Here is a 249,207-nt window from a genome sequence, read left to right on the forward strand (position 1 = left end):
TATGAGTTTCAGTGTCCTCATATTTAAAACAAGAATAGTATCTGTACCGTTGCATAAAGTTGTTGTGAGAATCAAGGGAGTGCATACCCTTAAAGCACTTAGAATAGGGCCTGGAATATGGTCAATATTCACTCAGTGTGACTCTCATCATTACCCAGCAGAATCTGGTCCTCCACTCCACCTAAAATTTACTGATCACTGAAGTTTCCCTTAGCCAAAATGTTAAAAACTATAATTACTTTGGATATAATTAAGAACTACAATCATTTTGAATGTAACTCTTTCTAAAACACACTATTAAATGTCTTGCTTTCTTAGACAGTATCTATTAATTATAGTTCACCTCCTCTCCTGACTCAGGCTTAACTAGAATGGGAGATCATTGTTGACCAGATGATTTTCAAAAACCTTTCTAGTTCCAAGATCTCACAGGTAAACACCTGATGAAATCTCACCTCCATCCTGGGTTGGCTTGGGACATTCCTGTCACAGCCCAGTTGCCTGGGTCAGATGGTCAACACATTCCCCAGAGAGCGCTGAGTGTCCGGGAGCCCAGTGCCCGTGGCTGTCCCTTCCAGCTGCTGTGCTGCCTGACTCTCTAGTGTCTTCTTTGGCCCAGCTTCAGGGTTGACAGCAAAGTTATGCTCCCAGACTCCTGTGCTCTCCCAACGTGTTGAAACTCAAGCCCATTTGGCAAGAAATTTGGTCCCAGTGGTGCGGAGGATGGCAGGCTGCCCGCCTCCCCACTGTGTGCCAGGCTTGGGCTGCAGGTTGGAGCTTGCTTCCCTTCTACATCGGGCTTGTGTCAGACCAGGCAGGGACCACGGGGCCTCCTGGCTTCCCACGTGGCCCTGGAGAACGTTTCTGGCAAGCCCATGCCAGCCCTCAGGACACCCCTCTCAGCCCGTTTGAGGAGAGGACCTGAATGCTGGATGGGTGCCAGTGACAATGTGGTTCCTTGTCACTGGCAGAAAACCCTTAACACCGCAAAAGGGAGAGTCGCTGATTTTTCATGAATTAGGGAAACTCTGCCTCTTGAAACCTTACCTGAGGCAAAGTTAGACTTCAACTAGTGAAACGTGATGGATGAAATCTCTCTGTAGGGCCACAGAAAATGGAGGGGATGTCCCTGCTCAGGCTCTAGCGCCAGGCAGACAAGCTTGGCCGAAATGTTTAGTCAAATGACCTAACCTCTCTTATAAGAGCTTTTTTTTAATCCTTAGCATGGTGTCTGGTATATTAGTTGACTCTTTCTCCTCCCTAAGCCTTCCCCACCCTATACGCCCCAACACACACACACACACACACACACACACACCTTTCCCAACCAGGGCCCTGGCATCTTGGATTCAGGAGGAATTAGAAAGCAGATAAAAAGACCGATCACTCCCCACTGCCACCCCCTTTCCAAGTGTGACCCTTTCCCATCCCTCACACTGCCAAGATGACCAGAATCCCACTCCCTCCCCACCCCAGACAACAGCAACTACACTGGACAATTATTGAGCACTTCCTGTGCCAGGTGCTATGGCTAACCACCTTCCGTGTGTTATTCCACCAGCCCAGGGGCCAGGCCAGGCCGTCCTCAGGGTCCCAGCCAGGCCAGGCTATAACAATGAAACCTTCCTTGTCTCCCACAGCACCAAAGCCCAATCGCCTTAGACAACACCAGCCCCGAAGACCCCCAACACCATTTCCTGAGACTGGACATCCTGAGAGGGGCCTTTACATTCACAGCTCTCCACACTCCACCTTTTTTCAATCTTCAGATTATCATTTACACTTTTTTTCCTGAACTGATATAGCAGTGGTCTTAAAAATAATAATAATAATAATTTACATGACGTTTACCAAAGTCATTCTTTTGTTGCCTTTTTGCTGGTTTATCAACTTTGTTTTTCAGTTGAGTTTTCCTGATTTTGCGGCATTGGAACTACAATAATAGCTTTCTAGTCCTTTCAGAAATATAGAGACCCTCAACTTGGAAACTTGAAAGGAAAGGAAATTATCCATTGAAATAGACCAGTTGTTTCGCCCCTCAGCTCCCTTTCCCCTTCTTTCTTTCTCCCTGTACATATCAACATAATTTTGTAAGACGTCTCCAAGCAATGCTTCCCCTGTAATTAATTGCTTTTCACTCAAAGTGACACATCTAAGAAGTGAACTAGCACAAAGACAGACATATTTAAGAAATTGAGAGCTCAGTTAACTTTGCTACTGATTGCTGCGAAAATGGGGAGCTCTTCTTTAGAAAAAGAGGGCCTCTCAAGGATACAGAAATTTACTTCACTTAGGAAAAAAACTACAAGAAATAGACCAAAATGTCATCAGTGGTTGCCGCCAGATGATGGAATGAAGCATAAATACTTCCTTGCTTCTAATGCTTTTCTTAGCTTTCTAATTTTTCAAAAATAAGCATGACTTGTTTTTATAATAAAAAGGCAGAAAAAAACACACGCAGGGTGATGGCTGCTGAGATTAAGAGGCATATCTAACAAGTCATGTCCCATCTCTCAATTCCTGTCTTTTCCTGGAGGAAACATCAGGGCAGAGGAGGGAGCAGGCTGTCATCAAGAAGGGGGACAAGGCCTTGTCCCCATTGAGCAGATGGAAACTCAGAGGTTGCACAGTCTGCCCAGAGTCACAAGGTCGTCGGCAAAATTAGGGTAGCTCACGGTGTCTAGGTCATCTGCCCACAACATGTGCTATACTTTCCCCACTGCTCAATTCCAGTGAATAATTAGAGATTACTCTAAGCCATTCCAGAAACACAGCCTCCTGATAAAGAATAGGTTCACGGCAACCTCACGTCCATTGTCCAGTGTGAATTCCAAAAGAATTGAAAGCAGGCACTTGAAGAGATGTTCGTACACCCATGGTCATGGCAGCACTACTGCCAAAAGCCAAAATATGGAAACAAGCTAAGCACCCATGGACAGATGAATGGATAAACAAATAGTGATCTATACATGCAACAGAATATTCTTCAGCCGTAAAAAGGAAGGAAATCCTGATACACGCTACAATGTGGATGAACCTCGAGGACATTATGCTGAGAGAAATAAACCAGTCACAAAAGTCAAATATTGTATGATTCCACCTATATGAGGCTCCTAGAGAAGTCAAATTCATAGACACAGAAAGTAGAATGGTGGTTACCAGGGGCTGGGAGGAAGAGGAAAAGGAGAATTGTTTAACCAGTATAGAGTTTCAGTTTTACAAGATGAACAAGTTCTGGAGATCTGTTTCACAACAATGTGAATATACTTAACACTACTGAGCTGTACACTTAAAGATGGTTAAATGGCAACTTTTATGTTACGTGGTTTTTTTACCACAATTAAAAAAAAAAAAAAAGACAAGCTGGAAGGCAGGAGCAGGCCACTGCCTGCTGTTCCCATAGGCTTGAAGAGGAAGGGGTGAGCACTTCACAGTAACCACACGGCAGTGCTCCGATCAGAGCCCATGATCGCCCTCCGAGGATCCCATCGGTTCCTTTGGGTAATACACTGTCACACCCCAGGCAAGAGGCAGGCAGAGGTGCAGCCGACACGGAGGGACTGAACTCAAGAACAAAGAGCCAACCCCACTGACACCCAGCTGAGAGCCCAGGAAAGGCAGGATTGGCCTCAGAGCTCCGTAGGCCCGGACCTCTTCAGAGAGGAGAGGGCAGATGCCGCTTCAGGAAGAGGGCTAGGGGACAGGAAGCGCAGAGGAGAAGTGCAGCCAGGCCCCCGCAGAGATGTGGAGGGCTTGGGACACAAGGACCGATTTCCAAGGCAAAAACAAAGAGATCAGCCCCTTCTGCTGCTGCTCTGCCTTTTGTGTTCAAGTCACTGATTTGTCTAAGTTTGTCCTTCAGCTTGTCTTCTTGATATCTCCCTGTCTCCTCCAGCCTCTGCTCTCCTAACACCCACCGTGGCTCCCGCTTCTTGTGTCCTCCTAACCTTAATACCTATTTGTTTCCTCTGCTCATCATTTGTTCTTCCACTCATTCTTCTGTTCATCCATTCATTGAATACATTACAGAGGTTAAGAGCACAGACTCTGGAACCATACTGCCTGGGTTCAAATCCCAGCTTTACCCCTCACTAGCTGTGTGACTGTGGGTAAGTTACTTTGCTTCTCTGTGCCTCCATTGCTCCATCTCTAAAATGGAAATAAAACTGCTGCCTACCTCAAAGCGTTACTCAAAGACTAAAGGACTTAAATCCATGTAAAATGCTTATAACCATGCCTGGAACAGTCAGCACTCAAAGTATGTTAGCAATAATCATTCATTCATTCATTTATTCATTCAGCAAACATCCACATCAGGCATAGGCAAAGCCATCCTGGGGGTGATGAGGAAAAGAATCTAGAAATGGTGCTTGCCCTTGAGTCACTCCCAGTCTAGTGGAGAAACAGACTTACAAACAACTAAATACAAACCAAAATAGGAAAATAAAATGCTACGGGGCAAGGGGACAGATACGAAGGAGGAGAAGTCTTCACAAAAATGCAGCATTTGAGCAGGACTTGTAAGACAGTGTAAGATTCAAGACGCTTGAACCTAGCACTGTGTAAGCACCGGGGAAATGAAGGGAAGTGATTCAAGTAGGGTCACCAGACAAAACACACAACATCTAGTTGAATTTGAATTTCAAATAAACAACACATAAATTTTCAATACAAGTATGTCCCAAATATAAAAAATCATTTGTTGCTTACCTGAAGTTCAAATATAACTGGGTGTCCTATATACTCTTTTGCCAAATCTGGCATGGCTACCCTGGGGTGGGAATAAACCTGAGCTGTGGCCCCACCCATCTGTTTGTGGCCTGCCACTCTCATGAGTCATTTGGCATCATTGGCTCCAGGCTTTAGAGGCCCCTGACGGACTGTCGGGACTGTCGGCAAATCATTCGGTTCCACTGTGTTATAACAATCACCCTCCACATCCCCCAGACAGAGATGAAAGGAAAAACTCCACATTTGTTCATTTTGTTGAAGGTCACTCTGTCTGCTGTTTTCATTTTAGCATCTTTATTTTTCTGAGATCACATCTCTTTTTTTTCCTTTGAGATTCATTAACACCATGAGGGGAAGGAATTCATTCCCTTCATCACTGTTGTTATAAAGAAAAGAGAGGGAAATAATAAAATACCAGCATAAGGAAGTATCCGAAGACTGTAACACTGGCTGGGAAATACACCAGGGGACCCAGGTCTTCACGGTGGACCCAGGGTGGTACAGGCTCGTGGCGTTCTGCATCAACTCCTCGGGACTCTCCCTCTGTAGCTTCCACCCACGCTGCGCCTGTGAAGCCTCAGGTGAGCAGCAGTGAGCGAGGCGGCTGCCCAACCGTCACCTGCAGAAGAGCAACTTGGCCATCTGCAACCCGTCGGAGGCTGGGGAAATAAAAGGCGGTCCTCAGGACCCTCCCCTCATCCATAACACATGCCAGGCAAAGTCATTTCACCCCCCAGCATCTGCCCGCCGTTCCAGAAAGGTACACCTATTCATCTCTCTCAAAAATGTGTATGGAAAGAAATTATCAGCAAGAGAAAACAAATTCTTGGGCAACTTGTTGCCCTTTGTGGGATATCGATTTCTGTGGAAATGTTGACAATGGGGATGGTGTCTGGCTTGAATGTGCCACGCCTGAGAGAACTGGGAGGAGCCATCTTTACAAAAATCCCGGAGCGGGGAGATTCTGCCACCTCGGGGCCTGCCTATACTACGGGGCCAAGACATATGGTCACAATGAAGTTTCTGAGATTGATGGGTTTGGGAGGGGGCTTCCTCTTCTTGTCGATGCACTCAAAGCTTGCTCCAGCTCCCAGGCCAGAAGACACGAGATAATATGTAATAACTGAAAGAAATGACCCCTCGATCCTGTCTCAGAGGCTTCTGGCTGGACGGTCTTAATCATCAGGTGCCACAGACAGAGGACTGAGGACATACAAGCTTTTCAAGAGTCTCAAAAAATGCACGCCACAAATATTCTTATTGACTCCAAGATACAAAATGGAAATTCCAAAATCGAAATTTAGCTAAATGTCTGCAAAATACAATATTATATCAACTCTCTAAATTGTTCAATTGGTATCCGTAAAAAATTCTACTATATTTGAAAACAATTAGTGGATTCTTTCACATCAAGGAATTCCTAACTATGTATGATGATTTCTGAGAAATCATAGCCACTGAAAATTAAATTAGCAAAATAATCTTGAAAGCAAAATTTTAAAAATGCCCTCAAGACTATTTTAAAGCAAAAATAATTGCATTTACAGTGGGATGTGGGGGTATTTTGATGTGTGCTGTGACATGGGGCAACATGTCTGAAGTCACACTGCTTAGCCCCAACCCTGGTCCCACGGGTCAGAGCCCATCAAAAGTTTTAAAGAAAGCAGGTGGACACAGACAGGGATAATGAAGAAATGTCTTTGTAGCCAACTGAACTGCTTTGTTCACAAAACCCCAGAGACGATTTAAGCTAGAATGATCCCTGGCCATCATGGAGCCCTGTACAAAGATAGAGCTGGTCTCTGAGTGTCCAGACACCAATCCTCCCTGTATAGGATGAGACACCTAAAGCTCAGAGAGGGGAAAGCCATCCCCCAGGTCACACAGCAATAGCATTCTTCAGGTGCCATAGACAAAGGGTGAGAACCTACAGGCTTAGAGATGGGACTCCAGGACTCCTGCCTCCCAGAGTTTGCCCTGGCCAGTATACCATGCCTGGACGTCCTGCTTCCTTCGCCAAGGCACTGAGGCACCCCCTTGTCCTTAGCAGAATAGCTAGATCTCTTAAAGTTCACTCACAGCTTTGATTGTGGAGGGTCCAGCTCATATTCTTAGATGCCTGTTCACATCCGCCATCTACTTTTCCATCCTTTGGCTTTCCCATCCTTGGTCCAGGCACCTTCCTTTCCAGGCCTTCTGATTGGAGGCCCACCTTATCCCATGCATATCACATGGACCAAGACCTCCCTTCTAGCAGGGCTCAGCTAGCTGACTGGCTGATCCAGCCGCCATATGGACAGCTTGATACCTGGACCATGCCCTCTGCCGCCCCCTCGTGGGCACTAGGAGAGGTGCACTGCTGGGGACTCAGGGTCCACCTATGTGTGCCAAGCATATTTGAGCCAGCTTGATTACTCTTTCTGGAAAGGCTTCCTTATTCCTGGATGGCTGGTACCTGGACAGCATTCCTCTCCTCCACTCCTACTCCTCCAGGGAATTGCCCTTGGCAACTTCAGCCTCTCCATTGAGCAATTAGTCCATCAACTCCCAAGGATTAATTGAGTACCAGTCAGTGGGGATAAACCTGGCAATGGGGGGATGCAGAGAGGATATAAGATGTAGCCTATGACCTTGAGGAGTTCACAGTCAATAGGGAAGTCAAAACACCCCAAAAAATTAAAAAATAATTTGATGTTCAACTGTTCTGTGCCAAGAACTTCAAGAATTCAGAAACGGGATGAAGGAGTTAGGGAGGCCCCTGGAGAGAGCAGATTTGAACTGGTGTTGGGAAGACAGAAAGTATTTTGAAAACAAAAGTGTAAAGGAAAAACACTCCTGTGTGTCTCCTTTACTCTCACACTACTGCTGCACTACTTCTGATACCAAATGTGTGTGTTTTGCACACATCAAGCAATTCTGCCACACCAGTTCTGATACTGTACCTGGAGACAGCATCAGAGCCCACCAGACCGCCCCCACCTTCAGGTGCCAACAGCAAGTCCAAGTTACCTGGGCTTCTGACCAACCAGTTTATAACTTGGAGGTTCCCACGACCCCCTCCTCAGGGTTGATTAATTTGCAAGAGCAGCTCACAGGAAAAGCTAACTTCTTAGATTACAGGTGTATTATAAAAGGATGTAACTCAGGAACAGCCAGATGGAAGAGACGCATAGGGCAAGGTATGAGGGAAGGGCGGGGAGCTTCCATGCCTTTCCAGGCGCACCACTATCCCCACACCTTCACATGTTCACCAACGCAGAAGGTCTCTGAACCCTGTCCTTTTGGGTTTTTATGAAGGTTTCATTATTTAGGCACGTTTGATTAAATCATTAGCAACTGACGATCAGTTCAACCTCCAGCCCCTTTCCCCTTCTTGGAGGTGGGGTGGGGACTGGCTTAAAGTTTCAACTCTCTGATCACATGGTCAGTTCCTCTGGTAACCAGCTCCCATCCTTAGAGGCTTTCCAAAAGTCCCCTCATTAACATAAACTAGGTGTGGTTGAAAGGGGCCTGTTATGAATAACAAAAGACTCCCATTTCACCTTTATCCTCTTAATACTTAAGAAATTCCAAGGGTTTTAGGTGCTCTGTACAAGCACCAGGATGAAGACCAAATATATATTTCTTATTATAAATCACAATATCACAAGAAGGAAAAGAAGAAGAGTATTCTGGAAGGAAGCAAAGGCCATGAGAAGTAACAAGTAAGATAAAAATTATGGCTAAAATACCATTTCCAAGATAAAACAGAAATGAACTCCTTCCTTATTAGCTTCTCTGGGTGCTCACAGGGCGTTGCCAGTCCTCTCTGCAGAGCACACACCACACTCTGACTCTGATGTCTACACGTCTCCCTTCTGCTAGTCATTAGGACCCTTTTGGTTGCAATTAACAGAAATCCAACTTACACTAGCTTTGGCAAAAAATAAATGTCTGGATTGAAATAACTGAGAAGGATATGGATAGCAACGTTAAAAGGTGTGACTCAGGCGGACACAGTGTCACCATGCTATCGGCTCGCGCTCTCTCCTCCTCCAGCTCAGTTTTCACTGGGGTATTCCCCTTTGAGGGCCTCATTCTCTTCCACCACAGCTGGGCTTCCTCCAAAAGTCAGGGAAGATGGCCTCCAAGGTAACCGGTTCCCTGTTCTTCCAGCTGTGACCCCAGAAGCCAAAGAAAGTCTTCCCCGCTAGTTCCATCAGACGAGCCCCAGGGAAAGACTTTCATTGGTTCAGACCCCTTCTATGATCTTCCCTGTGTCGCAGGGGCTAGAAGCCTGGGAAGCATGTGTCCCAGAATCCCTGCCTACAGACCTAGAGCAGACGACATCAAGGAGAAGCAAGTGCCAAGACATGGAAGGCAGAAGAAAGGCAGAACTCCGATTTCTGCTCCTCTGGCAGCGGTGGTGTAAAATTTTAGGCTTGGGCAGACGTGACATTTTGCAGTGGCCTCTAAGTATTTTCCTGAAAATCTTGGGCCTCAGGATTGGAGGCAGCTGGGGTCATCCCCACTGGTTTCCTGAGTTCCTTCAAATTCCTGCTTTTGAAAGCTAGTGACAAAACTGGTGGCCTTCCTTGACCTTTGTTTGTCTGGACTTTCCAATGATTTTGTTGTAAGCACCTAATTCCCTTTATTAAAGTCCTTCCTACTTGAAATACCTCGAGCAGTTCCTGTTTGTCACCCTACTCTAAGTGACACACGCATACACTCCAGTGATGGAGGCGGTCGAGGGTCTGTCCCCCTAAAGAGGGAAGAAGAGCCAAATCCAGAGCGATCACACTTCCGCACGGGAAGCAGCCAGAGAACTCAGGGAGGCGGGATGAGGCGAGACTACAGACGCTGTTGCATGCGGACGCACTGAGGAAGATGCCATTAGTGTGAAGGCTGGAGCAGGGGGTCCAGCACGGTGCTCCCAGTGTTTACACTTGCTCTTCTCCCTTCCTGCTGCCTAATCTCTTCTTCTCAGAATCCGTTACACTGGACACTGAGGGAGATTTGCTCAGGATAAATCAGAACAACCATGTGCCCTGTAGAACGCACAGCTGAGGCACCCTGACGCCCTGGGGGACGCTTGCCGCAGCCTGCGCTTGCCTGAGCTGCAGGCTGGCTGAGCTGACCCTCTAAACGCCAGACCAGGGGGACAAGAGTCAGAAATGCCTCCATCCACAACCTGCTGGCTTATGCCACGGATCGGGGCTCAGAGACTAGCCAGAGCTTCTCGAAGTGGGGTCGTTCGCCCATCTGTGCAGAATCAGCTGTGGTTCATGTAAAAATGCAGATTCCTGGGGCCCCACTAGTCTCTGAGTCAGCTTCTCTGTAGTGGTGTTGGGAGTGCACATTCTAATCTGTTTTCTAGGTGATTCTGAGGCACACTCAAGTTTGAGCACCCCTGACCTACACTGTGGTGGATGTGCTACTTCATAGCAAAATTGGTCCAAGAGAGAAGTGAATTCCTGTGGTTAGAGCCTAATAATAACATAAAAAGGTTATATGCACCACAAAAATGTCCACAAATGGGAGCAAATAGAAATATGAATTGTGTTATACATAAAAGATGAAAGTGGGAGACTTAGGAAGAAAACAATGTTTCTCTCTGTGCTTCGCCAGCCCCAGACTCAAAGTACATGAATGAAATCCTGCCTCAACCTTGGGAGCGAGGGGAGCGGCAGTCTAGAGCCCCCAAATCCATCACTCTCTGCACCTTAGGACTAAAGGGATCAGGGTGGGCTCCGAGGCCCCATCAGAAGGCGCCCCTCCACTCACCGTGACTCTGAGAAGCTGCAAAAACCCGCAGTTCCCTCCAGACATGTACAATACGCCGTGATTCTACAGCGTCTCGTAAAATCCAAGAGCTCCAGAAATTCTCATGACGGAGAGGCTCACTTAGATTCTGCCCCAGATCTGCCAGGAACTCTCCAAGCCGTGCCCAGTGGCCTTGCAGGACTCTCTCCGGGGACAGCCACTCTGCTGGATGCCACCTGGGTGCAGGAAGCTGACTGTGGTCACCTCGTTTCCCTGTGGCCCTGTGAGGGCTTGTTAGTGGACGTTTGGTTTAGAAGGTGGCTGGGCTCCTTTGTCTTCAGCCCAGAAGTTCGGATCAGTCGGCCACAAAAGTTTCCCTCTGATCCTGAGAATCCTCTATTCCAAAGCAGCTCCCCGCAGGCATTTACCCTAGGGTCTGGGACATCTTGCACTCAGCCCTAGGGAGGGAGAGAGAAGGACAGACAATTGGGCAGTCTCCACCCCACCCCACCCCACCCCTAAACTGAGAGAGATGACAGCTGGCCATTTCCAACTGTAACTCTTTCCTGGCTCTGGCTAAGACCAGAGCATCCCACTTAGGAAAGCCTCAGACGGCAGCATGGTAACCATTTTAATTCAAGAAAAAAATTAAGTACAACGGGAGAAAATTATGCGTGGAAAGTGACTTTTAAAAATTGTCTTTATTACAGCCAAAGTGAGAGGATGGAAATTGCATCAGAACATTTTTTTGTGCAGTTTAATACTAAAGAAATAAATCACTTTCCCAACTGTACGGCTTAAAGTAATATTTCACCTTTTCAGGAACTCCACAGTTTATTTTGGAGATGAGAAGAGTCAGATTAAACTCCTTGGATTTATAGTTTTACACACTCGCATACAGTCATTCACATTAGAACCCACATAAGTGAAATCTGGGAGGTTCCAATACGGGCTGCCTTTACGCCTTCTTCTCCAGTTGTTCCCTCAGTGCGCAAGGCCCTTGTGGGGAGCTGGGCCTCACACAGGAGGGGTGCTCAGTGGATGGAAGGGAGAAGGGAGGCAGCAAGGAGGAGGGTCTGCGATGGTTCAAGCAGAGTGACAAGCGCCCTCTGCCTGTGGAAGGGCTGTGGTCTCCCAGTGGTGTGGCTCACTCAGGCCTGAGGTTACAACTCCTATTTAAGAGCCGTGATTGGTCAAGTCTCTATTGGATTCAATTCCACTCAGTCACTCAGGCACTGAGCGAATACCGGGGCTGGACGGAAACGAGTAACGCACAGCTCCTGCCGCCTGCCCTCCAGATGTCTCTCAAGGACAGGAGAGTCACACATCCTGGGCACCTGTCATCCCAAAAGCAACCACCTTGTGACTGTGAGACCCCCATAGAAGAAAACCTGATGGCGCTAGGGGCCTGGTATTTAAGTCCTCCTCGGCTGCAGAAAAACGCTGCTCTGTTCTTGATCACCACTTGCTTCTGAACACAAAACAAAGCAAAACGAAACAAGCACAGCCTTCCTTCTCCGCCTCTGACACCGTCTCCTCTGCCCTGCCTCAGCTCTGGCCGGCCCTGGTCCTGGCTCCTCCCAGAAGCAGTGCCTGACTCCGCTGACCAGCCCTGGAGCTGTCCCTGATCCTCATTGCCCTCAGCCTCCTGGGGACCTGGCCTGACCTACCGCATGGCCCCCTCCCCACCCCGTCTGGTTCCTTTTTGCAGCACTCCACTTCCTCCTTGCCCGAGGGCTCTGGTCCAGGGACCTCACTTTGAGAACCCCTGCTCTAGTCTAGTGGTTTTCAAACTTGGCCACACATTGGACTCACCTGGGGAGTTTATTAAAAAAATACAGATGCCTGAATTCACTCCCAGAAATTCTGATTTAATTGGTCTGGAACACAGACTGATCACTGGGCATTATATAAGCTCTGCAGCTGATTCTCATATTCAGCCAGGGTTGAGAACGCCTGATCTTGTCCATTCTATCAGCAGAGGCTGGGCTATGGATGGGGAGCCGTCTTTATCCCCTACAGGGACCCCTGAGTGAGATCACCAGGTAAAATAAAGGACATCCAGTTAAATCTGAATTTCAGATAAACAACAAATAATATTTTACTATAAGTACGTCCCAAATATTGCCTGGATATCCTTTTTTGTTACTGTTGTTCTGTTTTTTCTGAATCTGCCAACCCTACCCTTGGATACTTTCATAACACAGAATGAAAAACAATGATCTGCCAGCTACCATTTTATAAATAGCAACACTGAGGCCCCAGAGGTCATGTGGAAGTCAAAAGAGAGCCATGATACGCGGTCAGGAGTCCTGACCTCAGCTCAGAATTCTTTTCCTTCCATCACACTTAACTTTGCTAAGGACACTTGTACCCTCTTCTGGTTGGGGGGTTATTGCCAGTTGCCTGGAGATGACTTCAAAGGGGTCAGTATGATTTATGTCATCTCTGCTCCCGCCCAGTCTCACCTCCACCTCCCCTCTCCTGCCACAGGTAGCACAGCAGCTGTCCTGGGGTGTGGTCATTCTCAGGGCCCTCTCATTAATGGCCACCTCAGGGAGGAAGTGGGCTGGAAGTGGCCCCAGCCAGAGCCAGCTGTGCGAGAGAGCCCATAATTGGGTGACACAGGGACAAGTGGGATTGGCACAGGCAAACAACAGGTAAAGCATGTCGGGAAAGGCCCACTTAATTTGCAGAGACACTCGGAATTAGTTGTAAATGCTCTGGGAAGAGATCAAGGCAGCGGCATAAACAGCTCAATTAAACTGTCGGCTCAATGCTCAGTGTGCGGTAATGGTCAAAACACAGCCTTTAATCTAGATACAGAGGATTATCTTTCCACCCGTAATGAGACTCCTAAGATGAGTCGTACCTGCAGGGAAGAGCACAACAGAGCTGGCTCAGCGACACCTCGGACAGGCTTGCACGTCAGCGCGACTGGACGTGTGTGGAAGTAACTTAACCTGGATACCGCAACTTTCCTGGAGCCCCTCTGGATGCCGGGAGACAGGGATGAATCTCATTCTGCTTCCTCCACTGAAGAGACAGTCTGGGAACAGAACCCCTGAATGCACCTGCTTCGAAAGTGCAGCGAGTCTGACATGCTCCCACCTCCAGGGCAAAGCTAACAGCCACCAGCACCAGGGCTGAGGCAGATGGAGATGTCAAGCTTTAGCCCTCTGCCATTCTCCTCTCCATGATCAACCACTCATGTTCACTCATTCATTCGACAAATATTTATCGCATGCCTCCTAGGTGTCAGGCACTGTTCTGGACCCCGGAGATGTGCAGAGAACAAAGAGCAAAGACCACTTTCTCATCATGGGGCAAGATAAAGAATAAACAAGAAAAATAAGTAAAAGATGCTGTGTGTTAAATGGAGATGAGTGATATCCAGAAAAATAAAGCAGGGAAGAAGGATAAGAAGTGTTGAATGGGGACAACAATTCTAGATCTGGTGCCTGAGGAGGCCTCACTGAGCACGTGACACTTAAATAAAGACCTGAAGGGAGTGAAGGATGAGCCTTGGGGACAGCTGGGGGAGAGCATTCCAGGCACAGAGATGGAGTGCAAAGGCCCCAAGGTGAGAGTGTTCAAGGAACAGCGAAGAGGAGACTGGCTGGAGCAGGAGAGAGGACACTATAAGATAAGGTCAGGAATTTAAGGGGCCTTATGGGCCACCGTAAGGATTTTGGCATTTACTATTAGGGAAATGGGGATTTAATGGGGGATTCAAGCAGAGGAGGGACATAATCAGATTCATTTTTAATAGGATCACTGGCTGCTGTGTTAAGACAGAAGCAGGGAAATGGGCAAGAGAGCCTGAAATGATCCAGGCAAGAGAGGAAGGAGTGCCGGACCAGGGTGGAAACAGTGGAGCGGTGAGAAGTGGTAGGATGCTGCATCGTCCTTGCTGATGGCTTGGATGGAGTAGGAATGAAAGGTGTCAAGGACAACTGAGGGTTTTGCTTCAGATCTTCACTGAGCACTAATGACTCCCAAATTTTTGCTTCTAGCCCAGACCCCTGCCCTGGGGACTGGCACGCAGCAGGACTGACATTAACGTTTGATGGACTGAACTGAAAGAAGTAGATGAGTCTGTTGGGTTGGTGGCACCATTTTCCCCGGCATCCACCAACTGCATAGCCTACCTCCAGATACTGGAAGGGGGTACAGAGAAAGAGCTGCCATGTCCCCACCTTGGTCTAAGGTGAGAAGCTGAGGCACGGCGGAAACTGGAACAGGGCCATACCCAACGCTTCCAGGAAGAAAATCGGGGACATAAAAGTCAAAAATGCCAAGAATGATGGGCATGGTGTTGGGTTTGTGATGTCAAGACACTGCATGCCAATCCCAGCCGTGCATCTTGACTCAGTCTTTTCCCTTCACTGGTCCCAGTTTTCCCTCTGTGAAATGGGGTGGGTGGCTCTCTGAAACGAGTCTGCCCAGCTCTAACCCTCCGTAGTGCTCTGATCCTTTACCTACAAGTCCCAGTCTCCTCAAACCATTTGGCACACTGCTTCTCCAACATCATCCTTAGGAAACTTTTCTGTTTCTTTTCAGAATGATTATTTCTGACTCTGAGTCTTGTAAGGTGTGCCTCTACCAGTTCCCAAAAGAAAACACTCATGTGTTTTTTGCCTGCTTGAAGTAAATACCACCTTAGGCCAGTTACTCTATCTGTAAACTGGGAATCACACCAGATTGCAGGGCTGCTGAGTGGGGTTAATTATACACAGAGCGTGTAGGGGTTGAGCAAATACACAAGTGCTCTGGAAGGTCTTGGCATAATACTATAGCATTACAATAATTTTGGCTTTCAAATTATACCCCAGCAGAGGCATCACATGGAAAAGTGGGTCTAACCCCACGGCCTGCTGAAAGTGAAATGGAAAAAATAAGTTGTGAAATAGAACTTCTCCTCCCAAACCTTTGGAGAAGGCAGAGATAACTCTTCCACGTGCAACCCACACGCAGGGAACAAGTTTCCAGGTCCTGGAGAGGACTTTCTTGTCCCGGCGGCCTGGCCTTTTGCCAGGATCTGGCTGTTCCTCCTTCCTGAGCCTGAAAGCAGAGATGGGTAGGGAGGGAGCCAGAGAGGATCTGTGGCTGGTTGAAAGGCGGGGCTTACCATGAGGATGTCCTTGCCTGTCAGGTTTTCTATTTGGGCCTCCCTTACTCTGGGAATAATTAAGTGCTTATACACTTAAGAGGAGTGATTTAAAGGGTAATTTGAGATATTTAAGTCTAAAGATACCCAAAAATAAACACCTTAGCCCAGGTCAATTTCTGGGTTCTCACACCATCCCCCAGACACATCTCACACACCCATCCTAGATTATTTCCTGTGAAATGCTAAATAAGTAAATCTCACGCAATGAAGGGACTGTGTAGATGGTGATGGTGTCTGTGACTGTGTGGGTCATATAGTGGGTTTGGAAAATTTAACCGGCTCATAGAGGATGACAGTCCTGTCTGACCAAAGAGGGAAAGAGCAAAGAACTTGATCCCGAAGGGACAATTTGCAGTCAATTCCACTGCATCAGTGTGTGGCTGAGTGGACAGAGCACAGGCTTCAGAGTGAGACCCAAGTGGGCATCCTGGTTCTGACACTTCCTCACTGTGGCCTCAGGCAGAGGAAGAGACAAGAGCTCTCAGGTTCTCCCTGTCCAAGAGTCTCAGACTCAGAGTTTGACCTCCACCTCCAGCAAGGCCGGGGCGATGTCCTGGCCAAGGAGCCTCCAGCCTTGCTGTTTGCTCTAACCGGTCCCACTTTTCCTACAGGATACAGGAAAAAACAGAGTCCCCCAAAGCCCATCTACAATACACAAGTAGCAAGTGGAGATTATTAATGATTTGGGCTATCGGCCTAGTGAGTTAGCATTCTTAGAGAATTCCTCAATCTCAGGTCTCAGTTCTCACACCTTAGGGTAAGTCATATTCTGAGGCCTGTCCAGCCAAATTCAAAGGAGCAGCGGCTCCGGTGGCAGTCACCTCATTTCCAGGTGATTTCTAAGTACTATCCCAACGAGCAGCACGCCGCCTCCCAGGAAAAGCTTCACCCAGCAAGCTGTGCCCCTCCCTCAGCCTCAGTTTCCTCATTTTTGGTTAATAATCGAAGGACGATCTTAAGTTGAAAACCAGAGACTAGTGGAAATAACATCATTTTGTAGCCACCAGACCAGGGACCCGGCATCCAGGCCCACGTGGGCGACATTCCTCCGGGTCTCAGTTTCTCCATCTGTAAAATGAGGGCCTGGATTAAATGGCGCCTTGCCAGCTCCTACAACTTTAGGCATTGAACGGACGTTCCCACAGCTCGCTCCGCCCGCTTGTCAGCGAACACGGTTAACGCTACTTCCTCAGAGGTGAAAAGGTAAGCAAACAGTGCGACCTCCCAGGAGCCCGGCTCTCGGATTGGTGCCGGGCGGGCCCTGCCGCCTATCCCGGCCGCATCCGTCATCGGGATTGCTAATACCGCACTTATTAGCATAAAGATTCCTCCGAAGATCTGGCACACGGGGGCTGAATCCGAGTCTCCGTCCCTTTAAGAAGGGATTGGCACTCTGTCCCTAAAGGGTCTCGGCCCTGCATTTTCTCCGCTCGGGTCGCGCTGTAAACTAGAAGGGTCGCGTGTTAATCCACCCCCGCCCCCGGCTACCAACAGTGGGCATCCCTGGGCTGCACCGCGCGCGAGTCCCAGGGGCTGCGGCCTCTGCGCGCTGCAGGCTCAGGCTAGCAACCTCCGGCCCAGGCAGCGGCGGGCTGGAGCGAGGCGGGGCCGGCAGCGCCGCGGGACCCCGGCGCCCTCAGGCACGACCCGGGGGCCGGCGCCGAGGCGGCCGCGGGGGGCGGCGCGTGCTGCAGGGGAGGAGGGCACCTTGCGAGGACCCGGGCGCCGCAGGGCGGAGCCGGGGCCGAGGTCCGGGGCCGGGCTCCGGGGGCGGGGCCTGCGGGGGGCGGGGCGCGGCGCGGGGGCGGGGCGCGGCGCGGGGCGGGCTCTGGCGGCCCGAGTGGCACACACGCGGCGGTTCGGGAGGCGGCGGCAGCGGCGGCGGCAGCGGCAGGCGCCGCCGGAACGGGCACAGGCGGGCGCCGGCTGCCTCCCTCCGTTAGCTCGCTCGCTCGCTCTCCCGCCCGCTTGCTCGCCGGCTGTGCAGCCGGGCTCGCCCCAGGCTCTCGGGAAGGAGAAAGGGGGCCTGAGGACGCCGGCAAGTTCCCGCAGCGGCCGCGGATCCAGACCAAGGCGGAGGCTGCGGCTCCGACGGGGCAGGAGCGCGCTCCGCGGGGGCGCCGGGCTTGTCGCTCTCCGCGGGGCCGCGGGCCGGGATCCCATGAGACGCGCCCGTGAGGGGCGCGAGATCCGAAGCCCGAGCGGCGCGCGACGGAGGCGGAGGGCGGTGCTGCAGCTGCCCGAGCCCGGGAGCGGCCGGCAGGAGGCGGCGGAGAGAACTTGAACTTGGCGTCCGGAGCGGGCGCCCCGTACGCCCCCCGCCGGGGCCGGGGCGCCGACGGACCTGGGCGGCAGCGCTGCCCCCCGAATGGCCGCGGCGGCGGACCGGGCTCCCGCGCCGCGGCCCTAGGCGGCCTCTCGCCATGGCCAAGTGGCTGAACAAGTACTTCAGCTTGGGCAACAGCAAGACCAAGAACCCCCCGCAGCCACCGCGGCCCGACTACCGCGAGCAGCGGCGCCGGGGCGAGCGGCCCCCGCAGCCCCCCCAGGCCGTGCCGCAGGCGCCCGCCGCCGCCTCGGCGTCCTGCGGTCCGGCCGCCGCCTCCTGCTTCTCGGCCTCGTCGGGCTCGTTGCCCGACGACAGCGGCAGCACGAGCGACCTCATCCGCGCCTACCGCGCGCAGAAGGAGCGCGACTTCGAGGACCCCTACAACGGGCCCGGCTCGTCGCTGCGCAAACTGCGCGCCATGTGCCGCCTGGACTACTGCGGCGGCGGGGAGCCGGGCGGGGGGCAGCGCGCCTTCTCCGCCTCGTCCGCGTCGGGCGCCGCGGGCTGCTGCTGCGCCTCCTCCGGCGCGGGCGCCGCCGCGTCCTCGTCCTCGTCCTCGGGCTCCCCGCACCTCTACCGCAGCAGCAGCGAGCGGCGGCCCGCCACGCCGGCCGAGGTGCGCTACATCTCCCCCAAGCACCGCCTCATCAAGGTGGAGAGCGCCGCGGGAGGGGCCGGAGACCCCCCAGGGGGTGCCTGCTCGGGCGGCCGCACCTGGAGCCCGACGGCCTGCGGAGGCAAGAAAATGTTCAACAAGTGTGCCGCCTCGGCCGCGGAGGAGAGCGGGGCCGGCAAGAAGGACAAGGTAAGGCGCCTCTTGGTCTCACGCGAGGTTCCCGAGCCACTGTGCGCGCGAGGAAACCGAGGCTCCGCGTCAACTGCGGGCTAAGACCCTGGGGTCAGGGCTCCCACGCTGCTTCCCTCGCACGCGCTTTCCCCCAGATCGTCGGCCTCCTGACACAGCCTCTTTGCCTGCTGCTTCCAGAGGTCCCCTCCCTGAGCCCACAGCGAGGTGCCCGTTTCGGAAGTAGCCTGACGGGAGCGCCCCACCCAGCCTTGCCCGAGAAAGAGACACCTAGCCAGCCCTTGCGGCCCCGGGGGGTAGAGTCAGAGAGTCAGAGCTGTCGCAGACTTAGAACAGCGTTGACTTTTGTCTACTCCTCTCCCCACTGTAGATGAGAAACTGAGGTCCAGAGCTGGGAAGGGACTCGCCCGATATTGCTTAGCACTCTTGGTGGCAGATCCGGACCGGCTGTCTCTAAATGTGCATATGTAAATCCCTCTGAACGCCCTGCCCTGCCCCATCCCCCGCGCCAGGTTTCCAAATCAGGGCGGCCTTTTGTACTGGAGCTGCCCCGGGAACCCCCACGCTTGCTTTTCCGGTTGGAATGCGCTGTCTCCAAGAGCACTCCACTTCCACCGGGCAGTTCCTCCCGCTGCGCGCGGGAGGGGGTCGGTCAATCGCCCGGCTGGACGAAGACCCACCCAGTGCAATCCTCACCTTCTTCCTTACTGACCGCCTCTCCCATACTGCCCCAGGGATGAGGGGGACGACTTTGTGACCACCGCCCTCCCTGACGGATCGGGTCGTCTTGATTCCCTCACTTTGAAGCAGGCCAGTTAATTACAGCCAGACCTGGCCCTCTCCTCCCCTCACACTCCTGTGGCGCACTCCTTCCCCCATAAAATAATACTTGTTTTGTCCACGTCTAGTGGAAGGCAGTGTTGTGATTACATCTGAGGCCCAGTACCCTGCCAGGGTTGTCAGGCCGCTGTCCCTCTTGTTCTCTCCCCCCACCCCCCAAGGTAAACTTTTGCCCAGGCGTGGGCTGTGGGAGACTGATAAAGCGTCTGAGTTCCTTTCAGGACTGGATGTCCAGGCAGGAGGGAGACAGGCTCCTACCTGCCAGCTGGTGCCTGGAAAGGGATCTTTTTTGTTTTCCAGGCGGGACGAGTAAGGGGATGCCCCTCCTTTAATTTTTCTGCCTGCCTTCCTCTCCCAGAGTCCCAGGTCCCTCAAGTATCCCCTCCCCGCTAGGTCTGCTGCAGGCGGCGTGGGCAGGCTGTGCAGGATCCCACCTTCCCCTGGGGCCAGTTTGGGGACACACCTCGGAAGTGTGGAGTCTGGGCTGCCTAAGCACCCAGGATGCCACACCCAGATGACAAGGACCTGGGAGCCAGGTGGCCACCCACCTGGGGCGAGATGCCTTGGGGGAGGAGGAGATTTCTCTGTGAGCCCCTGGGATCATGGGCTGTGGTTGATCCATGAGGATAACACCAAAAAGGCTCCCTGCTGACTTATGTGTGGCCCAGGCTTGGCTAGGTGCTGGCCCGGGAGAACCTGAAGTTCCTGGGCATGGAAGATGTGAGGACGGCCCGGCCTAGCTCCCCAGGGAGAGTCACAGCCCGGGTGCTGGACTTCGTGTGTCCACCTGGTTACTCCATGACCACCTCCCAGGGGGCAAATCGCCTTTCTCTCCCACTGCTTGTGGTTCTGCCTGCTCACTGAAGTCTTCTTTTATGGCTTTCAAAACTTTAGTAAACATTTTTTCCTAATTACAATTAAGACCCTTTCAAATAGTGAAGAATAATATGTTTTATAGCTGGAATGTCAAGTTTATTTAAGACTTGGCTTCCTTCCACCATCAGTATTTCTTATAGGCCTTCTCTGTGCCCTCTGGGTGAGTGCTGTGATGGGGCCTGTGTTACAGGGGGGCTGAAGGGGTGTGGTCAGGGAGGGCCGTTTTCAAGGGAAGGGGGTCATGGTTGGCTGCAGAGGAGGCTGGTGCTCTAGGGCTTGAAGTCGTCGCTGTGGCTGGACTTGAGAGGTTAGACCCAGGACCCCAGAGGGGCAGCAGGGCCCGGGTCAGGGGTGACCTTGTAGGCAAAGCATGGTGAGGGTCGGGGAAGGGATTTAGCTGCTAAGTGATGTGAGCTGATATCGTTTTTTTGAAAAGATCTCTGGGCTGCATGTCACCTACTAGGTTGTGACTTTGAGCCCTTTGATCCTTTGAGAAGTCGTTGCGGCTACCAGATGTTCTTTCTAATCGGGAGGAGGGGAGGCAGCCAGACAGGGTCACCTGCACAGTACAGGTTAGAACACAGATTGCCGAGACCCGTCCCCCTCAGGGCCTGATCCACCAAGCCTGGTATGGAGCCTGAGAACGTGCATTTCTTTCTTTTTTTTTTGTGAGGAAGATCAGCCCTGAGCTAATATCCATGCTAATCCTGCTCTTTTTGCTGAGGAAGACCGGCTCTGAGCCAACATCTATTGCCAATCCTCCTCCTTTTTTTCCCCCAAAGCCCCAGTAGATAGTTGTATGTCATAGTTGCACATCCTTCTAGTTGCTGTATGTGGGACGCGGCCTCAGCATGGCCGGAGAAGCGGTGCGTCGGTGTGCACATGGGATCCCAACCTGGGCTGCCAGTAGCCGAGCACGCGCACTTAACCGCTAAGCCCCGGGGCCAGCCCGAGAACGTGCATTTCTAACAGTTTCCCAGGGGTTGTTTGCTGCTGATCCTGGGACCACACTCTGAGAACTACTAATGCCCCAGTGGCTTCTCCTTCACCCTCCCTCTGGGTCTGCTGGTCGGAGCTGCTTTGGGATACAGAGACTCTGACGCCCTCATCGCTGCCCTCTGTGTGGGGCTGCCTCCTAATCCTCGGCCAACAGCCACCGCATTCCTGGTCAGGCAGCCAGGAGGCAGCCTGGTTTTCACATCAGTTACGGCCAGACAGCTTTTGGAAGGCCAGGCAGACTGTAGATTTAGCCCGAACACCCCAGAGCCTTCCATCTGCCCCTCGCCCGTGGATCCAGGAAAACCCGCTCCTAGCATCCCACTTCATCTGAGGCCCGGCTTCCTTTTGTCCGTTGTTAGGGGATGGGGCAGGAGCCGTGGGGCTGTTGAATGCCCCTGTGTGCGGCGCCCTGTGCTCGTTGTTGACATCAGGCCTGAGGTGGGAGTGACTGTGGCCTGGAGTATAAGCCGTTGGTCCACAGATCCTTCTTTTAGTGCCTCCAGTGCCCTCCCACAGTGGTTTATCTTTGGGGGCCCTTCTCCTGCCTCCTTCAGTCGCTCTGCCTCCCTCTGTCACACACTTAGGCATCCTCCTATTCTCCAGGTGAGTCCTGGGGCACACACACCTGGTCGTGTTCCCCACCCACCACCAGCATTTAGTCTTGGGCATTTTCCCTTTTAGAATTATGTGGAAGAGGGACCATGTTTCAATTTAGACGACTCTTACCCAGCACTTACTTTGTGCTCAGTGATCTCTCCCTCCTACGGGGGTAGGCTAGGAGAGGAGGAAATAAAGGCTGCAGAAGACTTGTCAGTCATCTGTGGCCTAAGCCTCTGGAGGAGATCGACACATTGTCTTTTCATTCTGTGTTTCCCAGCGTTTTTGTCTTGGGGAATTGAGTGAGGTTTTCACTTGGGAGGCGGCATTGAGCTGGATGTAGAGACTGAAGTGGAATTTCAGTGCAGAGGAGGGGTGACTGCAGCCTGCGGGAGCACTTATGTGTCGGTGCTGTGTGTGTGCACGTGTGTGTGTAACTATCTGCGTGCATGTGTGAGTAGGTATCTGCGTGCATGTGTGTGTATATAAAACCTCAATGTGGAGTGTGTTCTTGGAAACCAGAGCTTGCTTTCTTGCGGGAGTCCTCACTTGGGGCATGAGAGATGGCACTATGAGATAGGTGGGGGCCTGGTTTGAACCCCACAGGGGAGTCCTTGAAGACTGTTGAGCCAGGGAGGGGGTGGACTCAGAGCCATCGTTGAGCTTTCTAGGCTATAAACAGCTGCCGTATCTGGGGGCGATGGTGCCAGAGTTAGGGGACAATTGCAGTCCAGTCCAGGTGAGAGACAGTGTGGGCCTGAGCTCCCGGGAAGAAAAAACTTTAGTAAGTAGAAATATTATTCCTTCAGGTTGTTTTTATAAAAGAATAATGATGCCAAAAGAGGCCAGTTACTTGGTAGGTCTCCTTTTGTGTAGCAAACAGGTCTCGTCCAGTTATGTCTTCTGCTGACGTCTGTTTCTGTTATCATAATTAAGCAAGTGGTGTTTCCACCACAACTCAGAAAGTCAGGATGCATCATGACATCAGTTTCCCGAGTTTTAAATACTTGCTAATGTGAACCAACACTTTATATTTTGTCAGCATCCACAGAGTTGAGTTAAATAACATGTTTCCTAAGGAATAAATAATATCATGTCTAACCTTTTTTTTTGAGTGTCCTGCTAGGCACGGGGAATTCAGAGAGAATAAGTGGTGGCCAACTTTCCAAGAAGGGAGCTTCTCAGTTGCAGTTGAATACCAGCTTCTCAGGGTCTGGTTGAGGGGACAGATATAGCTAAAGAGACCATTTTGCAACCTGAGGAATGCCAGAAGTGTATGCAAAGGGCTGGCACAGCTTCAGCTTTGTTGGGGAAGTCCAAGAGGGCTCTCAGGAGGAGGCAACATTTGAGCACACTCTGGAAGGATGAGTGGGAATTCCCCAGGCAGGGCAGTGAGGAGGATGGCTCTCCATGCAGAAGGGGTAGAACAGCTGTGCCAAGGCCTGGAGGCATGGGAGAGGGTGGTGGGAGGCCGGAGCCACAAAGGGAAGGGAGTGTCTCGTGTGCCTTGCTGGGGGGTTATGACTTGTCTTTTGGTCCTTTTCACGTGGAATCCTTGATGTGTGGCTTGATTGAAGCCACGGTCACACATGAGTTCTCAACAGCCACATTCTCCAGTTCTTGGAAAGTAATTGATTGAAAAGGTAAGAGCCAAACTGTGGTTTGGCTTGGGACACTTTCTCCTTTGAAGTCCCAGCCCTTGAAAGTGATGTGAGAGAAATGCCGCATAGCAAATCCAGTGTTCCCATTGATTCCCCAGAAGAGAAATATGTTCTCCAGGCTTCATGCTAATCCCTTAATGCGTCGTTTAGTCCTCACAGTCACCTTAGAAGAGGTTTTGGTATGGTGTCAGTTAGCTATTGCTAACTGATAACAAATCACCCAAACTCAGTGGTTTTAAACCAGGGAGTTAGCAAACTTTTCTTAAAGAGCCAGACAGTAGCTATTTTCAGGCTTGCAGGCTAGACGGTCTCCATCACAACTATTCAACTCTGCCGTTGTAGCTCGAAAGCAGCTATAGACAATATATAAATTAAGGGCGTAGCAGTGTTCCAATAAAACTTTATTTATAAAGGCCGCCAGCCTGTGGGTTGTAGTTTCCAACCCCTGATTTAAAAGATCAGCCTTTATTATTGTTCATGAGTCCAAATGTCAACTGAGTGGTTTTTCTGGTCTCAGCTGGGCCCATTCAAGCCTCTGCGGTCAGTGTGGGGTGGGTTTGCAGCCCTGCTGATCCTCGCTGGGCTCTCTCACATGTTTGGGGGTCGGCTGGTTTAGGATCGCCTTGGCTGCGACGAGTTGACTCTGTTCCATGTGGTCTCTCATCCTCCAGCAGGCCAGCCTTGTTCCTGTGGTGGTGGCAGGGTTCCGAGAAAGAACAGAAGCCCGTAAGGTTTCTTGAGGTTGGAAACTGGCACACTGTCCCTTCTCACTGCATTCTGTTCACCAAAGCAAGTCATAAGGCCAACCCAGATTTGAGGAGAGAAGAGGAGCTGCAGAGTCCCCTGGCAGAGGGCAGGGTAAGGCAGGCCATTAATCAGGGCCTTCAGTCATATCCCTCTGCCACAGGTAGGATTATCCCCGTTTTACGGATAAAGAAACTGAGGCTTAGAGGTTAATGACCTGCCCAGTGTCACACACAGCTACCAAGTGACAGAACCAGGATCATACCCATGCAGTCTGAGGTCGGAGTCTACATGCTTTTTATCAATTTGTCCCACTGTTTTCCGTGATTTAAATGGAGATAGTAAGGCTCTGATATTTACTGAAATGTGCATTATGTGTCTCCTCCTCCCTTCACTTAATGTTTCTCTTACACCCCTCTGCCCTAATTCCCATCCCTTTCTGTCTGGGCTTGGGGGTCCCCAGGAGAGGCCCCAGAGCTGGCCTTTCTCTCTCCTCCCCCATCTGCCTCTGAGTTCCGTAAATGAGATGTTAATGCAGCACTTGAGTTATTTTATAGAGAAATTCTTTGCACAGAGTTGGCGCTTCCCAAGGGACAGCTGCACAGAACGTGTGTCTTGTAACTGTCATGTCTTCTCATTCTCACACCAGGCGTTCCCTCCCTCCAAGGGTTGTTGAGGCTGTGTGTGCTCCAAGAGAAGAAAAACTAGTGGCACCTTGGCCCTTATCAGCAAGGAACCTAGGTTTCCTTAAAGGAGATCAGGTGACCACCCTCTCATCTGACAATCTCAGAACGTGACTAATTTCCTCGGACTTGACCCCATCCTCTCCCCACCCCCAAGCGTTTCTGACGCATAAAATAGGTGTTAAAAGGCAAATGTGAAGCAGGCGTGGCTTCCTCTGGTCGTGTAGCAAAGCTGAACTTGCCCTGGTCAAGTGCTCGGCTGGGCAGTTGAGCTTGGAGCTGACTGTCACATCTTGTGCTGGGAGAGCCAAGGGGTAGTAGCTTGTGGGCAAGGAGTAGTCAGGCTTGGTCCTAGAAAATGCATGGGAATTTGTGGCTTTGAAGCAGAGAGCTGGGCTGCTGGCTGGCTGGTGGCAGCACCCCTGCCAGCTCTCTGAGGTCAGGTGGTAGTAAGGGTGAGTTTCCTGCAGGGTGGAGACAGAGGCTGCAGTGGTCTCTGCCACCCTCACTTTGTAACTTCTGTGTGGCCTCTGTTGGCTGGGGAATTGCCGTATGCAGACCACTGTCAGGAACCGTGTGGATACGGGGATGAGCCAGGGGGTGACTAGTGCCTGCCCGTGAAGGGCTTATCTTCTGGTGAGGACACAGGAACCAAGATTGGAACACAGATCTGCATGGTAGAATTTATCTATAAACAAAGTGGTGTGGGAGAGCTGAGAGCCGTCCTGGCACAGAGACTGTTCTGGACGGAGCCTTGATTCCATGGAGCCAAAGGAGAAGCAGGGTGAGGAGGACGTTCATTTCAATTGAGGGAAGCAGGGAAGGCTTCTTGGAGGAGGAGGCATTTGCGTAAAGAAAGAGCAGTCACTTGAATTGAGGGAGCTTTCCGCAATAGTAATATTAGCCAGTACATCCATTGCACATACTCGAGCCAGGCAGTGTTCTCTGTGCTTTATATGTGTTAATTCTTTTTACCCCTAACTCAAGTCCTTTAAGATAGGTGCTACTGTCATTCCCATTTTACATATGAGAAAACTAAAGGCATGGGGAAGTTAAGTAACTTGTCTAAGGTCACACTGCCAGTAAGTGGCAGAGATGAGATTTGAAGCCAGATCCAGAGTCTTTATTTTATTTATTTATTTATCTATCTATTTATTTATTTATCTATTTATTTATTTATTTTTGGTGAGGAAGATTGTCCCTGAGCTAACATCTGTTGCCAATCCTCCTCTTTTTGCTGAGGAAAATTGGCCCTGGACTAACATCTGTTGCCAATCCTCCTCTTTTTGCTGAGGAAAATTGGCCCTGGGCTAACATCCGTGCCCATCTTCCTCTACTTTATATGTGGGACACCGCCACAGCATGGCCTGACAAGCAGTGCCTGTGTCCATGCCCGGGATCTGAACCTGCGAACCCCGGGCCACTGAAGCAGAGTGAGCACTCCAGCAGGTACTGGCCAACCCAGTGGCCAGGCTGTTGACCTTGTGTTCTGAGCCCAGTGCCCTTTGGGCCGGGGTGGTGTGGAGGTGGCTTGGCCAAACCTCTGGTCCACAGGAAGGGTGACAGCCTGATTGATTTCCGGTTCTTTCCATGTTTTGATTCTGAAACACTTTACTGAGACCATTAAGGAGCAATGGCAGAGGACTTTGCTTCCACAATGGAATTTTCCTTCTCTTCCTGTTTGGTATTTTCCAGTAATATTTCTATTAATGTTTCACTTTCAGAGGCACTAGCTTCCTGAGGGTTTGCGCTTTCTCAACTGCTGAGCCAGGAAGAATTGAATTTTCCTCTAAATCATTCAGGTCCTTTCCATTTTCTCCAAGGGGAGGCTCTGGATTTCCCATTATGCTGTAGAGGAAGGATCTTGGAGGTGGGTCCAGGGGATGGAGACAGAATTAGTCAGGGCCTTGGGGAATGACTCAGGCCCTGGGTTTTCCAAGCAGCACTTAAGAGTAATGGTCAGAAAGGGGCTTCCCAGGCCTAAGGAGGGGAAGTGACTTGATGGGGGGTGGGGTCTGGGGAGGTGGACACCGCTGGCCCACTGCCGGGCCTTCCCTTCCAGCCTTGGCCCCGCATCCGTGCTGGGCCGTGACAGCTCGTTCCAAGTCTTTTCTCCCCATTCATCCGTCGCACAGACGTGGTTGAGAGGCTGCGGCGTGCCGGGCATTGTTCTGTTCAGGGGCTGGGGATACAGCAGTGAGCAAACAGATGACGAGCGTGCTCCCTGAGCTGGCCCTCTCAGGAGAGGAGTCACTCAAATGTAGTGTGTCGGGTAGAGAGTGTGGGGAAGAGACAAGCAGGATAAAGGGGCGTGGGTGGGCCTGAGTCTGGGGTGGGGGCTGCTTCTGGTTGGTGCTCAGAGAGGGCTTTGCTGAAGGATGTGATGGCATGGTCCACTCAGCTCTCCGGAGAACGGCGTTCTGGGCAGAGGGAACAGGGCAAAAGCATGCCTGCTGGGCACTCAGGACGGTCAGCGTGACTGAGTGGAGCAGATGGGGAGCAGGCGGGCAGATGAGGTCTGAGAGGTGGGACGGGGAGGCCGGGTGTGTCGGCCCTTGGAGGCACTGACAGAGTCTCTCACTGTGACTGGGCGAGAGGGGACGTCAGTGGAGGGTGCTGAGCAGAGAAATGATGTGCTCTGACTTGGGTTTTGAGAGGATCACTCTGGCTGCCTTGTGGAGAGTAGACTGGAGGGGACAAGTCGGGAGACCAGCTCGGGGGAGCTGCAGCCACTGAACTGGGGCGGTAGTGGTGGGTGATGAGAAGAGACCGGATTCGGGACGTGTTGTGAAGGTAGAGCTGCAGGATTTCCTGACAGATGTAATGTAAGATGTGAGACGGGGAGGAGAGTCAAGGATGATTCCAAGGTTTTGGCCTCAGCAACCCGGAGGATGAGTTGCTGTTAGCTGAGATGGGGAGGACCCCGGAGGAGCAGCCACAGTTTAGCCAATGGGGTTGATCCAGCAACTGAGTCCTGGGGCTAAGAGCAAGACACGTTCTGCTCTGCCCTCCAGGGCCATGAGGTTCCTAAGAACCTGGAGAAAGGCAGGGGTGGCCACTATCTGAGGCTGGGGAAAACTACCAGGAAGTGGAGGCCATATGGGCAGTGGGTCCAGAAGAAGGTGTAGATGGGGCATCCCAGACAGAAGGGATCCTGTCCCCGGTGATGGAGGTCAGAATAGGAGTGCTGCGGTGGACACACAGGTGTGGCCAGAGCCTGGGGATTGCCTCGGTGTAACTGCAGGCAATAGGGGTTGGTGGCAGGGGGTTGGATGTGAGGGACCTCACCTGCCACTGGTCTAAAATTGCCCCAATTCTAATTCAGAAGAGGCCGTCTGCTGTGTTGCATGCCTGAGGTGGGCACCACGGGAGAGTGAAGGTGAGTGTCCTGGTTAAGTCTCCAGGGTCAGGGCTGGAGCCTGCGTGCTTTGCTAAGCAGAGCACTTCATTGCTGAGCACTTGTGATTGTTGGGAGAATTCTTCCTTATATAGGGCTCACCAGTACGTGGGCTCCGGGGAGGAGGCAAACAGAAGTAGGAGGAATGGAACTTTTCTGGTTTCTCCAGGCCATGGCTAAATTCTAAAAATGAAAATGACCGGAAAGTTCTTCATAGTGAAGCTTCACTGTTGGATGTGCACTCCCAGAAAGCCAGACAGCCCTGTAATCCCTCCAGAGCATTCCAAAGCCACCCATGTGATTGGGGCCTGCGTGGCATGCGTGGAATGGCGCAGCCCTACCTGCCCTGCCGCGCAGGGTGGTTGCGAGTTGGCTGTGTTCTGAGGCAGTTCCTGAGAACTGCGAGCTGGGGTTTTTCGATATATTTCATATGTTTATCTCTGCATTTACTCTTTTCTTCCCCTTTTAACAAAACTAAGATAGTTTGGTATAGAAAATGCAGATAAGCAAAACTAAAATAGAAACCAACTCTAATTCTATAATTCAAAGAAACCACGTTAACATTTCACTCTTTTTCCCAATGCATATATGTACATTTTTCCCTCCAGAAAAATTAAATAATATTGTGTGTATCTATTTTCTTTTTGCTTAAAGAAAGATGGAAAGATGTGGAAGGATAGAAAGGTGTCTGCGTTCTCTTAAACATTCAACAACAGTCATTTAACGTCTGTTCCAGGATTCGTGTTTGTATATTTAGGCTCTCCTTAGTTTTCACTAATTTAACAGTGCTGTAATGAACATCTTGGTAACTGGAATCTTTGCATAAGTCTGTGATTATTTCTCTGGGATTGATTCCCAGAAGGAGAATTGCTGGGTAAGAAGGTAAAAATTTGGATACATGTATTCTAGAAAGACTTTACAAGTTTATGCCTGTTTTACGCTAATGCAATTTAGTTTAATTTGCAGTTTCTTGGGTTATTAGCGCGCATGTGCATTGACCATTGTGTTTCTTTTCTAAAATTGTGTGCTTATATCTTCTGTCCATCCTTTCTACTGCAGGGTTTATCTTTTTATTGATTTGTAACGGCTCTTTGTGGATTAAGGATGGCAGCCCCTTGGCTGCTGTCTGGGTTGCAGAGTATTTTTGACAAGTTTGTAATTTGCTTTTCGATTCTGTGTCTGGTGATTATTGTTGCTTACTCTGAATTGTTTTCTGTTGTCAAATTGGTTTCAGTGTTCTTCATGATTTCTTGAGTGTGCTGCTTAGAAAAGTCTTCCTTGCTCTAATATCTACCTAAGTTTTCTTCTAATACTTTGATGGTTGCTTTTTCTTTTTTAACATTGAAATTTTAATCTGTATGGAGTTTGATTTCAGGGTATGAGGTAGGGTTTTAATTTTATTTTTCTGAATAACCAGTCTGTCTGGACACCCTCTCCTCGCTGCTTGTTCTGTGATCTATTTCTTCAGGTGCCTTTTTAGAATTAAATATTTTGACTCCATCTCACCCTGACTGTCTTTAGGTCTCATCAGCTATTATGATAATGATGATTTCACCTTGTCTTTATAAAATGACACCTTTCCTCTGCAGATACCCATGTGCTCATTACACATTCAACTCCTGACACCTAAGGGAAGTACCTGGGTATTAGCACTTCATCTTTGGATGCCAGACCTGCCGCTGTGGGTGGGATGAGGCCAGAAAAGCCTTGACTCACCTCTGGTGGAGTAAGCTTCTCCTCCAGGGCCAGGGGGCCGCTGTCTAGGTATGTTTGGGAAGGTCTGCCCTGCCTGTGTGGCCTTATCTGGTGTGTCTGTTCCAGCTTTCACACAGTGACGTTTGTGGAAAGCAGGATGCACCGTTCAGTCATTCTTGCAGCAGACATTTTTTAGCATGTTCCAGTGCTGGGCTCAGTCCTGCAGACAGTCAGGTGAGGAAGCCCCAGCGCTCTATCTCAGAGCCAGAAGGGGAATTGGAAAGGCCCAGGAATATCTCGAATGCAAGACAGAAGGAGATCAATGCCAGGATAGAGAGGCAGGTAAATGGCTCTCAGCCCTGAGCAGGTAGCCAGTGGAGCAGAAGTGCCCAGCTGAGGGTGGCATGGTGTCGGGGGCCAAGCATTCTCTGACCTGGTCTTTGCCCTTTATGGGGGGTAGTCAGCGAGGCCATGCACACTGGTGCCCAGAGCTGTGGATCCAAACATGGCAGGACCCTGATGGTGTTCACTGTGGTGATGTGAAATGAGCATTGGCTTTGAGGTCAGATGTCTGGACTCAAATCCTGGCCTTGGTGCTTGAAGCTTAGTAACTTGGGACAAACCATTAACTTCTCCAGGCCTGGAATGCCCCATCTGTCCTAATGTGGGTGGGATAATAATAGACGGTGTTTCCTGACTGTGCACTCTGTGCCATGAACCTACGTAACACTTTCCCCGTATGAGCCTCACGGCAGGTCTTTGAGTAGTCCTGTTAGAATCTCCATTTTACAGATGAAGAGGCATTCTGGGGCTCAGGTTCAGGGGCAGTAGCTAGGGTCATTGTGGGGATTCAGTAAAATCTTTCGTTTAAATGGCTGAGCACAGTGCTGGTGTGTAGGAAAAGCTTTATGAATGTTTTTATATTCTTTTGGCCACTGTCTGTCCTGGGCTTCCAATAGCCACAGTCAAGCCTGTGGGGCTGCCCTTTCTGGCCTGGTGAGGTCGTCCTCAAAAAGTGGGTCTTTCCCTATCTTGACGGTCCATTTGTGATTGACCCCTGATTCCCTGCAGCAGGAGAATAGAAGTAAAAACTCGACCTGGATCCCCACTGAACCCCATAACAGTCCCTAGGAGGTAAAGTCTATTGAGAGTCCCATTTTACAGGTCAGGCAACTGAGGCAGACAGAGATTTGTTGCTGTTTTTAGTGCCTTCTCATACGTGACAGCTAGTAAGGGGCAGAGCTGAATTTGGGGTTCGAGCCCAGGCGGTCAGTCTGGCTTCTGTCTGCCGTAACCTCTGTGCTACACAGCTGTAGGGAACAGTGCCAGAGGTCAGTTCTGTCTCACCTGGTGGTCCCAAAGCCATGAGGCCAGAGCCATTTAAAAACCATAGCTTTCTACTGTTGATGAAGCATCTGGGTTGGGCCAGGCACTCTTCATATGCATTCTCAAGATAATGCTGCCAAAGGAGCATGGGGAAGCCTTCATGGAGGAGGTGGCACGGGCACTGGGCCTTCGTGGATAGGGAGGATTCGGGTATTTAGAGATTGGTGGATGCAAGGAGGGCGTCCCAAGAGGGGTCCCTGTGGATGGTCCCGAGTGACTGAAGGAGAGGCTGTGAGAAGACGCAGGAAGAGACGCTGCAATGGGAATGAGGCCAGGTGTCAGGAGGCCCGAAGGGCCAGGCTGCAGAGTTTGGCCTTTACTCTGTGGGTGATGAGAGACGGTGGAACAAGGGAGTGACAGTCAGATCCGTGCTTTAGGAAAACCTGTCTGTCTGCAGCTTAAGAGATGTGTTAGAGAGGGTGGGGGAGGGGAGGCCTAAGCTGAGCCTGGAGGTGGGGACCCCACTTAGGGGGACGTCAGATGCTGTAGGCAGAGGCAGCAAGGGCCTGACCCCAGTCTGCATCCTTAAGTGGTGAAATACTGCGACTGACTGCTCAGGCAGCTCTCAGATGACATCGGTCAATGGAGGGAAATTGACCGAGCAACTTGTCAAGGGGATGGATTTTTCTGGATCACTCTTATCAATAGCTGAGATGCCCTCTGTGGGAGTTTGTAAGTTACGCAGTCCACCAGAGCATTTGTCCACATTCTGTCAGACTCAGAGGGATCGTGTGCCAGGGGTCCTGGGGCCTGGGTCTGAAATGGAGGTGTACCTCCACTGTGGTCTTCCTGGTTGGAGAGTTGGGTGGGAGGAGGCCTTGTACGAACCAGACGGCACCTCAGCTGCTTGTTTCTGCAGGAATACGGAGCAGGAAAGGGCAGAGCCACCGAACAACCCATCTATGAGAGGAGCTGTGCGGGTCAGAGGAGGTGGGGGAGCAGGCAGTGTTTGTTCTGGGGGGGCCACAAGACTGGTCACCTGACCGTGAGGCCTGTCTGATGGCGGCACATCCTGGACTTGGAGGCATTCTTGGGTGTCGGGCAGACAATAGCAGTTGGAAAGAAGCTACCACAAAGCTGCTGATGGCGTAGTCAGAGCCTCCAGAAGAAGGGAGTGCAATAGGGAGACAGGAATGCTGCGGCTCTGGCCATGCTGGGATGCTGACCTTCAGAGGACGTCCTCCGTGGGGAGAGGCTCTGAGAAGCAGTAATGCTCAGGGGCCTTCAGCTCCCCAGAGGTGAGGAAACATTAGCCTTGATGAAGATGTTGGCTGGGCTTAATTGAAGGGCCCCCTGAGGATCCTGGCCAATTCCTTCTGCATTCACTGCTGAATCACAGAGGCCCCTTGGCCGGCCTCTCCCAGGCCAGAACAGACACGTTATAAATAACAATCCAGGAATAATGTGCCATAGTCCAGCTCAGGGGGCTCTTGCCACACGGTTGGGGCACACGCTTGGGGCATTCAGCTGTCAGTCGGCCCCTGCTTGCTGAGCTTGTTCGGGGCTCGGGATCCATCTGAAAGCCATCTGTGGTGTGACTGCAAAGTGACAAGATGGCAGGAATACGTGTCATCACTTCCTAGTCACCCACAGGACAGCTGAAAACATTGTCAAAGCCTGGATCCCGCACACAGGCCTTGGGCCTGAGCATTGTCAAAGAGCAGACACCCAACCCGGGCATGTGTCTGGGGTCTTGCTTCCCTCCCCTTGTCCCACCCCGCCCTGATTCTCGTCTGCACCCTTCATTTGTTTCTTTATCACCTGCAGACTAGGGCAGAAGTGGGCCTGGTTTTGAAAAGCCAAGGAACTTTTCTCCATCCAGGCAAACCCTTTGTTTTGAGGAGTCCTTAAAGATTATTAGACATGAAGCCTCCAGAGGAAGCAGAAATTGCTGATAGTGACAGCTCACAGAAGGAGGCCGATTAGACAGTTTGGAGGGAAGAAGTTAGAGTCAGTGAATGGGGTTAAGGACGCTTTCTCAATTTATTTATTTATTTATTTTTGGTGCTATTCAGTTCCTCTCCCCCTGCATTAGAAATGCCTTTTTTATACCCGTCTGATCCTTCGGGGAATGGTTATCCCAGAAAATATCATAACCCCTTTGCTTTTGATGATTTCTTCTGGTTTTACCTATTTTTCTACAACCTAGCAAGCACTTCAGAGTGCTCAAATTGGATTCCTCAAGTTCAGTGGCTTGTAGTTCTGTTTGTGCTCAAACATTGCTTACTCTGAACCTAAGTTTCAGTCATTCAGAGAGTCATTTTATCTTGGATGTTGCTGATGGCCACCTTATAGTTATGGGTGGGAAGGGGACTTTAGATCTGTAATGGGTACCAAAACAAGAAGTCCATTCATTCTTGTCTTCTTTAACTTTTCCTTAAAAAATTCAGAAAGGGAAATCAGGGCTTCTCCTGTAAAAAGAAGCTGAGCTTCCTTAGAAGAGTGTATATTTGAATTTCAAAGGCTTGTTTGAATGTGACATCTAAGGTCATCTTGCATTCACAGTCTAAAAATCAGAGACAAGTGAGTCAGATTGTCATTATTAAGTTTATTCCTATAGCCATTAGGGGCATATTCTACTCCTTAGTTCTTTAGTGGGGAAAGAGAACCTTCCCCATTGCTGAATAAAAGAGCCCTTGAGCCCTTCTGCTGAAGGACGGAGGCGTTTCCCTGCACTGGTCTGCGGATGGGTGGTCAAAGCATTGATAGGTGGACCCCAAATTACAGGATGTGTCTTGGGGCTTTGTAGCAAGCTGTGTGTGGTAGATTGCCATGCACTTGATTTTAAAATACCCCCCCCCGCCCCCAGTACCTGCTTAACACTGGCCTAGGGGCCTATGAGGGAAGCAGTGTGGGGCACTGAAGGAGCACTGCTCAGGCTTAGTCTGCGTTCAGGCTGAGGATGTGTGATCTTGGACAGTCACTGACCTCTCTGAGCCTGTTTTCCCGTCTTTAAAATGAGGATGTTCATCCCTGTCATGAGGTCAGCCATTAGGGCCACTGTGAAAGGACATTATAAATCATAGTTGCCCTAAAAACGTCATAGACTTGGTTCTGAGTCAGAAAGAGGGACAGGAAACAGTGAGGGAGCAACACGGAGAAGCTTAAAACCCGCTCCTGTGTGACCCACTGGTTCCCCCTCCTGGAATTTGTCCTAAGGACAGAGGGAAGACAGTCACAGTGATTGACTTACCAGTAACCTACAGCTTTTGGGAAAACGGAAAACTGGAAATCACCTAAAGATCCAGCCGTGGGAAATGGCTAATGTGTGGCCCATGCATATCGTGGAAAGGAATGCAGCCAACCAAGGCTGAGCTGAGTACTCAACTGCAGAACAGTCAGGAGGGGGAAGGCTCACTACGGAATACTTGTTTAAAGCAGGATATAAAAAATTGAATATTTGTGTCTGCCCCCTACTGCATTCCCACATACATATGTAGGAAAAAGGCCGAAAGTAAGTAGCCCCAGAGGTGAATGGCGGTTGTCACTGGAAGGTTGGCTATTTTTCAGTTTTTAAAAACAAACGTTATTTAATCACAAAGATACATTTTTTACAGACTAGTGATTTGTCAAGCACAAAGGGGACTGAGAAAGTGAGCCAGTGCAGGCTTTCTGCCTGCCAGCCGAGCTCCTGCCCGGCCTGAATGAGTTGTTGAACTTCAAAGCCAGGGCTGAGAGAGCAGCTCATTGTGTTGGAATGTGGACGATGAGGATCACAGGAAGTGGTGACAAGCCCTTTGTTACATAAGCTCCCCAGGCTTGCCTGTCGGTGCCAGGGCTGGCCCTTGGTGCTTGATCAGGACATCATCTGTCTGTGTCCGTGGTCACAGCCTTTGCTTGGGCAGGGACCTGTTATCGGAACTGCGTAGCCAGGCACAGGAAGCTGCAATGCACACCCTCTGGCTGAACTCCCAGTGGCGCATTGGGCTATTCCATGAAAGGAGAAGGGCCAGCGTGGAGGGATTTACTGGCGTTATCCCTGACCCGGGAAGGTGTGGGGGTTTTCCCTTGCCCCCTATCCTGGCTGCCTCCAAAAGCCAGAGCAGCCTGCTTTTCATCTGCTGCCGTTCTCTGTTCCTGTGTCTGTGCTGTGTTTACAACTGTGGTTCTGCTGAAGGAGTTAGCTGAGAGAGGGGACCGTTCCCTCGGCTTGGGAATGGTGCTGCTTCAAAGGCAGATTGCAGTTTTCCCCTCTGTTAACTTCCCCGTAGGAGGCAGGCAGACGCGGGCCCCGCACATGACAGGTGCCCAGTGAAGCCTTGCAGTCCTGAAGAGTTTCCTGTCTGGAAGGGTGTGTGTGTATGTGCTTGTGGGTGAGCATGGTGGAATGTTGCAACTAGGAAATATCTTGCCCTCATGCCTGAGATCATGAGCTGATTTTTGTTGAGCACCCATTGTATGCTATACTCTGCTGGGTGCATTAGGTCCACCAGCTCTCTATAGTCCTCCCAGGAACTCTGCAAAGAGGAAATTGTCCATTTTCCATAGAAGGAAACAGACTCGAGTCAAGGACATGGCCAAGGCCTATCAAAGCTCCATGTTTCTGTTGACATTTCCGTCTCATTGGGTACAGGGGCTCAGCAACTTGAGAACATGTACTCACTTTTGATTTACCCCCACAGCTGCTGGCTCAGAACCTGGAACACTGTAGCCACTCTGGATGAATTAAATCTTCAGGTTCCATGGCTGGGTGACTCTAGACAAGTCCCATTCCCCCTATGGACCAGTGTCTCCGTTTGTGAAATGGCCAGGTGTTCTTGTCTGTCACCAGGCCCTGTCTTTTGCAAAGACTTCCTAGGACAGCCAGCCCATAACAGCAATCCCCAGGCCGCAGGTTCCTGTGGAATGTGGTTGGTCTTGTAAGAGGCAGTCAGAAGCGACTGAGGTTTTTTTTATTATCAGGCCAAGGCCCAAACATCAGATGACTGTTGTCCCCAATTAACGAGACACAAGAAATAAAGTTGCGCAACTTTATAAAGAAACCACATTTCTTACTGCAGTTTCAATCCATCCAGTGTTTAAGGCACGCGTCCTGCCCCTGGCAAGCTTGCATGTTTCGTTCCTTGGCTTGATCACCCACCTTTTCACCTGAATTGGTTTGGAAAAGCCTTGGGCAGTTTCTAGAAATTAAATCCACTCTAGAGGATGGAGGATTTAGCACCCCAAGATGTTCAAAGAGATATATGGCCTCCTCTGGCTCTACTCAGAGAGGAGCTTTGGGAATAAGTGTACTGCTTCCCAGGGTGGCCTCTTGTTCTTCTTTGCATGTGTAAGTTCCTGTGTGTCTAACACAAGGGTCAGCGCATTTTCTGTAAAGGGCCAGATGGTTAGTATGTTAGGCTTTGGGGGCAACACATTTTCTGTTGCAGCTACTCAAATACGCCCTGTGCGAAAGTGGCCATAGACAGTATATAAATGAACAGGTGTGGCTGTGTTCCAATAAAAATTTATTTACGAAATAAAACTTTGCAGACCTCTGATCTGAAACATGAGGCACATCTCTTCATGATCACAGCCCATGTTGACTTACTCTCTCTGCATTTTGTACATCCCTGTTTTGACCTCCTGATTTTGTGGAAGTCCCCTCCTTAGTTTCTTACAGGCTGTCTCTGACCTAAACATGCTATAAGATCTGTGACTAATACTTAGCCGCACAGAAATTGCCCACATTCTCATGTCAAAAAGTATGAGTCTTTTAAAAATGCACCCTTCTTTCCTACAACTGTGCTGTCCTGTGTAGGATCTCTTGTTGTATGGTCTGGTTTATTATAAGGGTGGAGGAAATTGATATGTCATCAGATTGCTTGCTGTTATGGCTTTCTCAGATGCTGTCAGAAGAAAAGCCCCGTACCTGACATCCCGGACTGCTTGAGTCTGGACTCCACTGGTGGGTCCTTCATCTTCTGTCTTTCAGAAGTGACTCTTGACATGTCATTGCTTAAACACTTCTCATGGCTTCTGTCATGTCTAGACCTGCAGCACAGTGTTCAAGCTGACCCTTCCCTCTCTGAAAGGCCTCCTCTTGTTCCACATTTGCTGGCCAGCCGGGTGGAAACCTCTTGCGTTCTGCTAGGATTTTACCTACATGTCCCTGTGTCTTTATGTGCTGTCTTTGTCGTCTTCGTCCTTCCAGTCCGGCTCAGCTGTCGTGCCGTTTAGAAGGCTTCCCGATCTCCCACCCTTCCTCTCTCCACGTACACGTGTCCACACCTCTGTGGCAGGAGTGGTCACACGTGTCATGGTTTCTGTCCCTGCAGGGCTCCTGGAGAGCCACAGTGAGAGCACCTCACGCAGGGCCTGACCCAAGTGGGCCCAGGAATGTTGTCAGATGAGTGGCCTCAGAGAGGTTGACTGGGGGCCCAATTGCTCTGAAACCCTTGGAGTGCCCAAACCTATAGTAACTCCAGCACAGGGAAGTACCTGAAACCCCGGTGCCCTCGGAGCAGCCCACACACTCTAAATTATAGGCTCCCGGTGGGCCTCCAAGAGGCGGAGTGGCTGTGGTGCCTGCCTTTCTGGTGTGGTGGTGAGACTGACAGGTGAGCAGGCAGGTGAGAATGAGACTAGTAACAGTTGCCAAGTATGGAGCACCTCCTGTGCACGCTGCTCTAAGCCAGGGACTTGTGTGTGATCTGCACAGGCTTCGTGCAGTGGGACTTAGGGATCCTTCAGCCTCGTGCCTGGGGCATAGTAGGCGCTCAACAAATATCTTTTGAATGAATAAATGAATTAGACTAAAAGGTTTTTCTGGGAAGATTTGCTGGGGCCAGATTGAAGGGCCACAGATGCCTTACCAAGGAGTCATTGAGCCTTTGCCCCACAGGCAGGGGACTCAGGGACAGGTTTGTGCAGGGAGAGACGTCTGCACAACATGTGTCGCGCTCACCCCATTATTTGCCATTTCCGGTGAGGCTGAGATGCCAGATAACGAGGTGTCTGGGCTGCACAAAGCGCTTCCTTGTGCCGGAGAGAGGAGGGCCGGCCTTGAAGCCAGCTGGCCCCAGCCTCCTCCCTGTCCTTTATGTGTGCTGGTGGGTTGGAGTGGGCTGCCAGCAGAGCCAGGGCTTGCCTGCCTCTCCGGGTCGCTGCCCCAGCTTGCTGGCTCCAGCCTGGGGGCCGTGGCCCTGACACCAGGCCTGCCCCTCAGTGTTCCCCGCCGCCAGCGCGTTCTGGGAGGATTACAGGCAGCCGGCCCGGCTCTTCTCAGGACTTGCTGACTCAGTTATTGTTCCCATGGCAGAGGAGGGGGAACCACCGACCCTCGACTTCTCTCCCCCAGCACCCCTGCTCCAGCTCCACACTCCCTGGCCGGTCACCTTGGGCCTCTCTCGTCCAGAGGCAGCTGGCCCCACAGCTCAATGGTTTTGCCTTCTCTCTCCCCAGAGACCACTTTTCCAGGGAGGACGCGACTCACTTTTCAGATTGGAAATGCACAGCTAAGGTGTCCATCCCTGGAATCTAGGTGTGCGGAGCAGTTACCTCGTTCCTAGGGGGTATTTTAGGGGTTCAGTTCCCTACATGTGTCCTGGGGGAGCCCGCTGGCACGCACCGTGGAGAATGCAGAACAGGGCATTGTGGAGTGGGTGGGGAGAGGCTGGAGGGCAGGGCAGCGGACACAAGGTGTAACACTGCACAGCAAGGCGGTCAGAGTTAGGGGCGTCTGATCAGATTGGTTCTGGGAGGGGGATTTGGCAGGCTCCCTGGAAAAGGTGGGAGTAGGTTTCAGCCTGGCCCTGAAAAGGGTCTGGGGGAAGTGAGAAGTACTCCAGGCAGAGGGCACAGGTTGGCCAAAATCCTGGAAATCAATCCTGGAAGTCAGCAAGTTCAGGTGGGATCTGATGGGAAAGGTGTGGGGTGGAGCTCACAGTGGGTGGGGCCGTGGGTGATCTGGCAGAGGGACTGTTTCTGTGGCTTCGAGAAGGGGCTGGACAGAGTTAGCCGGGCAGTTCTGTACTGTGGTAATGGGTCCAAGGGGCCCCTGGTTGAGCCTGTGTCACTGCGGGAACCCAGGGAAAACGTAGGGCCTGGCCCATGGTGGGAATTAACAGGAATTTGACTTAAAAGTCAAATTAAGGCTGCGCAGGGTCGCCCCAGGAAAGCCCATGCTTGGCCAGGCTGGAAATGAGCCCCTGCTGTTCTGGCTGCGGCATCTGCTTCCTCAGGCTGGCCCGGGAAGAGCCTGTCACAGTGATTTCTGAGGGCAGCCAACAGATGGGCAAGATGGAAATGCCTCTCCCGCGGAGGCAGAGCACTGCTTACGCTCTCAGCTGAAGTTGGAGGTAGGGGAGCATGGAGCCCTCACATGGGCACTTGACAGCTCACTCTGGGCCCTCACATTGGTATTGTTTCAGCTGCCCCTGGAGGCAGAGAGAGCGGGGATTTCCAGTTACCATTTTAGGGGTGGAGAAGTGATTGCTTGAAGTTACCCCAAAGTCAGAGAGCCCCTGAGCAGGGCTGGGCCTCCTCGCTCCCAGCCCAGTGTCTCAGTCCCTGCACAGCACAGTCCCTCAGGAATTCAAGGGCATATGCACAGTTTGGAGGTGAGGCCTGCAGTTAAATGACAGCTGAAGATGTGGGTGATGTCTGGCTTCACTAACACGTATTAAGCTCCTGCTGTGTGCCAGGAGCTGGGCTGAGCTCTTCTTTGCTTCATTCTTGTGACGACTCTTGTTGGTAGGGACTGTTGTTATTCCCAATGAGGAGACCAAAGCGCGGGAGTTCAAGTAACTTACACAACAGCCCAGCACGGGATAGACGTGGCATTTGATCCCAGGCGGTCCCACCCAGGGCCTGTTCCAGCCCGACGCCTGGTGCCTCTGTGAGGCTGGCGGTGGGCACGAGCCCCTCATCTGCCGTGGTGCTCCTAGCATGCTCCATAATTAGAGCAGACGCAGCATCTGCTAACGACTTCCTCGTGAGATCCATACTCAGAAACTCAGGAGAACACTGAAGAACGAAAAAGGAAATAGGTAGAGAATGAGGTTGTTTCCACCAAGGCCCAAAGCGCTATTTATAAAAAGTCCGTTGGAAAGCCGCTGGGGCTGGCCACGGCAGTCTGCGGGCTCCCGCCGGAACTCGTTCTCCTCTGCTGTGCTTCGTGCATTCAGTACCAGCCCCACCCTCGACCCCGTTATGAGGACGGCTGACATCACATCGTTCTGTAAAAGTGCATCTCTGATCTGGTCTCTCAGCTTCTCAGAACCTGCAGCTGCTCCCTGCTGCCTTTAGGAATAACATGGAGTTGCCTTACCTGGCATTCAAGGCCCCTACGAGGTGGTCTCCTTTTCCTGTGATGCCGGAGAACGTCCTTCCCCAAACTCACTGGGTTTTTACCCCTCTGCACCTTTGCCCATGCCCGTTCCTGAAGCTGGCGTGCCCGTCCTCGCTCCCGCCCCCACATCCTGCCTAGCAAATGCAGGGTCAGCTCAGATCTTGCCCCTCGGCCAAACTCTGACACAGTCTGTCTTGTCCCCCACCTGCGGGTCATGCCCCCAGCTGGCCCCATGTGCAATTGCACGGTGTTGTGACTGTGCCCCACGCCACACACAGCTCCTTGCTGGGCGGTGGAGTGACCCGTATGCATGCAGGGTTGGGGGCATGCAGCTCCAGTAGAGCCTCTATGGGCAAAGGTGGAGTGAACGTTCCTGGTTAGTGAAAAGGGCTTTCTGGGTGTCAGGCATGAAGGGCCTATTTCTGATCGTGGAGAAAAAGAACAAAGGACCTGGTGGTGACTGCACTTTGACCCTTCGTCCTGGCTGGAAGAAACTAATCTGTGGCTTTTTAGCCTGGAGGAGAGAGGGCTTGAGTGAGGAGAAATGTCCTAGGACTTGATCTGCTCCGTGCTCGCCAGGTACCAGGTCCTCTGGAAGTGAACTTCCCTCTGAACATCTCTGGGGCAAGTGTTTAATAAATCAGTCCTGTCCCCTTTCCTGGGATGGCCACATTCCCATGCCCCCCTACCCCGCACAGTCCATCACCCCTCATCTTGCTGAACACACATTACGCCTCCCTCAAAACATTGACACGTTCTTGGTTTTCAGTAAAGCCCCAAAGCAGAGCCCTCAAAATCCACGCCCAGACTCCATTTCTTAAACAATAAGAAACACCACACAACCCCTCCAGCGCTGTGGCCTGGTCTCTGTGCTGCCCCCCCTCACGTCCACACCTCCAGGTGTCTTACTGCTGCTCCTCCCGCCTCAGTGCAGTCACTCGGGCCTGAGCCCAGGGCACCCCCTCATCCGGGGAGCCGTCCCACCACCCCAGCACCAGCTGCCTGCTCGGCTCGTTGGTGCGAGGCACAATGGCCACGACAGCTTTTCAGGAGACCGTGTCTCATCTCCAGCAGAGTGGCCGGAGCCTGGGGGGGTCCTGTCTCCTCTCTGCACCCCTCCTCCACCTCACACTGCGCAGGTGCTAATGCGTGTCTGAGGAGGCCTCACTGACCTTTGTGTGGCTTCACACACGTGGTCTCATTTCCTCCCGACAGCCCTCAGGTGACAGCCCGCAGGTGACCATCTGTGACCATCGGCTCTGTTTTCCCCGTGAGGCAGCTGAGACCTGCCTGAGGTCAGACGTGCTGCCAGCCGGTGGCCCAGATGGGACCACACCGGCCTTTCCTGGCTCTCTGCCTCTCTGAGCCTGGAAGTTCAGCCACTGTTTGCATTTCTCGGAGGAAACCGAGCTTCTGGGGAGAGAACTGTGGGGGTGGTGGCGAATTTCTGGGGACAGATAACAAGTCTTGTCCTCTGTGAACAATCACTGCAAGAATCAGGCCGTTATCAACACTCCCATCTGTGGTGCAGCTCTAGAATGTGGCTCAGAACCCGAGTCACCGATTCTGGCTCAGAATGAAGCTGTGGCCCAGGGGTTTGTCAAGAGCAGGGCCCAGGCTGTCAGACGCCTCTGTCAAGAGCTGCCTGGCGGAATTCCTCCTCTCCCCCTCCCCTCAGCGGTGACCTACCCTGGAGGCGGCCTGGCCTGTCAGAACCAGGTCCCTGGGCACGGCCCTCACCAAGGCATCTTGGACTTACAAGCTAGCTGAGCTTCCCTGAGGTGTTTCTTACATCAGCTGTTTCTGGACGACTGTGGGTTGTGCAGTCAAGTTAAAGAGGTGGTTCAGAAAGCCAGACTGGCATCTACAGGAAGTAGCATTACAAGGGAACCTTGTGGCTTTGTGACCTCTGCTCTGTAGATGGGGAAGGACATGGGTGGGGAGGGGCAGAGGGTCATAAAATCAGAGTGTTTGAGCCCAGAATCATGGAATCCATTCATTCACACACTCCTTTGCCACAAAATAGGCTGGAGTCCATGGCCGCGGGGCCACGACCCCCTTTCTTGGGATCTTGCAACGTTGAATCTGCAGCAGCACAGACAGGCTGATGACAGAGTAATTCTCATACTGTGATGAAGTCTTGTGTTTGGCTTTCTCTTGAGCTTATCATTCAAGGTGCGCTTTTTTGTAGAAGAGTCCATTTTGTCAGTTTTCTTCTGATTTAAATGCAGTGACAAATCAGAATAGAGTTTTGACTTTTGTTTTTTTAAGACACCAGTTGCCTGGTTTGGGGATGATATTGGAGGTGTCAAGGTCTGACAGCAGCATCTGACAGAGCACTTTATCTTAAGAATGCTTTTCTTCATTCTAACAACAAATTATCCACATTTTTCAAGGGAAGAAAATGGTCTGTGGCAAACCCTTTCCTGCGCTGTATTGTCTTGGGCCGTCACACCCTGCTGCCAGCCTGGCCTGATAAGCTTCAGGAGGTCAGAAACATGTTCTGCACAGCTGACAGTCTGTCTCAAAAACTTCCAATTCCTCGCTTCCTCCGGCCCCTTTCTGGCTCGCTCCCCGTGCCTGCGTTTGTTCTCTCTTGGTCGGACACTCCCTCCCTGGGGCTGCATCTGCCTTTCCCACTCTTCTTGTCACCTTCCAGTCACTATCGCCCTAGTGGGCAGCCCCTGCTCACTGTCACTCTTGCACACCCAGCTTCTCCTTGTTCCCAGGCAGACCTGCTGTGTTCCTTTGCTCTGTGAACTGAGACGAGTTTCTTCACCTGTCAGAGCCAGTTTCCTCAGTGGTAAAGTTTACTTTTTCACTTACCGAGCACCTCTGTGTGCCAGGCCTTGCATTAGACGTAGCCCGGCCTTGGATCCCCCAGTTCGGTCTTAATCATGGCAAGAGGACTTCCTGGGTGTTTGGGAAGAGCAGGTGACGCTGCGGAGGAAGGGTTTTGTAAACTGAGGTACAGTGTGCATGGAGAGAGTGCTGGTTCCTGGGGCTCCTGGATCCGTTGCTGTTACCGTGGACAAGGCCTGCCTTTGGCTCTCTCAGGTCTGGAGGTCCCGTCCGGCCTTGTGCCTGTGTGTCCACCCTCGTCTGGTGCTGAGCTCTGGCGTGCATGGACTGCACGGGCTGGGGCACGCATGGATGGGGGCGTAGAGTGGGGAGGGCAGGAGCTGGACCGCCAAACCTAGACTGGTCATCAAGGGAGGGGGAGAGGGCTCTGGGAGCCTCCGGAGCTCTCCAAGTGCGGTTTGACCTGATGTTTAAAAACTCATATACAGCTGGTCAGGAGTTCGTGCAACTGCCTTAGTCAGTGGGAAGAGAGCCAGGTGTTTTTCTAAATCTTGTTCGAGTGTGACAGGGCGTGAAATGTCCTTCTTAGCCCCTCACAGCTATTTGTGAGCCTGTGTCTGTCCCCCTGACTGGCCTGGGAGCTTGTGCAGTAGTGTCTCCTTCTGCTCCCGTGTCCCAGGGCCCAGCACGGGACCCGCCCCTTGCCCGTCCAGGGAGGCTGAGCGGAGGTGCAGACGGGACTACTGCTCAGGAGGGAGGCTGAGCTCACTTCTAGCTGGGGTGGTGGTCTCAGAGGACAGGGCATGGGGGCTGAGTCAGTGATGGTAATACACTTGAGCCCCTGCTGCAGCCAGGCGCTGAGGTGGGCTCTGCTATTATCCTCACTTTATAGATGAAGAAGCTGAGGCCCAGAGAGGGTGAGCAAGCTTCTTAATGTGACACAGCCAGGATTTGAACTCAGATCTAACTCCAGAGCTCGTGTTCTCAGCACTGTGCTTCAGAGACTAGGTGGAATTTGCCCACGCAGTGATTACAGAAGGGAGCACCCTTGGAGGGCACAACGTGGGCAAAGACCAAACCAGGGGCTGGTGACGCCTGCACAAGAGTAGGGGAGCAGTAAGGGGTTGACGTTAACAATCATACAGCCCTCTTGACCACAGGGGTGTGACAGGAAGTTCCTGAGTGACATGGGGTCTCCCAGCAGGCACTCCTTCCTTCAGGCCTGGGAAGAGAGCCCTGTAAGCTGGCTCTCTCCAACTCAGCAGGCCCTCAGTACCTTGTGTGGGCCCGTTGTTATGTGTCACAGGAGCAGGCTGGACCCTCTCCTTGAAAAGGGAGGGGTGGTTCTTCTTCCGAGCGGTGGTCCGTGGAATTGCCCCAGCCCCCATGTGTGGCCCCACACGGGCCCCTTACTCTCGGAGTCTGTTTCACCACCTCTGCAGGGAGGCTTTGTATGAGTAGAGTCACTCTAAATTCCTCGAGGCATAACACTGAGAGCAGAATCTGGGACAGAGCAGCCAAATTTGAATCCTGCTCTGACTCACTGCTCTGCTGACCTTGGGCAAGTCCCCCAGCCACCTCGTGCCTCAGTTTTTTCATCCGTAGAATGGGGACAATATAAGAATCTACTCCCTAGGGTTATAGGGAGCATAAAAGAACTGAGCGTAGCCCCTGGTGGCTGCTCTCAGTGTTCATTGTATTATTTTTGTGCTGGTCCCATCCTTATTCTCTCCCGCTCCTGACTGTCCCCGTGGCTCAGTGGAGAGGAGCAGGGTCTGAGGCTCAGAGGCTCTCTGGCCACCCACAGAGCTCCTGCAAGGCCGCGGGTGCCTGGGTTTGCTCGGTCTGCCGGAGCACGTTTGCTCTGTAGATGTTGAGATCATCACTGCCAGGGACTGCCCAGCCTCAGCCAAGCTCTTGCAACATCCCCGGGCTCGGGGGTTCCTGGTGGCCAAGTCCTGCGTGGGCAGTGCTCCGGGCAGGCAGCACGTTTTGGCAGGTCCTTAGTGGTGGCATTGGTAAGAGTTTCCTGTGGCCTCGCTTGTTAGGACTGAGGAAATACAGTTTTTACAGTCCTCTTTTGTTCCTCCCAGATGCTAATAAACTTTAAAATTTGGTTAAAATGCTGCTTCTCAAAAGAAATGGAGATGTTTGGGGATTCTATTCCCGTGTGAGTTTGAGGTCGTTGAGGCTTGGTCTGGGGAGAGGCCAGGTCTGTGCATTAGAGAGGGCTGGGTGAAGGGGCTGGTATTTGTTTCTCTGGGGCCCTCATCTTCCTGGAACCGGGGCGTGAGGTAGAACACCCTGCATCCCACGCTTTGGGTGGGACTGTGGCCCGTCTGTGTCTGCGGGGCCCAGGGGAGGGCTCGTAGGCTGGGGTTCCTTCCCTCTTGACTCACTGTGTGACTTTGAGCGAGTCACTTCCCCTGGGCTGGGCTTGTGAAATCCTGCGGATTATTGTGAGATAATGGAGGGATTACACGCGCCTCTTTTCTGCTGGAGACAGTGATTCTCAGTCCCGGCTGCGTGGTCCAATCACCTAGGGGAGCTTTCAGGAAACGCTGATCCCAGGCCCCACCCCGGACCACTTACATTGGAATTTAGGGCAGAGCTCAGGCATTGTTGTTTCCTGAAGGCTCCCTAAGTGATTCTAATATGTAGCCTGTTGAGAACCAGTGGATTAGACTAGAAGTGGGCAGACAGTGGCCCTTGGGTCAAATCCAGCGGCTGCCTGTTTTTATAAATACATTTTTATTGGCACACAGCCATGCCCATTCATTTAGTTGTGTATATGGCTGCTTTTGCATTACAGGGGCAGTTGAGTTGACTGGTTGCCACAGAGACTGTGTGGCCTGCGAACCAAAATATTTATTACTTGGCTCTTTACAGAAGAAATTTGCTGACCTCTCTCGCTAGACTCTCCCGGCCTTGAGGGCAGACGCTGAGCGATTTGTCCGTCTGTCCCCAGGACCTAGCCCACCATGGGCATTGCTGAATTCTGGGACAGAAGTGGTTTGGGGCTGATTCTGTGCTTCTTCCATAGCACCCAACCTATCAGAGGCTCTTGGGGGAAGAGGGCCGATCTTAGCTTAGGCTGAGACCCTTCTCGCACTGAGTGCCTGGGTCCCCCCTGGAGATGCAGAGCTCATGCCCGCCTCCCATGTGACACCTCCACCTGGATGCTGCTGCCCCCATTGTACTGCAGAGCAGTACGCTTTGGGCGCTGAAGCCTGGAAGGCTTGGGGGCTTCTTGTGGAATTAAGAGAGAAAGACGGACCAAACCCTTCAACGCTCCGCCCCGCCCCAGTCTCATGCTTTGGGATACCATAAAAATCCCGGGAGGGCATGGAGTTTCCAGTGGCAAAGGATCTTAGTCTAGGTCCTTCTGCTGGCCGAGTGCTCATCCACCCACTGCCTGGAGGTCCCTGTGGCGAGGAGCCCCCTACCTCCTAAAATACCCTATTCTATTTTGAATAGCTCTGTCTGGTCAAACGTTTTTCCTGAGATTGAGTTGAAATCTTTTCCATAACCTCTACTGATCGGTCCTCGTTCTGTCCTCTCCGACCCCACGGATCATGTCTGCATCCTGTTCAAGGAATTAACCACCTTTCCTGCACCGTGTACACATACCCCTGAATCTTCTCTAGAACATGCATACTCCTTGGCCTCTGCAATTATGCTCTTGAGACATGGAGTCCAGGCTCTTGATCATCCTGGTGGCAGCTCTTAATTAAAGTGCAGGGCCCAGAGCTGACCATGATCATGCAGCAGCCCTCTGATTTGTGGAGACCGGAGGAAGCCGGTGTCCTCCCTAGTGGTGGAAGTCATCAGGTGGTCACACCACTGTCACCACAGCCAGTGGACAGGTTGGCTCTGGGAAGCTATGTTAGACCATGTGAGCAGAGCATCGCTTGTAGAAAGGTCCCAGGCAGCCCCGCCCCCTGGGTTCTTGTGCACCCATGGCAAGTTATGACATTATTTCTCTTTCCTGCCCCCCTGCAGTTGGCTCCGTGGAGTGTCAGTGGACTTGCCAAAGGGCTCTCTGCCTGCCTGGCCTGCCCCCGGGGTGAGAGGCATGCACTCAGCCCTCTCACCTGGCAGATGGGAAGTGTGGTCATGAGAGAGCATTGTGGACCCCGGGTTTATGACACTGCTGGGCCTGGAACGAGGTGGATATATTTAGTGGCACAAGGTGAGCCCATCATTACCCCAGCTCATTAATCAATGGCAGAACCTGTTTTACCTGTTAGGTGTCCTTGGTGTGGGGAGTTCATGAATGGGAACCCAATTTTCTGTTTAAAACCCAAGCCACCTCTCCCCTTCTTAAATCCAGGAGGTGGTTCTGGGAAGGATATTTTACAGCAGATGTGTCTTGGATAGAAAAGACTGTGGGCAGCCTTTGAGGGCCCTCCCTGCCTTATTCACTGAGCAGACTCGACTGGCTGGGGCTGTGCGGAAGGCAGCAGGAACTGTACAGCCCGCCCAGGCCAGTCCATAAGCCTGGGATGCTGGGGCCGCCACAGCTCCAGTTGGAGGACCCAGGATGGATGGGGCGCTGGGGGCCATCTGTTTAGACTTGCTGCCCACAGGTCGGAGGGTAGGCATGACAGAAATGTGGGGGGAAAGGGAGTGTAGCCAGACTGCTCAGGTGGACTCAATTCAAGCCCTTGAATTGGCCGGTCAGCTGGGGTGTTGGTTTAAATGTCTCCAGGGAGTGTATTCTCTTGAGTTCTGTGGAGTGAAAGGACCTCACCCCCTCTCAGGTAGCTGAAATCACCAGTGTTATTACCAAGAAATGGGCATGATGGGGCACCCATAAAGGTGACAAGGTGCTCACTTTTATCTTAGGGCAGCACTGCTTTGAGTTATTCCTGGACCCCCACCCCACCTCAGGCACCATCACCACCACCTCTGGGCTGCGAGGCCCGGAGGAATTTCAAGCTGGCGGCCCGGCGCCGGGGCCTCTTCCTCTACAGTTCCGCCGGTCCTCACTGTATGTGTGGACACTTGGATTTTTTGAATCCAGCTGGGCTTACCCTAACAAGATGAAAAATGAACCAACTCTACCATAAAATTATTTCCCACTTTACATGGAGGAAAATGAGACTTGCTTTACAGTCATCTTTGAAAATAACAGTAACTTGCTGCATACTGGGCACTGTCCAAGTATGAACTCTTGTTAATGCAGCAGGGGCCAACATTGAGGTTCACCCAGTGCTCCTGTGCTGAGTGATGCTTCCAGTGCACAGGTTTCGGGGTGTGGGGAGGGGACCCCAGGGCCTCTCCACTGCCTCCTGGCTGCTATGAACATCTTTAGAGCAGCGCTGGCGCTCATCCTCTCTAATGTAAGGATGCAGCGTGCGCTGCTTTTGGTGGTGGGTTGGGGGAGTGGGAGGAGGTGGGGTCCCCCAGGCAGGAAGGAGGAGGCAGTAGAGAGTGGAGGGCGGTAGTTGCTGGAAGCCGGGCACAGGCTGCATGCGGAAGCAGCCGCTTCCCCAGGTGTGGCCGGGCAGGTTGCAGGTGTGCTTCAGTCCCAGGGCAGCTGAGGAGGAGGAAGGGAGACTTCCAGCTGACTGAGGGAGTGTCAGGGGCGGCCCCTGCCCAGCTTGGCACCTCTGAGCCAAATTGGCAGAGCTTCCTCTTCCTTTCAAGCCTGCCTTCAGAGATTTCCTCCTGCTGTCAAGAAGGAACCCAGAATATATAAACTCATGCAACAGCATAGAAGAGCCGAAGTTGTGGTGTGAGGCTGGCCCAGGTTGAAACTGGCACTGCCCTGTGTGCTCTGAGGCCTTGGGGAATCTACTGAACCTCTCTGAGCTTTGATTGTCTCGTCTGAACGTGATGTAATTAGGAAGACGAAATGGGACGATGTATGTAAAAGTGCACAGTCGAGGGCCTGGCATGTGGTAGGTACTCCCTCCACCACCAGCATCGCCTCGAAGCCGCCTGCCAGTTCTAATCCTCTAGAATGCTCAGGCTCCTGGGGGTCTGGACTAAGGTCCTCAGGTCCTGGCCCCGGAGAACCCTGGCCTCCAGGAGGCAGTCTCTGTGAGTCCCCCATGGCCCCAGGTCTCGGCTGAGAGGCGCGTGAAGAGAGGAAGCTGCTGGTGGGGTGGGATGTCTTGTGACAGCCACAGTATCAGCGAGGGGCTGCGCCTCCCCGATCACTTAGTTAACGCAGCAGCAGTGGATCGAAGTGCGCTCTTTTGAAATTGATAAGTCTGGGACTCAGCCCAGGATCCCTTTGCCTCTCTTTAAGAAGAGAACGTTTCCAGTGGCAGGCGATTTATGGCCTTCCGTTGGGAAGGGGATTTTACAGTGTGCGTTAGTAAATTGGGGCCACTGCGTGCCTGCTTCGTGAGGCTGCTGTCGAGCACTGTGTTGGTGTTTCATAGCGGCGAGTCCTCAGGGGTGTTCAGGAACGTGCGCTTGGAGTGAGAGGGACACCGAGAGAGAGGGGCAGGGAAAGCCAGCGCCCATAAGTGGTGGACACACCCCGGACCAGTGAAACCCAAAGGAGGGTGTGATTTTTAAAATGTTGGAAGAGCTGAAATACCCATGTGGCCCACTGCTTCTCCCAAAGCATAGTGACCACCAGTGGAATTAGAAAAATGAAAAGTTAGGGAGCTTTTTATGAAGCTAAATTCTTTGAGTTTAAAGGACTGTACTTTATTCTTAATTTCCTTTTTGCTGTTTATTGTTACTGTTCTTTCCTTTAGGAAATGTCAGTGAGGACAGATGGTAGTTGGGTTTCTTTTAGTGTTGTGATCCTGTGTCCTTTCCCCTCCTCTGTCTGGAATTATAGTGGTCCGTGAAATCCAGGATTCTGGCCCTGAGGACCCACTCTACCCTCTCCATTTTACAGATGGGGAAACTGAGGTCCTGACAGGCAGTGTGACTGAGCTAATGGTGCCCAGCTGGAGAGAGGAGGGGGTTAGAGCTTGGGCCTCAAGCTCCCTGTGGAAACTTCTGGATGTGGAGGACCATCAGGATCAGCAACATAATTTATGGGGCCCACCCCGTGCAAAATAAGAATGCATGGGGGCTCCTCATTCAAAAATTGTTAATAGTTTCAAGATGGTGACAACAGAGCATTAAACAAAGTGCAGAGCCCATGTGACTGCATAGGCCACATGCCCATGCAGCTGGCCCTGGGCACCACAAATCTCAACCTCCCTAGAGTACTGGCATTTAAAATAAGAACCTGTAGCACTTAACCCAAGAAATGAGGTGCATTGGACTGGGCCTTTGAAAGGGCCCAGTTAGAGCGTTTCCTCTGCTCTCCACAGACCTGTGAGGAAGCTGGAGGTTAGAGAGAGAAGCCAGTGGGGGATAATAGAGGTGAGGCCTCTTAGACACCTAGAGGAAGGAGGCAGGGCAGGCGATGTTTATCTGGGCTCTTGCTGCCATCTCACCCACAAGTGTTTGCTCTGGTGGCTCCCTGTCTCCATGGAGGGGTGTCGTGCATCGCTGAGGACCGGTGGGTCTGGGCCGCCTGTCCCAGGAGCCCAGGCCAGGCCTGTTGGTAGTGGGTTGGGTGGGGCAGGTGTCCTCTGATGGGAGCAGCAGCTGGCATGGAAGAGCCTGGGCCAGGCAGAAAACTGGGCTGGTGCAAATGACCGGGGTTCACGGTCACGGCTGGTGGGCAGTGCCCTTGCTGGACTTCGCTCACTGGACTTTTTTGGTTTAGGGTGGACTACAGCTCTTCTCTCTTTGCCCTTTGGCTGTGGTAGAGTGCACACATCTGACCTCATAGCACGTCTGGGAAAAACAAGTCAAGGTCCATGCCCTGCTGGAGCACATGAGAGTGTGGGCATGTGTGCCTTCATGGACATGCGTGTACATGCGTGTCCAGGTGTAGGTGCACACGTTAGGCATGTATATGTATATTTACCAAACACTTAAATGATGCTTACTTTGTGCTACGTGCATGGTTCTAAGCATTCAACAAATATTAAGACACTTATTCTCATAGCCACCTCATAAGGTAAATCTTAGTATTATTTCCACTTTATAAATGAGGACTCTAAGGATAGAGAGGTCAGGTAAGTCATGTGGCTTGCCTAAGGCCACGCAGCCAGTAAGTGGCCGAGCCAGGAAGTGTGCAAGTGTTCGAGTGAAAACATGCATGTTTATGGTGCCCCAGAGCATGAGAGGCCCCTTGTCGGCATGGATGCCAGGCTTCTCCTGGAGAGAAATGGCCCGACAGGCCCTCTGTTGATTTGTTAACTCATGGACTCATCCAGCATTTGCTTCCTCCCCTTTCTGCCAGGCTGACACTAGGCACGGGGGGTGGGGATAAGTGGTGGTGAAAGCCTCAGGCACTGTGGCCGCACCCTGGGCTTTTCAGGACAGAGGCTGCTGTGGTCTGAACTCATTCACATGTTTACAGATTAGGCATTGCTGGGGAGGGGTCCGGGGCCATGGAAGGGAGGCTCCAGGAGTAGAGAGGATGAAGAAGAATGTGTTCCTGAGCCTAGAAAGCTCAGCGGTCCTGTGTCCACTGTCCATCTCCCAGGCACTGGAGAGGGCCTGATCAGAGAGGAGCCTGCGGAACAGGCAGGTGACTCGCAGGGAGCGAGCAAGTGTGCACGTCCGTGTGTGCCGTGTTTTACTGTATTTCTTTCCAGTCGTTTTTCTATGTACATAAGCATACTTCTTTTTTTGGATGTTATATTTTAGAAAAATGGAATCTTCCTCTAAGTACTGTTTTGAAACCTGATTTTTGTCAATTGCTGAAGTGCCAAGATTTGTTTTTTTAATCAATAAAGGTTCCGTAACCTCTTTTACTGGCTGCATAGTGGGCGTCCTCAGGTGACCCACCCCATCCTGGAACGGGCATTGCCAGGTCAGAGTTTTCTCCCTTCTGCACTTCTGGTTGTGGCCTGAGCCATATGTGTCTGCACAAAGGAGGAGATGCGATTTTAGATTATGTCAGGAAAGGTGTCACTGAAGGCCCTTGCTTCTCTCTCTGTGGGGTTGTGAGCCAGCACGGGTTGCCAGCATCCCTGGCTGCAGGATGGGTGATGTGGGGACACTGTGGTGCTCTGATACTCCACTAGCCAGTCGTGATGGGCTGTGGCCTGTCCACACGCTGGCTCCCTGTGCTGGGGTCTGTGCCCACGAGGCCTTCCCAGGTACTCAGTTGGTACACCAGCCCACCTGTTGGACAGGAGCTCCGGCTCTCCCGGAGGGAGACATTGCAGGCCTCTGCAGGGACTAGAGGCTCATCAGGGTCCGCATTTGGTTTTGCCCAGGTGCTTCTTGAGGGAGCTGCCTGCTTGATCTCCTCCTTGTGGAACTGTGGCCCTGGACCCCCAGGGCTTCATGTGGGGAGGCTGCTTGCACTAGGGAGAGTGGCCTCTGGGAAGGGCCTGAGTCCATGATTCTGTACAGTCTCCATTGCATGTGCAAAGCCATTATCTGCTCGCAACCCCGGGAGGGAGGTGGGACAGGGAGACCCTTCTTCCCATTTCACAGATGAGAAACGGAGACTCAGAGGAGAGCAGTGATGTGGGCCGGCTGGGGGCCAAGTTGTCAGAGCCCGGGTCAATCTGACTGGCCTCATATTGCTTCAGTTGGGGTAAACTTACCAGGTGGGACCTTTAGCTCACTTCCCTCCCTCTCCGGGAGGCTCTTCCCAGTCCTAGGCAGCCGAAGCTGTCAGGCTCCGCCAAGTCCCTCCTGCCTCCCCAGTCTGGCCTTCTCCAGCGGGCTGTACCCACATCTCTGCCCAAGAGCTTCGTGCAGAACTTGGAATGGAGACGGCCACCCTTCCCACACACGTGAGGCAGGCCAAAGGTGGAGGCCGAGAGAGCCTCCAGCGGCGACCCCAGGAGGTAGTTGGTGTCTGGCCCCGGGCTCCCTCGCCTTTGGTAAAGTAATTCTGAGGAGTGGGTTGTGCGCGATTTCCCAGAGTTTGCCTGTTGGGTGAAGCTCTGGTTGCCCACCTTGGTAGCTGGCTTGAGTACCCAGCTTTCCTGCTGCCTTCCCTTTCCCGGCCCATTTCCCCACGCCTTGTAACTGTTACCTCCCAAATAAACTGCTTCTTGAACCTGAGTCCCGGCTTTAGGGTCTGCGTCTGGGCGAACCCAGACTAAGGTGCATGGCCTATGGCGTCTCAGAGGAGGAAGCATCCTTCCATGTTCTCTCGTGCCCTCGCCCATGCCAAGACAATGTGCAACCATTAGGTTACCCTTGGTCCATTGACTCGTCTCCTCCTACCTCGGGAGGAAGATGTTTTCCCAGTGAAGGTGGGAGAGCTCAGGCCCAGAGTGGGTAGGAGACACGCCCAGAGCCCACAGCTGGTGAGAAGCCAGGAAGCACTGAAGCTTGGGTCTCTGAATCCAGGACCACCCTGTATGTCCCTGCCTGCCCCGCTCCTGCCCAGCATGCCTTGTGGGGTCCCTGCTGGCTATGGTATAGAGGGAACCGGCTCCAGAACCTGCCTCCCCTTCACCCCTGCACTTACTGCTGTGCCTGGCACATGCCAACTGAGTAACTCCTGCCTCTAACCATGCCCACCCTCCCCGGAGAGGTGAACTGAGTAACACTGTCCTCCCCAGGAGATAGGAAGCTCCCCTGGGGCAGGGGAACAGGCCTGCCTTTGCTCACGCTGCATCCCAGCTCAGAGCTCCTTGCCTGGCACATCATAAGCACGGGGTAAATATGATTGAACAAGCCATTGACACCATCGCAGACAGTGTGACAGTGCAGAGCCCTCTCCCCAGTCACTTTCCTGTACATTAGAAGGTGCCAAGTACCTATGAGAAAAAGTGCTTTGGGGTACAGGATAGTTTCTTAGCCTAGAGGACTGCATGTGAGAAAGAGTTCATCAAGGCTAGTTTGCTGGAGGATTCGAGAAGATGGCATTATTTTAAAAAGTGAATCACCATTTATTGAATACCCACTATTAAGCTGAATGTAATTGGGAACCCTCAAATACGGTAGTGGTAATTATAGCCGATGCTGCGTGTCCTCAATAAAAAGGTAGTGACTTGGGGGAGGGCAGCTGTTTAGTGTTGCTTGTGTCTTAAAGATGCTTCGGTCTGCCTTGCAGTTCCCGTGTTGGAAATGTGTATGCATCATCCTAATGGGCCCCATTTGGAGAGAAACGACCCTTCACTTAGTACAGGTCCTGTGCCACTGTCACTGATAATTGAAACGCAGTGCGCCAGCCCTGATTGCCTGGGCTGCACCAGGCCCGAGCGCCTTCTCCTTGTAACCTCTGCTCTGAGCACGGGGCACGTGCTGGTGGGATAAGCCCCCTCGCTCAGCCCCTGCTGCTCACCCCCAGGCCCTGCATGGGGCACAGCCCTCAGGAACAGCCTTTGGCTTCTCGGCCTTGCTGTTTTTCTTTGCATACTTTTCTTGTGAGTGCACTGGAGAAGGTGTTCATACTGTTCAGAGCCTCTGACACCGTGAGAAAGCCCCGAGGGCAGTCCCGATCCTTTTTGGGGGAAGGGCGTGGCAGGTGGGCCAGGCCTGTCGGGAATGGAGAAATGACTCGGAATTCAGCCATCTGAAACCCATTTTGGAAGCAGGCAGGCTATAAATACATAGGTCACCAAATGACAGGTTGTCCTGCCTGCGGTTGGGATTTGGAGGGGGTGTGGTTTTGTCACCCTGCTGATGAGCATTGTGGTACTGGATATCCAGGTGACCTCCGCCAGACCCTTCCCCTCTCTAGGCCTCGGTTTCCTCTTCTGTAAGACGAGATGGTTTGAGATACTGAGAATGGCACCTGACATCTCTTGAGCGCTCGCTGTGTGCGGGCCCCATTCTGAGTAGATCACTGATGTTGGCTCATTTAGTCCTCCCCTCGTTGTCATTTTATAGATGAGGAAGCTGAGGCACAGAGAGGTAAAGGACTTTCAGAGCCGCCCCTGCTCCTGACGGCACGTCCTCCTGGCCTTGTGGCCTTAGTGCCCTGCAAGGGAAAGGAGAAATCCCCATCTTACCCTTCTTGCCCCAGGGCGAGTCTGAGAGCACTTTCTAGGCAGTGGCCCCAATCCCCAGGAGGAGCACTGGTCCCCCCTTGAGCAGGAAGCTTGGAAGAAAGGTGGGTGGAGGGTGACGGGGTTTGCAGGAGGGCTGGGCAGCACTGAGCCAGAGCTCAGGAGAGGAGGCGAGGCTCAGGGTGACCCCGAGCAGACCGAGCCGTCTGCGGGATGAGTGGTGGTCCTTGCAGGAAGTGCTAGGGTGCTTTTCCCGGGAGGCAGTTGTGATGGATACACCATGAAAATTTTAGGAATGACTTTAAAATAAAAATCAGCCATACAGGTCTTGCAGAAATAATGTGGACCTGGAGTTAGGAAACATTTGGTTACCTGTTTATAGCATTGACCTTCAGCCCTACCCTTGGGGCCTCCTGCTCCCCGGTAAATTCATGGTTTTCAGACTGTAGATATTGGTGCATGCTGGGGTTCCATATGAGAGTTCCTTTGCACAAATTACACACATAAAAGTTTGAAACCCGCTGAACTAGAGACCATCTCCCAGGGCCCTTTCAGCTCTGACCTCACATGTAGTGACCCTGCAGACCCTTGGGTGCCTCTGTCCTCAGGACGGATGCACTGAATTCTCTGTCTATAGGCCCTGGCTGAAAGGAGTTATGAAATTCTAGGATTGAGCTATTTCTGAACTCAAAATAGAACCTGAGAGATGCTGAGAAGCCAGTCCCTACCACTTAACAGCCAGTTTCTGGGGTAAACAGGGCCCAACTGGGCTCCTCTCCAGCGCCCTCCCACCCAGGATCCACATCCTTCCCCACAGGGTTAAACTGAAGGAGGGTGGGTGTGTGTGAGTGAGGAGTGGGGGGGTGCTGAGCAAGCCGGCAGAGAGGAGCTGACAGAGGCTGTAATTTGGAATGCATTTTTCCTAACAAGTTGGAGCCTGCAGGTGTCTAGGCAAGCAGCTGTGGCCATGGGAGGGGCAGGACTGGAAAGACCAGTGGAGACCACTTTGAAACACCCCTCACTTCCTGACACGTAGAAGCAGGTAACTGGCTGGTCTGTAAAGAAGCATTTACAACAGATCCCCCGAGGTCTGCTCAAAGCAGTGGAGGGCGGCTGCAGAGGAAGACTGCTCTAATGTGACTCCCGTCCCAAATGACTGAATTAGGTGGTCGTGAGCTCCCTGCCACTGGAGGTGGGTGGGCAGAGCACTTGACTTCCATGCGTGAAAGAGGGGCTTAGGACTTGAGGTGACTGCCTGGCCGAGTCAGACCTCAGAGCAGAGAAAGGGAACCAGTCCTAGGTCAGTGTGGAAGAGTGCCCTCCCCACCACCTGCTTTCCGGGAGTTATGGCCGAATGCGTGAATGTAGCTAATTAATCTTCCCCAAATTAATTTCCTTACCATGTCAGAAATGATTTATTGGCGTGCCTGTGAGGAGAGTGGGTCTGTGATGGTTAAAGCCAGGGATAGGGAGAGGTGAACAAGGGGGCTTGCCTGTGTCTCCTTGTGGGGCGCCCCACAGCCCTGTGTGTGTTGCAGCCTGGTTCCGTGGACCCCTCGGAGCCCAGGACGTGGGCCATAGACCAGAAGTACACCCTGCTATCTCTCAGCACACAGGCAGGTGGCCCTCAGGGTCCCGAGAGGTTCTCTGCCTCTTGGCCAGGTGCCCCGACTGCGAGGTGCATCTTACCGAAAGCATAAAAGGGGGAAAAGGATTGTTCACAAACAGCTTTCTTTTTGTGGTTGGGAAATATGACAGCTATTGTCATGCCTAATTGCAGCCAGTTTTCTCTGTGTAATCACTGGGGCCTGGACGGCGATTTCTTCTCGAGTCTTTGTCTTCCCCACTCGATTTTCAGCTTCTCGTGGGCAGAGACTCCAGCACTTAGCTCGATCCTGGGCACCTAGGAAGTGCCACCATAGCCTTTTCTTTGGCAACTACTGACATGTCCTCAAATCATCTCATTCTTTGCTCCTCACAACATTCATGTGAAGCTGAGAAGGCAAACAGTTTTGCCCCATTTCACAAGTGAATTGCTGAAGCGCAGAGATAAAGCAGGTTGCCAGAGTTACCCAGCCAGGGTATAGGCCAGCTCAGCTCCAGAATCTGCTTGTCTGGGCTGTCCCTGCTTGGCAGTGTTCTTTCTGCCGCGTCACTTGCCTTTCTGTGTATTTGCACAGCCCCGGGCAGCTGCTGCAGCCCAGCTGCCACTGGTCAGCCTTGGGGCCTTGGAAACGCTGCCTGACTCAGTCACACTGGGGGTTCTGCAAACAGCCACCCACCCTGGCCTTCCTTGAAGCCAGAGTTTGCCACAGGGCAGCAGAGCTGCGCTAGGAAAACAGCCCAGCTAGGAAAACAGCCCAGACGGGTGGTAGCCAGTGAGCTGACCTCCACCCAAAGCAGACGCCCACCTTAGAGCCTCTGCTCAGACACCCAAATGGCAGGAGCTCCCGTTCCCAGGCAGCATGTCCCTTTATTGGCTGTTAGATGTCCTTCCTGACTCACTGAGCCTGCTTCTGTATGGTTTCTGGGTGTGTGCAGAACATCTATCCACTGCCTCTTCTCTGGGCAGCCCTCTGGTCATTTGAAGCCCTCTAAACCCTGTTTTGTTAATGCCATCTCTTGGTCAGCATAGGAACAGAATCTCTGTCGTGGAGACATTAGGCCTGCTAGGGCCTGTGTCACGGTGGGTCCCAAAGGAGGACCAGGATTTCTGGCTGCTGCTGCCACCTCATGCCCCACAGGCTGTTTGCTCACCTTCCAGGAGCCCTCCTGACCCCCAGAGTGGGCGAGAGGGCCAGATTGCCTCTGCTCTGGAGGGCTGTGTGGCTCCTGGGTTTCAAGCTGGCAAGCCAAGACAAAGTGCCCCAGGCCATCCTCTCCTAGTGCCCCCACACAGCCAAACGGCAGGCCAGGCATACGCCATACCATATTTTCAGCCAGGGGAATCGTGTGTGTTGAAGTACGATAGTCAGCACCCACCACCTCACTAAGGCAAAGTGAGTGCATCTCGTCTTAGTTGCTCTTTCAAGTGGCTCGAATGCAAGGGGGCTTGGTCTTAACCTGGGGCGCCTGACCTTTCTGAAATGCGCCCAACACTTTGTGGGCGTGTATAAATGTGATGGAGGAAGCCACAACTTGATCAGTTACCAGATTCCCAAAGAGACCTGTGACCCCCAAACTGTTAAGGAAAGTAATGTACAGTCTAAATGGCGAATTGATGAGGAAATGGTCCAACTAGGGCCATGTAGAACAATCCCAGGTGTATTCGTGTGCAGTTTGCTTTGGAGTGGAGCAGAAAGAAGTCATGGGCCTGGAAAGGACCCAGGACCCCATGGGGTGCTGCCCCTCACTTTCCAGGGATAGCAGAGCAGCACGGGCTGGCAGACTTACCTTGCCTCATCCAGCAAGTGGCTGAGCTGGGGCAGCCTGATGCTGCTGGTTTCCACAGGCAGCAGAGCACGTGGAGGCGACTGCAGGGCTCGGAGGAGGGCCCTCGGGGCGGCGGGGACGGCACAGATCTCCCGCTCCTGGAAGGTGGGGGCCTCTCCACCTCTCCACCCCTCCTTTTTAGCAGGTCTGAGTGACTCCAGCAGGGATGCCCCGGTTGGTTCAGTAGTGGCTCCTCACCACAGTCCCACTGGCCCTCCCTGGAAAGTTTGCTGAGAGCCAGGTAGACTTTAGAACAGAGAGCCTTGTACAGCCTCACGGCCGGGGATGGTGTCGTCCTCATGGGGCAGGGCAGGATCTTGCTCTGTAGTGTCCCCCCGGCACGGGCCAGGCCACGTTGTTCAATCTGGGGCCAGCCCTCAGGATCGCAGAGGAGGCCATTACCTCCACATCTTAGATCCTGGAGATGGACCAAGGCGTGTTGTGTCATCTCTTATCCAGTTGACCCTCAGGGGTGAAAGCAAGAGAGCTGCATTTAATACCGACTTCTGGCACCACTTGAATGAGCAGGGCTGAGAAATATCTGGGAAAAGTGAAATTCCAGAGTAACATTAGGAGGCTTAGCTTTAGATTGATTGGGGAGGGGCCTGGCTCTACCTTAATGTTTCCCAAACTTTCCTGATAAGAATCACCTGGGTTGCTTATTAAATACACAGATTACAGGGGCTAGGAATCTGTTGTTTTTAACAAGCGCTCCAGGCCATTCCTATCTTCAGGCCAGTTGGGGAAACAGTTTATCTACTGAACTGAAATAGCCTATGAAGAGGAGCGCTTTTGTAGAAGTTGAGTTTTGCATGTAATACATTAATAAGTTTTCTTTGTTTGAAACTTCCTCCAACCCCTCCATTCCCTGTCTCTCCCTCCTCCCAGAGGAGGTGTCAGTTTGAAGTGTGTATCTCCCCAGACCTTTTCTTTACACTAAATCGAGATACAGGTTTCTGTTTTATTTTTCATTAATAGGTATCACGTTGTATTTATCATTCTACAACCTGCTTTCTTTCCGTTCAAAGCTATGTCGTGGAGAGAACTATGTTAATGCACATAGAGTGACTGCTCTTTTTTTTTTTTAATCTGCTGCATAATATTCCGTAGTATGGACCGGGCACAGTGTATGTCGCAGTTCTCCTATTGATGGATATAGCAGGTGCTTGCAGTTTCTCATTATTACTTGCTCCAGTGAGCATCCTTGCCCATGTCTCCTTGTGCATATTTGGGAGTAAATACGGAGAAGTGAAACTGCTGGGTCAATCCATGTGGATTTTAATGGATTCTGCCAAAAGTTATCCTTCAAAGTGGCTCAACCAATTTATCTTTCCTCCTGGAGCATGTGGAGAGGACCCCGTTCTCCACACAGGTGCAGCTTGTCTTGCAAAAGCATTATGGACTTGTGGCCAAGTGGCGACACCCACCTTCCTCTAGTGCTTCCCTTTGGGATGAACAGGAAGACTACTTCCTATCCCAAAGCTAAATCTCCGAGATAAAAACACCCAGCCTCAGACTGCTGGGAGGGAGGGCCCGTTCCATCCAGCAGTGTGCACAGAGCAGAAAGGAGGTGTGTGGAGCCAACTCCCAGTCTGCAGCCAGCTCACAGAGCCTTGTCAGAGAGGCGGTGGGCCTGGTGGAATTCTAGAACCCTCTGGGCTACAGTGGGCCATGTACAAGACAAGGGGAGGTTGGAGCAGGTCTCGTAAGGACCCTTGGTGTTGCTGCTTTATGGGCCTGTGAAAGTCCTTTAGGGGCACTGGGCTGACCTGGGGTCTCTAGTTTTGTTTGAAAACAAGAAAAGGCTTGCCTGGGGTTCAGCCATAACTTGGCTCCTTTTTCGGAGATGGACCAGCACTCCCATCCCAGGAGGCCAAGAAAACCAGTGTGGCTGCTAGTTAGGCAGCCGCACTTGGACAGCACATCTTTCTACTGTAGCTGCTCAGCTCCATAGTCATGGCCTGGGTTCCACTCTCAACTCTGCGCCTGCCCCGTGGGACCACGAGTAGGCCACGTGAAGGGGTCCAGTGCCTGTCAGGTCTTCACCAATCCAAGATGAAAATCAAGGGGAGCTTCTTGTGTGCCCAGGTGGCCTGACCTGCAGAGAAGTCCGGGCTGGCTCCCTTTTGGTTGAATTGTTCAATTAGATTTGAGGGACTTGTCTGCTGAGTGTTTTAAAGCAAAGCAAAAGCAACCCCAGCAGGAATCCATGCCCTCATCTGGAGAAACTCATGCCCTTTCTTTTAATCAGAAAGTCAGCAGCCGTCACTCAGGCCCCCTGCCCAGCTGTCCTGACACAGTGAGCCCTGGGCAGCTTGGACAGTGGTCACACCGCCCACTGCTTGTGGCTGGGGCCCATGGCATGGCACATGGCGCTCTGGTTAACTGCCCGCTCAGCTCTCCTAACACCTGGTTAAATTTTTACTCCAGAAGCCAGGACATGATTTTGCAAAAGATCAGACAGCTCAGTGAGTGTTTGCTGAGTTTCAGGTTACTCAAACCTCAAATTCCCTCCCCTCTGCTAACCTCACTTTGAAGCTTGAAAGCAAATTGATTAAATAATCATTTTAGGAACCTTCCTATTTGCTTCTTAAACTAATAAAATTGTAAAACTTTTTGTTTAAACAGAAGGATTTTCAGCTGTCAGCAGGTGTAACTGTAACCGTATGTCAGCAGAGACCAGGGGCTTCTCCTGGTTTTAGGATTTGTAAATTCTTGTTGAAACGGAAGTAAGCAGGGCAGGCAGCTGGGGGCCCTATGACAGCCCAAGCTCAGATCTCATTTTAATTAGAAAATACAGATAGTACCTACTGAACCAAAGGCCTCCCAGAGCTCCCGTCCCAGGGCGAACAAAGATTTGGTTTATATCCTGCAAGCCTCGGTGTCTGCAAATTACAGAGGACTTTTGAGAGGAGCTGGAATGTTGATTTCTAGATTACCGAGACTGCAGCCCCCTTCCTCCCCTGCCTTCTCCCTAAATGATTTTGCTTTCTTGGAGAAATATTTGCTCCCATCCTCACTGCAGAATAGATGGAGGATGTTCAGGTTGGAAAGACACAGGAAGGAAGGCCGGGTCGAGAAATGAGATGAGGTGTCATCCACAGCAGGTTCAGCATTTTCTCCATTTGGGCTTCTGCTCCCTTGCGCTCTGAGACACAAAACCCTGCACCAGACCGGCGTCTGAGCTGTTCTGTGGACGGTGGTTCACGTGTGTAATTTTCTCCCTAATGTGTTCTGCACATGGTAGAGTAGAAATATCAAGTGAGAGACGTTGCCAGGCCCAGCTCTCCCCACCCCCTCTTTCCCCTGCCTGGTGTCATTTGAGCTTCGTAAGTCTCAAGAAAGGCCACCATTACCATGTCAGCATCTGGAGGCGGCCCCACTGGGCCTCGGAGCCTGCCCCGTGGCCGAGGTGGAGCAGTGCTGGGGCGGCGGCCGCTGCGCACATGCTCCGTGGCTTCACTGATCAGCTCGCTCTTGTTCCGAGAGCAGTGACCGCTGTGTGCTGTGCCTTCTGTCGGCTCCCGGCCACACGCCAGCATTGGGGCTGCTGCCCACTGTCCCTCCACAGGCATCACATTCCCAGCAGCTGGAGGTCACTCGCTCCGCCTGCCAGGGCTGCTACCACAAAGTGCCATTTACCAGGCAGACAAGGGGGGCTTTTCTCTCCCCTGTTTACAGGCCCCTCAAATGCCTTACATTCCAGGAGCAGGGAGAGAGGAGGCTCCTGTGGTTTCTAATTAAACCCACAATTTAAATAACAATTCCTATAACCCCAAAGGTTAAGAGAAATGCTCACCTCCTCCTCCGGGAGAGGCAGCTCGGTGGCCCCAGGCTGAGGACTTGCCCTTTGTCCGATGTGAGACCAGAGGGGCAGATAACTGGACAGAATCACAGCCAGTTGTGGGGGAGCGGGGATGCATTGAAGGGAACGGTGCTGGTGGGTTCCTGTCCTTCCCCTCTGGTAAGTGTGCCCCTCAGGAAGGTTAGGAAGTAAGATATGGGAGGAAAAGTTGCCATTTTTACTCTTAGCCTCCAACTGAGAATTTTTACCCTTCTCCAGGGGAAATGTGGAATTTGTCTCTGAAGCGTTCAAATCCCAGATTCCCACATTCTCACGGGACTCCCCTCCCTGCCCCCACTGTCTAGCCCCAGGTGACTCACTTTGTTTGTTGTGAAACTTCCCGGTGTTCTGGAATACAGACAAGTGAGGAGGCCCAGAAGAGCCCTGGGAGGTAGAGGATCTGGCTGAGGGTCTTGGCCGAGCCCCTGTCCCCTCTGGACTTCAGTTTCCCCATCTGTTACAGAAGGGTCTTCCAAGCCCTTTCTGCCCTGGTGGTTTGTCCATCATCCCTGAGCCGCTGTTGTGTTTTCCGTGGGCCTTTCTGGGGCCACAGGCATCTTTGCAGTGCGTTGATCTCACCGGATTGTTGTCTGATTACCCAAGGCATGGTTGTGTTCCAGATGTGGTGAAAATGGAATGCTGAGCATAATTATCTCTGGACAAGCTCTTCTATGCCTCGGCCAGCACCAGGAGCATGTCAGCGTTTCTAGGCTTTTTGCGAGCTTGTTTCCAACTTTCCTCCTTTTCCATTCCATTAAATTGAGCAACTCACATTCCCTGAAGACACCCTCCAGGTTCTTGCCTCGGTGCCTGTCCGCCCAGATGCCTTCTGTTCTTACCGCGCTGTGCCCAGAGCGGCCACACTGCATCGCAGGCTCAGAGGGCCCCCCTTGCGATGGAGCACTGCCAGTGTGGGGCGCTTTGTCACCTCACAAGAATTGGAGCTCCCTGAGGGCACGCTCCAGCTCTGGTTGCCGCCCCCACCTCCCTTCTCGCTGGTATGGAGCAGGCTCGGTTTGTGTTGGTTGGTGCAAAGCCTGGCTGTGAACAGAAGTGAAGCAGAACGCCAAAGGTGGACTCACCCCCCTGCCACCTTCCTCCCTGCAGGTGACCATCGCTGATGACTACTCGGATCCCTTTGATGCCAAGAATGATCCCAAGAGCAAAGCGGGAAAGGGGGAGAGTGCTGGCTACATGGAGCCCTATGAGGCCCAGAGGATCATGACAGGTAAGCAAAGCCACAGGGAGGTAGGGAGGACACTCTGGGCAGTCCCCAGCCAGCCTCAGGGGAAAGTTTGTGCTTTCAAGGCGGTAGCTGGGGGCAGCGCTGTGTTGAATCTTCACCACAGTTGACCAGTTTATGTTTCACCTCCATCAGGAAGACCCTAGCACAGTGAAAATCCAGATACCAGGGCACCAAGTGCAGGTAACCAAAATAGGGCCTAAGGAGTAAATAGGGAGAAAAGGGATGAAAGTTCTATCAGGAATTTCTGATACAGCATTTGAAATAGAAAACTTAACTTGGAGCTTCCTAGCAGCCAGGGCAATAAAAGAAACAGGCTGGATCACCTTGCTTTCATTACCTAGTAGAGGGGGCAGACTAGATCATTAGAGACAAAATTATCCCTGGCCCCACACGAGGAAATCTTTGTTTGGGGCTTGGAAGCAGCATAAAGAGCCCTGGTCTGTGTGGCAGGTTATGGGAAATACAGAGACTTTCTCTCTGTGGCTGTTTTCCTACTGGCCCTTGATGACAAAAGTTTATCAGAGCAATTGTATGGGGCCCAGAAGATGTGGCTGGGTGTGCAGTATCTTGAGGCCTGTTTTCACCAGGAGCATCTTTAAAGAATGAGCAGTTACTAGATATCAGCCATCTCAGACAGACCCTGGGCATGGGCCTGGTGGTGGGGACATCGCAGGCAGAGGAGAAACCGCCCAGGTGGGTCCTCCTGGCTCAGGAGGATAGTCCAGAGACAGAAGAGCACTGTGTGGGCCAGCCCCTCTCACCCCGCACAAGGCGAGAACATGAGCAGGGGCACAGCGTGTGGGCGGGTAGCCAGGAGCAGGGCGAGAGCCACACCTTATTTTGAGGCCTGTGTGTCTTGCGATTTGGGGTACAGATGCCTCCTCTGTGGCCCTCTTATTTGTTTATTTTGTGTCCATGTCTTTGAGCACTTTCTCTTGATTCCTCTCAAATTAGAGGAAGGAAGGGAAAGGAAGCGACGTTTACCGAGCGCTCTGTGTATGCTAGGCCCGTGCCGAACGCTCTCGCAGGGCTGTGGAGACCGCGTAGGGCAACTGCTGAAGGGTCTGGCTGCGAGTCCAGGCCCTGCTTCCGGGACTCTGCCTCCTGTGCTTCCTGTGCATGGAAAGCAATGCTCTGGCCACTTTGTGAGGGGCTCAGGCAGGGAGTGCTTGACCAGAGGGACTGAGGCCAGACTTCTGTGGGGCCGCCCCTCAGCTCACTCCCACTTTCCTGATCTTTCCTGGCGGAGCAGCCTTTGGGGACAACAGGAGCAGAGCTGAGCATGTGCTGGGGCCGGGGTCCCCAGGGAGTAACTCAGGGAAGCAGGTCTGCTGGTGGAGTCTCCTCCCTGCACTGCAGTCCCCCCACCCACGTGCCGTCACCTCCACCGGGCCTGGTGAAACACCAGCTCCCTGGGAGCACTGGGGTGTGCCAGCGGCAGGCCTAGCTCTGGCCTCAGGGCCAGCTGTGGCCCCACTGCTCCCCTCGGCTCCCGCCTGTGTTGTATTCAGTGGGTGTCAGCCCAGGCTTAAAGGAGTGGTGGTTACAGGAGTGACGTTGGGACCCTGGCACATTCAGATGTCAGGGCAGCAAAGATCTTCGAGGTCATCCAAACCCAACAGCCTCATTTTACAGATGGGGAAACTGAGGCGAGGGAGGGAGAGGGACTTGCCCAAGGACACTTGATAAGCTGGAGGCAGACTGCCAAGTGCGGCCTGTGCTTGGCAGGGCAGTGTCTGGGGTGGAGCCCTGAAGGAAGCGCCGTGTTTGTGTTTGGGTAGCTGGGACACGAGGAAATGGCAGGAGCCATCTGAGGCTGGAGCCCCCGCCGGGCCTCAGGCGCCATCCTGGGCCCTTTGACATACGCGCTTACTAAGCCTCACTGTGTCCCTGCAAAGGAGGTGTTGTCGCATTTTACAGGTGAGGGAAACTGAGGACAAGTCACTTCCCTGGGGTCACACAAGTAGATGTGATGGGGCTCAGACCTGCATCTATAGGACAAGGGGACAGGGGGCTACAGGGGGTTGGGGAAGGGACATCTGCTGGGAGCCTGGACTTTGCGGAGGGTCCGCCACTACCTGGCGTCTTTGGAATGGAGCTGCCTTCCCCCCGGTGCTGCCGTGGACCTCAGCGGTGAGTAGCCATTCCCCCGGGTAGAACTGTCCTGTGGGACTTTGGCTTTTTAATGAGGCACACCCACGGGGGCCGGGTCCCAGGCAGGGCAGGTGAAGTTCCCCAGGAACCTGCTGAAATCTCATGCATTCTCTCTCCGAAGAAGCATCCTTGCATGTGCTGCTCTGGGCTTTCTCCCTAGCCTGTAGGCCGTGCCCAAATGGACCCACATTTTATGTTTTTAAGGAAATAGGTGATTCAACAGGACGTGTTCTGGTTGTAATGACCTTGCTGCAGCTCCCTTTGACTCAGAATTCCTTGTGTGTAACGTCACTGCGTTACTGATGGCAGGGACGGGGGTTGGGTGAGCCGGCCGCATCAACATTCGAGGAAGCAGCTCCTCTGAGTGGTGGGGGAGACGGGGGGTACGGATGGGGGGACAGAGGGGGTTGCTGGTGATGGCAGGGGAGCAGGGGATGGCACAGAACAAGTTGCGTTCAGCCTTTAGGGTGCCCTTTTTTGCTGCTGTGACATTTATGTGTATGTGCATGTCCCTTCCAGGAAGAGGGCAAGCATCTTGAGAACATAAGAATGACTCCGCTGGGAGGAACGTGCCCTCCTCCTGAGACGGCGTGCCTCTCCATACTGGCACACAAGGAGCCCAGGCTGGAGTCCAGCAGATCTGGGATGGCCACTTGCTACCCGAATGGCCCCTGGGCCTCAGTTTCCCACTGCGAGGCAGCCATGAGCATGCGGTCGGGAGTACTTCCGGCTACTCTTGGCTGGGAACTTGCTGTTTGACCTTGGGCAGCACACTCCACGCCTCTGTTGTGACCTATTTGTGGCATGATGCGTTGGTCATCACAGCAACAATGGAGGCAGCTGCTAGGTTCTCTCATGCTTGTTAGCAGCACTTGATGTGAATTCTCACTGGACCCTCACCATCACATTTGAAAGTGTAGGTGCCCGTTTTACTGATGAAGAAACAGAGGCACAGAGAGGCTAAGTAACTAGCCCAAGGATGCCCAGCTGTGTAGTCAATTGTGGGGCTGACTGCTGAGGCCCTCTTTTAACCACCGTGCAGGACATTGTCTCCATGGCCCCCCAGCATGGCGGATGTGGCCTACGACTACCTGATGCAGTCTTGTTCTCTGCGCCCTTGGCTCCATGCAGCAGGTGCTGGGCAGCTTTGGCAGGTGGGCTTTTGTGAACGGAACTCAGCCCAGCCCCACGGCTGCAGCTGGGATGGAAGGCACGGAGATGCACGCCTTCTCCCCGGGGGCTCCTCTCACCCCGCTCCTTTTGTGTGCCTCAGCTTCTCTCTCCAGGCTCCCCTTTGTGTCACCCACAGGAGCTGAGTTCTGGCTCCGCGATGGAGGCTCCCTCTCCACAGGACCTCACAACCCAGGGCCCCTGGATCGCTTGGGCCTCCCTTTCTGCCCCCATTGTCTCTCTCACTCCACTAGCAGCTCTGGAGGTACCTCCTTAAAACTCGAGGGCTCTATGGAACCCAGAAGGAAAGCCAGTGACCCAGTCCAAGCTTTCCTTTTTATAGGGAGGGAAACAGGCTTAAAAAGTCATAATCCTTTTGAGATTTTTTTTAACCCACTGATTAAATGTGAGGCTGTCTTATGAGGCAGTGAGTTGCCCATCCTTAGAGGTATCCAAGCAGAGGCAAGACAGCCAGCACTGGGAGATGACATAAAGGTAGTTTCAGATGCATGGTTGGCTCAAGTGACCTCTGGGGTCTGTGTCAGCCCTGAGCTCTGAGACGTCATGATTCGCTGTGCACTGCCTCATTAGTTGCCCGGGACCAGCTCCACAAAGGGAGCACCTGAGACCAACTCTGAGTAGGAGAGGATCTGGTTAGGGCTGGCAGCTTCCTTTCTCAGCGCCAGCCTGGCTTGCGCTAACTGTTCAGTCCTGGTTCCCCTTTTTGTCTTGCTTGCCCATCTCTCGAGGTCAGATTCTGGGCTGTCCTTTTCCATGCCACCTGGGCCTCAGTTTCCTTGTGTGTAAGTTGAAGAGGAAGACTCAGAGCACTTCTGGGTTTCCTTCCTGCCCCGGTGTCTGTGTATTTGGTGTCCCCAGGCCAAGCCTCCTGTTGACCCAATAGAATCAGGCTGCCTCCTTCCAAACCCTGCTTCTCAGCCCATCCTTTCCTCTTCCCTGAGCCCTGATCCTGGGCTTGAGGTCCCCAGATGCATGGAGACCTGCTGATGCAATGGGAAGGGCGCTGGGCTGAGTCAGGCCAACTAAGGTGCCTGGGTGGGTCCGGATGCTTAACCTACTGAGGGCCACAGTGTCCTCACTGTAAAAATAGGGCACATGACACTGAGGTGAGTCTCAGGTGGAAGAACAAGCTTTGTACGTGTATGTGAGGTTATTGTTATTGGGGGGCAGAGGGCCTGTTTGGTCCTTCACTGGGTGTTCTGTGCTGTTGAATCCCTGTAGGGGCCCCTGCCCACCTGGAGGTGGGTGGCCAAACCAGCAGACACTGGAGCAGGTGGTCCTCAGGCCCCCTGCAGTGCGCTTGGTCAGCCTGGCCTGGAGCCCTTGCCACGCCCTGTGGTGTGGGAGACTGGACCGTGTAACTTGGGCAGGTACTGCCTCTGCCCCCGGGAGTATCCGTGAAGCAGGGAGACAGGCAGAGCCCTGGGTGGTCGGTGGTTGGTGCACGGAGGTGAGCTGGTGACTCTCCAGGAGTTCGAGGAGGGACAACGCTTCTAGTTTGGGTCATCCAAGTCGGGTAGGAGGTGGTGGTTATGAGACCTGAGTCTGGCAGCCAGGCAGAGGGAAGAGCTTGAGCCAAGGCATGGAAGTGTGGGACCTTTGTGCTGGAGGAGTGACAGGAGATGAGGCTTTTGATAGGATAATGATAGGAGGCGCATATGGGGCAAGAGCCTGCAAAGACTGATTGAGTCGTGAGCCTAGTGAGGCCACAGGCACAGAAGGTTTCTCAGCTGGGCTTCTTCCTCCCCCAACTTCAGCCTCAGGAGTTCTCAGCGGTACCCAGGTGGTGGTGGTGATGGGGATGGTGGTCATTGGTTTCTGCAGAGGGCTTCTGTGCGCCGGGCACTGCTCCAAGCGCCTTCCGGGATTAGCTCCTTTAATCCTCACAAGGAGCCTGTGAGGTGCAGGTACTTTCATCATCCCATTTCACAGATGAGAATGCTGAGTCTCAGAAAGGTTAATTAAGTGGCAAAACCAGGAAAAGCAACGCCCTCTGGGGCCCTAGCCTGCAGCTCACACTCTCGCACGTCCGTCCTGTGCTCCCAGAGGGTCTGCAGAAATAACTCAGAATTTTATAGTTACTTAGGCCCCCCGTTTTAGTGTGAACCCCCACCACCATCCCTTATAAAATTGTTCAAAGTGTCATCTCACAGGATGAATCACATAAACATTAACTGAAAGCATTTTCACATAATTTTTAATATGTAAGCAATTACACATTAAAAGGTCCTTAGCATGTTTTTATTATTGAATCAACTTTATAGGATAATAAGAGAAAATTAAAAGAAAGCCATTTCGCACAGAACCCCGCTGCCCTGACGTGGCTGTTTTCCTTGCTCACAACTTGCCTCTGCCCTTTTGAACTTCATGTGCTATCAGACACCCTCCAGATAAAGGCAGTCACCAATGTGAAAGGCCGGGGGGCATCCTTTTGTATCTTCTCTTCCACTGGTATAGCCTCTTCTAGCAGCAACACGCTTTCTGAAAGAATGGTGGTGTGTACCATGTTCAAGTCTGTGTGTTCCAGCTGTGGCCTAGTTCAGGAGGAAGGAGGCAGGAAACGGGTGCCAGCTCTGGCTCTGCCCTGGTCTGCTGTGTGACCTGAGGCAGGTTGCTTCCCCTCTCTGGGCCTCAGTTCCCTCATCTGGAAAATCAGATTTTGTCCTCTTCCCTAGGTGCCATGAGGGTCTTTATAAACCCTTAGGTTCCTCGTTTCTGTGGTCACACTGGGCTTCTCCACCTGTCTTGGTTAGGACTGTACCTCCTCCCACCCCACCCCCACCCCCTCCACGTGGCACCAGCCTGGCTCTTGCCAGGTTGTAAGGAAGAGCTGGCCCAGCAGCCTCCCGGGAGCGTGCATGCTGCCCTCTCAGCTTTCTGGACAGACAGGGCTGGGAGCTACAGGTCTGCACCCTTCTGGACAGCCAGGCTCCAGAGGCCCTTCCTGGAGCTGCTGTTCTTGAATTCTAGAATCAAGCCCCCTGAAGACTCGAGAAGGGGACCTCTGAGTCTTGATGGGGTGTCAGAGAGGCGGTCTCTGGCCACCCTCCCTGAGATTTCTGCCTTCCTCACTCGTTCACCTGGTTCAAGGCAGAGCTGTTCTCCTGTCCTCCTGGTAGTTGGGAAAGTAAAGGTCCTTTCAGCCTCGGCCCCTGAGTCCAGGCCCTTCCCAGCTCCATGGTGCCAGTGAACTCTGCTCCCTGAATGTCCCTGCACTCACCTCCTCCTCACCTGGCCTGCTCTGCGCAGCTCTGCTCCCCGAACCATCCCCGCACCCCTTCACTCCCCTCCCACCTGCTGCCTCGCGCTCTCTGCAGACCCCGTGCTGCTCCCTGGTCCATCCTCTCCCCAAGTCATCTCAGGCTTCAGCCTGTCCTGGTGGTCACAGCTCTCCCCCGGCTGGGGGATGTCAGGATGGAACTACCCTTGAAGAGCAGTCCTTTTGGCCTGGCATCTTCTTTCTGCTCGAGGCCCAGAGAGGGGTGTGAGCTGGCTAAGGTCACACAGCAGCAAGCCTCAGAGCCGGTCTCCTGACTTCTAACCTAGGGTTCCTGTGCCTAGTTTTGAAATGTTTTGAAACCTGCCCTTACACCCTCCTGCCTGGCAGATAGAAGGCTTGGTCATGGACGGTGCAGAGTTCCCTGGCTGGTCTATCATTTACCAGAATGACTTACCTACTGGACAGGAAGGAGATAATCAAGTGTAAATAGAGTTTGTATTAGTCACCCGAGGACTTTCCTATTCTTGAGAAACAGCAGGGCTCACACACCCAGCCTGGTGGTGGTCACCTGCTGAGCCTCAGGCCCGGGGAAGCCGCCGCGGGAGGGGAGCGGAAGCGGAGGGGAGCCTGAGCCGGGTTTCCATGGTGACCAGTGGCCCACTCTGGCAGTCGCTTCCTGTCCTGTCACCCCCATGCCCCTCTCTCTTTTGACCCTTGACACTGAGCTTGCCCAGCTTTTCAGGGAAGTTGCAGCAGGACTGGAGCAGGCACGGAAGGCTGACAGCCACGATGGCACACCTGCTGTATGCCAGACAGGCCCTGCCCTCCAGGTGCCCTGTCACGTGGGGGAGGGTGACAGGGACCCAGACAAGCACGGATTCTGGCGTGTAAAACAGGCCAAGCAGAGAGACACTGAAGAGAGAGGAGAGGAGAGGGTGGTACGGCCTCCTGAGGCCCATGTGGGCCGCACAGAGCGGGTGGCGTTGAGCACAGCCCCCTGAGGTCTTGACTCAGAACGGCCTTCCCAGCGAGGCCGTCACTGGCCACTTACCTTAGATTTCAACCCGTCCCCAACACTCCCCACCCCTTCTCTGCTTAATTTTGCTCCTTAACACGGATCGCTGTTTAGCATACTACATATTTTACTTATACTTCATCGTGTTTATAGTCTGTCTCGCACCAAAATGCAGGCTGTACAAGGGCAGAACTCTGTTCCCTGCCAGAACCTCAGGACCCCAGTAGCATGTGGCACTAAGTAGGTGCTCAGTAAAGATTAGTTGAATGTGTGAGTGTACTAATTCATTCCAGGGACCCAGGGCTGTCCACAGACATGTTGGGGCGCCCTCAGGAACCCGGAGATGTCCCGTGAAGATTGCCCGATCTGGAAAGTCTGAGTTTAGCCACTTGCTAAGTGGGTGGGGAGGTGGAGGAGGAGCTGGCTTGGCCTCTGGATGGAAGTTGGGTGGGAGACTAAAGAGTCTGTGCTCCTGCACCGAGGCCACAAAGAGAGAGCGACACGGCTGCCAGCCACTGGGACAGAGCTGTGCCCCTCATACCCTGAAGACAGCACAGAGACCACCCTACCTCCTGAAGGTGGCCAGGGCCCTGGGACAAGTCTCCACTCTGCTCTTGACTTTGAGAAAGTCCCTGACCTCCAGGCCTCAGAAGATCCGGAAAGTCTGAGTTTAGCCACTTGCTAAGTGGGTGGGCAGGTGGGGACGGAGCTGGCTTGGCCTCTGGTTGGGAGTTTTGTGGGAGTCAGGCAGGAGAGCCTTGGTGCCTTGCTCTGTCTTGGAAACCAGTTCTGTCTCCGCGCAGGGAGACTGCGTGGAGGTGTCTGGTTGTGCCTCTTCTCCCTGCTCCCTCCCTGGGCTGAGAGCTCCTTGAAGGAAGGGACTTGGTCTTACCCATCTTCCTGTCTCCTCTGGGCCCAGTAACTCTTCTCCAGTTGAGTGAATGACTGCAGGAATACAAGTCTACGTGGAGAAGAAATGAAAGAAAAGGAAGCAAACTGTAAACAACTCCTTGCTGTGAACACTTTTTCCCCATTTTGCCAAGAACCACCTGCCTGGAGTCCCGGGCCTCAGTCGGGGAACAAAGAGCAGTGCCTTCACTCATTGGGTGGTTGTTTGCGGTGTCTACTGGGTGCTGGCACTGTTCTGTGCTCTAGGGGTTGAGCAAGTGAACAAGACCAAGTCCCTGTTCTCGTGAAGCTTACACTCCAGGTGCCAGATCAAGGGGAGCATGCGACATAACTGATTCCATAAACTCACTTCCAGAACTCTCTATCCCAGACGCTCAGCAGCCTCCAGTCCCTGCAGCTCTGGGTTATGGGGCCTGGAGGTCAGGGACTTTCTCAAAGTCAGGAGCAGAGTGGAGACTTGTCCCAGGGCCCTGGCCACCTTCAGGAGGTAGGGTGGTCTCAGTGCTGTCTTTGGGGTACGAAGGGCACAGCTTTGCCCCAGTGGCTGGCAGCTGTGTCCCTCTCTCTTTGTGGCCTCAGTGCAGCAGCACAGACTCTGGGAGTCGCCATGGGTCTTCCCAGAGCAGTGAGCACTGTCCTGTGTGCGGGCACCCAGCCTCGTAGGTGTGAGGGCTCAGGATGCTGATTGGAATCTCCTGCTGAGCACTTGGCAGCCAGGGCCGAGAGCCCCAGGAATGCAGCCCCTCACTCCTTCTCTTTTCTGGCAGCCCTGAGAGAAACAGGCATTCTCCCCAAGGTAGAAATAAAGGAAGGGGACTGTGAAATAGAGGAGCTCTCCTCCCCATCACTGCCCCTTGTCTTCCAGAATCCCAGAGAGACATTCAAAGAGCTGAAGGCACAAAAACTAATGGAAATGCCTGTCTAGAAATAGAGTCAGGGAGACCCAGGTGGATCTGCAGCAAAGCACCCAGCATCTTCCTCCCGCAGCACCCTGTGTGGGGCAGAGCGCGGAGGCTGTGGGGAAGCACTGCCCGTTCCTGAGCAGGGGTGTGACGCGGTCAGGAAGTTGTTTAGGAAGTCCTGCCCGCCTGGGTGTGGAAGATGGATTCGAACAGAGAGAAGCAAGAGGCTGGGAGACTGGTTCTGGGGTTTTGTGGCTACGACAGTCATCTAGGCCAGGGGGCTGAGGCCAGAGCCTGGGCTGTGGCTGTGGGGTGCTGCAGGCGGGAGTAGGGGGGTGGAGTGGAAGAGTGTGCCAGCCGTTAGGGAGCAGTGCGTAAGAGAGGGAGGAGCTGGGATGTTGGTGAGTGGGAGGATGAGCTGTCAGCTACTAGATGGGGACTGTCCTGTCTGAGACGAGACGGGGAAGGAAGGTTCTTGGGGGTGGGTCAGTAGGTTCAGACGTGGGTCCATTTGCATTTGTGTGTTTGTGTGTTCTGGAGGGTGCTGGAGTCGGGTCAGAGGAGGACCTCGAACTGCTCCTGGGGTCCACCCTGGGGGGGGCCTGGAGAGAGGAGCTGGTTTGCAAGGGCCGTCCAAGGAGACTGCCAACCAGGTTCCTGCCCCTGCAGAACCCTGAAGGAGATTCAGTGATTTGTCCCACAACCTATTATTTGACTAATTAATTAGTTCCCTCCCCTACCAGAGCTCAGGCCGGCTTTCTGGAAGCTTATAACGATGACAGAGGGCTGTATTTAAAGGGGGCCTTTTATAGATTATGCCAGGAATATCCCTGAGGCTCTGGGAAGAAGCAGTGTGATTATTTCCATTTTGCAGATGAGAAAGCTGAGTCATGGAGGCTGACTGGAACTGTGCCCCATTCCAGGCTCCCTCGCCCTGCGGAGTCTCTGCCTGGCCGTGTGAGAGAGAAATGAGAGTAATAACAGGTTTGCGTTTTTTGATGCAAAGTCTTTCTGCCTGTGGGGTAGCTGGGCAGGTGCCCCAGGCTCAGTCCTCCTCCTCCTCCTCCTCCTCCTCCTGGGTAGCCCTGCCTGTCTACTCCTGCAGCTGGCTGGTCCGTGTGTTTGAACGTGGTATACTGCCTCTGGTCCTTTTCTGAAACAGGCAGCGTGAGCATAAATAAATAAAATGCCACTTCTCTCTCCCTTCTAGAACACAGGCTTGTAATTGTACCTGGCCACCTAAAAAATGATGCACTGGAGGAGGGGTCCCCTCCTGGGGCCCGAGCTCTGTTGTTGGCCTCTCTGTTTCTAGCTGCCACAATCACTCTTTGTACAGTTGTGCTGAGACAGCACTTAACAGGTTGCACCCTAATTTATCTGCTGGACTGAGGGCCCCTGGCGAGCAGGGTCCACAGGGCTACGAACTCTTGCCCTCAAACTGTCGGCGCCCAGTGTTTGAGATATTGGCCTGGAACTTTCCGGTAAAGAACGACCCCAGGTCAGAACTTGCTGGTTTTGGTGGAATGTTGTGCAAGTGATTAGTAAACTCTTCCCCAAAGACTAAAGGCTCTCAGGTCCTGGACCCAGGTCTCATCATCTCCCTGGCTGGCTCACCTCTGGGCCCTGGCCAGTGGTCCACATGTCCCTCTCTCTGATCCTGGGCTCAGGCCTGCTGGCCTGTGCCTCTGTAAGTTCACCCCCGTCCGCTAGGCCTTGAGTCTCCAGGTGAGGACTGGCACATATACTCGTGTCCCTGAACCCAACCACAGAGTCCTCCATGAAGCCCCTCTGTCTGGCATCCCGTCACCAGATTAAGGGTCCTCCAAATCTTTGTGCTTCCTTGTCGCCCTCCCTTGGCCCCTGGTGTCCCTACCCTCTCCGCCTTGGGCTGGTGCCTGAGCTCTCGTCTTTGTCACACGACCAGCCTTCATCGTGCCTTTCTCAGCACTAGCAATTTGCCTGCCAAAGCTGGGACAACCTCTGGCCTGACCCCACCTAACCTTCCCAGCCAGCACCATCCTGGCACCATGTGGGTGGGAGGAGAGTCTGTCTCCTGTCGATTTCTTCTTTACTGGGCTCTGTCTCAGGACCTTTGCTTGTGCTGTGCCCTTCCCTTCTAAGCCCAGCCCGGCCTTCACCTTGCCTCGAAGCCCTTCTGCACACGCCCGTCCTCGCTGGCCTGCTCCTTCCCCCAACCAAGCTCCTGCAGTACTGATCAGAACCAGATGGGTTAGCATTTAGTCGGGACTCCTGCCCTTCAGAGCTCCCCTCCTCAGCCTCCCTGAGGCCTAGGGAGGCAGTCTGTGGGATTGTTTCCATTTTCCCGTTGAGAAAGCGGGCGTAGAGGCTCGAGCAACTGCCCAGGGCCGTGAGGGAGGATTTCTGGCCTCCTGGGAGCTGTGTTCCGAAGGCCAAGCAGGAGCAGGTCAGGAGGTCAGTGGGGTAGGGGGAGGACCCCAGGCTGAGGATGGGGATGGGCAGCGGTGGGGTCAGACTGGATGGATCCATGGGGGCCAACTCCTGGCCTCCCCAGTAACAAAAAGCAGAAGGCTGAAGTGGGGCAGGGGCCACCCCAGTAACAACTTCACAACCCAGCAGAACTGAAAAACAGCCAGTGGGTGACAGCACCCCCCACTCCACCCCCACCTTCCTTGACCTCTCCTAGGGCCTTACTGCTGTTCCCTTGCTCAGAGCTGCTTCTGCTCAGAGTCTCTGCCAAGGAAAGAGTTAATGCTGAACCCAGCTGCCATTGGGGGAAGGCGGGGACAAGTGGGGCAGTGTCAGAGCTGGTAAGATAGAGGAGGGGCAGCCCTGCCCCAGCTTGCTCTCCCCAACCTTCTGGTGAAGCTGAGGAGGGGCCTTTGCCTGGCACCTGTTGAGCCCCTGCTGTGCTGGGCGGTGGAGCCCACCTGGTCCTGCCCCCAGGAGAGCCATTCTAGTGGGAGGTGTAACTGCAGTCAGTGGTTGAAGTGTCAGGTGTGGGCGCAGAAGCAGGTACCTGGGGGCTGCGGGGTAGGGCGTGCTCTGGTCTGCTTGGGGGTGGGGGCGTGGGTTAGAGGGGACTTCACCTGGTAACTGGGAAGGGTGGGGGGAGCAGAGGCAACGAGGGGCATGGCCCAGGTCCATGCTCTAAGGGTAGATCTGGAAGGCGGAGCTGGACGACTGGCCCCCACAGACCCCAGGGAGGTCCCTGTGTTTTGCTGAGGGGGCCTTAGAATTTTGAAAAGCACCCACCCAGGATAGGCACTTAGGCCACTGGCTCGCCCACTCCTACTCCCTTCTCACCGCCCCGCCCCGCCCCGCCCCGGCTGCGATGCAAAGGAACCTTGTCGAGTTGAGCCTCAGAGGAAACTAGGCGATGTTTTCATTATGTTCATAATTTACACCCCGAAATTAGGAGGAAGTGTTCGTTTGTTATTAATATACTCAGCCTATTCACCCCCTAGACTTGAAACTAATTTTCATTTGACCAGGAATTGCTGTAAATTCCCGAGGCGCCCAGTGCTAATGAAAAGCCCAATCCCACGCCCCACCCCCTTCCGCGTGCTCAGTCCCGGACATGCGCAGAAGTGCGGAGTCTCCGGGCTGAAACCAGGGGGAATCGCCTTGTCCAGGTAGACTCTGGGGACTCACAGCCATGCGGGCGCTTGACGCGGAGTCCTGGGGTCAGCGGAACTGGTGCTGCCGACCCTGCCCTCAGCTGTGTGCCGTGCTGTTTGAACGGGTTTCCCCTTTCTGGAAACCGTCCGTCGTAGAGGGAGGATTTTAAAGCTACGCTAGGGTGGACTGTCTGGGGCCCCTTGTTTTATAGATGAAGAAACAGAAGGCCTGGGGGCGGGGCGGGGGCTGCCCCGGGAGTGCTGGGAGGTGAGTCCTAGCCCGGGGCTCCTTCTAGGCCCCACCACGTGCTTCCGTAATATTTCCAAGCCTCCTGCAACCAGTGCCCCTTGTTTCTGGAGAGTTCTTCACCTATAAACAACCCCTCTTCCTCCCTTTGTGCGTCCTCAGGTTTTGCGTTGGCTGGCACCCTTGGGAGTTGTCAGCTCTGTCAGCCATGGGCGAGAATGAAGCAGGCCCCCCTCCCCTGCTGGAGCCCCGTCTAGGTCTGTCCATCTGGACCAGGGCTGGTCTGCAGGGAGTGGTGTGTTTCCCTCTCCAGGGCTGAAGAGTCTCAAGGAAAGTGTCTTTGTTTCAGGAAATCCCGGGGTCTGTGGGAATTTCTAATTAATAAGGTTAGATTAGTTGCCCTTTCTCTCATTTCTTCCAGGACATTGGCTATCAGGAATATGTGTGGGGTTATTGTTGTAACAGTTTATTTACTTCTCCTTTTACTGAGTGCAAAGCGCTTTCTCGGACATTATCTCATTTCATCCTCAGAACAGGGCTAGGGCAGCCCTGGTATTCTCATTGTTAAGACAGAGAAACTGCAAACTCCAGAGTCGGGGCAGCCTGCCCAGGGTCACCCAGCAGCAGTGCCAGACGTGAGCTCTGGTGTCGGGACACCAAGTCCAGTGCTCAGGTTTTGCTCTGTCACATCAGTCCCTGTCCCCTGGCCCCTTTCTTCCATGACCAGAGCCTGTGCTCTGAATGAAGTCCTGCGGGTGGGGCGGGGGGGGCCGGTCACGGGGATGAAGACAGTTATACCAGCTCCTGCCTGTAGAGCTCACAGGCTGGAGGGGGAGGGAAGGGGTCCTCTTGTCTACAGAGGCCTCCGTGGGTAAGTGTGGGTGAACTGCTGACTGCTTCGGTCCTTGTTCTAACTCGTTAGTGGACGCTGGAAGAGAGCCCTGTGTGCTGGCGAGCACCAGGCCTCCAGGGGAACTAACCTCACCCTTTGGAGACAGCTGGCCCTCCTTCCTTCCTGCTCTCAGGGGCTGCTTGCTTCCCCTGTGTCCCCTGCACCTGGGGAGGACTGACTGCAGAGGACCCAGCTCGGAGAGTATCCAACCCAACTCTCCTCGATGAGGCTTCCAGATGACACCATCGAAGGGCTTGGCCAGCAGAAGCCGCCCTTGGCCAAGGGACGGAGCTGCCTAGGCTCTCCTCATGCACAAAGAGCCTGTGTGTGTCCGCACACAGGGCGCGGAAGGGCGTAGTTGTCTCTGGAGAGAGCCCCAAGTTTGACACCAGGCACGGAGCTGTAATCACCGCCTTTAATTACTCGACAGTGCCCCTGCCAGGGAGACGTGCTGACGATTATCTCCCCTCCTGACCGGTGGTTCCGTCTCCCTGTGTGAGTACGACACACACACACACACACACACGCTTGAGATTTTGAGCTTATGAAAAGGCCATTCAGAGTTGCCTACCAAGGACCCTGGCTTCTCTTCCAGAAGAAAGAGGCGAGCCAGGTAGGAGCCACGCAAGTGCTTTCTTGCCTGCTGCTGACAAATAATGCCCGTTTACCTCTGAGTTGACTTGATCTCCAAAATGGAATAAAACAACAGACCTTTTCCTGGTGCTTAAAAAAAAAAAAGGAAGAGCACAAAACCACGTAACGGTAACCCTGTGTCGATGTTGACGCACTGAGTGCGTCCATGCTCCTTACTTCTCACGCCGTCCTGGGGAGGTAGGCAGGGCACGTGCTGCTAGTCCTGTGATGTAGGTCAGGGGATGAAGCCTCAGACAGATCAAGGGACTTGCCTGAAGTGACACAGGAAGCAGGACTGGAGCCCAGCACCCTGATGGTGAGCCGGGCTGCGTCGCCAACCCCCGACTCGTTCTTGGGACTCGCCTGTGGCAAGTAAAGCTGCTCAGCCCCGGCTCCTGAGGGCCAGAGCGCCTTGCACTTGTGTGGGGCTGTGACGAGGGCAGCCCCAGAGACTTTGGAGGGCAAATCGTCTGCGAGTCCCTGGGTGGACTGTGCAGTTAGCCTGTGTTGCAGACAGACTCGGCCCGCACGGCCTCAGAGCAGGCCCACCAGGGCAGGAGCGCGCAGGGCAGGGTGTGTGGAAGCTCAGTAGTCCACCTGCGCTGGCTCTCCATCCCCAGGGCTGCTGTCCCAGAGGCCCCCCACTCCAGCTAGTCGCTGAACCCCTGGGTCAGGGTGAAGGGCAAGCTGCCCTGAGGACCCATGAGTGCAGGGCTTTCCAACATCAGTTTGTACCATAGTCACATGGGGATGCGAGGATGAGGTGGGTGGGTGATGTTGAGAATGCAGATTCCTAGGCCCCACCCCTCCCAGGCTTCCTTGGAGCCCAGGAATCTGCATTTTAATACAGAGCTTCATGACTTGGACAGATGGTCCCATGGGTGAGAGGCCCTGCTTTAGCCTGGGGTCTCCCTAAATTCCAGATGCTCTGGTCTGCCAGCAGCCTCGTTCTCCCTGACTTCTCGCCTCTTTCTGCCTCCACTGCAGGGGCGTGGACACCTGTTCTGGTGTCTCCTTGACATTCCCCATGCAAGCCCTGAGCCCTGGGGGCTGCACAGGGGAGCGGAAACGCCACTCTGGGAGTGTGGACCGTGTGGAGGGCCCAGCTGTGTGAGGGCCCAGCCTTGCAGGCTCATCTCACTTAGCTTCACAGAGCTGTGATCTTACCAGTGAAAACCTTGTAAATCTTTGAACAGCCAGAGAGCTCAGGGCTGCAGTGGAGGGTGTGGTGTGGCGAGGGGGAGGATTTGTGAGCTGGAGGACTCGGGAGCCCATCCTGGCTCCACTGACTCCTCGCTTGAGTGTGGGCAGGGCAGTGCCCCTCTGGGCTTCAGTTTTCCCGTCTCTGAACTAAGGCTTCAGCCTGATCCTGGGGTGATTCGGTGCTGACCCACTCTGGTGGTGACAGTGGAGCAATAAGGTGTTAGAAGCCACAGATCCCATACAAACTCCCAGGAACAAAAGCCCCCCGCATGCCGGCCGTTGGGTGTGGCTGCCATCTTCGGGTGCCTTTGTTCACGTGTCACCAGTCATGATCACACGTCCACATGGCATGTGACACTGCTGTCGGCAGCTTCCACTCAGCAACCTGGGAACCTATTTACGAGGTGAAGTCACCCCAGACTCCCTGAGGGATGTCTTTCCACAGAAGCCTGCTTCCAAATGGAGCATAATTTCACCGTACCTACTTTTAAATAAATGTTTTTTAATGTATTTTAAAGAGCTGTCATTTTGCACGTGCATCGTCCGAGTAAAGAGGACCAGCCATTGAGCTGGGTACCCTGTATCCGCAGCGTGCTGTCTTTCACGCTGGCAGGGGGTGCTCTCAGAGAGAGGAGGGAAGCCAAGGAGGAGAGGCCGCGGGCCAGCCTCCCCAACTCCCCCTTCCCACATCCCTTCTTCTCACTGTCACCAGATGATTTTCCGAGGCGTGGCCGATCGTGTTGCTGACCTGCTCAGAGACCTTCACTGGGTCCTGCAGATCCTAGTCCAGACTTCCCCGGCCTTTATCAAGCCGTACCTCCCTCTGCATCCCCCTCAGAGGACCCCAGGCAACACCTCAACACCGCTCTGCTCTCCTGTGTCAATTCTCTCTGTCACCTCCTCCAAGGAGCCTTCCCCAGGCTTCTTGCTCTCACAGGACTTGCTTAATACTGCTCTTCCCTCTCTCTTGTTCTGCCTTGCTGCTGAGTCCTGGGTGAGCCTTGGTTTCCTCCAGCAGCCTGGGCAGGGCCTGGGTGATTCAGTCAGTTCCCCAGAGCCCAGCACAGGGCCTGGTACTGGGGAAGAGCTTGTGGAAATGGGATGAAAATGAGCCTATCGCCTGCATCTGTCTTGGGCTTGCCTTTGAAGTTGGTTTAATGGCTATAAACGTATTAATCAGTTGGACTGTTGGATCTCCTGTTTGTCCCTGAAAAATGAGCACACACCCACAAAAAGAATGATTTTGAGGCTATTGGAGCACGTGCTCTCCTGAATTTGAAAACAGGCGATGCAGAGACTTGCTCTGAGGGGATATGTCGTGAGTTCTGGGGTGTCTGCGGTTCTGGGAAGTTTATAGTTTATGGAGCCATTTGTGGTCAGGAAGCCCAGGCCAGCAGGGTAGTGGTCTGGTCTGACCCTGGCCCTGGCCCCTGCCTCCCTCCGAGCTGTTGGGTGCTGGTCACTGGTGCCCTGAGGTCTCAGAGTGACAGGAAAGCTGTGAATCCCCATCGTGTTCTCTTTACAAGAAGGCAGGTGAGCAGGTGTCGCTTTACAAGGGAGGGCAGCTCAACCACAGCAGAATGCAGCGAGCGCCCATCTCTGCCTCAGCCTCCATCTCTGCGGAGTGACAGGCACAGGACTCCAGGCACGACCGGGGTGGCAGGCCTTTGAGGCGCAAGGGAGGATGGAGCTGGACATCAGTGCCGGGGCCTCTCAGGTCTGCCCCAAAGAGAAGGTGATGGGGGTGGGGTGGCAGTGCTCCAGGAGAGTTTTGTCCATTCAGTGGTCAGTTTGCAGCCCCCAAGCCAGTTCCTGTACCAGGCACCAAGGACACTGACACAAACAAGACCCTGGGAGGCAGCCGTGGACCCAGGTCAGGCACCGAAGTGTCTCAGACTTCACTTTGTGGGGTGGAGGTCCCACAGAGCTGGTGCCATCACTCGGGTCCCAAGGACAGAGGAATCAGGAGAGGCCTCCCAGGAGTTGAAGCTTGACCAAGTCTTGAATGACAGGCTGGGAGGAGGGGACCAGCGTGGTGGCCTTGGGGACCCACCAGTGGTTTCACAGGTGCTGCGCTGGGTCCTGAGGAGGCTCAGAGGTGGGTGCGATATGGAAGAGAGGGAAGGGATGGCCTGTGCCGCGCCCAGAAGTGAAGAGAGCAGCCCCGAGTGGGCAGCGTGGCTGCAGCATCAGGACACGTAGGGTGATGTGCAGCTGCCGGCGTGTTTGATGGCCAGTTCGTGGGGAGGGCTTTCCGAGCCCCTGGAAGGAGTTTGGGTGTTACCCCAAGGACTGTTGGGAGTCACTGAACCATAAACTCCCCCACCCACTTCCCACCCCTCAGCTATCTTTTCCTTGAATCAAATCATCGAGCTCACTGAGATCTCTCTGGTACCAGGAGGGCACTGGGCCACTTGAGGTGCACGCATTGATCTCATAGAGCCTCTGCTCTACAACTGAGGTCGAGCTGAAAAATCAGTCCAGGATAAGAGGTTGAGGACACAGTCACGTGGCAGTAAAAGCTGGCACTGGAAGAAATGTCTCGAGGCCTCACCTGATTAATTGACGTGAGCAGGACGGATAATCAGGGCTCAAGTGCACGGCAGAGGCAGAATGCCTCCCAGGGTGGTCAGGGCCAGCCCTTGAAGGAGGCGAGATCTAAGCCTGCCCATGAAGGCCTTTGAGTGTTGAAAGGAGGAGCTAAAGGAAAGGTTCTTGCTGGTGGGGGCGTGGGGTACCCAGGCCTGCCGTGGAGAGGATGCGCTGACGTTTGTGACTCCAAATCTGTCCCGCATTCGGGGGACGGAGCCAGCCGGTGTTGTAGACACTTGGGTTTTAGACTGTCACCTAAGTGTTACCGACCTAGCAAATATTTTCAAAGAACTGCCGTGTTATTTAAGTACTTAAAGCAGGTCTGTGCAATCAGGACACCTGTGGCATTAATCACAGATTCTGCACATACCCGGCCTTGGGACCTGGGTTAGGGACCCTCCCAGGGCCGGCCAGGCTGCAAGGCCATCCTCCCCAGTGCTGCTGCTCCCTGCTGAGCAGGTTTCCACTGGGAGCCGCAGCTGAGCTCAAAGCTTGTTATGCAGGCGAGAACCTCAGAAGCTCTTCCTGGGTGTGAGGGCAGAGGTGGACTTCAGACCCTCCTGAAAACTGAGACACTCATTCAAGCCTGTGGACGGGCGGCCGCCCTGTGTCCACTCCCATCTGCAGTCCATGGCTGGCTGTGGGCACGCAGAATGGCTGTGGCCATTCCAGCTTGGACGTTTTTCAAAACAGCCATTTCAGGTTGTCCGCCACATAGAAAAATCTCCATAAAGCACCCCAGCATGTCTCATTTTAAACAGTGGGAGCTTCCTGGTAAACCCTGTAAGAGGAATTAGTTGTAGATTAAACCCCCAGGAAACCGAATGATCTGACCTATTGTATAGAATTGTTGGACGTGAGCCAGTTGGCCGCTGAAAGACATCTGCCTAAGATGATGACGTGCCTCTTAGAGTAACTGAGCTTCAGCCGTTCCTTCTGGCAGAGGTAAGGACGTGCAGTCGAGGGTCCTAACGACAGTGACCTTCTCCACAGAGCAGATGAGAATGACGGGAATTAGCCAGCTCCCTTTTGGTGTATAACTAGGGCCCCTGCAGGTGCTTGTGGGTTTTCTCAATATGTTTGTTCTCCTCCTGATTTTGAGCACCCCTCTTCTCTCCACTCCTCCTTCCCTGTCCCCCCACGATATTACTCCTGCTATTAATGTACTCTACATTGTCAGTGAGGAAAGCAGGCTGGGCAGAAGGAAGCTTCCTCCGAGTGGAGGATGAATGAGATTTTAATGGACTTTGGTGACAAGAGGCTTCTCAGCAGGACCGCTGAGGTCCTGTCCTCCTTCAGGCTTGGAACACGCTCTGACCACTGCCTGTTGAGGAGCAGCAGCCAGTTGCCAAGAGCTGTCGAAGAACCCCAGGGCCAGCCCTCTGCGCTGGCACTGAGGCTCAGAACAGCGGAGGCCGACAGGTCTAGCCACCGGGGGACAGCTGCCACTAAAGGGAGCTGAGAGATTCCTCAGGAGGGCAGGACATCCCCGGGGAGGCACGGCTGCTTTGTCTCACCAGGACAAGGATGAGCATGGAGCCCTGGTAGTCATGTGGCCTGTGGCTGGTGCCTCCGTCAGGGGGACGTGAGTGAAATCTGAAGTGTGTCTGCGTGGTGCAGCTGTAACGTGACAGCTACCACCACCCCCAACCCCCTCCACCCCCGTTTCTCCTTCCTGGCTCTTGCCACCCCCACCCCTGTTTCTGAGCAAGGAGGCTTGTCTGGCAGCAGCGACTCAGCTGTCACACCACATCAGTTTTTGTAGGTTCCCAGCTAATGGAAAAGTGCCAAACGCGAGCAGATGATATACTTAATGAAACACTCGGGAAGAAAGCTTCGGCTCCAGTGGTGGGGGCGTTGATAGAGAACATAAAGGCACTCCTTTTCCCAGAGCATTTCCAGATCATTTGGTGGTAGGTGCCATGCAAAAAAAACATGTCATATTTCTGAACCCTGGAATCAGATCATGCCTTTTCAGGACCTTGTCACATTGCAGGGTCCTTCCTTTTGGGGGTACATATAGAAAATATTGAATAGTGAGATAGAAGTTGATTCTATTTGTTCAGCATCAGTGAGGGGCACTGTACACAACTGATATTACAAAAGAAAAATGAAATGAGACGTCTTCCTCTCGTGGACATAAACTGATGGAACGGCGAGTCCTTTATACCAGATGTCAGCCAGAAATGAGGCTGTGTATCTGTCTGCACACGTGTATGTACATGCCGCTCTCGTCTGTAACATCTGCATAGGGGTTTATGGTTGACAAGGCTCTTTTATATCCTTTGTCTGGTTTTGTTTTATAGCAGCCCCATGAAGTTGATATTAGTATTCTCCCCACTCCACAACAGAGGATGCCGAGGCTCTGCTGGGGCAAGTCGCTCCCACAGGGTGTGAGCTAGTAAATGGCCGAGCCAGGGCATGAACCTAAGTCTCATGAGTCTGGTTCCAAAATACGTATACTTGCCTACGGTCCATACAACATATCCGGTACCTAGGATTGAAGTGGTGCGTCGTCGGGGGAAGTGGGAGGTTAATCATTTGAATTATATTTGCATTTATTCCAAGATAGTCAAGGTTTGAAGCATACTGGAGAGAGGGGTGGGGCAGAAGACAATAATATTCACGTGCACGTTGCTGTTCATTTGTTACTCGTTGAGATCTAGTGACGTCATTTGGCTGTTGAGGAGTGGAGGCCCAAAGAGGTTGGAGGACTGGCTAGGGGCACATAGCTCAGAAGTGGTCGGCTGAGAGGCAAATCCAGATCCCATGGACACTGCCTGCTCTCCTGTGCTACTGAGCTGCTACAGCCGTATGTAAGTATAAAATGTGAAAAGGAAGGAACAATATGAAAAAGGGTGATTCAGTAAGTAAATGAACAACTGAAGTCAATCGACCACCTAACATTTGGTCAGTTTGCAGACGAGGAAGCTGCAAGGAGGGCCCTACCCAAGGTGTGCCGGCAGTGAGCTTGGCCAGGCTCCTGATCCCCAGCCCGAGTTCTGCCCACTGCCCGTCAGGTCTCAGCTTCACACAAGCTTTTCAGTTCTGAGTTTTCTGTAGGTCTTAGAGCCAACAGATGGGAATGCTCTTGGGTTTTATCTCAGTCCTCTATCACCAGCTTCATGGTTAGAAGAGAACCTTAAATTGCAGACTGCGGCAACCTCTCCCTACAAAGTGAGACAGCCATCTCAGGCTTGTGTCAGAAATTCCACATTTCTCCAAGGTGAGTCCACAGTAGTACTCCAGTTGTTTTTAGGTGGGAACTATATATCTTCTGTTTCGTACCACTTTGGCTTCCTTGCCTTGCTGGGCTTGTATTTTCTGTGTAGCAGTAATGTTGGAGCTGCCTTATTTAGATGATTCGATTTTCCTCCTGTGATTTCCTTTTAATTTAATACACACTCAAATAGGCTTCCTTTCCTGCCTCACCCTCCCCCAGTTCTCATTCACTAGGTCACAAGACTTAATCCAGCCGCAGGTGCGGGGCCTCGTCTCTTCCGAGAAACAGGAAGGGAAGAGCCTTCAGCAAGCCTCTAGTGTCTGCTTGTAACATGGGCTGCTGTTGTCATTTCTAAATGGAAGTCTCTTCTCCTGTCACTCACCACGTGTGCCCCTGGCTCCTGGCTGAGACGCTCATGTGCACACACCTGATAAGAAATGCTTTTGACCCCTGCACCCCACCCCCGCCCGCCTCCACCAAGAAAACCTGCTCACCGGGGTAGGGTGGGGGCTCTGAGGGGCTCGGGCATGAGGCTGCCAGGGGGCCTAGCTGGTGCGCGTATGACTGTGCATGTGTGTACATGTTTGTGTACATATATGTGTGTGCAGTGGCAAGGCAGAGAATGCAGTCTAAAACCTGAGGAGATAAAGTGCGGTGGTGCAGACCTGGGGCCCTGCTCAGCCCTTGGCCTCCTCAGAAGCCTTTGATGGCTCCCTGTGCCTCACCATGAAAACGGAGCCTCTCAACCTGGTGGTACCCAAGCAGTACCTAACTAAGGAGCCCCAGAGAAGACTGTGTTTTCAGCTGTGAACTCCTCTAGGGCAGGGACCAGGTTTGATTGATCAGCGTTTCCCATAAACCAGCAGCCCCGGGTGCTCAGTGGGGCGAGCGAGTGGAAGAATGAACTGGTGATGCTCATTGCTGTATCGGGCCTCCTCCCTCCCCACCTCTAGCCACATGGATTTCCAGAGTCAGGACTCCCAGTCCATTTCCCAAAGCACGTTTCTTGTGTTAGAGCCTGGAATCCTGTGTCAGTCCTGTGGACAAGAACTTGTGCTGCTTGTAGTCCCTTCTGATCCCCTTGGTCAGGAGCCACCTCTCAGGAGGCAGCCTCTTCTGTCACTGGGCATCGAGGTCTAGACCCACTTCATCCCTGAGTGTGCCCCTGCCCCAAAGGGCAGCCTATTTGCTCTCACCCATCTTGGGCTGATTTTTGGTTTTTGGCTTGCCGATCAACGTTGGTTGATGGGAATCACCTTGACTTGTAATTTAGATGAAAAGCTGTCAAGCCCCTGGGAGAGTGGGGGCCCCTTCCAGTGAAACCGTGGGTCCTGAAAAGTGATTAGGCCTGTCCTCATAGCTGTGTGTTTGGGGAAAGCTTTCGTCTTTGGTGGTGCCAAGACTGTAACTATAGCTCTTCAATGTGTCTTTAAAAGTCAAGTGCCCCCTGACGATGATCAGGGGCATATTTTGGGGCCATGTTGCAATTAAAATATACATCTTGGAGTTAAAAACCAAAACATATAATTTCCACTGAACTCTTTCCTAAACTTCAAATGTGTAAACATGACGTGAAATGGAAATTGTTTACAAAGTCACAAAAGCAGAAGCCGTTGCTCTAAAGCATTAAGTAGAAGGTGAGGGAATTCCGCAGCCCCAGTGCCTCCCGAAAGCGGCGGGGAGTGATGGAACAGTGCACAGGCCCTGAGGAAAGTGGATGCCAGCGACCCCAGCCCTGCTGTCTGACCTCCGTCATCTGCTCTTCTGCTGCAGCCTCAGTTTCTTCACCTGTCCTGGCGTTAATGTGGAGCTCCCGGCACCATGCCGGGTTCAGAGTGAACACTCAACAAGTGTTGTCATGCACGGTAATAAAGAGGATGGTTCCATGTGCCACGTTTGCACGTGAAACTTCCTTAAAAATTTTTTTTAATTATTACATTAAAAAAATATGTCCACTGGGCAAGAAAATTTGATGTACAGGTGTACAGGAAATAAAAAGAAATCTCTCTCCAAAGACAAGGATTATCATTAATAATTTGTTGTATATTTCTTTAGTCCTTTTCTTATTTCCTTACAAAAATACACGTCTACACAGGACATTTTTGTCCCCACATAAATGCTGTCCTAACATTGTTCTGCATCACAGATCTTGTCCGAGGTCATTAGATCTTCCGAATGCTTCTGTAACGTGACTGTGCACAGTGTACTCAGTCATTCTCCTATTCGTAGACTTTCAGCTTGTTTCCAGTTTTTCGTTCTTGCATTCTGAGGCAAACATCCACATACATTTATTTCTGTGTGTGGGTCTGGGCATTTCTGTAGAATCAGTTTCCAGCAGTGGAACGTCAGGTCATAGGGTATTTAATTTTTGTTAGATCCACCAATTTTATCTCTGAAAAGGCCATTTCCGGTTTATACTCCCTCCACCAGTCTATGAATACAGTTCCCTTCCTAAAGTAGACAAATGTTTTAAAAATATTGTTTTCTGTGCTAAATTCTGAATTTGCAAATGACTGTTTATGTTGTTCTTTCAACTGGTATTTACAGAGCATCTGTGGAGCCATGTTCTGTGCTAGGGGGTGTGTCAAGATGAGTGGCATTTGACCCGGCCCTCAGAAGCTGGCGTGGGGGCGGGAGCTAAGCATACAAATGGCTGGACGATAACAGAGAGTCTCTGGGCCCCTGGGCTGAGGAACTCTCACCACTAACGTGGAGGGCATGGGGGGTGGGGAGAGACATCAGGGACTCCTTCCTAGCTTCTGCAAGGGAAGCACCAGTGGGGTGTCGGATTTGTTTGTGAGCCACTGCACCGCCTGTGGCATGCGGTGGGGATTCAGTACATGGTGTCCCAAAGACCAGAGGCCCAGCACTTGAAGCTCTAGGGCAGCAGTGTTCAGGCTGGGGCGTCTCTGAGGGAGCCAGTTGGAAGAGGTTACAAGCAGGGAGATGTCTGTCTCCACTCAGAACCTCGAGGTGCCTCTGCCCCCGTGTTCTGGGCATTGATGACAGCTTTCACAGGATGCAGTCTCTTCAGGACACCTTTCTAGGGCCCTGAGGAAGGCCTGTTCTTGTGTGTTCCAGCATAAAAACATTCGTTGTCCAGATGTTTCCTTCCAAATAATTCTTGAGATGGTTGTGTGGATGGTGTAATCTGTAATACCTGTTGACGGGAAAGAGCCGCTTCAAAGGCATTCTGAGCAGTGGCAGCTTTCAGCTTCCTAATTCTTGTGTGTAGCACCCCAGGCACACCTTCCCCTTCCCCACTTTTCTTTCAAACAAAGCAAAAAACACGTCGTCATGTTTTTTTGTGCTGTGACACCAAGAAATGTAAGATGTGACGGTAAAGTTGGAAAGCCCAGCAGGGTAGAACTTGTGCTGATTTCTCACTCTGTGGCTTGACAGATCCCTCAATTCTGGGTTCCCCTTTGCCCTATTAAGTGGGGATGCCAGCTCTGCCTACCAGGACCTGTCTACAGGGGGATGGTTATAGGAGCCAGATAGCACAAAGGGCTTTGTGGACCAGAAAGTGCTCTTCAGTATGTGCGAGTCCTGCTGTTAGCCTTCCTTGTTAAGCTTGGGTTGGCCCAGGCAGGTGGTCACTCCTGGGCCAGATAGGGATCTCTGCTGAGCTCTCTCGTCTCATAGTGGCTCTGCTACTATTAGGCCTCCTGAGAGTGGAAATGCAGGAACCTCTCAGGGAGCTGGTGCTTGGCTGCATCCGTAGTTCTTCGGGGTCAGGAGAAGTGGCAGATCCCTCTGCGCCGTGATAAAGAGGTTTTCTTATAGACCGGCTCTGTGTGTTCCTGCACAGTCTTTGCAGGAGCTGTTTCTTGAGAAGGGGAACAGACAACAGCCCATCCCAGGACCACATGCTAGGCAAGTGGGAAGGCCTCTTCATAGAGGTGTGGGTTAGGGTTCTCCAGAGAAACAGGACCAATAGGAGAGATTTATTACAAGACGTTGGCTCACACAATTATGGAGGCTGGCAAGTCCTGAAATCTGCAGGGTGAGCCAGGAGAGCTGATGGTGTAGTTCCAGTCCGAAGGCCAGCAGGCTCAAGACCCAGGAAGAGCCAATGTTTCAGTTCAAGTCCAAAGGCAGGAAAAAAGACCATGTCTCAGTTCAAATGCTGTCAGGCAGGAAGAAGTCTCTCTTAATTGGGAAAGGGTCTGCCTTTTTGTTCTATTCAGGCCTTCAACTGATTGGATGAGGCCCACTCACATTAGGGAGAGCAATCTGCTTTACTTGGTCTCCTGATTTAAATGTTAATCTCATCCAAATACACCCAGAAACACCCAGAATAATGTTTGACCAAATATCTGGGCACCCTGTGGGCCAGTCAGGTGACATAAAATTAATCATCACAGGCAGGAAAGCACAACTTTGTATTGGGAGAGAGCCTCCGGCAGGGTTCCTGTTGCATATTGTGGCTGAATTTTGGAGGAGTTTGCTGGATTAGGATGCCAAGGTCGGGGACCCCACACACTGGTAGGATGGGTGCTCTTGTATATGTCCCCTTCTCTGTATACTAGAGCCACAGTGCTGGAACAAGATGCACGAGTGCACATCCAGTCTTCATGGAGTCAGACTGAGGGACGCTGGAGCTAGAAAGCCCACCGAGATCATCTGCTTCACCCCCTCCCACCTCACCTGGGATGAATCTGAGCCCCCACGGCTCAGGCGGCTGGCCAGGGTCGCACAGCTGGTGAGCGGAGGGCCAGGCTGATCCCAGGCCAGCAGTCACATCACCATCCAGAAGGCCAAGGTTGTCTACAAGTCCCCGGGGCGTTAATTCCTTTTGAAGCAGTTCCAGAGCCAGGAAGGCTGGGGCAGAGAGATTGCCAGATCTCAGCAAGTTGCTTCCGGCCGGGCAGCTGCTCTGGGCACGGGGCACGATGCCAGCAACACCCCTCAGCATGAGCCAGTGACCCTGTGACCAGCCCCGGGGCAGCTGCCATCACCAGATGGGTGTGGGTGAGGTTTGACCAATTCGGCCGCAAACCTGGCATGTAGCAAGGGGTGCCATCAGGTACAGGAGGAAGGAAAGGTCATGCCCCAAAGAGGGCCCTGGCTGTGCCCTGGGAGGCTGGCACCCTGTACCCGATGCCAGTTTGTAGTCACTTACTTAGGGCCAGCCAGCCTAGGGCCAGCAGCATGTGTTGGCCAGCCCTCTAAAGATCTAGAATGCGCTTGAATACCTCCTTGATGGGCAGCTCTCTTTCTCATGATACTACCCTTGGCTTTCCTCCCAGACTGCCTGACCATGATAATTTCTGTAGGAACCCGTGTAGTCCTAGTCAGATAAACCTTGGGATGACCCAGGTTACCCCAACTAACAAGCAACCTGACGACCAGAGGGAGGGAGGGACCTGCCTGGCGTCGCGCAGCACGGTGAAGCTAGGACCGAGCTGGGGCTAGCACTCGGCTCTTCAGCACTTGCTTCCCCTGCTGACCTCAGCACGTTCATGTTATTTTGGACCTGGTGGAGTCGAGGGAGCACTGATTTGGGTCGGAAAGGTGGTGTAGACAGCTACATGGTTAAGAACATGAGCTTTGGAGCCAGGCCGCCTCCATCACTGGCTCACTGTGTGACCATCTTTAAAGTGGCGTTGTCAACAGCACCCCCAAGTTGTTGTGAGAATTAAACGAGGAACTGGAGGCAGTGTGCTTAGCATAGACCCTGGCACACAGGATGCACTCGGTGCTCAGTAATTCTTAGGATGGTCATTACTGTATTATTGAGAGTTGAGCCTTTGAGACCTGGACTGAACCACTCAGCTTGTCTGAGCTGTGGATTTCTTACCAGACAGGTGGGGAGGGGCCTTGGGTGTGACCGTGGCTCCTCCCAGGCTCGCTTTGTGATGCTCCATGAGAATGTGCAAGTGACGCTGCTCGGTGAGGGGTGTAGCCGTGGTCTGGCTGGAAAGCCTGTCACCCGTGGCTTTATCACATTAGAATGTGGCCTCGAGGCCTCTCTGGAAGCTGAGACCTCACCGTGCCCAGCAGACTGGAAGATTGTACCAGTGGGGCGGCTGGCTCTCTTTATAAGTATGGCCATCAATCCTCGGAAGACAGGAGACTGGACTTGTGTCTGACTCTGTCTGCCGAGGCCCCAGGCAGTCCCCGCTGGGCTCTGGCTTCTGTCTGCAGCACAGAGTTCAGGGGACGCCTGCTCCTCTCAGGGTTGACCTGAGGATGCTGGTGCCACCCTGACCTCTGCCCCTCATCCAGGGAAATGCTCACGTTTCCACATTTGGGGGCTGTTCACAAGACTGTGCTTTTCTTTCTGGAGTCGTGGGCATCCTCTGTCCACCTCTGGAAAGGGTGGAGCCCTAGTTGTTTGGAGGCTCGGACCTTCAGGTCATCAGCAGCTAATTGCCACAACCTGGTGTCTCCTGCCGCTTCTAAAGAGGCTTTTTTTGTGTGAAAGCGCAAACCTGATGAAGACTCCTGGTTCACGTTTTCCAATTTCCTACCCTTTCGAGCCTGCACTCCTCCTCTGGCTTCAGAGCCTGCCATAGCCCAGCCCCAGTTCTTCTTCTAGCCTCTCCCTAATCCCTTTTCCTCTTGAGCACCAGGCTCAAGGCATCTCAGAGTATTTGGTTTCACCTCACAAGTCCCTCCAGCTTTCCTCTGTCCACAACTTTACTTGTGCTCGTCCTGCCTCGGCTGCCCTTTCTCCTGGCACCCTCATCTCCACCTGGCTGAATCTTCCTCCTCTCCTTGAGATATTCTGCTCCTGGGGCTGCCATTTGCTGCCCATGACACCAGGCAGGTCCCTCGGCTTCCCTGACCCTTGAGGGGCCTCCTTGCACTAGGACTTGGGATTCTGTGAAATGCCACCTTCTCCCTAAGTTTTTTGAAATCCCTGGGACCGTGTTTGCTTTCTGCCTCCACTGTCCGTACCACTGTCTGTACCCCCCACCTTGGGGCCAGCAGAACTGGGTGAGTTCTGCGTTGTAAAATACAGTCACTCTTGCCTCTCAGTGTCTGGGGATGAGGAGCAATCTACACCAATGCCCAGGATGGTGCCTGTGCAGGTGCTCAGTGACTCTGTTAGTAACTTGTGCTTATAGACATGGGGTTGTGATTCTCCTGCTAACCCATGAGTTCTTTGCAGGGGGGTGGGAGCCTCGTCTAACCCCATGTGGGTGCTCAGCATCTGGCCTGGGGTCCACCTTTGCACACAGTAAGGGCTCAGTGGATGTTTGGGAAAGATTTGAGGTCTCATAGTCGACGTGGAACCAGAAGGCTGTCTCCTGAGAAGGTTGCTGCTCTAAATGGAGACTCTTTCGTGCACTCCCTTGAGCCCGGGAACAGCCCGGAGCCTGGAGCAGCGGGTTCGCCTCAGTGAGTCTCCACGGGGGATGGCGACAGAACTCAGGCCTACAGCTGCTCAGGGGGCTCCGCATGCAAAGGCAGCCACTGGGAGAGGCAGAGTGACAGGCAGGGCTGAAGGGCACGGCCAGAAGGGCAGAGAGCGCCCCAGAGCTCTGCGAAGAGGCCGGGGTGGCCTTTAAATTGTGAGGAAAGCGTATTTGGTGTCATCAGGTGTGCAGGCTTGTCTCCCCTCTGGTGCCACAGAAGGGGGCTCAAGGGAAGCCCTGTCACTGTACACATGACCGAGGAAGGGGGCAAACCCGGCTCCCTGACTCAGCCCCCGGCTTTTCCCTCTCCCTCGGGCTTAGCGTAAAAGAGCAAGCAGGGCAGGTCCCGCCGGGCGGTGACAGGCCCCCTCCGCTCCCTCCGACGTGACCGTTGTTCCTGTCCCACACCCCCTGCTTCTGCAGAGCCCACCCTCTGTTTCTGGGGTGTACTGTGTACGCCTGGAAAAGAGATGGTAAGAGAATGCTAATTAGTAAGTCTCCGGGCTTCTAGACAGCTCCGGAAACCGGACTAGATAGAGGGGGGCAGGAGGGGCCTCCCGCCTGCGTCGGGTTGGGTTTGTCTGCAGGCTCTGTCTCCGGGCCGCCCTGCTCTTGCTGGCCTGCGGCGTCCCCTCGAGAGACTCCTGCTGCCCCGGGCTGCCCCCGCGGCCTCCCAGGGCCACCTGAATACAGCAGCTGTTGAAGCCCCCCGTTAGGAGGAGGATCTTTCTCCAGCAGACATTTTAGCAGTTCAGGAGGGGAGCATGTCCCCTGTGTCCCCTTTGGTGTGGTGCCCGGAGCGTGGCCGGGTTTCGGCAGCGTGTCTCATTAGGAGCAGCCGCCTGCCGCTCCTGTGCAGCTCCTCACTCGGTCTGTGGCCCTGGGTGTGCTTTTTAACACCTCAGACCCGACTGAAATTGATGCCCCTGCCTCCAGAAGATTCACAACAAGACAGTCTGATAAAAGAGCTGTCAGGAAGCAACTGGGAGAGGCAGGAGGAAGAGCCCTGGTCCAGGAGTTAGGGGACCTGGGGCCTCAACCCTACTACTTTCTTCCCTTCCCCAGGCCTGTTTCCCCGTCTGTGAAGTGTGGTGATGAGACTCCTGGTCACGGAGACCGCCCCCGTGTGTGCACGTTATGCACGGGGCTGGTCCGGGGCACGGCTCCCACGGGGAGGGGCGAGGTAGCAAAGCAGCAGCTAAAATCGGAAGTTGTGGATCCAGAGATGGAAGGCGGTTCAGAGGGTGGTGTTGAAACCCTGCCATTTCCAGCACAGGGTTGGCCTGTTAGATTTCAGTAAGCAGGCATTCTGTGGCTCTGGGGGCTGAAGCGTGATCTCAGAGGAGGAGGGGTCTTGGAATGATGTTCCAAGGAAGCCCCCACTAGTGGTAACTGAAATAATAATGCTTTTTGAGTGCCTTCTGTGCACCGGGCACCATTCTACACACTGCATGTGTATGAATTCATTTAATCCTCACAGCATCCTTCCAGGTGGACACTGATACCCTCCCTCCAGAGACGAGGAGACTGGGTGACTTACCCCGGTTCCCTGCTGGAGCCAGGATTCAGGCCCAAGCTGTCTGGCAGGATCAGTGTTTTCAGCCACCTCTCTGTGCTGTTGAACCTGTCGCTCATCTGGCCCCAGGGCTTTGCTCCATCCAGGAGGCTGGTGCAGGGCAGCCTGTCAGTGGCGGGTGTGTCTTGCCAGTAATGCAGCCCTAGACCTCTGAGTCTAGTCTACCCACATCCCTAGCATCTCGGGCACAGATCCCAGTGACTTCAAAGCCCTGTGGGAGAGGTCTGATGGCACAGCCGGGCACGCCCACCACTGGCTGAGTAGAGGTTTCTTGGGCTGAGAGGTGGCGGCAGGGCCTGGGAATGGAGGCCTCCATGGGCCACACATCCCTACTGAGCTCTGCCACCCTGTGATTTGGGATCTGGTGTAGATTCCCAGACAAGCCCAGCTGGGAAAATTAGAGATGAGGGACCTGCAGCCCAGCGTCTGTCATTTCCAGCTAGGCTTCTGCACGTCTGTGCCAGTATCTCCCTGCCCAGCTCCACCCTGCCCAGAGGTTGTACAGCGCCTCTCCTTAGACACTCTGGGGGATGCCGTCCTGTGGTGTTCAAGGTCGTCCAGAACCCGCTTCCACCTGCCTCCAGCTCCCTCTCCCACTGGGCCCCCTGGACAGCCCACCTTCCCTGTGTATACCTTGTGCTTCCAGCCCCTGTGCGTCTGCTTTGGGCCTTCTTCCATCCAACGCCCGTTTTCCCTGTCACGCCACCATGCCACGACCTCATGTCTAACTTCTTTCAGGCCTGCCCAGGTTTCCCACACGTGAGTTGTAGTGTCCTATCTGCTCCCTGTTGAGAACCCTGAGCTGTCTCTGTGTTGGAGGCTCTGACCCTCTCTCGCTGAGGGCTCCATGAGGACCAGGACTGTGTCCCATTCGTCTCTGTCTAGCTCTCTGCTGGACATTCAGTAGATGCCTGGCTGGGTGTGAGGATGGGTGGATGCTGGTGCTGCTGGAGAAGGCTGGGTGCACCAGGGATGTGCACCAATCTCCTCGGCCTCAGTCTCCCAGAGAATGAAGCCGAGCCCTGCCCTCCTTTTTCCGTTCCTGAAGGGAAGGTAAAGAGGTCAAGAAAAGGCTTCTCTTCTTCTAGTCTTCTTACTAGTAAAAGATAGTTACCATAAAGTGTGTTGTGTATTTTTTCTTTTAGATGTCTATCTGCTTTCAAAATATAGATCTGAGGCTGTCCATAATAAAAAGAAATGTATATAATAAGGCTGTTATAATAGAAGTTAAAATCCAGGTAGAAGGAAGGGTGAGTGAATCTATGCAGTATCTAAGCTAACTTAGCTATTGGAGTTAAGCATCAAAATTACCTCTGAGCCTCCTGGCAGCCAAAGCAAAAAAAAAAAAAAAGAGCTGGGGAGGCAGAGTTGGTGAACACTGGAGTGAAGTATAGCGTGTTGCTTGTGGACTTGGGGAAGTCTAAACCCTCGTCAAATCCACCCAGGAGGCTCCTGGTTTGCACCAAGCTCTGCCCTGGGTCCCTCCCTCAGATCATCGTCTGTTCAGGTAATGCCCTGGTCTTGCCTCTGCACGGCCGCAGCCCTTGGTCAGCACACCTGCTCCACTGTCCTGGCTCTGTGCCCCCGGGGGATGCGCCTAGGGTCCTTTTCCATTCTGACATTCTCGGATTCTAAAGAAAATGCTCTATTTTTTTTTGCTGTTCTTTCTCCATATGTAGTTCCACTTGAAAACCTTTCTACTCCCGAGGTCAACACAAATCTCCACCCTGTCAATTTAATGTTTCTGCTCCCTGCCTAAGAGGCATGAAATCACAGCCTGCCACCCGATATTACAGGTCATTTTCCGTGAATGTATAGATGGTGATGTCCAGATAACTTGTGACTTAAAACATATGGTCGCCAGCTCCCCTATTAGATCAGTCTCTGGACCGTCACAGATCAGTCTGAGTAATGAGGAGGATGGGCCTGGTCATTAGGCAGGAGATGGTGAGTGGTGAGCTGGCCTGGCTCGATAGCCCTTGACTTCTTGGGGCTCCTGGTGAATCTCTCCTGGGAGGGCTACTCCCTAAGTGGGCATTTTCTCAGGGAAAGGCAGCTGCTTCTGAAATACGCACAGCCCCTGTAAGCCCAACCTGCATAAAATCCTATTTATTTTCATGTGTTCCTGTCTTAATTTTTTCTTTACTAGCATCCTTATTTATTATTGAAAACAACTTTCAAAACTAATTCTGCAATGATTCCTTCTCCTGTATGCTGTAGCTATTTACCTTCCTGTATCAGGTTTTTGGCCCCTTGTTCATGTGTAACTGTGCTTACAACATTACTGTCATCGGAGTTTAGATATTATGGGCAAAGTGTGAGATGATGGTATTCAGCAATTCCTAAGCAAGGAGTAGAATTCCCTTTGGGGCATTGTTCACATTGCCTAAGACTTGTTTAGAAAGCCCACATTATACAGTTTGCTCAACACATAAACAGTCTTTTACTTTTTAACTTAGCATAATTTCATGCACGCTTTTCCATGTAGCTACGTAATCTTCAGATTTATCATGTTAATGGCTGCTTAATATTCCATCCAGTTAGCATGCCATAATTTACTTAATTGTTCCCCGTTGTTGGGGCATTAATGAAAATTTGAATTCACCATGTAATACAGGGGGAAGCTCATTTTAATGATTGCCATTATAACATTCCCTGCCCTAACTGCATGCTATTACTAATCCGGCTTTGGTAAGGTGCAGATGCTGCTGGAACAATAAATCGATGTATGAGAGGTGTGTGCACAAGCCCCTCTCATTTAATAGCTAATCTGTTCGCTGCATGTGTTTTCCTTTTAGGCTGGTATTTATGTAGAATGTCTCTTCTGAATGTCGTGTTATACTAAACTATGTGCGTTTGGTATATCGTTCTAAGTACTTTATCACTGCTGTCAGGGACTTGCATAAATTAACTGGAATTGGGGAGTAAGGAGTGGTTTCAGGCTGTCAGTTTTCATTCATTTATCCCACCCACATTCATTGAATATCTGTTTGCAGCCGGGCTCTGTGAGAGATCCAGCAAGGGCGCTTCTGATTATTGGGGGCCCCCAGAGATGCATCTGTGAATTGCTTTGTGGTGCCTAAGATTAAGTGGTGATTTGCGTGCAGAGTTCTTTGTAAACTGTAGAGTACGTGATAGTGGTTGCTGGTCCTGCTTGTGAAGTAGGATGAAGAGGAAGATGGCTTTCCTAGCTCAGTGCCCATCAGCTGCATTCCCAATGTCCTCAGCCCTGGGAATTCCCAGAGACAGGAGGCTAGACTGCGTACTTGAGAACCAGGGTGGGGGTAAGGTGGATGACAATGACCCCATAAAACAGGTCAGATAGTTTGATAGATTTCGTGATTTACAGGGTTGTGTACAGTACTTTACAATTGGTCTTCACCTTAAAGGGACCAGGTCTTACAGTCCTACCTTTCGTAGCTCTTCTCTTCTCTTTTCCTCTTCCTCCTCCATAAAAAGGGAAGCATCATCCTCAAAACTAATAAATCCTCCTAGTCTACTCGAGGGACCTAATAAAGCCATGTTTTGCCAAAGTTTGGGACAAATCTCAGAGGAGACAGGGTTGTAGGTGGCCTGAGAACCACGTCCTGAGAAGGTTTTTCCCTTTTCATTCTCTCTCTTTCTAAACAGAGTAAGTTCTTATTTGCTAAAGAAGGCATCTCCACTTGAGTCTTGCTCCCCCACAGCTCTCCGGTGTTTGCCATCTCCCTTCCAGCAGAGAGAGCCCTGGGCTGGCCTCCCAGCGGGCAGGTGGTAGTGTCTGCCTCCTTGGCTTTGTTCTCCTTCACTCTTTTTGTGTTTATCATCTATTTTTGATAAAGGTTAATGGCTTATGGATAGTGATGTAAAGTTTCCTTTTTAAATGAATTTATTTACTCTAAAACGTGAGGCAACATAAATAAAAATGGTAAATAATAACTCGGTGCTTAAAAACGGCAAAATCATGAAGTCACTATGTGACTGAATGAAGTTTGGGAAATCCTACTGTAATATCATTTAGTGTCAACACCGAAGGTCCCTGGCATGGCCTCGGTTGGCTTCTTTTGTATCCGGGTGTGTGCATGGGCTAGGGTTTTTGTCTTCCCCGTGAGCTGGCCTAGGATCATGAGGCCCAGCCTAAAAGCAGCGCTCTTGCTCAGAAGGGCTGACGTCGCTCGTGTCATGTCAGCTGCTCTTCAAGGCACACAGCTCCTGTGGGCTTCTGCTGTATCTTTATGCCATTGGAACTCTGATGGCAGAATGCCTCAAGAGTCTGTTTAAACAGCTCCCTTTCATGACCCCCACCCCTTCTGTATCAGCCTCACCTCCACTGTCTTCACCAGCTTGGACCCAGTGTTCCAGGAAAAGTGGACAGTGAATGGACATATAATGGAATATTATTCAGCTTTAAAAAAGAAAATTCTGACACATGCTACAACATGGAGGAACCTTAAAAACATCACACTAAGTGAAATAAGCTATCACAGAAGGACAAATACCATATGATTCCCTTTAAATGAGGTCCCTAGAATAGTCAATTTCATAGAGACAGAAAGTAGGGTGGTGGTTGCCAGGGGCTGCGGGAAGGGGAGATGAGGAGTTAGTGTTTAATGGGTACAGAGTTTCAATTTGGAAAGATGAAAAAGTTCTGGAGATGGACAGTCGCGATTGTTGCACAACAATGTGAATATACTTAATGCCACTGAACTGCACACTTAAATGATTAAAATGGCAAATATTATGTTATACATGTTTTACCACAATAAAACAAGAAAGTAACAGTGAGCATGATCTCCCAGCTCCACTGCCTTGGCAAGCCCTGTTCCCACCACAGGGAACCCTGTCCCTCACCTGGTTCCACTTGTCAGAGCTGTCAGTTCAAATATGGTCTCTCTCCTCCTGCCTTGCCCCGCACAGGCCCTGCACTGAGCCCTTGGCCGTGGAGTATTGTGGTGACTTAGGTGTCTGTTGTACCTCTTCTGGAAACAATGGGCTTCCTGAGAGCAGCCTCCACCCCACCCTTCCCCATGTTCCCATGCGGGCCCTGCACACAGTGAGTCTTTATGATCAAAGCAAGTGACCCTTTTTACTCGGCAGCCCGATTGTAGCATCCTAACATCCGTCTTTCAGCCACCACTGGCCTCTTGGGAGTGAGCAGCAGCTGGAATGAGTGTCCCCTGTCTGGGCCCTCATCTAGACAGGCCGTCCGCCTCAGCCCACACCAGAGTCCAGCCGGGTCATCCTCTCCAGAAGATGAAGAGCTTTCCTTCCTTACTCAGAAATGAAACTGGACATCTGCTCTCAGTCTCTCAGATGTGCTCAGTCTGTAAAGCTGTCTGTAAAGCTCTGTCTGGGTGAGAGCTCCGTCTGTTCTAGGCGGTGTCGAACCACACCTGGAACACCATGTGCACGCCTGGGCCCCACCTGTGAAGACTGCGATAGACTCGCGGATAGTGACAGTGAGACTGTTCCGTCCTCAGGGCCGTAGAGCTGAGAGCTCTGTGAGGGAGCCTTGCCCAGTGCGAGCAGAGACGCTGCCTTCAAGGGGCGGGGAAGGCCAGTTAAACACAGAAAGGGGCCAGTTCCTGTGCAGTCCTCACCTCCTTGGCTGGCGGCCCTGAACTCCTCTGGGTGTCACCTGGCAGATCCCAGGTGAGGAAGTGTGTGCTGTGCATCCATTACATCTCTGCTTCCTTCCTTTTTGCCTGCAGAATTTCAGAGGCAGGAAAGTGTCCGGTCCCAGCACAAAGGCATCCAATTATACGACACCCCTTATGAGCCCGAGGGCCAGAGTGTCGACTCAGACTCGGAGAGCACGGTCAGCCCCCGACTGCGGGAGAGCAAGCTGCCCCAGGATGACGACAGGCCCGCCGACGAGTATGACCAGCCCTGGGAGTGGAACCGGGTCACCATCCCAGCTCTGGCAGGTAAGGAGCCAGTGGCCCTGCGCGGAGGCAGCCACTGACCTGCACCTGGCGCTCGCCTTTGGGAAAGGCAGGCAGTCACTGGTCCCTGCCTGCCCAGGTAAACCACAGGGCTTCACTTGATAACCCAGCTGGGCTGTCCTCTCCTCTAGTACAGCTGGGCCCCCAGAGGTGATGGGGTCCTGGAGGGAAGGGAGGCCGGGCCGGGGGAAATCCCGGGTCTGGCTTCCAGGGTTTGGTTCCAGTCTCCCCAGCCCTCAGAGATGGCCCAGATGATCTCATTGTCTGACTCGGTCTTGGTCCTGTTGGTAATGCTCTAGTTCACTAAAGCCAAGATTTCAGATTTCGGAAGGAATTTTCTTAGAAACAATCTGCAGAGCAGCACCTACTGGGACTGAGGGAGGCCGACACTTCCTCTGGTTGTACGGCTGCGACAGACCTGCATGTGTCCAGGGCTGCTGCCTTTCCTCCCCCAGCCTCAGCGTTAACCCAGTCACAGGGCACAGGCCCTGGGCACGTCCTGACCTCAGGGGCTGACCCTCCCCCTGGCAGGAGCCCCTTGGATGACGCAGGTGCCTCCCCTCCACCCCGCTCTGAGACTGGTTTTCTAGAATCCGAGTGTCCGTCACAGTACTAAAACCCCTCTCCCACAGCCTTTTGGAAAGCAGTCTGCCACCTGTGTCACAGGTCTTAACCTGTGTTCACACTCTTCAGTTCTAATCCCTGTCCTCAGGATCCATGCCAAGGTTAGGATCTGAAGTTCAGAAAAGGCATTGTTTATGATCCGATGGAGAACAGCTTGCTTATCCAGCAAACAGGGAGTGGTTAAATGGAACATCGTGCAGCCACTAAAAAGTGATGTTGACAAAGAGTTTACAACAACCTAGGGAAATGCTTATGTTAATGTTAAAGGGTGAAAAGCCAGATGCAAAAAATTTCTTACGTGTCTAACAGTTCAGGAATGTGAAAAGAGAGACATTGAGTGACAAATTTTAATTCTTACCACACTGAAGGTCATAAAGGGAGGGTTTTTATTTTTAATTTAAGATTCATTTTGCCTGAAAACTTCCTTTTTCATGCACAACTAGCTCCTTCCTCCCTTTGTAGCCCCTAGCAGGGACGCCTCTGCCCTGCCCCCATCCTGATCCCCTTAATTGATGGTCTGGCCATTCCAGCACATACCACTCACAGTTCCTTGGACATAGCATGCTCCAGGCAAATCCCATTCCTTCTGCCTAAATGCCCTTCCTTGCCGTATCCTATCCGGAAAAATCCTGTGCCGCCTTTGAGGCCCAGCTCAAACGTTGCCATCTCTGGGAGCCCTCCCTAGTACACAGCCACGCATCCCACGGGCTTCCTTATTGCCTCTCGGGGCCTGTTGAGTTTCCTGCACCCAGCCCTGGTGGAACATTTCTCTCCCCAAAGGGAGTTAGTTCTGTAGGTGCTGTGAGTGCCTGGCTGAGAGCCTGAGACGAGAGTAGTTGTGTGGCTCTGAAGGTCCTTGGTCACCTCAGATCTCTCCTGTGCATTTCACAGCCTCCTCTCTTCCCTTGGCACAAGGACTGTCCCCATCCCCGGCATGGCTGATAAGGGGCTATGCTCCTCCCAGGTGTGAGAGGAGCTAGGATGAAGCTACTGCCATCCGACAGCTTGCTCTTGGCAAATGCCAGTTTAATGAAAGGGCTGAAGGGGCTCATGTGACAACTCTCCCAGACACCGAGGGCCCGTGGCACAAGATAGCACTGTAGAACAGGTGTGAGGTCTCACCCTCACCTGGATGGACCACCTGCAGGTCACTCAAGGGCTGTGTTCCTTTGATGCTGCAGTCTAGTCTGGTGCCTTGCTGCTCAAAATGTGGTCTCTGGACCAGCAGCATTGCCTCACCCGGGAGCTGGTGAGAAATGCAGGGTCTCAGGCCCCATCCCAGACCTACAGGGTCAGAATCTGTTTTAACAAGACCCCAGGTGATTCGTGTGCACGTTGAAGTGAAGAACACTCACCCTACAGGACGTCATCTCTTCAGAAGGCTCTCAGGCCAGAACTTGCCCACTTCTACCCAAAGGTGGTTTGAGAACTTCTGTACCTTTGGTTTTTCACAAAAAATCACAGGGCCTTATGGTCTCCAAATAAGTTTCTGAGCCGCAAGTGTCCCTTCTGGACTTGGTTTTAAGTCACTGCGTTGCTATCACAAGTGTCGTTATAGGTCGACTTCTTAGGCTGCTGATGGAAGGCAGACTCAGAATCCCGTCCCCGTCTGTGTCTCATCCAGCTGCTCCCCTCTGCGCATCCTGCTCCGGAGCGTACCCCGCTGGTGCTTTTCCCAAGAAGCTTTAGGCTCGGTTCTGGTTTCTGCGACGTAGAAGGAAGCTGTGCCCTCGGGCTGGAGGTGGGCTGTGAGCACTGGCCTTTGTCGTGACCGGATCCCTCCGCGTGTCTGTGGTCAGAGCCCGTCGCGTGTGGCGTTGGCGGGCGAGGGGCGCCCTCCCGTTTCCTGGCCCAGAGAGGAGACGGAGTGAGAGGTGGATGGGCCTCCTCTCATGTAATGAAGACCAGTCGAGGCAGCTCGATTGGACTGCTGAGGTGCTGCCACGGCCCCATCTGTAAACCCAGAAGTGCGGCTGCTCAGGAGCGGAGGCTGATGTTCCCGCTGAGTGAACAGTTTGTGTGCACGTGCTCACGTGTGTGTAGGCACACACAGGCTTTAGCAGGTCGTTGGTGTTGTCAGGGAGTGAGACAGTGCTTGGCCAGACCCTGCCCTCCTTATTGCAAGAGCTGTTTGAAATGTACCACAGTTTTTCTGGGCTCGGGGCAGCCTGGGGTGCAGGATCCATACGTAGCTGGGGAACATCTGTGTGGGATAAAGTTGGCTGGACAAAATTCTTACCATCTCTTTCCACCCGTTATGTTCTCTGATTCTGTGTGTGTAGCCTGGATGAGGAAACCTGGGCGGGGAAATTAGTCCGTGTTTTCAAGTTTCCAAGGCTGTGGGGTGTGAGGAACCCCCAAAGGGCAGAGCTAGGCCCCCCAAGGATGAGTCACAGGGATTTAGGGCCCAGGTGAGTGGTGAGAACTTCAGTTACACCTGGAAGTGTCTCTGAGCTCCCCCTCACTGGGAATTGGTGAGCAGAAGCTTGAACGAGGTGGGACTGGTGTTGGGGGGCTCTGCCCAGTGGCAGGAGGTTGGCCTGTGGCCACCTCCAGGGTGCTTCATGCCTCCTTCCGTCGGGACCCCAGCGTGTCGGTCAGAGACTGGGAGGAAGGAAGGCCTCTGAGTTACCCACGATTCAGTCTATGAAGCAAGTGCTTTCCGCCTTCCAAAGTGCCATCCTGCCTTGCTTTTGTGAAAGGGGGCGCTTCTCAAGGGAGGCAGTGGCGCTCTCCACAGAAGGAACCGCTCGCGACCAGTGGCTCCAGACGAGCCATTTGGGAAGTCAGACCCTTCCCATCTCAACTAGACTCGGGGCTGCAGCCTCAGGAAGGCTCAGTTATCACTTCCCTGTTGTGAAAACAGTTCTTGCAGGGTATGAGGTGGTCCTGGCTTCTTGGGAATGAGAGTCTTCCCTTCTCTCAGAATTCTGTGGCCAGGTCAATGAGAAATACCACGAGCTCTCCCAAAAGCCCCGGGCCTTCATTGCCTGCTCTCCCTCCAGGAAGCTGAGTGTGGCCTCAGCCAGAACCCCCGCCCACACCCACCCAGCGCCAGAGTCCCATCCCACACACATGGCCTTTGTGGACCCTAGCCCCCAGGACAGATGCTCGGTCAGGTTTCACCGCCGCTGCAGGGAACAGGCTGCAGCCCCGCCATCCACGGAGTGGTGGTGTGGCTTCCATCAAGCTGTCAGCCCGTTCCCGCCCGGCAGACACCTGCCTTCAGAGCTGGCTGGACGCAGTTACCGGCCTGCATTGCCTCATCCCTTGGGAGTCTTGACAGCAACGAATTACGAGGCCAGCAGGTGGGTCTAGAAATGGCCTTCCTACCTGGCTCCCGGCCCTCAGATGCAGCTCTGGGCCCACACAAGGGCTCTCTGGAGCTCCCTGGCCAGTGTGGGGCAGGAGAGGCAGCCTGGGTGATTCCTCACTGTCTCCAGGTGGCCAGGGTTGGTATGGAGGGTCTGACCAGCCTTTGGGCTTTGTGGCACGGATTGTGAGATGGATAAATGAATGGAGGTGGCCACACAGGGAGGGCTGAGGAGCTGCATGGCTAACCTGGAGAAGCAGACCCGGCTCAGGGTGGCAGATCAGTGTCTTCACATCTCTGAGTGGCCTCCTGGAGGACAGGGATTGAACTGTCCTGGGTGCCTCTGTTCCCTCACCTGGGAAGTGTGCCCACTGCAGAGGGTCCTGGTGAGGCCTAAAGGGCACTGCAGCAGGAAAGTGCTGGTGTTCCCTGAGCACTTTCTGTGTGCATTATCTCATGTCATCGTCACAACCATCCTATGGGAGATTAGCTTCCTCCTTTTACAGATAAGGAGACTGAGGTCCACAGAGAAGAAATAACATGGCTGGGGGCCTGTAGCTAGTCAGCCGCAGAGTGGGGATTTGAACCCGCGAAGCCTGAAGCCTGGCTCCAGAGTCAGAGCTTCTGGGCTCCCTGCTGCTAACCAAGATGCTGCATAGATATGGTTGGAGCTGGCCCTCCCAGGGCCCACGGGAATGTCACGTGCCTTCCATTGCCCTTGTACCAATTTCTCCCTGCGTCTGCAGCTGGGAGGGTACGTTGCTGGGGCATGTTTTCCCACTTAGAATGGTTCCAGCTGAGGATTTTGTAGGAGCCCAAGCTCTGGAGGTTCATGCCTGCATGGGGGTGATCAGAGCCATCCCTTGGCTTGGTCCTACTCTGCTACCACTCAGCACAGGGAGGGGCCCTCACACCCCCTTGTCCAGCTGGGGAAACTGAGGCCCAGAGAGGGGAAGGGAACTGCTGGAGGCCTCATAGCAGAGCCAGTCAGGCCATACACAGAAGACAGATCAGCGTTTCCTTTTAATCTAGTGAGTAGAGTTAAAAAGCTACGTCCTTAGTGATTTGCAGTTGCCTCTGAGAAGCAAGTGGTCGGAGTGCTTGCTCGAGGAGGCAGGTGGCAGGAGAGCGTGAGGGCTCCCTCCAGATCTTGTCGAGAGACAAAGTCACTTCATTTTCGACTCACCGTCTGAAGATTTGTCTCTGTCGGAGCTACTTTTCAGGCAATGTCCTGGGTTCACCCAGCAACCGGTCTGCCTCCTGGCAAAGAAGAAGACACATATGACTCAGTGCTGAACACAGTTATTTTGGGTGGTCGTCTGTCTTCCCCACTAGCTCCTTGACGAGTTTCTCTGCCCTAGAAAGCCCAGGACCGTGTCCTGGCTTGTGTGTCGGGAGCCAATGGGACAGTAGAAGGAATCAGACAATCCAAGTATATGTGTCAGCTCCAGCACTTACGCGCTGTGGGACCTCAGATGGACTGTTCCATCTCCCTGAGCCTTAGTTTTCCCATCTGTAAAATGGGGATAGTCATAAGCCTTGTCACACTGAATCTCTGTGATCAGGGGAAAAGATCTGGATGAAAAGCCTTTTAAGCCCTAAAGGGTCACGCATGAGAGAATGGTTGTCGGTGTTCAGGGAAGGCTTGCTGTATTAAATAAAATTTAATATTAAAACAGTACTGCAAAAGAGGTACTTAGAGGGCGCAGAGGACCCATTTACAAAACTCTTCCCCAGTTATGCCTGGTAGTGAGAAGCATGGATGGTGTGGAAGGCAGCACTCCCACAATGGAGATCCTAAATCTCTGTTCCAGCAGTAGATCTAACCACGAGCCACTGGTTCTTCCGTTCTTTAGTCAGTCCACCCCGAGGATTGGCCACCGGTCCCTGGGTGTGAGGGAGTCCCCACTGCCTTTCTCGCTTCTGTCCTCCTCCCGCTCTGGCTGTGACACGTTTGTGGATTGGTTTGCCCAGAGCATGCGTCAGAATCGCCAGGAGGAAGCATTAAACAGATTGCTGGGTCCCACCCCCAAGGTTCCTGATTCAGTAGGTTCTGGGGATGAGGGATGAGAATTTGCATTTCTAACAAGGTCCCAGGTGTTACTGATGCTGCTCATCTGGGGACCCCACTTGGGGAACCTGGAGCATACTCAGTACCTACCATGTGTTAGGTGCTGGGGTCAGGGTGGAGTTAGGGAGGGGATGTCACAGCTCAGCCAGAGTGGTGTCAATGCCACCTTCTCCAGGAAGCCTGACCAGTCCCTTCCCCACCCTCGTCACAGGTTGGGCTGGGACCCTTCTGTGCTCCTACCATATCCTGTATGGGTGTGCAGTCGTTTATTCTGGAACAGCCAGGTACACACTTGTTATGGTCAGATTGGGGGTGTGTCAATCACCCCTTAGCCAGGCACCCTCTTACTTTTTGACACCGTCCCAGCCTCATCAAGCGAGGCTGCAGGGGCAGAGAAAGGGAAAATAAAGTTCCAGGTGTGTCTATTTCCTAAACAGTTGTGAGTCATGCCTGAGCCAGCTAGTTGGCTAATTTAAAATAATCCTATTAAGGTAAGCGAGGGATGGGGGAAAGACAGGAAATTAACATTTAGTGAACACCAGTTATGATGCTGGCATGGGCTAACCCTGTGATGCCCTGCAGGTGGGTGTGGTTTCATTGTCATCACACAGGTGACAATGCTCAGGCTCAGAGAGGGTGAGCAACTTACCCAGAGTCACACAGCTAATGAACTCGGGTCAGTCCAACTGCAAAGCCTTTGCTCTCTCCACTGCTGCGTTGACATCTTGAGTGTGGAAAGGGCAGGTCTGAACGTTCGCTTATGCTGCTGCGAGGTGGCTTGGGTCGTTGTGGAGGCAGAAGCAGTTGTGCCCACTCCGTGCTCACCTCATGACTTGTCACTGTCACCATCAAACGCAAGTGCTCTGAAGCTGGTAGGGCTGACGCTGTGTGCGTCATTCCCGGCCGCAGGCTTGCTGTTCCCACGGAGCCCCGTGACTCATCTCGTGCACTCGGAATGAACAGGCTCGGCCTCTGCAGAAGCTTCCTCTGGGATCTTAGCCCTGCCACCAGCACCAGGTGCACCCAGCCACGTGCCACCTCCTCCTCACCATGGGCCCCACTGGGGATCCCATGATGCCTCCTGCCCCTGCACAGCCTCCCAGAATGCCTTGGGCCTGGGAGGAAATTGACAATTGTGTTTGGACTGGGAGGTTTTTGCTGTGTAATGAGTAACAGTTGTAATTAATGTTTAACACGTGTGAACAGCAGGTCTGCAGAGAAAGGGGGGTTTAAAGGAGAGGACTGGGATCACTCACTTCCTTTGGCTAATGTGTTACTGACAGACAGGTTTTTCCAGTTGGTTTTTCTATTTGACAGATGAATGAATTCATTTAGTAACCTAAAAAAAAAGAAAGAAAGAAAAACACTGGCGTTTAATAGCTTTGGTTTATCTGCTAATTATATTGATAGATAGAAATGTTCCTTCAAGTGCCTTTTGCTCCTGTGTGGAAAAACACAAAGAAATGATAGGAGGTCTTTGCTCTCCTATTTGGCAGGTCCGAGCTCTTTGTGAGAATAGGGATGTTTAACCTCTGTGAGGTCAGAGACTACCTGCCTTGTTCACACTGGGGTCCTGGCCTAGGTCAGTGCATGGCACATAATGAACTCGCAGATGTTTGTTACGTTATTGAATAAATCAGGTTTTAGGAAAACCAACCTCAAGTTCTCTTCAGGACCTTAGAGTGCGTAGGTAATCATGGAGCCTGCTCACACAGAGGCGGCTCGTTTTCATCTCGTTCTTGTATGCCGTATGCCTGTCTTCTCTCCAAGTGAGGCTGAGGGGTCTGCACCAGAGGGCGTTTTGAGGTGCTCTTGACTGCTGTGGTTGCCACGGCTGGTCTGACCTCTCAGGAAGCAGCTGAGAGTGTGTCCCTGCCTGTCTGAGGGTTGGCCCACATGTCGGACAGCCACGTTGAAGGTGGAGAGACTGGTGTGCCAGTGGGTGGCAAGCAGCCCCCTGAAAGCCATGCACCTGGCTTGTCCCCTCCTGTCCCTTCTCCCTTCCCTCACTGCCATCTGCGGAGGGGCAGCAGCAGAAACATGGAAGCAGCTGGGCTGGGGCTTTGGGGCCCCTGGATGAGGAGACTTGTTTCCTTCCCAGACTCCTGAGGCTTGTGGATGGGAGGAGCCCCTTTCACAGGCCCCAGGATTCTAAGTGAGTGGGGGCTCAGCAGGTAGCAGTGTCAGGAGACACACTGCGTCAGACACGGGCAGCGTTCTCCACCTGACAGGCGAGCCCGGCCCAGAACCAGCAGAGCGCACAGAGCTGCGTGGTCTGCGTTTAAAGCCCTAAGCTGCCACTTGCTAGCCGAGTGTCCTGGGGCCAGTTGCCTCTGTTTCCTCATCTGTGTTATGGAGTGGTCATTGGTGCTGGAGTCGGGGCACAGTGAGCGCTCAGTGGACGCTGGCTTTGGGTGTCACTGTCATCACTACTGTTGTTTTGAGCACATGTTGCACTGTAGACAGGATTCGTGCTGGGCTTGTTAGAGGCCTCTGGGATTCAGAAGACTTGGGTTCAAGTCCAAGTTCAAGTCTGGCTGTTGATCTGGGGCAAGTCGGTCCCTTTTCCAACCCTCTGTTTCTCATCTGTAAAATGAGTTATGACAGTGAAGATGGCCTGCCTCATCAGCTGGAAAGGCCTCTGCGTTTTGGTCGTTTCCTCATTTTCATCAGGATTTATCCTTACGTTTCCTGGAGCCCAGCAGCAGCCCTGGGGGTGGGGTCTTTGCATCAGGCGGTGGAGTTCGAGTTTCCTTTGGCGGGGGCAGGACGAGAGGACAAGTGTACACCCCCTTGGGCCAGGCCCTCCTGCCCCAGCCCAGGCCTGGGTGTACATGCATGGACGGCGTTCCTGGAAGCTGCCGCAGCATCTGGGTGCCTGCCTCAGCGCCTGTCTGATGCCCTGCCTCCCTCACGATGAGGACCTCTGTTCTCAGGCGCCGCCCACGAGACGTGGCAGCACAGTGCCCTGGGGCCTGCATATGTCTGCGAGGTGAACACAGAGGCCTCTTGTTGGCCATCCTGGAAACGCAAACCAAACGTTTGCTGAGCCACCCGTGGTCTTACAGCCTTCCTGGAGGTGCAGCTTTCACACACAGGCAGGGGAGAGGAGAGAGCGAGGCCAGCTCTAGAACCGGAGGGGAGACGGGGGCTTCACTCTCCGGGCCTTAGTTTGTCTGTCTGTAAAATGAGAATTCTAGTTCTTGTCTTGCTGTAGGGAGCAGGTGAGATGACAGTGGAAGGGATGTTTAGAAAGCTGAAGTAGAAGAGCACCGTTGTCGTGGGAACAGAGTTTTAGTCATCCGCAGGTGTTTGCACATTATCATGAAAGTTCATGGCGTTTCTGTAGACTCCGGGGCTCGTGTGGTCCACTCCACCTCCCCAACCAGTGCACAGTCTCCCTCCCTGCCCCCTCTTGGGGGCTCACAGGTGCCCGGGCAGCAGCCACTTCTGTGCCTCCCCACCGCTCCCCCAGCACAGACACACCAGAGTCATGGTCTGGCAGTGGGTGGTGTGGAGGAATGGCGCCAGGAGCCTTGCAGAAGGGGCCTTTGGGCACCATGGTTCTGTTCTCTGTGCCCTTGTGTTTTCAGAGTAATAGGACGTCCGTGAACAAACGCCAGAAACACCATCCAGGCCCCTCTGTCAGTCCCGTGTGGTCTGCAGACGTGGCCTGTATTCACTTCCGCCTCGTCCACAGAGGGCCTAAAGAGGCCTCCTCAGCGGGCCGGGAGCTCCTTGCAAGTCGCTCTGTGCGCAGTGTCTTGTTTTCAATCGTCTAATCCTCGTGGCCTCTGCTTAAAGGACTCTGTCCTGTCCTGGAGAACTGGGAGGGTGGGAGACTCCAGGCCGGCCAGAAAGAGGCAGCCACAGAACTTAGAGCACTGGCTTCCTGTGGGCGCAAGGCCCCAGGTCCCCTTTTCTCCCCTCCAGCTCCCTTTGAATGGTCCCTGTCCTCAAGGGCCGCCGTCCGCACCCTTGGTCAGCCGGAAGGACGGGAGGACACTGGGCAGACCGTCGACTCTTCTTTCCCTGTCCTCCCCAGGGAAGGCACTCCTGGGGCACCCCCGGGTGAAGGGGGGCAACCCAGCGCCTCAGTCCCAAAGCAGAGGGCTCGAGGGCAGGGTCTGGCCTGCGGCCTGGCGGGGCAGCCTGCTCTGGCAGCTCGGGCAGCTTACTTGGCCACGTCAGGCCCCGTTGGTAAACTGTGGGCAGTAGCACGGAGCGCCTAGGTTCGCTGAGAGGGTCAGTGGAGACTCACCTCGGATCCTCACATGTGCCGCCCGTGCACAGGGAGCACTCGACAAAGGTTGCGCTGTTCTTCAAAACTGTTTTAAGATAATTTGAGGGGGGAGTCCAGCTCCTGCATTTCCTTTCTTGGGAGATGAATGATCCTGCTGACCTGGGTGGAGAGTCATTCACTCCACAGATGTCGAACATCCACAATCCATCAGGCGCTGTTCTGAGCAGTGGGGATCCAGCTTCAAACAAAACGGAGTATGTCCTGTGCTCTTGGAGCTTCCAGCTTAGTCAAGCTTTCCAGCAGCGGTTGGGGAAAAGAAGGTGGTTTCTGATACAAGGCACTTTATCCTCTTGAGTGCGTGAAAGGGAATTGTTCTGAGCATGGATGTGGCCGTGGGGGTGGGGGGACCACCACTTACAGGGGGCCTGCCTGGACATAGGCATGTCCTCTGTTACTAACCACCTCCATGATCATTTATCGTATAGGTATGGTCAGCCCTGTTTTACAGAAGAGGCAGCTAAGGCTCAGAGAGGTTTAGAAACTTGCCCGAAGTCACACAGCAATGGCAGAGGCAGAATTCAAACGCAGCTCTTCCTAAGTTTAAAGTCAACACCCTTCCCATGATGCGGAGCTGCTCAGTTCCTCCCTTCCCTGGCCTTCCTGCAGCCCATGGCTGTTCTTGAGAGCGGGGCGTGGGGAGGATGAGAGGAGGCTGAGGCATGAGGTCCGTCTCCATCTGGCTCTGAGAAGACAGCTACGTATCGAGGTGTAACAGCGATGGGGGTGGGATCAGACAGTGGCATAGACGGGATGCAGGGGCCAGAGGAGGAGAAAGGACTTCAGCCTGGGGGTCCAGGGCAGAACGTCCCCCTGGAGTTAGCACTGGAGCTGAGCTCTGCAGGATGGCTGGGACTTGCGCACAGAGGGTGAAGAAGGGGATTCTAGAGGGCAGGCGCAGCAGAGCAAAGGTTTGGATTTGGAGATGGCCATTCTTTGCGCCTGGAGCCTAGGGGTGGGTGTGGAAGCCAGAGGGCTTTCGTAGGGGAAGACGCACCTGGAAGGTCAGGTTGGCTCCAAGTCACCGAGGACCTTGAGTGCCAGAGTGAGGAGTTTGCCCTCTGTCCCGGGCGCTGGGAGCCAGCGAGGGTTCGTGAGCGCAGCAGAACCCATTGCCTTTTTGGAACTTGTTCTCTGGCTAGCCCTGAACGATACACGGGAAGGAGCTGAACCCCAGAGAAACACATTTGTTTCATCTAAGCAAACGTTTGCTAAGCACCATCTCCACGCCGAGCACTGCGGTAGGTTTAGGGGCAGATGAGACTGGAGGGAAAGAGAAATCAGTCATTCCCAGGCGCTGCCCACACAGAACGCCTGGGATAATGGGTAGAGCATGTAGTGCCCACTGAGCTCCACTGAGAGAAGTGCCAGGTGCTGTGAGCCGCCCAGGAGGAAGGCAGTTCTCAGCAGGCGGGATCAGGGAGGCTTGGCGGAGGAGAGGCCTTTGAATCAGACCTTGGAAGCTTCTAGACGTCTTACAGACGGAGCAGGAGGGCGGTCATTCCAGGCCTAGGGGTGGGAAGTGCGCCACAGAGCCTGAGTGAGTCGGGCACAGCCCTTGCCTGACTGGCCCTGCCCGTGTCCTGATGGAGGAGGAGGACCTGACTCTAGGGACCCACGGTCCTGGGCTCAAGCCTCGGCCCCATGCCTGAGCTTTGAGGCCCTGGAAGAGTTCTTCCTCACCTCCTCTGGGCCACCGTCTTCTGTCACTGGCAGTGATTGGTATAAGATCTATGATATAAGCAGGAGGGGACCACCAGTGTCGGAGGCTAATCTGGATGGAGGAAAGGCCTCCCGGAAGGTGAGGGGCACCTGAGCTGGGTCTTAAAGGATGAGGCCTGTCATCAGATCAGAACTTTTGGAAGGACATTTGGAGCATCACAAGGGGTCTCTTTGCCTGCCCTGGAGACAATGGCTATTGGAGCCATGAACCCGGCCCCCTCTCCCATTGCCACAGGGTCTGGTTCCCATCATGGCAGCAAAGTCAGATGGGCTCCCTGGGCCCGGTCCTGCCCCTCTGAGTCTCCCCGCTCCCTGCACAGCTCTGACTTCCACTGGTAATTGCTTATAGGTGGAATTAATTAGGTTCTGTCGTTCTAACGGCTCGCAGGGGTGACATAGTTTTTCTCTAAATGCAGATATTCTTTTGAGGGCTTGTGTCTTCCTTTATCTTTTGCAGAAAATCACTAAATTAAAAGAATTGCCATTTTAAATTGCAGATTAAAGAGAGACTTAATTAGAAAAAATGAAAGCAGTTGTGTTTGGAGCTTTTGTTCTTAGTATCTTTTTTCTTTTGCTGCTGAATCACCACTCTTGGAGTTTGTATATTTTTATTTTAGGTGAAATGATTTGCCTAATTAAGCCTGTCAGTCATCACCACCTGTTCCCTCTAAAATATATGGCTATATTATTAAGCTTGCAAGTGAATGTATAAATTAATTCAGTGGGGAATTACAGTGTTGACTGAGATGTTATTAGGTTTTATCCAATTTATCTGGTATGAAAACCAATATTTTTTCCCAAGAAAGTGAAACAGCAGCTCATTAAGTTTCTTCATTCAGTCATTCGTTGAGCAACTGTTATGTTGCAGGCCTGTGCGAGGCATGTGGGTAGGGGCAAATATGGTACAGCCCCTGCCCTTGAGGGGCTCAGGGGGAGCCAGACAGGGAGACTGGCGATTAGGGTACCACAGGCTAAGATCAAGGTGAGTCTGTGATGGGGTGAGGTCAGGAGAGGCTTCCTGGAAGAGGTGACCCCTAAAGGGCGAGTGGAGTCAGGTAGGTGGAGAGGTTGGTAAAAGGGGAGGGGAGTGTCGTGGTAATTCATGTGGAGGACGTGGCCTGGGAGGGGGCTTGGTGAGGCCTGCAGCTGGACAGCTGGCCAGGTCCTTGTCATGCTGAAGAGCTTGGGTTCCTTCCCCACTTGTTGTTCCGTGCTCCGTGCCTCTCTTCGCACCTTCTGTGCCAGGAGGTGTGCATGGTCTTGTATATCGGCAGAAATGATTTCAGCCAGTGGAGCCCCAGGTTGTCAGAGGTGGAGGTGCCCTACAATGCATCGGATCCCTCCCCTTCCTCAGCCTGTGGCAAAACTAAGCCTGGGGGCCGGCCCCGTGGCTTAGCGGTTAAGTGCACACGCTCCGCTGCTGGCGGCCTGGGTTCGGATCCCGGGCGCGCACCGACACACTGCTTGCCCCTGGCCATGCTGAGGCCGCATCCCACATACAGCAGCTAGAAGGATGTGCAGCTATGACATACAGCTATCTACTGGGGCTTTGGGGGGAAAATAAATAAATAAATAAAATCTTAAAAATAAAAAAAATAAAAAAAAACCCTAAGCCTGGGACCTCGTCTTCCGCCTAGCCCCTTCCCACACCACGCCGCTCAGCTGCCCACCTCGGCGCTGTCAGCCCGTAGGGGCCAGAGGGCCTGCTGAGGTGCCTCCTCTGCATTCCTGATGACCAGAGTGAGCAGAGGGGGGCGTCCTGGAGAGGAGCACGCTGTCCCCCACTCCCTGACCCCATCCCCTGCTGTGCCCAGGTCCCCGTCTCAGTGGGGCATCACCCACGGTTAGTCAAGTCCTGTTGGAGTCACCTCCTACATCCCTCCCGTCATTGAGGAATTCGGCCTCTGTCACCCTTGCTAAGATGAGGTCTCCCTGCCTCCAGGGTTGCCTCCAAACCCACCCTCCATCGGCAGTCAGAGAGGTCTCTGAAACCCCATCTGAGAATGGCCTTTCCTGATTCAATCCATCCATAGGATCAAGTTCCAGCTCTTTAGAAAGGGGCACTGTGCCCGGACCTTCACCTGTGTGCCTGATCCCAGTGCTCGCCCCTGCCCAGGGTCACCCGTCCAGGGCTCTGCAAAATGGGTGGCTCAGGTCAGAACCTGCTGCCCCTCTTCCTCACCCTCCAATAGCACATACCCTTTTTGAGCAGCTGCTGTGAGGGCTGGTGTGGTCCAGCGGGAGGCCTGGTGAGAGAGCCAGGCTGCTGGGATGCCAGGGAGGGGCCCCAGCTCTGAGCCTCACCCCCTCACCACCTCTGTGAGAGCCCAGCTCAGCAGCCAGATGGAAGAGGGCTTCCTCAGACTCCCAACCCCACAACCTGTTCCCTAGAAGGGCCTTGAGGTCATTGCTGTCTTGCTGTCGGTCCCTGTGGTTGGACACAGCCCAGAACTGGAGCCAGAGAGTAGGGCAGGAGCCCAGCGAGTCTTCGCGCTGCCCCGCTCCACACTTCCAGTCCTGACATCACAGGCTGTGGGCGTCTCTAGGTGGGAGTTTGGCCTCCATCCTGCTTTCTCACCAAGCTTCATTTGAGTTTTCTGTGCTTCTTCCCTCCTGGATGCTGCCAGCCCCATCCTTGCGGTGCACAGGCCCCCAGCCTGCAGTCTCCCTGATCCTCTCTCTCCCTCTGCTTGGAATACAGGGGTGAGTCCTGCTGCCCCTGTCTGCAGAACGTAGCCAGCATCTGACCACTCGCTGTCACTTCCATCCACGTCTCCAGTGCCGCCCATCCTGCAGTAGCCTCCTGCTCTCCTTGTGCTCCCCCTCTATCTCTTGCTCTTTTTTTAATTAACAAACCTTTTTTTTTTTTTACAGCAGTTTTAGGTTCACAGCAAAATCGAGCAGGAGGGACTGAGAGTTCCCACGTATCCTGTCCTCCATCTCTTCCTAGCACAGCAGTCCTGTTAAAAAGTGCCATGTCAAAATCTTCCCCATCACGTCAGAATGGCTCTCCATTTCTCTCAGAATAACCCAAAGTCCTTCCCAAGGCCCACGGAGCCCCTTCCCCCCACCCCCTCCAGCCGCCCTGGACTGTGTTGTTTCTCAAACACCCCAGGCACATTCCCACCTCGCCCTTGAACTTGCTCTCCCCTCTGCCTGGAACGTCCTTCCCTAAGATGTCCACATGGCTGCTGCCCCCTTCCCTTCAGGAATTTATTCAGATGTCACCTTTGGAGAGGCCCTCCCTCCCTGCTTTTGCGTCTCCTGATGGCGCACTTGTCGCCAGCTGGTGTGCTCGAGCCCCAACTCGGTTCCTTTACTGCCTGTCTCTCTCACGCGGACGCTGAGCTCCACGTGACGGGGGCTTCTGTCTCCTGCTCACTGCTGTTCCCCGGCCCTGGACTGGGCCTGGACCGTGTGAGCGAGTGTTGAGAAGCGGGATAGGTGGCTGAGCAGCGTGCTGGACTCCGCTGCAGTCGCGAGAGTGACCACACGCACGGGTCCAACATGTCTGGAGGCTTCCGTTGGCAGGACCCTCCCTTCCCGCTGTTTTCCACAGGGGCTAATAGAGGAGAGTGTCTTGAGGGGTGGAAATGCTTTGCAGTCCTAATGGAGGAGCTTGCTCAGTGGCTGAGACATAGAACAAGTTATTCACGTTCCTCGGTCCCCAAGACAACACATCACCACAGCCAGTGCTGGGGTTTCCTGCCGCCTTCCGTGAACAGGAGGCTGATTGCTGTGTGTCTGGCCGAGGTCAGAGGCGGCTCGCCGCATCCATGCTTGCTGGTTGGAGGGGAGGTTTCTGCCATTATGTGTCTGTGGACCTGCAGCTGGACATGGCTGTGGGAACCTTGTTTCACAGGCCCTGGCCCGGTACGCTCAGCACTCTGCGTCTGCTGGCCCTGAGGAGGTCTTCCCCCGTCTGATCTTCGCAGCAGCCTGGTGAGGGAGGAAATGGGGCCTCAGAGAGGCTGAGTAGCTTAGCCAAGGTGCACAGCTAGTCAGGGCAGGCTTGGGAGAGGGACTGGAGCCTACTCAGCAGCTGATGTGAAGTGCCTAGTACTGTGTGCGCACCCAGCAGACATGATGTGATAACGGTAAATGTTTACAGTAACAGTGATTGGGCATGGACCACCTACCTGCAGGCCCTCTGCTGAGATCTCTGTGTGCCTCACTTGGTTGCATCCTCACAGCAACCCCAGGAGGTGGACACAGTGTTTATCCCTGTTTCTCAGAGGAGGAAATGGAGGCCCAGAGAGGTAACTTGCAAGTTGGACTAGCTGGTCTCCAGGAATGCTTCTGGCAGCTCTGGTTTCGGCTCAGTATTTTCTGCTCTTTGTGGGGTATCTCTAGGTTCCTTCCCTCAGGAGGCGTCCTCCCCAAGCCCGTGGGGGTGAAAAACGCTCCCGCAGGCAGGGCAGGGAGGACAGCACACGGGAGGGCCCGTCACACTGTGCTGTGCGCTGCTCCGGCCTCCCCCAGGGGCTGGGCCCAGGGCAGGGCTGGCTGTGTGGGGCCCACGCAAGGGGACTGAACGAAGAGGAGCAGACTTGGGGGGTGCAGCAGGACCCCCAACTGGAACTCTGTAGGGTTGTCCCAGGAGGAAGGGGGCAGATGTGGCCAGTGCAGCCCCCGGTGGGATGGGAGGAGGCAAGGGACCACTTGGAGGCAGGTTTTTGGCACAAAATGAGGAACAGCTTTCTCCCCTGAGAACTGCCCAGGGGACTGAGCCCCGCAGGAGTGCCAAGCCCCCTTGCTGGAGGTTGCAGGGCCTTTCTCTGGGCATAAGGCTGAGCTCAGTGGCCTCTGGAGACTCATCCAGCCCCTCGAACGCACCATCTGGCTTTGTCTTCGGAAGCCCAGATCTTTTGAGCCATGTTTGTTCATTGCCTAGAGCTCTCGTAAAGTCCCAGCGAGAACCGTTGACTGTTGCCCCACTGTGCGCTGCCCATTAACTCCTTGGGCTGAGCTCCGGGTAACTGTGCACTTTCTCTCTCTCCCCTGACAGCCCAGTTTAACGGCAACGAGAAACGGCAGTCGTCCCCCTCGCCTTCCCGGGACCGGCGGCGCCAGCTTCGAGCTCCTGGAGGGGGCTTCAAGCCCATCAAACATGGGAGCCCCGAGTTCTGTGGGATCCTGGGAGAAAGAGTAGATCCTGCTGTCCCGCTGGAGAAGCAAATGTAAGTTCTGAGGGAGCAAAGCCAACCTCAGCTCCCAGGTCATGTGTCCCTGTTGAGGCCCGAAGGAGGTCGGGCCACCATCAAGGCCGTCAGTGGCATGACAGGGTTAGGACGTGCGTCCCTGGTTCCTAGCCCCTGCGTGCTTTCTCCCTGCACACTGGATCGCCTCCCTAACTTTTGATGGCTAGCAGGAGGGACTGCAAAACTGTCCACACGGTTCACGCCTCACTCCTACATCCTAGTTTCTAATTTCATCATGTAGCAAAGAAGGTTTCAAAAAGCTAAGTTTATCCTAGTCCCATCCCCTGATTGTAAATTATTTTTCTTTTCTAGCTGCAGTGATGTTTTTCCCCCACATCTGCTTGTATTAGTTGGGCAAGGCCTTAACTCTCTTGATTTGGGTTTCTCAGCCCCTTTCCCCAGAGATTTCCCGCCTCCAGTCGGTGGCCGGTCCCATCCCTGCAGCCCCTTACCCTGCCCGCTCCTCCCCAGCACTGCTGGTCAGACCTTCACCGCCCCACCTTGACCCAATGACCATCTCCCTGCTCTGCCAGGTCTCACCATGCAGCTCCCTGCTCTGCTCTGACACCTTCAGTGGCTCCCCATCACATCAGGATAAAGTCCCATCTCCCAAGCCTGCCACTCGCTCTGTGACTTGCCCCAGACTGCTTTGTCCATTTCTCGCTGTCTCGCATACCTGGACCAGAGTGCGCTTCTCCAGGAACTTGTTAAAGCAGGTCCTGGATCTTGTGCTGGAACTTTGAGGTGTGTCATCCTCTAATAAGTGAATGTGCAATAAATGAGGTCATCATCCCATTGTACAAATGAGAAAATCGGGCCTCCAAGAGGGACAGAGCCTTGGCTAGGATCTCATGGCTCAGAGTGCAGAGGTAGGATTCGAACTCCAGCCCCGTGACTCGACCCCACACTCTGCCCTTACTTCTCTCCCCTTGTACACACTCTCATCCGCCACCCTTAGCACACGCCTGGCACAGAGGAGGCCCTCCATAATGCCAAGAGATTAGCCGACACCAAGCCGGTTCCTCGTGAGACTGTCTCGTGTGTATCATGTACTATATCCGTCTCCACCTAGAGGACTCTGGTCTCTGCCCAGCCAGCACTGCATCCCTCACAGGAAATGCTCACGCGGTGAGCAGGATGCAGGGTTTTCTGAGTGATGTCATGTGCTCGTGTGCTCTCATCTCGGAAAGCTGCAGCCTCCTTTGTGACTGCCCCACGCCTGCTGTACCGAGCACGCGGGGGCAGCGCTCCCAGCCGGCGTTGTGTTCATTTCTCACAGCCACACAGATTGGGTGGCAGGTTTTGCTTATTTCTGATCAAACTGCACTTTTTAATCAACAAACAAGATATGATCCAGAGATGCCAGGGAGCTGTTCAGCGTGCATCCTGACCCAGGTGTGCCAGGGGTCAGCTGGGCCAGCCGACCCTCTTCCCATCCTCAGGCGGACCCTTCGTTGGCTTGGGCCCCTTGAGGGCAGTTCTGCTCCCTCTCCTTTCCTGTTCCCACCTGACAAGGCCCTCGGCCACCTCCAGAGTCATGACTGGCTCTTCCTCCCCCGTGGTCTTGTCTCCCCAGGATTATTCTGGCCTGCCGGAGGCCCTGACTCGTCCCCCGAGAGGTGTGCTCAGGTAAAATCCCACTTCCAGCAGAGCCTGATGACCCAGGTGGAGAGGCTCACCTAATTCCCCGCTGGCTGCTGATGCCTCAGAGTCTAGGGGGCACCTCCAAGTCCACTCCCTACCCCCCAGCGCAGGGAGAGGGGAGGTGGGGACTGGCGCACTGAGGGGTGTGCCCCGTCTTACAGGGTTGATGAGGATGGGCAGTCCCACCTCTGCCTGGGCACCCATGCCACCTGCTTTCCCTCCCGGGACGGTGGAAAGGCTGCAGGTGCTCAGGGGCACCCCCCAACTGCCTACGCCTCCAGAGGCAGCGCGCCACCCCTCCATCCTGCATCGTTGTTACCATCAGCACCGAGACAAGTTCCAGTCACAGACTTCTTAACAGTAAATAGATAAAGTGATCCTGACCCAACGCCCCCTCTTGCTGCTGCCCCTGTTGAGAACATGAGCTCCAGGAGGGCAGAAACAGATCTGGGTCACCGCTGCGTCCTCAGTGCCTGTAATGGTGCCTGGCGCATGGCGGGGGCTCAGTAAATAGCTGTCCCATGAGTGGATGAGGGCCCCGGAGAGCTGTCGGCGCTTTCTCTCCCTTTCGTCACCTCTCATTCTCTCGCCCACCGTAGTCTGCTTCCCTCTGCCCAGGTGACCAGGTGGCCTCCTCTGTCCTCCATGGCCATCAGCACGGGAGATGGCTCCCTCCTTCGCAGACACCCTCTACTCCCAGGCTTTCTCCCGCCTCTCTGGCCGCTCCCTCCACCTCCCCTCCTGGCTCCTTGCCTCAGCTTGACCTGGAGGTTGGACTGTTCAGGGCCCAGTTGCAACTCTGTTCCCCCTGGTAGTCTCAGGATCCTGCTGCTGAGTCAGCAGCGCACAGCCCCAGCCCACACCTCTCCCACAATGCCCGACTCCTACCTCCAGCTGCCTTCTTGGCATCTCCACTTGGCTGACCACTGGGCATCTCATGTTTCGTGTGTTCAGAACTAGGCTCCTGATCTTCTCTTGGGCCCCCTTCCTCCCCCACTTCCCACCTCCATAAATGGCATTACATCTACCTAGTTACTCAAGCTGCAAGCCTGCAGTCATCTTGATTCCTTTCTTTGCCTCACGCTGTGTCTAATGCATTGCTGAGTTCTGCCAGCTCTCCATCTAAAGTGCAGCCTGAGTTCATCCGGACCCATCTGGGCCACTGCAGGAGCCTCCTCCTGACTTGCCTCCTGCTTCACTTCCCTTCCTCGCTTCTGGGCAGCCTGGTTGAACTTGTGTAAGATCATCCAGAGCAAATAACACCTCTGTTGAAAACTCGCCTTGCCGTCCGCTTTGCTTAGAATGAAATCAGACTTCTTCCCTTGGCCCTCAAGGCCTCGGGGAACTGGGCCCTGCGTCCCACTCCACCCTCACTCGTGCCACTCTCCACACGACCCTTCTTGCTGCCTTTCTGCCCCATGGACACCCAAGCTCTCTCCCCCTTCAGGACTTTTGCGCTTGCTGGCTTCTCTGCAGAGAACGTGTTTTCTTCGGCTCTTTGCATGGTTAGCTCCTTCTCATGATGCAGATTCTCAGGTCAAATGTCATCTCAGGGGCCTGCCCTGTCCATTTGTTCTAAAGTAGGCACCTCCCCCACCCCATCATTGCCTTGTCACAAACTCGGTGTTCTTCCTTAGCACGTGTCACTATCTGAAATTGTTTCCTGAGTCTGTCTGTTGACTCTCCGTCTCCCTGCATCAGCCCCATGAGATCAAGGATGTGGTAAGCGGTGAATAAATATTGGATGAGCTAATGGGCATTGGATGGGCTGGATGGCGATGGTTGAGTCTTCGTAACCCCAAGGCTCTGGCCGGGATGGCCCTCTCTGAGAGCCTAGCAGTCCCCAAGCTGGCCCCCTGCCTGGGTGCTGTCCCCAGTCCAGGCAGAGTCTTCTTGGGCCCCACAGTCCAGCCACGCCCACTCTGTCTCTGGCCTCAGCCCCCCCAATCTAGTGTCCTTTGGCCCATCTCCCCCAAACTCTGCCTGGATCTTCTTTGATCCTTGACCCTGAGTCCCCTGGCTTTCTCTCCATGTGGAGCAGCCAGGGAGGGACCCTGCAGGATCCCGTTTACCCCCAGGGATTACCCTTCACCGGGATCCGGAGGCCCGTCTGCCACCCCCTCTTAGAGCCTGTGTGCTCCTGTGCTCAGGGAGGGCCAGGCGGCGGGCAGCACTTCCCTGGAGACCACTTCTAGGCCTTTCCCAGGGGACGGCTCTGCTTCAAATGGCTGGAGCTTGTTTTCCTAATAAAACAACATTTTTGTCAGCTCACTGGGGGTGTTTTACACAGGTGAAATTTCCCGGAAAACAACCTTGCCAAATCTGTTAACTCCTGTTTCTGAAGTCGGCCCCATCCTTGTCTAACTGTTTTTGCCCGTTGCAGTCATGTCTCCTTTCTAAAGCATAGCTAGAGCCTTCACGTCTCCATGAGTGTTGTAATTACGGCAGCCGTGGAGTCCCACTCCCCATTCCCCCTCATTCCTATGTAAGTTCAGAAAGGAAGGCAGGTCTGCGGTCTGCACATTCCCTGCCGTTTCCCTTGGCAAGTCTCCCCTCCAGATGTCCAGCCGCGGGGCTGACCTGCTGGGAGTGGTCCCCCCCGGGTGGTCAGCGACTCAGTCACATGCTCACTGGACAGGGCACTCACATCTGCTCTCCAGTCCTTGCTTTCCTAAAGTTCGTTGGGTCTTTTCAGGTGATAATTATGTCATCGTCACTGCTGCTAACTGTTCAGAACACTGCCTTGTGGATAGCAGAAGGTGCACAGTGAGAGGCAGTGTGACCTTCTTTGAGCAGAACGTCGGCAGCAGAACTCTCAGAGGTCCTGTTTGCAGGGCACCCCTGGGCCAGGACAGGAGGCAGCACCCCCACTTACACCTGGGAATTTAAGATGCAGCCCACGAGGCGGGCAGCAGCCTGAAATCATGATAGTTGGGGATGTTACTTGTGGCCATCTGCAGGTTCTTTCTACTAATGCTTGTAGCTGCCATTTGTTGACGCTCCCCCTATCTCAGGCTCTGCAGAAGCCCTTATATGCATCACCCTCTTTACTCCTCACAACCCCAAAACAGGGGTGGAGGGATCCTAACATGGTAGAGCACCGAGGCACAGCCAGGTTCAGCCTCTTGCCCCAGACTACCCGGTCTTTTGGCCTCTGCAGCCAGAGCGTGATCCTGCCACGGCCACTGGGCACCTCTGGTTCTCTTCCTGGCCTGTCTCTCGCCCCCTTCCCACGGACCTTGCCCCTCAGAGACCATAATGTAAACAGAATGCGTTCTGAGTATACCTGCTGACGGGCTTATGATCTTCACTCTTCCACTGAAATTTTACCTTCAGCTTTTCGAACCTCAGAAATCAGCGTTGCCCTTTTGTCCTACAGTGGGGGCCTTGGTCAGGCCGTCTGCCACTGCACCCCTCCCTTCTGATTCTGCCGCTCAGCACGTGGTGTCTGAAGGAGTGACGCTGGGGTTCCCACGTGCCCAGTCGATGCCAGGTTCTCTTGGGAGGAGCATCGGTGTGGCCACCTCACCCTAGCTGCCTGCTTTCCTGAGTGATGAGCACCACCCCCTCGTCCTTCCTGTCAGCACCCTCTGATGGCTTCATGTCACCCAGACGGAGAAAGCCAGAGTCCTCGAATTGTACACGAGGGCCCCTGACCCAACCCTGCCTCGTGACCTCTTGGACCTTTCCACCCACCTCTTCCCCTTGCCTCACTCCAGCCATATTGGCCTCCTTCCTGTTTCCAAGAGACACCAGGCACTCCTGCCTCAGGCCTTATTCCCTCACCTCCTTCAGGTCCACACTGAACTGTCTCTCTCTGGACGGCACCCCTGACCACTGCTTAAAATAGCAGTCCATTTTTTTTTTTTTTGTGAGGAAGATCAGCCCTGAGCTAACATCCATGCTAATCCTCCTCTTTTTGCTGAGGAAGACCGGCTCTGAGCTAACATCTATTGCCAATCCTCCTCATTTTTCCCCCAAAGCCCCAGTAGATAGCTGTACGTCATAGTTGCACATCCTTCTAGTTGCTGTATGTGGGACATGGCCTCAGCATGGCCGGAGAAGCGGTGCGTTGGTGCGCGCCCGGGATCCGAACCCGGACCGCCAGTAGCGGAGCGCGAGCACTTAACCGCTAAGCCACGGAGCCGGCCCAAAATAGCAATCCTTGCCTCGAGCCCCAGACCAGGTGGCCCTGCTTCGTTCCCTCCAGGGCTCCTACGCTAGAATGTGAGCCTCATGAGGGAGGAGACGGCCGGCGTGTTCCCTCCTCTATCGCCAGGACCTGGCGCGCCCCAGGCGCTGGGTAAATATCTGTCGAGTGACCAGATGCGCAGACGCACGCGTGCACACGACTTGCCTGGTAACCAGGAGGCCTGGGACGTGGCAGCTGCCCTCTGAGGGGCTGAGCCTCCTCGGGGAGGAGTAGGTCTCAGGGTGTCAGCGGTGGGGTCCTGCCCCGTGGGTTCTGACCCTCTCTCTCCTCCCCAGATGGTATCACGGAGCCATCAGCAGAGGAGACGCTGAGAACCTGCTGCGACTCTGCAAGGAGTGTAGCTACCTCGTGCGGAACAGCCAGACCAGCAAGCACGACTACTCCCTCTCCCTGAAGTGAGTCCCGCCCCCTTCACCCCCAGCCTCCTCGGCAGCCTCAGGCGAGATGCGGCCCAGCCCTGTGTCTGTGGCAGAAAGACCGCCAGGGTCCCCCTGGGAAACTTGCCGGCGCAAGTTATTTCAAGCCTTGGTTTTTCAATTTGATCTTATTCTCCTGGGATATGTTCTGTTTCTGCCTCCCCAGAAGAGGAGGGGCATTTTCTTAGGATTTATATTAAATAACCAAGAATGGCTTCATACCTGCTGCGAGCCAGGGACTGTATGAAGCTCTCAACACCCTCATCCCTCTCTCACACCTCACATCAGTCCTCTGATGAGAAGCATAGTGACCCAAAGCATAGTTTTGCAGATGAGGAAACTGAGGCTCAGAGAGGGGACATGGCTGGCCCAGGGGCAGGGCCAGCCCTTGAGACCTGCTGTTTGCCTCTCTGCTGCACCCCACTGCTGCTATGAGAACAACCTTTTCCTTATGTTCTGGGTTGCTGTTTGGGCGGGTCTGATTCTTGTGTCTGTCACAAAAGTGGTGAGGAACACTGGGAAGAGCCAGAAAGAATCCTGCTGCTGTCATCACCTGTGCTGCTTTATCAGTTGTCAGGTCTTTCTGACCTACGAGGCAGTGCTGGGGGTAGGCAGCCCCCAAATAAAAGGAGCGTTTTTGGTTGAATGCTTCATCATTCGATACTGTTACTGGATGGGACCCAGCAGTACAATAAAAACCCATTTTACAGATAGGAAAACTGAGGCCCAGAGAGAGGAGGGACTTCCCAAGGACACAGAGACAGTTAATACAGAATTGGAGTGTAAACCCAAGCCCTTCAACCAGCACAGACCACCAGGAGCAGTAAAGTGTTCTGCCTGGCCACCTCTCTGCTCTGCTCACCATTATTAGAGGGATGTGGTGGAGAGAGGGCCTGCTGGGACGCGGCTGTCAGGAGAACCTGTGTGCAGCCCAGCCATGTAGCCAGTAGGATCAGTGCAGCCAAGTCCCGTGCTCTCTGCTCAGGACTGACCACCCCGGGATGCTGGACTCTGCCCTGAGAGGAACAGTGACAGACTGCAGAGCAGGGGCAGGAAACAGGCACTGGGAGTCTGCCTGCAGAAGGGAGGATGTCTGGACACATGGTGGAACCACAGATCTTTCAAGGACCCAGAGGGCAAAAGGAGCAGACGTGGCGGGGGACCCCAGATAGGGGAGTTATGGGCAGGAAGATTTCAGCTCAGTAAGAGGCAACGTTTTCTAACAGTCGAGCTGATCAAGAATTAGAGCGAGCCAAGGCTGCCTCAAGAAGTAGTGAGCATCTCATCACTGGGGGTGTGCAACCAGGGCCCGGACGACCACCTCGCCAGGGAGGATGTGGAGGAGATTCCTGACCAGCTGGGAGGGCACTCAGGACAAATGGCCTCTGCATACTTCATTGGCCACCATCACACCTGACAGCTTAAAGCATCAGGTTGGTTATCACAGCCGAGGAAAATTCAATACGCTAAACCACAGCTGGGCTGGGAGGCTGGGCTGGAGGCAGCCAAAGCCAGAGGGCCGTCATTGGATTGAGGAGAGGGCAGCGGCAGGGGACAGGTGCACCCTGCTGGCCATGTTGACAGGGGCCAGGCATGCCTCAACTCCCCGCTGCTCCACGCAGCCCTGCTCCCTCCCGCACTGTCCGAGGTAACCTCGCAACCCAGGCACCCATGAGTGCTGCTTCCGGATCTCCACCTTCCCGCTTCAAGGTGAACTGCTCTTTTCTGGGCTGTGAGAGGTAGAGGAAGCAGTGACTTCAGAGATGAGACTTCCATGTCACCACCTTTCCCTGCCAACCCAGGAGGCAGCCTGCCCGCCCCGGGCTTCCTCAGTGCAACGCTCATCATGCTGGCTAGTAGTCTCCGAGTTCCTCCATGAATCTCATTCCTCATGGAATCCCAGTGTCTGGGGCCTGGCTAGAGGCATCTTCCTAAAAGGACTGATTGAATACACCAAGGAGGAAGGGATGGAGCACCAGGCTCAGCTGTTCCTCCATGAGGGCCATGGCCCCACTGAGCTTCCTGTTTCATCACCGCGAAAGTGTTGAGCTCCTGCATTGGGCAGGCCTGGCTGGACACTGGGGCTCTGTGGTGGCCCCAGAACAGCCCTGCCTGCAAAGGAACAACAGCCTCTTGGGTGGCTAGGATATGTCAGGGCTGAGGCACCTGTGCATGGGTGCACATAAGGAATCTCGAGCCAGTTGCAGAAGTAATCATACCAGTAATATCTACAGGATCCATTGCTTTTTTTTTTTTTTTTTTTGGCTGAGGAAGATTAGCCCTGAGCTAACATCTGTGCCAGTCTTCCTCACCTTATATGTGGGTTGCCGCCACAGCATGGCTGATGAGTAGTGTAAGTCTGGGATCCAAACCCACAAACGCAGGCTGCCAAAGCGGAATGCACCAGACTTAACCACTATGCCACGGGCCTGGCCCCAGGATCCATTTCTTAATCCCCCGTGCATCGTGCCCTCTGTTATGCAAACAGGCCCAAATGTTACCTCATAGATGGGTCTCCAGAAGAGTGTTTCCGTCACGATTCCAAGAGTGTAATTCCCTTTTCATCCCTGGTTTGCGCCATTCCCTAGACAGTGGGACCACTCCCAGGAGGGACAGCACTGTGATTCTGTTCTCACAGTGACAGGCTTGTAGTCCAGGGGGCCGGGCTGTGTGCGGTGGAGAAAGCTGGGGATGGGCTTCCCTGCCTGCTGGCCTTGTGGCCTTGGCAGTCATGTCACCTTTCAGAGGCGCGACGTCCTCATCTGTGCACGAGGGGGGACGATGCTCTCCTTAGACGGAAGCATCTTTGGCCCAGCCAGTGCAGTGTCAGCATCATCTCATATCACTCCCGCCCTACCCCTGCTTTCCCGGCTCAGCCCTGCGGTTTCATTGAAAGCTGTTTTTAAGAGTCTCAGGAAGGACCCGTTGTCCAGAGTTCTGGCCGGGAGTCCTGTCCTGCCACTCACTGCTCCCTGTGTGACCGTGGGTGAGTGACTTCCCTCTGGGCTCAGCGTCCACATCTGCTAGCTGAGACTTGGCCTTCGGCGGTGCTAAGGACGCCTCCACCTCTGATATCAGGGTATCTCGGACGCCGGGATTTCCTCCATCCGCGGGCTCAGCTCCTCTTTGTCCTTGGAGTGCTCTGGGTGGATCCCTTGTACTTCCCAGGCCAGGGCAGGAGGTGGAGGAGACTGAGGACACGGCCTGGCGGCCTGTGCTGGGACGCCAGATAAGAACATTCTGCCATCAGGCGCAGATTTGTCTTCCTGCACCCGGCCCGTTGGATCTAATGATCAGGAACTGCAGTGTGGATGACTGGTCTCCACCCTGGGTGCTGGAGGTGGAGAGTTTAGTTTTGCATGCTTGTCTAGAGGCGTTAGATCCCAAAGGCTGGGGGTTGGTCTCACTTGGTCAGCTTTCCCTTGAAGAAGCCCAAAATTGGGGAAGTAGGACAGGCCATCCCGTGGCTGGGCACGGCAGCCTGTTAAGGGGAGGTGGCTTGCTTCCAAGAGTGGCCCCAGTTCCCGATGACCAGTCCAGCTACCAGCCAGGGAGAGACACCTGGCATTAAGCACCCCGACCACAAATGGAGCAGCCCTGGGAACGGGGTGCTAGGGGCCAGTGCCAGCTTTGCCAGCCACCATGTGAGGCGTGAGGTCTCCAAGCCCCCAGCCTGCACGGCGGGGCAGGTGGGAGTGGCGTTCCTCACACGTGGTGTTGTCAGGAGCATGGTGCAAATTGAGGTTGGAATTCCAGCTATGTTATCATATGAGCCTGCTGTGAGAGTGTTCTAGGGTGGAGACAGGATTTGGGGGAGTCTGGCCTCAGAGGACAGGCCCCTCCGCCCCTTCATCCTTCCCTGGACAGAGATTTATCGGAGCCCTCTGTACCAGGCACTGGGCTGGGCACAGAGGACCGAGATGAGAACGGCCTGGCCCAGGCTGCAGAGCACAGTCGGCCTGTTCCGCCTGGGCCTTGTCACACACAGATCTGCACAGAGGGCCTGAGGGCCCCGAGTGGGTGGGGGGGTGGTCCTGAGAAGCTGCAGGGAAGAGGTGCACTTGAGCCTTAAAGAGAGGGTGGGTGTTCCCTAGACAGGGCCAGCCGGTGGGCCTCTCAGGTGGAGGGACAGCCCAGGCAAAGCCCCGGAGATGTGAAAAGCCTTGTCAGGTCTCGTGCCTCACAGAGGGGTCTCAAGACTCAATTCTTAGTGACGGGGCCACTGAAGCGCAGGGTCCACTCTCAGGCATCCGCCCTTATGCTTAAGCCCCACTTCCACCCTGCGTATCTGCAGCACCTCATGTTCTAGAAAGCCTGCACGTGTGCCCTGGGAGAGCCCCACGGGGTGGCTGGGGCAGAGGTCACCACCCTCTTCCTCATCTTGGGGTAGAGGCAGCTGAATGACCTGCCAAGACGGGAGTGGAAGCAGCAGACCCAGCCCAGTGTCTTCCCTCCTCCTCCCAAGACTCCTTATGCCAGGTCAGAGGTCGTGAGATATGAAACCTGCAGCGACTTTAGAGGCCCATCTGTCCATCCCTTTGCTTCGTGGGAGGGGATTCATGACTGACTTAAGGCTACCCTGCTGGCAGTTGACCACGCTGATGGTAGAGATGGTGACTGATTCCCGCTGTGGGGACCAGACAGGTCCTTGGACCTGCCCAAGCCGCCACCCAGCTGCCCCTTCACCGGAAGCTCTTGCACCCATGGGGATCCAAGAATGCGCCTGCCTTCCCCGTCTCATTGCGTCTCCGAGTCCCCTCCCTGGCAGTGCCCCCACCCAGGAAGCAGTCTTACAGAGATCCTGCCTCATTGCTTTTGAAAGCTGCCCTATCCCCTCCTTCCTGCAGAACTCGCCCTCTTCCCCCTCTCCAGCCTGACTTGACAGGGCGGCAGGCCCTCAGGCTCCCTCTTGGCTGCCGGCAGACACGTCGGCCCCAGCACTAACCATTGACCCCTGGGTACACTCACTCCAGCCTCAGGGAAGCCAAGGGTTGAGCCTTTAGAAATTGGCAAGAAAACATCACACTCCAATAGTTTCCTGTCTGGAAAGGCAGGCAGTGGGGGAAAGGGATGAAAAGTCTTGAAAAATCTCATTAAAAGGGTTCTTCAGGCACTTTGGACTATGAATGACTCTTTGCAAGTTCTAGTTCCATGAGTTTTTGCAAAGAAATCTGGACAAGATGAGGGAAACAGGACTTCAAAGAGTGGAGGGTTTGCAGCTTGGGGCAGCGAGGCAGGGTGAGTGCCAGGGCCGCCCCGTCCAGCTGGACGGGCTCTGCCTGCATTGGGCTCATCCCTGGGAGGAGGGCAGACAGAGTGGCACTGCTGAGGCCCCAGCAGGGACACCACTGCTCCTTTGACAAGGAGCTCTCACAAAGGGGCCTTCAGTTTTCAGATCCCCGAAGGCAAACTGCACAGCATCCTTGCAAATGTGCCCTGGATTCTGACTTCAGGAGATGCCTCTGGGGTCTGGCCTGCTTCCATTGGGCCACAACTCAAGCTTGATCACACAGGAGCCTTCCTCAGCCCCCGTAAGCTCTGCCCCATCCAGTGTCAGTCATTTACTGGGCTCCAGCCTCCCAGTTCATAGCCGGAGGGGACGGAAAATGTTTACACCTGTGACTCATATACTTGTAGAATGGGTTTAGGCCTACCCAAGGCAGAAAATGCTCAGGGCTGTACAAGAGGGAAGGAACCAGAAGAGGGGGTACTTGAAGGCTGAGCAGGCCTTAGACCTGTGGACGGGGCCGAGAGGGCAGTCCAGAGAGGGAGGGGCGCGGAGGCAGGGAAGTCAGAGTCTGTGTGAGAACAGCACATCACACTTCGATGGGAGCCAAGGAGATGTGCAGGCCTAGTTACCAGGCTGAGGAATTGGGGCTCTTTGCTGTAGGGCAGGGGTGTCCCTGAAGGTTTTGAGCAGGGTGCCGTCATGTCCTCAGAGCTGTATCCTAGAACTGTTAGTGAACCAGGGTGCACCATGAGTACTGTCAAGGAAGGTACACTTCTGCCCCCACATGCCCACAAGCATGCCGTTTGGGCCAGCGCTGTCCGGAGGCTGGAGGCAGACAGCGTGGGGCAGGCATCCCAGGGGGAGAGCCAGGGCAGCCCCTCTCAGGAGGCGGAGGGATAAACCCGGGCTCTACAGTCAGAGAGACCCAAGTTCAAATCCTGGCTCCATCTTTTACCTGCTCTGTGATGCTAGGCAAGTGACTTGACCTCCCTGAACATCACCTGGAAAACCGTGTAGGCCACTCTCAGAAAGCTGTTAGAAGAAACAACACCTCTCAGCAGGCACACCCCGTGCACAGCCCACAGCAGGTGCTATGTATATGCAGGTCTCTACCCCTCCCAGCTTTCCCAGAGCCTTTATAAACTGCCGTGGAGGCAGCAGAGAGGACAGAGCACTGGGCTGGTCAGGAGCCCTGGGCACGTCCGGCCCTATCGGCTGCTGGATGATGTGGGCAAGTGTCTTCCCCCTGCGCCCATGGAATGAGGGTCTGGGGTTTGATCAGCAAATTTGCTTCCAGGTTAGGGGCTCCCTGAATAGGGCGAGGTGCCTTTCTCCAAGGTCCCAAGGATGGTGGGATGGGCCCGTCTTCTCCAAGCAGGAGAGGAGGGGCGGACGGTTTAGCCAGGGCACACCTCTGCTCTGACTGCTTAATGACACCCACCTGGCACCGGCTTGGAGCTGCGGGCTTGTGCTGACTGCTGGGCAGCTGGTGTTCACCCAAGAAATGCTTCCTGGGGCTCTGACGTAGGGTGGTGGGTGTAGCGGGGGGCAAGAGGAGCTGATGGGCTGCATTCCCAGGGCTCTGGGGGCACATTTCTGTTAGAGTTGTTTTTCTTTCTTCTCTGCCCTTGTTGATTTATATAGTAAAGGAGAGAGTTTTCAAACAGTAGGCATGTCTGGGTCTGGGCAGGCAGGCGAGTGATTAATCTTAGTTTGTTGCTGCTGACAGCCAGGAGCGAAAAATAATAAAGGTTTGCAGGGTGGGAGGGGGTGGGAATGAGGAAAGGCTGCTCGCCTTTGCCCATCAGCAGGGAGCACAGACCTCCCCCTGCATCTGAGCACCCTGTTGGGTCAACGTCTGAGGCTCATCGTGGCTGCCACTCCCATGAGTGAGCCCCCAGGGTGGTCCCCAGACCACAGCGGGGACCCCCAGCAGTTGCTGAGTTCCCTACATAGCATGACCTCCAGCCCCAGGATGCCTGGACTTCTGTCATTGGTCACCCTTTTCCCCAGCAGGGCTTCAAGGAAGGCGGGTGGGTGCAGCCGGGGCACTGCCGAGCTCTGAGAGGGGCCTTGGGTTCCCAGCCGTCTGCCCCCATGATCCTGACTCTGTGCCTCTCTGAGCTGCCGGGTGGGTGTGAGGGCTGGAGAAGGGGGAATGCAGAAGAAAGAGAGGTGGGGGTCCAGCAGACAGTGACAGCAAGAGGTAGGGGTGGGGGCTTGAGGGTAGGAATGCTTACCCTTGCTTGTGGTGGGGAGGGCTTTGACATGGTCCTTGGAGAATGAGGACTGAGGCAGCTGGGGTGGGCAGGATGAGGAAACAGCAGCCCAGGAGGAGAGAGAGCTTCCTACTTTCCAGTCCACAGTTTCAGTGCATTCTACCAGCAGCATCCTCCTCCGACTCCCCAGTGTTGAGGCAGCTCTGTGCAGCAGAGTCACGGGCCCTGGACCAGTGTGGCCTGGGCTCTGGAACCACAGCTCTGCCACTTACTAGCAGGGTGGTCTTGGGCAAAGGGACTTAACATCTCTGAGCCTCAGTTTCCTCATCTGTAAGATGGGTTTTACAGAAGTATTAATGAAGAGACAGTATATGTGAAGTGCTGAGCACATGCCCAGAATTAGTAAGTGCTCAGTGAGTGCATGGTAGCGCATTGTCTTTGCTCTAGACTTTGGAGAGCCACAGGCTGTTGAGGAAAGAGCTCAGTGTGGTCCATAGCCTTGTGGATTGTCTAGGTCTGACCTCCAATCTGTCCACGCCCACATCCACTCCCCTTCATGGAGGTGGGATTTTAGAGTTTATGCAGGCGCAACTCGAGAAAATCCTGCCTTGCTATGACTGAGACTTCAGATCACACAGAGCTAGAGTCAAATCCAGGCTGCCCTCTTCCTGGCTATGTGACCTTGGGCAAGTCACTTAACCTCTCTGATCAGTTCCTCATCAGTAGCTAGAGATGACGACCACCTCAACAGGCATTCCCTTTTGTCTTCCTCACTGTCCCGCTGTCCCTCTAGCTCTCCCTCCCCGCCTTCAGACATTATGAGTCGAATACGAGTTTTCACCAGAACTTAGTCTGGTCTCCTCATCTTATGGGGAGGCATTTGTGTACAGGCCAGGCAGCAGCTCTGCTACACTGAGGACGCTGAGCAGAAATCTTGGGACTTAGGGAACAGAAAGAGACCTTTAGGTCATCTGGCCCAGTGCCCTGTGCAGGTGGAGAAACAGAGGCCAGACTGGGGAAGAAGCTTGCACACCTCCTGGCATCCCAGCCAGAGCCTTTTTCTGGCAGCCTCTGAGTCAGCCGGAGACAGAGGGCAGGTGTGTGCATCTTTGCTCTCACTACACGGAGGGTTTCACACCCTTTCAGGGCTGATGGAGGAAAAACAAACTTTGCTTGGTTAGCCTGTGGCATGTCTTCCCTTCTGAAGGGTTTAAAGGCAATGCCACAATTAGTCGCTGCTGCTATAGGCAGAACAGAGGCTCCTCAGACGCTCTTTGCAGGGGACTGAATGAAAACACGGAACTTTAGAATGTGGGGATGCTCTGCAGGAAGAAAGGACATGCCATCGAGAGACCCGGTGAGGATAATAGATAACGCTTCCCTTTATTCAAAACAACTGAGGAGATACACCCTGCCCATGGTAACACATCTCCAAGGCCACTGCCGTCGCTGCTGGAATGGCGCCTCTCCTGGACTCTGCGGGGTGCTTTGTGATGCTGGAGTGGAGGGATGGGGGTGTGCAAAGAGTCCTGGGCTTGGGTCCGGGAGACCCGGGTTCAAACCCGCCTCTGACCAGCTGTGGGGCCCAGTGCAGGCCCCTTCCCCTCAGAGGGGCAGCCTCGGTTTTGGGGGATGCCCCGTGGTAGCTGCAGTTTCAGAGCTGTGGGCGCCTGGGTTCCGTTGCTGAAATGCGTTAGTGAGATGCTGTGGGTCCAGGCACTGGCGTGGTTGCCGACACTTGGGAATATCGAGCTGTCCTGCTGTGGTAGCTTGTGCTCAGAGGGCGGAAATTAGCGCCTTCACTTTTACAGATACAGAACCGGGCTCATGCTGCCACAGCCAGTGAGTGGAAAGCTGGGACTGTAGTGCAGCCCGATGCCCTCCTGCCCTCTGGAGCCCCTCGGAGAGAAACACCCCCCACACATCCTCTCCAGCTGGTCCCAGAAGCCCAGCCAGGGCCCAAGCAGGTGTCTGGATAGCATAGCCCCAGGACCAAAGCCAGATTTTCTGAACAGGACCTGGGCCACAGGCCCATTGCCAGGCATCTCTCTGGCACCTTTCCTGGGACAGTGGTGACATATAGAAAGCCAGAGACCCTAAAGCCCCTTCCCTCAGCGTGTGGGAGCCTGGAAACCTTGGGGTTTTCTCTGCCTGGCTCTGAAGTGGCAGTGCCGCAATGCATGACCTAGCTGCAGGTGGCCACTTTCTTCTGTGGGTCCAACCCTTGAGCAGCAGAAGCTGAGCATCTGGGGATCTGGTGGCAGAGAGGGAGGCTGAGGCCAGCTCAGAGGGGACGGTGGTAGCCTCCATAGCCGGCGAGATAGAAGTTTTCAGAAGCCCCCTCTGACTGGACGTGTGTGGAAGGCAGACCATGAGTGAAGGACTCTCTGCTGAGGAGGCTGCAACAGTTCAGGGAAGGACTGGGGCGGTGGGTGTAGAAAGGAGATGGGTCGCGGTAGAACTGAGGAGGGTGAGTGCGAGTGAGGAGTCCAGGACCTGGTGGCTTTCTGAATGGCTGGATGAGGGGTGGCACTGCCAGCCGCAACATGGAGCTGGAATGGCCAGTTTTGAAAAGACCCAGGAAAACCAGTAATCCCTGGCTCAGCTGCCCTCTTTCTACCACTGCCCAAACCAAGGGGCAAGAGGTGCCCACACTCACGCTGCCAGCCCGTTCACCAGAGCACCCACCAGCCCGGCCATCCTGAGCATGCCCGGCCGTGAGCTGGGGTTTCCCCTTCCGCCCTGCTGCATCTCCCTCCCAGCCAGGCACGCAGTGTTGCCTTTTGCTGCCCCAAGAGCTCCCTGGTCGCCTCCAGCATCTGAGCCACCCCGATTACATTTCCAGCTGGTTTTGGATTATCTCATATCGGCCCGCATAAATCTGCTTGTGTGGCTCGCCTGCCAGGGGAGGCATTCTAACTGCCCACCCGTCGCCAGGAAACCTCTCGTGCCCCGGGACAGCCTCCCTTCTGAGCCACTGGGTGGTCTCCAAATGAGAAAAACGTTTCTTTCCAATCACATTCCAAACATCTTATTAATAGGACTTATTTAGCAATGTTTTTGCAAAAGCCATCTGGGAATGGCTTAGTTGGAAACTTGGGCGGGCAAGGATAGGCCGTGGTGACAGACACAGACCTCGTGTCTGCCCTCAGCAAAGGGGCAGCACATGGAGAAGGTTGCCGCCGAGGGCCAGAGGACTGTGGCCTGAATCCCACTGCTTCCCCCCGCCGGGAGGGTCCCCCAGCGCGTCGCTTCAGTCTCTGAGCCTCAGCCCTGAGGCTCGGGGACACGGTGGAGGTGAAAGCTCTTTGTAGACTCTGAGGGGCTGCAGAGTGCAGGGGGCCCTGTTTGTAGAGCCTCTGTGCTTATCCTGGGACAGCATTTGTGGTCTTACTTTGCTTATAGCAGGTAAATAACTCAAAGGTCCCCAGAGGAAATAGGATCAGCCCCACCGAGAGGCGTTTGGTGGGGCTTGAAGTAACCAGCTTCATAAAGTAAAATCCCGAGATGCAGGTTCCCTTCCTCAGACCTTCAGGCCGTTACAGCCAGGGGAAGGGTCTTGAAGCATCCAGGTTAAGACCCTGGCTTTCAGAGGAGAGAAACAGGCGCAGGAAGGGAAAGGACCTTCCTGAGGTCCCTTGGTGTGTTGCTGGCAGAGCCCAGATGTCTTGACTCCCATCCCAGGGCTATTACCCTTCTGGGCCCCTTAGCACTATATTTTCTTCTCCCATTTTCTGCATAAATGTTCTTGGTATTTGAGGCAGATTTATAAAATCGGATGTCACATTTTATAGCTCTCATCTTTGCTCCCACAGTTCAAACGATAACGCTATAAAAATGGTGTTTTGCTGTGTGTGAGTGTGTGTCACACTCACACGTGTGCACAAGCTTCTACTTGGCTGAGGCAGAGGCCCCTGCTCTCCTGGTTCTTGGTCCCTCAACCCTGCCCTTCTCTGGGCAGCTCCCCCAGTGAGTGGCCGCCATCCCCCTTCCAGCCGTGGGTGCTTTCTGCCACTTTTAATGCTTTTTAATTTTTTTTTTAAGATTACTTCACCTAAGAGGAATATCAGGAACAACTGGATTTGGCAGAGCCGGCTTATTAGAAATGCTTTAATTAGAACCTGCTTTTTGCTATCTTCCTTTTGAAAATCAGCATGCTGCTCATAGCCCAGGCAGCTTGGGGACCAGCCTGCCACATTCTCAGCCCAGACTGTCAGGGCAGGGCCCACAAACAAGTCAGCAGTGTGGCTGTCACTGCTTTGTTCCTACCGTGCTCGAGGCTTCGCTACTGCAGGGAGATGAAGGCTGTCAGATCGTAAGCTCGTAGTCTGGGCAAAGAGACAAGTAGGTAGGTGAGTGCTGAGATGGAGGGAGGTATGGCAGAGAACGAGTGAGGGAGGAAGAAAGTAAGTCTGACTGGGGGCATCTTGGAAGGCTTCTTGGAGGAGGTGGCATTTGAGCAGGGCCTTGGAGGATAACAGTAGAGGGAAAAGTAGCAGCAAGGTAGAAGGATGGTTAGGTTTGGGATTAGAGGAGAGGTCTCTGTAGTGTCCCCTCTCCCTATGGTCCCAACTTGAGTTGTCAATTGTCCCCTCCACATAAGCTCCCCTTAGCCCAGGTGACCAATATTCTTGTGGACAGAGATGTGCCTCATAAACTCTGAAGTCCTGGTCAGCTCTCTCCGGCTCCTCACAGCATCCCCTCTTGGCCCTCAAGGAAAAGGGCTCAGAGAGGCCAGGGCCCATCTGTGGCCATGCCAGCACCCTCGTTCCCAGCCTTCATCCTCCCTACCGTTCCTTCCCACCCCCCAACTTGCCAGAGAGCAGGTGTGTGCCCAGCATTTCCACCTGACACCAAAAATGTCAACCCTACCCAGGCTGAACACAGCCTCCCGGGAGAGGCGCATTTGCACGGTGCCCAGACGCTCTCTGCAGTCCCCGGTACCTGCTGTTAGAAACTGATGTGAACAGGCTGCTGTAGAGTGTCCTCTGAGGCCAGTAGAATTAGCCAATAACAATGATTAAAAACTTGGGGCAGTATATGATTCTGACACAAGTGTTGATAAACCTACCGAGGCAGCAAATGCACGAGATAGTATGATCTGGGCACACCCAGATTCCAAATTTAGCATCATCCCGTTTTGAGTGCAGATTTTCAGGCTAGAAAATACTTTTTCCTGTCCTGAATTCTTCCAATCTTAACCAAAAAAATGTTCTATGAAGAAACTTGGATTAACCGTTCTACTTTTGTCGGGGTTGCGCTTTTAAAAAGCGATCAGTTCTGACAGTAACTTACTTTTTTGAGGTCAATTACTTGCAGCCATGCTGAAAAAAACTATAATTAACGTGGTCAAACCCTAGCCAAATAATAAAATGAAAGCTTTGTTGTGTATCAAGGCAGAAATCAATTTTATTAGGGAGCAAAGAGCCAGAGATCTAATTTTGAGAAAACTCTCCACCCTGTGGACAGAGGTTGTCAGGAAGCTGCCAGAATGAATGTCCACACGAGGGGATTCACCCTCCAGAGCCCATTTCTAATGGCGGGCAGTGACCTTTCAGAACTGCGTTTGCAAACCTTCCAAGTGTGGCCAAAGCCCATGGGCTTTCGCTTCCTGATGCTCTTGGCCCCGTGCCCCTTTTGGTTTTGGTCAAGAGGTGAGCGTTGTCTGCACCAGATGACACTTGGATGTCGATGAGATCCTGTCCTTTGGGCTCGGGAGGAGGTGTGAGAGAGGTGGCCTCAGGAGGTCAAGATACCAGGAGGGAGTTGCGCAAAGACTGAGGGTGTCCACGCTGATGGTGGAGTCGTGTCCAGACAGCGGGGCTGATGGCAGGCCCACCAGGGACACTGTCCGGTTGCAGGCCCCGCTGTATGAGAGGGAGTGAGCAGCAGGGGTGACCAGGATGGTAAAGGACAGGAGAGTCTCCCTGTGAGCACAGCTGGGGAGAGAGAAGCAGCCGCAGGTCTGCCCTGGCTTCTGTCTTCTGGTCTCGGAGGGCTCTCCCCAGGGCAGGAGCAGCTGTGGCCTGCAGGAACCAGAGCTGGGAGCTGCGGCTGCCCTCAGTAAGCTGCACTAAGTCATATTCCAGCTCAGAATGTGGAAGAACTTTCCTATGGGCAGAGCCATCAAAGGTTGGAAAGGGTTGTCTTTGTGGGGAGTAAGCTCCCCAACGCTGGGGGTAAGCAACAAAAGCTGGACACTAAATGTTGTGAATATTACAAAAGAGTTTCCATCATCAGACAGAACTAGAATGGTGGTTCTCAGACTTGAATGTGCATCAGAATCTCTTGGAGAGCACATTAAAAGCAGATTCTGGTTCCAAAGAGACACAGGGAGCCACAGGCTTAACAAGTCGCCAGGGACTCTGCTGTGGGCATTCTGCAGCACATTTGAAGAAATTGTTTTTGAGAAACCTGTGCTCCTCTTACAGCCCTGGGACTCTGGGACATCTGTAATGAAAATGAGTCCTTTTGTTTAATATCTGAACAGTTATTCCTTCCTCATCATGTTGTGTGAGCATCTCCTATGTGCCAAGTTTCAAAGGTTTAGAGGTTTGCAGGACCTCAGTGGTAATCTCATCCTGTCCGTTTATTGTTAGATGGGGAAACTGAGGCCCGAGAGGGCAGGAGCCAGGGCTGGGACCAGGTCCCCAATGTCCAGTTCAGAGCTCTTTTTGCTTGCTTTCAGGGGACTTGAGGGAACATCGTAAGCTACTCCCCATTTCACAGATGAGGAAACTGAGGCTCAGAGAGAGGCACAGCTCAGAAGCGGCAGGGCGGGGACTCAGACCCAGGTCTGGGTGACCCTGGGCCTGCAAGTGGTGGCTCCTTGCCCTTGTGTCTTTCAGAGCTGCCCTGCTTCTGCTGCAGTCTCACTCTCTAGCCTCTCCTCGTGGGCCCCAGGTTTCCAGCTCCCCTTTGCCTATAAAAGCCATCGTTAGCCTCCAAGTCCTCCCCTTGGCAGCTGGCACTCACCTACTCCCACGCCGCCTTTGCCCAGCGTCTGCCCTGTCCCTCTCCTGGAGCCACCTTTAGGTGCAGCGTGTTCCCTCCGTCTGCTGGTCAGGGCTGGAGTGGAGGTCATGCTCGGAAGCAGCCTGGAGCCCTTTGCATCCAAGCTGTTTGGCAAATTCTGGGTTGTTCTTAAGCCCTTAAATAAGGAGCCGGGCGACCTAACCTTTAAACAAGCATTCACGCTTCATTCACAGGGACGTTCTCCATACCCCGCACAACTGCTGTGGGGTGGAATCCTGTTAGTCCCATTTCACAAATGAAGAATTTGAGGCATTGGCAACTAGGGAGTGGCATGGCTTCAGCCGCAGCACTATTGAAATCTGGGGCTGGGCGATTCTTTGTGTGGGGCTGTCTTATGCATCGCAGGCTGTTTGGCAGCGTCTCTGGCTCCCACCTAGATGCCAGCAGCACCCGTGTTTCCAGACACTGCCAGGAGAGGGGTAGACTCGCCCCAGTTGAGAACCACTGATCCAGGGAGCGTGGGCTGGGAGGGGCTTGTCCTGGTAGGAGATACACCCCCCCACCCTGCCCCCTGCCCCGAGCCTTAGCACATGGAGGTTAGGAAGCCTGCCGTTGTCCTTGTGCTGTCCCCCAGCCCGGGGGTTCACTGTGCCCAGTGCTCACCTGCCTTTCTCCCTGCTCCCCCTGAGGATGGCCATCCTGCCCTGCCTGTGTCCTCCTGCTGGTGCAGCCTCACCCCCTGAGATGTCCCTCATTGGCCTGAGAACTTAAGCGCTGGAGGGACCTCCTCCACCTTTTCCAGATGGGGATGCTGAGGCCCAGGGAGAGGGGACTTGCCCAGCCAATGCCATCAGTGGGATCAGAGTTTGAACCCAGGCATCTGACTTCAGTCCAGCCACCACCACCAACCCCACCTGTCCCAAACACAAAAGGGCCTTCATGTTCCTAGAAAAGTCCTTGATTAGAGGTAGAAAGAGGAAAAAAAACACACATGCCACACCCTCTTTGCCCTTGCCTGAATCACTGGCAACATTTCACCCATCACCTCCCACCCCCTGACCCACCTCTCCCCTCGAAGTTTTTGTGTGCACTTGGCCTAGCCTGAGGACGGATGAGAACACCAACAGGAGGACTGCAGAAGTCATCCAGCCTGACCCCCAAGCATCATTATCCTCCTGCTTACATTACCCTCCAGTAATGGGAGGCTCACTTCCACCACTGTCAGCCTTGATCACTAAAATCCTCTTGGCTGACGCTGTTAGCCTTCTCCTAAGAAAATTGCCCAAAATGTGTTCATTTTGACCTGCCTGCTGCTTTGTGTGGCACAAAACAAGCCTTAGGCCTCTCCATGTTTGCTGGGAGCGGCACCTGCTGGCTTTCCTCCTGCCTGGAGATGGCTTTTTGTCATGATTTACTGAAGGCCTCACCCTGAGCCGCCAACTTAGCGCTTGAGAAATGCCCAGGCGTCTCGGAAAGGCTCATCGCAGCCGATGTGTTTATTGAAGGACTAATTATTTGGTTGTTTGGCTCAGCAGCGTTTACATTTCGACATTTGTTCGCGCTAACTTGGCGGATATGTCTGTGGTTTGTCACAGTGAAGCCTGTTTCGGAAGGTGGTGGGCGTCATGCAAGTATTGGCCGTGTTACCTCGTAAGCCCCCTCCCCCAGCTCCCTTGACTCCTAGGACATCTCTGCTAGAAGGGGCCTCCATGCCCCCCACTCCGTGCATTGCGCAGTTCAAGAACCCTGTCACACAGCTAGGAGGACTCCCATCCTGGTCCCCTGGCTCAGGAAGCCCTAATGTCCTTCCACGGTGATCTAGGCAAGTTGCTTTTCGCTCCGGCCCTTGGTCATCCATGCAGTGGGCATCGTGCAGATAGTGCCAGCCCTCCCGGCTTCTCTGTGAAGCCACAAGCTGGTCCAGTCATGGACCGAGGGCACTGGCAGCTCTCACTGTTGGATACCTTTGTGTCCAGGCTTCCAGGCCCCGTGCTGGACGTTCACAGTAGGCCCTCGGGAGATGTCCGCCAGGTTCTGTCCCCTAAGGCCCCATCACTTGAGATCTGGGTGTTCCTCTCCCGCAGCAGGCCCAGGGCTCTGCTCAGAGCCTGCTTCTCTGCCGGCTCTCCTGAGTGTTCCAGAGTGGCTGCACGTTGCTCACAGGTGTGGTGAGGGGAGTTTCTCTATAGACACATACCCAGCAGAACGTCCCATCTCCCTGGAGGTCAGAGAGCAGGCAGGAGGGGAGCAGACGTTCTGAATCACAGAGTCATCTGCTTGCGGAGGCAGTGCTGCAGCCCCGGAGTGGGGCTGTGGTAGGAACTACCTGTTTTGCAGGCCCCTGGGAGGCTACGGAGGCAGGAGGTGTCTTGCCGTGGTCACCCTCCAGGCCAGCTCCCTTGAGATGCTCGCTGGCCCAAGGTCACAGCAGATCAGCCTTAGAGCCACGCCTAGAACCGCACCCCCTGACCCCCCACTGATTCAGCACAAATGTCCCCGTCCATCTCTATGCAACCTGAGTGCACACCTGTGGGTCTCGTGCCCTCTCCATGCTGAGCACAGGGCCTGTGCTCCGAGGGCTGAGGGTGAGCACTGGTGGCTGTTGTCATGCTCATGGAGGGCAGGGGACCTGTGACACCTCCCTCCCCTGAGAATCATCCTGCGACCAGTTGTTGAGGGCATTTCAGATGCACAGTCTCACTCTTTCTCTCCTTGCACTGATCTGGCCCCGGGAATCTTGGTACAGTGTAAGATTCAAGTGTTGAATTAAAATGACCCCACAAGAAGAGGAAGAGGCGCAGCCGCTGAGAGACCTGCCGGGCCCCAGCGCGGGGAAGGCCTGGGCCAGAGCCGTCAGGAGGACTGCAGCTTTAGGAGGGAACTTGTCTCACATTCTCATTTCCTTTATTTAGGCCTGGGCAGGGGGCACTGGCTGGCTCAGTGGCCCCAGGAATGATTTCTTTTAGAATCCCTGGGAGAGAGACAGGTTTGACCCTTTTTTCCTGTGGCCTCCCTCGCAAGACTTCTGTACCCCCTGCAGGGGTGACCCTCTGGGTGCTTCCCACAGGTCTGCCCCTCGCTAAGCTTGCTCTGCTGGTCCTCCCTGGCTCATCCTGGGACCAGTGCTGACCAGACAAAGCGGCCACTGTGTCTGGCCTCAGAGGAGGCAGCTTCTACCCTGGCAGGGCCACCAGCCTGCCCTCAAGAGCTTACAGTCCAAAGGGGAGGATGCATGGAGCCTCGTTTCCCTGGCTCAGGGCAGACTCTCACTAGATGGTTACTGGATGGATGGATGGACGGACTGCCCGGCTGTGTGCCAGGCATATACTGAGGACCCAGAGAGGGGCAAGGCTTGTCCTGTTGAGAAACGTCACGATAAACAGACAGGGTTCCTGACCTCAGGAGCCCACAGAGCTTCAGGGAAGCCACATCTCGGGGCAGAGCGAGTCTGAAGGCCCACCTGGGTGAGATCCGGCTGGTTGGGTGGCTGAGCAGGGGAAGATGAGGCTGCAGGGGTAGCTTCAGGGCCCTGAATGCTTGCCACGGGCTAAGAAGAGAACAGCCAGCCAGTGAAATCCTGGCCCCACTGTGTCCCAGGGGACAAGGCACACGACTTCCCTCAGCTTCAGTTTCCCCATCTGTAAACAGTGATAGTTATACCAACTTAGCAATGTTGCTGTGGGCTTAAATGAGACAACGTGTGGCAACAGCGCTGCGTGGTGCCTGGTACACGGTGGGGGCTCGAGCAGCGTGGGTGTCATTCATCCTACAGTGGCATCGGGGAGCCATAGACGGTTTCGAGCTGAGGGACAATGTTCTGGGGCATCTCGGTCAAGACAGCAGCTCCCCACCCACCTTTCCATAGAGGTGACCCGGAGACCGCCTCCGTGTGTAGACTTCTGTAACCAGGTTCTACACACTAGTCCCAGCAGGCAATTTCCTTGCCTTCTCCCGCATAAATATTATATGCAAGTATTTTTAAGTCATTTCATCATGAAAAGAAGCAATTTAACATAACTATTACCCAGGATTCTTCATGAAATATGCATCGAGCAATTAGGTCTAAAAGCAAGAGGTGAGGCCTCGCACCCTGCTCGGCCGGCAGCTGCAGCTGAGTGATGTTTTATTAAAGGCCGTGATTATGAGACGAGGTGGGGCCTGTTATTAGGCCGGCGCGCCAGGCACGTTTGATAATCCTGGTGATGAGGAGGTGCTTTTTGTGATGATAATGAGCGATCTGAACGCTGTGACAGCACCAGTACCCCAGCCTCCGCCAGCCTTACAAGACTCATTAGACAGGTCGCCCACCGGAGACGCCCCTAATTGTCACTCTGCTCTCACAAGATGTCCTTATCAAAGGAGATGGGCTGATGCAGGAGCCTGGCAGGCAGCAGCAGCCTGTCCAAGCTCCCCGAGGACCGATGCCTTCCCAGAAGTGATGATGGGGAGGTGGTGTGGCCCTGGACCCGGCCCACCTGGCCCTGCATGCAAGGCCCTGTGTTCTGGCTGCAGCCACAGCCCACCTTGCTGAGTGCCTTGGGCAGAGTGTTGCTCTCTCCTCCAAGGTACCCCAAGAGAGTGAGCAGAGACAGTCTCCAGGTTGATACTGGCTCCAAAAGTGCTCTGTCCGGAGCAGCCACAGCATCCCTGTGCATGCTGGTCATCTGGGGCACCCTCTGAGCTCCCTAGAAATTCTCACGTTTTCTCTTCTTATGCTGGATGTCTTCTGCGTAGAGCTGGAAATCATTAAAGCCATCCCTGGCAGCTGTTTTTAAATCTTCAGCTGTTGTTAGGTGGCCTCTCCCTCGTGGGGACCTTGTGACGGATCAGGTTATATTATTACGTGTCTCTTGGGTGTGTGTTGACAAGGCTTTCCCTGACCTCTGCATGAGTCGGGGTTTGACAAATTGTCTCAAAAAGAAAGCTTGCTCAACTCTCAGGGCCCGCCAGCCCCATGTGATGGGTCACTACCCTGCCTCTGCCAGGACCTGCTGTCCCTGATCCCTGGGATGGCCTGTCCCTGCTAGCCCCTGTGTAGTCTCTGACCCGCCCTCAGCCCTGCAGGGACTGAGGCTCAGAGTCCAGGAGTCACTACTTGCTCAGGGTCTTGCCTCTCACCCACCACCCTGCCTGGGCTCGCATGGAGTGCTGAGGGCTCAGTAGGCCTCTCCTAGAGCCGATGGTGCTGGGGTCGGGAGCCAGGCTCTGGGGAAGCTCACCGGGGGGAGCAGCGCCGCTGCTGATGCTGTGGCTCTGGTCAGCCACCTCCTGTCTGAGCCTCAGAACTCTGCACATGGCCTGGCTCATAGGAAGTGCCAGGAGACACCAGGACTGGGCGCCATGGGCAGCAGAGGAGGGGCGTGGGGCTGCCCTCATGGAGTGGGCAGCGATTATGCTTATGCACACAGAATCCAGACCTTGAGGCCCAGAGGTGCCCTCAGACATCATCATCCAGTTAGCCTCCCCACAGACCCAGTGGGGGTAGGGACAGAGCCCAGCACGGCCTAAGGACAGCCTGAGGTCCAGAGAGCCACAGGGTGCAGTTGAGCCCAGAGGGAAGGGCCATTCCTGCAGGGGTTTCCAACTTGAGGGGAGTGGTCAGGCCATGGACAGGGGGTCACAGGGCCTGAGTTCTCTGCCTTGGTCTCTGAACTTCGTGACAGGCCTGCCCCCTCAGCCCAGCCCAGCTCAGGGTTGTAAAGGAGCATGCACTGAAACACGTGTTTTGGAGGACCGGACAGGCCTGGGCAGTAAGGAGGGACTTCAGGGAGGCCTGGCGCCGCCCTCACAGGTGTCTGTTGTGTGGAGCTTCTGATACCTGGTGGCCGTTCCGAGCTGGTGGCCTGGGAACAGGCACCTCAGCTTTCCACCTCTGGCTCTGGCAGCTGGTGCCACCATCCCTGCCCGCTTCCTTAACAATGAAGTCAGCTCCCTTGCAGCCTCACCCCTGTCTGCCAGCAGAGCTTTGGGGTTCAGACTCGGCTCAGGCTGGCTGCTGTGATCCTGGCTGCACATCCTCAGCTTTGCACCCCCAGCCATAGATCTGTGAGAATCATAAAGCCTGCTCGTCTGGCCCCCAAAATATCACCCCACCTGCCTGACACGGAGGGCCTGATGTGCCCAGGGCCACACTCCCCTGCACCTCCAGCCCACGCTCTCCACATGCACACCCTTCTCAGGCAGAGCTGAGCCTGGCGCCTCCCAGAGCACAGAGCTTTTTACCTAGCCCACTTTTCTGAGCCACGCAATTCCAGTGTTTCATTCCAGCAATTTCAGCCCTTTCCAGGCCAGCACAGACTCGTGGTCTCTCCTGGAAGGTGAATAGCTGAGCCTTTGTTCCAATAGGATTGGGCATTTTTCACTTTCTTTTATTTTTTTCCCTCCCCAAAGCCCAAGCACACGGTTATGTATAGTTATAAGTCCTTCTAGTTCTTGTATGTGAGCCGCCGCCACAGCATGGCTACTGACAGAGGAGTGGTGTGCGTCCGCGGCCGGGAACCAAACCCAGCCTGCTGAAGCAGAGCGCACCGAACTTGAACTGCTAGGCCATCAGGGCTGGCTCACATTTTTCACTTTAATGCACACACAGCCTCCTCTCCAACAGCTTGAGCAGGCGTGCCTCCTGCTTCTCCAATGTGTCAATTCTCCAGTGAAATGACCCTTCACTGAGGAGCAGAACTTGCCACAGGCTCTGTAATTAGAACATTGTCAGCCTTAAAGAATCTTGATTTAAATTTCAGTTCTTTACAGAAATTATTCTCTCTTGAAACGTAATTGCTCTCAGAACGATTTCCGTTAAGCCGAGGGTGACATCTCTAAATACGTTATTATGAGCAGATGTATTGCTCAGGGGCTGCACTTCATTAAGCGTTTGCTCTGCCCATTTGAAAATGGTCCTGGAGTCCAAATGGACACATTACTAGAGCAGGCGCTAGGGAGCGTGGGGATCCAGTCCTGACCGGAAGAGATGTGTGTGAGCCCTCCAGTGGGAGCAGAGCTGGAGCTCAGAAAGGCTGCAAACCTGTGTCCACGCAGAGCTCTCAGCCTCGCTGGGGGTGGGCCTTGTCTCGTGGAAGCCAGGCGCCTAGTGCTGGTCACAGTTATCAGTGCCCAGGGACGGGCTCTGAGGAAGGGGGCAGGAGGGTGGAGCCCTGGTTTTCTCACTAAAGTGACAAACAGTAAATTGGACTGTGCTTTGGAAACCAAAACATCCACATGTGTGGCAGCAAAATCATAAAAGGCCAGGCTTGGAGCTGAGTGGGGAGGGAAAGGATAGCTAGGCAGAGGCAGGGTCACGGAGGGGTGAGTGATCCCATGTGGTCAGAGCCCTGTGTGGGGGTAAGAAGTGGCAGAGGTCTGCTGGGGCCAGATGGAAGCAGCGTGGCCTTTGCTGTCCATGAGCTGCTCATCACGCAGAATGCTGGTGCAGCTGGCAGGCTGCAAGGGTCCTGGGGCATAGGGCTCTGCTCTGATCTCTGGGGAGCCCACCTACTGCCCTTTTCAGCAGATGCTGAGCATGGCACACACAGAAACTGGGCCCTGCTCTGGGGGGCTCTCAGGGGAATTGGGAAGATGGATAAGTAAGGACAATTCAGGAAGGCAAGTGCTGATAGAGGCATGAGTATCCTCCATGCAGTTGGAGGAAGGAAGGAGCTCTGCCTGGGGGAGCCTGGAAGACTTCTTGGCTGAGGAAACACTCAGGGTTTACTGTGCGGAGGGAGGAAGAGCAGAGAGGAGAGAGCCTGCATGGGGCCTGAGCTGGGGAAGAGCCCACGTTCTCCCCAGGCTCCATTGGCCAAAACTAGCCACGTGGCTAGGGTGGCTGCAGGGAGGCTGGGCAGCCCTTCCTAGTGACAGTTCCCTCCTTTGAAGTGAGCATCACTTTTTGGAAAACAGCTCGCCTGTCACCCATGCCTCACGCTGTTTCCTCGTCTGTAAACTGGGAGTGATGACCTTTCCCTGCCCTCATGTCAGGGCCTTCAACATACTTTGCGCTTCCAGGCCAGGCTTAAATACTTGTGCCTCAGTAATAGGAAGAGGGCTAAGCTTTGGGGTTGGTTTGTTTTCCTGAGGAAGCCCCTGCAAGCTCTTGAGGTCAGAGGCCTCGTGCAGCAGTGTCGTTGCTGGGACTGCGGCCTCTTAGGTGCAGCTGCAGATCAGTTGCTCCTGGGCCTGGGCCTGGCTCGGAGAGGTGCAACTTGTGTCTGCTTCGTGGCAGGGATCTCTTCTGTCCCAAGCAGCGAGGAATCCTTGTACCTTAGCAGGAATTTGGCTGGAGGGATAGTTCTTGGGGGTAATGAGTATGAATATATGACACACCCTTGTTCAGAGCAAAATTGAGTGGCTCTCTGAGAAATTGCTTTCCTGTTCCACAGCCCTCTGGCACCTGTCCCCTGTCCCCTCTCGCACCTGTCCCCTCGCCCTGAGCTTGGCCTTTGTCATTCTGCAAATCCTAATAACCTCTGTGTTTTGTTCACAGGAGCAACCAGGGCTTTATGCACATGAAACTGGCCAAAACCAAAGAGAAATACGTTCTGGGTCAGAACAGCCCCCCGTTCGACAGTGTCCCGGAAGTCATCCACTACTACACCACCAGGAAGCTGCCCATCAAAGGGGCCGAGCACTTGTCCCTCCTCTACCCCGTGGCTGTGCGGACCCTGTGAGCGGACCAGCCCGCCCCGCTCTGCGACGGGGCCCAGGCCTGGAGGAGCCAAGGCCCCAGCGGCCCGCCATGTCCAGTGTGTGTCGTGTGTATGGTACTAGCTCACCGCTGCATGTCTCTAGAATGCTGTTGCCACTGATGGGGCTGGAGGAGGCCAGGATCAAGACAGAGGGACACCGACATGCCGCCCAGCCCCCACCCCTACCCCCCTTGAGTTTCTGTGAATTAAAATATTTGCAAATCCAAAGAGATGCCTTCCAGGATGAACAAAGGAGAGCTGCTCCGAGGGGTGTCGCAAATTCACACCTGTGTATGGGGCACGGTTTTCCCACGGGGCCCCTGGTGCTGGGGGCCGAGCTGGGGCTTTGAGAGCCCAGAGGCCCCAGGGTCCCGCCTCTCCCTGGTGTATGTGTGTCCGTGTCTGAGTGTGAGCACATAGGGAGAGAACGTGGTTGCACAGAGGTGAGTAAGCCCACTGATCACTTTTAGTCACTCAGTGTCATCATTAGATCTTCAAGGAATCATTGTGCAGTCGAAAAGAGGATTCAGTTATTTATGAATAGGGTGTGTAAATAAAATAGTCATTTAATATATATTCTTAGCCCTTTTTTACGTACCACAGAGGGTCTTTGAGGGGGCCAGTGCTTACTGCTGGTTTCATTCCCAGAGCAAGGTGTGTCTCTGGGCACATGTGGGCAACAGGCCCTGGGGAGGGAGGCTGGGCCCCCAGCTCAGGGCCGAGGCAGGCGGTGGACAGATGGTTTTCTTGGCTCCCTGCGAGTCAGCCTGCAGGAAGGCGCAGCCAGACCCTGCCTTCTGACTCCAGCAATGGTAGCCTCGAATACCGACCTAACAGCCAGGCTCTCCCTTCTGCCTACAGCAGCCCAATGATGGCCAGTCTGTGTTAACCCCTGAGGTGCACAGCACCCAGCAGTCCACAAAGGGCTCTCCCCGTTATGCGGTCAGTGCCGCCCTGTGAGGCATTTAACATGGGGAAAGGGCGGCTCAGGGAAAGTAACTTGCCCAAGGTCACACAGCTCATAAGTAGAGGAGGCTCTTAAGCCCGGATTAGCAGGCTCCATGGCCAGTGCTTTGGCTCTACGTGGCCTCGCTGTCACCCTGCTACTGGGGGAGGGCAGTCTCTGCCTCTCAGGGGACATGCGGCTCTCTTGCTTGTCCCCCCTGCTTCCACACGGATAAACCCCCACCACACACACTCCCAGGCTGCACCTTGATCTTGCCCCTGCCTTTGGCGAGAGAGGGATTCTTCCCACATGTTCAAGGCAGACCCTCTTATGGCTGTGAGGTTATTCAGCACCCCTGCCTTTCCCACCCACCCGCCACCGCACTACGGTTACATGCAGATGGAAGAAAGAGAACCCCACCCAGCAGCGTGAAGGTATGGCTTCCAGCCACTGAGGTTGGTGCGAGGATCCAGCACGGCACAGGTCTCGGTGCCTTCACCGAGCACCCGTCGTCCTGCCTGCCCAGCTGGGCTGAATGGAGTGGGAGTTTGGGGACGTCCTCAGCACTAGGGGCCACGCTGGAACATCACCAACAGGTCTAGAGGCCCCGCACCGCCAGTGCGTCAGAGGTGCTGCGGGCTCGCTGTTCAGATGCGGAGACCGCGGCCCCGCGAAGCAGGACTCGCCACGCCGCCTGGCTAGCCGGAGCGGAGCAGGACTAGAAGCCGGGCCCTTCGGGTGGCTGCCGTGGATTTCAGCGATCTGTGGCCAAAGCTGTTTCCTTGGCAACCGGTCTTTCTGCCCATCCCTGTCTTGGGTCATCCTCCCGGGTCCTTGTCTGTCGGTCCTGCGGCCCCCAGCTCCTCCCCGCGGCGGATCCCCCAGGCCGATCGGCCTCCTGATGACGGCGGTGGCTGTGGCCTGGGTCTAGTCTCCACAGGTCAATCCTGACCTTTCACCTGTTCTGCGTTTTCCAAAACTTCCTGAGGCCAGAGAGTACCTGAAGTGAGGCTTTCCTCTTTTTTCCACTGAATGAGAAAAATGAGTGAGGAGTTGGCCCTTGTCCCAACAGAAGTGCCCGAGGAGACTGGATCCCAAGGATCCAGTCGGAGGTTGGGGCCTGGGGGAGGCAGCCCCCTGAGCGGGAGGGGTGGGCAGTGAGACGGCCTTAGCTCCTCTGCCACGGATCCCAGACCCTACAGGGCACTTCCTGAGCTGCAGGTGGGGCAGGAGCCACACAGCCCTTCTCAGTCGACAATCTTACGATTTCTCCACTGAAAAGGCTGCCTGTGGTCTGAGGAAAAGCTAGGCTGCTCGCCCTCTGGCCTCGCCTTTGCGCTTTTAAGGGGTTCCTGGGCCCTGCCTCCGTCATCCTGAAGTTTCCTTGGGAGGCCCAACCTCCAGCCCCCTCGGCGACCGAGGCCAGCAGAGGAGCCAGCTTACAGGATGGGAGCTGCTGAAAGGAATTTTTTTCTTTAATTTTATGAACCTCTCCCTCGTCTTCCTCTAATTGTGACCGTTTCCTCTGCCGGCGTGTATTCATGTTTTCTTGGACATCTAACAATTGAAACAGCTTTTCCCTTTCAGAAACACATTCAGGTTACTGGCGTTGGTTTGGTTTTTGTTTTTGCTTTTTTTTTTTCATCTGCTGCCAATTAATGGGGGAAAAACGAGCTGGATTTCTTTGAGGAAAAAAAAAGCTCCCTGCCACACAATATCTCGCCCTCAGCATTTTGTCTCAGAACACAACCTCCAGCCACTAACGGGCCGCGTTGCTCAGAGCCACAGGACTGTCGGGGTTTTGTGGGTTTTTTCCTTTCTTTCCCTTCTTTGCTGGCTTCATTGTTGACCATAATGCCCCGACCACTTCAGCGGCTATGTCCTTGAGCGCTGAGGAGTCAAGAGCCATTTAGGCAGGCCCCCCCAAAGAAGATGGCGTCCGCAGACAGAAAGAAGGCTTTGTGGGGCGAGAGGGCCCACCTGCCTGTCAGGAGAGAGGTTCACGGAGCAGCCCTTCTGAGGAACAGGGTGAAACGGCTCTGGGTCCCCAGGAAGGCAGGGCCAGAGCAGCACTGCACATCCCCTCCCAGGACAGCTTCGAGCAGGGGCCCTCCGTGGCCAGCGTGTCACCCAGCTCCCAGCAAGAGCCCCGCGTTAGCAGGGGGAGCCCTTGGCAGACGCTATGCTTCTGCTGCAGTCCCAGGACCCGGAGATCCCCTTTGAAGATTTGAACAGTAAGCTCTGGCTGGCTCTCCAAGACGCTCCCTCTCTCGGAAGTGGTTAATGTCACTTGACCGAGGGCCTAGCAGGGACACATGGCCAGGCTTACCATTTGCTCTCACACACCCTAGGGACAGTGCATGCAGAAAGTTGGCAGACAGGGTGGCTGGCACTTGGAGTTGGCCCTGGGATGCCTGTGAAGGGTCCTGGCTGGATCAGGCGGCCGTCCAGCAAACCACCATGTCTGTCTCTTCACCTTTCCAGAATCAGTTACCAGCAAAGACCAAATGGGGCAAGTTGTCCAGAGGGAGCCAGTATTTTAGATAGTAGAGTACCCTCCAGAACCCCACAGAGACCCACTCAGGCGCCCCCTGGGCACGGTGGCAGCCCTCAGCCTCTCCCCCTCTCCTTGGGGCCGTTGTGTCACTGCCAGGAGCCTTGTCCCAGCCACCTACTGCTAAAAAATGTCCTGTAAAGTTCTAATTCTTTGTGATAAACTGTATAATAATGTATATTTAATGTGAAGCTTTTAATATACAAGTGTCTTGTTTAAATGTGCCTCGCTGAACACGCGTGTTTTATTTCTTTAAAATGCAACCATGTGCCCCAGGAATTGAGTTTGATTGGCTTCTGCTTGCAGAGCCTGAGGTTCTGCCATCTTCCCCCAAAGGTGGATTATTACAGGAAAAAGGGAACCTTCCTGCTTCCTAATTAGGAGGAAGATAGAGCCCTAATGAGCTCTTTAAATGAAAACAAATTAATCTGTTCAGCAAACATTTGAGTGCCTACTGGTCCTCGGGCCTGGTGGATACGCCCATGTGGGGAAAAACAAACAGGCAACTGCCCGTGAGTAAGAGAGGGGGCCCATGGCGCTGGGGGAGCCCAGATGAGGAGACTTGAATCTGCTTGCAGGCTCAGAAGTTGGGCCCCCAAGGATGAGTGGAGAGTCTGGAAGGCTAGGTGTTCTGGGCAGAGGTAACAGGTCATCAGAGAGAGTGGGACAGGCCTGCCCTGGCGCCGCCTGCCTGGTAGGCGAGGGCAAGGCCACAGCCTCCAAAGGCTTCATCCTGTCGAGGCACAAGACCAGAGAAGGGCAAGGGGAGGGGCGTTCATCTCCTCGAGCCAGGAAGCAATTGTTGGTTTCCCTGAAGACTTGGGGAGATGCTGGCCTCCTGTTTTCTGAAGGGGGTGAATCCTTAAGGAGAGGTGGGCAGGGCACCCCTGGCACACAGTCTCCGGTGTTGCTGTCACACGGTCAGCATGGTGACGTCATTATGCAGCCTGACACAGGGAGGGCCTGAAGGGCCTGCTGCCCAATGCCCCCTGCACACACAGATCAGCACCTGAGGAAGCACGGGGTCCCCCAGCACAACAGGAAGCCTGCTCTGGAGTGGTCCCCAAGCTCCGCCTCACTGCCTCTCCGGGCCGTGGTCCATCCCTCCCAAGGATGTGGCCCTCTGTCCCCCAGCAGGCCCTTCCTCACCCTCTGCCCCCAGGACTCTGGTTTTCCCCTCCCCCCATATAGCAATGACCCTGAATCCACACCTCCAACTCCCACGCCCCTCAGAGCATGCTCCCCTACCCCACCATACACACACACACACAGCCAGGCCCCTCAGAGCATGCCCCCCCTACCCCACCACTCACACACACACAGCCAGGCCCCTCAGAGCATGCCCCCCTACCCCACCACACACACACACACACACACACACACACACACACACACACACAGCCAGGCCCCTCAGAGCATGCCCCCCTACCCCACCACACACACACACAGCCAGGCCCCTCAGAGCATGCCCCCCTACCCCACCACACACACACACACACAGCCAGGCCCCTCAGAGCATGCCCCCCTACCCCACCACACACACACACACAGCCAGGCCCCTCAGAGCATGCCCCCCTACCCCACCACACACACACACACACACAGCCAGGCCCCTCAGAGCATGCCCCCCTACCCCACCACACACACACACACACACACACACACACACACACACACACACACACAGCCAGGCCCCTCAGAGCATGCCCCCACTACCCCACCACTGCCTGGGCCCAACCAGGACCCGGGGCCGAGGGCAACCAGTGCTCTGCTATCAGGAATTTCCTGAGGGGGAAGGAAAAAATGTCTCTGGTGGTCACTTCTAAATTCCTGTTTTATGTTCTGGGGAGTCCTTTATTTCTGTTTCACTTCAATTTAACAAACATTGAGCATGAAACAGGGCCTGAGACAAGCTGGTGACCTGGAGCGGGAAGTTGAGTACAGGAAACATCTTCCTCAACCAGAGTCCACGGGAAGCGGTGGGTGGCCAGATGACCCAGAAGCGAGGGCCATAAACTGAGGTCCAGAGAGGGACAGGCTTGCTTAAAGCCACACAGCGAGTGCGTCACCACATGCCTCTAGTGCTGGAGGGTGGCCAGCTCAGAGGGTCACCCTGGCCAGTGCAGCTCTGGGAAGACCGGGATAGGGGTGGGGATTCTTCTGGGACAGAATTTATGAGCCAATTCCTTCTCACTGGCTCCCTCCTGAGTGGCAGCGTCCCAGGCCTGCAGTGATGTGTCATCTCTGGCTTTGGGGGGCAATTCTGAAGGGGTTGTGGTCTGACCCAGTGAAAGGATGTCACCAGTGTGGTTCTGTTGCCCTCATGTGGTTTCCTTCGGCATTGCAGCCAGTCCCAGGAGGAGGGGAAGGCTGCTTCAAGTCACCTGGCCTGCTACAGAAAGAGAAACTGAGGCTTGGAGAAGGAGAAGAGGCAGGCAAGTAAAGAGAGCAATGGCAGGCCATGCAGAGTGGTGGATGATGGATGCCACAGCAGAGGGACGGATGGCAGAGGAAGGGACAGAGGAACTGACATCTGAGCCCGGGGAACACATGCAGGAGGTAGGGGCACCCCAGGGAGAGGAACCAATGTAGGCAAGCGCTGGGAGGCTCCCTCTGACTCCCAGTCCAGTGCTCTCTCACTGCCCTAAAGCCGCACCGATTCATGCCGACTGAGAAGGAAGGTCAGGCCAAATCAGAACAGCTCAGTACACAACCATTTTATGCAGTTTTTCTTTTTAATTACTGACTTTCTGATGATAAAATTAATATTTACCTACTGAACTAAATTTGTATTTCAGAAAAATGTAAAAAACGAAAATTAAGGGGCTGGCCTGGTGGTGTATCAGTTAAGTTCATGTGCTCTGCTTCAGCAGCCCGTGGTTCACAGGTTCGGACCCTGGGCACAGACCTATGCACCACTCATCAAGCCATGCTGTGGTGGCATCCCACATACAAAGTAGAGGAAGATGGGCATAGATGGTAGCTCAGAGCTAATCTTCCTCAGCAAAAAGAGGAGGATTGGCAACAGATGTTGGCTCAGGGCCAACCTTCCTCACCAAAAAGAAAAAAATTAAAATTATCCTAAACTCAAAGAAAAGCACTGTTAACATTCTGAAGTCTCTCCTCAGTCTTTTTTTCTATGCATATATACAATATTTTTCCAGCTTTATTGAGATATAATTGACATTTAACATTGTGTAAGTTTAAGGTATACAATGTGATGATTTGATACACGTATATATTGTGAAATGATTACCACAATAAGGTTAGTTAACACATCCTTCACCTTACATAATTACAATTTTTTTGTGTGGTGAGAACATTTAAGATCCACTGTCTTAGCAACTTTCAAGTATATAATACAGTATTATTGACTACAGTCACCATGCTAAATATTAGATCCCCAGAACTTATTCATATTTTCATTGAAATTTGTCCCCTTTGACCAGCATCTCCCCACTTCCCCCACCCCACAGCCTCTGGTAACCACTATTCTGCTATTTCTAGGAGTTTGGCTTTCTGTAGATTCCACATATAAGCGATATCATACAGTATTTGTCTTTCTCTGTCTGACATTTCACTTAGCATAATGCCGTCAAGGTCCATCCATGCTGTCACAAATGGCAGAATTTCCTTCTTCTTATGGCGGAATAATATTCCACTGTGTGTATATACCACACTCTCTTTGTCCCTTCATCCAGTGAAGGACACTTAGGCTGTTTACATTGTTTTAAACAAAATTGGGCTCACACTGTGTTTATATAGTTCTATTTTCCACTTAAAATAGTGTCATGTGCTTTTCCTTCATGTTATTAAATCTCTTATGATATGATCTTGTTTTCTTAGCTGCATGATATTCTACTCTAAGTTACTTGAGTTTTTGTACAACCAGCTCTGCAGGGAATATCTTCGTTCAGAAATCACTATCCATATTTCTGGTTTTCTTCTTAACGAGAAACTCATAGAAGTGGCATTACTGGGTCAGAAGCTAGGTACATCTTTAAGGCTTCTCATCCTCCAGGGCAATGTTTATCTTCACTGCAACGTCTGGGAATGCCCCCAAAGAAAAGTTGTTTGGGTACAGTAGAGGACTTCCACTAACTTGGACTTTGCCTCAAACGTGATGCATGAGCTAAGCAGTTTTCTTTCATCAAGGACAGCTTGAGTTCTGGCCTGGGGGCCATGCGAGCGGGACAAGAGGCTGCCTGGGCTCTGCTTGTAGGTGACTATCGTCCTGGTCTGCCCAGGACTGAGGGGCTTTCCAGGATGCAGGACTCCCAGTGTCAAAAGTGGGATGGTCCCAGGCAGACCGAAACAGTTGGTCACCCTAGCTCCCAGCTCCTGGCGTGACCCTGAGCAAGCCCCTCACCCTCTGCCCCTGTGAGGGTGGTGTCCTGGGCTGAGGCTGGGGACGGGGGACCTAGGGAAGCTCAGAAGGAGCCCTTCGCACCTGGAGTGCAAGAAGCAGGTGAGAAGAGGAACAGCTGTCACCCCTGGTGGAGCCCTGGGGCCCAGTCACATCCTAACTCCATCCTTTCCAGCTGTGTGACCTGGGCAAGCTGCAAAAAGCTTCCGCTTCACCATAAAATGGCACTAGAAGCGACCTCACAGGGTGATTGCAAAGATGGCAGGCTGTCGGGTGAGCGCTCTTAGCACGACTGAGCTTCGTCAACCTTCAGATACTGTCACGAGGTGAGAACGTGGTGAGTTTTCATAGGAAAGGCAGGGGCCGTTCAGCCACAGAATTTCAAAGGAGAGAGGGTCTGGGGTTCCGGGAAGGCCTCCTGCAGAGGGTGCGCGTGGAGTCCTATTTACAAATTAAAATGCCTGCCCCCACTGACATCTTGGAGGTAAGGGTCAGAGCTCCGGGTTCTTTTCCTCTCCGGACTGAGGTCCCGAGTTCTCTCCATTCCGCTACCTCGCCATCTTCTCACACCATCTTTGTTGTTTAAATTAATGCTAACATAGTAATTATTTAAATAAGGATCTGTTGTGTTTCCTATTTAAATACATTTGTTGTTTATTATTTCAATATTAAACCTATTTATCATCTTTGTTGTTTAAATATCAAATCTGCGCAGTGTCTACTGTTTGAATATTAAACGTGTATCGTGTTCACGTGGGGGCTGTCTCCACCAGTAGGACGTAAACCCCATGAGCAGGGGTCTGGGGAGCTCATGGCTCATAGCACGCGCACGTGTTAGCTCAGTGAGGGAACCATGACGAAGGGTCCCGTTTCTGGCAGGCTCACTCTGTGTGCCCTTCACACTGTGCATGCGCTGGTCGCCTGCGATGAGGGCCCCACTGTGCAGACGGGAGATTGAGACTCAGGCGGTGAAGTGACCGCTAGGAAAAGCAGTTAGATTTAGCTGACCCTGCAACACACCGCGTCTGCGCCGGGGCTTCCCACCTTGCCGCATCATAAGGGTCACATGTGTCCCTTGTGAAAGACCAATTCCTAAGCCCCTCCTCTTGGAGATCTCGATGCAGTGGGTCTCGGGTGGGCAGAAGGAACCTGTATTTGTAACGAGCTCCTCAGGGTGTCTTAGGATCAGAGTCCGGGATATGGGGCCAGTCAGCCCGCTGCCCTGCAGCTCACCATGCACAGATCCTTCTCCCAAGGGCCTGGCATCAGCTACCCAGCTGTGCTCCCGTTCTCAAAAATGGTGGAGGTGGTGGGGTTCCAGCCTCACCTCTCGCTGGTACTAAACTCGTGCAGGTCACGGAACTTCTCTGAGCACATCAATTACGTGAAAATCAGAGGAAATAACTATCATGTAACTGCTTGGAAAACCTACGTAGTGTTGTGCAAATGTTTGTCGTCATTTTACTGACTCAGCTCTTGCTAGATAAAAATGTTTGTATTTCACAAGTATGTGTCACTTAGATACGAAGTAAAGTGTCCCAAGATCCCACCCAGAGGTCACAATCACCCTGAGTCCTGATAGTTATCAGGGGGCATAGCTCTGTCCATAGGTGTGCCTGGGACAAAGGCAAAGTTGGGAATGGGAGCGAGGCAGGGAGAACGGGAAGCTTGTGTCTCTTTCCTGACACGCTTCTTCCCATCCCATGCTTTTTCTGGAGGCCACCTTATTTAAATTCTTGTCATTCTGTGGGTCGCCTCACCAGGCAGCCTTCCCTGATTGCAGCTAATGCATTTTTGCTCTCCTATTGACACTCACACCACTGGTATGTGCCTGTTTCAAGCGCTGATCGTTTCTCCTTAGGACTGGACCTCAGTATCCCCTCTGAGCTGCAGGCTCATTCACTCACAAATTCCTGAGCCCTGCAGTCCCCTGTGTTTCAAACTTTAGGTCATTATTATGGGTCAGAATATCAATTTAGAGCTGTTTCCCAAAATTACTTGAGAAGAATCACCTGGAGCTTGTGTTAAATGTAGACAGGCCAACTGGCCTCTCCTCTAGAAATTCTGATTTTCCAGTAGGTCTGACTTGGGGCTGGAGATCTGTTTTTTTGTTGTTTTTGTGTGTGTGTGTGTGAGGAAGATCAGCCCTGAGCTAACATCCATGCCAATCCTCCTCTTTTTGCTGAGGAAGATTGGCCCTGGGCTAACATCCGTGCCCATCTTCCTCCACTTTATATGGGACGCCGCCACAGCATGGCCTGACAAGCGGTGCATCGGTGCACACCCGGAATCCGAACCAGGGCTGCCAGCAGCGGAGCGCGCACACTTAACCTCTACGCCACAGGGCCGGCCCCTGGGGATCTGTTTTTTAACTAAACTTCCAGGACCTAGAATCTAGCTTTTCAATCCATAAAGTGCATACAAATCACTGGTGATCTCGTTAAATACAGATCCTAGTTCCCTGGGTCTGGGGCGGGCCAGGAAGAATCATGTCTAACAAGCTCCCAGGTGATGCGGACGCTGCAAGCCTAGGATCACAGGATGCTTGGCCAAGTTCAGGTGATTCTTATCATTAGGCACACTGAAGAGCAGGGATTTAGTTAGTCTCAACCTCAGCACACCGGGGGGGGGGGGGGGGGGGGGGGGGGGGGGGGCTTTTCAAACACACCAGGTCCCACTGCAGACTAATTAAATCAGAATCTCAGGTTTTTTTGTTTTGGTTTGATTTGGTTTTTAAAGCTTCCTAGATACTTCTGATGTAAAGACTCACTGATTTAGTGGGTCCCCACCAGCATGAAAATCAATTAATGAATAAATGGAATAGAACAGACCAGCTCACAGGCTTGTGGGGTAAAACCTTTGGCTCAGTTAAATGTGTTATATACGCAGATCGTGTAAGCTGCTAGATCAATGTGGGTCTGAAAAGGAGCGAAGGAGAAAGGGAGCACGTCCTGGACTCACGGACCAGCCCCAGGGACAGAGGGACTGAAGGAATTCAAGGACAGCCTGCCCCCCCCCCCCCCCCCCCCGGCCCGCCCCGCCCCAGCACAGCGGGAAGCTCTGCAGCTCTGACACGGAGGTGAGGGCCAGGGAAGGAGCAAGGCGCCTCTGGGGCCAGACACAAGTCAGACAGCTCTGCCCTGGTGAGCTGGCCACGCGAAAGGGAGACACCTTCACACACGACAATAACATAAGGCAGGATGTTGGAACCGCCCCAGACTTGGTGCTATGGGAAGGCAAAGGCAAGAGCCAGGGTGATCAGAGAAGGCTTTCTGGAGGAAGAGGCAAAGGGCCTTGAAGGGTTCACATGTTTCATGGGTGAAGAGTCGATGGGGAAAGGGGAGGGAAGGCTTAAGGAACACAAGGATTTGCAAAACACTGAGAGATAGCACACAGCCAAAGCACAGAATGTAGCTGGGGATGAGGTGGACAGGCAGAAGGGCCAGGACACTCACAGCCCTCGTGCTGAGTGAAAGAGTTTGGATTTACTGGGAGGCCAGAGGGAACCACTGGAGGTTTTTAAGCTGAGCAGTGACATGATCAAAGCTGGGTTAAAAGGATATTATCTGACAGCTGACAGGGAGGCTGGAGGTATGGAGAACAGTTTCAGAGACTGAAGAATGAATGAAAGTATGGGTGGATGAGGACAGAGAAATGAAAGGCTAACTTGATGATGGAGCCTGAATCAGAAAATAGAGAGTTTTGATCTCCAACATTCATGCCCAAGAAGAGCCAATTAAGGGCATAGGGGTTTCTGACAAGGAACTAAGATGCCCGCACTGTGGCCCGCAGCAGGACAGAACCGGACTGGCTCGAGCGCTCCTGTTGGCCTGGGACTTCCTCACTCGCTGGTGTCTGCTGTGCCCCAACTGTGTGTTTAATTTCAATCTTTTCCTCCTCTTCAGGTTTTACCACAGGAGAATAACCTCTCCATTCTAATCTGAAATGAATTATTTATGCTTATGAACACAGTGGATGCCTGATTTTTTTCCAAATAATCCATATGAATAGGAATTCACACGAGACAGGGCAAGCATAATTTTGAGGTAAATGCCCTTCCCAAGTGTTGCCTGATTAATCATTCCAAACCACTGCGTGGCCCTGTCGTTATCCTGTGGAGCCTCACTGTGTGCCAGGTGCCTGCGTCTGACAGGCAGGATTTGCATTATCAGACCCCACCACCTGACCTTAACAACCTTATCTCCGGCCACTGTGACTTTCTCCCCTAGTCCAAATTCCACTCATTCATCCTCCAAGGCCCAGTTCAAACACCTCCTACCCTATGAAGCCATCCCTGGTTCTCTTTCAAGGGGAAAGGCCCCTCATGCCTCTGAATTTCCAGAGTCTTTTGTTTTTATATCCTTCATTAGACTCTGAGCTCCCCAAGAGAGCTTAGGCAGGGACCATGGCACACTGTAGGTACCTCAGTAGAGTGGGTGCTGAAATTAGGCAGCAAGGTCTCCCACATCCCAAGAAACCGTTGAGCAGGCCAGCTCAAGCAGACCAGACAAAATTTTGGAGTCAGTATCTACAGAGTGCTCTCGGGGGAAGTGAGAGGGGGCAGGGAAAGCCACCCCCCTAGAGCAGATCCCCTGACTAACGCTTCACTCCAGTGGAGCTACCTGTTCGACTAACCCCAAGCCAAGTGCATGCACTTCACACATTTGACGAGGCTCCTGGAGAGCCTCTCCGCCCAGGCTGACCTTTCTCTCGTCTGCTGTGTGCCTTCCGGGTGACAAATTAGAGTCAGACGGTTACTCCCAGTGATTCTTACAAGGGCCGAGATACAGGCAAGGCAGGCGTTACTTTTCAGACAGGGATTTGGGGCTCAGGGACCAGTGACTTGTCCAAGGTCCCTCCCAGGAAGTATCAGGACTATGACTTGACCTAGGTTTCCTAACTCGCAGTGCAGTGGAGACCAAGACCTCCAAGTCACCTGAGGTTGAAAAGAAACAGGGTTAAGTGATTTGTACATCCTAAAGCACACAAAGGCGTTCTTCTGTGAACCGCTGACAAAAGGCCACTCCAGGGTCTGATGAAATCCAACCAAGGCTACACAGGGGGCTAGGCGGGGCACATTCAAGACGTCAGCGCTCCCCACCCACAGCCGTCAATTCCCACGATCCTCCCGCAGGCTGCACGCTAGAGAACGCGTTGGCTGTTTGTGACACGCCAAGGCCACCGTAGGTGCCAAGGGAACGGCAAGCTGGCTCGCGCAGCCCCAGTGCCTTATGACTAGTGTGATGGGCGCCCTATACCTGCCCTGCCGCGGCGAACGGCGGCCAGGAGGCGTCGGTCGGCGTCCCCCGACTCTCCGCGGGTTTAAGGAGAGGCGGCGCGGCGCCGTCTTCCTCACGTGACCGGGCCCGGGCGGCGGCCAGCGCGTCCCGCCCCGCCCACCGGAGACGGTCAAGGTCTGCGCCTGCGCGGGCGCTGCTCGCGGGCTCGGGCGCTCGCCGACCTGCGGGCGGGCGGCTGCCGGGCGTGGGGCCGGCGCCCGCGGCGATGGGTGAGTCCAGGGAGCGGGCACAGGGAAGCTCGGGGCTCCCCGGCTCTGCGTGCGGAGAGTGGGAGCACCGAGGGGCTGCGAGCCCGCGGGGGCCCGCCTCTCTCTGCGCGCGCACTGCGCCCCCGGCGCGCCCCGCCGCTCGCGCGCGCCGTCCCGGGCGGGGCCCGTAGCCGCAGGGCCGGGCGGGGAGCGCTCGCGCGGTCGGTTCCCCCGCCTGCCGCCGGGCTGCCCGTGCGAGCCCTTCCTGCGAAGGCGGCGGTGCGATGCTCCGGGCGCGCCCCGCGCGGGGAGGGGCGTCCCGGCGCGCACGAGCCGCGGGGCGGGGCGGGGCGTCGCCTGCGCGGGGAGCGGCGCTGGCGGCGCTGGGACGGCGGAAGGGCCCCTGCCCCCCGGGGTTTGGGCTTCCGGGACCGCTGCCTCCTGAGGGTCACGGACGGGAGGGGCCTTGGCGAGCCTGTCCGGCCCCCTCCCCTCCCTCTTATCACTGTGGGGGATGTGGACGTTTGGAGAGCGGTGAGTTCAGCCGTGCCCTGCTTATTCTGCGACGCCGCGTTGCATGGCGTTGTGGGAAACTCAGTTGTATAAGGCTTTTTTGGGGTGGGGGGGAGGGTCGTTTTGTTCATTGTAAATCTCTGTACCAATTATTTGGTATTAAGCTTAGCTGCATGGACCATGTCGATGTCTCAGCTATATTTACCGTTCGGCGTAGCCTTCATTTTGCCCCTTACAGCTGTACTCAGCTGGTCTTAATTCCCACCTTCTGTTTTTCTGCCTGTAAGCTGTGAAACAGAAGCCCTTAAAGTAAATGTGTACTGCGAGCCTTCTCCGCTCTTGGCTTTGAAAGGAATCCATAAAGTCAAAAGGCGCTAGGACTGGTCAGGTCCGCTAGTGGTTCCAGAGCACAGGTTAGGCGCTTCGGATCTGGAGTCACCCTTAGTACATCTCAGGGAAAAATCGCAAGCCGTTAGCTCTAAAGAGAGTGGACTTACCTGGTCTCTTCTCTTCTTTGGTAGTTTAAGCCTAGAGAAGTGGATTTTTTACTTATGTAGACACTGCCTTGTATGTATAGTAGCGAGATAGTGTCAGAACTAGGACTAGGGCCCAAACTGATCTTGTGAGTGCTGACTCGGGCAGTTCACTTCCTTTGAGAATTACAATTGCCTTCTCCCCGGTTTTTGCACAAAGGCCTTTGTGGTGGGATTACATCTGGGTCGTGCTGATCCATGTGGGCTGTAAATTACAGTGAGTGTTTAGACTTTACACTATTTTCTTAGGTTATAAAAGTTTGATATTTTTATGCAGTTGCTTGGAAGTCATCTTCATCAATTTTGCTTCCTAATGTTGAGATAGATTGAATGTTTTAGGTAGTAAACGTGTAAAATTACAGTAAATGAATTTTGCAATAAATTGCGAAGAATTATCCATATTAAACAATTTAAATATATAAATCAGTTTAGCAACTAAATTTAGCCATGTTCACAGAATAAACATGCAAAATTCTAAACTTCATTGCCAGAGAATACCTAGCACACTCTTCTTCCTTCTGTTTGGTAAATTAAGAACCTGTTCACACCATCCTGGTGTGTAGGATGAAACTAGACGGAAAGCTTTAAATCTGTGAAGTCTGGGAAGATTTCATTACATTCCTTTTTCCTGTGTCCAGGCCTGTTTTTAAAATCTGAGACTCTAAATGTACAATAATGTTCTTAAGATTTCTTAAAATGGTTCAATACAGTGGTCAATAAATGGCTGACTTCTGTTAGCCACAGTTTTCTATTTGTTTAATAACAGTCCCCATTATTACAAGCAGTCATGACAAACTAGATGAAGTAACTTTAATTTGCAAAATTTTGGAAAGTAGTGCAAATACCATTCCAATAAAAATTAAAAATGAACATGGACAAAATTTTGTTCAAATGTACAAATAACTTGGTTTGTATTATCAAGGAGCATATATTGTTAAACAGCTTGTAGATGGCGACTTTAAAATTTAAAATATATTGTTATGTAAGTATGTAAAAATGAAACTTTTTACATTGTCACAAGGTGTTATTGTGTAATCATATATACATTAGTCTTAATATTTTTGTTGATTTTAGCATTGTTTAGTCCTGAAACTTGGAAGAGGAGGAAAGCATTTCTATGCTAAGTTGTTTTTTAAAGATTTTATTTATTTTTTTTTTCCCCCCAAAGCCCCGGTAGATAGTTGTATGTCATAGTTGCACACCCTTCTAGTTGCTGTATGTGGGACGCGGCCTCAGCATGGCCGGAGAAGCGGTGCGTCGGTGCACGCCCGGGGTCCGAACCCCGGCCGCCAGGAGCGGAGCGCACACACTTAACCGCTAAGCCACGGGGCCGGCCCAACTAAGTTGTTTTTTAAATGTTGGTGAATCTTAGAATGGCAAGTGTAGTACTGATTTTTTAAACTCATGTCTGTCAGCTGAAACAGTAACAAGGATGTAGTAAACTAAGTCATCGATAATTATCAAACTCTATACCCTGCAAACTTCTCCTCAAGCATCTATAGAACTTTTTTTTTAACTGGAAATGCCATTTGCTTTAATTGGTTGACAGCACAAAATGTGATAGGCCGGGGTGTATTTTAAACAAATTAAAAAGCTATGTTTTTTCCTCAGTTCTCCCCAAGTCAGGTATATACACAGCCACAAAAATGGTGTGTGAAGGAAAGCTGTCACACACAAGAAGTTTCCTCCTGAGTTACGTACGGGAAAGAGCTGTTGGAACAGGAATGAGCACAAAGACAGCAGCAGACTGTGAAGTTGGGTCTTCAGTGCTGCAGGCGCTGCTGTGCTGTGTGAAGGACTGAAGTGCTGCTGGACACGAAGGGGGACGTCTGCTCGGCTTTTAGCAAAATCCTTCTCCAGGAAAGCGAATCGAAACAACACAGCCAGCAGATCAAGGAGGCTGTAGCTACGTGTCAGAGTGTCAACTTCTCCTGTCTGTGCTAGAAAATCCTGTTTATCCAGAATGGACTAAAATTGCAGGACAAAACAGGGACATTTTTAACGCTTCTTACTTTATCAAACATTTAAGTTCTCTGTTTCTTTCCCCCTCCTGCTATATTTTAGCATGATCCAGCAGAAAGACGGCTGCTCTTAGAATTGGCTATTTTATTTTTCTTTCTGTGGCGAGACTGTCATGGAGCCTGGATATTTCAGGCTCATATGCATCCGTGACCAGTGTCCCACTGTGGTCAGAAAACTTAGTAATGAACTTGGCTTCCTGCTGCTGTTTTGTTCTCTCACTGATGAAGGTCAGCTTCAGGGTGTATTTGTCATTGAACCTTTTGAGACTGGAGGACGGTTGCTGGATATCAGGATCCATCCCTATAGGCTCTTTCCTGTGGACCATGAGAGAGATGTTCCTCTCCTGCTCATAAATAATGAATGTGATGTGATGCACAAAGCCACAACAGGCATGGGCCCTGGGCAGGGGTGTATACAATCCCAAATCAAAGCCCCTATGGCAAAGAAACAGGACATGATACGGGTGGTGAGGTGACCATCAGTTAGACCAAAATTCTCCAGACAATATTTTAAAAAGGAATAAAAGTTTTGCTCAAAGGAAAATACATAGCCTTAAACACTCAAATTATGAAATAAAGACTAAATAAAAATAAGCATCTAACTCAAGAAATTAGAACAAAATAAACCTAGACAAAGCAGGAGAAAAAGATAAGGAGGAAAAGCAAATTTAAAAACTGAAAAATAGTAAAATTGGTAAACTCAAGAGCTGATTCTTTCTTGGGACGGGAGGAATGTAAATTAGGTAAACTGGCTACCCTGCTCAAGAAAAAAGGGAATATAAGTGTACAAGATCAGAAGTATTTTTTAAAACAGCAAGTGCTTTATAAAACTATGTAAATAAACTAGAATTTTTTTTTTTTAAGGAAATCTGTTTATCACAGCTGACTCCAGAAGAGAGAACCTAACAGACCAATAACAATGGAAGAAATTGAGAAAGTTATCAAAAAACTACCATCTCCCGAAACACCAGGCCCAGATGGTGTTACAGGTGAATTTTTTTAACTTTTGAGAAAAAGATAATCTTGATAAGATTTAAATTGTTCACCAGTGTAAGGAAGGAAAAATAATAGATTCTTTTTACAAGACCAATGGAACATTGACACCTGAACTTAACATGAAGATAGCACTAAAATAGAAAACTTGATGTTGTGAATAGTGATGTGAAATTTTAAAGTATTAGCAAATGGTATTTAACGATACATTAAAAAAATATTTCACCATGGCCAAGTAGGATTCATCTTCTTATTACAAGAGTAATTACCAAGAAATATGCTAATGTATACACAAAATAAATACATCAGAAAAGAACAGTAATAATAGCTCATCCTTGTTGAGCACCTGCTGTGCTCCAAACCCCTCTCCTGGATGCTTCACGTGTATTAATTCAGTTAAGTGAGCCAGCCTCTGAGGTGGGTGACATCCTTGTTTCATAAATGAGGAAACTAAGCCATAGGGACATGAGTGACTCACCAGAGGTCACATAGTAGATAAGTGGGGGAGCCAGCGTTTGGAACCGAGGCCATTAGCCATAACTCTTAAATGTTACACTGGTTCTGTCTCCAGTATCCATGTGATTATCTCAGTAGCTTCCTAAAAGCATTTGACCAAAGTTCAAGATAGATTCCTGATTTAGTGGTGGTGGGAAGGGGTGGAGGTAGTTGAACTTTAGTAAACCAGGAATTAATATATATTCCCTTCCTGTGTTTGAAAACTCTCTAAAGGCCCTTATTATCAGTTGATCATTAGAACTAGAAAAATTAAATGCTTTTTTTTTTTTTTTGGTGAGGAAGATTGGCCCTGAGCTAACACCTGTGCCCATCTTCCTCTCTTGATATGTGGGACACCGCCACAGCATGGCTTGATAAGTGATGCATAGGTCTGCGCCTAGGATTCAAACCTGTGAACCCTGGGCTGCCAAAGTGGAGAGCATGAACTTAACCACTATGCCACCAGGCCAGCCCCTGAAATCCATTTTTAATGGAAAACACAGTTTCCTAGTAAATAGCAGGAGGCAGAGGCTTAAGTTATAGTTGCAAATATACTAATTCTTAGAATGAATACAGAATGGAGTTTTGGGAGTTTTAGCATAATTTGTGAGATGAAATTACACTATGGCGCTGGAAAGATGTGCTTTACTTCATGTCTGCAGCACAGTCCCAAAGATGGGCAAGAGTGGATAGTAAATAGGGAAGGTTACTCCAGTGGGAACACATTTTTTATGGGCCAATTAGTCAGTGAAAAAGTGAGTACTTTTGTGTCATGATGATTTGTTTCCCTGTGTAAACTTGAAACTGCTAGGACTTGGATTATGAACACTCAGATGACAAGAACTTCCCGTTGGTCAGACGAAAAGCCAGTGTCATGCTTAATTGTCATCCCTAGAAGAGTTCCCACAAATGCCAAGAAAAATACAAGGATGTTTAGTATTACCATAACTTAATTTTGTTCAAGAAGTAGTTGTCAATTCAATAAGATAGAAGAAAGAAAGATACATATTATAAAGAAGGCAAAATTATTTGTGATATTTTATATCCAGTCATGCATTGCCTAACAACGGGGATTGTTCTGAGAAATGTGTTCTTAGGCGATTTTGTCGTTGTGGAAACGTAGAGTGCATTGAAGGGGAATGAAATTTGCTACCCCAAGGTGTGTCTCTAACATGAGGATTATTTTAGGCTATTTATTTCTAAGAAAAAAAACATTCGAAGTTTTTCTTGTTACTTCCCTCTTAACTGCCTAAAAGAATTCAGATAAGTAAACCTGTCTCAGGAAGCAAGCTATTGCTTTAGGATAACATGGACTAGGTGGGAGACAGGGTGGGAGACAGGGAGGGACCTAGAAAAGCCTGTTTGTTGGGCTGCCCTTTGTGTTCTTCTGTTTCTCTGTGGCCAAATACTGGTTCTGCCACCTGTAAATTGCCTGCCTTCCCTTTGAAGTCCCTGCCTCTCCCCACCCCCAACATCATCTGTCGTTTAGCCGAGGATGCTATTTAAGGGGAGAGCTTTGGCCATTTTGGTGAGTTATTTGGTTTTCCTGAGTTTGTACCATATGTATGTGTTATTAAACTCTTGTTTGTTTTTCTCTTGTTAATCTGTCTCCTGTCAATTTAATTTGTAGACCAGCCAGAAGAGCATAGAAGGGTACAGGAAAATTTCTTCCTCCCCTACAGTGCTTACACAAACCTAAACGGTATAGCCTACTATACACCTAGGCTTTATGGTACTAATCTTATAGGACCACCATCTTATATGCAGTCCATTGTTGACTAAAACATCATTATGCAGTGCATGACTATAGTGGGAATTGAAGCAAATCCACCAAAAAACTGAGAAATAGTAAGAGGATTCACTAAGTTGGCTGGTTCTAACTTTAACACACAAAAATTGGTAGCTTTTTCATATGTAGACAAAAAGCAGTTAGAAAATTAATTGGAAGTATTAATAGCGACTGAAAAGGTATTTTAATACCTAGACATAAGAAATACTTAAGATGTATATGAAAAAATTTTAAAATGCTACTAAAGTTTGTAAAAAGATACAAGTAAGTAGGAAGACACCATATCCTTGTAAGGTTCAATTTTGAAAAGGTGGCCATTCTTTTTTTTTTTTTTTTTTTGAGGAAGATCAGCCCTGAGTTAACATCCATGCCCGTCCTCCTCTTTTTGCTGAGGAAGACTGGCCCTGAGCTAACATCCGTGCCCATCTTCCTCCACTTTATGTGGGATGCCGCCACGGCATGGCCTGACAAGCAGTGCATCGGTGCGCGCCCAGGATCCGAACCCGGGCTGTCAGCAGTGGAGTGTGCTCATTTAACCACTATGCCATGGGGCCGGCCCGCGGGTGACAATTCTTTAAACTTATAAAGTCACTTCCCCTATAAAATACCAACAAGATTTTTGGGAGGAATATGACAAAAATACACTAAAGTTTACTTGGAAAGGTGTGAGAGCCAGGCAAACTGATAAGTCTGATAAGAGTAGAGGGGGAAGCCAAATAGACAATGAAATCTGTTGTGATGCTACAGTAGGTTAAAGCGGGTTGGTGCTAGAGAAGAAATACTAGGCTATTAGAACGGCAGGGAGTGCAGAAGTAAGTGCAGGAGCTTGTGGGTGTTCAGATTATGCTAGCCAGTGATGGAAAGGACGTTTGTCAGTGAGTTTACTGGACCATCTCTTATCTTTGCCTCACTCCTTACACTGAAATTCCAGAGAGGTTACAGTACCGATGATACGTGAAGCCAGAGAAGTTGTGAAGGACGAGTGGATTACTTGCTTATAATTGTAGAGTGATGAAGGCCTTCTGTGGAGGACACACAGCCCAGAAGCCAAGATTGATAGATTTAATATCCAAATTAAGAATTTCAGTATCACGAAAATGATATCAAGTGGAAAAAGTATTTGTCACAATTTAATATAGCTAGGATTGATTTTTTTCATATATGAAGAAATTTTATAAATCAATAAAAAAAATGAGGTGCCTACAGAAAAATAGGTAACATGAAAATTTAGAGTTAAAGAAATTCAAATGGTCAATATTAAATGAAAAATGCTGAGTTTTATTCAGAAGTTTAAATGACAGAAGGAGATTTTCACTCATCAGATTGTCAGAAATTACATATCAGTTCCTGGTGCTGGGAATGGTAGAGAAACGGTCCTGGCCGTGCCCTTACTGGAGATGCAGTCATCGTGAGTTTCTGGGCAGTGTGGAGGAGCTTTCTAATTGACGTGTGGTACTCTTGGAGCCAGCAGTCCCATTCTAAAGATGCACCCTGCAGATAGATGAGGTTGTGCGAGTTCACCCAAGCAAGGTACAAGGTTGCCCATTGCAGCATTTTTTAAAAAAACAAAAAAGGAAAAAACAACAAACAGTGACCATGAATAGGAGGTAGAATAAATGATGTATAATACACCCATTTGATAGAATATTGTGCAGCCGTTCAGAAGGCTGGGGTGTCTCTGTGCTGTTATTAGAAGATTCCAAAATGCATTGTTATATACCTTGATTGTTTCACTTAGTAGTTTGCTCTTTTTGTGCATTTTTTAGTGATGGATGGATAGGTTGGTGGGGGTAAAGAGGGTGGTGGAGTGAGTGTGACTAGTCAGGTGACTAGTAAAGAGGCTCTCACACTAGTCAGGTAAGAGATGAAGGGGATCTGAGCCCGGGGAGTGTGTCCCTGGAGGGAGAAGATGTCTATGTATTTAATTGGTTTACTACTATATTTTTCTCCAAAAAAAAAAAAAACCCACATCTTTTTTAATATGTAAATTTAATCTGTAAATATTTTTCTTAAAAAGTAATACCCATTTGTTTTGTGAATTTTTATTTGAATGATCTATTTGTTGTTTTATTGGATCTACAAGAAGCCCAACTCCAAGGAATCTGGCCTCTCTCGGTCGAGCATACAGGTAACTTCATAATCTAACTGCTTTAATACCTGCCAAGATTAGAAATAATTCCTCTCTCTGAGCCAAGCCTTACTTTATTTAAATTGCAGTGGAACAGATTTTCAGAACACCAGGGGACAGTTTTTACTGTGCCTTTATTTGCCATCCAGGATGGTGCTAAGCAGCATTCAGATGCGAGTCCCACTGTGTCCAGCCCTCAGCACAGGTGAGGTTTCTTTAGATAAACGGGTTTTGGCGCCCACGGGTGGTCTGGCTCCCCTGGTCATGGGGGCAGAAGGTGAAAGGTTGGACCCCTGGCATGTCGAGTTCTATAGGAGTAACCAGGTGACTTTTAGTGGGGAGCAAAGTTCCCTGACGCCTTTTGTGACCTTCCTTGGGGCAGACTTGGGGCCTGCAACGGAATCTAGTCATAGTGCTTCTCAATGAGGGCAAGGTCATCTTTTCTACTAGAAACGTTAGCAAGCCAACTCGAGCTCCAGACAGAGAGGCTTTGGGCCAAAGTGTGCAGATGTTACATTTTCTTCTTAGTACAAGGAAAAGGGCACACAGATCTTGGTATAACATACTTAAGGAAAATCGTTTGTTTCCATTTGCTTCACATGAGAAAGGAGAAAAATAGTACATAGTCGTGTCAGAGGGTCTTGGGATCTTTCTGAGGGTCTCTCCTAACACAGGCGCTCGCCTGCTCCTCCATCCTTGTGTGCCACCCGTCTGTCTCCCACCCACATTACCGCCCCACAGGACGTGCTCGAATCATTCCTCAAGAACGAGATACTGCTGCTCCTTTGGTGCAGGACCTACACCATAGCCTGTGCCACCTTTGGTTAATATGTGCTTCACCCTTACGTGCCTTGGGAGTCCTGTTCCAAGTTCAGGACCCTGCCCAGAGGCTGTGGCCTGCCCTGTCATTCCCTCCGGACCCCTGGTGAATGACCCCTGCCTCTGTGGGGCCTTTGTACCTCGTACATACCGTGTGATTGCATTTATCACACTGTGGTCTAATTATTTGCACGTCTTATCTCCCCTGAGGCCAGGGTCTTGAATTCTCTGTGATCTCTGACACCTGGGGCGGTGTGCCTGGAACGGTACAGGAGTTGACTAAGTTGGTTGGATTTGATTCTCTTAGTGTACTGGGAGGCCTGTGTAGAAGCAGGCAAACAAGAAACTCCCTGCAAAAGTAAATGAAAGTCTTCCTGACAGTGTTATCCTATAAGTCTGAATGAAGCAAATACAAAAACACCTTTATTACAAAGAATTTAGGGAGGAAGGAAACAGATAGGAGGACTGATGCTTGTCGAGTGGACCCTGACTGCGATGCGCACCGCATCCCCAGCGTGGCGTCAGGACCTAGTGGAACGATCTCTTTGGCCGACTTGCCTTCTCACCCCGCAGGGTGGTGGCCTGGCCGCCAGTGTATGTGCAGCAGTTTGCCTTTGGTCACTTCGGAACTTTGATCAGTGTCCCTCTTGGCCTTTCGTCATCCTAATTAGACCTTCATTGTGGTCAGTGTCTCCAGCTTTGAAAGCAGAGTTGAATAGACTGAGACAAATTTAACTTGAAAAGTATAGAAAACGAGGGGCTGGCCCCGTGGCGTAGCAGTTAAGTGCTCGCGCTCTGCTGTTGGCAGCCTGGGTTCGGATCCCGGGTGCTCACCGATGCACCGTTTGTCAGGCCATGCTCTGGTGGCGTCCCATATAAAGTGGAGGAAGACGGGCACGGTTGTTAGCCCAGGGCTGGTCTTCCTCACAAAAAAAATGTGTGTGTGTGTATGTGTGTATATATATATATATATATATATATAGAAAAGGAAAATATAGTGTTATGAAATGAGAAAATATAAACTACCCATTTTAGCTTTTTTTTGTTTATTTTGTTTTTGTTTTTGATTTTTTGTGGGGAAGATCAGCACTGAGCTAACATCTGATGCCAATCCTCCTCCTCTTTTGCTGAGGAAGACTGGCCCTGAGCTAATATCTATGCCCACCTTCCTCTACTTTATGTGGGACGCCGCCACAGCATGGCTCTACAAGCGGTGCATCGGTGCGCACCCGGGATCCAAACTGGCGAACCCCATGCCGCCGCAGCAGAGCGCGTGCACTTAAGCGCTCGCACCACCGGGCCACCCCCCCGCCCCCCCGTTTTAGCTTTTTTATATGTATATTGATAAAAACAGGGTTGTACCATGTCAGTAAAAGATATTCTCCTTACTTTTTGGGTTTTTTCCTGTAACACTTTATTGATCAAAAAAAGGACTCACTGCTATCTAAAATTTCATTAACACCATTAAAAATTCAAAATTAACATACTGAACCTTAAATACTCCTTTATTTTATTTTTATTCTTTATTTTTCTTGCTGAGGAAGATTGGCCCTGAGCTGACATCTGTGCCCATCTTCCTCTATTTTATATGTGGGATGCCTCCACAGCATGGCTTGATGAGCCGTCCGTAGGTCTGCGCCCAGGATCCGAAACTGCAAACCCCAGGCCACCGAAGCGGAGCGCGAAAACTTAACTGCTACGCCACTGGGCCGGCCCGCAATACTGCTTTATTTGTACTGTCTACATGATATCCTTTCAGGTGATGGATACATCTTCATTTATGCAGTGCGTCCCTTACTGTGGAGCATTTAATTTTTATTAAGTATTTCTGTTAAGAGCACTGTTGTGACTGTCTTGTAGTTGAATCTTGTGATTGTTAGATTTTCATATAGTGAACACCCTGTGTTAATAAGTATTTCCCTAGGCTGTATTCTTAGGAGGAAAAGTGCAGCTGTGTGTGTTCTGTATTTCGCTACGTGTCTGTGGCTCCTGCAGATGGAAGCTCCTCGGAACTGACGCTTTCTGGCCCTCTGTGCCTCGGCTCTGCACCTGACCTGCCTTCACAGCGGTGACACTTCCCTGCAACGGCTTTTGTCCTGAATGCTTAGAGTTGACGGCAGCATGTGTGTGGTGTGGGGAGGAAAAAAGATAAGGAAACTTGGTTTGCTTGAGTTTTTTATGTTTTTTTGTGATAGGTTAAAGACCTAAATGGTTTATCTGCCCTGTTTTCTTTTTCTCTTTATTTACCATTGAAACCCTTACATGTAATCTTTTTTTTATTGTGGTAAAAAATACATATAAAATTTGCTATCTTAACCGATTTGAAGTGTACAGTTAATAACGTTAAGTGTATTTATATTGTTATAAAACAGATCTCCAGAACTTTTTCATTTTTTTTTTTTTGTGAGGAAGATCAGCCCTGAGGTAACATCCATGCCAATGCTCTTCTTTTTTGCTGAGGAAGACTGGCCCTGAGCCAACATCCGTGCCCATCTTCTCCTACTTTATATGGGATGCTGCCACAACATGGCCTGACAAGCGGTGCGTCGGTGCGTGCGCGGGATCCAAACCCAGGCCGCCAGCAGCAGAGCACGTGCACTTAACTGCTATGCCATGGGCCTGGCCCCCTAGAACTTTTTTTTTTTTTTTTTGTGAGGAAGATCAGCCCTGTGCTAACATCTGCCAATCCTCCTCTCTTTTTTTTTTTTTTTTTTTTTTGCTGAGGAAGACTGGCCCTGGGCTAACATCCGTACCCATCTTCCTCCACTTTATATGGGCGCCACCACAGCATGGCTTGAAAAGCGGTGTGTCAGTGCGCACCTGGGATCCGAACCGGCAAACCCTGGGCTGCTGCAGTGGAGCTCACGCCCTTAACCGCCTGTGCCAGCGGGCTGGTCCCCCAAGAACTTTTTCATCTTGTAGAAGTGAAACTATACCCATTAAACAATAACTCCCTGTCCTCTCCCCCACCCCCGCCCCTGGCAGCCACTGTTCTAATTTGTGTCTTGCTGAACTTGACTACTCCAGGTACCTCATGTAAGTGGAATCATACAGTGTCCTTTTATAACTGGCTTATTTCGCTTGGCATAATGTCCTCAGGTTTCATCCATGTTGTAGTGTGTAACAGGATTTCAAATCTTCCTTTTTTTTTTTTTTTTTTGATGAGGAAGATTGGCCCTGAGCTAACATCTGATGCCAATCCTCCTCTTTTTGCTGAGGAAGATTGGCCCTGGGCTAACATCTATGCCCATCTTCCTCTACTTTACCTGTGGGATGCCTGCTACAGCATGGCCTGATAAGTAGTGCCTAGGTCCTCGACTGGAATCTGAACCTGTGAACCCCGGGCCATCAAAGTGGAGCGCGTGAACTTAACCACTACACCACTGGGCCGGCCCCAGGATTTCTTTCCTTTTTAGGGCCACATAGTATTCGTTGTATGTGTATACCACGTTCTGTGTGTCCATCCGTCCGTCAGTGGACACGTGGGTTGCTTCTGCCTCTTGGCTGCTGTGAATGCTGCTGCTGTGAACGTGGGTGTGCACATATCTCTTGGAGCCCCTGCTTTCAAGTCTTTTGGATATTTACCCAGAAATGGGATAGCTGGATCATAAGGTAGTTCTATTCTTAATTTTTTGAAGAACCTCCATATTGTTTTCCATAGTGACTGGGCCATTTTACATTCCCACCAACAGCGCACAAGGATTCCAGCTTCTCCACATCCCCACCAACACTTATTTTCTGTTTTTTTTTGTAGTACCATCCTAATGAGTATGAGGTGATACCTCGTTGTGGTTTTGGTTTGCATTTCTCTGATGAGTGATGTTGAGCATCTTTTCATGTGCTTGTTGGCCATTTGTGTATCTTCTTTGGAGAATTGTCTGTTCAAGTCCTTTGCTCATTTTTAATCAGGCTATTTAATTTTTTGTTGTTAGAGTTAAACGTGGTCTCTTACTGTTGAGGAATTAGAATCCATTTTAAAATATTTGGTCTGATGTATCTACCATACAATAAAATTACCACATAGTGCCCAAATAAAGGTAGTTTCTGGGACTGTTTCTGGGGTGGAGGACTTGTTCTTGATGATCCAGCTATTTGGGTCCCTTTTTGGGGAAAAGCAGCCTTAGATGACTGGCGAGGAACGGTCTTGCCATGTTAAGGGAGCAGGTGTGTTGCTGAGGAGAGCTTGGCCTTGGCTCCACTCCTGGGCGAAGCCTGTATGCTGAGGCTTCAGGCCTTTTTCAGCGTGGTCTGGTATAGCCGCCGTCAGTCCCAGGCAGCCTCCCAAGGTTGCTGCCATCTGTGGTGTGGTAGTGGGCACATGAGCCCTGGAGTCAGACCGGCTTCCTTTCAAGAGGCCAGCCCTTCCAGTTACTGACGACCCTGGACGAGGGAGAGGATTGTGTTTTTCCATCTGTAAAACCGGGAAAATGTTTAGTTTATGGAGTTGTTTTGAGAATTAAATATGTGAAAATTTAGTGTATAGTACCTACTTACAAGCCTTCCGTGACCCTGTTCTCCCAGCGTCCATCTTCCCAAGTGCATGCTTGGTGTCCCTCTCGTGTGCTCCTACAGCAGCTGTTCGTCACAGAAGCTGTCACTGTGGTGTACCTGTCTGCCTTGGCAATCTTCTGTTTCTTGCAAGTTCCTTGTCTTTGAATCATAGCGCTGAGCAGAGGGCCTAGTTCGGAGTAGATACTAAGTGTTAGCGAACAGAGTAAATGAACGCATGTCTTGCTGTTGCGTTTCTCATGGGAGGACTTGGAGTCTGTTTCACAGGATAATGGTATATACTGTACTGTAGTGTAGGTAATGCGTATGAACTAGTCCAGTAGTCCTCACATTTTTTGGTCTCGGGGCCCTTTTACACTTAAAAGTTATGGTGGACCCCAAAGAGCCCTTATTTATGTGGATTAGTGCTCATGGTCTTAGACATAAAAATTTTAAAATATTTATTAATTCACTTTATTTTTTATTTTTATTTTTTAATTTTATTTATTTATTTGTTCCCCCAAAGCCCCAGTAGAGCTGGGGCCGGCCCTATTAATTCACTTCAAAATACAGTGATAGCACCGGCCCTGTGGCTTAGCGGTTGAGTGCGCGCGCTCCGCTGCTGGCGGCCCGGGTTCGGATCCCGGGCGCGCACCGACGCACCGCTTCTCTGGCCGCGCTGAGGCCGCGTCCCACATACAGCAACTAGAAGGGGGTGCAGCTATGACATACAACTATCTACTGGGGCTTTGGGGGAAAATAAATAAAATTATTAAAAAAAAAAGTCTATAAAATAGCAGTGATAAACCCATTACATGTTAACACATTTTCATGAAAAATAACTATTTTCCAAAAGAAAAAAACATGTAATGAGAAGATTGTGTTGTACAGTTTTGCAGATCTCTTTGATGTCTGGCTTAAGAGACGAGTGGGTCTCATATCTGCTTCTGCATTCGGTCTGTGTGATAAGTTGTTTTCGTTGCAGTAGGTGCAGAAGATCCAGCCTCGTACAGATGTGTAGTTGGAAACGGGAGGGCCTCCTGGACCCTCGGAAGGGGCTTGGGGGCCTCCAGGGTCCTCGGTCAGCACTTGGAGCACTGCTGATCCCGTCTAAAAGGGAAAATGCGATAGTGTCCAGAAATTGGAGGAAGCATTAGGGCAAAATTCCGTGTGTTTGGCGCTGTATTTGAAGGTTTACCTATTGTCATTTTATTATTTGTAGGTTAGAAAAACTCCTTCATGAAGAAGGAAGATCTTAAGCAACATGGTGGATTCAGAAGCTCATGGGAAGAGGCCGCCACTCCTGGCGCCTTCACAGCAGGACGCGCCAGCTGGCGCTGCAAAGGTTGGCGAGGCGAAGCATTACTTGTGTGGCTGCTGTGCGGCCTTCAACAACGTCGCCGTCACCTTTCCCATTCAGAAGGCCCTCTTTCGGCAACAGCTGTACGGAATCAGAACGCGGGACGCAGTCCTGCAGCTGAGGAGGGATGGGTTTCGAAACCTGTATCGCGGAATCCTTCCCCCCTTAATGCAGAAGACAACCACGCTGGCGCTTATGTTTGGTCTGTATGAGGATCTGTCTTGCCTTCTCCGTAAGCATGTCAGCACCCCAGAGCTTGCAACCCGCAGCATGGCAGCACTGCTGGCAGGGACAACAGAAGCGGTTTTCACTCCACTGGAAAGAGTTCAAACATTGCTTCAGGACCACAAGCATCATGACAAATTTACAAACACCTATCATGCTTTCAAGGCACTGAGATGCCACGGAATGAGAGAGTATTATCGAGGCTTGGTGCCCATCCTGTTCCGTAATGGATTCAGCAATGTCCTTTTTTTTGGCCTTCGAGGGCCCATCAAGGAGCACCTGCCGACTGCCACGACTCACAGTGCTCACTTGGTCAATGATTTTATCTGTGGAGGTCTGTTGGGTGCCGTGTTGGGGATCTTGTTTTTCCCAGTTAATGTTGTAAAAACTCGCATGCAGTCTCAGATTGGTGGGGAATTCCAGTCTTTCCCCAAAGTTTTCCAAAAAATCTGGCTAGAACGGGACAGGAAACTGACGAATCTTTTCAGAGGTGCCCATCTGAATTACCATCGGTCCCTCATCTCTTGGGGCATAATCAATGCGACTTACGAGTTCTTGTTAAAGATTATATGAACGAAGTCACTTAAGTGCCATTTATCAACTGAATAGACCTAAGAAGAGTGCAGTTTGGCCTCATTCCTAATTGGCCGATACAAGTTGGTGTCATAAGTCCAGGGCACGGTGAATTATGGGCAAAGCTGTTTTCCTTAAGCCCCAACAAATTCGGAATAAAAGGTTTCAGTAGGAAAATTTGAGGAATTTTGTTTTTTGTTTTTTTTTATTGTTATCTGAGAACTTTAGGCTAATTGCTTGGTTAATAGCTGTCTATCTGATGGCTTTTGACAAGGAAACTAATAGCCAAGATACCGTTTTTTCTGTAAAAGTCTTTAAACCTTCTGGATTGAAACGTAAGGGCCATGAGCAGCCAGACAAAAGGCTGTCAGGGCCCCGTGAATTCTCAGGCTGACTTCTGTTACTCCATCTCTGGCTTCTCTGCTCTTAGGTGGAGATGCAAAGGGTAGACTTTGTTAGACTTATACATGGTAGGACAACGGAGGAGAACAGAGAAGAAAAACAGCTTATTAGATGTAGGCTTTTCATGATAAATTGCTTGTTTTAGTTTTGAAACTAAGCAGCTGTTGGGATTGTCATCTAAACTATTTGTTTAGACGTGGTCGACTCAAGCAGCGAGTGAAAGCTCCCAGTTTGCTTTCTAGGCTTGAAAGTTTTCTGTTTAGTTCTGAATGGGACCTGCAACCCTTCCAAAATATCCTTCCATTAATTTCACTTATTTCATTGCCAAAAGATGAGGAAAGTTAAATTTTGTTATAGGCATTTCAGCCTGTTATGTTTCATATTAATTGCATGTAGATCAAATTTGGTTTAGCTCCATTTCTTTGACTTATTGTTGCCAACTTCTTGAAGAGCTTTGGGGTTGTTTTATTTGAGTAGTAGTTTGTCATATTCAGATATCTTGTTCTCTTGAAACTCTGCTTTTAAACAACTACTTTCATAAAATTTTATTTTGGAAGTCTCTTGTAGGATCCCAGATTTTTTCTGGTTTCTGAATGTTACGGAGGAGGGGGACGACTCAGGATACCTTTCACTCCACAGTGTCAGCTGTCTTTTTTATTTTTCTCTTGGAAATAGAGACTTCTAGGATTTTTACATTTTGGGAACCCAATTTTACCATTTTATCATTAAAACAATAAGACAATTTGAGAGGATAAGATCTAAATAAAGAGCCAAATAAATCCAAATAAAGATATTTGAAGGGTTAGTTTTAAATTCTAGTAGTTGGTGATAGCTGGATGGCACGCTCATCCCTTAGCTAACAGAAACCTACTTCTCCAGGAATCAGGTTTTAAAATAGTTTTTCCAGACAAGTAAGGCAAAATGACTCATATACCACTTGAATAACTAGTGAAACATAGGAAATATCCTAGAAAAGTGGTTCCTCAATCTCCTAAAAATCCACATCTGTAAATATTATGTAGTTAAGATTTCCAGCATCCAACATGGCAGAGCAGTTGGGTTTCTTATTACCGGTTTTTCTTCATTCTGGGTAATTGCGTATGAATATGTGCACATACCGACCAAAATAAAATCAGGGTCCCAACTGGTAGTTGACTCAGTTTCTGGGCAGATAGTCCAAAAAAGATGTTTACCTCTAAATGCAGTGTGGCTGGTCAGCTACAGGGAACACCTTTCTTCCAGCTGTGAAAGATGCGGAGGCGTTGTGGAGCATGCTCCAGGCAGTGGAGAGGCTCAGTGGCTTGACAGCAGCTCTGTTTGACAGTGCTGTGCTGGAAATTGTAGTTTACTTTAGAAACCCAGGTGTCGATGTAAGGATTTCAGAAAACAAGAACTTGACACCTAATAAATGTGAGTAGCGTCCTTTGGCTTATTGAATAGAGTCAGGGTTTGAAGTGGGTTGAGTTTCAGAAATGAATGATGAAGGCACTGCGGTGCCTGACCCCTCATTCACGTGTGCGTGTCCCTCAGCACTCGCGGGTGCGTCCCGGCGCACAGCGTGTGGCAGGTGCAGTGGGCTGGGCTTGTGCCCTTGGGATGGACTTGGCAGGGCTTGCTTTTGTCTATACACTCCACGAAGCGGATAGAAATCTGAGTTCTAAAGCACTTTCGTGAAGTGAGAATTCAGAGGAGGATGCTTTGGTTTCTGCTGTCTCCATTGTGTGGTGTTTAAAAACAATAAATATTTTTAATGGTTTTAATGGTCATAATATTTTTGGATTTCTTTGTTACTTTTTACACCTTTTGAAGACCAAACTGCAAGTACGTTACCAGGGATGGTTTGGTGGTGTCCTATAGACTTCTTAAATGTAACAAAAAATTCAGAACTTGTGGTAGCCGACAGCTTTGTCTGAACTTTAAAATAAGTCAAAATGTGTTATTAAGAGATTCTAGCTATTGTTTTTACCTTCATTGTGAACTAGTATGGTTCACAATTTCATAGTTTTGAAAAGGCAAACATGATCGAATAACTTTGTCTGGAAAGCTTTAAAAGTGGCCTTTCTGTCACATACGTGCCGCAGGCGGCTCACGAGCACGGGGCGTGTCTGGGCGCGCCTCCTGTACTTCATGGCTGATGCCACCCGAAATATGTTCTTGGTTCTATATTTAACACACTTAGAGTGGTTTGAGCCCTCAGGACTGCACCACAGAGCAAACACAACCTCTATATGGTGGCAAATTTGTGTGTCTTTGTTTCATTTGTGGTTGGAGACAAAGTTGATGTTTTTGTCTCAATAGTCGATATTCATCTTCCCTTGCGGTTGCTCATATAATCACCCGCTATGTATTGTGGACTGTGCAATAAACAGAATTGTGTATATGGAGACCTGAAATTCCCTAGCTCGATGACAGTGGTGACACTCAGTTACGAGGCTCTGCAGACGTGCGAGGGAATGACGGGCGGTCGGCAGGCTGTGTGAAGTGGGATCTGGGGGCAGCCTGGTGAGCGATCACGTTGACCCACACCGGTTCTGCGTGGATGACAGGCTGTGGTGCGAGGGTGCAGTCAGGAGGAAAGTGGGATGGGAGGTCCCGTGTGGAGAGGGGGAGGCACTCAGACTTGACTTCCTTTAAATTAAAATAATCATCTTTGTTTTCTCATGTGCATGTAAATGCGTATCAAAGACTTGAACAGGCATTGTCCATAAATTTGAGGACTTTTTGTACTTAACGCTATATTTTTGCTTAATATTAAATATCTGCTTGAGTGGCTCCCATGTTGTGGGGTAGTCTCCACATATTTCCTTTTTTAAAGGTTCTTTATTAAAAGTGGTTAAGCACACAAGGCTGTTTTTGTTTATATTTTGTTTGATATTTTGAGTTTTGTGACTATATCAGTTTAAATGAAATCTGTTAAATGTTTCAGAGTTAACATGCTTCTTTTGGTAATTCTGTTTGGAATAAAGTTGTTTTTTTAAGTCCATTCTATTTGGTCTTTTCTTGTGGTTGAGTTACTAGCACTTTCCTTTTTTGTGGTAGATTAGTCTATTAGTCTTTTTGTTAATAAAACATTTAGCACACGACTCTGACTCCTAGCAACTTCTCTGATAACTTTGTAGGTAGAACAATCCTTCATTTATCCATCTTGTTTGATCAAGAGGAGTTCCAGAAATGTTAATTTTCCAGATGGCTTTAACTGCAAAGCGTTTTGTTTTTTACAAGTTTTTCTCACATGAAATAAACTTTTCTCTACAGAGTATAAACTCTTGGTAAATTGAGCTTATCAATAATTTCTGTGTAATAGTGTGCATTCAGGTCATGCTTGCCTCCGAGCTGCATGGTCTAGAGGTTTGTACTTTTTGAGTTTTTTATGTCTGCTTTTGACTTCATAGCTGCTTGTTTCTGTTAGGAGATTGTGCTGTTGGTTTACACATTAAATTGTAAGGTGCTCCCTGTCTCGAGGGATAGCCGAGGTTGCCTGATGAGGACCACTGGGTAAGGGAGCAGTTCCATATAATGCTGCTAAAACCCCAGGTGAGGGTAAAAATTCATTATAAAAGTGAATATCCTGACCTTTAGAATTGATGAAAGGGGGCTTTTACACATCATCTGATGAAATGTCATTTTAAGCTGCCTACCGCAGCCGGTACAGAGTGAGGGGAGGAGGTACCATTTCTCGAGGTGTGACCGGAAGGGGCCTGGGGGAGCGTGAACAGCCGTGGAGGGCTCTCTGTCTCCAGGAGGCTGGCTCCCAACTTAATCCATTTAGTATCTGAAGTTTCCTATAGGGAACTTGTTTTCCTGATAAGCATATCTGATTTTGAAGTAGAAATTGAAGCTAAAATAGGATTTATCTAAATTCTCATCTCCCTTCAATCCGTTCCGCATATTGCTGTAATTTTTTTAGATGAAGTGATCTAGGCCTTGCCTTCCTTACTGTCAACTCCAGCCCCAACTGCCCTGCCCCGTCACCGCCCTCCAGTCTCAGGGACTTCTACGCTCAAAGCCTGCCGGCCTTTACCCAGGCAGGGTCCCTCTGCCCTGAACACTGCCCCCTTCCTGGTCACCAGTAGCTCGTGCTGAGGCCTTCAGATCTCAGCGCTAATGTCTCAGGGAAGCCAGCGCACACATTCAGGACTGAGGTTCCCCTCTTAGGCTACCGCACCCCTAACAAAATGTGGTTGTTTTCACTACACTGTGATTGTTGGATGCCTCTTGCCCCTCCGAATGCCAGCTCCATGAGGCAGGGACTCCGCTCCAGTTTCCACTGTTGCAAGCGCTGGGCACGGTGCCTGCCACCTGGCAGATGTCTCAGAAATATTTAAGAATCAAGCGATTGAAAGGACACGTGAGTATTCAAGATCACAGTGTTCTGGAATATCCTGTCTGACCTTCATTCCTTGATGGGTCATGGAGGTTGTTTAAGGAAAACATTTTTACACTGCTCAAGCTGCCGTGACAAAAGAGCACAGACTGGGGGGGGCTTAAACAGCAGACACTTACTTCTCACAGTTCCGGAGGCTGGGGGTCCAGGATCAAGGCACCGGCAGTTGGTTCCTGGTGAGAGGCCTCTTCTGGGCGTGCAGACTCCTCACTGTGTCCTCGCGTGGCAGAGAGACCCTCGTGACCTCGTCTCAACCTAATGCCCTCCCAAAGGCCCCACCTCCAGATACCATCACATCGGGGGTTAGGGCTCCAACATACAAGTTTTGGGGGGACATTCAGTCCATAACATATGAGCTAAATGATAAGACTTCTTTATTCTCCTCCTGTGCTCTGAGAAATCTCCAGCCAATTTGAGATGAAAAATTTGTGCATGAGTCAGGATTCGAATTACAGGCACCCCATTTTTCTTACCCCTCCTTGTGCTGTTTGTCAATTGTGGAACTCAGCCGAACAAAGTTAATGGAGAAGGGCAAAAAAAGTATTCCTTAAAATAATTAGCGTGTCATTGCTGCTTTGTGACTGTGGAAGTGCCATGCTGTGAAGGCAGTGACTTGTTTTCATTGTTGAGGGCAAACCACCTCTATAGGTGCTCGACCTTTCCTCATCAACAGAAAGAGAACACTCAGCGAGTCCTCTTCCAGAACCAGTCGTTCTTAGTCAGCAGTTACTCCTGATACAGAGCACACCGGAAAAGGGGGTGCATTTAGTTACACTGAGATGCTACCTTTTTTTTCAGATGATACTGGGAAAAAGAAACACTTCATCTTCAGGGGTTATCATGTCTATAGTAGTAAGAGGCTCCTTTCCCTTGGGCAGAAAGAAGCTTCAGAACTTATCCCTTTCATATTTTTTTGGAAAACGGGTGATTAAATAAGAAATTTCTGGGCCGGCCCGGTGGCCTAGCAGTTAAGTGCGCGCGCTCCGCCACTGGCGGCCCGGGTTTGGATCCCGGGCGTGCACCGACGCACCACTTCTCCAGCCATGCTGAGGCCGCGTCCCACATACAGCAACTAGAAGGATGTGCAACTATGACATACAACTATCTGCTGGGGCTTTGGGGAAAAAAAGGAGGAGGATTGGCAATAGATGTTAGCTCAGAGCCGGTGTTCCTCAGCAAAAAGAGGAGGATTAGCATGGATGTTAGCTCAGGGCTGATCTCGCTCACAAAAAAAAGAAAAAAAAAAAAATTTCTACATTTTCTTTCTACGAGTGCTCCCCACTCTCCACTAAAAAACAGCTATAGTTTTGAGAAGGATAGATAATAGGAAAAAGTGGGTATGTATGTGAACCAAGTACTTTCCACTTGTAATTTGTGTGTAAAATATGAAGGTAGAGTGACAAGTCGGGAGGTGAGGGCCTGACCTGGGAGAGAGAATAAGTTGCTGGGCCTTGAGAAAGCCAGTGAAGTCCAGGAGGATTAAAGGTTTGCTCGTGCTGTTTGGAGCTCTTTGGAGCTCTTCAAAGCTTCTGCCCGTTGTGGTCCGGGGACGGAAAAGCGTATTGTTTATATCAACTCAAACTGGAGGAAAACAGAATCCCTAATAATTTCAATTTGTGCCTTTTGTAGTTTCTTCCTTGTTTATTTTGTTTAAAAAATTTGCCTTACATCTGCTCAGTACTGTAAAACTGCCCTTTTCAGGAGAAATCATTTTGAGTTATAAGATTCTAGACTTGTAGAAAATACAGAGCATTGGCTCCCTGAGACATAGAACTTGAAACCTCTCTTGACTGCCTGCTGGCTCCCAGGCCAGAGTAGGTCTCCTCCTGTGGCATGTGATGGCTGTCTCAGCCCTGGCTCTCCCTCTGTGTTTGTGCCGTATCCTTCAAGACAATCTGAACTCCTTGAGGGCAGGGACTGTCTTTCTGATTTTTGTATCCACAGACTAGAGGTTCTCGTGATAAATATCTATTCAGTGAATGAATCATAATCTGATCCCAGATGTTGTCTTTATCACTATCATTATTCCTGTTTCAGAGACACTTAGAATTTCTTAGCAATTTGTCTTTTAACAGTCTTCATGGAGAATACATAGCGTATGCTCCCATTTACATGAAGTTCCAAAAGGGGCAAATCTATGGTGGGGAAAAAAAAATAGTAGTTGCCTCTGAGAGGGAGGGGAAGAGATGACTGGGAAGGGGCATGAGGGAACTTTCTGGGGTGATGGTATTAACCTGTATCTTGATGGGGTGTGGGTTACACAAGTGTATACATTTGTCTAAGCCTAGCAAACATGCGGTTAATATTTGTGCCCTTCATCATATGGAAATTTTACAACAAAAAATATTGAACTTTAGTTAATGATATGTATTGCTGAGGATTTTTAGAAGGATGGGTACAGATACCTGAATTTATTCAAAATACATCGAAAATTAAGATGGATTGATGGACAGAGTATTAGATAAATGATAAAACAAGCACAGCAAAACGTTAATGGTAGAATCTTAGTAAATGGATGTTCACTGTAAAATTATTTCAACTTTACTGTATGTTTGAACATTTACATAATAAAATGTGAAAAATCATTAGGAGGGTTATCACAATATTTGCTGTCAGCAATATATTGGGAAACTCAGTTTAGTTTGTTTAGTATGCTCGTTATTCCTAGCCTGCCATGAAGTCATAGGATACCACAGAAATGCTCGCTAGAGGGGCATCCAGCCTCCTGCCTAGTAATTCACTCATCTTTCCCACTAATCGTCATGATATGGCAGCCACCTCCTCCCTCTGCTCAGGCCCAGAATACGCCCCACCAACTGTGACAGGGCTGCTGGGTAAAATAGAGGCTAATCAACTTATTTTTTCTTAAGACTGCCCCAGAGGTGAGGGGTCTACCCACCCAAAGAAGGGACCAGGGAAGGGATCATGATTTTCTGCCAATACACTGCAACTTTCAATAAATGCCAGGACATCCTTCTTTTAATTATGTACATTTATTAAGTACACACACACACACAAACTGTTTGGGTAATAACTGCTTAAGAATAAATAGAATGTATTCAGAACAGACTCGATACTTTGTATTTAACTTTTAAAAAGTAATCCTTTCACAGTGAAATTTGGATCCTTCATTTCACCCAGACAAAAACTAATCTTTTATAGTGAAGGGCTTTTGCAAGTTAATGTCCACGCAGCAGGCTAGTGTACCCATAATTTAAAATGGTGCCCTGGTTCAAGTTGCAGTTGCTGCCTTTCTGGATTTATTGTTAGCAACAGGTGTAGTATTTACGCTCCCTGCAGAGTGGACTTCTGTAGCAGCCTCCTCTTTTTGAGTTAGAAGATAAGCCACACAGCACCAGGTCTGTTCCTGAGAAGGTAAGATGCTTAGCTTCCTTAACTGCTCAGTAACTTAAATAACATGTTAAATTAGGGAAGTCTTAGCTCTCACTGAAGGAGTGCCAGCTGGACAATGTACTGAGAATGGCGCAGCTGATGGGACGCATTGTTGTCCGTCTATATCAACCTCCAAAGTTAAGATGTTCTCTGAACTGGCTTCCTTTATCCACACAGAGATCCATGGGATCTGTCATCTAAAAAATCTAAACCCTGGGGCCAGCCTTGTGGCGCAGGCGGTTGGGTGCGCACGCTCCGCTGCGGTGGCCCGGGGTTCGCCGGTTCGGATCCCGGGCGTGCACCGACACACCGCTTGTTAAGCCATGCTGTGGCGGCGTCCCATATAAAGTGGAGGAAGATGGGCACAGATGTTAGCCCAGGGCCAGTCTTCCTCAGCAAAAAATAAGAGGAGGATTGGCAGATGTTAGCACAGGGCTGATCTTCCTCACCAAAAAAAAAAATCTAAACCCTAACTGTGTTTTCTATGTCTGTAGTTCTCTAACTGTGGTTCCCAGACCTACAGCATCAGCTGGGAACTGATTAGAAATGCAAAATGGGGTCTCCCACCCTAGACCTAGAAATCAGAAACTGTGGAGGTGGACCCAGCAATCTGTTTTAACAAGGCCTCCAGGCTGGAGTTGGAGCACCACTTTTCATGTCCTCTGCCAGAAGGGGAGGGCCTGGAGGAAAACAGTGGATGTAAATTTGTGTTGTTTTAACCACTAAGTTTGTGGTACTTTGTTACATCAGTAATAGGAAGCTAATATAAATTAATTCATTTGTATTAATGCATGCCAAATAATAGTTTCTTTTTAAATAAAAAAATATTTTTAAATAGCCCAAAATATGTCAGTCATAGGAGTAACTGAAATAGTGATAATTAGTGCTATGGTTAGTTAAATCAGTTTAACTAAATGATTAATTTCACAAAATAATCTGAATTGAAAGGAATTCACTCTATTTTTCTCTTAAATGACTTACCAAAAAAAAATGAGTGTCCCAAACATGATTGTCATTTTTCTAGTGAATTAAAATAGTACAGTAAAATGAATGATAAATGACACTGTTAAATAATACAAGAAAATGCCATTCTAGGGAACACTGAAAAATAGCCTGTTCTCATTTTATCTATATGAGAACCAATATCTGTATACAGCTTGACAACAAAAGTAAAAATTTATCAACTGTGCTTCCTATTGGTATGAATACAATTTTCACTGAATAAAGAACTAATTTATAAAACTCTACAAAACATGATTCATATCTAATATGAATCTTGTAAATGGCCAGAACAGTAGTGGACAGATGTGAGGGGATCAGATCTCAGTAAATGTGTTTTGAGTGTAAACTGCCAATTCTGTGTTTTAGAACAGTGGCCTTCACAAAGTGAAATGTGTGTACGCCAGTGGGAGCACGCGGTGACCCCTGGAAGTGCAGGAGGTAATGTAGAACTTTGATGTTTTAAAATCCTATCCTTTTAACATTTCCTTTTTCTCTGTATATGTTTTATAATGTACATAATAGATCAGTACAATAGTGTGTATATATATATAATTTATAAAGAATCAAAATTTGGAGTGTATTCTCTAATTTTTTCTGATGGGGGTCACATGATCTAAGAAGTTTAGAATATCGCTAACAAGAACCACCAGCCACTGCCTCTGTCACAGCCTTATGCTTGCTTCTGGTCTAAAAATGAACGCCTAAACGATTTAAACAAAAATGTTCAAACCACTTCTACATGCAAGTTTGCCATCAACCTTTTAAACAGGTGAACCACACACAAAAAGTGTGTCAAATGTTTCAAAGTAGCAGTTTTTTTCTGTGTGTGTGAGGAAGATCAGCCCTGAGCTAACACCCGTGCTAATCCTCCTCTTTTTGCTGAGGAAGACTGGCTCTGAGCTAACATCTATTGCCAATCCTCCTCCTTTTTTTTTTTTTCCCCCAAAGCCCCAGTAGATAGTTGCATGTCATAGCTGCACATCCTTCTAGTTGCTGTATGTGGGATGTGGCCTCAGCATGGCCGGAGAAGCGGTGCGTCGGTGCACGCCCGGGATCGAACCCGGGCTGCCAGCAGCGGAGTGCGCGCACTTAACCGCTAAGCCACGGGGCCAGCCCCAGCAGTTATTTTTTAAAAGCACGTTATGAGGTAGACTTAGACCAAAATAGTCAGTGCACATATTAAGAAAAGGTTTATTAAAGCCTTAAAATGGTATGTAAGTATGTATGTAGATAAAATAAGCTCACCTACAACTCTACATTCATCCATTCGAAAAACTCAAAATAATTCGGTTGAAAAGGTAAAAGCCAAGTTCATTTTTAGAAAGCTTTTCTAATTCTGAAATGAAGAACATCTGATATGTTAAAAAGTTGTGGTAGGGAGGTAGTTTTAATTTTAGGTTTTAGAAGTTATTTTACTAAACCATTCACTTTATAGCTAGTTTTCAATGGATGTGAATATCTTTACTAGAAGGTAGATACAAGATATTATAATGCTTATTTTGTTTCTACCATGTCAAAATTGAATAATATATTCAATTGAATATAATATTCAAGCAGGAGCAGCTACATAATTTTTGAGCCCAGTGCAAAATAAAATTTGTGAGCCTCCTGTTCAAAAAATTAAGAATTTCAAGACCGCTCCAATCAGAGCATTAAACCAAGCCTGGGGCCTTTCTCAGTGCAGGGCTCTATCTGACTGCACGGGTCACAGGCCCGTGAAGCCAGCCCTGAATCGAAGTCTATTTCCGCCGCAGTTATCTTTGTCCCTGGGGCCCCTAGTACTGAACTAGGCAGACAGTAGGGATTCAGATGTCTGCTGAATGAAAAACTGAATCTTGCAGTTTTCCAAATCAATGAGAAATGCTTAGTTTTTCTGATATTATGGTCAGAAACAATCTTACTTTGATGAATACAGTCTGTTCATTATAATAATAAATGATGGATTCCTCTAGTACTGAATAATTTGCATATCACATTCTAGCTTCCTGGGAACTCAAGGCCACATAACGTGAAGTTCATTTAATTCATTCAACAAATATTTACTGAATGACTCCTCTGTCCCATCCTGACCGGGCACTGGGAATACGAGAATCAGTAAGACATTCCCTGCCCTCACGGAGCATGGAGTCTAGCCTAAGAACTTACAACACCTAGAACCTAAGAACTTACAACACCTAGAACCTAGTGAGAAAACATTATAGTGTCTAGTATATTATCTGGAACACTCCAAATTTCTTGAAAATGTGAATCTAAAATTTACCAGAGAGCACAGTTTGGAAATGGAAGATGCAGTGAAATTTAAAAGAAAATTCATATATTCAACCTTTAATATAAAAAACATGAAATCTAAATGAGGAAGAAACTTAGGAAAGTTGAAAATTCTATTTTAAATACTTTGGACCAGATTTAAATTTTAAAAATTATTTTATTATCTCTGAGTGACATTTTCATTTATAGTGACATTTATATACACATACATATAGGAGGTGTGTGTATGTGAGATGTGTTCCTTGGAGCTTTTGATAAAACCCATATTTCTATCACTAATTCATTTATAACTAAAGAGAGCAGCATACAGGTAAATTTGAGACTTTCCTTTTGATAATTTCCATTTGTAACAAGGTGTGATAAGCATATATTTAATGGTTATTGACAAAGTTTAATATCATCAAAAATACTCTTAAGTCTATCTGGATTTTATTTTCATTGTTTTTTTCCCCTGCACTCTTCTTTTTTCTTAAAAAGCGTGAAAGACCCCGTGCAAATACAGAGCCTGTGTTGTTGCTTTGCATACTTTGGTGCATTGCTGTTTATTCCTTAATCCAGCAGCATCCTTAGTTTGTAGCATTTTACTTAGCGGCAACTGAAAAAATCACTAGCCTAGGCTTTAACTGGCAACTTCTGTTATCCAGAAGGTTATTGTGAACCTGTCAGAAAGGTGGTAAGCAACCAAAAGAGCCGTCTCAAAGACTGTGCACCCGGAGCTTGCCCAGCTCTGTAGACATAAGCAGCTTGGTAGTCTCATGTCCCAGCTCACACCAGATGGACACGGCACATTAGAAGGAAGGGGGCGCCTGTTAGAGGCAGGCAGATTGACAGTGTGGTAGGAGACAGAACAAACTACTTAGCAGATATAAAAAACTTTTGAATTAAAAAAACCAACCACCAGCAATCTGAGGCAAATGATTATATATACCTCAGGGCTGAGGGAATCACTTTATAATTGATATTAACTCATATTTGTTATAGCCCTTTACATTTTATGAAGTATTTTACATACATCAGAGCTCAGTGGATATTTGTAATAACGCATGAATATAACTTTTACTTTTCATCATGAAAAAGTGAATTATACTGAGCATGCTGTTGAGGAAGGCAGGGAGGTATACTAACACATCTGAAAGACTTGCATCAAAAATAATTACAAGTTTTAAATTTTGGCACTTAAGAGATATGCATTAGTTACCCAAAAACTCATTTATATGCTTTCCTTCATGACCAACACAGGGTGTTACTGAGTGAATTGTCATAGCTCTCAGTGACTGCTGGTCATTAATGGGGATGATTGTCATCAGTAAGTTATCAGACCATTTCGCCTGCTAAACACAATCTTAACAGATACTTATGGATGCCAATACCATATTTTCCAACTAATATGAGAAACAATCGGCTTCTAAAAGATTCTCAGAGTGTTTTTCCTATATTGCACTTTCTAGAAAACAAAACTTTAGCAATGATATAATGTGATCTTGGTTCTAGACATAGGAGCAGGGAACATGTAATTTACCTTTTCCTTGCTTGTTTTCCTAAAATTTTTGGTATAGCCTCTTCTCAGGGATATAACAAGAATAACAAAATATACATGTTCTTTGGGCTTCTGAGAAAACAGACCACACACATTTTCAAAGATTAAAATAGAGGTCTCTCTGCATTAGCCACTTCATTTTCACAATTGAAAATAAGGAACTACTGTATGTTTGATGTTCCTGAACTCATTCAACATAGCATTGCCATAAATATACTGTTCTGCAGAAAACTTTTTAAAACAGAAGTATAATAATTTATACTACATTTACCAACAATTATACTACATTATCAATTATCATATATTTACCAATTATCATGAATAAAAATGACTAGATAAAATTTAGAGTAAAAAACACCAGATTAGATTTTATACTCTAAGTGAAATGGGACTATGAAATGGTAAGATGTAATTTCCTTCAATAGTATAGCATTCCTGATGCCCTTTAATTCCTTGATTAATGTCCCTAATGACTTTTTGTGTGTGTGTGTGAGGAAGATCAGCCCTGTGCTAACATCTGCCAATCCTCCTCTTTTTTGCTGAGGAAGACTGGCCCTAGGCTAACATCCGTGCCCATCTTCCTCTACTTTATATGGGACGCCGCCACAGCATGGCTTGACAAGCGGTGTGTCAGTGCACGCCCAGGATCAGAACCTGCGAACCCCGGGCCTCCGCAGCGGAGCGTGTGCACTTAACCACTTGCGCCACCCGGCTGCACCGCCCCCCTCCCCCCCCGCCGTGACTTTTTGATTGTGACCATACTTCAAAGAGGACAAAGGCTGTTTTGTTGAGTTTGCTGGCCGTCAATTTTTAATTCTCATCTGTGTGGCTCTATTTTTATATAAGGCTATTTATCTTCCGTTTTTCTTTATTTTATAGCTGCTTATCCTGCTGGGGGTTTTTAGTTAGGAATGGACTGTATGTATGCCCTACGGTTTATGGCATTTAATTCTAATGGAAACTGTCAATCTTGTAAATGTTCTTTCACATGATGCAGAAAATAAGCCAGTTCTGTAATAAAAAACTTCCAGAGGATTCTAAACAAGTAAATTAACAGGCCAGTGTACCATCCTTTACAACTAAAGGACAAATGGTAGCGTAGTAAGCACAGACTCTGGACTAAAGCAGACCTGGGTTTGAATCCCAGTGCTGCCACCCAATGCCGGCTCTGTGACTTAACCTTTCTGACCCTCCATTTCCTCCAAAGTAAACTGGTACTTGTGCCACCTACCTTGCAAGGTTTTTATGAGGGTTAGTAGTAAGGTGTGTATATTATCTGTATATCTATCTATAATGGTTAAAGAATCATGGACTGAAATTCAGAGTTGGGCAACACATGGGCCCACATCTGACATGGAACTCTCTCCAAAAGGGATGCAATTCATGGAAGCTTCTTTTGATTATGAGTACAATCATTGTACTTAGTAGCTTATTTTTAATGTTAACATTGGGTGTTTTTGCCTCCAAAATTTTATTTTCTTTTAAATATGGGTTTTTTAAAAAGTCTATGGCAAACCTGTTTTCACTGTGCTTTGTGGTAACATTTTTTTTTTTAATAATTTTTATTTATTTATTTTTTCCCCCCAAAGCCCCAGTAGATAGTTGTATGTCATAGTTGCACACCCTTCTAGTTGCTGTATGTGGGACGCGGCCTCAGCATGGCTGGAGAAGCAGTGCGTTGGTGCGCGCCCGGGATCAAAACCCGGGCCACCAGCAGCGGAGTGCGCGCACTTAACCACTAAGCCACGGGGCCGGCCCTGTGGTAACATTTTTTATGACCAAAAAACTTCTAATTTTTTTTTAACATCCATGGTATAACGATATAATTTTTAAAATTTGTCCTAGAGTCACATTGTTCCAAGAGAGATGTAACCTCTATACATATGTGTGAATGGCTGTTCAGTAGGTCCTACAAAGAAATGTCATTTTTATTCATGTATTTGGGTTGCTTAAACATTTCTATAAGATCTAAAATACTTTTCTTCTTATGGCTGGAATTCTCAGCATCTACTCCCATGCCTTCCTTTTTCAATCTATTGGCCAGTTTAAGGGTATTCACAATAATACAACTTAAGGACAAAGTAAAGTGTTCATAAGTCGTTGTTTTAACAGCCAGCATACTACAGTAGAAATTGCCCTGAGCAAGGAATTAGGAGACTTGAATTCAAGTCCTGGCTCTGCCACTAATTTTGCAGGATGACTTTAGGCAAGTCACTTAACTTCTCTCATTCATCAAATAATGAGATTGATTACATCCATTTTAAGTTATTTTCTACCTCTAAAATTGCTTTCATTTACTTATTATTATTTTTTTAATAATCAAAACACCTTCTGGGAGTTATGTTAAGCACCTGATGGGTACAGAAGTATTTACTGATATTCAAGGTAGAGTTTCTCAAACTGTGATCTGGGGACCACCTGAATAAAGATTACTTGAGGTTCCTGTGAAAAATACAGATTCCTGTCCTCTCCCTGACTGAATGAGAACCTCCTAAGGTGAGGGCCAGGTTTCTGTATTTTTCACAAGTTCCTCAATGATTATAATGCACCCTAAGGTTTGAGAACCACTGGCCTAAGAGAATGTGATCTAAGAGGGAAAAGCTAGCTTGTGGTTTAAATTACTCTAACCTCTGGCAAATCCCTTGTGAACACCACACCATGCCATGCAGAGGAGACCAGAAGAAAGCTGCTTACTTCAGCAGGACTGCCAGCCTGTGCTGGGCCCCTTGCCGGGTGCTTGTCACTTGCCGTGTCCATAACAAAACAGCAAAAGGTCTCCACATCTCTCAGCCTTGACATCAAGTCACTGATGACCATAGTTATGACGACAGCTGGAAGAGGCCTGCAGTTCTCCCCTCACTAACAGTAAGAGAGTTGAGCTTGTGCCACTTGGCTAAGGAAGAAAGATGAGTAAAACAACCTCTTTATTCTTGATTCCCCTCCACCCCAATACTATAACTTGTCATCCTGTCTGATTCAAATAATCTGGCAGAGAAAACAGAAAATCTAAGCCACATTGTTCTTGTCACACTGTGGCCAAAGTCCTAATCTACTAAATGAATCCTCTTCTATACAACAGAAATGACCGAAGCCCGTTCCTTCTCCTCTCTTCCTTTCTAATGCTATTGACAGGAACAAAATACCAAGTACGGACACATGCTAGAGATTTTTAAATTCATACAGGTAAATTACAAAGAGAAGTGGTAATACTTTTTCTAGAATTTCACAACAAAATCCCTCTCACAGTGAAAAAATATGTATAATTTTAACAGGAAACTTAAAAGACATTTTGTTGCAAGACTATCTAACAGTTATGATAATAATGCCATTATCTGTGCTCATTATAGAGAAACATAACAGCAACTTTAGAAGGCCAAGTCTACTGAGAAGTGAAGATGAAATTTCTTTTTCAGCAACCAGTATGCCAACGTCAAATTTCTGGGTTTTGTTCAATACTAGTGTTACGGGTTTCTCCTACCCCAACCAAACTGCCAAATGTCCACAAAATTCACACCAACATCAAAAAAATAAAAAAGAAAAGAAAGAAACTTGACAAGAGCCACCATGCAAAATAACCAGAAGAACTGGAGTTCAGTGGCACAGATCAGCAGGAGCAGAGGAATGCTGCAAAAGATGATGCTGCATAGAGTCTAACTTGGTGATGCCCCTATGATGCTGGACGACCAAGTACTCAGGTCACAGATGTGTTCATGGACCCATAAGAACCAGGATCTTCATCCAAACTTTTAAGATCTTCTAAAAAGAAAATACTTCACCTAAATTGAAGTAATTTATAAGTTAAACACCAGAAGAGTTCCTTATTTGATGTAAATTGTGCCTAAAACTTTGGCTGATACAAAGAAACCCGTCCACTAAGGCACCCTGAGGCAATCTGACAATGTGTTGGAGAGAACTTGGTTGTCAGTACCACATCATTATGAGAGTACAGAGAACGGATCACCCGTAGGGGACTGGCTTCTTTGGGCAAACAGTCAATAAGTTCACTGCACTGTTTGTCAAATCCCAACAAGCGAATCCCATAGCCATGTGGGGAAGAAATCATTCGCCCATCAGGGCTGAAGCAAAGTTCTTTGATATAACCCCTGCCTACGTTGGCTTCTTCAACGTAATGAGTCAGTCGTAGAGAACAGCGAGGTGAGACGGGTCGCACGGGAGCTCCTTCTTGGAATTCATAGACACAAGTCCACTAGGGGGAGAGAAGAGAGACAAACCAAAGTTATAGAGCCCCAAATAGTGCTACAGATAGTCCTTTTCTTTTCTTTTTCTTTCTTTTTTTTTTTTTTGGTGAGGAAGATCAGCCCTGAGCTAACATCCACGCCAATCCTCCTCTTTTTGCTGAGGAAAACTGGCCCTGGGCTAACATCTGTGCCCATCTTCCTCCACTTTATATGGGACACCACCACAGCATGGCCTGACAAGCGGTGCATCGGCGCGCACCCGGCATCCAACCCAGGCCGCCAGCAGCGGAGTGCGCGCACTTAACTGCTATGCCACGGGGCCGGCCCCAAATAGTCCTTTTCTTAAAAAGTTCAACAGAATGCCAAAGCCACAGAATTGAATGCTACCCCACTCCCAACTAACAAAATTTGTAGGCATCCCTTCTTATCCTCATAAGCTAAGGTTATTCTGTAGTATGACGCTTTAAAGCCTTTTATTCCCTGAGGCTGCTGTGATTTCTGTAGTAGTAGTACCCTTTTCTGAGAGTAACAACAATCTGGATATTTAAAACATTCTAGGGCTAAGACATCCAAACCCTAGAATACCTCTCCTCCTACACACTTCAAAGGCTCTTCTCTCTTTCTTTCAGTTGTGGCTTCTAGAGCTAGTGAGATCCTTGGAAGGCTCCTGCTTTCCAGAGGGATAAGAATCACAAGGTCATATAAGACCTTTTCCCCTAGTCATCAGTTTAGTCTTTTCCCAAAGTGTCCTCTGGTTTTTAAAAAGAGAAAATTATAATAGTCAATTGGCTTAGCAAAACCTCACATTTAGCCAGCTTAGCTGAAATATCTCAGTCCTATGTTTCCCATGTAAGGGTTTTTTTACGATGAGATGAAGGAGGCAAGAATTAAGAAGCTGGGCACAATCTATGCTGATGATTGCTTTCAGGTACTGCCCAGCTTGCCACACCCAGGCCAGAGAGGAGGAAGAAGGGTTTTCAAGGAATAAAGATCCCGTGAGCACACAGGGCAATGGCAATTTGTTCAATCAGCCCTGCTGAAAGTGGAGTGCTGCTGCCTGTACCTCCTGGTCATCAGTGTTGCTTGAGCACCGAAGAAGAGTGGCCCAGCCTTTTGGGTGCAGTTGTAAGGATGTGATGCAGTTTCCACGGTCTCTCTCACCAGGAACTTCAGGCGTTAAGACTTCAAGACTATTTCGTGGTGCAACTCCTGAGATACAAAAGAATTAGGACATGGGATTTGTACTATCAAAGGACTAAGGCAGCTTATCAAAGCATTGATTTCTGGCAGCCACTCCCCATGCCTTCATTCCTTCGTCTACCCCTTATGCTACCACATGTAGAATAACATGGTGTCCCTCAATGTATGGGATGTGAGTGTGTCTCTGGGGTGGGGTATGGGGAGAGGGTAGACTAGGACTAAAGAATCCAACTTCCTGCAGCAGGAATCACCAGTGACCTAAGGCTAAGGCATTAAAGCTGACTAGGGGTCCTTCTGATTTGGATCTACATCACAGAAAGCTCTTTATTTAAGTAAGAATCAAAGTTATGTGACATGAAAGGGATCTGGAAAAGTAAAGATAACAGTTCTCATCTCAGAGGACCTGGTGCTCTGTGAAGTCCAGAGAAGGAAATACTTGGAAACTCTGAAGATTGCCTTTATATAAATAAAAGGCTATTATGTGTAAAAGGAGCAGGACTTATGGCCCCAAGGACAGCACTATAAACAACAATAGACATATAATTTTGGAGGTGAGGGAGGACACCTCACATAGATGCTTGTCAAAACAAGGGGTGGTAGAAACTGCCAATCATACATATTCCCGGTGCTCTGCTATGGCCCATCATTTCCTCCTACCCAGCCCACAATGAAAGTGACTGCTGTAGTAAGCCACTGTCACTACTAATAGGAGTATGTCACATCCCTCAGGTATGTGGAGAACCACTTTCATAGACATTGTAAGGAAGCAGCTTAGAAATTTAATATCAAGAGAAATATTTCAACACTTCTCTGCCTGTGGAAGGAGTTGCTTTGAAGATAATGAGCTCCCTCTGTCAGACCCTTTGTGAATTATTTCTTAAGTACATGTATTATCTTCTTAAAAGATTCCCTTTAGATTACTACAGCATTGATGCAGACCTGTGAAGCTCTAAATTATATTGTTACAACCAAACTATACCTAAATAATGATTTCACATGTGATTGAAGTTAATAATAATTTTAGAGAAAAACTCCCATTTCAAGAATTAATTTTGAAAATCTGTAACAAAAGCAGAAAAGAAACCCATTCTAAATAGGTAGTGGTTTTTGAGCTGTGCTCCTTGGAGGTTCCTCAAAAGCTGGCAAAAGGGGGGAACCACATGAGGGCCAGGGTGGAGATGGAGTAGGGAAGACTGGAGGGTCAAGGGCCTCCCTAATTTCACTTGAAACAGAGTTACTTCACTTTTACTTGTGCTATACCTCTAAAAATCCACAGCAGATTTCATGTCAAAAATAGAGTTCTAATCCTGAAAAGAGTTTGAAAGCCTCTGCTCTATATAGTTATTATATCTGCCAAAGTATGGTGCTAACATACTCTGACACCTGAAGACCCAGGATTCCCAACATTCAGAGCAATCTTACCTGTAAGCTCCACCTTCTTCTCTCTTTCCACTCCCTAATTCTCTTCCTCTCTCTGCCCAGGCTCCCCATATACCATGTCTTCTCCCATTGCCAACTCTCTAGAGCATGAAACTATTTTTGGGTTTCAACAAGCAAGCATGTTAACTATTCTTAAGTTTCTTTTTCTCATGCATGGTTTAGTTAATCAATAAATATTTTTCTCAATGATTGTTAAGAGCCTTGGCTTGTTTCCCATAGCCAAAGGAGGAGGAAAAGAACAAGTAGAATCTGCAAAAGAAGTTTCTGCTACAAATCAAAGACATGTTACATATCTGGGCATAAATCTCTAAATTTAAGGGGAGGAGTTTTTAACCTTAAAGTGAAACATCACAGTCTTCAACATCCAGAGGAAAGTGACTAGGCTATAGGTTAGGTTAGGAAGGGCTCTCAAACCATTCTACTCACATAAGTATTTATGCAGAATAATCAAGTGTGCATTTATTGAGCACGAATCGGTGAGGCCACCCAGGGAAAACACAAATTAGAAGTCTAATATATAGTCCCCTCCCCTAAATATCTAGGTAGGAGACATGCTTATCTCCAAAAGCTGACCCAAAATACAAAAAAAACATATCTGGCCATCAGTCCACAAAGAGGAGGACAAACAAAAAGTGCAGTAAGAGCTAAGATGTGGATTAGTATGGAGAGGGATGATAGGTGAAATTTGCATAGGTAGAAAGCATTTAATTTACGGGGTGGAAGCAACGGACTAAGCAGCTAGTTCTGCCAGACTGGGGAAAAACTGGCAAAAGCAGAGTGAGGCCAGATTGTAGCTCACTTTATCCCACAACCTATCTGAGGCTGTCAGGTATTGCTCAGATAAGGAAATGGCAGAGCAAAAAGCCTCCTGGGCTGGAACCAGGCGACTTTCACAAGCCCCCGAGAAACTCATCCCCTTGTGTGTATACAGCAGTGTCACATGCAAAATCTCATTTAATTTCCATAGCAACCTTGATTGGAATCCACATTTCCCAACCGCAGTCATGTATTGCTTAAGGATGGGGATACATTCTGAGAAATGCATCGTTTGGCAATTTTGTCATTGTGTGAACATCATAGAGTGCACTTACGCAAACCTAGATAGTACAGCCTACTATACACCTAGGCCATATGGTACTAATCTTATGGGACCACCGTCCTATATGCAGTCCGTCATTGACCGAAATATCATTATACAGCACGTGACGGTACTTCCTCTCCAAACTAGACCAAACTAAGCCCAGGAAATGAAACCAAAGCCCAAATTCCAACAAAGATTTAAGCCTAAGATATTCAATCCTAGAGACTTTGGGTAGCTTTTTGAAAATGATGAATGAGGGGCAAGGAATAGCCTCATCTTTATTGGCTTTTATTTTTATGGATTAAAACCAAACTAAAGAAAGCTATTTGGTAGAATCTGTTGTTGCAAGATTATAAAATCCAAATTTTAACCTACCTTCTCTTTGGGAGGCTCGTGACATATGTTTCTCAGAAGATGAATTAGAATCACTATGATGACAAGGTGAACCAGAAACTCTAGGACCAGATGAACTTGACGAAGTGCTCAGATCTTGAAAATACAAAAAGTTCTGACAATAAATCTAGCAAAACTCTGGTAGTGTCTCAACTTTTCAATCATCTACTTGAACCATACTGTTAAAATCCATGTGAAACATGGCAAGTACATGTCCACTTAAAACTGGCCTGTAACTAAGACTGAAGTAGGCAGGACAGCTCTTTGAAGTGTTATATCTAAGGCCTAGTCCCTTTCTAAAACCTTTTATACCAATGACTTGCTTAAGTGAAATAAAAATGAAAAACTAAATAAACATAGGAGCATCTTTGGTTCTCCGTCATTTCTGTAATGAAATGGAACAAGCAAATTTAGTAAGAATCAAAACTGACAGTTCAGCCTGTTGTTTAATGTTAGAATAGAGTTCAAACAATAGGCCCATTACTGAGAACATAAACAGATCCTTCTTAAAGCATATGAAAAACTTCTATTATCATTCTTGAAATTATGTGAATACTATCTTTGAAATGCAATACACATTTTACATTGAAACCTGTGGCAAAATAAAATGAATATCAGATGGTTAAGTTTGATGTATTACCCCAAATACCAAACTCTAGATCATCATGCTTTTCTAGTGGCCCCACACTTCTGTGGAGACGTCTTATTAACCTAATTCTCTTTGATGTTATTAAGTATCAGAATTACCCTTAGAAGACAGAAAACCTTCTTAGTTTTTGAGTCAAAAATTATAACTAGACCTTCTATTCTAAATTACTACTCCTCTCTAAGCTATAGTTGATTATTAATGTTTAACCTTAAAAAAATTCTGAATCTAAAAGGATTGTACTTGCATATTTTATGAAATCCTTTGATTGACAGTAAGTTGCTGGAACCTAAATTTCTACTTTTAGCAGTGAAATTGGGCAAATGCAGTACAATGAGGCCTGAGCATTCCCAAAGGAGTCTTCAGAAGTGGCCCTGTGCACACAGCAGAAAGATCCAAGCATTTGAAGCTAATTTTCAATAGCAATTTATGAACATTATGTATTCCAAATGCTTAAGTCTTTTTTTTCTGGATTCTTGTTCATAAACACAATATTATAAATGATGGGTATGTTCCCACATCAGCCCTCTTTTTGCAAAAGGTAGATGAAATATCATAAAATGTAGATGAATTATAGGGCATAAGTTTTTCTGAGCCCCAATTTCATGTAAGTCTAATGGAATCAGCAACACGAGAAGGAACACGGCTTTAGCAAGAGGATGTTTCGGGGTCATGTGATAAGAAGGCACCAACTGCCTGTGTCTGGACACCTGGAAGTCTACAATACAAGATAGACTTAAAATTAAAACTCTCTATTAACTATGACTTAAAAGCTCTGCTGGGTTCCAGAAGGACTTAAAAAGATTGATACTACCTTGGGCCATCACTAATTTTTGAGATGATGATGATTTAGAAATACTGATGAAAGATTTTCTGGCTAACAGAGCTCAAGAAAATATTTTTAGAGTTGGCAGTTATTCTTCCTAGATCATTTGTGATAAAAGGAACAAATTAATGCCATGTCAGAGATACATACAGGTCATTATACTTCCTTGGGGAAAAAGCTCTCACTGAGCCTTCTAAAGAATGTCTTTTAATTTTCTTCCCTTCTTCCTGCTATCATTCTCAGAATGGAAACATGGAACATCCCTATGTCTGAGATTCTTTGGAAAACTCTTTAATCATAAAAAAGAAAAGCTTACCTGAACTTGATGTAGTTCTTCTTGCTCTCAAAATGGGATAGCTGCCTACTTCTAAAGACTTGGTTAAGTCAAGATCATGCAAAATCAAGAGATATCCAGAGGATGTTGAGATCAACATTTTGGAACAATCTGGTGTTAATCTCATTCGCATGAGAAAACGTGTGTGAAAGAACTTCTTATGCGGACACCCATCTTCTGTACACCTACAGGAGAAATCAAACCAACAAAACCTAGAGTTATCATAAATCTAAGGATTCAGTGATAGTCATATTTTTGCCCTTCAAACTAGAATTTACAGTCAATGTATACTTAGCTACACACATGATTAACAATGTTTTTGCTCACCATTCCTTCTTTCATCTCTGACTTTCCTTTTTAGATTATTCTCTCTCTTTCTAAAGTATAATTTTTTTAAGTAAGACTTTGTTGAGGTAAACTCTTACTTTTTATTGTTCTGAAAATATTTATTTCACTCTTTTTTTTTTTTAAGTGAGGGATTTTCTTCCCATGAACAATATTTGTTTAGAGTCATTGGTAAATTATTAATCTGCATTCCAGTGTTTCATGTTTGAAATACCAGCCCTCCCTGTCCGTGGGGGATTTGATCTCACGCTGTAATCAGCAGAGGGTTCTGGGAAGTGGGAATGGCTGTGGTTCGCTTTTTTTTTTTTTTTTGAGGAAGATTGGCCCTGAGCTAACATCTGTTGCCCACCTTCCTCTTTTTTAATTTTTCTCCCCAAAGCCCCCGGTACACAGTTGTATGTCCTATTTGTAGGTCCTTCTAGTTCTTCTGTATGGGACACCACCTCAGCATGGCTTGATGAGTGGTGAGTAGGTCCGCACCCAGGATCCGAACCGGCGAACCCCAGGCCTTGGAAGCTGAATGCGCGAACTTAACTGCTGCGCCATGGGGATGGCCCCTCACCCTTCTTTTTTGATTTAAGGTTTAGCTGAGCATATAACTTTAGGTTGATAGTTATTTCTTTCTGAATATTAAGGATAATATTCCACTGAGTTCTGGCTTCCATTGTTGCTATTTCTAAGTCTGCTATCAGTCTAATTGTTACTTTGGATAATTTATCTTTTTTTTCCCCTCTGTCCGATCGTCTCTGTCTTTGGAGTACTGCAGTTTCACTTTGATATGTGTAAATCTGGATTTCTTTCTATTTATCTTTATTGGGATTCATTTGGCTTTCCAAGTCTTAAGATTCATGTTATTCACATTTTCTGGAAAATATTCCGTCATTATTCCAGTGTTGCCTCTCAACTATTTTCTCTATTCTTTTGGAGCTCCAAATAGATGTTTGAAACATTCACATTTGACTCTCCTTGTCTCGCAGTTGTTCTTTCATGTTTTCTACCTCCTCATTTCCATAGGTTGCATTCTGGGTAGTTTTTCAATATCTATCTTCCAATCTATTTTTTTAAGCTGTGTCTAAACTGCTACTTGACCTTCTCTTATTATTTTTTTTTAATTTCAATAATTGCATTTTTTTTACTTCTTTAAGTTCTAGTTGGCTCTTTTTCAAATCTGTCTGGTCTTTTGAATAGATTTTTATTCCTTGCCTATGTTTTTTATTCCTCCTTTTATTTCCTTTTTTGTTAATTATTTTTAAAATTGTGAATTGTATCATACCTACAGAAAAGTACATAAATAAAACCTATGTCAAGTTTAAAGGAAAATGAACACCTGTGACTCATCACTCATGTTAGGTAGAACAATACCACTACTTTAAAAGTCCCCTCTATTTCTCTGCTCTGTTGCATTGTTCAGTCAACTTTCAATGCTTCAAGCATACAATGTCTTTTCTGATCTCTCTGAGGATATTGATAGATTTTTTTAAATTTTATGTTTTCTTCTCCCCATGTAGTCTCTACTTTTCCAAAATATCTCCCCATTGGTGTAGGTCACTATATTAGTTTTTCTCAACGGTCTGATTATCTTTGGCTGTCTGCTCATAAATAAGAGTGGGGAACTAGGAAGTTGACTGGGAACTCTGAGTGCAGGAGTAGGCTTGAGCTTCACTGTATAGGGTGAAGAAACTCCTAATGTCAGTATCTTTGGTTCATTAACTGGAAGAAGGCTGAGGATCTCGGAATTCAATATTCAATGTGCATATTGTCACTCACTCCTCCTGATTTTGGTAAGGTACTCAGGCCTTCAACTGTGTCTGGCATCCTCAATACAGAGATTCTCTATTTTATCTTCTTTAGAGAATAAAATTTGAAACTTTTGCTGAAGTGGGAGAAAATCGATCACCCACTGTATGGATTAAGGAGGAAATATAAGTTCTTAAATGTCTTTCACTTGAATCCTTTCTTTAGCTGCCCCTTTGACCTCAGAGTACCGAGAGCTGCAGTTCCTATGATTTTTGAGGATATTGTATAAATTGTCTTAAGTTCGTAACTTTTCCCCACTGCCAGCTTAGGATTCAGCTTTCTTGCACTTACTACGTAAGTGGTGTAAGTGAGTTGCTAAATCAGTTGCCAGTCATCTACCTGCTTTCCAGATTCTAGAATTTTTTGTCATTGCTTCCTCTCCTATTTCCCCATCTTTATGAGTTTATATCTTTTATTTTTTAAATTCCCTTATTACAGTTTTAGAGGAGTCTTCTCATCCATAGACTTTATATAGGTCTTACAATGACTTAATTACTGTTACAATTTTCTCCATAAAGGTTATACAAATCTTCTGTTGCAGTACTAAAAACTATATACTTTAAAAAATTTAAGTTGTTTGTTGAGATAAATAGGAACACTACTGATTTTTACATTTTGATCTTATATCTAACAATCTTGGTTTAACTCTTATTAATTCTGATAATTTGTCTACAGAATTTCTAGGGTTTTCTATATAGACCAGGGGTCAAAAAACTGTGGCCTATGGGCCAAATCTGGACCACTGCCTGTTTTTATGTAGAAAGTTTGTTGGAACACAACCACACCCGTTCATGTATTGTCTATGGCTGCTCAGAGACCACATAGCACACAAAACCTAAAATATGTATTACACGGTCCTTTATAGAAACAGTTTGCCAATTCCTGATATAGACAGTCATATCATCTATGAATGATATGGTTTAATTATTTCCCTTCCAATCCTTATATATTTATTTCTTTACTGCACCAACTAGGACCCTGCCTCCTCCCACCCCAAAACAATGGTGAACAGAAGTAGTAATAGCAGGCATGTTCTCCTTCCTGATTTAATAGAGAAAACTTCTAAAGTTTTCCCATTTTTAAATGTGCTATAGGTTTTAGTGTATACTTTTCATGAGTTTCTTTCTATTTCTAGTTAATTAACAGTTGGGTTTTTTAACAGCTTTATTGAGGTATAATTTACATACCATAAAATTCATTCATTCTAAGTGTACAATTAAGTGATTTTTAGTAAATTTACAGAGTTGTGCAATCATCAACACGATCCAATTTTAGAACATTTTCATCACCCCAAAAAAATCCCTCCTGCCCATTAGCAATCACTCCCTGTTCCTACTCCCAGCCACAGGCAAGCACTAATCTACTTTTTTCTCTTTAGATCTGCCTATTTTGGACATTTCATATAAACAGAATCATACAGTAAGTGGTCTTTTGATTTGGTTTTTTTCACTTAGCATAATTTTTTTGAAGTTCATCTATGTTGTAGTACATATTAGTACACTGTTCCTTTTTGTTACCAAATTCTATTCTACTATATAGATATACCACATTTTGTTTACCTATTTACCAGTTGACAGATATTTGGATTGGTTCCATATTTTAGCTATTATGAATACTACTACTATAAGCATTCATGTTCAAGTCTTTGTGTGGACATATGTGTTCATTTCTCTTGGGTAGATATCTAGGAGTGGAATTACTGGGTCATATGGTAACTCTATGCTAAGCATTTTTTTCCCCCCCAAAACCCCAGTAGATAGTTGTATGTCATAGTTGCACATCCTTCTAGTTGCTGTATGTGGGACGCGGCCTCAGCATGGCCGGAGAAGCGGTGCGGCGGTGCGCGCCCGGGATCAGAACCCGAGCCACCAGCAGCAGAGCATGCACACTTAACCGCCAAGCCACGGGGCCGGCCCTATGCTAAGCATTTTAAGAAACTGCCAAACTGTTTTTTTCTCAAGTGACTGTACCACTTTACATTCCTACCAGCAATCTACAAAGTTCTAGTTTCTCCACATTATTGCCAGTACTTATTGTCTTTTTTATTAAAGCCATCTTAGAGGGTGTGAAGTGGTATCTCATTTTGGTTTGGACTTGCATTTCCCTTATGACTAATGATGTTGAACATCTTTTCATGTGCTTGCTTACTAATCATTTGTACATCTTCCTTGGTGAAATGTCTATACAAATATTTTGCCCATTTTTAAATTGGGTTATTTGTGTACATATAAATGAGTTGCAAGAGTTCTTTATATATTCTGGACACAAATACTTTATCAGATGTGATTTACAAATATTCTCTCCCACTCTGTAGTTTTTCTTTTCACTTTCTTAATGGTAGCATTTGATGTACAAAGCTTTTTGATTTCGTGTGTGTGTGTGTGTGTGTGAGGAAGATCAGCCCTGAGCTAACATCCATGCCAATCTTCCTCTTTTTGCTGAGGAAGATTGGCCCTGGGCTAACATCTGTGCCGATCTTCCTCTACTTTATATGGGACACCGCCACAGCATGGCTTGACAAGCGGTACATCGGTGCACACCTGGGATCTGAACCCGGGCCACCAGCAGTAGAGCACATGCACTTAACTGCTACGCCACGGGGTTGGCCCCAAAGCTTTTTAATTTTAGTGAAGTCCATTTTATCAATTGTGCTTTGGTGTCATATGAAGATTTACTACCATATTTTCTTCTAAGCATTATATAATTTTAGTTCTTATGTTCAGGTTGAAATCCATTTTGAGTTCATTTGTGTGATGTGAGATAACGGTCTAAATTCATCTTTTTGTATGTGGATATCCAATTGTTCAAATATCATTTGTTGAAAAGACTATCCTTTCCTGAACCATTGAATTACCTTTGCACCTTTGTTGAAAATCAGCTGATCATAAATGCAAGAGTTCATTTCCAGACTCTCAATTCTGTTCCCTTGCTTTATATGCCTATTCTATCCCTGTACCACACTGTCTTGATTACTATGGCTTTGTAGTATGTTCTGCAATCAGGAAGTATGAGTCTTCCAACTTTGTTCTTCTTTTTCAAGATTGTTTTGGCTATTCTGGGTCATTTGCATTTCCATATAAATGTTAGAATAAGCTTGACAATTTGTCCAAAAAAGGCAGCTGGAATTTTGATAGGGATTGCATTGAATCTATAGATTCATTTGGAGAGAATTGCCATCTTAATGATTTTGAGTCTTCCAATCCATGAACATGGAATGTCTCTCCATTCATTTACATCTTCTTACATTTCTTTCAGCAATGTTTTAGTTTTCAGTGTACAAATCTTGTACTACTTTTGTTAAATCTATTCCTAAGTACTTTATTCTTTTTTTTTTTTAATTTTTATTTATTTTAGTTTTTCCCCCAAAGCCCCAGTAGATAGTTGTATGTCATAGTTGCACAGCCTTCTAGTTGCTGTATGTGGGACGTGGCCTCATCGTGGCTGGAGAAGCGGTGCGTTGGTGCGCGCCGGGGATCCGAACCCAGGTCGCCAGCAGCGGAGCGCGCACTTAACTGTTAAGCCACGGGGCCGGCCCTAAGTGCTTTATTCTTTTTGATGCTATCATGAATGAAGTTGTTTTCTTCATTCATTTTTGAACTGTTCATTGCTTATAAGTAGAAATACAATAGATTTTTATATATTAATCTTGTATCTCTTATGACCTTGCTGAACTTGTTTACTAGTTCTAGTATTTATTTTGTTAATTTCTTAAGATTTTCTATATACAAAATTATATCTTCTGCATTTGAAGACAATTTTACTTGTTCCTTTCCAACCTGGATGGCTGTTATTTCTTTTTCTTGCCTGATCGCATTTCCAGCGCAATTGTACCTCCAGTACAATGTTGAATAAAGGTGGTGGGAGCAGATATCCTTGCCTTGTTCCCAGTCTTAGGGGGAATGTATTCAGTCTTTCAACATTAAGTATAATTTTAGCCATAGGTTTTTCATAGATATCCTTTATCAGGTTGAGGAAGTTCCCTGTTATTCCTAGTTTTATCACAAATGGGTGCTGGTTTTTGTCAATATCTGCCTTTATTAAGATGATCTTATGTATGGGTTTTGACCTTTATTAATATGATATATTACATTAATTGATTTTTGGATATTAAACCCACCCTGTATTCCTGGAATAAATTCCACTTGGTTGTGACACATAATCCTTTATATAATGTTGCTAGGTTTTATTTGCTAATGTTTTGTTGAGGATTTTCGTATCTTTTTTTTTTAAAGGGATATTGGTCTGTAGTTTTCTATTCTTATGATGTTTGTCTGGTTTGGTATCAGAGTAATACTAGCCTCATAAAATGAGCTGGAAGTGTTCTACCCTCTTCTATTTTCTGGAAGAGTCTGTGAAAGACTGGTGTTATTTATTCTGTAAAAGTTTGGTAAAATTCACCAGTGAAGCCTTTGGGCCTGGGCTTTTCATTGTGGGAAGATTTTAAAATTACCAATTCAATTTCTTTACTTGCTATGGATCTGTAAGACTGTAGATTTTCTATTTGTTCTTGAGTCAGTTTAAGTGATTTGGGGCTCTCTAGGTAATTGTTTATCTAAGTTGTCAAATTTGTTGCCATAAAGTTTTTCATTGTATTCCTTTATAATTCTTTTAATCTCTCTAAGGTTGGTAATGATGTCCCCTCTTTTGTTTTTAATTATGTTGAATTTTATTCCTTGATTAAAACAATCATATGGATTTATCTATTTAATCTGTTAACGTGATAAATTAGATTCACAGAATTTCTATCGATAAATCTTCTTTTCATTCCTTGAATAAACCCAAATTGGTTATGATATTTTGATTAATATCTTACAGGATTCAGTCTCCTTTTATTTACAGTATTTGCATCTACATTCATATTATAGATTGACCTTTCATTTTTCTTCTTCTAATATTATCTTTGCTGAGTTTAGGTATCAAGGTCATACTAGCTCCATATATGAGGTAAGGAGAATTCTTTCTTTTTCCGGAATCTGAACAGTTTAATAAAATTGGAATGTTCTGTTTCTTGTAATATTTGGTAAAAGTCACCTGTAAAATGGATAGGCCTGCCATTTTATTAGTAGATAGGTTTTAGTTGATTTTTTTCCATTTGTTTAATGGTTATGACAGAGGTGATATTGAGAATATTTAAATAACCAGCAGTGCAAGAAAACTAGCCAGTCAGAATTGATGCAGGTGGCAGTGCTGGAACTGGGTCCTGGAATTACTCTACTGTGTGGGGGGTACTTTAGACCATAAGGAGATCTTGAGGGAGGTATCCCTAGAAGAAGGGCCTGGGTAGCCAGAGGGTGCCAGGATGTGACACCTGGGGATGATTCAGGGTAGTGGTTATTTATCTATTAGTATGAAAGAAGTTCAATCTTTTAACAACCATTTCTGCTGAACCAGTGCATATTGGTTAAATATCAGTCCTGGCAATAGGTCTATTTCAGGTTTTCTATTTCTTCGTTGGTCAGTTTTGCTAAGGTGTTTTTTTTTGAGTAGACTATTTCATCAAAGTTTTTAAGTATAATGGCATAAAGCTGACCTTATTATCTTACTCTGTTATATTTTTTGTTGTCTCCTTTTTCATTGCTAAGATCATTCATTTGTGTCTTTTCTCTTTTTTCTCTTGATGAATCTTATCAGAGAATTGCATATTCAATTAGCTTTTTCAAAGAGCAGACTTTTAAAAAATCGTTATTATATTTTCACTTTCACTTTCATTAATTTATGCTTTTATCTTTATCATTTCCATACATCTACTTTCATTGGGTTTACCCTTTTTATCTTTTTCCAGTTTTTTGAGTAAGATGCTTAGTTCATTAATTTTCCATCTATCTTCTGATTTCTTCTTTGATCCATGAATTATTTAGGAAGTGAATTTGTAAGTCTCCAAACATGGGTATTTTTAGTTACCTGTGTTAATTAAACTGTACTGAGGTCAGAGAAAATGGTTTGTATGTTAACAATCTTTGATACTGGTTGAGACTTGCCTTGCAGTCCAGTATATGCTCATTTTTTGTACAAGTTCTATGTTTGCTTCAGAGGATGTATTCACTATTTGTGGGGAGCAGAATTCTAAATATGCCTGATATATCAAGCTTATTAATACTATTAAAATATTCTATAGCCTTAGTAATTTTTTGGTCTATTTTATCTATTAGTAAATGAGAGAATGGTATTAATATTTTTCACTGAGATGAGGATTCTCACTTTTTTCTTATAATTTTGTTCATTTTCACTTTGTGTGTGTGTGTGTGTGTGTGTGTGTGTGAGGAGGACTAGCCCTGAGCTAACATCTAATGCCAATCCTCCCCTTTTTTTTTTCTTGAGGAAGACTGGCCCTGGGCTAACATCCGTGTCCATCTTCCTCTATTTTATATAGGACGCCACCACAGCATGGCTTAACAAGCAGTGCATTGGTGCACGCCTGGGATCCAAACCTGTGAACCCTGGGCCGCCAAAGCAGAGCACATGCACTTAACTGCTGCACCACCGGGCTGGCCCCATTTTCACTTTTTATGGTTTGAGGCTATGTTATTAGATGCATATAAGATAAGAATTCTTTTATGTTCTAGTGAAACAAACCATTTAATATAGTACCTTTTTTATCACTAGTAATGGTTTATGCCTTAAAGTCTATTTTGTCTGCTATTAAGTAGATATAACTGTTTTTCTTTGATTTGAATTTGCCTTTTATTTTTTTCCCATCATTTTACTTTCAAACTTTCTGCATTTGTATATTTTAGATGTGTCCCTTATAAAGAGCATATAGTTTGGTTCTGCTTTTTAATCTAATGTAATACTATCTGTTAACTGGCTACTTTAGTCCATATACATTTATTGTAATTATTGATATTTGGATTATCTGCCTACCATATTTTTGTGCTTCCTAATTTACCTGTTGTTGGTTTTTTTTAAATGCTTTTCCCCCCTTCTTCTCTGCCTCTGTTGGATTGATCATGTTTTATTAGCTTTTATCCTTCTACTAATTTGGAAGCTATCATTTATATTTCTATTCAAATTTTATTTCTAAATTTTAAAAAATAAATATATTTCCAAATTTTAACAGGTAGTTAGTCTTAGCGAAAAGATAATCAGTAGCTCTATCCTCTGCTCAACAATATGTGTAGCTAAAAATCTTTAAGAATATCTCCCTCTCTTTTTACATATGACCTCTGAAAAGACTATTTCAGAAATGATTTTGGTGTCTTATTGTATCGTCATTTCCCCATAGCTAGCAACAGGTATATTTTAATTATTTCTCAAACTTCAGCTCTTTAAATAATCAATTTCTATAAGGAGACATTTTATTGAAGTGTTTCACAACAGAGGTTTTACTGACATTTTAGGTGGGATGGCTGGTCCACTGTGCAAACTGTCCTGTGCACTGTAGAATGTTTAGAAACTCTGATCCCTTCTGACTATGCCAGTGGAAATCCTCCTCTCTTCTCCCATAGTGACAAGTAAAACTGCACCGCACATTATTTCCAAACATTTCCCTAAGGATCAGTACCACTCCAACCAAGAAGCTACTTTTTTAATACATGAAAACAAAGTGCAAAAATTATAAAATAAATAGATTTAGAATTGAAGGTCCAAAGAGTGAAAAACATTTCAGTTCTACAAAGGAAATAACAAAAATATTTTTCCTTAAATTCAGGAAACTCATCTTATAAACCAGTTTTCATCATTAACTATACTACTTGGTCTCCTTTCCAAATAATTTTCTCCAAATTTTTTAGTTGCAATATATGACTAAGTACAAGTAACAAAAGAGGGAATCACTTTTTGATTGTTTTTCCCAAAGCCAGTTTCTTTCTCCTAAAGAGACATGAAAGCTGAGATATAACACTGACTTTGTTTGCCATCTTTAAAAAAATTTTTTGGTTCATAATCCTAACATGGCCTCCTATTCACAAACCTGTTGGTGTCCCAAATAATGACATTTCCATCAAATCCTGATGTTACTAAGAGTCTTGTATTAGTATCATATTCGATGTTCTTCACCCAGCTAGTGTGACCATGTAAAGTGCATACTTTGGTGTTCAATTTTCTCAGATCCCATAGTGCTATTGTAGTGTCATCAGAGCAGGTAGCAAACAGCCGGTTATCAAGAAATCTACAAAGCAGAAAAAAAAAAAACTGGTTTATTTAATCTCTTATTACAGAACACTTGAGAAACAGTCTCTATATTACCTAATCAAGAAAACAAACAAAAAAGGACTACGAACTCACTGTATAAACCCAGTGACTCTGATGTACAATAAATAGTAAGTATAATTCACATCATCACAGGAAAGGATACTACGATTAAATGAGGGCCACAGTGCAATGTTATCCATTTGCTTTACATTATTGATTTTTATTTGAAACTGGAAATAGGGGTGGGTGTTTGGAGAACAGTGCTAGAGAGAAAGAACTTTTGAATCTGTATAGGAAACACAAATGGTGAGAAACAATTTAATAGGAGACAGAGGAGATGTTGAAGACTTGATTCATGTTAGAGTGAGAGAGGGAGACATGTTAAGTGTAAAGGGTTCAAAATTACGAGAAATGTTTACTCTGCTACAAGTAACGTCTCTTTCAGAACATGTTTACGTACAAAAATTGCTATTAAAATGCCATCCTTTTTTTGAAGAAGAAGATTGGCCCTGAGCTAACATCTGTTGCCAATCTTCCTCCTTTTTTCCTTTTTTCTCCCCAAAGCCCCAGTAGATAGTTGTATGTCATAGTTGTAGATCCCTCTAGTTGCTCTATGTGGGACGTCTTCAGCATAGCTCAATGAGCAGTGCGTAGGCCTGCGCCCAGGATCCGACCCCGCGAGACCCCGCGAACCCCAGGCCACCAAAGCGGAGCGTGCAAACTCAACCGCTAGGCCACCGGCCCGGCCCCTAAAATGCCATCCTAATTTATCTGTTAGTTCAAAGGCATTCCCCAAATAAACTCACTTAGCAACATTTTGTTAGGACCAGTCAAGATCACAAGATAGACAATTAAAATATGTACTTTATAATTCAGACTTTTAATTATTTTACACTAATTTCTCAATCCTTAGTAAGAATATATTTTATACAAATACTTAAAAAATAATAAAGCTACCAATTACACTTGAATTTCTGCCTAATTCAATATTAGGATGCTTTATCTACCATATGCTATTACATATAACTTCCTAATCTCTCGCAGAAAAAATGAATTCTGGAGCTTCTTCCAAGATAAAATTATATATAATTATTTTCTATCAGAAATAAACCTCAGTATCAACAAACATCATAATGAACTTTCTGAAACTTAACACGGTTTTAAAATTCCAGGCCTTTGTATAGGCTGTTTCTGCTACCTGAAACCACCTTCCCACTACCCCTTGACCTGGCTAACGCTTGCTTGCTTTTTAATATTTAGCTTTCATCCCCTCCAGGAAGCCTTCCCTCTCTATCCAGCCTGGGGTAGAATTACCAATCTTCTAATCTCCCAAAGCACTCTACACTTCTATCATAACACTTAATTTACAGTGTAAGGAATAACTTTACAAGGCTATAAACTCCTTGAAGGCAGGGAGAACCTGTCTGCATAGATCATGATTAGATCTGCAGTACCCAACACACACAGTGCCAGGCACATAATAAGCACTCACAAATATTTATTAAACGAATGGAGTTCACTGCCTAGTGAAGAAGACATTATAAATACATAATTATACAAAATAATTGTGTAGAATAAGCAAAGAAAAGAGGGTGGTTAGGAAAGACTTCATGGTGGTGTCATTTGAACTGACTTGAAAAGATGAGCAAGAACTCCCTGAGGAGTAGGCAAAGGTACAGAGGCAGGTAAGGGATGGTGTACTCTCACAGGCAACTGTAGTTAGGAGTGCCGTGTGTGGGAAAGTAGAGACAAGTAGAGAATATACCATGGATTTATTCTATAATGGTTCTCAATAATTATTCTTAATTATAAATACATGCCCATTGAAAATATTTTTTAAATGGAAAAAAATCTGCCACCAAAAATAACCACTGTTATTGATATTTAGCCCAATTCCTGTATTTCAAACCTAATTTTATCTCATAAATATTTTATCACGTCATTAAAGATTTATTGACAAAACCATTCGTAATGGCTGAAGAGCATTCACTGTAAGAATAAACTATAATCTTTTTTTTACACTAATATGCAATTGTTGGATGTTTAGATTTCTTCCCATTTGTTACTATTAAAAAACACTATGATGAATATCCTAACAGCCAAATATTAATCACATCCCTAGTTATTTTTCTATGTACATTCCTGGAAAAATGTATTGCTAAGTAAAAAGAGATTTTTTAAAATGTAAGGCTTTTGATATATATAGCAAAATTGTCCTCAAAAGAACATTCCAATATATAGTTCTACCAGCAGTTAGGAGAGTATCCATTTCTCCAAACCCTTGCCACACAGGTATTTTTTAATTCTGCTAAATGCTAGGAAAAACTATCACCTTATTTTAAGATGAAACTTTTATTTTTAGTAAAGTTGAACTTTTTTCATATTTCTTTTGTGAATTGCCATTTGTGTTCCTTGCTGGTTTTCCTACTGCAATATTATTTTTATTATTGAGTTATAAAATCTCTTTATAGTAAGGATAATATACCTCAGTTTTTCAAATACAATATATTGAATATATTTTCCACATATATTTCTATCTTTCAATGTGGTTTATATGTTTTCTTACTGGATCAAAACTTTAATTATTATATTGCCAAATCCATTTTTTACCTTATAGTTTTATCTTTACTGATGAGGCTTTTTTTAATTTTTATTTATTTATTTTATTTTTTATTTTTTTTCCCCCCCAAAGCCCCAGTAGATAGTTGTATGTCATAGCTGCACATCCTTCTAGTTGCTGTATGTGGGACGTGGCCTCAGCGTGGCCGGAGAAGCGGTGCGTCGGTGCGTGACCGGGATCCGAACCCGGGCCGCCAGCAGCGGAGCGCGTGCACCTAACCGCTAAGCCATGGGGCCGGTCCTGATGAGGCTTTTTAAAGTAAAAATAGTTCAATGACTTCCACACCTGACAGGAATTATATAAATGAAAAAAATACACAATGACAAAAAGCTACTGGAAAGTCAGTCAAACTTTTAAAATAAATTGATCATAACAGTATCTTCATACATTTGAATATTTTAGGAAAAAAATATAATTAAGATATTTTATTTAGTGTACAGAAAATACTTAATGCACACAAGGATTCAAAACCCCAGTGGGATTATTTTGCTGAAGCTGACAGAGGTCCACCCTGAAGGGTTTTAAGAGAGTGACACAATTAGTTTCAGAAAGATCTCTGAGGTGGTTAGGTTCCAGAACCTTGGATTTTCATAAAAAATAAAATAAAATAAAGTAAGGAATCAGTTTTTAAATTTTTGTCAATAAGGCCACTGAAAAAATTAGAACTGTTGCATGAAAGGATATTTTAATACCAATAATGTAGAAAGAATATAATCTTGGAACAAAAGCTAATACTTTTTAATTAAATAAGTTTACCTTAATGAAAAATTCAATACTTTAACTTTAGTTTTCTCATTTTTGCCTCAAAGTATTACCTGTTAAAAATTTTGGTATTGGAGAATCATTGGTAAAGAGAGTAGATAAATTATAGAAAATTAAGAATGTAGACTAGGAGACCAGTTAAATCTACAACAATTCTTATCCCAAAGTAAGCGATGCAGAGAATGCAAAGTGTTAGACAAGTCCCTGGAGATCTGCCCAATCTTCTCAAATTAAAACTCAGTCTAGCCTAATAAGTTAATAATTAAAGTATTTTTAACTCCATAGTCCCTAATAATCAGGAGACACTCCTTCACATACACTGAAATCTATGAGTTTCTGAATTATAGAACTTCTCCATACGTCCCCATCAAACCCAACATATGACTATAACAGCTCTAGATAAATTGACATCTGGATAAATGGAGGTCTTCATTATCAGAGGATAATTGGTAAAGGATAACAGCAATTGAAATAGAATTTTCTTAAAACAGGTACCAACATTTCATCATACAAGGGAAAGAAAGTGTTGTTGAATCTTTATATATATATATATATATATATATATATATATATATATTTTGTGTGTGTGTGAGGAAGATCAGCCCTGAGCTAACATCCATGCCAAGCCTCCTCTTTTTGCTGAGGAAGACTGGCCCTGAGCTAACATCTATTGCCAATCTTCCTCCTTTTTTTCCATTTTTCTCCCCAAAGCCCCAGTAGATAGTTGTATGTTGTAGTTGCACATCCTGCTAATTGCTGTATGTGGGATGCCGCCTCAGCATGGCCAGACAAGTGATGCGTTGGTGCGTGCCCGGGATCCGAACCCCGGGCCGCCAGTAGCAGAGCGCACACACCCAACCGCTAAGCCACGGGGCCGGCCCCTAAAGTGTTGTTGAATCTTTATCTTAAAAAAACAAACTAAAAAATCCTGAAAATAACCCTTTTTACATTTATTTAATTATATGCAAATTCTTAGAACAAGTAAATTAAATGGGGTTTTTTCATTATCTTTCCAATGAAATTATGACAGCAGAATATAACATCCTTACTTCATATTTGAGTTTTGTACTGTAATAAAAAAGAGGGTGATTTCTGTATAACATTCAAAGTCTTTATCAATTTTCCCAAGGGCTTCTCCTTAGTCCTGTGAGATATACACATAATTCTTTGAAGTGTCTATCATGTCATCATTTTTTTTAAATTTTTTTTTTAATTTATTTTTGTGTGAGGAAGATCAGCCCCGAGTTAACATCCAATGCCAATCCTCCTCTTTTTTGCTGAGGAAGATTGGCCCTGGGCTAACATCTGTGCCCATCTTCCTCCACTTTATATGGGACGCTGCCACAGCATGGCTTGACAAGTGGTGCATCAGTGCACGCCCGGGATCCAAACCTGTGAACCTTTGGGCCGCCTAAGAGGAGCTCAAGCACTTAACTGCTGCGTCACCGGGCCGGCCCCTCATGTCATCATTTCTGTCATTTTCTCTTCTCTAATTGATAACTAGGCAACCTCTATCAGATCCTCATTTGCCAATGATTTTATATATAAATGACCAGTTCTCTAACATCACTCTCAAGGTTTTGTGAAATTCTACATCCTTTGCAAGATAAGAAATTTCATGTTCCCAGTGATAAGCACTGCGTTTACATTATATTGTTTGAAATATAATAATCAGGAAAAGACCAACGAACACAGTGGGAGGGAAAAGTAGATCTCGGGATATTTAAATGGCTACTGTTTTTAATTGCCATATCACTAAGTAAATATTCTTATGATAACCTCAGTTCCCCCTGTAACCTCATAACTGGGAGGACACCTTGATTATTTAATGGATTCTTAAATCTGCATACAGAATCCTAGTTAATGAGAAGTAAGCTAGTATAATGGGCTTAAGAACTTAAATTACATACCTTTCCCCTTACTTTCCTTAAATATGAAGCAGTAGAAAATACTCTCCACAACTATCAATATTTTTATTTTACAAGATAAGCAAACCTCAAAACTAAGAAATGAACTAGAAGACATTACTAAGTATGTGCAAAATGACTATCTAGAACCAAACCAGGAAATGCTTGCCCACATCTCTGAACAGTATAGTGAGCTGAATTCCAGTCCTACTGCTTACTATGTATAAGACCTTGGGCAAGTCTCTGTATCTGAGTTGCAGTTTCTTCATTCCTTAAAATGTGTACAATATCTGTCTCACATTAGGATATGGTGAGGATTCAACAATATAATGTATGAACAGTACTTCACAGAAGGTTTGGCACATGGTAAGCAGTCAAAAAATGGAAGTTAGTATTAATTATAAGTAATGCACACTTAAGCTCATGCCAGAGGACCCCTCAGATCCTCACTCAAAACTCTTAAGTTATATGTACTTCTAAAAAAGCTTCAAAATCTGTTTTTCTAACCAACAGATAAGAAGCAAATTCAAATTTGTAGGTGTGGGGTACTAGGGCAGGCACACTGACAGCAGCAAATGAGAGCTGGCATTGATAAAGAACACAAATTCTAACAGCGGATTAGTCAGAGGTCATTTTCAGTAAGGGCAAACTCTCGACACAAGTCTTTTCCAGGCAAGAAATTTTTAAATTGTAAAATATTAGAAACATAGAGAAAATTATGAAGAATATAACAAACACCTGTGATACCCACCACCCAGCTTTATCAAATTTTAACGTTTTGTTATCTTTCGGATTTTTTTGAACGTTACAAACACAGTCCAAGTACCCTGTATATCCCTCCCCAAACCCATTCCCCTCCCTCCCTCTCCAGAGGGAACCACTATCCAAAATTTGTTGTTTGTCACTCCCCATGCAAATTTTTAATACCATGAGAATTCATAAGTATGTAGCCATAAACAATTTATAATATTGTTTTGCATTCAATTTATTCTGTAAATATTTAATGAGCACCCACTTTGTGCTAGGCAAAGTTCTAGGTGCTAGGGATAGAGCAGAGAACAGACAAATACATGCCCTCATCAAGCTCATGTTTGTATATTTTCAAACTTTATATAAATGGTATCACACTGTACAACTCATTCTACAGTATGCTTTTCTGGCTTAACCTTGAATTTCTGAGATGTGTCTCAGATGCTTATACTTCTAGTTCATTTATTTTAACTGATGTATAGTATTCCATTGTATGAGTATACCTGAATTTATCTATCTCCCTCTTGATGGAGATTTGTTTCCAACTTCTATTACTGACAATGCAATAACGAACCTTCTTTACACAACTCCTTGTTCACATATGCTTTAATTTCTTTAAAAAAATTGATCTTCAGTTTTACCAGATATTGCTAAAGTGCTCTTCAAAATAATTTTATTAATTTGTACTCCATCAAAAATATCTGAGAGTTTCTATTTCTCAACATCTTTGCCAATACTTGATATTTCTTCTTTGTTATTTTTATTTGCATTTCATAACTGGTAAGCTTGAAAATCTTTCCATATTTATTGTTCATTTTAGTTTCTCTTATGTGATTCTCTGCCTTTTTTGTTCCAAAGTAATTGCCTTAAATATTCTGGATACTAATCCTTTTTTGGTTATGTTCATTGAAAATATTTTCTCCCACCAGCCTATAGCTTATCTTCTCACACTGTTATGATGTCTTTGGTTACAATGAAGTTTTAAATTTTTTTGTGTGTGTGTGAGGAAGATCAGTCCTGAGCTAACATCCATGCTAATCCTCCTCTTTTTGCTGAGGAAGACCGGCTCTGAGCTAACATCTATTGCCAATCCTCCTCCTTTTTTTTCCCCCAAAGCCCCAGTAGGTAGTTGTATGTCATAGTTGCACGTCCTTCTAGTTGCTGTATGTGGGACGCAGCCTCAGCATGGCCGGAGAAGCGGTGTGTCGGGGCACGCCGGTGATCCGAACCGGGGCCGCCAGTAGCGGAGCGCACGCACTTAACCGCTAAGCCACGGGGCTGGCCCGAAGTTTTAAATTTTAATGCAGTTGAATTTATCAATCCTTAATGGTTTATGCTTTTTGTGTCTTAAAAAAATCCCTTTTCATCCTTAGAACATAAATATATTCTATATTTCTTCTAAAGCTTTAAAGGTATGCTTTCATAATTACGTCTATAATCTAACTGGCAGTTGTTTTTAGTTATGGTATGAGATAGAAATATAATTTTATTTTATTTTTTTATATATGTAACTAATTCTCTTTTCCATTCCCCTCTCCCACTGATTTGTAATGCCCCTGCTGTCATATATCAAACTTCCATATATGCGTGGGTCTGTTTCTAGATGCTCTATTCCTTTCCATTGCTCACTTAATCTATCCCTGTTCTAAGACTACATTTGATATCTGGAGGATGAATACTCTTACCATCTTAGTCTTCTTCAGAATTGTCTCAGATATTCCTGGCATTTTGCTCTTCAAAATGAATATTAAAATCAAGTTGTGGTGGGGGTTTTTTTTTTACACCCACTTGGTATTTTGATTAAAACTACACTAAATTTATAGACTAATTTGGGAAGAACGGACTTCTTTTCAATACTGAGTTTTCTCCCCCAGAGAAGAATTGCATTTGTTTTTGCAGGCACCTGGCAGCGCTACCAATCTGGATCCAATTTAAAATTGCTGGCTGGAGGGTTTTGGACCATATGGTAGTGTGAATTTGGACCCCACACATGCATGAAGGTGGCTAGTGGTTAGAAATTCACGGAGGCGATTTTCTGACACCCCTCTACCCAGTGCCACAGGCTAGATGAACAAGGTGGTTTATTTCTAGATCACCTTTGTGCTGAAAGTGTAGCCTTTGAAGTCCCAGCCTTATGCAGAGTTTCCTACTAGCCTCTTCACCTCGAACAGGCCTGAGAATGAACTCTCCTGTCCTCTGTACTCCTCATACCTGTCAAAGCTTAAGGTCACCAGCATTTGGCAGATGCCTCCAGGGTAAAAGCCAGCTGAATACCTGTTTACTTCTTTGCATTCCTGCTTCCACTTCATTTTTGGCCCTAGGATTCGTTTCTTTCTTATTAGCTCAACTATGCATTAAAAAATATATATTTAAAATTTTATCCAGCATTTCTGTTTTCAGTAGAAAAGTTGTTCAGGATATTTTAAAATCTTCTATAGCCTAATTTTTATCTGCTTGATTTACTAGTTTTGGATGGAACTATATTAAAATCTCTTACTATGACTTTAGACTTGTAATTTCTTATCGTTCTGTTTTTGCTTTGTATATTTCAAGTTGCATAGAAGTTCATGATTATTATATCTTCTTGGTGGATTTTTCCTTTTATTAATATGTACTGTTGCACTTTATCCTTTAAAGCCTTTGGTCTGCCATCTGTCCAATAATGATAATCTATATCAGCTTTCTTTTCCCATTCTGGGTGGTTTTATTTTTGGTATCTCTATAAAGAATATATAGATGATTTTGTTTTTTGTTCAAATTGCTGTATCTGTGTCTTTTTTTTTGAGGAAGATTGGCCCTGAGCTAACATCTGTTGCCAATCTTCCTTTTTTTTTTCTTTTTTCTCCCCAAAGCCCCAGTATATAGTTGTATATCCTTCTAGTTCTTCTATGTGGGACGCCACCTCAGCATGGCTTGATGAGTGGTGAGTAGGTTCGTGCCCAGAATCTGAACCCAGCGAACCCCAGGCCGCCAAATTGGAACACGTGAACCCAACTGCTACGCTACCAGCCCGGCCCATCTGTCTGTGTCTTTTAATAAAGAAGATCAATCCATTTGTGCTCTACTCATATATTTGAAACTATTTCTACTTCTTGTTTTCTATTTATCATCCCTTTTCTTTGCTTTTTTTATTTTTTTACTTTTTTTTTTTTATAATTTTATTTATTTATTTTTCCCCCAAAGCCCCAGTAGATAGCTGTATGTCATAGCTGCACATCCTTCTAGTTGCTGTATGTGGGACGCGGCCTCAGCATGGCCGGAGAAGCGGTGCGTTGGTGCGCGCCCGGGATCTGAACCCGGGCCACCAGCAGTGGAGCGCGCGCACTTAACCGCTGAGCCACGGGGCCGGCCCTATGTTTTTACTTTTTTAAGCTTTCCTGTCTTCTACCGAACTAATCAAGTTTTCAATATTCTCTCCCCCTGTCTTCTGCTAGTTTGGAAGCCATAAAATGTATTTCTATTATTTTAGTTACTTTTAGTTTAGTTTTTTTTCATTGTATATATTTAATTATACATTGTTCTGAAAGAGTCTGAAATTACTTAATATTTCCATCCTCCTCCTGAACATGATATGGACCTTAACATGTCATACTGAACAATACTCCCCCATACATACAACCTATTTGTTGTTACTATCTACAGCTACACTGTCCAGTTTGGTAGCCATTAGCCACCTGTAGCTTTTGAGTCCTTCATATGTGGCCAGTCTGAATTGAGATGTGCTCTAAGTGTAAAATATACACTGGATTTTGAAGATTTAGCATGAAAAAATGAAAGTAAAATATCTCAATAATTTTTATAGTGATTACATATTGAAATAATAATATTTTAGATATACTAGGTTAAATAAAATAGATTATTAAAAATTAATTTCATGTGGGTTTTTTTTTTTTTTTTTGGTGAGCAAGATTAGCCCTGAGCTAATCTGTTGCCAATGCTCCTCTTTTTGCTGAGGAAGATTGGCCCTGGGCTAACATCCGTGCCCATCTTCCTCTACTTTATATGTGGGATGCCTGCCACAGCATGGCTCGATAAGCAGTGCGTAGGTCCGCGCCTGTGATCTGGGCCTGCGAACTCCAGGCTGTGGAAGCAGAGCGGGCGAACTTAACCACTACACCACCAGGTCGGACCCTGTTTTTTTCTTTTTTAATGTGACTACTAGAAAATTCAAAATTATGTATGTGGCTAGAATTACAGTTCTATTGGATAGTGCTAATCTTGAGTTTTAGTTTTAACTTTTGTGTTAAATGCACCCCCCTGAGAAAACCCTAAATTATTTTCTTTCTGTTATCAATAATTAATAACATTTATCATTTCACCTAATTAAAATTCTTCATTCTGGAATAAGAGCTTACCTGGATATGATATGGTACTGAACATTATTTTGCCTCAGTACGTAAGATATTATTCCATTTTCTCCTAGCATCAACTGTTTTTGATGAGAAACCTGTTAGTTTAATTATCGTACTGCTGTAAGTAATCTGGCTTCTAATTTTGGTGGCTTTTAAGATTTTCTCTTTATCTCTGATATTCTAGAGTTTCACCACAATCTATCTAGACATAGATTTATCTTTATTTAACCTACTTGACACTCTAGAGCTTACTTTTGATTCAAGGATTCAGGTTCTTCTTCAATGCTAAAAATTCTCAGCCTTTGTGTCCTCAAAAATTAGTTCCCCACTAATCTCTGCATTTCTTTTTCTGTAATTTTTATTATATATGCATTGGAGTCTCTCAATTAATCCTGTCTTTTAACTACTCTTCCATATTTTATCTTTTTTCTGTGTTCTGCATGAATTCTTTAGTACTATTTTCCAAACCATTAATTCTCTCATCGATGGTGTAAAGGGTAAAACTTATCCAATCTATTGAGTTTTTTATATACCAACTACATTTTTAATTTCCAAGAGTTCTAGTTGGTTTTTTCCCACAGTAACCTGTTCTTGTTTCATAATTTTGAACTCTCTTTAAATGGAAAGTATCCCTTAACTTATTTCTTTGAGCATCCTAAAAATGCTTTAAAGTTTCTTCCAACCAATGGAATACTATGCAGCCGTTAAAAAGAATAAGATCATCCCACGGGTACTACAATGGAATGATCTCTAAGTATGTTATTAAGTGAAAAAGCCAAGGTATATAATAGTATGTGTAGAATGCTACCATTTATACAAAAGTGTATGTATGTGTCTGTGTATATGCTTGTACATGCATAAACTATCTCAGAAAGTATAGCAAGAAATTGGTAATAGTGGTTGCCTCTGGGGAGGGGAACTGGGTGGCTAGGGGACAGAGGTGGGAGATAGACTTACTTTTCACTGTTTACCCTTTTGTACCTTTGAATTTTGTACCACGTGCATGTATTACCTAGTCAAAAAAAAATAAATAAAATAATTTATTTTTAAAAATAAAGTCTTTGTTGGACTACTCCATAAAATTAATTTCATCCAGAGAAAATGCCTGTTCTAGTTGCTGATTTCATTATGATATTAACATTAGATGTCTTCATGAGTTTTGGAATTTTGGTTATAGGCTCATTTTGAGTAGTAAAGGTTTTTTCTCTCTCTCTTCCTATTTAATAGTTTTATAATTGCCTCCACTTGGATTTCTGGACCTCTAATCCACAACTAGGCCTTATAATGACATTAAGAGCTCCAGTTTCACGATAATATTGGAGCAATCACATATATACATTTAATCACTGACTCAGCAATGGCTTCATTCAATTCCTGGTCATGAGGTTATGTCTTTACCAGCTACAACCTATAGCCCCAAGTAGTGAATAGCTTTTTCCTTTTTTCAGCCTTTCACAAATGGGACAGACATTCCAACCAAACCCCTGGCTTCATGTAGTAATTCTGCCTCTGGTTCCTGCCTCACATGAAGCACTTTAGCACTTTTGATTCCTGATAGGATCTAAACTACTACATGTCAGTGCCAGACTGAAAACTCAGAGGGCTTGTGGTTTCAACCCTGCTAACAGCTTTGTGTCTTTGTTCCATTTCTGGCCCACAAAAATGTTTATGTTGTTTCAGAGCCTGGCTATATATTTTGTGCTATTTGATCTATTGTTCTATGTGTTTGGAGATAGGGGTTACATCAAAACTCAGTATTGCACCTTGACTAGAAGTAATTTCAACATTTCTTTCTTTTTGAACATTGAAAGTAATCATTATAAAAGTAATATAATCTCATTACATACAATTTAGAAAATAGAAAATTACTTATAATCCATCCATTCTAACTCATTCACTGTTAGCATTTTAAAATATTTCCTTCTAATCTTTTTCTTCTGCATCATGTCATATTTTTACAATTTTTATCATGATTTTAACCTATATTATCCCAAGCATTTGTCCATGTTGATATGTAGTCTCTGTGACCATCATTTTAATGACTGCATATTAATCCACCAAGCTGTTCAATTGTTATTTACTTCCCATATTCTTGAGAATTTAAGGAGCTTCCAACTATGCTATAAAGAAGTTCTCTGTGCATATGTGTTTTTCTCCCCTCAATAGTTTAGATCTAGGGAGTGGTGGTGAGAGGGCTAAGCAATGAGACTGCCATAATTCTACACAGATTATTAGCCCAAAGGCTAATCATAATACATGGCTGAGGTTCATAATGATGACCCCGATATATGAAGAGAAAAGGTAAAATCATATGCAAGTGAAAAATGCATTTCAGAAAGATTCCAATCCAAAACGATTAACAGCAAGTTTTGTAACTAAAGGGATGAGTTTCACAAGGGATAAGAGTCACAATTCACAAATGTGTATCATCTAGAACTGCTGGACAAGGCATTACAAATTTTCACTAACTTCTAAAACAGAATATTTTGGGTCACACTAATAAAGTTCACTTTTTCACTATAATACTAACCTGATATTATTTACACAGTCTTCATGAGCTTCAGAAAGAGTTTTTATGTGCTTTGATGATATAGGGTCAAAAAGCAGAACTTCAGTCTGTTCACAAGCAACTGTCAGCACTGACCTGAAAGCAAATGACACATTTCTCTTTAGTTTTCTAGCATTCTCTGGTTATTGATATTCATTTATTTATAATTACACAAGCTATAAATGAATAACTTCCTTTTGCCCATGTTAGTAGCAAATGTTTAAAAGATTGACACTATCTGTGGTTGGCAACAGTAGGAAATGGTACTCTCATACCTTATGGTGGAGTGTAAGCTGGTACAGCTTATGTTTGGAGAGTACCAGTATCTATCAAAATTTTAAATGTGCATGCTTTGTTTTTGCTGAGGAATATTGGCCCTGAGCTAACATTTGTGCCAATCTTCCTCTATTTTGTATGTGGGACACTGCCACAGCATGGCCTGACAAGTGGAGTGTAGGTCCATTCCAGGATCTGAATCCATGAACCCCGGGCCACTGAAGCAGAGTGTGCGAACTTAACCACTAGACCACTGGGCCAGCCCCATATGTGCATACCTTTTGACTCAGCAATTTTTTCTGGGAATTTAATCTAGAGAAATAATCATTTATAAATACAGAGAAGCATAGATAAAGATATGCTTCATTGTAAGGAGAAATTGAAAGTAACCTAAATGTACATGAAAGAAGGAATGACTGATTATACAGGCCATGGTATGTAATACTTTGCAATATTGTGCAACATTTATAAAGAAAGAGATAGCTTTATATGGGTACAAAAGAACTCCAAAACATATTTTTAAATGAGAAAAGCTGGTTGTAGAAAAACATGCATAGATGAAGCAACTTAGGACAAAAAATCATATACAAAAAAATTACATATTTCTTTATCAGTACCAATTAAAACACACGGAAAAAGGCCTGGCATATATCCTATCAAACCAGTTAGATATAGTGAAACTTAATCTTTTCCTTTATGGTTTTTTAGTATTGTTTCTTGCTTCAGCCCTTCTCTATTACAAAGTTATATTTTTATAAACCTTTTACAAGCCCCATTTTGATTTCTGAAAATCTATTGTATTTTATTTATTTTGATTAAGTCTTAGTTTTCTTGTGGACACTGCTCTTTCAGATTCAGATCTAGCCAATGAAATCCTGAGTGTTGGAAACTGCAGGTCTTCCCAATTTATAGTTCCAATAACAAACGGAATTTAATACACTTAAGATGAAAGTGTGTAAGATAGAATTTTAAATAGCCAAACTTTTCTATTCAGAACAATAAAGTGGAAGAGGGAAAAAAAAAATCTACTAAATTGAAATCTTTTTCATATCTAGTAATCATGAAATTGTCCTTTAAAGGCTGTCTGCATAAACCCTTTTTTGAGATATCTGGACTTCAAAATATAATATCTGAAGGATTTTTGTGCTAGTTGATCATCATGAGTAAAAATATTCAAATTAATATCTGTAATTTTAGAAGATGTATAAACAGCTTTTTTTTGTTGTTAGATGAGTTATGGAATGAATTTTTCTCTTTTTTGTGCATAAAAGTAAATGAAACAATGATTCTGGGGGAGTCTTGATCTTAAACATTGTAAACAAGAGATCTACAAAACTGATGGTCATTGTTTTGTTTTAATCCAATTACAATCTATTTTCGTACATGGCATGAATTGTAACTTTCTAAATTGGATGTCATTCATTTGTCCCAATATCAAAGCCTACACTTTTCTCACTGGTTTGAAAGCCATTTTTATTGTATATAAGTTTTGTTTTGGGACTCTATATATTCTATTCTGTGCAACACCACCATGCTATTTTAATTTCTAAAAGGTTTATAGTATATTTGATGTGTGGCAAAGCAAGATTTCCTCATTGTTTTATAAACATTTTTGGGGGGGCTAAAATCATGCTTTCTCTTCCAAATGAGTTTTAGATATAGCATGTCAGGTCCTACTAAAAAATATTATTGGTATTTTTATTGGAATGCACTGACTTTACAAATTAATTTGGTAGACTTTATATCATACAGTATTAAATCATCCCATCAGTAATATGCATACTTTCCCACATATTCAAGATTTTCTTAGCAAGAGTATCTTAGCAGTTCTTGGAACTTTGAACATCCTTATACATTTAGAATCAACTTATCAAGTTATGTACACACACACACACACACACACACACAAATCCATCTGTGGATTTTGATTGAGACTGTAATAAATCTATAGAAGAGTCTGCATAGAATTGACATCTTTACAATATGGAGTCTTCCAATCCATGAACATGGTATATCTCCATTTACCATGGAGATTTTCTCTATATGGGTCATGCCTATCTTTTGTTAGATTTATTCCTTGGTACTTGACTTTTTTTTTTTCTTTTCCTTCAATTATTTATTTTTTTATTGATGTTTTAATAGTTTATAACATTGTGAAATTTTGGGTTGTACATTTTTGTTTGTCCATCACCATATATATGTCTCCCTTCACCCCTTGTGCCCACCCCCACTCCCATACCCCCTGGTAACCACAATACAGTTTTCTCTGTCCATGTGTTGCTTTATATTCCATATGAGTGAGATCATACAGTGTTTGTCTTTCTCTTTCTGGCTTACTTCACTTAACATAATACCCTCCAGGCCCATCCATGTTGTTGCAAATGGGACGATTTTTTGACTTTTTTTTGATGCTTTTGTAAATGTTCTTTTTTAAATTTTGCTTTGTTGTTGTTTGTACAGAAATGCAACTGATTTTTAAGATATTATTTATCCATCAATCTTACTATTTTAATACTTTGTGGGTTATTTTAGGTTTTCTCTGTCAATATGTCATCTACAAACAATTGCTTTGTTCTTTTTTTATTACTCTTTTTCCTTGCTGCACTGGCTAGGACATTCAGTACAATGTTGAATACAAATGTTAATACAGCAGAAACTCTTGTCTTGTTCCTGATCTTCAAGAATACATTCACCATCTCATCATTAAGTACAATGCCTCCCATAGGGTTTTTTTTGTTTGTTTGTTTGTTTTGTTTTTTTTGGTAGATTCCTATTATTGGATTAAAGTTCTCTTCTACTTCAAATTTGCTTAGTTTTTTTTTCATTAATATATGTTAAATTGCATAAAATATTTTCCAACATTTACTGAAATTATCCTATATTTTTCCTTTAATATGTTAATGTAGTAATTTACATTAATTTACTTTCTAATGTAAAATCAACCTTTCATTTCTACCATATTGCTAGATTCAGTTGGCTAAAATGGTGGGCTCACATCTGTGGCTTCCTCCTTTTGCAAATCTTGGCCCTGCAATTTCCTCATTGCCTTAACTCTCCAATCCCTTCAAACATAAGCTTTTTATATCTTACATTAAATATTTTATATTTTCTCTAGCTTTTCTAATTTTTCTCATTTGGAGGATTTTTTTTTTAATAATTTTATTTATTTTTTCCCCCAAAGCCCCAGTAGATAGCTGTATGTCATAGTTGCACATCCTTCTAGTTGCTGCATGTGGGACGCAGCCTCAGCATGGCCGGAGAAGCGGTGCGTCGGTGCTCGCCCGGGATCTGAACCCGGGCTGCCAGCAGCAGAGCGCGTGCACTTAACCGCTAAGCCACGGGGCCGGCCTCATTTGGAGGATTGGTCTAAACCACCTACTCTGCTACTTCTGGAAAGCAGAATCTTGCATCTAAAGTTATGTCCCCCTTCTCACTCTGAATAGTTTATTTGGGTATTCTCTTCATCAATATAATGGGTGTTTTTCATTTTTATTTGTCTTTTCAAAGACAAATTTTTCCATTGAGTATTTCTATTGAATTTTTAAAATTTCACTAATTCTACTCTTCATTAACTGTATTTCCTTCCTTCTGCTTTCTTCAGATTTACTTTGCTATTATTGCAGATAATTTCACTATTCTTTTTCTCTTTCTTGAGATGGATACATAGCTCATTAATTTTCCTTGTTGTCCTTTCCAGTTTATTAAAGACTATAATTTTCTTACTAAAGACTGTTTTACTTATATCCCACAATTTTGAGACACATGGTACTTTCATTATCATTTAGTTCTAAATATTTCTAATTCCAAGTATCATTTCTTCTTTGGTCCATGAGTTATTTATAAATGTTTCTTAACTTGAAAACACATGAGGTTTTTCTAGTTATCCTTTTATTCATTTCTAATGATCACATTGTACTGAGAAACTGTATGATCATCTTTTGAAATACGTGGCCTTGTTAGGTGAAAATTTTGTAAATCTTCCTTGTGTGTTTGGAAAAAAAACAAGCATGAGGCAGCCGTTACATACAATCAAGTGTGATATTCATGAATGCTAAACTTTCAATAGTAATATAAATTAATATGAATAAAATTTTAAAAATCTTTCTAAATAAACTCACCTACAGATTATGTTTGCCAAGTGATATTAGTTGTAACTCAAATCATTCACCAAATTATTCCAGTAATTTCCAATCATTTACTAATTTTTGGAAATTGTAACCATAATCCTTTGTTTGACCCAGATGCCCTTGTCTGAACCATGAACTGACATAAGTAATTGCATAAAGCCCCTCCAAGAATTTCCACATTAAATAAGTAGTCATTAAATAACTTGTAGTCTTGATAAGTAAAAAAATCACTCAACATCAACAGAATTGTTCATCGGGCTGAATCATTTTTAGCTTGGCTGAAGTAACAGTTCAAGTATATAAAAAATTTTTTAGCCCTTATAATGCCTGCTGTTAATTTTGTATACTCAATGTGTGTTCAATTATATTAATAACTAAGTCACAAAAATAATTTATTGACATGTCATATTTAATTATATCAAACTTAATCCCTCAGCCCAGATGAGAGGTAATGGAATATGGCTGTTAAGAGCATAAGCCAGGGTGCAAATACTTTGTGTTTAATGGCCTTTCTGCTTTTCAGTTCCCTCAACTCAACATGTCTGGTACAGAGAAGATTTATGTTGGTAGTGATTTTCATTAATAAAATGAATGTTAATGCCCCTGGTGGGTGGATGTTCAGTGGGTTTTGGCAAACTTATCCCAGTGGTGGTGAAATTCAATAGGAATGATAAAATTAGGACTCGGCATCCCAGGAGTCATTCATCCATGAACCATCCCCATAGGCCTCATTCATCTGCAGTGGATTCTATCCTGCCATGGGAGTGCACACTATGCCAAGAGTTAATATGTTTGGATTGTGCCTGTAGTAGTGCTATTACTCTCATCTGACTGTTCTCTTCATTTCTCTGGATCTCCCCAGAGGGTGCAGATCCCACAAATTACCATGTGAAAATGACTGGGAGAGTGCCTAAGAAAGGTAGGCAACCCCACACCAAGGGAAGCCAAATGATCACTAGGCATTTGGATTTTTTTGTGTGTAGGAGGGTACCTGGCATGGGTGAGGAGCAATTAGAATGGATGCCATAGCTCTCCAGTGAGGTTTGTTAGCAGACTGCTGTGCCAGTTCTTAACTCCTTACTTGCTATATAATGGGTTATTCTGAGAGATCCTGTGGAAGGTACTGAAACATTAGGAGGGCACTCAGTGGGCTTGGGGCAGTAACTAACTATTGAACCACCATGGACATATATCAATATTTTATCAACTGGTACAGCTAAACCAATGTGTACTAGCTGAATATGTGGCCAGAATGCAGTATTCTATACATGCCCTTCAGAGCAAGATTTTAAGTGGTGTTGTTTATGTTTTTTGTATCCTTCTTATGTTTGTATCTGTCAGATTAACTGAGGTATATGATGTGTATTAAAATCTTCCCCTATGATGATAAATTTGTCTGTTTTCTCCTTGAAGTTATCAATTTTTGATGTACACATTTTAAATCTAAAAGACTAATTCAAGTTCAGAACTGTTTTATCTTCCAGATGGATTGAGTTTTTATCACTATGAAGTGACTTTCTATCTCTAGTAAATTTTTTGCTTTAACCTATTTTGTATATTAATATAGCTGACCAGCTGTTTTTTAGAATGTGTTTGATGTATCTTTCTATATCCTTCTGAGCATTTAGTACTTCTATATTCATTATAATTAGTAATATTTGGATTTATTTTCAGTCATTCTTTGTGCTTTTTATTTATTATACCTTTTCTATTTTTTTCATTCCTTATCTTCTTTTGGAATTTTTTTATCATTCCATATTTTTTCCTCCACTAGCCTGGAAATAATATTGTCTTCCTTGTCTTTTGGTGGTTACCTTGCAAATTTTAATATGCATACTAAACTTATTAAAGCCTAAAGTTAATATATCATAATTCTGCCTCAAAAAAACAGAATTTAGAACATCCCTTCATAATTTATATGCTATTGTTGTCTTCTTAGTTCTATCTTTGTTAATCCCCAAAGACAAAATTAGATTTAGTTTTACATACATATTTTCCACTTTCTTTGTTCTTCATTCCTTCTGGCATCTCAGACCTTCCATTTGGAAACACTTTCTTCTCTCTGAACTTAGAATTCCATTATTGAAGGTCTGGTGGCAAATTCACTCAGCTTTGCTTGTGTGAATATGTATTTATTTCATCTTTGTTCTTGACAAGGACAAAGGACCTATCTTTGCTGGTTACAGACATCTAAATTGGTAGTTTTTTTCCAGCAAACTGAAAATAATCACTGTCCTCTGATTTACACTATTACTTATTGATGACTAATTGGCCATCACTCCCACAGTGACACCTTTGAAAGTCTTTTTTCTCTAGCTTTAAAGATTTTACATTTTTTGTCCTGCAGTTTCCTATATGTCTAGGGAGGATTCTTGTTAGAGGTGTGTGGGTTTCTTAAATCATGGCTTGGTGCCTTTCTTCAATTCTGGAAAGTTCTCAGCAATTATCTCTTCAATTTTTTTTTTTTTTTTTTTTTGCAGCATTATCTCATTTTCTTCAGGAACTGACCAAATATATGCTATGCTTTTTCTCTCTATGCTCCATGTCACTAAACCTCCTTCATATTTTCAATCTCTGTGCCTCTCTTGTCTGCACTCTGGATAATTTCTTCATTTCTATTTTCCAATACACTAATTCTCTCTACAGCAGTGCCTAATGTGTTCTCAGAGAGGACAGCTTGAGAAAGTCTCACATATCATTATTTAATCTATTATCAAATTTCCTTTTTCAAAATGTCAACTTAGGAAGAGATACACATATTTTGACAATGTTGTTATTGCTTCAAACAGTTTTGGAAGTCTTTACAAATTACCTTTTAGCCCACGTACCCTTTCATTTCTTTTTTAGTGCCAAATTCTCTCTAGTTTGGCCTCTATTAAATTCATAATTTTAATTCTTACCTTCTGTGTCATCTCTCCTTCTCTGTACTGAGAAGTCTTTGTAAGCGACAGTGGTTATGGTACCCAGTAAGCTGATTTAGCTCATATATAACTGAAGGATACGAGAAATTATCTCATTTAACACAGATATGTCATTTTTCTATAAAGTTACTTTAAGTCCTATAAAAATTGGGGGCCTATTTGTAGATGTAGTAATACTAAAAAATTAAAACACTGAACTTTCTTCACCTATCATCTTAACATAGATGAAAAAAAATGGCAGTGTGCAATGTTGGCAAGGTGAGACAGGCACTTTCATATGTGTCTGACAGGAATCAGAATTGGTACAGCTGTCACAGAGAGTAATTGAATAACAGGTCTCCAAAATCTTCATAATCTTTGACTCATTCTAGGGATTTATCATAAGGACATAAATATAAAATATTTGCTTATAGAGGTTTTATTTAAACTAATGAAAAATTTTAAATAATGTTTTAGAAATATATTTATTAACATAGGTAGTTCACAATATATTGCATGAAAAAAAGCAGGCTACACAACAGTATGATTCCATGTTTATATTAAAATAAACATACACAAAGAAAAAATTTCCTTGGATATCCATTCAATCTCTGGGACCATAAATGATGTTTAGCTTCTTTTTGCTCATTTATTGCCTAGGTTTTCTACAATGAGTATATATTAATTGCATAGTTAAACATTATTAAATTATTTTGTTTTAAGTACCAGAATACCCAACCACCTTTTACAAAAATGTTTCTATGGGAAAATGTAGTCCAGATTCAAACAAGAACTATCAGTAATATATTCCTCATTCTAATAGCACTGGCAATGGAGATTCCTTCTTCATAACTCATTCTACCTCTCTTGCCCTCTACATAAAATCCCACCTTCAAAGAGTAGAAACAGCTACTTCTGAAGGCCTGACAGACTAGATAGGAGGTGGGGAGGAGAGGAACTGAGATATGGAGAAGAGAGGAACAGACTCCTGGTATTTTGGGAGGAGCCTTAGGAATAGGGCTTGGAGGAAGGAGTGGGGAGAGGAGGTTTCATGAACAAACCAGCAAAATAGTTTCTCCTCTCACCAATTTTCTTTGAATTCAGGTTCACATTCCTTGCTACAAGTTCTACCCAACTACTAAAGGAGAAGCTCCAGAGATCCCAGCACCGTGTATGATTAGGAAGAAGCATTTGCATCTGTGAAAAGGAATAAGGTGTGCCTGCTCACAGTGACTCCAGATTCTGTTGCTTTGCTCCTTCCTTGGCATATTTTAGGTCTTTCTTTAACAAAATTTTTTTGTTTGTTAACCTACAGTCTTTCAGCTTCCCTAACACGACATGCTGCCCCTCCAACCATAGGCTCTTTGACATACCAGTTCCTCCATCTGAAATACTTCTATCCCCTCCCCAACTCTGTCTTGACTAATTCATCTCCTATGCATTTTTCTGATCTTGGTTAAGTGTCACTTCCTCAGGGAAACCTTGAAAACCTAGTCCACAACAGGTTCCTTCAAGTCTTTATCTCAATTTGTAAATATACGTTATGAATTATTTAGTATGGTTATTACTATTAGTTGAACTAATAGTCCCAAGCTCAATGAAAGCAGTGCCATTAGCTAGTTTTGCTCACCTCTGCACGTGGAACTAGCAAGTGCTCAACAAATATTTGCTGAATGAGGGAACGAATGAATGAACAACTAAGCAGATGACTAGGAATCCAGAGACCTTGATGGGTAAGAGTTACATTAACTATGTTGTCTCACGATGGAACTGAGTGTAATTTTTTTCCTTGACTGCTGTTGAACTTGGTTGTGTACTCACAAAACAAAGTTTTAAAAATATATATTATTTTGAAAATTCCGCATACTCCAAAGTAAACTGAGGCCAAACATGAAATATTTAATCAGCCAGGAAGAAGGCTGGACACCCTTACCAGAAGCACGTAGTCTAGCCTGGGAACTTCACCAATGCGCCCCATCATAAGACACCTCTCGGCAGTGTCTTAGGATCTTACAGAGCCAGGGAACACACGCTTGTCCCCTCGGGGCAAGTCGGTCACAGGGTACGGGGACTCTGCAGGCGCCCGACCCTTGACACAAGCCTAGGTGAGGAAACGCAAGCCTCGGGTGACGGGAAAGGGGCGTCTTTCCTGAGCATCCACTGCGTCCCAGAAAGCCCGCGCTCTGGACCGGCTGACGGACCCGTGCGGCTTCAGGCTTTCTCCCTCACGGAGCCTCGGCGTCCTGAAGGTGACAGCGGGTCCCGGGCCTGCCCACCTCAACGGCGGCGGGGCCTCCGACCCTCAGAGAGTGCCGCGGCACGGGGCCGGCGGCCCAGCCACCTCGCCAACCCCGGCGCCGCCGGGCGACCCCGGCCGCCGGCCTCGGGCGCAGAGCCGGGCGGAGCGGCCCGCCCGCGGAGGGCCGCGCTTACCCGTCGGGCGAGTACTCGAGGTTGAAGACGGCGCCGTGGGTGCGCGTGCTGAGGTACACCGAGTCGGCGGGGTGGATGGAGCCGTAGAGGTTCGTCATGGTGCGGAAGTTGTCCCGCGCCGGGTCCACGAACAGCCCGCGGCCCAGGCTGCGCTCTCGCAGCCACCCGAAGAGCCGGGCGCCCGCGCCGCCCAGGCCGCCGCTGAGGCCCTGGCGGCCCCGGCTCCCGGCCCCGCAGTCTGGCCCGGGCCGCCGGCGCGGCGGGGAGGGCGACGCCGGCTCTCCCTGGGCGGCGGCAGCCGGAGACTCCAGGGCCCGGGCCAGGGAGGGGGCGCCGGCGCGGCGAGGGCTCCGGGAGGGCGACGGGGGACAGGCCGCGTCAGCCCCGGGCTGTGGCGGCGCGGGCGGGGAAGGGAGCGGCCCGGCGGCGGCCGCTGGCCCCCGGTGGGGCGCCGGCTCCTCCGCCCTGTCCCCTCCGGGACAACTGGACCCAGAGGGAAACATGACGCACACCCCCGCCCCCCCACTCCGGGCCGCTGCCCCGCCGGCCGACACCTCAGCCCTCCCCCTCCAGCCGCCACTTCCGGCGTGCGGCGGCCTAACCCCGCCGGCTGGGAAACCCGCGCCGCCCCTCGGCAGCCATCCGCCGGGGACCGCGAAAGCGGGGACACCGCCCGACCGCGGGTGCCGCAGCCCACAGGACAGAGGTCGGGAGCGACTGACTGGCTGTGTGCGCAACTGAAGATGCCCAGGGCCCGGGCTGTATGGGGCAGTGTCAGCATCAGGGCACGCGTGTGACAGTCAGTCTGCAGTTGTCAGTGACCGTGACTGTGCCTGGCGGGGAGGAGTGGGCCTGACTAGTCAGTCTAACAGGCCGGGTATGATTCTGTTATCCCCACTTTACTCTGAGATCTGCGAGGAGAAGAAATTACCAATATTATGTGCAGGTCACGCACAGTAAGGTGGCGTGGTGTATTGCCTACTCAGCCCAGGACCTAAGGACTCAGGTCAACTTCTGTACTAAAAAGCCCTGGTCTGTACAGGGCCTGGAAAATGGGGCCTGTTGGTGTCCTGAATATCTGCCCAACTCCCAGCGACTGCCCAGTAGGTCAAGACTTGATCAAGGCCAAAGCCTTCCTCTCTGCAGAAAGGAGGTATATCCAGCCAGGAGCCACTGAGGGGAGCTGGAGACCCAACTCAAATCAACCTTACAGGCAATAGAGCCCAGCGTCAATCGTGCTTACATCTGCCAGGCAGGGCATGGAGAGCATGACAGATGCAAGGCCCTTCACCACTGCTGTTGAAGATAAATACATAAAACTGTTTGCAGAAGGGGCAAGCCGGGTGGTGTAGCCGTTAAATTCATGCGCTCCACTTCTGTGGCCTGGGGTTCTCCTGTTCAGATCCCGGGCACGGACCTCGTCACCACTCATCAAGCCATGCTGAGGAGGCATCCCACATAGAAGAACTAGAGGAGCCTACAACTAGGATATACAACTATGTACTGGGGCTTTGGGAAGAAAAAAGAAAAAGAGGAAGATTGGCAACAGATGTTAGCTCAGTGCCAATTTTACTCAAAAAAAAAAAAAGGAATTGGGGTGTTTCTTGGGGAAGGAAGGAGAGTCTTCAATAAAGGAAAGCTTGAGTTACAAGGAGAGGTAGATATAAGAACTGACAACTTTCCTAGGCCTTGATCAAGAGCTGTGTTGTAGAAAGTTCACACTTGGTGACTGTGAGGATAAATCTAGAGGATCTTTGTAGGAAGATCTATCCTGTGAGGTCAGGTCTGAAGGATCTCTGGAGGAAGGGAATGAGATTCAGAGAGGGCTGAACATTCAGCACGCCCTCCCACCAGGAAAGTTAGTTTATTCAGCTCTCCTGTCCATGAGTTGATTGAAAAAAGGGCAAGAAGGAAGCGTCCTGAGTTCAGAGAAGATCAAGGCAGCCGTTCCTCTGGAGATATTCCCCATGTTGCCACCACAGAGCAGAAGGGGTAGAGGTCTGTTTTATGATTAACAAATAATGTCCCTTAATGACCCACAACTTCTGGCTGCAACAAATACTTAGTAGAGGCTCTCTGCTTGACCCCAAGTTATGGCCAATGGGTAAAATTTTATGGTCCACAAAACCTTACCATGATACATTCACCAATGTTATTAACTTTTTAAATAAGTAAAATAAAAGTCAATTTTAAAAAGTTACATATTCCAAGGTATTTAAGATGTAGTTTCAACAGAAAAACACAAGCTCTGAAAATGAGAGTTTGTGCTGGCTCAAGATAATCAGATTTCACAGTTCAGGCAATTCCAAATTAACACATTATAGTCCCCAAACTAATTAAGAACTGTTCATTGACAATTTAGAGAATCTAGAGAAGCCAAATGGGAACAAAAACATTTTGTAGGTTTGCATGTACCTCTCTCAGATAATGAGCATGATTCTTGAAAAGTTAAGATAACCACAAACCTAAGACAGTGGTGGTTGTAACACACAGAACAAGTCATTCAGTAATGCCAGGTTTTTTTTTCTTATGCTTCTACATAAAATGTGAGTGCTCACTCATTCCAAAAAATTTTACTAGAACCTAAATTAAGAATAAATCACATAAAGACTAAAATTCTGTTGAGATGACCGTGATTTTACCACCCATCATTAAAAAAAAAAAATCACTGGGGGTTAATTAACTGAGAAGGCACTAAAGATAGAACAACTTTAACTGTGCCTGCTCCTTTTTACCCACTGCCTTTGAGAGCCTTTAATTACAACCATGTTAACAGGAATTGATTTCAAATCAGTCTACATAGAACAACTTCTACATAACACTAGTTTTGAAAGCTAAAAAATTTTCAACTTCAATTGCTGAAATTCACAGATATCAGTTCATCATAAATACCTAAAGCATCCTCTGAACTGTTTGTCCTGATGCTCCTTTTAGATCACAACAAAAGTAAACGGTTGGCAAAGGTTTCCCCTAGGCCCAGGTATCCCATGTCGCTGGATACCCCCAACACTTAGGACCTAGCTCATCAAGCAGGCAGGGAGCAAATTTATTTACTTTCTTCCCTATCCGCTGACTAGATGTTTTTTAAAAATTACTTCCCAACTGATGTCTTATAATGCAATGTGCCTGGAATGTAAAAACTGGCCTTTCCATTCAGGCTTTTATACTTTGAGAGCAGCAAGTTTACTCCTCATGTCTTTGACATCATTGGTTCTGCCCATCCAATAGAATTCTTTGTTGGAACAAGACTGACAAAATGAGCAAGGCGGTTGGACATGGCATAAAAAGCTGAAATGGCAGCTATATCCCAGGTATCTTCTTGGTTTAAGCCATGCACCTCGAGCTTTTTGAAATGGCTGTCTGTTATGTCATCAGCTCAGGAAATAGCAAGTGCAAACTCCAGCACTGCCTTTTCCCGAGCAGGGAGGTCAGGCTTTCTCCAGCTCACCCAGACCTGCAAGAAAACACACGATCAGAAGCAGAATCTCTGTTCATGACAATATGGCCAGCCAATAAAACACAGGGCCTAACGAAATGGGCATTAATGAAAAAACCGAAGGTTAGAGGAAAGGGGCAAAGTCAGGCCAAAATAAACTTTCCAGATGGATAAGTATCTTGATCAAGTCCAATGGAATGCAAACCTGGAACTCTGGCTCAGCACCACCTCTGCCAAGAGGTCTTTGCTTACTCCAACTTCAACCACCTCTTTCTCCTCTGGACACCTGTGGCATCAAAAATCTCAGAACCAAGACTCGGAGACTCTGAGTACATAAGGACCCCAAATCCCAACCTTTTCATAGGAGAAAAGCTCAGAAGCTCAGCTAATTATCCCTATGTCCCCAATTAATCCCAAACAAGACACAATATTTGCAAAATTAATAGCTGACACTTAGCAATTACTATGTGCTAAGAATGTGCTCAATGCTTCATATTCATTATCTTATTTAATTCTTATAAAAATCCTAGGAAGTAGTACTGTCATTATCACCCCCATTTTATTAGCAAAGAAACTGAAGCTCAGAGAGGTGAAATGACTTCCCCAAGGTCACACAGCTAGAGATTGGCAGAGCTGGGATTTGAATCTAAGTTTACTGGATTCCAAAGACTATACTAATAATCATTACTCTTGCTGAAGCAAAATACTGGAAACCACTAAACACCTAAAAATAGAAGAGTAGTTCATCAAACCATGGTGTGACAGCACACCCTGTGGTCACTAGGGAGGTGATGCCTGAGAGACTGATCCTGGATGAGCAAAGGTCTTGCGACTAGGCAAGGGCCTCTCAGTGGAGCAAAGGGGATGATGTACCTGTCTTGAAATTACCTTCAGGCTGGCAACAGAGGCCTTTGGGGAACAGTCTGCAACATCTCCACTCAGGTGGGGTCAGAAGGGAAGGTTGGGAGGTGGGAAGATTAATGACCCTCAATCTTAGGAATAAATACAGAGAATGGATGATTCTGTTCCCCAGCCCGGAGGATCAGCAATTTCACTGTAGGGACCAGCAGGACTTTGTAAGCTTGGTGACAAACCCATGTTCGCTGTGTCTTTACCCTCAATCTGTTTCTCTGGGAAGAACTGGCATGACCTCTGACACCCAAAGGGCCTGACTTTGGATGAAGCAAGGAAAGGGTAGTCTGTTGGCTGGGGGATTGAGACCCATTTCACAACCAGTCTTGGTGGGAAAGTATAGATAGAAGCAGTTCCAGAATGGGAGGCAGACAGGCCCAGGCTTGGGGCCAGCAGCAAGAAATAAAAGAAAAACTAAGAAACTGGTTTGGGCCCATTAGGAATAATTAGTGGATAGACTAAATTCACACTGGAAAATGCGAACAATATAAAGTAGCAGACAGAGTGTAAACTCTAAAAACGGTCTCCGCCACCTTCTAATTGTATGCCCCACGTTAAGTTACAGTCCTGAACCTCAAGGGTGAATGGCTGTAATAAGGCTCAACTGAGGGGGAGTTGTGTGCATTTGAGAGAATGTATGCCAAGTATGCAGTACCAGGTCCGGCACAAAGCTGGGGCTCAGCTAACATCCTAAACGTCACGTACACACAGAAGCAGGTGGGCGCAGTGATGGGGACTGGATGGGAGCTCTAGCGATGGGAAGAGCTGGAGGTGCGTGCTCCCTGCACCATACAGTGGTGTGGGCTTTTCCCTTTCCTCGGGTATGAAGAGGCCTTGAAACTGGTGCACGGGGGGCGGGCACCAATCTGGTCAGAGAGCACTGGCTTCTTTGAGTACTCCCTGTGCCAGGCACTGTGGACAACCAGTGGACAACCGCTATATGGGCACCTGTTTGCCAGGGTGGTCACCATAATGATGAGTTCCTTGTCAGCTCTGCTGAGCTGGCCTGGGGAGGAAGAGGAGAGGAGACCTGTGCACAGCCTTGGACAGCAGCTCAGAAGAACCTAGACAGGCTCAGCCATATTTTAGCAACCGAGTTGCCCACACCCCTACTCCCCTACCCATTCTCTTAGGATTCACTCCGAGTCCCTCGCTACCAATGAGCCCATTTTATTTTCTTCATGATACTTAACATTTTCTGAAGTTAACTTGTTCTTTTATTTTGTTTAGTTGTTCACTGTTTTCTCCTCTCTAGACTGTGTTTGAAAGTCTAGGCTTTTTCTGACTTGTTCACCACTATACCCCCAGAGGAGTTCCTGACATATAGTGGTTGCTCAGAAAATATGTGTTGAATGAATTACTAAATTCAAGAAACATTTTCTGAGGCCCATCAGGTACTGGACTAACACTTTTAAAAGAGGAGAGAAAAGAAGAGAAGAGACTTCGTAACCTCAGGGACCTACTACTTAGGGGCAGGGAGAGGCAGAGAAGGACGGAATCCACTTTGGTACCTGCATCATGCTGGGAAACCTTACAGATGTAATCTCATTTAATCCTACTCCAGCTCTGCAGAGTGGGTATTATTAATACCATTTTACTAGTAAGGAAACCAAGGCTTTGAGACATTTAAGTACTTTGTTGAAGTTCACGTGCATTATTTATGGCAGAACTCAGGTCTGAACACAAGATCTGTCTCTTACCCCTAGGACAGAGAAGCTGTGGAAGTTTTGGAAAGAGAAGGCAGACAGCACTCTGTATGCCACTAGAAAAGGACAGATGAAGGAGGCTGTGGGAGTTCAGAGGAGGAAGAATCCCTCGTAAGTGAAGGCGGGTGAGATGGACTTTGAAGGCAAGACCCCTCAGAAAGCATGGATAGGAGAAAAGGTATCCCAGGGGCATAGCAATGTGTAAGCAAAGTTAGAGAGAGGAGATATCGTGAGACCTGAATGCTCTGGAGAATAAAATTTAGGCCACTTTGACTCGAACAGACATAAAGAGGGGTTGAGGGAAATGAGGATGGGAAGGCAGGCTGGTGTCAGGCCAAGGAGAATCACTGTGACAGGCTATCCCCCAGTACCTGCTCTCCCCTCTCCCTTTAATAATAGAATCCCTTAATTTTAACTGGGCACATGGCCACACAGCTTCCCTTGCAGCTAGATGTGACAATGTGATGAAGTTCTGGCCAATGGGATGTGAATGGAAACAATGTGTGTGACTTCCATGCCATGACCTTAAAGGGAAGGCATGTGTGCCTGCCAATGCCCCTTCTTCCTCTTTCTGCTGCAAGCAGTGGTGAGCAGTGGTGAGCCAGCATGTGCATACAGGCAAGGGCAATCCAAGAGAGTAGACAGCACTACACTGGCCCTTAGCAGCTCACATGGGGTCTATTAGGTGAGAGAGAACAAATGTTTAAACCAATGTATCTTTGGGTCTGGGTAACAGCAAGCCTAACCTGAATCCTAAGAAATCCATGACGGCCAGACTAAAGTCCCTGAACTTTATTCAGGGGGCTGTAGGGAGCCACAGAGAGTTTTTAAGCCCAAAGCAAGAAAGATGAGCTAGAGTTATTACCTAACTTCTTTCAGTTCTGTACCTCTAATCATAAAGTTACATTCAGACCTCAGCCTCAGGATCCAGAGGGTGTCTGAGCCAACCAATCTTTCTGAGCTTCTCCCTAGCTCAGCAGTGATCTGGGACTGTGTGGGAAGGCCCTCGAGTGAGCAGGCACCTGGGTCTCATCCACGAATGATTTAGCACTGTTTTTCCATTTACCTGTTTCCTTGTTGCAGATGGCATAGTCCCCATAGTGTCTGCTGAATGCCAGATGCAATCGTAGGAAGGCCACAGCCCAGGTGCCAAAGCACAACCCTCACAGACCTTCACCTTTTAGGGTATTATATGTGTCACTTCTAAATGTGTATGTGATTTGTTTTTGGTAAATTAGCTTATAACATTCAGAGAGTGAATGTTATAACTAAACCAAGTGACACTTCTTAGAATTTAGGTTTTACTGATTTCCTACCTTTTCACAGAGGGGCCGGTGGTGCTCATTTCAAGTTCTTTCCTATGTCCAATCTCATTGTTCCTTCTCCACAGCATTATAAGGTAGGTAAGGCAGATTTCATTATCCCCAGCTCACTGATTAGGAAACCACGGCCCAGAGAGGTGGAGTAACTTGCCCAAGGCCATACCAAAAGTAAGAAGCAGATTTGAGATAGTGACACTGGTTTTTTCAGTATGTTTTCCACTGGGATTTTATGGCAGACAACTGTCGGCTGCTACCCAGCAGCCATTTCTTCCCCTCCCTGACAACAGAACCTGGATGGTGTTCAGAGATTAGATTGCCATAGGTTTCAGAGAAGGTTAAGCCCTTCCCCAACTCTAATAAGTGAATCCTGATTGGTCTAAACCAATCATGGTGATTCTATTCCACTTGTCAGTGATTGGCCTAGGAATGGGCATGTGACACCATTCTGCCCAATAAAAAAGGAGGGGAAATCAGTTAGGAGCCTTCTCTCTCCAAAAGGAATATGAGGAAGGAGTGTGCCCTCCTAGCCCCTTCCAGGAGTTGTGCAAGGATGTATGTTTACTGCTGTTATAGCCATCTAATGATCAGGAGGGGACAAGTCTGAGCAGGGTCATCACACTGAGGAGGACAGAGCCAAAAAATGCAAATAACCTGATCCTTGATATCACTGAGCCACTGGATTAAACAATCCAGGATCACCCTGTCTCTGGACCTGCCGTTGTGTGAAACACTGAACCGCCCCTACTGTTACATGAACTGAATTGGATTTTCTGTTACCTGTGGCTGAAAGCAGCCTAACTGATAATAGATGCTAAAGGTTCATTACTGGTCTAGAAGACATAGCATGGAGAACATTTATCTCAGCTAGGGCAGGGGTTGGGGATGAGGCGGGGTGGTATGGACAGGTAAGGGTGGTACCAAGGCAGAGGCTGAGGGCTCCAAACCTTTCCAACCAGAGCAGCTGGGTTTTTATCTTTATTATCTAATAGATCTCCATACAAGACTTTGTTTAGAAAAAAAAATCCACTAAATTCTACCACAAGTTTGAAAAACAAAAGCTTAGAGCAAATGTCTATGCTCAAAGAAGGGTCTTATAATTTGGCAACACAGAGCACCAATTTTAAACAGTCCCTCAGGAAATAATTCAGGGATGTTCAAAAAGATATGTACAAACATCTGTTACAAGTCCTAAATGTCCAAGATTGGGAGATTGCTGAAATAAATTAAAATACTTCTATTATACAGTGCTATATCATGCAGCCACTAAATATAATGTTGTGACCTAGAAAAATGTTCATGGTAACATGATCTCATTAAAAAAAAGTTACATGTATATTTATACAAAGAAAATAGGTAAGAAGAAAACACATTAAAATGCTAATAGTGGCTGACTTTGGTGGAATCAAATAATTTTTATTATTTTTGAATTTTCTGCTTATTTAATTTTTCAACATGTGATTACAGGAAGGAGCAAGGTACCCTCCCACTTGTTTAAGCAGCTGGCACGTATCTCAATGGTTCTATTTCCATACCATCTGATAGTGCTGAAGGGAACTACAGAACACAGCTCGGTCACAAGTGGGCAGAGGACTGAGTGACAATGAAGAGTCCCAGAACTTAAGAGGTTGTGCCTAAGATAAGAGGAAGAAATGTATGTCCTTCTGATTAGGGTATGGACCCCAAAGGAAGGGTTTGTCCACAGCGGAAACTTGGACAGACTGGGGCAACCAGTTCCAGGGGTTCCACTCTGGCCAACAAACGTCTGCCCTGGTGTGAGTGTCTCACCTTTCCTGTCTCCTCCATGAGCTCTACAATGTCAAAAGGCAGGTCTTTCTTGTAGAGAATGGGGTAATAGCTGATGGGTTTGGACTTCTCTTCCTGCTAAATCTCATAAAGGCGCAAGTTTAGGGTCACCATAGGCAACTTTTTCCAAAACCTATTTGTCACAAGGCGAAAAGACTGAAAGGAAACAAAGACAGGTTTGGATGGGCTACCAAAGGAATGGCTTGGATAGCTGGTCTGTATATGGGCTTAAAGGAAAGATGGCCATAGGTTCCACCTTCTCGGCCAACTCCCATTGAGTACAAATCCTCTGCCTTGAGCAATCATGGAAGGGATTCTGGCCTCAACAGGATACAATGTTGTAATCAATTAGTAATGTCTGACATGGGAAGGGGATATGAGGGCATAGGGGCCCAAGTAACATATTGCAATACTTGGCTTAAAGCCTAGCTCAGATATCATCTAATAGCAATAAAACTTCCTGGAGTTCTTCACGCCCACAAAGTCTTTCTGTGGCTCTTTAAGTCTACCAAGTGATTGCCAGGACTTTATCATCCACTGCCAACAACAACGATAATAACTATCACACAATGAGCGCTTAATACATGCCAGGTCTTTTACATACACTCTCAATACCCCCAGCAATCCTGCATTTTACAGATGTGAAAACCAAGGATCAGATAGGTTAGGTCACACAGAGATAAACGTTTCAAATGAGATAAATGATTCAAATCCAGATCTGTCTGACTCCAAAGTCTATGTTCTTCCCACTTTGCAGTCCTGTCTCTTTTAAAAGAATCTAACTAAAAAATGTAAATACTAAAAATATTCTAAATGAAGAGTGGGAAACAAACAAATATGAATCTGAACAGGCAGCCCCTTCATGCCTTTTACCATACAAGGTTCTAAGAGGGGTGAAAGAAAATCAAGATTATGCTTTTCTAGAAAGCTCAGTCTGGTCAGGTAATCTAACTGTGAAAGATAGTGTAACGTCGGGCTGTCTGAAGCCAGACTGCCTGGGTTCAAATCCTGACTCTGCTGCTTACTCACTGCGGGACTGGAGGCCAGTTACTTCTCTGTCCCTCAATTTCATCATCTGTAAAGTATGGATAATAATAATACCAAACTCATAGAGCTGTTATGAGAATTTAATGAGTTAATACATATAAAGCTCTTAAAACAGAGCCTTGCACATAGTAAATACTACATATTAAATAAATAAAATGTTACAGCTTTAAAATAAGAGTGTGATCAAAGTATATTGGGGTACACTGTGGATCTATCAATTGACATTTGCTTACATATTCAATACTAAAGCCACAGAACAGATTTGGACAGCTCCCCTCACACCCTCTGGGAACCCTTGATGGGCCCTATCTACTCTAGCCATCTACCTGCCTGACATTCACATCTGACACCTCACCTCCATGTACATCCTACTGAAGGGGAAGGTCTAGGCTGTGAAACTTTGGAGATTTTTCACCTCAGTTTTCCCTACCACTAGCTAGGGTGGGGCAAGTATCTGAGTACCCAGGCCACAGTAATCTCGCCACTGGTCCATAAGGCTGCCAGGCCAAAAAGCTCTGCCCCCACAGATTCAGAATTGGGAAATCAGAAGTGAACTAGCTGGCAATGAGAGTCGGGGCTGAAAAGTCATGAGGCGAAGCGAGGCCTCTGGAGCCATGATGGTCATGAGCACACCACAGGAGCGAGAGAGAAACCATGAGGAAGCAGCAGCTGTGAGAGAGAGTAGAGGCTCACGGTGGAGGGTCAGGAAGAAAGTTGGTGGTAGGAGGAGATGCAGATAGACAAAAAGAGAAAGGACTAAGAGCAGCTGAGACTCATTCATTCCTGGGGTCCTGCTGCAGAGGTCCCAGAATGACCTTTCAGTTTCAGTTTCCAAGTGGCATGACTGCTTGTTTTCACAATACTTGAGAAGGAGTTCATGCACTGACAAGAAGAATCAAAATGACAACCAAGAAAGCACATGCGCCTTTTCAGTCAGAGAGCCTTCTGTTACCCAAAGAAAACAACATAGTCAGGAGCGAAGTGCTCCTATCATATAAGCTTATTAAAAAAAAGTAAAAAGCAAACACTCATATAATGCTTAGGACATGCCTAATATTGTTCTGGCTGCTTTATATATGTTAACTCAAAACTCAAGTTTTGTTGGTACTGTTATTATCCCCATTTTAGAGATGAGAAAACACAGGCACAGAAAAGGTGAGTCACAGAGCCTGCAGTGGTAGAGCCAGGATTCAAATCCAGGCAGTCTAGTTCCACAGTTGATTCTCACAACCACTGTGCTATGCTGTATACATGAGCTCATTGCCAAAGATGGCAACTACTTTCTTAAAACCCCTAAATCTAAGCCAATCTACAAATCTCAAGCTTAGTCTTCGTTTTCCCCTAAAAACTTTTAACATTTTCATTCTAAACCTTTGAACAACTCGAATACTATTAAAAAGAACAACTTCCATTTGAGTAAAGTACTTCACCAGGCTTACTGGCAGGAGCTTTGCAGGCATTGTTTCTGAACCTTAATTAAATATCACCACTGTATCTCCCTTCACTGGGGCAGCCGGGACTCAGCTACTGTGAGGCAATGCAAGCTCAGTATTGCCACAGCTTTTTCAAGAGAAGCTGAATGTGGAAGTTCAAAATAAGGCCTGCTGGCCCCATGGCTTAGCGGTTAAGCGCGCGCACTGCGCTACTGGTGGCCCGGCTTCGGATCCCTGGGGGCGCACCGACGCACCGCTTCTCCAGCCATGCTGAGGCTGCGTCCCACATACAGCAACTAGAAGGGTGTGCAGCTATGACATACAACTATCTACTGGGGCTTTGGGGGGAAAAAAGAAAGGAGGAGGATTGGCAATAGATGTTAGCTCAGAGCCGGTGTTCCTCAGCAAAAAGAGGAGGATTAGCATGGATGTTAGCTCAGGGCTGATCTTCCTCACAAAGAAAAAACAAAAAAGAACAAAATGAGGCCTGCTGTCAGCCTAATGACGCAGCAAAAAATAGGACATAGGACTATGTACCTGGCACAGCAAGGAGGTGCCTCATGTGATTGTGGGTAGATTTTGAAAAAAGACATAGCCACTCCCTTACCTTCCAGTTATACAGGACACTAAGCCCAAAATACTAGACTCTTCCACCTGGCAGTCATCCCTGACCTTCAGACACATCTCTGAGGTTGTGGGGAGGCTGGTGTACCCTTGCTTCACGCACTCCTTGCCCTGCTTGTTTGCTGGTTCGGTGGTAAACCGAAGTAAAAGCAACCTAAAGCTGATATTGTTCTTGCCAATCTTGGACCCACACTGGGGGTTCTGGATTAGCTCATCAAAAACTGAAATTTTCAAGTGAAATCTCTCGGTTATTAAACGTTGACTCAATTGTTTCTCTGCAGCGTGTAGATGTGGCAGGACTGGCGGCTCCTGGGGCTGTGTTTGGCTGCACGAGGTTCATTACACTAGTCTGTCAAGTTTTATGTGTTTGGAATCATCCACAGTAAAAAGAATTAAAAACCATACTTAAAAATTATTATTAAAAAAACCTGTGGGACAAATACACACAAAAAAGCTGTAAGCTGTTAGCTTACAATTGGTAGCTTAAAAAGCCAACTGATGAAAACACTACAGGTATGAACATGGGCACAGTACTGAACATTATTAAGTGAGTATATAAATGACAGTTCTTACTACTGGCGAACTATAATTTAAAACTGTTTTTGTTTTGTAAAAAATCAGACATTTCATGATTCTAAAATACAGAGACCGGGTTCCACTCCCACTCTTTACAGTACAACACAATCCAAAAAGAAAAAGTTGGTAAACTGGATGTCATCGAAATTAAAAACATACTTCCAAAGACATCATTACAAAAACGAAAAGACAAGCCACAGACTGGGAGAAAATATCTGCAATTTATATCCAGAACATATTTAAAAATATTTTATAACTCAGTAGGAGGACAAGAAACACAATTTAAAAATGGGCAAAAGATTTGAATAGATATTTCACCAAAGAAGTACAAATGGCCATTAAGCAGATGAAAAGATGCTCAGCATCATGAGTCATTAGGCAAATGCAGATCAAAACCACAATGAGATAATACTCACACTTGCTAAAACGGCTTTAATCAAAAAGACAATAACAAGTGTTGGTAAGAATGTGGAGAAACCGGAACCTTTATACATGGTAATGGAAATGGAAAGTGGTGCAGCGACTTGAGAAAAGTTTGGCAGTTTCCTAAGAAGTTAAATGTAAATTTATCATATAGCCCAGAAATTCCACTCCTAGTACTCTATCCAAGGGAAATGAACGCATATGTCCACAGAGAGACTTGTATGCAAGTGTTAATAGCATTATTCATAATAGCCAAAAAGTGAAAACAACCCAAATGGCCATCAACTTGTAAATGGATAAACAAAATGTGGTGTATCCATACAATAAAATACAATTCAGAAATAAAAAGGAATGAAGTACTAACACATGCTACAAACATAGATGAACCTTAAAAACATCATTCTAAGTGAAAGAAGCCAGATGCAAAAAAACTGCATATTGTATGACTTCATCTATAGGAAATGTCCAGAAAAGGCATGCTATTGAGACAGAAAGTAGATTAGTGGTTGTGTGGGGCAGGGGTAGGGATGGGAATTGATTGTAAATGAGCATGAGGGATCTTCCTAGGGTAAATGAAATGTTCTTTTTTTTGTTTGTTTATTTCAGTAACATTGGTTTATAACATTGTATAAATTTCAGGTGTACATCATTATACTTCTATTTCTGCATAGATTACATCATGTTCACCACCCAAATACTAATTACAACCCATCACCACACACATGTGCTGAATTATCCCTTTCGCCCTCCTCCCTCCCCCCTTCCCCTCTGGTAACCACCAATCCAATCTCTGTCTCTATGTGTTTGTTTATTGTTGTTATTATCTACTACTTAATGAAGGAAATCATACAGTATTTGACCTTCTCACTCTGACTTATTTCACTTTGCATAATACCCTCAGTGTCCATCCATGTTGTCACAAATGGCTGGATTTCATCGTTTCTTATGGCTGAGTAGTATTCCATTGTGTATATATACCACATCTTCTTTATCCATTCGTCCCTTGATGGGCACTTAGGTTGCTTCCAAGTCTTGGCTATTGTGAATAGTGCTGCAATGAACACAGGGGTGCATGTATCTTTATGCATTGGTGTTTTCAAGTTCTTTGGATAAATACCCAGCAGTGGAATAGCTGGATCATATGGTAGTTCTATCCTTGATTTTTTGAGGAATCTCCATAGTGTTTTCCATAGTGGCTGCACCAGTTTGCACTCCCACCGGTGTATGAGAGTTCCCGTCTCTCCACATCCTCTCCAACACATGTTGTTTCCTGTCTTGTTAATTATAGCCGTTCTGAAGGGCGTGAGATTTGCATTTCCCTGATAGTTAATGATTTTGAACATCTTTTCATGTGTCTATTGGCTATCTGTATATCTTCTTTGGAGAAATGTCTGTTCAGGTCTTTTGCCCATTTTTTAATTGGGTTGGTAGTTTTTTTGTTGTTGAGATGCATGAGTTCTTTATATATTTTGGAGATTAAGCCCTTATCAGATGTATGGTTTGCAAATATCTTCTCCCAATTGTTAGGTTGTCTTTTCGTTTTGTTGATGGTTTCCTTTGCTGTGCAGAAGCTTTTTAGTTTGATGTAGTCCCATTTGTTTATTTTTTTTATTGTTTCTCTTGCCCGGTCAGACTGAAATGTTCTAAAACTGGATTTTAGTGATCGTTGCACAACTCATAAACTTACTAGAAATCATTGAATTGTATATTTAAAGTGGGTGAAATTTATAGTATATAAATTACACCTCAATAAAGCTGTTTTTTAAAATGCTGCATGTATGGGGGGGCGTAAAAATATCATATTTGGTTTTAGAGTGAAAGGTTTCACAAGCATGGAAGAAGAGCTAACCTCTGTGCCCTGCCATAGTTGTTTTAAGACTGACAACTATGTAATGCCTAGAGTCTGGCAGGAGATTTTAATTTGAGTTTCTCAGCTTGATCAACAACAAATGCAGTTGCCAGCAAACTTCTGTTAATAAAAAGACAAACAGCCTGTGCAATGGCGGACTGGTCATACATTTAAACGACAGTAAAGGAATTTTTAAAAAGGTATAAATCCACAGGACAACAAGAATAGAAGAGAAGACAACAGCAGATAAAAGTTTTCAACAAATGTTTGTAGGACAGAAAGTGGAAGGAGAAGTGTTAACTAGGAGAAAGGTGATGGTTCCACCTGAAACAGCTGCAGGTGGACTTCTGAAGACAGGTGGGCCTGTTTGCTCCACAGGACCCCAAGGAGGCTGCCCTTGGAGGTACAGACACCGTAGATGGTAAAGGGCTGAATGCAGGTGGAGCAGCTCAAAGTCTATATACGAAATGGCCGGACCCCTTGATCCCCTAGCCCAATGGCCAGGCTGCAATCCCCACCTCAAAACAGTGGCTAGTGATTTTCTGAAGAAATGAACTGTAGATGAGGGTGGCTGCCTCTTGGGATAGGGACTAGAGGAACTTTCTCATCTTCCCAAACTGAAACCCAGTAGCCATTAAGCAGTGACTCCCATTTCCCCCTCCTCCAGCCCCTGGCAACCAAGGCTGTTTTTCAAAAGCCTTGTGCTTTTAGAATTATTTACCTACATTACTTAGATGAAAATTAGAAGTGAGTATTTTCAAGAGTGGGAGTGATGTCACTGTTTTTTCTCAAACATACTGTGTTTAGCCTCGTGCAAAAGTGAACCAAGTAGTCCCTGCAGGGATAGGTGACGTAAAATATTTATAAAGCTGGAGAAACACCCAGCAAGTTTAAGTCAGTGGGGCTCTTCCTGGTACAGAAACTCCTTCACAGACTTTATGCAATGCCTTTGATAGACTAGTTTCTAAGGTCCGGGCGTGTGTGTGTGTATAAATTTTGTAGTTGCAATCTGATGTTTCATGCTATGATAAATTATGACAGTGAGCTATGAAAACACAGATGAGGGACAGTTAGCTCCAACCCAAGATCAGAAGATATTCCCTGGAGGAGCTGGTGATCCAGCCCAGTTTTGAAGGAGAGGTTAAGAAGGGAGTGGGAGATTGGCTTGTTACGTTAAAAATAATTTTTTAAAATTATTTTATTGAGGTCATAATAGTTTATAACATTGTGAAATTCCAGTTGTACATTATTATTTGTCAGTCACCAT

General features: G+C 48.8%; 3 protein-coding genes across 11 annotated transcripts; 2 read left to right on the forward strand and 1 right to left on the reverse strand.

Annotated features, from left to right (window-relative positions):
* Positions 1-17,838: 17,838 nt before the first annotated feature.
* Positions 17,839-147,733, forward strand: SHB (SH2 domain containing adaptor protein B). The gene is made up of 6 exons (XM_058523546.1): positions 17,839-18,780; positions 64,072-64,192; positions 100,624-100,839; positions 117,896-118,067; positions 124,221-124,340; positions 147,265-147,733. Exons 1-6 carry the CDS (start codon positions 18,070-18,072, stop codon positions 147,446-147,448), a joined length of 1,524 nt encoding a protein of 507 aa, XP_058379529.1. The 5' UTR covers positions 17,839-18,069; the 3' UTR covers positions 147,449-147,733.
* A 12,836-nt stretch (positions 147,734-160,569) lies between these two features.
* SLC25A51 (solute carrier family 25 member 51) lies at positions 160,570-177,719 on the forward strand. Of its 9 annotated transcripts, XM_058523550.1 has the most exons (6): positions 160,768-160,841; positions 164,752-164,876; positions 169,248-169,292; positions 169,382-169,497; positions 171,719-171,870; positions 175,822-177,719. In XM_058523550.1, the coding sequence occupies exon 6, from the start codon at positions 175,864-175,866 to the stop codon at positions 176,755-176,757; it is 894 nt and encodes a 297-aa protein (XP_058379533.1). In that variant the 5' UTR covers positions 160,768-160,841; positions 164,752-164,876; positions 169,248-169,292; positions 169,382-169,497; positions 171,719-171,870; positions 175,822-175,863; the 3' UTR covers positions 176,758-177,719. The 9 variants fall into 9 exon arrangements, 8 of the variants coding, with proteins under 8 accessions (XP_058379533.1, XP_058379532.1, XP_058379535.1 ...); XM_058523549.1 differs by lacking the exon at positions 171,719-171,870; XM_058523552.1 differs by lacking the exon at positions 171,719-171,870 and having other exon boundaries at positions 169,251-169,292.
* Positions 177,720-192,650: 14,931 nt separating this feature from the next.
* Positions 192,651-233,312, reverse strand: DCAF10 (DDB1 and CUL4 associated factor 10). The gene is made up of 7 exons (XM_058523556.1): positions 232,810-233,312; positions 223,056-223,169; positions 209,914-210,111; positions 199,845-200,047; positions 198,039-198,152; positions 195,006-195,151; positions 192,651-193,950 (listed from the first exon to the last, which is right to left on the reverse strand). The coding sequence occupies exons 1-7, from the start codon at positions 233,310-233,312 to the stop codon at positions 193,582-193,584; spliced, it is 1,647 nt and encodes a 548-aa protein (XP_058379539.1). The 3' UTR covers positions 192,651-193,581.
* Between the last annotated feature and the right edge of the window lie 15,895 nt (positions 233,313-249,207).

The sequence above is a fragment of the Diceros bicornis genome, chromosome 28, assembly GCF_020826845.1.
Source record: "Diceros bicornis minor isolate mBicDic1 chromosome 28, mDicBic1.mat.cur, whole genome shotgun sequence".
Lineage (NCBI taxonomy): Eukaryota > Metazoa > Chordata > Mammalia > Perissodactyla > Rhinocerotidae > Diceros > Diceros bicornis.

What these genes read in the sequence shown, in the direction of transcription:
- DCAF10 (XM_058523556.1), bottom strand. Translation starts at nt 233,312, where the DNA reads ATGTTTCCCTCTGGGTCCAGTTGTCCCGGAGGGGACAGGGCGGAGGAG. An exon ending in ATTATTTGGGACACCAACAG is followed by an intron (nt 200,048 to 209,913) that starts GTTTGTGAATAG and finishes TTTCTCCTGTAG; the next exon opens with GTGTACAGAAGATGGGTGTC. An exon ending in GCAACACTGATGACCAGGAG is followed by an intron (nt 193,951 to 195,005) that starts GTACAGGCAGCA and finishes CTCTCCCCCTAG; the next exon opens with TGGACTTGTGTCTATGAATT.
- SLC25A51 (XM_058523550.1), top strand. Translation starts at nt 175,864, where the DNA reads ATGGTGGATTCAGAAGCTCATGGGAAGAGGCCGCCACTCCTGGCGCCT.
- SHB (XM_058523546.1), top strand. Translation starts at nt 18,070, where the DNA reads ATGGCCAAGTGGCTGAACAAGTACTTCAGCTTGGGCAACAGCAAGACC. An exon ending in GGGCCGGCAAGAAGGACAAG is followed by an intron (nt 18,781 to 64,071) that starts GTAAGGCGCCTC and finishes TCCTCCCTGCAG; the next exon opens with GTGACCATCGCTGATGACTA. An exon ending in GTCCCGCTGGAGAAGCAAAT is followed by an intron (nt 118,068 to 124,220) that starts GTAAGTTCTGAG and finishes TCTCCTCCCCAG; the next exon opens with ATGGTATCACGGAGCCATCA.